The 276504-nt window shown below is 48.1% G+C and overlaps 2 protein-coding genes, 1 long non-coding RNA gene and 1 pseudogene across 5 annotated transcripts; 2 read left to right on the top strand and 2 right to left on the bottom strand.

Annotated features, from left to right (window-relative positions):
* Window positions 1–51608: 51608 nt before the first annotated feature.
* cars1 (cysteinyl-tRNA synthetase 1) lies at window positions 51609–182372 on the bottom strand. 3 transcript variants are annotated; one of them, XM_038807522.1, is made up of 23 exons: window positions 182265–182322; window positions 177929–178174; window positions 163248–163339; window positions 161813–161901; window positions 160042–160138; window positions 148265–148363; window positions 143281–143430; window positions 140191–140331; window positions 139028–139116; window positions 135285–135406; window positions 126298–126410; window positions 123928–124056; window positions 120516–120645; window positions 118332–118435; window positions 103747–103844; window positions 98365–98554; window positions 93200–93268; window positions 91172–91253; window positions 84419–84499; window positions 64438–64505; window positions 59974–60033; window positions 55515–55598; window positions 51609–52827 (listed from the first exon to the last, which is right to left on the bottom strand). In XM_038807522.1, exons 1-23 carry the CDS (start codon window positions 182278–182280, stop codon window positions 52693–52695), a joined length of 2484 nt encoding a protein of 827 aa, XP_038663450.1. In that variant the 5' UTR covers window positions 182281–182322; the 3' UTR covers window positions 51609–52692. The 3 variants fall into 3 exon arrangements, with proteins under 3 accessions (XP_038663450.1, XP_038663452.1, XP_038663451.1); XM_038807524.1 differs by lacking the exon at window positions 177929–178174 and having other exon boundaries at window positions 182265–182372; XM_038807523.1 differs by lacking the exon at window positions 59974–60033.
* Window positions 97032–97422, top strand: LOC119971669 (annotated as a pseudogene).
* Window positions 182373–203719: 21347 nt separating the features above from the next.
* Window positions 203720–273588, bottom strand: LOC119970937 (oxysterol-binding protein-related protein 8-like). The gene is made up of 21 exons (XM_038806047.1): window positions 273467–273588; window positions 267016–267226; window positions 264205–264285; window positions 260428–260529; window positions 259246–259449; window positions 256135–256219; window positions 242890–243052; window positions 235612–235846; window positions 232817–233001; window positions 223985–224066; window positions 221228–221326; window positions 220502–220598; window positions 219459–219557; window positions 218343–218440; window positions 217838–217927; window positions 216134–216270; window positions 214461–214646; window positions 212581–212716; window positions 209925–210045; window positions 206023–206119; window positions 203720–204611 (listed from the first exon to the last, which is right to left on the bottom strand). Exons 1-21 carry the CDS (start codon window positions 273586–273588, stop codon window positions 204482–204484), a joined length of 2760 nt encoding a protein of 919 aa, XP_038661975.1. The 3' UTR covers window positions 203720–204481.
* LOC119971666 lies at window positions 213568–213877 on the top strand. The gene is made up of 2 exons (XR_005461890.1): window positions 213568–213651; window positions 213761–213877. It is a non-coding gene; the product is annotated as an uncharacterized LOC119971666 (long non-coding RNA).
* Window positions 273589–276504: the final 2916 nt, after the last annotated feature.

The following is a 276504-nucleotide window of genomic DNA, read 5'->3' as shown; positions in this document are numbered from 1 at the left end:
ATCATTTATCTCTTGGACGCAACTCCCATCAATATCATTCGGCATTAAAAAGTTAGCATTTTTAATTTTCTTGGAACATAAGTAAAAATAATACTCGCGAGTTGAAAAGTTGCCGTTTGACTCGTTGAGGGAAGTGGTTGAAGTCTGGAGACGGTGAAAAAACCTCTCGGAATGCAGTGGAGTGGAGTCCCTGACCTGACTGACAGGGTTTTTACTGCGGTGCCCCCATCCCGAAACAAATGGCAGTGAGGATGCCAACGGCTGCCCCTCGGCAACTTAATTGGGAGCAGCGTTAATTACTTTAAAGCGAGACTTCCGCCCTCTAATATGAATTCCACTTCGGATAACCTGCAGCTGTGCTGTCCCGGGGGTGGGGGAATGTGTTCAAGAGGCAGGGCGGGTGTAGGGAGAGGTTAAACTTAAGGGGATTCCTCCGAAGGGTGCAGCAACTAACACTGACCATCCACATGGCATAGGCCTCCTCTGCAGCAGCCAACATACTAGCAAATGGGATGATACAAACAACTTTGTTCACTTTTTAAAATAAATTTAGAGTACCCAATTAATTTTTTCCAATTAAGGGGCAATTTAGCGTGGCCAATCCACCTATCCTGCACATCTTTGGGTTGTGGGGGCGAAACCCACGCAGACACGGGGAGAATGTGCAAACTCCACACGGACAGTGACCCAGAGCCGGGATCGAACCTGGGTCCTCGGCGCCGTGAGGCAGCAGGGCTAACCCACTGCACCACCGTGCTGCCCAACTTTGTTCACTCTTAAACACAAAATACAAATGAAAGGAATAATTATTTATATAACTCCTTCATATTCTTCAATAACCAATTGTACACTACAAGATCCCATCATCGCAAGATCTCTTGCACCCACCAGAAAGGGTAGATGCATTCCTATTTTAACATCTAGGCCTTGATTTAACGAAAACATTTCTAAGTGTGGTAGCGAGCGGGAACTGCCGCGAGCTTCCCGACGCTCAACCCGGCGAGGCCATCGCCGCTATAAAACGTTAATGGGTCCACTTAAGGAGGCCTCACGGGCTTCATGCGCAACTGGATTGGATTGGATTTGTTTATTGTCACGTGTACCGAGGTACAGTGAAAAGTATTTTTCTGCAAGCAGCTCAACAGATCATTCAGTACATGGGAAGAAAAGGGAATTAAACAAAACACAAGATATACAATGTAACTACATAAGCATTGGCATCGGATGAAGCATACAGGGTGTAGTGTTAATGAGGTCAGTCAATAAGAGTCATTTAGGAGTCTGGTGACAGTGGGGAAGAAGCTGTTTTTGAGTCTGTTTGTGCGTGTTCTCAGACTTCTGTATCTCCTGCCCGATGGAAGAAGTTGGAAAAGTGAGTAAGCCGGGTGGGAGGGATCCTTGATTATGCTGCCCGCTTTCCCCAGGCAGCGGGAGGTGTAGATGGAGTCCATGGATGGGAGGCAGGTTCGTGTGATGGACTGGGCGGTATTCATGACTCTCTGAAGTTCCTTGCGGTCCTGGGCCGAGCAGTTGCCATACCAGGCTGTGATGCAGCCCAATAGGATGCTTTCTATAGTGCATCTATAAAAGTTGGTAAGGGTTAATGTGGACATGCCGAATTTCCTTAGTTTCCTGAGGAAGTATAGGCGCTGTTGTGCTTTATTGGTGATAGCGTCGACGTGGGTGGACCAGGACAGATTTTTGGTGATGTGCACTCCTAGGAATTTGAAACTGCTAACCATCTCCACCTCGGCCCCGTTGATGCTGACAGGGGTGTGTACAGTACTTTGCTTCCTGAAGTCGATGACCAGCTCTTTAGTTTTGCTGGCATTGAGGGAGAGATTGTTGTCGTTACACCACTCCACTAGGTTCTCTATCTCCTTCCTGTATTCTGACTCGTCATTATTCCAGATCCGGCCCACTATGGTCGTATCGTCAGCAAACTTGTAGATGGAGTTGGAACCAAGTTTTGCCACACAGTCGTATGTGTACAGGGAGTAGAGTAGAGGGCTAAGTACGCAGCCTTGACGGGCACCAGTATTGAGGACTATTGTGGAGGAGGTGTTGGGTGTTCATTCTTACTGATTGTGGTCTGTTGGTCAGAAAATCGAGGATCCAGTTGCAGAGTGGAGAGCCAAGTCCTAGGTTTTGGAGCTTTGATATGAACTTGGCTGGGATTATGGCGTTGAAGGCAGAGCTGTAGTCAATAAATAGGAGTCTGATGTAGGTGTCCTTGTTTTCAAGATGCTCTAGGGATGAGTGTAGGGCCAGGGAAATGGCGTCTGATGTGGACCGGTTGCGACGGTATGCGAATTGAAGTGGGTCAAGGCGTTCCAGGAGTATGGAGGTGATGCGCTTCATGATCAGCCTCTCGAAGCCCTTCATTACAACTGACGTCAGGGCCACCGGGCGGTAGTCATTGAGGCACGTTGCCTGGTTCTTCTTTGGTACCGGTATGATGGTGGTCTTCTTGAAGCAGGTGGGGACCTCGGAGTGGAGTAAGGATAGGTTAAAGATGTCTGTGAATACCTCTGCCAGTTGGTCTGCGCAGGCTCTGAGTGCACGACCAGGGATCCCATCCGGGCCCGTCGCCTTCCATGGGTTCACTTTCAGGAAGGCCGATCTGACTTCGGAAGCTGTGATGGTGGGTATGGATAAATTATGGGCTGCTGGGGCACTCAACAGCAGATTGTTGGTTACCTGCTCGAACCGAGCATAGAATGCATTAAGTTCATCGGGGAGGGGTGCGCTGCTGCCAGAGATACTGCTCGGCTTCGCTTTGTAGCCCGTTATGTTGTTTAGTCCTTGCCACAATCGCCGAGTCTGTCTGTGACTCTAGCTTAGTTTGATATTCTCTCTTGGCATCTCGGATGGCTTTGCGGAGGTCGTACCTGGATTTCTTGTATAGGACAGGGTCGTCTGCCTTGAACGCCTCAGATCTGTCCTTCAGTAGGGAGTCAATCTCGCGATTGAGCCATGGTTTCCGGTTGGGGAACGTACGTACTGCTTTCTTTGGCACGCAGTCGTCCACACATTTGCTGATGAAGTCTGTGACGGTGGTGGCATACTCATTTAAATTAGTCGCTGAGTTCTTAAATATGGACCAGTCCACTGTCTCTAAGCAGTCACGTAAGAGCTCTTCTGTCTCCTCGGACCAGCACTGCACAACCATCTTAGCTGGATTCTCCCGCCTGAGTTTCTGCTTGTAAGCCGGGAGAAGGAGCACAGTCTTATGTTCTGATTTCCCAAAATGTGGTCAGGGGATGGAACGGTAGGCGCCCTTGATTTTTGAGTAGCAGTGGTCAAGAGTGTTGTCACCCCTGGTGGGACAGGAGATATGCTGGTGGAATTTTGGCAGTACACTCTTGCGGTTGGCCTTGTTGAGGTCTCCGACAACAATGAACAAGGCCTCTGGGTGTTCTGTTTCGTAGTTGTTTATGACAGTTGTGTACAGTTCATCCAGCGCCTTCCTCACTTCTGCCTGGGGTGGGATGTAGACCGCTGTGATAATGGCTGAAGTTAACTCACGTGGAAGATAGTATGGGCGGCACTTTACGATCAGGTATTCCAGGTCTGGGGAGCAGTAGGTTGCCAGGGTCGCCACATCCAAGCACCAGGAGGAGTTGATGAGGAGGCAAACCCCTCCACCCTTCACTTTGCCTGATGACCCCGGCGGCTGATTTACCAGGACCGCACTCGCCAGACCCCTGCTAACAAGGCCACATGATACTATACCCCCTCTGCGTCCCCGCAGGAGTAGTTGACCCAAGCCAGGATTTGTACCTGGGACCCTGGCGCTGTGAAGCAACAGTGCTAACTACTGAGCTACCGTTCCGCCCTTCTAATCAGTGCTCACATGACCATTTGCAGCGAAGGTCATAAGATCACGGGAGACCGTAAGATAGGGGGTCACTCCCATTAATTGTATGGAGATATGGCTTAAGTGTTGATTATTGATTTCCTGCCATGCTAAGGCAGGTTCCTGATTTTGCTAATGGGAGCAAGGCGGTTAGATCGCAAAGAGATCAGCACCCAGCACAGATCTCGATTTTGGCCTCCCGCGATTTAATGGCCATGTTGCACTCTCACTTAAGCGAAACACGGCTATTAAATCGCACCCATAATCTGAAAGACAGCAGGCTGCATTTGGATTTTATAGCATTTAATTCAAAAGGTATCATCTGAAACAATGCTGCATTCGGGCAGCATGGTAGTGCAGTGGTTAGCACTACTTTCTCATGGCGTTGAGGACCCGGGTTCCATCCCGGCCCCGCGTCACCGTCCGTGTGGAGTTTGCTCATTCTCCCTGAGTCTGCGTGGGTCTCACTCCCACAACCCAAAAATATGCGTCGGCTAGGTCAATTGCCCACGCTAAAGTGCCCCTTAATTGTAAAAAAGAATTGGGTACTCTAAATTTATTTTAAAAGAAAATGCTGCATTCCTCCAGAACTACATTGAAACACAAACTTAAATTCTTTACTTGATAGGGTTAGCAGGTATGGCGTTGCAGGAAGTTTGGTCACATGATGATCTGACCACATGACATCTGATCCTCTGACACAAAATCATTACCACACAAAAGGAGGCTGTTCAGCCCTTTCAGTCCCATTATAGCAATGCAATTTTTAACGTTCATTCCCCTGCTCTATCCCTGTAGCCCAGCCAGTTATATTTCCTTTAATTGCCCATCAATTTCCTTTTGAAGTCATTCATCAACTCTGCTTCCACAGCTCTCAAAGGGGCCAAGTTCCAGATCATTACCACTCACTGAATAAAATTGTTCTTCCTCACATACCCCCGTCATCTCTTGATCAAACCCTTAAATTGTGTTCCCAAGTCTTTAGCTAATGCAAACAGCTATTTTTTGTCTGCTGTACCTATGTCTGTATTAATATTCTACACCTCTATCAACTCTCCTGTCAACTACCTTTATAAGGGTAACAACTCAGACACCCCAACCTGTCCTGGTAACTAACATACCTAATTCCTGGAACCACCCTGTAAATCTATTCTATATCCGTTCAAGGGTACTCACATTGTTCCTAAAGTGTGGTAACCAGAACTGAACACAATACTCTAGTTGTGGCCGAACCAGGAGTTCATAAAAGGTATCTTATATTACTTACAAAGGTTCAGTCTTCTGTAGTTGTGGATCTGTGGTTTTGTAACAGTTACTGTAGTGTGAGACGTTTCAGGAACCAGGAGGCCACCTGTGAAAAGGAAAACTGAGGACAAATGTTAGTGCCATCCCTGGGTCAAGGTGGGGAGGCACTTGCGCAGGTGGGCGATCCAGTGAACCAGTATCTTTTCGTCATTGCTTGTGTGTCATGAATTTGAAGAACCTCACTGATGTTAAATGCGAGAGTATCCCAAAGCCCAGAAGGGTAACTTGGAACACTGGTTCTTAGTGGTGTATATTTTCAATTTGTTGTACTGTGAGAAAACAATGTGTATCAGGGAGGAAATAGTCCAGTTGTTGTGTGAACAATGAATAAAGAATATTTGCTAATGTAAAAGTGAGAAACACATGACAAAGACCATAACACAAAAGTACACTGATGCCTACGCACACACAGTGCTACAGGTAATCACCCTTGGTTCTGGCTACCTATGTTACCGGAACTCTGAGATGCCCCATTGTTCCCAAACAACATCCATCTAGTTAAAGTCCAACAGGTTTGTTTCAAATCACTAGCTTTTGGAACACTGCTCCTTCCTCCGGTGAATGAAGACGTGGGTTCCAGAAACATATATATATAGACAGAGTCAAAGATGCAATACAATACTTTGAATGCAAGTCTTTGCAGGTAATTAAGTCTTCAGGTCCAGACGGAGCCACTGGAGAGAGGGATACTTGCAGGTTAAAGAGGTGTGAAATATCTCAAGCCAGGACAGTTGGCAGGATTTTGCAAGCCCAGGCCAGATGGTGGGGGTGAATGTAATGCGACATGAATCCAAGGTCCCGGTTGAGGCCGTACTTATGTGTGTGGAACTTGGCTATATGTTTCTGCTCGGCGATTCTGCGTTGTCGCACTTCCTGAAGGCCACCTTGGAGAACGCTTACCCGAAGATCAGAGGCTGAATGCCCTTGACTGCTGAAGTGTTCCCCGACTGGCAGGGAACATTCCTGCCTGGCGATTGGCGCGCGATGTCCAATCACCCGTTGTCGCAGCGTCTGCATGGTCTCGCCAATATTCCACGCTTCGGGACATTCTTTCTTGCAGCGTATGAGGTAGACAACATTGGCCGAGTCGCAAGAGTATGTACCGCGTACCTGGTGGGTGGTGTTCTCACGTGTAATGGTGGTACCCATTTGATGATCTGGCACGTCTTTCAGAGATTGCCATAGCAGGGTTGTGTGGTGTCGTGGTCGCTGTTCTGAAGGCTGGGTAGTTATCTGCAAACAATGGTTTGTTTGAGGTTTGAGGTTGCGTGGTTGTTTGAAGGCAAGTAGCAGGGGTGTGGGGATGACCTTGGCAGGATGTTCGTCTTCATCGATGACGTGTTGAAGGCTGCGAAAAATATGTCATAGTTTCTCTGCTCCGGGGAAGTACTGGACGACGAAGGGTACTCTGTCGGTTGTGCCCCGTGTTTGTCTTCTGAGGAGGTCGGTGCGTTTTTTTTGCTGTGGCCCATTGGAACTGTCGATCGATGGGTCGAGCACCATATTCCATTCGTACGAGAGCATCTTTCAGCGTCTGTAGATGTCTGTTACGCTCCTCCTCATCTGAGCAGATCCTGTGTATATGGAGGGCTTGTCCATAGGGGATGGCTTCTTTAATGTGTTTAGGGTGGAAGCTGGAGAAGTGGAGCATCCGTGGGTTTGCGGTAAAGCGAAGTGCTGAGGTGACCGCCCTTGATGGAGATGAGTGTGTCCACGAATGCAACCGATTCTGGAGAGTAGTCCATGATGACTCTGATGGTGGGATGGAAATTATAGATGTACAGAAAACTGCACCGACCTCCTCAGAAGACAAAGATGGGGCACAACTGACAGAGTACCCTTTGTCGTCCAGTACTTCCCAGAGTGGAGAAACTACTACACCGTCTTCACAGCCTTCAACACGTCTTGATTTCACCCATTGTTTTCCTCCAGTCACCTAGTAAACACTTGCTTTTCTCAATGATATGCAAATTTGCATCTCAAAATCTCTTCAGACATCTCTCTTTTATTTTCTTTTATCCCAATTTCATTTTTGAATCTTAATATTCCCCCACTCTTAACCGGAAGATCAGGGGCTGGATTCTTCGATTTGAAGACTAAGTGCTGATGTCGGCATGGGAACAGTGGCATTTTACGCCCGAAAAACGGTACTAAAGCTGCGCTGATCCTCCGATGCAGGCATGCAGCGTAAAGCCCCCGGCTTTAGCTGCGAATGCGGCCGGAGAATTGCTAGGTTCGTGGTCGTGCATGCGCACGTCGGCGGCCTGCAGTGGCTGTGCCGTGCAACATGGCGCCGGCCGCATGCAGACCCAGCCTGCCAAATAATGTCCCCATTTGGCTAGGCTCGCCAAACCCGGATCACTCCCTACCAGTGCTCCCAGCTGCAACTAAAGCCCCTCCTGCCCGCGGAACGGCTCCCACTCGACTGGCGACGCTGGACTCAGTCCGCAGCCACCACACCGGGTTCCTGAAAATAATATCATGAGTGACCCATGCCATTGGGAACTCGGCCCATTGGGGGGGCGAAGCATCGGGGGAGTGCCTCAGGTGACGTCTGAGGCCGTCCATATGGCTTGCGGCGTACACTGCGAGTACGCTGTTTTGGAGGGGACAGAGAATGCAAAAGCGTCGCTGACCCCGATTCCGGCGTAAACGGGGCTTCTCTGGCCGATCACCCAACGTGGTTTCGGCGTCGGAGACCGGTGAATCCCACCCTAGGAGTGCATTCTCCCAGCCTTGCAAGCTGCTGTGCTTGGCATAGTGATAAAAGACATTATTATTTTCAGACCCATTGTCATAAGATGCTTAGGGAAGGAGTGTCTTACTGTGGCAATCTCTGAGTTGCGCAAAATAGCTTTGTGTCGCAACAAACTTTCCCCATCAATTTTACAGGAGTCGTCCACTTTGTCTTCAGAAAATGAATCTTTATAGGAATGTCTTGGAAAGGAGCTCTGGTGCAGGAGGAATCTGAAAAGTAACCTGCATCTGCCTTTCAGTAAATTCGGCATGTGTTCAATCTGTTCTTGAGATCGTTTTGGAGGCAGTCCTAAACTATTGCTGCATTTGGTGAGGCTGTATTGGATTCCTGGCCAGCTCGCCAGAGATCAATTTTATCAAAGGTGTATTCAGGATCATATATCTCCAAAGAAAGGTGGCAACCTAAATAGGCATGTAAATGGAACAAAATCAATTCTATCTTTACAAGTGTTTCTATTGTTGTACTGAATTTAAGTAATGGAGGTCCTCTTGAAGCTTTGTCAGCGTCTCTGGTACCTTGTCTGGTATACAAAATGTATTTGACATATTTTGAAACTCCATACATTTTAAGGTCCATTAGGCCCAAAATTGTGCATAAATTCCTATTTCTCAAGAGGGTGGGTGACCCTGGCTTCTTAGTTGAAATTCTAGTGCTCCAAAATGCGAGACAACAATGTTTAAAAAAAAATTTAGAGCACCCAATTCATTTTTTCCAATTAAAGGGCAATTTAGCATGGCCAATCCACCTACCCTGCACATCTTTGGGTTCTGGGGGCGAAACCCATGCAAACACGGGGTGAATGTGCAAACTCCACACGGACAGTGACCCAGAGCCGGCATCGAACCTGGGACCTCGGCGCCATGAGGCCGCAGTGCTAACCCACTGCGCCACCGTGCTGCCTCGACAACAATGTTTATAAGTGGTTGGATTACATAACCCTCAAATTCCAACACTTACAAATGAATCTGGTACAAGGTACGAAACCTTCACTCACTATGGTCATTGTTAGTATTAAGTAGTATTAGTATTAAGATTAGTAGTAGTTCTGACAATCCAACATCATTTACAGACTAATTTCAGGTATGTACTGGCAGATGACTTAAAATCTCAAATCTTAAGCATATAAGCAACAGACATCTCCACCTGATGACACCGAAATAGGCGGTGTGGTAAATAGCGAGGAGAAAATTCATAGATTGCAGGACGATATAGAAGGGCTGGTCAGGAGGGTTGTCAACCCTATGTTTCCCCATGACCACCTTGTCATGTATATTGACTGGGATGTAAAAGGTTAACAAGTTAATTATAATGATATATACCAGTAGAGGAAACCACAGAAGTCATATATATATCATATGACTTGGGGATTGGAAGATTAAGAAGATTAGATAGTAAAAGGATTAGATGGTGAGGTGTGAGAGAGAGCAGATGTGTACTTGAGAGTTCTGTAAGTTAGCGATAGCATAGTTTTATACAGTAACCTTCTACTTGAGGAATGTGAACAAATCTTAGTTAGTCGTGTATAAATAAATGTATAGTTTTGTTTGTTAACAAAGCTTTGTGTTCTTTATTCAACACTACGCATCCAAGCCATCCACGTAAAGCAGATTAGAGAACACGACATGGTTACCAGGAGTGGACAACTTTAAATAGTAAGGTTCCAACGACATGGTACCAAGAATGGTCCTAGGGTAGATTAGTCAGGTTAGGGAGAAAGAAAAAAATCTCCATTCGAAAAAGAAATTCTCAACCAGACTCCAGTAGCAACAATCAGCAGCATCACAAAAAAAAAGAAATACCCAGCTGACGCGCCATGGAAGGTCTGCAGTTTCCATAGGCATTCAGCATATCGGGTTAAGTAGCTGTGAACTGGAAAATTTTCAAATGAGTTTGAACAGTATCTCTCAACTTTAAAACTCGAATCGGCCAGTGAAAAGCGAAAGATTGCGCTGTTACTGAATTGGACTGGGTCGCTGGCCATAGAATTGTATTACTCATTCCACTTTGAGAATGAAGTGGAAAAAAATAACTTTGAATTGGTCATTAAAAAAATTGATCATTATTGTGAGCTTAAAAGAAATGAAAAGCTCAGTAAACAATTGCAAAAGAAACAAAAAATAAGGCTGGAAGATTCGATTAAAATGTCCCATGCGAGGAAAGGACCAAAATATAGAAGTGCTGAGACGTTGAATCAAAGTAAAAAAATTGTTGCCTCCGTTCAAGCTGTGGCGCAGTTAAAAATTCACCACGCTGGAAAAGAAGACCAATCTGCGCAAGCGCATCTGAAAAAAACACATACTTCAGAAGAAAGATATTTCAGACATGCACAGTTAAAGGGAAAAACCGCAATTCGGATTCTGAATGTTCTGCGCATGTGCGGGATCATTTTGCAAATGCGCATTTTGAAAAAAAATATGCGATCCAGCAGCATACCGTACTGTGCATGCGCAGAAGATTCAGCATGCGCACTTGTAAAAAGAACGCACTCCGGACGATAATCGATTTGCGCATGCTCAATGCACGTTTGCGCATGACGACACGGATGTGATGACGTCAGAACGTTGTGGACACACCCACTTTAGAAAAAAATTACGGGATATCGAAAAAAGAAGTTTTAAAGGCACAAAACAGAAGAATTTTACCTCGCAAGGCAGAACATTGCCTGAATTTGGACAGCTGAAGAAGACTTTTGCGGCACCATGGAACAAAATGTTTGCAGCATGCAACAAGAAGAAAATGTTAACAAATCTAAAACTAAAGAAGATAAATCCTACATTGAAGAATATTGCTCAGATATTTGGGTTTGATGATTATTCTGTTAGTAACATGATTGAACATCTTTTTTTAATATAAATTTAGAGTACCCAATTCCTTTTTGTCCAATTAAGGGGCAATTTAGCGTGACAAATCCCCCTATCCTGCACATCTTTGGGTTGTGGGGGCGAAACCCACGCAAACACGGGGAGAATGTGCAAACTCCAGACAGACAGTGTGCCAGATGCAGGATCGATCCTGGGACCTCGGCGCCGTGATGCAACAGAGCTAACCCACTGCACTCCATTAACGATAGGTGAATCCAGTACATTGATGGAATTGCATACCATTCTTACATCTCAGCTGGACTGTACAAAAGAACATGACAATCAGAGTGCAACAATGAATGAATCAATTGAGAACACATCAATTGTGAACAACCTACAAGAAAATGACACCTTGGAGAAGTTCACGCCAGATGAGAAGCACCAAAAGCTCAACAATACATTGAATCATCCAGAAGGGACTGATGTCACAAAGCTCAACGATGCATCAGATCATCCACAGGAACCTGAGATCATAAAGTGCAGTGAAACATCATAAAGTGCAGCGATAATACAAAAGACACTGATAGTTTAAAGGTTGAAAATGAATCAAACAATCCTGAAGGAACAAGCCATGAGCACACAAAGGGCAATTATGGAACAATAGACTGTACACAATGGTACGACTGAAATCGAAGGACAACTGAACAGCACAATCCAATGCAATGACAAGAAACTTGCAGTCACACTTGACAGACCATACAGGATGGAAAGAAATCCAGATAGCAACCGAATAAGGGACTGCAGGACAGTGTGGGAAACACAGCTACGGGTCGAGGCCGAACAAACAAATGTGTGTGCAGTCAATACAAAATTCATGCATAATGGCACCAATGTTAGGAAGAACAGGATATTGTTTCGACAAAAAAATAAGTAATGCCAACAAATTTAATGAGTTCGTATTTGCTCATATTTGTTCGTATTAGGGCAAAAGACACACAAAATCAACACCACAAACACACAAAAAAGACCAGGTCAGACAACAAAAGTGGTTCAACCAGTCGACCACTTGGACAATTTGGACAGATGACTTGTTGATACTTCAAAACACTATCCCAGTGAAGACTGAGTACAGACTCAATTTGTGGACTGTAAAAAGTTTTTAAAAATTGTTAACTAGAACTCAATTACTTGTAATAAACAGACAATGATGTTGACATATGTTTGTAGAAATCTCCAAACGTCTTTGAAAAAAGGGGGAACGTCATGATATGTATATTGACTGGGGTGTAAAGGGTTAACAAGTTAATGATAATGATTCATACCACTAGAGAGAACCACAGAACAGTCATATATATATCATGTGACTTGGGGATTGGAAGATTAAGAAGATTAGATAGTAAAAGGATTAGATGGTGAGGTGTGAGAGAGAGCAGATGTATACTTGAGAATTCTGTAAGTTATAGATAGCGTAGTTTTATACAATAACCTTCCACTTTAGGAATGTGAACAAATCCTAGTTAGTAGTGTAAATAAATTTATAGTTTTGTTTGTTAACAAAGCTTTGTGTTCTTTATTCAACACTATGCATCTGAGCCATCCAGGTAAAGCAGAATAGAGAACACAACACTATCATGTGAGAGTCCCTTTAAGAAAAGTGTGTTTTATCAATTGGCTGCAGTGGGTGGAGCTGGAATGTGATCCTGTCTTTTTCGTTTTGAGCTGGGAGCTGTTTTTGGCTCTGTGTTTTACTTTCGGTTTAGACCTTTGGAAGTTGGATAAAGACAGAAGTATTGTGTGTGTGTCTCTCTCTCTCTATGTTAAAAAGGTGCTCAAATCGCTTGATAATTTAAAAGTGATACCTGCTTTCTGTAGCGATTTCAAACCTGCTGGGCGGAATTCTCCGCATCCGGGAAAAATCGTGAGGGCCGTCGTGAACTCGGCCGAGTTTCACGACGGCCTCAGAGGCCGCCCCTCACCCTCTATTCTCCCCTCCCGGCGGGGCTAGGAGCGGCGCTCCGTAACTCTCGGCCGCCGGGTGACGCACCGAGAGTGACGCGACGGCGGCGCCTATGTGATGTCAGCCGCGCATGCGCAGGTTGGCCGGTTCCAACCCGCGCATGTGCGGCTGACGTCACGATGGCTGACAACTCGAACCCGCGCATGCGTGGCGACCGTCTTTCCCCTCAGCCGCCCCGCAAGACGTGGCGGCCTGATCTTGCGGGGCGGCAGAGGGGAAATAGTGCGTCCGATTTGAGACGCCGGCTGGATGATCGGTGGGCACCGATCGCGGGTCTGTCCCCTCCCGAGCACAGTCGTGGTGCTCATTCCCCACCAGGCCCCCTACATGCCCCAAAACGGGCATCTCACGGCGATTTCATGACGGCAGCGACCAGGTGTGGTTGCCGCCATCGTGAAACGCTCACGAACGGCAGGCCGCTCGGCCCATTTGGGTCGGAGAATCGCCAGTCACCGTGAAAAACGGCGAACGGCGATTCTTCCGAGCGGGGGGTGGGAGAATCGCGGGGGGCACCAGGGGATTGTGAAATTAAGCGGGGGGCCCTCCTGCAATTCTCCCACCCGGCAAGGGGGGCGGAGAATCGCGCCCGCTGTCTTTGTTAAGAAGGGTCTTTTGACTTATTGGTGTTGTTTGGAAAGTTATTAAGGGTTACCTAGGGTTGGTAGTTGATAAACTGTTTACTGTGTGTTTATAAAGTGAATTCATAGAATAAACATTGTTTTGTTTTAAAAAGTACTTAAGGTCTGTATTGCATAACACCGGGAGAGTGGACCCTTGTGCTCCCCATAACCAAAATCTATTAAAAGATGTAGGTCAGGTGAACTCCATGATATATATTTGTTAAGGTCCAGGGTTTAGAGAACCCCAAAGTGTGTCATGGAGTTCACCTGACCCTTAACTTTGAATATATTGTGATTATGGGGAGCACATGGGCCTGCCTTTCAGGTGTTATTCAACAGAGTGTTACAGTACTTTTAAATTAAAACAATGTTTATTCATGAAACCAGTTAACACTTTATAAACCCACAGTAAACAGCTTAACAACTATCAACACCAATAAATCCCCAAAGAATACAGTACTCGCCACATAACCCTTGATATATTCCCAAACAACATCCAGAAGACAAAAGACCCTTTTAACACAGAGAACAGGTTTAAATTTTCGACTGAAAGCAGTTATCCCTTTGAAATCACCAACATGAACTCTTTAGCTTGTAGAGAGATCCATGCACATCTGCTGGCTTTCACTGCACCTCTTCTCTCTGAAAACGAAACTAAAAACTCACTGTGTCGCAGCCTGCTCAAAAACAAAAGCAGACAGCCCAGCTCCACCCACACTCTGACATCACTGATAAACACCCATTTCTTAAAGGTACTCTCACACGACACTTTGGTGTGCTCTAAACCCTGGCCCATAACAACACACCTCAGAATATGAACTTCCCCAATAAACAGGGCACGGCGTCGCCCTTAACATGGGGAGCCTTTCAGTCTATAAACACCAACCTGGGTGCAGGTTGGGGTGGGAGACCCTTCAGGGAGTGGAGAGATTGATGTAGGAGAAATAAATCTGTGTTAGTTTTTTATCCAACTGTGCATTTCCATGCGGTCACTTCGCCGGATTCGACAGTGCTGACGAGGTTGAACTGGAGCTTCCAAAGGCACTGTGTATTGCATACCTGGACAACTTTGTCTCAGCCTCAGGAGGCCTCTATTCAGCTGACCGTGATACCCCACATAGGGAAGTTGGAGCCATTCAATGTGAGTACCGATGACTGGACTCACTCAGAATATTGAGCGAATGTGTTTTTTTTAGGAAAAATGCAATTGTCGGGGACGAATGACAAATCATAGTCTTACTGACGGCCTTTGGTGTACCAACCTATGCGCTGATCAGGGGTTTAACCCACCCAGATGTGCCGGATTCCCGCTCCTTTGCTGCTAGTAGCGCTGGTTGGGGAACACCTTTATCCAAAGACCCTGATTATAGTCCACAGGTTCCGTTTTCATATGGCCACCCAGGACCAAGAGGAGTCCAACAATGACTTTTTGGTACAATTGCATAACCTCTCTGAAACATGTGAAATTGGGCCTACCTTGCAAGAATCCCTGCGAGACTGGTTCATCCGCGGCATCCATGATGTCGCCACACATCGGAGACTTGTGATGGTAACTCATCTCACTCTACAGTGGGCAGTCGAAATTGCCATCTTCCACGAGAATGCCAAGCTAGGGATGCAAGATCTCCAGTGGATGGCAGTCCTAAATCTGGGATGCCAACCAAGTGTCGATTTTGTTTCCTAAGGCCTGAAGAACGGGACCTCCGGCAGGCGGATGCACGTTGCAGAGATGGAGCTGGGGCCCCGTGAGAACCCCACCCCTGCTACCCCTCCTGGCGCGATGGCCCTCCTCGTAACTGGGCATACTATGGGGACGATGAGGACAACTCTTATCAGCAGCTGCGCTACGTCACAGGTGGCCCTGATCCTGGTGACGCTGTGGGTAAATGGACACTCCATCAATATGGAACTCGATGCCGGAGCAGTGGTCTCAGTCGTTAGCTACTGCGTGTTTGACAAAATCCTAACCTCCAGACGCTGACCCTCCGCGATACCGATGCCAGGCTGGCCACATACACAGGGGAGCCATTGGCCATTGCAGGCACCTCTTTGGTCCCAGTGACTTATGGCCAACAATCGACATGTCTGCCACTGATGTTGGTCTGGTGGTGGACCAAGTATCCCATATGCCTCCTTTTTTAAAACAATCTTTTTATTGACATTTCTCAGATTAATAAACAATTGTATATGTACATCACATTTGTCTTACCCGCGTTAATTTACTTCATTGTATAGAAAGGTTTATTTTGTCTTTCTTTTAATTTACCCTAAATACATTTCTCCGCCCTCTGCATCGGTCTATGGTGCCCCCCTCCCCCACCCCCCCACTTGCGTACTCTCTCCCCTCAGTAACCTGATTTACACTGCACATGATTCTCCCACATTTTCCCATTGACTTCAAGCTTGCCCATAGTCTGGTTACCTATTATCGCACTCTATATTGATGCTTTTTATGAGTTTTTTGAGGTACAAAATATTGTGATAGTGATATTGCATAGTAGATATTGAAAATATATTGTAGTGAAAATGTAGACTTGCTGATCAAGAAAACACCGATATGATTGTGAACCATTCAGTCTTTGTCTTCTGGACTCTAAAGGTTGTGCAGCACAGAGATGTCGAAGGGAGCCAACACTTGTGACTTATAGCGAATTGCTGTGTTGTTCAATCATCCACTTTGTTGCTCAGGAATCATGTGAACTTTCTACCCTGAGATTACTGATAAAATAGAATCCAATTACCCCCTTTACCTGAAATAATTACATTGAATAATATCAATCACCCAGGCAGAAGAAAGTCTTCATCTACAAAATTGAAAATATCTTTTTTTTAAATAAATTTAGAGTACCCAATTCATTTTTCCAATTAAGGGGCAATTTAGCGTGGCCAATCCACCTACCCTGCACATTGGGGGGGTGAAACCCATGCAAACACGGGGAGAATGTGCAAACTCCACACGGACAGTGACCCAGCCAGAGCCAGGAACGAACCTGGGACCTCGGCACCGTGAGGCTGCAGTGCTACCCACTGCGCCACCGTGTTGCCCAGAATGGAAAATATCTTGTGCAGTTTATCTGGGTTGCAAGCACTGAATCTTTCCTTCAAATATGAATTTCCTGTCACTGTGTCCATATGGTGTAATGTGCAGAAAATGTTAATGAGGGCGGAGGCAGTGACTAAAATCAGTGTTATTATCTGCTCAGTATTATAAATAACCATATTTATAGGATATTTTCCAGTCACATTAACAATATTGCATGATGATGTTAAAGTAAAATTTGTACTTTTTGACTTTTATAGTAGTTACACTGGCATCACCTATAGGACGTACACAAACTAACACTGCATTAAGTAATTGCTGTTCTTAATATTAATGACCGTGCTGTATATATATCAGATGACAACAGTAGACATCATTTTACGAGTATCTTTTAGTAATTGTGTGGTGAATTGATTGGCGAATGAAGGGGAGGGTTAAAGTGGGGGGGGAGGGGGGGTCAAGAGCGGCATGTGGTGCAATGGTTAGCACTGGGACCGCAGCGCTGAGAACCCGGGTTCGATCCACTTGCGTGTGCAAAGGGGGATGCAATTCATTGTTCCACGCCATGCAAATTTATGCATGGCGTAGAGTACGAGGGATTCCCGATATTGGGCCACAATCTTGAGCGGAGGACCTGATAGTGGAGTTCCATGGCCAGCCGCACCCCCGCACTGCAAGTGCCCCCCCACTGCACCACAAGTTGGCCCTGGCCCACCCACATTCCCCCACCACACGGCAGCGCCCTACCGACAAATTGGCTGAATGTCCCACTTACCACTAGATACAGGGGTGACTTGACTCTTCCTCCCCCCCCCCCCCCCGACCCCTGTAATAGGGTGACCCCCCCCCCACACGGACTCCTGTAATATGGGAACCCCCCCACAGAGACTCCCTGCCTAAAGGAAGCCCCTCCACAGTCGTCGTCGTCCCCCCCCCCCCACAATCAGACATCCCCCATCCCAGAAAAGGGACCCCTATCTGGAAGCTAGAGATCTGTCCAGACAGGGGCTGTGGGAAGCATTATGACTGTAATACTTACCTTGCAGCTCCACATGTCCATTCCTCGAAGGAGAACAGCAGTGCCTGCCTCTGGTTCCCACAGATCCACTATCTGCAATCCATTCATGGCTTTTGAGTAGTGCTTTCAGATTGACAGCTCATAAAAGCCATCTGCAGCTTTGATCCATTCATAACCAGAGGGCATAGGTTTAAGGTGAGAGGGGAGAAATACAAAAGGGTCCAGAGGAGCAATGTTTTCACACAGAGCTGCCAGAGGCTGTAGTAGAGACGGGTACAATTTTAATCTTTTCAAAAGCATTTAGTTGTTGGCCTTCATTACGAGACATTTTGAGTACAGGAGCAAGATTGTGTTGTTGCAATTATACAGGGCCTCGGTGAGGACACACTTCAGTATTGTGTGCAGTTGTGGTCTCCTTTTCTGAGGAAGGATGTTCCTGCTCTAAAGGGAGTGGACTGTAGGTTTGCCAGACTGATTCCAGGGATGACAGGACTGTCATATGAGGAGTGATTGACTTAGGTTAGGATTGTTCTCGCTGGAGTTCAGAAGAATGAGGGGGGAATCTAGAACATAGAACATAGAACAGTACAGCACAGAACAGGCCCTTCGGCCCACGATGTTGTGCCGAGCAATGATCACCCTACTTAAACCCACGTAACCCGTATACCCGTAACCCAACAATCCCCCCATTAACCTTACATTACGGGCAATTTAGCATGGCCAATCCACCTAACCCGCACATCTTTGGACTGTGGGAGGAAACCGGAGCACCCGGAGGAAACCCACGCACACACGGGGAGGACGTGCAGACTCCACACAGACAGTGACCCAGCCGGGAATCGAACCTGGGACCCTGGAGCTGTGAAGCATTGATGCTAACCACCATGCTACCGTGAGGCCTCATAGAGACTTTAACATTCTAACAGGACTAGACAGGGTAGATGCAGGGAAGATGTTACCGATGGTGGCTGTGTCACAGTCTGAGGATTCAGGATAAACCATTTCGGACAGATATAAGGAGACATTTCTTCACCCAAAGAGTGGCGAGCCTGTGGAATTCATTACCACAAGAAGTAGTTGATGCTAAAACATTGAATATATTCAAGAGGTGGCTAGATATAGCATTTGGGGTGAATGGGATCAAAGGCTATGGGGAGAAAGCAGGATTGGGCTATTGAGTTGGATGATCAGCCATGATCGTGATAAATGGCTGAGCCGGCTCGAAGGGCCAAAAGACCTCCTCCTGCTTCTATCTTCTATGTATCTATGTATGTATCTAGACAGTTATATGGGAAAGATGGGTATTGAGAGATATGGGCCTAATGCGGGCAGTTGGGACTAGCTTAGTGGTACAAACTGGCCAGCAGAGACAAGTTGGACCGAAGGGCCTGTTTTAAACCTCTATAACTCTATGATATCCCTTCATGCTTAAGTAGTGAAATCCCAATGTTTGTAAACATTGCCCACATCAAAGTGCTGCATAGAACTCGATCACGTTGCCAGCAAGGAGTCGGAACATGGCGTTCGCCGATCCCGATTTTGCTCTAACGCCTGATTCTCCGTCCCATTGGAGAACACATTCTGGGCATCCCAGGGACCTTCTTCTCTGAGGGTCATCAGTGTTAGGGATTCTCTTCCCAGTGATCAGCCGAGTCTGCATCCTTGAATATACTTAGGCTGAACAACAAGGAAGTCCAAAGTTATGGAGGGCAGGCAGAAAAGTAAAGTTAAGGCCCCAATCAGATCAGCTAGGATCTTGTTCAATTTTGGAGCAAGTTTGGAGACTGAATGGCTTATTCCTGCTCCTATTTCATATATAATTTATTCTGTCAGGTTATTAATGCTCTCCTGTATTTTGTTACAGTTCTCCTCAGTATAGACTCTCCTCTTTGCAAACCCAAATTTTCCCAACCAAAATTGACAAAAAGGATCACAATACCGGGACATTAGCGGGAGCCCCCTTTGTGTGACCTGCTTTCACATGTTGTCACTGGAAGTCCCCCAGAATGGTAAGTTAAAAGAAGTTTATTTCCTACTCACAATGAGGAAATACAGCAGGAAAAGAACACCTCTAGTCCCAGCCAGGACCATCCGAAGATGGTCTTGGGGATTTAATAAGCCCTGCTGTTGGGCCTCCGCCCCTCAGTAGGGGAGGTCATATTCCACAAGCCCCATGGGGAGATCGATCGTGGGTCTTGTGGGGGTTATAAACCCCCCCCCCCCTTACCCCCCCCTCTCCCCCCCCCCCCCCCCCCCCCCCCCCATACCATGAGCTCCTATCTTGTGCAGCATTAATTGCAGAGGAGCTGGCTTTCCTGCAGTCCTCCTTCTTGTCCTCACTTGTAGTGATTACATCATACTGCCTGATAAGACCACTGTATCCCTCAACCTCTCCTAAACTCTTGCTACTCAATTTGCTAACAGTCTCTCTTTCATAAATCTGTGTTTTCCTATTGGATGTGACGGTATTCTGGATAAAACTGTTCAGAAATAACGTTGCAGCCCATACAATGTGCTCTGCCATATCTTAGCCTGGCCTTATTTTATTAACTTAATTTGTTATTCAACAATTATTTGTAGCTGTATCAGTAGTTTAAGCTATAAATTTAATGCAGTAATTATGTTTCCCTGGCCTAGTTCAAAGCACTGCCCTATTTTAGTGGAATAAAATCCTAAAAATCACCTATCTGCCCACCTAATTGATATCTCCAGCCCTCAGCTCTAAGGTCTCACTGACTCGCTCTGTCTTAGACCGCTGCTTGTTTGTAAAATATTACAACAGCACCTCACTGCTCATTCGCCAAGTTCCCTGAGTTAAGTACTCTTTTAAGTAGTGCTCATGCTATTTACTTCATGCCTTAGCAAACTCTTCCTGTATTTATATTAACAAAAATTCCAGGGACCAGTGTTAATCAGCTACCAAATTAACTATGCAACTGCCATGAGCGGGTATCTTGTTTACCATTGACTAGCATTGTTCTCATATTATTTCTCATTGTTGATCTGGAAGATTAATGTATGTGCACATTGGGTAAGGATAGAATTAGGTTAACCGATGATTCATCCCATTTCTCTCCCACCTTTGCATGCAACACCTCATTTACACATGAGGAATTACCAATTAGGTGAGGTAATGGAGGATCGCTAGCTCTTGTAGGCCCACGCCCCAACAAAGATCGGCAACCTAAGGCATGTAAGTTAAAAAGAATTGGAAAATGACAAGAGATGATTGAGTCAGCTTGGAGGCCAAGAGAGGTCGTGTTTCAGATCTTTACAAAAACTTATTCCAATATTTCTTTCTGGGAATTTATAGCTGGAAAGATTTGTAAGAACTGAAATTCAGCTCCGCCTAGCAAGATAGAAAATGCAAACCAGGACTTTAATTGCTCATGGTCATGTGAATATACAATGGTAAACTTTTAACTCCTTTTCACTTATTTTTCTAACTATATTTGAGGAAATATGTATCATTATGGCAGGAAAGGTGGAATGGAAGGACTTTCCCTCTACCTCACCCCACTGTCATCTTCAGAAAATGAGAAAGCCTTCAAGGGGCTGGTTTAGCACAGTGGGCTAAACAGCTAGCTTGTAATGCAGAACAATGCCAGCAGCACGGGTTCAATTCCCGTACCAGCCTCCCCGAACAGGCAACGGAATGTGGCGACTAGGGACTTTTCACAGTAACTTCATTGAAGCCTACTTGTGACAAGAAGCGATTATTATTATTATTATTATTATTATTTGCATTATTATTATTATCCCCTTAAGTATGAGCAGTTTGATATAAACTACTGATCTATTAATGAACAACATAGTCTGATCAGGATAGCCCCATTCCAGACAATAGATATCAAATATCAGAGGTTGCCATCAACATGCTTTTATTCATAGTCATAGGGCGAGATTCTCCGCAAATGCGGAGAGTCGTAAAGGCTGCTGTGAAACTGGCCGTGTTTCACGGCAGCCTTCACGCCCGTTCCCGGGACCCGATTCTCTCCCCCCCCCCCCTTCGGGGCTAGGAGCGGGACCCCGGGAATCACGGCGTCGCGGCCTTAACGACCGTCGTCCAGCGCCCATTTTTACGACGGCAGCAAGCAGGTGTGTTTGCTGCCGTGAAAAAACGGGCGTAAAGGCCCGGCCGCTCGGCCCATCGGCCGCGGAGAATCGCCGCTTGCCGTAAAAAACGGCGTGCGCCGATTCGTGACATGGGTCGGGCGAGGGGGGGGGGGGGCAGAATAGCGGGATGGCGCAAAAAAATGTCGGGAGGCCCTCCCGCTATTCTCCCATCCGGCGTGGGCAGCGGAGAATCACGCCCATAGAGTTTAACAGCACAGAAAGAGGCCCTTTAGCTCTTTGTGTTTATGCTGGCCATCAAGCACCTATTTATTCCAATCCCATTTTCCAGCACTTGTCCATAGCCTTGTATGATTTGGTTTTTCAACTGCTCATCTGAATGCTTCTTAAATGTTGATGGTTCCTGCCTCTACCACCCTTTCAGGTAGTGAGTTCCAGATTCCCACCACTGTCTGAGTGAAAAGGTTTCCCCTCAAACTCCTTCTCAATCTCCTGCTGCTTACCTTAAATCTACATTCCCTGATTATTCACCCTCTACTAAAGTTTCTCCCTATTTACCCTATCTATATCCCTCATAATTTTGTACACCTCGATCAGGCCCCCCTCAACCTTCTGTACTTCTAAGAAAAACAACCCCATCTTATTCAGCTTTTCTTCACAGCTGAAATGCTCCAGCCCAGGCAACATCCTGGTGAATCTCCTCTGTACCCTTTCCAGTGCAATCACATCCTTCCTGTGGTAACCAGAATAGCACACAGTACTCTATCTGCGGCTGAACGAGTGTTTTATACAGCTCCAACATAACCTTCTTGCTCTTATATTCTCTACCTCGGCTAATGCCTTCTTAACCATCTTATCTAGCTGTCCTGCTGCCTTCACAGATCTTTGGACATACACCCCAAGGTCCCCCTGGTCTCCTGTACTTCCTAGCATTCTACCATTCATTGTGCATTCCTTTGATTTGTTAGTCCTCCCAAAATGCATCAGCTCACACTTTTCAGGGTTAAAATTCCATGGGCCTTGTTCTGCCCATCTGACCAGCCTGTCCATATCGTCCCGTAATCCGAGGCTTTCCTCCTCACTGTTTACCACACCACCAATTTTTGTCATCTGCAAACGTACTGATCATAGCACCCCACATTCATGTCTAGAATATTAATGTGCAAAAGACACAGCACCCAGTGCATTACTGGACACAGGCTTTTGATTAAAGTGCCTGTGTCTTTGAAGACAAATTTTCTGAAGGTGAGAGACTGTGGGTGAGATTCTCTGGCCTCCCCGTGGCGTGTTTCTCAGTAGCAGAAGGTGGCCCACCATTGGCTGTCAGCTGATCTTCTGGTTCCACTGCTGTCAATGAGATTTCCCATTGAATCCATCTCAAGCTGTGGGGGAAACTATGGCAGGTGTGTGCCTTCAGCATGACTGGATGATCCCGGCGGCAGGAAGATCTTCCCCGTGTTTATGGAAATAAGAATGAAACCAGTAACCAGTTAGTTGCTGTTTTGCCCCGGTTGAGTCAAGTTAAAATGAAATGCTTCCATTATTCTGAGAAAGACTATAACCTGGACAGAGCAGGTAGTTACGCATATTTTGATAAATGTTTGGCATTCTTTCAGGAACCTTCTAAAAACAAATGATGAACAACCAAAGGAATATACCAGATGAATTTATCATTAACCTGGTCAAAACTGCTGTTATTTGGACTTACTTCAACAATCTCTTTGTTCGCTGTCTGCTTTTGAATGGAACTATCAGTAAATAAATATACTCAATTACCAAACTGCTTTGTGGAAGTGACTGACATAGCTGATATTAATTCTCTTCTGAAGTGGGAATGTACTGAAGATCCTATGCATATTCCAGAGATAACAAACATTTTCAATCAGAATCCACCATCCCTCGTAACTTTGCATAAAAAGTTTAGCTGATACATTTTGGTAGGAAGAATGAGGAGAGGCAATATAAACGAAAAGGTACAATTCTAAAGGGTGTGCAGGAACATTGGAAATGTAGGCCTCTTATGAATGCTACCTTTGGACTTCCGGTGGTGGCCTTTGAGTGAGTGGTCACACATTTGGTCGCTCCCGCTTGAAGTGGAATTTTTTGGTCCTTCCCCACCCGATTTGAGGGCGAAAGTGCATGAGTAATAAGGAAATGTAATACTCCTCTGGTGGGACCGGTTTATGGCTTACCAGACAAGGAGTGTAACGAACAACAGACAGTAGCTTGACCAAGAGATTAATAGAGGCGTGACACAGGAAAAGATGATGGGGAGAGTGATGGGTCAGTGCTGCCTGCCCAGTGGTCTTTGGAGCAGCTGGTGAACTTTCCCAGCAACAAGTTCCAGCTGCAAAGGAAGGAGGCCTCAGAGGACCTGGCTAAGGTGGTGAAGCCGCTTAGGGAGGCAATTGAGCGTGTGGGACAGAGGCAGGGGTCACAGAACCTGCCAATCCAAAAGATGGATGAGTTGATAGGGGAGCACGAGGATCGATTGACCTCGCTGGATACGGAGATGAGGATGGTGACGAGCAGCCAAAAAAGGCTGAGGGAGAAGTTGGAGGATTTTGAAAACAGCTCTAGGAGGCAAAATCTCTGGAATGTGGGAATGCCTGAGGGTATTGAAGGAGCGCAAGCCACCAGGTATGTGGCAAACATGTTGGAGAAGCTGATGGGCGAGGGGGTCTTTGACTGTTTTCTCGAGGTGGGTCGAGCGCACAGAGTGCTGAGGAGGAGGCCGCATGCGGGTGAGCCGCCGAGGGTGACAATGGTGAGGCTGCATCATTTTCTGGACAAAGAGAAAATGGCCGACAAGTGGTTAGCACTGTTGCTTCACCGCGCCAGGGATCCGGGTTCGATTCCCGGCTTGAGTGATTGTCTGTGCGGAATCTGCACGTTCTCCCCGTGTCTGCGTGGGTTTCCTCCGGGTGCTCCGGTTCCCATCCACAGTCCAAAGATGGGTGGATTGGTCCCGCTACATTTTCCCGTAGTGTCCAAATGTTAGGTGGGGTTACTGGGTTACGAGGATAGGGTGTGGGCTTAGGTAGGATGCTCTTTCAGTGGCTGGTGTAGACTCGATGGGCCGAATGGCCTTCTGCACTGTAAATTCTATGATTATGAGGTGGGCGAGGCAATATAGAAGTGCACCTGGGAAGAGAATGAGTTGTGTATTTACCAGGACCTGGGAGTGTATCTGGCCCAGAGGAGGGCCGGTTACAATCGGATCAAGGCTGCCCTCTACAAGAAGGGTTCTGTACCCCGCTGATCTGTGGGTCACGCACCAGAACAAAGAGTTCTCTTGACTCGCAGGAGGAGGCGATGGACATTATGAGAGACTATGGACTGGGAGGAACTTTGAGTTGTGCTGTGCATAGAATGTGGGCACAAAGGGTGGGTAGAAGGTTATGGCGAGGGGAATGGAGAGGGTGAGTGGCCTTTTGTTTTTTCTTGTATTCTTGTTGTTTGGGGGGATGTGGGTTGAAGGACAGATTGAGGGAATGAGGGGTACCCAGAGGCCCCGGATGGGGGTCACCATGCTAGTTGGTTGGGCTAGTTAACGGGAGTGAAGTGGCGGGTTATCAGGAGGAGGGTGTGGGGATTGGGGGAATGGGCTGGTTCTTTATTTAGTTATGGAGAGGGGGCTGGGGGGAGGGATGTTGATGTTGGTGTGGCGCAATAGGTTAAGGAAGGTTGGCAGTAGACATCTTCGGCTGAGGAAGAGATGGGTGGGGCAGGTGTTCCACTCGGGGCTGGACATGAAGATGAGGGGGGTGGCAGTGCTGCTCAACAAGAATTCGAGGTTGGCAGTCATGTAGCTGCCCCCGGGGCCAGATACTTGATGGTTAGTGGGAAGCTGGAGGGGACGCCTGTGGTTTGCTGGACGTTTATGCCCCAGATTGGGACGATGTGGATTTCTTGAGGTGGATATGAGGGAAGATTCCGAACTTGGACACGCACTGGCTGATAATGGGGGATGATTTTAACATGGTTCTGGATTCGAGGCTGGACCGGTCGCGGAGTTTGTGATGGTTTCGGCTATGGTGAAAGAGTTGAGGGGGTTCACGGACCATATGGGGAGTGAACAGACCTATGGTAGTTTGGGAGGCTGGGGGTGGAGTTCTCGTACTTTACACATATGGATGACTTTGTTTGTAATGGATAAGGTGCTGTTGGTGGGGGTAGCCGATTCGGAGTATTCGCCGATCGTGGTCTCTGACCACACACTGCACTGGGTGGATTTGTGGGTGGCACAGGGGAGGCTCAAGTGGAAGTTGGATGTGGTATTTTTGGTGGATAAGGGGGTGTGTGAGAGGGTGAGAGTGACCATCTGAAGGTATGTAGAGCTGAACAACATTGGCGAGGTCACGGTCTCCATACTGTGGGAGCACTTAAGGCTGTATTAAGGGGTGAATTCATCTCAATCCGGTGCACAGGGAGAGGGTGGAACGAGAGGAGAGCGCGAGGCTAGTGAATGAGTTTTTGAGGATGGATTGGAGATACTCGGTTGCACCAGAGGAGGTGCTGTTCACAGATCACAGAATTTACATGCAGAAGGAGGTCATTCGGCCCATCGAGTCTGCACCAGCCCTTGGAAAGAGCACCCTACTTATGCCCATACCCTATCCCCGTAAGCCAGCAACCCCACCTAACCCTTTTGGACACTAAGGGCAATTTAGCATGGCCAATCCATCTAACCCGCACACCTTTGGACTGTGGGAGCACCCGGAGAAAACCCACGCAGACACAGGGAGAATGTGCAGACTCTGCACAGACAGTGACCCAAGCCGGGAATCAAACCTGGGACCCTGGAGCTGTGAAGCAAGTGTGCTGACCACTGTGCTACCGTGCTGCTCGCTGTTAAAGGAGAGACAGAAGCTCCAGATGGAGTTTGAGTTGGCGTCCACGGGAAAGGTGGTAGGGTAATTGCGTAGAGTCAGAGGGGCAGTGTATGAGTCTGGGGAAAAAGGAAGCAGTATGCTGGCGCACCAACTGAGGAAGCAAGCAGCGGCGGGAGAGATGGACAGGGTGAGGGATGAGGAAGGCAAGGTGGTGCTGGACTCGCAATGCGTGAATGGGTTACTGGAGACTTTCTGCAGAAAGCTGTATGAGTCGGAACCTCTGCTTTGGGAGCAGAGCTGGAATTCTCGAGCGTGGGGAGAAGGTGCAAGGTTTAGGGGCCCCGATTGGGCTGAGGGATGTGGTGGACTGCGAAGGTTTGATGCAGACGGGTAAGACCCCAGGCCGGATGGGTTTCCAGCCGAGTTCTATAAGAAGTTTGGTGTGGAGGTGCGGCCACTGCTCGTGGTGACGTATATTGAATTGAGGGTAATGGGGGTGCTCCCCCCACATTGTTGCAGGCGTCCATCTTGTTGATGTTAAAGAAAGATAAGGACCAGGCGCAGTATGGGTCGTACTGTCCGATTTTGCTGTTAAATGTGGGTGTGAAGATGATAGCTTCACGGATAGAGGACTGTGTGCCAGTTGTGATAGGAGAGGATCAGATGGAGTTTGTGAATGGGTGGCAGATAGCAACAATTGTGCGCAGGTTGCTGAATGTTATTATGATGCCCTCAGAGGGGCAGGAGTTAGAAGTGGGATGTGGAGAAAGCTTTTGATTGGGTCGAATTGGTGTATTTGTTGGAGGAGCTGGCCCAGTTTGGGTTTGGCAGGGCTTTGTGGATTGGGTCCGGCTGCTGTACAGGGCACGATGGCTAGTGTCTGGACAAACAGGACGAGTTTGGAATACTTTGGTTTGAACCGTGGGACAAGGTCGGGGTGCCTGTTGTCCTCACTGCATTTTTGCCCTGGTGATAGAGCCATTAACAATGGCACTTAGGGCGTCAAGGGGTTGGAGAGGGATTGGGCAGGGGTTGAGCACAGGGTTTTGTTGTATTCAGATGATCTTCTGTTATATATCTTGGACCTGGTGGGAGATTTTGATATGATGATGGAGATCCTGAGGAAATTTGGCCGCTTCTCTGGGTATAAATTGAACTTGGGGAAAAGTGAGGTGTTCCTGATTCATGCCAGAGGTGCAGGAGAGGAGGCTAGGGAAGTTGCTGTTCTGGGTGGTGGATGTGAGCTTATGGGATCTCGGGATATAGGTGGGGTGGAGCTGGGCCCAGCTGCATAAATCGAATTTGCACGACTTGTGGAGGGTATGAAATTGGACTCTAAGAGGTGGGATGTGTTGCCTTTGTCATTGGCAGGGCGCGTGCAGAAGGTTAAAATGACGGCGCTGCTCAAGTTATTGTTTGTGTTCCAGAACCTCCCCATCTTTGTTCCCAGATCCTTTTTTAGGAAGGTAAATGGGATCATTTTGAGGTTCGTGTGGACTGGAAAAACGCGCGGGTGAGGAGGGTGCTTTTCGAATGGGGACCAGGTGGGGGTGGCTGGCACTGTTGAGTCTGCTGACTATACTACTGAGCTGCGAATATCGCAATGGTCAGGAAATGGGCAGTGGAGCAGAGATCGGTTTGGGGCAGATGGAGGCAGCGGCGTGTAGGAGGACTAGTTTGAGGCCACTGTTGTTGGCACCTCTCCTGTTCTAACCGACCTGGCAATCTGTGAGCCCTGTGGTGGTCTCAGGGTTGCGAGTTTGGAACGAGTGCAGGCAACATTTAGGATTGAAAGGCATGTTTCTATGGGTGCCGATATGCGATAATCATACGTTTGTGCCTAATCTGATCCTGCCATTAAGGATACTCGTGTGGCGGCTGCGACTCAGTCTGCGGCTGCCATGGTCGGGGGAGGGCCAATTGGGGGCACTATTTCTGTGGTCCAGCTCTGAGTCCGCCATGGAGCACGGTGCAGTCACTGGAGGTCGCTGCCTTGCACCTGCCCGGCCTGTGATCCGGAAGTGGGGGGCTGTATCGTCAGCTGGAGCTGCGAGTTTCACGCTAGCCCTCTTCAGGGCTGTGAATATGTGGCCTTTTGGCACCAGTTTTTCTGGCGTAAAAGGCCACAGTTTTCACAACGCCGTGAGGACATAGAAAGGGAAAATCCAGCCCCATGTCTGAGATTTTGGGCATGCGTGGGATGGCCCCTGAGTCTGGAGGTGGCTATATTTAGAAGAGCTGGGAGTCCAGGTGGGGAGAGAGGCTGATGTTTTGGCCTTTGCCTCCCTGAGAGCCCCGAGACGGATTTTGCTGGGCTGGCGGGATTCTGAGCCGCCAAAGGCAGGGATATGGTTAAGAGACACAGCAGAATTCCTGCACTTGGCAAAGGATAAGCTTGCCATATAAGGAGTGGAGGAGGGGTTCGCCCTAAGGTGGAAGCCGTTTATCGACTTCTTTAAAGTGAATTGAGGTGTCGGGAGGGGGTGGTTCAGGGGGGTGGGAGATAAGGGGGAAAAATAAGGTGACGGGGTGAGTTGCAGGTGTGCAATCCGTTGCCGCTGTTGGGTTTTGTTTTTGTATCTGTTGGTTTTTGTTCTGATATTTCTATGTATAAACGCAAAATGCTTTCAATAAAAATATTTTTAAAAAATGAATGCTAGCTTTAGAGCACAAGAAAATTATCCAGAAATTCCCATCCATAACAGAAGTGACTCTGTGAGGCGTAGATTGTCACATGCAGATCTCTATTTTTCAAAGTGGGGTGAGTGGAGGAGCAATGTTCAGAGAACTGAAGACATTGTGAACAGAGTGCTAAGTTGGTGCAGAGGGGAAGGATGTGCTGCTTTCTGTATTTTTCTAGAATTCACTACTTAATAAGTGCTTTCTTTTAAGTCTCATATTTATTTCCAGAGCAGGGGTCACAGTATTGCTTAAAGAGAAGATTACACTGTTGGAGAGAAGACAAGGACACAAGGCATAAGGAGTAGACCATATGGCCTGTTAAGTCAGCTCCTTCATTCAATATGATCATGGCTAATCTTACCTGCTCCCCATATCCGTTAATTCGCTGAGAGACATAATATTTGACTTTGCCAGCCCTTAATGTATTCAATGATGGAACATCCACAATCTTCTGGGATACAGAATTCCAAAGATTCACAGCCCTGTGAGTGAAGTGATTTCTCACCTCAGCCCTAAATGATCAGCCCTGTCTTCTGAGACTGTGCTCCTGTGTTTTAGATTTTCCAACCAGCAGAAACAATCTCTCAGAGACTACCCAAGTCTCTTCAGAAATTTGTACAGTTTTATGGCATCGCCTCTCATTCTTCTAAATTTCAGAGTAAATAGGTCCAATTTACTCAACCTCTCATCATAGGTCAACTCCCTCATCCCAGGGACCAATTTAATTAACCTTTGCTGGACTACCTCAAATGCAAGTATATCCTTTCTGAAATGTGGTGGCACTAAAACCCTGTAAACTGTAGCAAGGTGTCTTTATTCTTATACTCCTTGTAATAAAGGCCAACATATAGTTTCCTTCCTAACTGTTGGCTGCATACTAACCTTCTGCATTCCTTGTTCCAGCACACCCAAATATCTTTGTGCATCAACATTTACAAATTTCAGGGCAGCATGGTGGCGCAGTGGTTAGCATTGCTGCCTCACAGGGCTGGTGTCCCAGGTTCGATCCCGGCTCTGCGTCACTGTCCGTGTGCACATTCTCCCCGTGTTTGTGTGGGTTTTGCCCCCACTACCCAAAGATGTGCAGGGTAGGTGGATTGGCCACGCTAAATTGCCCCTTAATTTAAAAAAAAAGTACAAATTTCATGGGCGCGATTCTCCGCTGCCCACGACGGGTCAGAGAATAGTGGGAGGGCCTTCCCGACAATTTTCACGGCCTTCCCCTATTCTCCCCCCCTCCGGCTGCCTCTCGACACGAATCGCTGCTCGCCGTTTTTTACGGCGAACAGCGATTCTCCCCAGGCCGATGGGCCGAATACCGCGGAGTTTACGTCCGTTTTCACGGCCGCGATCACACCTGCTTTCAGCGTTCGTGAAAACGGCTGCAAAGTGCCCGTCCCGGACAACCATGGCACCGATTGGCACGGCCGCATGGGCCTGCGATCGGTGAACACCGATCGCGGGCAGCGGGTCCGATACACGCGCACTATTTGTTCTTCCGCCGCCCCGCAGGATCAGTCCGCGGGGTGGCTGAGGGGCATGACGGCCCGCGCATGAGCGGGTTTGACGCGTCTGCATGATGATGTCATCCACGCATGCGCGGGTTGGAGCCGTCCAACCTGCGCATGCGTGGCTGACGTCATTGTGCGCGTCAGCCGCCGTGACTCTTGGCGGGCGGAGTTAGCGACGTTCGCTAACTCTGCGTCGCCGTGATTCCCCTGGCTTCTGAAAATCCAGGTATAATACTGGTTTCCCATTATTTATTCTACCAGTTACATCCTCAAAAAACTTAAATAAAAATTGTCAAACAGGATTGGCCTTCAGTTAAACCTTGTTGACTTGTTCGAATCACACTATTGTTATGACCAGGTGAGGAGGGTGAACTGGCTCCCTTCTATTCAGTTTCCTTGATGGTCACAACAAAGGTTCAGGTTTCTTTTCCACAAAGGTCTGCCTTTTCCAAATCAGAATCTATTTTAACTATTTATGCAGAGATAAGGAGCCAATCTAACAAGGTTTTATTGAGTTAGAAAAAGAGTAAATTTATTAACCACTAAACCCGATGCACATCTCACACACACACACACACATAGAGGTATCAGAAGTAAGGGAATTTAAGAATCAATTTAAAAAAAGTTTAAATAGCATATGGTTGCGTCCTTTGACTTTGTTTGAGGCATACATTTCAAATATTGCGGCCTATTTAGATTAGCTGGTTTCTTCGATTCAGTCAGATGTAGAAAATGCTGCAATCATTACAAGATCTCGGGTCACTGGTAGGTTTCTTATAATTGACTTTTTGAACTGGGTGATACATACTTTTTCCAAAAGAAAGGGAGAGCACAGCTTTTCAGTCAGATTCCTCCACTTAAAAACTTTCTTCTGAAGTGCGTTCAGGAGAATTTTCTTGATCAGTTATTTTCTGGTCCCACCGGATGGAAGTGTTGCAGGATCTGTTTTTTTGCATGAGGTGGATAATGTGTCAAGGAAAATATTTAGGGAAAGTAAATGTAGTACCATAAGATTTAGATTCATTTCAGAAAACGACAAGAAGTCATGGAGTCAGAGTGATAGATGTTTACAGCATGGAAACAGGCCCTTCGGCCCAGCTTGTCCATGCCGCCGAGTTTCTGTCACTAAGATAGTCCTACTTGCCCGCATTTGGCCCATACCCCTCTATACCCACCCTGCCCATGTAACTGCCTAACTGCTTTTAAAGGACAAAATTGTACCCACCTCTACCACTGCCTCTGGCAGCCCGTTCCAGATGCTCACCACCCTCTGTGTGAAGCAATTTCCCCTCTGGTCTCTTTTGTATCTCTCCCCTCTCACTTTAAACCTATGCCCTCTAGTTCTACCTTTGGGAAATGATGTTGACTATCTCCCTTATCTATGCCCCTCATTATTTTATAGACCTCTATAAGTTCACCCCAAGCCTCCTACGCTCCAGGGAAAAAAGTCCCAGCTTATCCAACCTCTTCTTATAACGCAGGCCACCAAGTCCTGGTAGCATCCTCGTGAAGCTCATCTGCACCCTTTCCAGTCTAACAATATCCTTCCTATGATAGGGTGACCAGAACTGAACACAGTACTCCATGTGTGGTCTTACCAATGTCTTGTACAACTTCAAAAAGACGTCCCAACTCCAGTATTCAATATTCTGACCAATAAAACCTAGCATGCTGAATGCCTTCTTCACCACCCTGTCCAGCTGTGACTCCACCATCAAGGAGCTTTGAACCTGTACTCGTCAATCTCTTTGTTCTGTAACTCTCCCCAACTCACTATCATTAACTGAGTAGATCCTGCCCTTATTTGATCTACCAAAATGTTTCACCTCATATTTATCCAAATTAAATGCGATCTGCCATTCATCAGCCCACTGGCCCAATTGGTCAAGGTCCTGTTGCAAACTTATATAACCTTCTTCACTATCCAATTTGCCACCAATCTTGATGCCATCTGCAAACTTGCTAACCATGCCTCCTACATTCTCATCCAAATAATCAATATATATAACAAATAACAGTGGACCCAGTACCGACCCTGAGGCACACCGCTGGCCACAGGCCTCCAGTTTGAAAAACAACACTCCACAACCATCCTTTGTCTTCGGTCGCCAAGCCAATTTTGTATCCAGTTGGCTACCTCACCCTTGATTCCATGAGATTTAACCTCCTGCAATAACCTACTATGTGTTACCTTGTCAAAGGCCTTGCTAAAGTCCATGCAGACAACGTCGATCACACTGCTCTCGTCTACCTTGGTTACCCCTTCAAAAAACTCAATCAAATTCGTGAGACATGACTTTCCCCTTACAAAACCATATTGACTTTCCCAAATTAGCCCTTGCCTGTCTAAATGCCTGGACATCCTGTCCCTCAGAATATCTTCTAATCTAGTATAAAAATGCTTAATTTCAGGATCACTGATTTTAATGGGTTGAGCATATATCTGTCCCAGATAAAAAATTGGCAGGCACAACTGTAATAATGGGTTGCCTTTAAAGAGTTGGCTCAGGTACAGTTGAGATGCATTCCCATGAAGGGGGGAAAAGCTAGAGCAACCAAACCCAGAGTTCCCTGCACATTAAAAGAGATAGAGAGTAAGATCAGGCAGAAAAAACGGTGTGTATAATCAATGCTTATTTGATAGTACGAGAGAATCAGGCCAAATATAGAACTTTCAAGTAAGCAAAAAAAGGAAACAAGTCCAAGATAGAATACAAGAAGTAACTAGCTCGTATTGTAAAATGGGATCCAAAAGTCTTCTGAAGGCATATATATAAACAGTAAATAGATAGTAAAAGGAAAGGTGGGGCTTATTAGGGCCCAAAAAGATCTATTCTTGGAGGCAGTGAGCATAGATGAAATATTAAATATGTATCATGCCTTTACCAAGGAAGAAGATGCTCCCAAAATCATATCAAAGAGGCCGCTGAGATCCTTGATTAGCTAAAAATTGATAAAAGAGGAGTTACTGGAAAAGCTGGCTGTACTAGAAATTAAGATATCACAACCAGGTAGGATGTATCTAAGAATGCAACAGGAGATTTATGGGTGGAAATCATGGAGGTGCTGGCCATTATCGTCCAATCCTCCGTTACAGGGGTGGCACCAGAGGACTTGAGAATTACAAATGTTATACCTTTATTCAAAAAAAGATAAACCCAGCAACTGAAGGTGGTGGGCAAGCTTTTACAAACAATAATTTGAGACAAAATTAAGTCACCTGGATAAGTTTGGATTAGTTAAAGAAAGATAGCACAGAAAGATAGCACATATTTGTTAAAGACAAACTGTGATTAACTAAATTGGCTGAGAATGTTCATGACGGTAATGCAGTTGATGTGATGTAGATAGGTTTCTACAATACATTGGGTAAAGGGCAACATAACAGATTTGTCAGCAAAGTTCATGCCCATGCAATAAAACAATGTAGACATGGATGCAAAGTTGACTGAATGACAAGAAACAAATTAATGTTGAACAATTATTTCTTGTTTTTAAAAAAATGATTTTTATTGCGGTTTTGGTACACAAAACAAATATAAATATGAACCAACAGTGGGAGTTAAAAAAGAGAAAATAGGAAGTAAAATTAAAACTATTTACACATAGATCGGCTTCAACTATTTACATAGATACATCACAGTTTCCCCTTTCTTTTTTTTATTCCATCCTCGGTGTTTGCAGTGGCGACTGCGGTCCCCTGCGTTTCGCTTCCCACCGGCTGTCTCTTTGCTTTTCTTCCCTTTGGTTCAGGTTGTTGTTGTGCACCCCCCCCCCCCCCCCCCCCCCCCCACCCCGGCCGTGTCTCCTTCCTGCTTCTCTTGTCGGGTTTGATTAAGTTTCACGTTCTCTCGACTAACAGCACCCCCCCCCCCCCCAAACCCTCCTTACTGTCGTGGCTCCTCCTTCCCGATCTTTGGCTTCCTAGTTGTTGGCTACAAACAAGTCTTGGAACAACTGAGTGAATGGCGCCCACGTTTTGTGGAAGCCCTCTTCCAACAATCTTAACCAAAGGGAAGAAAAGCAAAGAGCTGGTGGGAAGCGAAATGCAGGGGCCCATATTTTGTGGAAGCCCTCTTCGGAAGCTTGGAGGCAAATTTAATTTTCTCCCTTTGGAGTAATTCCACAGATCAGACAGCCAGTCTGCAACTTTAGGTGACTCTAGCCAAGCAGGATTCTCCGGCGGGCGATTATGGAGGCAAAGGCACGGGTATCAGCCCTCCTCCCCATGAAGAGATCTGGCTTTTCTGATACCCCGAAGACTGTCACTCTCGGGCATGGCTCCACCCTCACCCCCACCACCTCGGACATTGCCTCGAAGAAGGCTGTCCAGAACCCAGCGAGTCTGGGACAAGACCAGAACATGTGATGTAGTTGGCTGGGTGTCCTTGGCACAGTCCACATCTGTCCTCCACCTCCGGGAAGAACCTGCTCATTCGGGTTCTGGATAAGTGGGCTCTGTGTGTCACTTTCAGCAGCATTAGGCTTTGTCTTGCGCATGTAGAGATGAAGTGGACCCTGTGCAGTGCTTCGCTCCAGAGTCCCCACTCTATTTCAAACCCCAGGTCCTCCTCCCACTTCTCCCTTATCTCATCCAGTTGGGTTTAGGCCCCCTGAGCAGTCATCCATACATGTCACCACAGTTCCCTTTCCCTAAGATGTCTGCGTCCAGCAGGTCCTCTAGCAGTGATTGTCGTGGTGGTCATGGATACGTCCTTGTTTCCCTTCCTGGGAAATTTTTGAGTTGCAGGTACTTAAGTTTGTTTCCTCCCCGTCTTTGAGCGTTGTTAACCTGTTGTTGGTGTGGAAATCCCTGACTGTCAGTGTCCCCCTTTCCTGTCTCCACCTTTTGAAGGTGGCATCCAAAAATCAGAAAACAACCAGAAATCCCATAATAGCTCCGCAGGCACTGATGCCAGCTCCTTCAATTGATAGCTCAGGTACTACTTCCTCACCCCCGACACCCGTTAGAAAAGGGAAGCCCCATTATACAAGCCCGATTAGCTGGAGGACCCGATCTCAGACTATGAAAAAGGGATCTGAGACCATCTGGAAACAATTACGCCTACGACCTAGATCCCTTAAGGCCAAGATGACAGGACAGAAAATTCTGTCACTACGGGATGAGGACAGGGACGGTTCTGAAGAACCGGAGCCCCCCCCATATCGGAAGGGGGGGACTCCGACGTCTCTGAAGAGGAATCTCCCCCACCTACACCACCTTTGACGCCCCCTAGCGAGACTCCGAGACATTTACTGATTAGGAAAATGCCCAACCCTGATGTCGCTACAGCGGCAGTTCAGCCCTTGATAGATGTTTATTTCCCGTGGAGACCCAGTGAGATGATGGCTATTCTAGCTGCAACCCCAGACAGGAAGAAATCTCCTGCTGCTTTTGTGGACTATCTGAGAACCACCATCTCAGTTTATCAAGCTGACTCAAGGCACCTCTGGGCCCTAGTCCAACTGGTTTTATCGCCGGCCGAATACCGCAGTCACCTCAACCACTTGAATTATGCCGACCATGCTGCACTTCAGCAGGCCCATGCCCTGGAGGATGATAGATGGGCACAAATCCTGAATGCACTGTGCCACATTTCAAAAGCCCATAAATATCTCTGTCATCCTAGATATCAAACCCAAAAAGACCGAGGAGCCAGAGGAATTTCTGGATCGCTTTAATGAAATCTACCGTGGGCAGTCAGGCGACTTGCCATACCAAAATTGTCAGAATTCCCCTCAATATTGCGCTATGTTAATGCATTGCCTACCACTTTCCGTGGCCACCGCTGTGAAATGTAATAACGTGAATTGGACAGAGAACGACCCTTCCCAGATGGCCCAGGGAGTTAGATTTTATTGGAAGGAGGGCGGAGGCCAAGAAGGAGGCCCAGTTACAAAATTAAGACCGAGTATGTAATGAAAAAGGACGATCCTAGACCCCAACCGAGCGCAGGTACGGTGGCTTACCAGCTGGAACCCCAATATTGTGACCTCGGGTGGGTGGGTCAGCACGGGGGAGGGTATCAAACCCACCCAAATGGACCTCCAGCCCCCCTCTACGGCCCGCCGTATGCACCAGCAACCTTGCAACTGCCACCCCTCTGCGAGGCCATTGGTCCATCGGGAGAAGGGGATGGGGAAGGGGGCCGGGATATAGAGGGAACAATGCATGTTTCAATTGTGGCCACGCAGATCACTTGCATCAGGAATGCCCATTTAGAAGACAGGTGACAGGAAGAGGATACCCGACGCCAAGGAGGGGGTACCCACCAAGGGGAGGGCAGACAAGGTACACTGACTTTTCCCAAGCAAACCCCTTCCCACCACAAGACTGACTAACCAATTTGGTCATACGGACTCTCCATTCGGACAGAGAACCCATCGTTTCCCTGCAGACAGGAGATCAACATTACTCATTTATGATCAAAACCGGAGCAGCCATGTCTTCGGTGCAATCGGAACTCCAACTATCGCTATCCGACCACACCCAGCATTTGTCGGTATTCCAAGGCCAGGTGTGTCAGTATCCCATTTCTGAACCAGTGAAGGTAACTTATGAGAATGAGTTGACAGATCATCAATTTGTGGTCACCAGCGGATTTGACTGCAATTTGCTGGCCCGCGATCTACTGTGTATCTTCCAGCTATGGCTAGAATGCGGGGACGAGGGGGTAATGGTTCAATCATGGAGGCCGGGACAACAGTGCTATGTCTGTACCACACCCCAGTGGTGGACGTTGGACATTGAACATTTACTGCACCACGTTACCCTGGCTTATGACAGAACCGGACAGAGCCGGGAATTAGAGGACAAATATCGGTTGTTAGTTGGGACCAAATGGCCAATCAAGATTACAGCCACAGTCACGGGACAAGAAGGTACAGCCGAATTTGTTGCAATACCACCACATTTATGGCAACAATCAGCCTCCGTGACCCCCCCATATTACACGCCAAGTCCACAACCATGCCAAGGATCTGGAGCCTATGGTAAGGAGGGCAGTGGACCAATCGGATCCGACAGAATGCGCACTCCAAGTGCTGCCATACGGCACTTCCATACGGTACTCCGAGGCCCCTGAGACGGTTAACACCCGACTCCAGCATCATCTGGGGCGCGACGTTTTGGAATATGTCAACCCTCAGGTTTGGGCGGATCACCCGTCACAGGTGGGACAAGCGAAGGTTACACCCATTAAGGTAGTGATTAAGGATCATGTGACGCTGCCCTCCATTCGACAATACCCCCTGAAACCCCAAGCCATCCCGTCTATAGCCAAATTAATCCTCGAACTGTTGCAACAGGGGATCCTGGTCCCGTGCCAATCAGAATGTAACACACCCATACTTGTGGTGCCTAAACCAGGCAAACCGGACCAGTTCCGGCTAGTACAGGACTTACATTCAATTAATGCCATTGCGCGGCCATTACATGCCCTCATCCCTAATCCCACCCACATACTGACTCAAATCCCAGCCCGGGCCCGGGTCTTCACCATAGTCGACCTCCAACACGCTTTCTTTGCTCGCCCACTCGCGCCTGAAAGCCAGTATCTGTTTGCCTTCACTTACAATGGACAGCAGTATACCTGGACCCGACTTCAACAGAGATTTGTTAACTCACCCACGCTCTTCTCCAGATGTCTGCAGACTCAACTCCAGACTCTGAATTTGAAACATGGTTCCACTCTCGTGCAGTACGTAGATGATAGCCAGCCTCGATGAGCCCAGTAACAGGGAAGATGTGATACAATTATTAAACCACCTGTCCTCACTGGGCTATATTGTTTCGCAATCCAAGGTACTGGTGGCCCAGACGAAGGTCAAGTTCCTGGGAGTCCTACTCACAGCCACAGAAAGAAGTCTCGAAACCAGTCAAATTGAACCTATATGCCAATTTCCTGCTCCTACCACAGCCAAGTAGGTCCGTCACTGGCTGGGCATGGTAAATTATTGTAGGCACTGGATACCAAACATCGCTGTTTATACTAAGCTGCTGACGCCTTACACCAGCAAGGAAGGGACTTTCACTCTCACCACCAAGGCCCTCGAAGCCTTCCGCCTCTTAAAGCAGGCCTTATTTCAAGCCCCAGCCCTGGGCAGGCCCTTGTATGACCGACCGTTCCAGTTGTACTGTACTATTTTGGAGGCGTGCTCAACGGCGGTACTAACCCAGCAACATGAAGATAAGCACCGGCCGGTGGCATACTACTCTTCCAAACTTGATCCGGTGGTGCTGGGTCACCTTATTTGCACCCAGATTCTGACAGCCATGTACAACAGTTTACAGGCCGCCACCAATATAACACTCCCAACAAGACATTACTGTGTACAGTTCCCACTCGGTCACTGCACTGTTGGGGCAGCTGCAGACTCAGCATCTCACTACGGCTCGTCAGAATAGGTACGAAATATATCTCTTAAATAACCCTCGGCTGAGATTTAAATATTGTACCACTATCAACCCAGCTTGCTTTCTTAACAGCCCCCCTGATCATGAAGAGGCGCCTGGCTATAAATGTCTGACCCTGATTGAGGAAGATACTACAATATGGGAAGATTTGACCGATACCCCGTTAGATCAACCGGACATGACCATGTATGATGATGGCAGCGCGTTGGTAAGCCTGACCGGCCAAAAACTGTCAGGGTACGCGATAGTGGATCAGGATGGCCTGATCATGGAATCGGCAGCTTTCCAAACTCCTTACTCGGCCCAGCAAGCTGAACTCTTCGCCCTCACCCGCGCTTGCATACTCGGGACGGACTGCCGAGTGAATATTTATACCCACTCGAGGTATGCCTTCGGGGTAGTCCATGACTTCGGACAACTCTGGAAAAATAGGGGGCCTGGGCGGGGACTGAGATATCCCACCGAAGGTTAGTTAATGACTTTCTGCAGGCCCTCCTTTTGCCCGCGCAGATTTCTGTTATTAAATGCGTTGCCCATATGAACGGTAAGACCCTGGTTGATGTGGTAACGGACACGCAGATCATGAGGCGCGGAGAGCCACGCAGACTCAGCAGGTGGTGGTGCTTAAAATGATGAGTCAGACCAAAAGCTCTGAAAGAAACAAGTCTGCCCCTGACAAGCCAATGCCAACCATCCAAGATGTCATAAGGTTACAGGAGGACGCTCCTGAGGATGATAAGCAAATGTGGAAACAGTTAGGTTGTACATATGATCCTGTATCTTGTTTATGGACCATTCCAGCACATCAGACGTGCATGTCCGATACGCTAGCGTTGTGGGTCATCGAATGTGTACACTTTGCAACTCACTGTGGGGTTCGGGACTAGCGACTTGCTACTGGACACTTGGTGGCATCCCAAAATACAGGTGCCTGCCCAGCATAAGTAACCGGTGTTTGATTTGCCAGCAGTATAACACCGGCAAGGGTATCCCTTATGAGATGGGGGAAACGCCGTTACCCAGTGGTACCCCGGTACTTTTGAAACGCTCCAGATGGATTACATTGAGTTGGAAAGATGTCAATGTTGTAAATATGTTTTGGTTATTGTGGACGTATTCAGCAAATGGACTGATAACAAAGCTGCTACTGTGGTTAAGGTTCTAATGAGAGAAATCATTCCCCGGTACGGAATACCCGCTCAGTTAAGTTCCGACAATGGGCTCCACTTTATCAGTCAGATTAACAAGGAGTTCTGCTCCCAACTGGGCATATGCCAACAGTTACACTGTGCATATAGGCCACGGGCCACCGGGCTCGTTGAAAGACACAATCAGACTCTCGAAACCAAGTTGGCTAAACTCAGAGCGGAAACGGGGTTAACATGGCTTAAGTTGCTCCCTGGCTCGCTTTTCTAGGTGCGGGTTACACCCGCAGGTCCGGCCCGACTCTCTCTTGCAGAGATCCTTTACGGTAGGCCCCTCAAAACCCCCGGGAACCAAAAGGTCCCCAAACTGGTCCAGTTTCACCACATGACTGAAGAAATTACGACTTATGTCTTATCCTTCACCAAAGCTCTCAAGGAACTCCATGGCCAGGTTAAAGTGGCTCACTTGACACCGACCCTATTGTCTAGCTCGCCTCGTGCGGTCTGGAAGTTATGTCATGGTAAAAAATTGGGTTCGGAAAGGGTTGGAACATCAGTGGGAGGGGCCCTTCCAAGTTCTCCTTACTACCCCCACTGCAGCTAAAGTAGAAGGGAGGAGTGCTTGGGTCCACCTCCACCACTGCAAGAAGGTCGGTCACTAACCTGCCTCCTTTCCCCAGCACTGTCTTACAGGTTTGGAGCATGTCGGTTTGGATGCGGGCCGCCTGGGCCATCTTCTACCTTGTCACGATCGAAGTACTCCCAAAGGAGGGAATGGGGAGGGAAAGCATTATTTCATCCTGTCGTCATGACCAACCTACAAGGACATTTGACCTATGCAGAGGTGACGTTCTCCACTACCCTCATGCACGGGGGCATGATACCGGCTCATGGAAGACCACCAGGTTAACGAACTATGAGGGACTAATGAAACAATTCCATCGGTTCAGACGATTGGAAGGAAAAGCTGCATGGACATTGCCCTGTTTTTGGACTAAATGTAAATTTGATTTTGGATGTAACGAGACTGGTACCATAAAGGTAAAATCATACCGAGAGGAGGGGATAGGTGGAGATTGCACGAGCGGAAGGGAAAATCATAATAAGACAGAAAGGGTAAAGCGGGAGGCACGACTGGAAGGCGGGTTATCGGAAAGCCTACTCACTTCACTTAGGACCCAAAAGGAAGGGGACCTGGGGACTATGAATCTCTTCCTCCAGACCTATCACCGCATGTATGGCCAAGGAAGGGTTGTCTGTTACCCGGACCCCGCCTTGCTGGCCAGATTATTTTCAGTTTCACCACTCTGGGGAACTCCCCAAGCGGTGGTTCACTGCCAGCTTTCCCAGCCACCGCCCGAGCAGGTTAATCTCCTTTACGACACTGATTCAGCCCCATTGGCAATTTGCCTTCCCCTTCCCCGGGATAATTCCCATTCACACTATGACAAGCTCCAAAGGTGGAAGGCATACACACCCAACCACTTCTCTCCCAATAGAGACCCCTGGTCGTACGAAAACTGTTTGGTTAGAAAGGGGTACGGATGTATGGTGGTTGAGGTGGAAGAGGCTGTTGTCTGTTCTCCACCTGTACTGAAGGGAAGTGACACGTAACCCAGACATTAGGCCAATGCGTCTGTCACAACACCATCTGCGTTCCGTTGAGGGCAGGCCTCCAGCTCCTTTATTGTTGAGCAAATGTCTCTCACATAACTACTGGAAATAGAACCTTCTGCATTGCCTGGGAGACCGAATGGGCATCTAGAAGCTGGATGAACTGGGCCACTGGGAGATCCCTGATCAACCGATACACTGGCTGTGACTGTACACTGCCAGCCTGTACACAGACAACAGATACTACTTCTTCTTTAACGGCACAGCGACCAATGTTTGTCACCCCCATTTCCCCGACAAATCGCTATCGGAAGTCTAGTACCCACCACAGTCCCCAGCCCCTCTGAGTGGACCCATCACCATCGATTGACACATCGGGCAGTCTCAGCAGAATTCTGTGAGAACTGGAAAAAACCCCGGGTCCTAGCGCCCAACTGGGGCCACTCAGCAAGATGGGGAATCCTAAGTGTCCTGACTCTGGGGGGGGGGGGAGGGTATGGGGGTTTCTGTGGCGGTCACCAATCGAACTACTTCATCTGTGGCCTCACTATTTTGGGAAACGAAACACTGGGAGCTCTTGGGGCAATAACGAAAGAATTATCCCAACTACGATTGTTTATCATGCAGAACCGATACGCCCTTGACTATCTTCTGGCGCATGAAGGTGGGGTATGCGCCATAATAAAGGGAAAATGTATCATGGGAGTTCAGGATCTAACCGCCAACATCACTGAATTCATGGACTGCATACGGGACCACTTAGACGGCATGAACGACCCAGGTTCCTAGGGAAGTTGGGGATTCAGAGGGTGGACGGACTGGTGATAAATATTTTTTATTTTTATAAATTTCGAGTACCCTATTATTTTTTCCAATTAAGGGGCAATTTAGCGTGGCCAATCCACCTACCCTGCACATCTTTGGGTTGTGAGGGTGAAACCCATGCAGACATGGGGAGAATGTGCAAACTCCACACGGACAGTGATCCAGGGTCGGGATTCGAACCCGGGTCCTCAGCGTCGTAGGCAGCAATGCTAACCAATGTGCCACCGTGCTGCCTTTGGATGATAAATATGACCATGTACTTGGCCATCGCAATCGGTTGCATCCTTGTAGGCCTAGTCATCGTTAAATGCGTGATAGGCAGAGTGCAGGTTGCACTGGAGCAAATAAGCACCCCTAGAATCTTGATGGTTAGGACCCATGAGCACTCAACAGACGACGAGGCATTACAGCAAAAGCTGGCATTGCAGCGGAAAACTTTCCTGGACGAGGATTAAGAGGGGGGATGCCGGGTACGGGACACAGCAAGAGGAATATTAGGGGGTGGATCAGTAGTTATCATAGAATGATAAAAGGAGGGAATGAGGAAATGAACAAAAGGGGATGGCACTGAAGCCTGGTGGGTAGTCAGGCTAAGTCAGGAGCATCGTGGTGAGGGGGATGGGTGATCACAGGGGCCTCAGGCAAAAGGAATGTGAGGGCAGCCTATTGGGACCAGTAATTGCTAAGATTACCTTATATGGCTAGGTTAAGGAATGTAAGGGAACCTATGGAAACCCTACAATTGCCAAGTTACCTTATTTGGTTGTGTGTGTAACCTCATTTTTTAATACCAATGTATATGAGACGAAGTCTTTGTTCTGTGCCTCACTCACTCTGGGGACTCGACAAGACTCTGGCAGAGTGAGTCAGCTTGCAAGACGTGCAAATAAAATAAAGTGTGTTACCTACAATCCGACGGTATATTTACTGAGACCAGACTGAGGGCAAAAAGAACTCGAATTCTCATAATCTTCATGGGGGGCGTTGGATATTGCCGGTCTCCAAACTCATATCCAAACATATTGTGGAGCGTGGTTGGACATTACAATTGTGGAGTATTCCGCCCTTACTAGCCCTGGAACACTGATTTCCCCACTACAATGAAGTCGATCGTGAATAGACATTATGTATTTGGGAAAAGGAGAACTCCCCCCCCCCCCCCCCCCCCCCCGGGTGGATGAATTGCCATGGGTCCACCGCCCCCATCTGCTCCTTGAATAGGCTGAGTTCCTTTGCCATGTTGGAGGTCTTGCACTCCGGGGTTTCACTTTGTGAGGGAGCCGTCCAAAATAGCCACGGTCATTGTTCTCCCCATGAGGTTGGGCCCCTGCGTGCTGAGGTTTCCCATTGTCCAGGGACCACCCAACATGGCCAGCAACTGTGAGTTTATCACATGGGTGAGTCCCTGCACCCCGGGGATTCACTTTGTCCAGGGACCTTCCCGAGTGGTTAAAAAAGTTAGGTGGGGTTACAGGGATAGGATGGAGGTATGTGGATAAGGTGGAGGTATGGGCTTAGGTAGGGTGCTCTTTCCAAGGGCCAGTGCAGACTTGATGGGCTGAATGACCTCCTGCACTGTAATTTCTATGATTATCTATGATGCCCGTCACCAGAAGTCTGAACAATTGTTTTTGACTGTAGGGAGGTATACAGTCATGTTTTCCAGGGATCAATACGAGGCCCACTACTTCTCTGTGAGAGAAGTGGGAGACTTTAAGAGGACATTGACAGGCTCATGGAATCAACAGAAAATTGGCAGATGACGTTTAATGGAGAGAAGTACAAGCTGATATATTTTGGTTGGAAGAATGAGGTGAGGCAATATAAAGTAAAGGACAATTCTAAAGGGGGTGCAGGAACAGAGAACCCAGGGGGTTTATGCACACAAGTCGTTGAGGTTACAAGATTGAGAAAGTGGTCAAAAAGGCATCCAGAAGGATCAGTGGTGGGGCCTCAACTATTTACAATCAATATCATTGGCTTGGATGAAGGGACTCAATGTATGGGAGCTAAATTTGCCAATGACACTAAGATAGGTAGTAAAGTAAGTTGTCAAGAGGAGGTAGTGAGTCTGCAGAAATGTAGATAGGTTAAGTGAAGGAGCAAAATTGTGATAGATGGAATATAATGTGAGAATATATGAACTTGGCCACTTTAAAGCTGTACACTCTTTAAATGAAGGGAGACTGCAGAACTCGGTGGTACAGAGGGATCTGGTATGTGAAGGTTATTATGCAAGTGATTGGGAAGGCGGAACTTCCGGTTGCGGCTATGCGGAGCTAACCCGCACGTTTGGCAGCTCCCGCTTTAAAAGGACTTGTGGGCTCTTTTAAGGGCCCCAAACGGCGCTGATTCGACGATTCCCGGTGGATAAAGGGGTCTGGAGCAAAACCCCCTGGGATTTATGGTTCGGACTCGAAGTGGGGCGAGGAGAAAAACGGCAGCAGCTCCCCTGGAAAAGCGGGGGAAGGTGGACAAAATGCGGCCGGTGGAGACCCTGAGGAGTGGAGGCAGTGGGCTGAGGAGCAGCAGGCGGCCCTTCTGCGCTATTTCACGGAGCTGAAAGGGGAGTTGTTGGAATCCCTGAAGGTGACGACGAGTAAGCTGCTGGAGACCCAGACAACCCTGGGTGCAGCGATACTTGAGTTGCAGCAGCAGGCCCCTGAGCGCGAGGAGGAGGAGGTTTCGGCCTTCGTGGGGAAGGTGGAGATACACGAGGCACTTCATAAAAAGTGGCAAGATCAGTTTGAGGAGATGGAGCTTCGGTCACGGAGGAAGAACCTGCAGATCCTGGGCCTTGAGGAGGGGCTGGAGGGGTCGGACTTGCCGGCCTATGTGGCCGTGATGTTGAACTCGCTGGTGGGGGCAGGATCCTTCTATCTGCCCCTGGAGCTGGAGGGGGCCCATAGAGTGCTGGCCAGGCGGCCTAAGGCGCCCCGCGGGCGGTGCTGGTGCGGTTCCATCGGTTCAGTGGCCAAGAAGGTGAGGAGCAGTAAGTGGGAGAATTCAGTAGTGCGTATCTACCAGGACTGGAGTGCGGAGGTGGCCAAGCGGAGAGCCGGGTTTAACCAGATGAAGGCGGTGCTCCACGGAAAGCAGGTGAAGTTCGGCATGTTGCCGCCTGCGGGTCACCTACAGGGACCGGCATCACTACTTTGAGTCCCCGGAGGAAGCGTGGGCCTTTGTGCAGGCTGAAAAGCTGGACTCGAACTAGAGATTGGGAGCTGCGGGAGTTTTTCTATTCTATTCATATATCATTGTTTATGCTGTAGCGGGTTATTCTGTTTGTTTTTGTTTTTCCTCTCACTTTCGGACAATGTGGGTTATGGTTTTGTGTTCTAAGGGGGGTACTGGGGTTTGTGGTTGATCTGTGTCTTTGTTTGTATGGAGTTGGTGGTTGGGTTGGGACTGCTGTTTGGGAGCTGCGTTGGTGGGGTGGGGCAGTGTGAAAGCGCGGGCTTTTCTCTGGTTTCCCGCGCTGCGGGACGAGGGGGTGGAGCTGGTGGCGAGGGGCGTGGTTATTAGACCGGGTTTCCCGCGCTGAAGCGGTGCCCAGGAGCTGATGCAGGGGAGGAGGGGGGACCTCATATCGGGAGGGGTCGGAGTTAGAGCAGGAGCTGCCGGGGTCAGCAGACGTCAGCTGGCTCACAGGAGTACAATGGAGGGAGAGTCGCAGCTAGGAGGGGTCCTAGCCTGGGGGGAGGGGAGGGGGGGGGGGTGTTTTTGCATCTGAAGGGGCTGAAGGCGGAAGTGGCCATGCTCCAGGAGACCCACCTGAAGGTGGCGGACCAGGTCTGTCTGAGGAAGGGGTGGGTGGGGCAGGTTTTCCATTCAGGGCTCGACCCGAAGAACCGGGGGGTGGCGATCCTGGTGGGGAAGAAGGTGGCGTTTGAGGTGTCTGAGGTTGTGGCTGATAGTGGCGGCAGATATGTGATGGTGAGCGGTAAGCTGCAGGGGGAGAGGGTGGTGTTGGTTAATGTGTACGCCCCAAATTGGGATGCTGCTGGTTTCATGACCTGACCTGGCATTCCTGGCCTGGAGGTGGGGGGCTTGATCATGGGGGGGGGGGGGGGGGGGGGGGGGGGGGACACTTCAATACGGTGCTGGATCCCCTACTGGATCGTTCTAGTTCAAGGACAGGCAGGAGGCCGGCAGCAGCCAAGGTATTGAGGGGGTTTATGGACCAGATGGGAGGAGTGCTCCGGTTTCCTCCCACAGTCCAAAGATGTGCGGGTTAGGTGGATTGGCCATGCTAAATTGCCCGTAGTGTCCTAAAAAGTAAGGTGGGGGGGGGTTGTTAGGTTATGGGTATAGGGTGGATACGTGGGTTTGAGTAGGGTGATCATTGCTCGGCACAACATCGAGGGCCGAAGGGCCTGGTCTGTGCTGTACTGTTCTATGTTCTATGAGTGGATCCCTGGAGGTTCGGGAGGCCGAGGGCTCGGGAGTACTCCTTTTTCTCCCATGCGCACAGGGTTTATTCCCGCATTGATTTCTTTTTTCTGAGCAGGGGACTGGTCCCGAGGGTGGAGGAGGACGAATATTTGGCTATCGCGATTTCGGACCATGCTCCGCATTGGGTGGATCTGGAGATGGGGAAGGCGCGGGACCAGCGCCCGTTTTGGCGTCTGGACGTGGGGTTGTTGGCTGATGAGGAGGTGTGTAGGAGGGTTCGGGGATGTATCGAGAGGTAACTCGAGGTCAATGATACTGGGGAGGTCCAGGTGGGGATGGTGTGGGAGGCTCTGAAGGCAGTGATTAGGGGGGAGCTGATCTCCATCCAAACCCATAGGGTGAGGGGGGAGAGGGAGAGACTGGTGGAGGAGCTGTTGAGTGTGGATAGGAGGTACGCGGAGGCCCCGGAGGAGGGATTGCTGGGAGAACGGCGGAGCTTGCAGGCCAAGTTTGATTTATTGACCACCAGAAAGGCGGAGGCACAATGGAGGAAGGCGCAGGGAGCGGTCTATGAGTATGGAGAGAAGGCGAGCAGGATGCTGGCGCACCAGCTGCGTAAGCGGGACGCGGCTAGAGAGATTGGTGGAGTGAAGGATAGAGATGGAAATGTGGTGCGGCAGGGGGCAGAGGTCAATGAGGTCTTTAGGGACTTCTATAGGGAACTGTACCGGTCAGAGCTGCCGGCAGTGGGAGGGGGAATGGAGAATTTTTTGGACAGGCTCCGATTTCCAAGGGTGCAGGAGGAGCAGGTGGAGGGACTGGGGGCGCCGGTTGAGTTGGAGGAGCTGGTCAGTGGGATTGGCCACATGTAGTCAGGGAAGGCGCCGGGACCGGATGGGTTCCCGGTTGAATTTTGAAATATGCGGACCTGCTGGGCCCCCTGTTGGTCAGGACCTTTAACAAGGCATGGGAGGGGGGTGTTCTGCCCACGACGATGTCTCGGGCACTAATCTCCCTGATCCTGAAGCGTGATGAGGACCCCTTGCAGTGCGGTTCATACAGGCCTATTTCACTGCTGAATGTAGACGCCAAGTTGCTGGCGAAGATCTTGGCCACTAGAATAGAGGACTGTGTGCCGGGGGTGATACATCAGACGGGTTTTGTGAAGGGGAGGCAGCTGAACATTAACGTGCGAAGGCTGCTAAATGTGATAATGATGCCGGCAGCAGAAGGAGAGGCGGAGATTGTGGTGGCATTGGATGCGGAGAAAGCCTTTGACAGGGTTGAGTGGGGGTACTTGTGGGAGGTATTGGAAAGGTTCGGGTTTGGGGTGGGGTTTATTAAATGGGTGAGGTTGCTGTACGAGGCCCCGATGGCGAGTGTAGCGACAAATAGGAGGTCCGAGTACTTCAGGCTCCACCGTGGGACGAGGCAGGGGTGCCCCCTGTCCCCCTTGCTTTTTGCGCTGGCAATAGAGCCTCTTGCCATGGCTCTCAGGGAGTGAGGAGGTGAAGGGGTTTGGTGCGAGGTGGGGAGGAGCACCGAGTGTCGCTGTATGCGGACGACTTGCTGTTGTATGTAGCAGACCCGATGGGGGGAATGCCGGAGGTGATGGGAGATTCTTGCTGAGTTCGGGAGTTTCTCGGGATATAAATTGAACCTGGGCAAGAGTGAGCTGTTTGTCGTACACCCGGGAGATCAGGAGGAGGGGATTGGTAGTCTCCCGCTAAAGAGGGCAGTGAGAAGTTTTAGGTACCTGGGGGTTCAGGTGGCTAGGAGCTGGGGGACTCTGCACAAGCTCAATTTTACTAGGTTGGTGGAGCAGATGGAGGAGGAATTTAAAAGGTGGGACATGCTGCCGTTGGCGGGTAGAGTACAGTCCGTTAAAATGACGGTGCTCCCGAGGTTTTTGTTTCAGTGCCTCCCCATTTTCGTTCCGAGGGCCTTTTTTAGGAGGGTGAACAGCAGCATTCTGGGATTTGTTTGGGCGCATGGGACTCCAAGGGTAAGGAGGGTCTTTTTGGAGCGGGGCAGGGATAGAGGGGGGCTGGCGCTGCCCAACCTCTCTGGGTACTATTGGGCGGCTAATGTCTCGATGGTACGCAAGTGGGTAATGGAGGGGGAGGGGGCAGCATGGAAAAGGATGGAGATGGTGTCCTGCGGAGGCACGAGCCTGAAGGCACTGGTAATGGCTCCGTTGCCACTCCCTCCAACGAGGTACACCACGAGCCCGGTGGTGGCGGCCACCCTCAAAATTTGGGGGCAGTGGAGGCGACACGGGGGGGGGGGGGGGGGGGAGTGGGGGGCTCGGTGGAGGCCCTGCTGCGGGGGAACCACCAGTTTGTCCCAGGGAACATGGATGGCGGGTTCCTGGGGTGGCACAGGGCGGGCATTAGGAAGTTGGGAGACCTGTTTATTGACGGGAGGTTCGCGAGCCTTGGTGAACTGGAGGAGACGTTTGAGCTCCCCCCGGGGAATATGTTCAGGTACCTTCAGGTCAAGGCGTTTGTTAGGCGACAGGTGGAGGGGTTCCCTTTGCTGCCCCCGCGGGGGGTAAGGGATAGGGTGCTTTCGGGGGTGTGGGCCGGGGATGGGAAGGTGTCTGACATCTATCAGGTAATGCAGGAGGTGGGGGAGGCATCGGTAGAGGAGCTGAAGGCTAAGTGGGAGGTGGAGCTGGGGGAGAAGATTGAGGAGGGGACATGGGCGGACGCCCTGGAGAGGGTGAACTCCTCCTCTTCATGTGCGAGGCTTAGTCTCATCCAGTTCAAGGTGCTGCACCGGGCCCACATGTCCGGATCTAGGATGAGTAGGTTCTTTGGGGGCGAAGACAGGTGCGTCAGGTGCTCGGGGAGTCCAGCGAACCATGCCCATATGTTCTGGGCATGCCCGGCACTGGAGGAGTTCTGGAAGGGGGTGGCGAGGACGGTGTCGAGGGTGGTGGGATCCAGAGTCAAGCCAGGCTGGGGACTCGCGATATTTGGGGTTGGGGTGGAGCCGGGAGTGCAGGAGGCGAAAGAAGCCGATGTTTTGGCCTTTGCGTCGCTAGTAGCCCGGCGGAGGATCTTGCTGCAGTGGAAAGATGCGAGACCTCAGAGCGTGGAGACCTGGATCAATGACATGGCGGGATTCATTCAGCTGGAGAGGGTCAGATTCGCCCTGAGGGGGTCGGTACAAGGGTTCTTTAGGAGGTGGCAGCCTTTCCTCGACTTTCTGGCTCAACGATAAGGTACTAGGTCAGCAGCAGCAGCAACCCGAGGGGGGGGAGGGGAGGTTTTATGGGGATAGTGTTTAAGTTAATTTGCTTATTGTTAATTTATTCTGTTGTTTATTGGGGTTGGGGGTGGGGGGGGGGGGTGTTTGTTATATGCGTTGTTACGGTGCCGGGGGGTGTTTATTATTGTTATTATTGTTTTGTTGATATATATTTTTCAAAAAATTTCAATAAAAATTATTTTTTAAAAAAAGTGATTGGGAAGGCAAATGGAATGTCGAGAAGTTTTACTGCAGCTATATAGGCTCTTAGTGAGACCACATCTTGACTACAATTCGGGTCTCCTTATTTTAATAAGTAGATAACTGGGTTAGAAGCAGTTCAGAGACGGTCCATTCATCTCATTCTTGGGATGAAGCGCTTATCATATAAAGAAAGGTTGAACAATTGGGCTTTTCCACATTGGAGTCAAGAAGAATGAGGGGTGATCTTATTGAAATGTAAAATATCCTGGGGGGACGTGACATAGAGGCATAGAGTATAAAAGCAGGAAATTATGCTGAACATTCATAAAATCCTGGTTTGACCTCAGTTGGAATATTGTGTCCAATTATGTGTGCCGGACTTTAGTGACCATGTGAAGGCCTTAGGGAGGGGTCGGAGAATATTTATGAGAATGGTCTCGGGGATGTGAGACTTCAATTTTGTGGATAGATTAGGGAAACTCAGGTTGTTCTGAGTTTAAAGGACATTGAGGGGAGATTTGATGGTGCAGAACAGAGAGAGAAAAACTTTTTGCATTAAAGGGATTAAGGGTTATGGTGTTCGGGCCGGAAAGTGGAGCTGAGTCCACAAAAGATCAGCCTTGATCTAATTGAATGGCGGAGCAGGCTCGAGGGGCCAGATGGCCTACTCCTGCTCCTAGTTCTTATGTTCTTATTAGCGAAAGAACAGAGAAGCAAGCTCACTCGGCTAAATCGCTGGTTTTTAAAGCAGACCAAGCAGGTCAGCAGCACGGTTCGATTCCCGTACCAGCCTCCCCGGACAGGTGCCGGAATGTGGTGACTAGGGGCTTTTCACAGTAACTTCATTGAAGCCTACTCGTGACAATAAGCGATTTTCATTTCATTTTCATTTCAGGATGCAGATTTAGAGTGATTGGCAAAAGAATAAAAGGTGGCTTTCAGGATTTTTTTTCTCTAACAAAACGAGTGGTCAAAATGTGGAATTCACAACCTGTAAAGGGTGGTGGGGAGAGATTGAAATCGTGGCTTTTAAAAGACAGTTAGATAAGCAACTGATGGGCTCTGAGGAAAGGATAGAAGTGAGAATAGCTAAATTGCTCTTACAGACAAGGCGGCACAGGCTCAGCAGGCCAAATTGCTTCCTTCTGTGCTGTAAAAATTCAATTATTCTGAACAGGTAAAACATCTATTTCAAAATGATACAAATAGCACATTTTCATGCAAAGAACTCATGTCAATTCCCAAAGCTTAATTTTTTAATTAAAAAAGGAACATTAATTAAAATGACAGCAAAATACATAATTATTGGACAGAAATTGATTCATCGTTATGCCCATTAAAAGGGAAGACGGAAAAGCCATCTGCATATTCTTCCTCAAAGTGCTCCACTCAAAGACATGGCTCGGAACTGGCAAAGAGCCAAAAAGCCCAAAATTGTATTTTTGCATTGATTGAAGGATGTTGGTGTTCAGAATTAAATCCTTTGCATTTCAGCCACATTGCCAAATCAATCACAGTTACCTCCCGCTATTCAGCCCCAATCTTCTAGATCATCAGCTGGACAGTTCATCACTTCACTACACAAACCATTATGTAGCCTGTGTGATATTGGCAAATACTGTCAAATGAGGACTTGTTATTAGGGACTATGGGTGCCACGGTAGCACAGTGGTTAGCACCGTTGCTTCACAGTGCCAGGGTCCCAGGTTCGATTTCCGGCTTGGGTCACTGTCTGTGTGGAGTCTGCACCTTCTCCCCGTGTCTGCGTAGGTTTCCTCCGGGTGCTCTGGTTTCCTCCCACAAGTCCCGAAAGCTGTTAAGATAATTTGGACGTTCTGAATTCTCCCTCTATGTATCCGAACAGGCGCCGGAATGTGGCAACTATGGGCTTTTCACAGTAACTTCATTGCAGTGTTAATGTAAGCCTACGTGTGGCAATAAAGATTACTATTAATCAAACTGAACTTGGATTGCTCAAAGCTAATCATGATTGGACAGAAGTGATTTCCATACCTTCAATCTAACACATATTTGCATGTAGGTTCCAAAAATGAAAGGCAAGTGCCTTCGTGCTGTGCCATCGTGAATCTTATCACATCAAGTTCAATTCTTTGTTGAACAAGAGAAAAGTCAGCTGTTTGAATTCGATCAATTTTATTTGCTTCCATTAGTTGATTTCTCATGGCCAAAAGTAAAATATGTCTCTCTTTATTCATTCGCAGAATCGAAATAGAACTTGTATTGTCTTTGTTCGATCCCTGTCATTTCTTGTGTGCTTCTTTCCGTTGCTGGACACACTGGAAGTCATTGTAATGCATTTACTTGGTGCTGCTATTCTGCAGCATCCGCACATACTCATTATACCGCTCCTCCTGCATTTCATAAAGTTTTCTAAGTTTCTTGGTCTGCCCCTTGCTCAGTTCCTTGCCCTCCATATCATGAGTTGGAATCCCCTTGAAGAAAATAAACAAGAACTTTAGGATTAGAACTCACTCTGATCAACAGCATAAGGAAAGCACACACTGAAAAAGGACCATTTTGTCCATCAAGCTTGTTCTTTCCACAGAAAACAAAGCACTGGTTATTGAATCTAAGCAATGCATTTAAAAAAAATAATTATAAATTTAGAGTACCCAATAATTTTTTTCCAATTAAGCAGCAATCTAGCATGGCCAATCCACCTACCCTGCATATTTTTGAGTTGTGGGGGCGAAACCCACGCAAACACGGGGAGAACGTGCATACAGTGACCCGGGATGGAACCCGAGACCTTGGCGCCGTGAGGCAGCATTGCTAACCACTGCACCAGCATGCTGCCCCATTACGCCAAGCACCGCATTTAACATCAAAAATGTTCTGTAATGTTTCTTTTCAGTACCACAACAAACGTGTGGTGCACTTAGGAAATAGTTGAATCAAATAGATTATGTAGATCCCAGGTCCATTCCCCTGTCTGCATTATCTGATCTCAATCAAACTGCAATTTTGGTACTACAATTAGACTCAGGGCCCCTCAATTAAGGTACAGTCAAGTCAGGAATGAGCTCTGCTGTGATGCTGTCTACAGATGAATATCATGCTGATAATGTCCCACTGTGCACTTGCCTCAGTGACCCTGGCAAGTTACTGATAGTTTGGGAATAAGTGACCTGACTGTGAAATCCCAGAATTAAGGGTTAAAATAATATATATTCTTTTTTTATATATAAATTCAGAGTATCCAATTCATTTTTTCCAATTAAGGGGCAATTTAGTGTGGCCAATCCACCTACCCTGCACATCTTTGGGTTGTGGGGACGAAACCCATGCAACACAGGGAGAATGTGCAAACTCCACACGGACAGTGACCCAGAGCCGGGATCTAATCTGGGACCTCGGCGCCGTGAGGCAGCAGTGTTAACCATTGCACCACCGTGCTGCCCTGGGTTAAAATAATATATAATTAGCTTATGGGATATCTTAGTTTCCTGACCCATCTTCAGAATCAGAAACTTAAAAGAGGGTGGGATGATGCCAGGATCCCAACCCAACATCAATATTTGGAAATTTAGAGCATGATCCAAAGGAAAAGTGACACATGTAGCAGATTTTGCTGGTTCCCCACTGCTATCAAATGCTACTTAGACACTTTCTTGGGTCCTGGGGAGTTTCTCACTGGGTTACCCCACACTAAAAATGTTCTTAATCACTGGGGAGCTGAACTCTGAGATCGGACTCCCATTTTGAAAGGGTGCCCCAATCTCCAAGTGAGCTTGTGGTTCCCATATACCCCCTTACAGACCCTCCCACATCACCCACTCCAAACCTCCCAGAGGGCCCTACTTGTCTGCCCTGCACACCCCCATCCTTCATACCCCATCTTCACCCTGCTTTCATGGGCATGGTCCTCCTTAGACCCTGACCCTTAGCAGTGCCACACTGGCACCCAGGGAGTGTCCTGCTGGCTTTGCAGTGCCACCCAGGCACCTTGGCAGTCCCAGCCAGGCAGTGCAGTCCACATTCTAGGGGGAGGATCCGGGGGCCACCCTGCATGACCCCTGGCCACCCAGTGGCTCCTACGGCCTGGGAGAGAGACCCCACCGGGTGCTATTCTGCCTGGTCCGCATCTGTCTGGACCAGTACTGAATGATGCCCGGCTGAGGCCTCCCTGGGGAAGCCGTTAGATCCCGGGAGGCCGGCAGATCGTGGGTAATTACGCTTAAATTGTTTAAAACTGACTTAAGCGCACACATCCTGGTCCCATCCATTGTGGCCAGGATTCTGGAACTTGGTAGATTCCGCGAGGCGTTCTGGCTGCTGGGAAGCCCATGGCAGGCCTCACCTGACATCTACCGGCCACGTCGTGCACCCAGTCTGGCGCAACATGGCCAGTACATCGTCCTCGTAATTTTCTACAAGCGCTCAAACCCACTTCACTAGATCTGGGAAAATTCCACCACGATCAGAAGTATAGTTATGTCATGATAGTTTTGACTCAAGTTCTCGTAGCATAATCAAAGCCATTAGATTTGATTTATGGAATAGATAATCTCCAAGTACAAGAATTGTTCATTAAAGTTTTCAAAGAAAAGCTCTGGTTCTTGGACTTGGATGTAAAGCACAGAAAAGTGAAAGTGATCCAAGATGATGAGTATTCCTTCAGTAGTTCAGTTACTTAAAGAAGTTAGTAGCTGACCCCTACAGACCAGTACATTAATTCCACTGAATTAGCTGATGGGGAAAACTAAAGCCAGCCAGAGTTTCTCTTCTCAAATGCTACCCAATGATTCATGCTAAGAGAACACGTGTCTGAACATCAACTGAGAGTGTGTCAGATTCAGCAGAGTTTTCCCAGCAGTGGTTGAAATTAGTGACATTTATCCATGAGCCTTGATGTTAAGGATACTAATTTATGGGTGGTCTCATAGTTGAGCCTGATCATATTCTCAGTTATACCCTCACACATACACTTTATAATGGCAGTCACTGTAAAATGACCAGGAGCAGCAACCTTAGTTGATATTCCTGTTCTTACTCAAGGATGCTGAAACTAACTTTCGTACCCTAATCCCTCTCCTGACGGAGATCAACGAACTCAGTACAGATATTGAACATAGGTCTTTCCAGTCATTATACCTTATATTCATCTTTCAATACTTACATTTTCATCAAATTTAGAATACTTGTCCTTCTCTAATCTGAACAACTCGCTCGGAGGGATTTTCATCTTGGCCAGTTTTGCTGCCTGCGGGGAGACAAGTAGTGTAAATCAGTCAGTCATTAACTCCTCCTGCATTTATGTAATATGAACCCTTATGGCAGAAGCAAATAAAAATCTAATTGCTCTGGCAGAATCAGGATTTTGCATTCCAGGCTGTGTTGTCCTTTCATACAACTGCACTGCTCCACAACATGTACATTTAAAACCCCACCCCACAAAATCATCCTGTGTAATCTCTGTACCCACTGAATAGTTCTTTATGCAACTCTACCAATCTCATCCCAGGTATTCCTGGATCTTCTGTCTTGGGAGGCGGGATAATGGCAGAAAAGGAGGCAGGAAAGCTATACGGCTCCACGCCTCGCGCTTCTTCCTGGACTGTCAACTAGCCTGTCCTTCTCCATTTAGCATATGCTGCATAGGGCACAGTTGAAATCAAATGGCAGTCTTGCTTGCAGAGGTTGTTAAAGTCTCACAAAACTCCATACCCACCTCAATTTGCAGAGGTTTTCTGTTTATCTGGCTGCCTTTCTCTGACCCCAGGCTTTCAGACAAAATAATCACTTGATCTTTTCAGAAAAATCAACTGTACCCATTGCCAATCCACCTACCCTGCACATCTTTGGGTTGTGTGGGTGAGGCCCACGCAGACACGAGAAGAATGTGTAAACTCCATACAGACAAAGGAATTTTTTTTTTTTTTTTTTTAAATTTAGAATATCCAATTCATTTTTTCCAATTAAGGGGCAATTTAATGTGGCCAATCCACCTAACCTGCACATCTTTGGGTTGTGGGGGTGAAACCCACGCAGACACGGGGAGAATGTGCAAACTCCACACGGACAGTGACCCAGGGCCGGGATTCGAACCCGGGTCCTCAGCGCCGTAGGCAGCAATGCTAACCACTGTGCCACCGTGCCGCCCAGACAAAGGAATTTATAATGGAAATGGCAACATGAAAATCTGACAAAAAAAAGGGCAACAAGAAAGGAAGTTAAACATATTACTGATATGGCATTTGCTCAAAACAGGACAAGGAGGGCAGCACGATGGCACAGTGGTTAGCACTGCTGCTTCACGGCGCCGTGGACCCGCGTTTGATATCGGCCCCAGGTCACTATCTGCGAGGAGTTTGCACATTCTCCTATGTCTGCGTGGGTCTCACCCCCACAACCCAAAGATGTGCAGGGTAGGTGAGTTGGCCACACTAAATTGCCCATTGGGAAAAAAAAATGAATTGGGTACTCTAAATTTGTTTTTAAAGCAGGAAAAGGAATAGTGAGGAAAAAACAAAAGTGCATAAGTGACTTCCATATTGACCAATTTCCCATGATCTGCATATGTTACAGCAGGAGGGAAGGCAGTGGACCTGGCCTTGGGTGGGGTTGCTCATATCACGGTGGAAATGCTGACTGAGGTGATGGTGCAGGAGTTCTAAAAACAGTTTGCGAAACATTTTAAGGAGCAGGGCAGGGTGATGATGGAAACCCTTCAGCGGTCAATTGAGGCGGCACTTGGCCTGAGCCGGGAGAAGCTGGAAAAAAACCTCAGAAGCAGAGAAGAAGCATGGAGAGGCACTGAAGGAATGGAGATTGCCTTGGGGATCGAATCACCTCATTGGAAGCTGAGATGTTGCTAGTGAAGAGAAACAAAGACTCTAAGGGTGGATGATGTGGAGAACAGGAGGGCCCAAAGCCGACTGAGTACCTTTCTCAGATGTTTGTCAGGCTTTTCAGGGGGGCGGCTGTCCCTCCAGAGTTGGATTGAGCCCACTGAGCACTCTGGCGTAAGCCTGGGGTGAATGAGCCGCCGCAGATGGCGATTATTGGATTCCAGGAGAAGGAGCGGGTTGTTTAATGGGCCAAAGTGAATCAGCACTCGCGGTGGGAAGGAAGAATCATCAAGATATATCAAGATGTCTGAGCAGAGTTGGCGAAGCAGCTTTTAATATGGTGAATTTAGCGCTATTCAGGAGTAGAGTCAGGTTTGGATAGGTGTCTCTTTTCGGTTGAAAGATCATTTTTTCAATACATCAGAGGAGGCGGAGGCTTTTGGCAAGGAGCATGGATTATTGAATGGATTTGATTGGGACTTTAATGGGGATGGTTGGGCGCGTGGGTTGGATAGGGGCTGCAGTTTTCATCTGCTGTATGTTTGGGATTGAGGGGGCTATGGTTGTCACGGGGTAGTGTCACGGGGTGGTTGTGGGAGCAACGGAATGGGGAATGTATGGTTCTGAGGGAGTTTAAGTATTGTAAGGGTTTTGGTTGCTCATCAGTAGCCAGTATGGGCTGGGAGGAGTTGGTGGGGGGGGGGCTTACCTTTGCTAGCTGTAAAGTCTCAGCTGGCAAATGTGAGTGAGGTGGGGGGAGGGGCTGCAGCTTGATAGACCTGCTTGAGCAAGGTTAATTGAGCCTAACATATTCATTTGGTGGTGGGGGGGAGGGGGGGGGAAAGAGAGAGAGAGAGAGAGGGGGAAGAGAGAGAGAGAGAGAGAGAAAGAGGAGGGATTCGCTTTTCTGGAAAGCTTTTTCAAGGTTAGTAGGGAGGGTGCAAGGGGGGATCTGACTGGGACTAAGCGCTTGTCAGTGTCTAGTCTTAAGGGCAGGGTTGGTGGCCACTTGGGTGGGTCCTGGCCCCAGGACGGCCAGAGGTGGCGACTTGTCTTTTATCTTTAGGAATTGTTCACTGTCAGTGGGTTGGGATCCAAGGCTGTTTTTTTTCTCTTCAAGCGAAGGGTTATGCAAATGGTATTTCATTTGTATGGATTTTTTTATTCTGTGTTTTATAAAATGAAAACTTCAATAAAAATATTTTCAAAAAAAAAAACTTGAAGCTGCCAACTACAGTAGTTTGGTAAGAAGGAGAACTGCCAGCCATCCTGTTATCAGTCGAATAACCTGCATGTTTAGTGATCCACATTTGGAGTCCTGATGTGGAGATGCCGACGTTGGACTGGGGTGAGCGCAGTAAGAAGTCTTACAACAACAGGTTAAAGTCCAATAGGTTTGTTTCAAACATGAGCTTTCGGAGCACTGCTCCTTCCTCAGGTGAGGAAGGAGCAGTGCTCCGAAAGCTCGTGTTTGAAATAAACCTGTTGGACTTTAACCTGGTGTTGTAAGACTTCTTACTGCGCTCACATTTGGAGTGACAATGGATTTTTATTTAAAGGGCAAAGGGTTGTCAGGGTAGCACATGATACATCCAGCCTCCCCGAACAGGTGCCAGAATGTAGTGACTAGGGGCATTTCACAGTAACTTCATTGAAGCCTACTCGTGACAATAAGCGATTTTCATTTTCATTTCAGTATTATTCCACATTCTCCCCGTGTCTGTGTGGGTTTCAATTCCCCACAAGCCAAAGATGGGCAGAGTAGGTGGATTGGCCATGCTAAATTGCCCCTTAATTGGAAAAAAATAATTGGGCACTCTAAATTTATATGTAAAAAATCTGGTGATATTCTATGGAATAGAAAATTAAATGATTCAGGACAAGAACTTAACCCATTCAAGCACAAGGTTTTCTATGAGCCGCTATTGCTAAATCCCAGAAAGGCTTTTTCCACAATTGTCTATTCTAAAAAAGTTGAACTGCACACAAAAAATCAGTTATTGCAAGTATCAGGGACCTGAGGGGAGGGGAGGAGGTCAGTGATCACTGTAAATGCAGTCAAAACGGTAAGCATGCATTTAACCTTCAGCAGGAATTTCAATTGCATATTTTGGTATTATAAATTAAGCATCAGTGTGTAATAAACCCAACCTCCCACAATCAGGTTGCCATCCAACAGGCGCTTAAACAAAATTTTCTAAAGAAGGATCGTACAATTGACATGAGGAATGGCCTTTTTGGTTTATTTTCTCTGCCTGACCTTCGAAGAGCCTTTTGTGTTGTTCGAACTACCACTCCAGTTGAAATGAACTAATTTCAATACAATTTGGAAATCAAACCAATTTATGGTCAACTGCTCACTGGCATTCCAGGCTGTTTTAATGTAAATGTCTCAGATGGGTGGCTCTTCATTGCAAGACAAAAATGAACATATCTGCATTGAGTTATGCAAGTGATAAAGCAGATTTAAAAAAAATATCAATTTAGAGTTCCCAATTATTTTTCCAATCAAGGACCAATTTAGCGTGGCCAATTCACCTATCCTGCACATCTTTTTGGGTTGTGGGGTGAGACCCACGCAGACACGGGGAGAATGTCCAACTCCAGTTGGACATCAGTGCTAACCACTGCGCTGCCCAGATCAACCAGATTCTTCCTCTTACTTCTTTCTCACTTCCTTTTAATTTAATTATGCCATCGAAACAGATGCAACAGAGAAGACAAGTTGTGTAAAAGCAACTGTACAGGCCGGTACAGCAGCTGTGATAACATGTGTCAAGTCCCTACCTCCTGCTCTCGCTTTTTTTGGGCTGCTTCTTCCTTTTTCCTCCTTTTCTCTTCTTCAATCTGGTGAATAAACAGTGCATTTATCATGATTGAAGCTTTTTAATGGTGGTGTTTTCTATTTAACAAGCATGTTTCTAGGATTGCAAACTGTCTCCATGTTACATCAGTACTTGGTGATATATTTTCCATCTTATTTTCTCCACAAATGGGGCTGGCTCTCACTGGGTGTGGTTCTACAGATATCAAAGCCTTCCGGTGTAGTCCTTACAACCACTCTTCACGTGAATTAATGCAGTGTGTTACACTACACAGAACATTACCGAGAGTCTGCTCCCTAGAATTACTGATTTTACATTGGGCAGGGTAGAGAAAAAGTGCTAAAGAGCAAGAATCCTGACTGCATTAACCTCTCCTTAATTTAAGGTGCAGAGGTAAATTGTATAACCCTGGTTGCACTTAGCTATTCACTTCAGATTTCATGATCTATGTGGTTTCTTAAAGCTGCCTCCACCACTTACTTCATTTCCATTGAACAGACACAAAACAACAAAATATCTAGGGTCTTGCAGTTCCAGAAGACCCGGGGCCCTTTCCCATTATGGTCACTGAAAGTTTTATTCGCCAGTTATATTGGCAGGGGAGGGAAAGTTAAAAATGAGACAACCTGGCAGTTTGTGAATGTAAATGCCTGTTACTCTGATCTGCCACTTTGGCCCAAATCATCTGTTCTTTAGGCCATCGGAGACCGGATGTATGACTGAAGAGGCCCTGAAATAAACCTGGAACGCATACCTACCTGGAAGTGTCAGCATCCAATGAGTAATTCTCCAGGACCAACTTAATATCTCCAACTTAAAGTCAGAGACTTCGGCCAGTTAAGATTACTTACCTGGAAAGTTACCCAGGAAATGTTAGATAGAAAAGATTAAGTCTAACTCCTGGGCAACTACAGAACTGACCCCCATATCCAACCACCTCCTTGCCCCAACCCCCCACACCACCCAACTACCCCCTTCACAACCTGACTTGACGATCCCCCAAACCCACCTACCCACTCATCCACCCACCACCCCACCCGCCTGCTACCCTACCCACCTCATTAATCTGTCATCCAAATTATCTTTCAATAACGCACCCACCTTTCAATAACCCTACCCACCTTTTCACTCACCCACTTACCTCACCCAACCTATTACCCTACCCATTCACTAACTTTGATCCATTTGCCCAGTTACAGCCATTCACACTGGACTTTTAAACTCATTATATGGTAACGCGAGCCATAAAAAGGGCGCGTGATGATGGATTTTAAAACTATATATTTTTGGGACTTTTTAAGTGTATCTTTCCACCCACATTTTTTTTTACCCTCTGGGGAATAGTGGAGTGGGGTGGAGAGTGGTGGAAGGATTCCCAAGCTGACTATTGGCTCGTTGAACCATAGTGAACACTCCAGCGATAATGGTGGTATTTTGCACATAAGGCATTGAGTGTGGAGCCATGATTAATGAAACTGGGGGAAGTCAATAGAGACAGCTTGTCAATAGAATTATAGAAATGATACAGCACAGAAGGGGACCATTCAACCCACCTTGCCCCTATCGACCCAAAGACACCCAAGTGCCCTTTCTAATCCCATTTACTGCACATGGCCAATAGCCCTGCAGCTTCCAGCACTTAAGTTGCATGTCCAAGCACTTTTTGAAAAAAGAATGAGTTTAGGGTGTCTGCCTCCACCACCAGCTCAGGTAGTGGGTTCCAGACAGTCACCACCCTCTGCATTAAATAGTTTTCCATCATGTCTCCTCTAATCCTTCTGCCGCTTAAAAAAACAAACAAATTTAGAGTACCCAATTCATTTTTTCCAATCAAGGGGCAATTTAGCATGGCGAATCCACCTAACCTGCACATCTTTGGGCTGTGGGGGCGAAACCCTCGCAAACATGGGGAGAATGTGCAAACTCCACACGGACAGTGACCCAGAGCCGGGATCGAACCTGGGACCTCAGCACCGTGAGGCAGCAGGGCTAACACATTGCGCCGCCGTGCTGCCCTAATCCTGCTGCCACTTAGCTTGAATCTGGTTTTTGAACTCTGGCAAGGGAAACAGGTTTGTCCTGTCTACACTATCTATACCCCTCACTATTTTGTATACCTCAATCATGTCACCCCTCAGCCATATCTTTTCCTTTTTTTTTTATTTAATAAAAAAATAAATATAGAGTACTCAATTCTTTTTTCCAACTAAGGGGCAATTTAGCGTGGCCAATACACTTACCATGCGAGACCCATGCAGACAAGGGGAGAATATGCAAACTCCACACAGACCGGGGCTGGGATTGAACCTGGGACTACAGCGCCGTGAGGCAGCAGTGCCGACCACTGCGCCACCGTGCTGCCCTAAACCTTCTATTTTCCAAGGAAAACAACTCCAACCTCACCCTCGTAGCTACAATATTCCAGGCCTGGCAACATTTTTGTAAATCTTCTCTGCACTCTCTGTGACCGCTGAGAGATAAAAGGGATAAAGATTTTTAAATATAAATTTAAAGTGTCCAATTCTTTTTCTTTTCTCAATTAAGGGGCAATTTAGTGTGGCCAATCCACCTACCCTGCACAACTTTGGATTGTGGGGGTGAGACCCATGCACACACGGGGAGAATGTGCAAACTGCACACGGACAGTGACCCGAGGCTGGGATCAAACCCACGCCCTCGGGACCTTGAGGCAGCAGTGAATGCGTCAAAATCTATAACGGGTAAAGATGTTTGGCTCTTCCATTTGCAGTGACAGGTTATGCGGAGGTTGGATTTATAACTAAAAAGGTTGGGTTTAAATTATGAAGATAAATAGGGACTTGACTTTTTAAGCTTTCGAATTTTAAAAGGAAGTTCTGCAGTGATAAAGGACTCTTACAACAGTTTCATAAGTAAACAGGGGAAGGTATATTAAATTTTATTGACTTGAAAGTAGAGGCAATAGGAAAACATGTAAAATTCTTATACTTGGTTGATGACAATAAAGTTTGAGATGGAAGGGGGAAAGAATATTTAATAGAAGATGTTCAGTTAAGTTGAGGTGGTTGTATGGGTGAAATTATCCTGAGACCAGATTTGTGCTGGAGAAGGTGCAAAAGTTGTCAATTTGAAGCAGCCAAGTCAAGACAGAAAAGTATTTTTTTTCAGAAAGCGATCTAATTCTGAACTCTTACTTTGAATTTAGATTTGTCACGTGTACTGAGGAACAGTGAAAAGTCCAAGCAGATCGTTCCATGCATGAAAGCATAGGACGTATGATAAATACACAATGCAAATACATAGACATTGGGTGAAGCATACCGAGTGTAGGGCGACACAGTAGAGAAGATGTGTAAAGAGATCAGTTCAGTCCAAAAGAGGGCCATTCAGGAGTCTGGTAACAGTGGGGAAGAGGCGGTTTTTGAATCTGTTAGTGCATGTTCTCAGACTTTTATATCTTCTGCCCGATGGAAGAGGTTGAAAGAGGGAATAACCTGGGTGGGAGGGATCTTTGAGTATGCTCCCGGTTTTCCAAGGCAGCGGGAGGTGTGGACAGTCAATGGATGGGAGGCGGGTTCGCCTGGAGGTGTTTGAGTCGTGTGATATTCCTTTATTAGAGTGACAGTAGTTCTTTGCTTTGGGCAATATTACCAGAATTTTAGCGTCAAAATCTATAAGGGAGCTGTTGCCAAGAAGGTAATTTACATGTGCGTTTCGACCAAGTGCGGGAGAAGTCGCAGAATCGCCGGGGGCCGGCGTCAATCCTGCCCCCGCCGTGTCCCGAGTTCTCCGCCACCAGAGATTCGGCGGGGGCGGAAATCGCGCCAGTCAGCACCCGCCCTTCCCCCCGGCGATTCTCTGGCCCGCGATGGGCCGAAGTCCCGTCGCTGTCAAGCCTCTCCCGCCGGCGTGGATAAAACCACCTACCTTACCGGCGGGAGCAGGCGGCGCAGGGCGATCTGGCCCCGGGGGCTGCCCCCATGGTGGCCTGGCCCGCGATCGGGGCCCACTGATCGGCGGGCGGGCCTGTGCCGTGGGGGCACTCTTTTTCTTCACCATGGCGGAGGGGGAAGTGACCCCCCTCCCCTGCTCATGCACGGGGATGACGCCAGCAGTTGCTGACGCTCCGGCGCATGCGCGGACTTCCGCCGGCCGACTAAGTCCCTTCGGCCCCGCCTGGCGTGCCACCAAAGGCAGTCCACGCCAGCCGGCGGAGCGCCAACCACTCCGGCGCGGGCCTAGCCCCTCAAGGTTAGGGCTTGGCCCCTAAAGGTGCGGAGACTTCTTTGCACCTTTGGGGCGGCCCGACGCCGGAGTGGTTCACGTCACTCCATCACGCCGGGACCCCCCCGCCCCGCCAGGTAGTGGAGAATCCCGGCCCTGGTCATTGTTTTGCATTCCATTGGGTACTTTTACCTTGCAAACATGGTGGAAATCAGCATTTTACCTTTTTCTTCTCTTCTCGCTCCCTCAACAATGTCTCTCTGTCCACAAGTTTCACCACAGTAGGTAGCCCTGCAAAAGCACACCAAACCATCAGTACATCTCACCCTAACCGTGCAGTCACAGAAGAAGACTACTCCTTCCTCCTGTTCTGAAGGTGCAATCAGTTTGGAGTACCATGGGATGGTCAGATTTCCAACTCCAAAATGGCTATTCTTCGAGTGTTGGCAGCCTATACAGATGATACTGATCCTGCCTTCAATAAACACCAATAATAGTTTTTGTAGCGGTCAGAATTAGAATCATAAGCCCAAGCTATTTTTTTCACTCACTCAGAAGACTGTGGATTCAAGAACCCACTCTAGAGACTTGAGCACAAAAATAAATCTCGGCTGATGCTCCAGGGAAATATAATGGAAGTTCTTTGCTGTTGGAAGTGTCGGCTTTCAGATGAGACATTAAACGAAGACTTGTTTGCTCTTACAGGCGTGTGTAAAAGATTGCATGGCACAATTTAAGAGGAGTTGGGAAATTATCCATGGTGTCGTGGTCAAGTTATTCTTCAATCAACATTACTAAAAATCGATTATCTGGTATTATCACATTGGTGTTTGTGCGAGTTTGCTATGTGCAACCTGGCTGCTATGTTTCCTACACTACATCAATGAGTACAGTTCAAAAGTACTTCATTGGTTGTAAAGTGCTTTGAGGTGACCCAAGGCTGTGAAAAACACTGTATAAATGCAAGTCTTTGTTTTTTACTAAGGCAAATTAGAACACTCCCAAGTGCTATCCTGGAATCTGTTACTCTGTGTGGTTCAGTGCTGTGCCAGATAGTCAAATATTAAACATTAGCTTTTCCACAGGAGAGCACACCAACAGGAATAAAAACATCAAAAATGAAACATGTCATAGCTTTTCAACGATCTTCATCATGCCTTTTCAACTTTATACTTTTCTTTTATTTTAAATTTAAGGTACCCAATTTGTTTTCCCCAATTAAGGGGCAGTTTTAGCATGGCCAATCCACCCCTCCTGCACATCTTTGAGTTGTGGGGGTAAGACCCACACAGACATGGGAAGAATGCGCAAACTCCACACGGACAGTGAACCGGCGCCGGGATCGAACCCGGGTCCTTGGCGCCCTGAGGAAGCAGTGCTAACCACCTTGCCGCCCCGACTTTATACCTTTCTATCACAATCACTGGTTACTAATCTGGATAAAGCTGTTGAACAGATCTTTTGTCTATTCCTAACCAGAAGTCATGTAGCCTGTAGAGCGCCTATGTAGCAGACTGGGATGAAACCTGGTACTCTTTTGTTTATGACAATCAGCTACTCATTGAACGCGATTCTCCGTTCCAGAGTGCAAGTGCTCCTGCCAGTAGAGAATTGGGACTGGTACCTGCTGATGTTAGGAGCGTTGCCCAAGTGCTATTCCCATTCTGTTGCCATGCAAATTTATACATGGCCACAAGCATGACGTTTCCCTTCCCAATTACTGCCCGCCATTTTGAACAACCATCCCAACCCTAGCGTCCAACAGCAGGCCTCCCCTCCCCACAGCCCAAATGTTGATCTTCTTGCTGATTTTCTTGCACCCCAACTCCTCAGGAAGGAGGGGCATCCTTTCACCCTGCCACGGGAATAAAGGTTCAGCCCCACACATCACAAGCGCATGAGGGTGATGCAACACCCTCAGGCTGCGCCCCCCCTCCCTTTCAGCCATCCAACCTCCAGCACTATCCCCCAGGCATCTCCTTCAGTCCCTGCCTCTCAGCAATGCCACAGTGCACTGCCCCCTGACACCATGGCACTGACACTCTAGCCTGGTGTGATGGACCCCAAGTCGGGGTAAGGAGGTGAGCCCATTGCTCCCGTGCTCTTTTGTTGCTGCCAGGCCACAAAGCGGGGTCCCCCTCTCTCAAGGGTCCTGGGCATTGGATGGGCTCAAGTTGTGGGCAAAGGGTAGACCCTGAGTCCCTCCCCTGGGATGGGGGTCCAGTATCTGGACTGCCCCTTCCAGCCCTGGGCAACCTGACAAACCCTCTTAGTATGGTGATCTCAGGTAGTCCTCTGTTCAAATTCTTCATCCTGGTCTGATCTGTTTAAACTCTGAAGTGGTCTTCTCAAACTGAACTGCTCTGCCTGACGGGTACAGACCAGATCTGACAGTTCATTGAAGAATCAAGCCAAGAAGACTTTCCCTTTCCTCACACCTGCTCCCACAGAACTATGATTTTAAAACTGCTGCTTTTTAAAGTGCCTGCCTTTCTAGAAAGCCCACAATTCAAAGGCTTAAAATCTCCCAAAAATCCTTTGAAATGGTATGCATTCATTCAATTTCACAGAGCAGTACCTTTCACTCGTCTTTGATTGACAATTTAATGGTTTAAACACAACTGCCAGAAGGTTTGGTTATTTATAGTTCCCTTCATGCTTGCATGCATCTGAAGTACCATCATTGATTCTAACTGCAATGTTTATAAATATTCTTGTTATGATTGACAGCTCCTGACCACATCAAAGCAGCTAAGTGGTTTCAGTTCCTCTTTTCTAACCATAGAAAGCACTTAGCACTGTTGAAGTGGTCAGGAACTATCAATCATAACAAGAATAACAAGTCCCCCAGGACCCTTGCGGGACCCTCCCTCTGCAGCCTGGCATTAGCAGAAGATCAGTGGGCTAAATCCCTCGAGCTCCCTTGGGGTCCATCGTGCTAGAACTATGCTTGGCAATAATCACACAAAAGCCTGCCCGGTGGAGTTCGCGCTGTGGGGGTCGGGCTATAATGGGGGGGCAAGATTCAGGCTTTCAGCCCGTTCATTGTATTGAAATCCATATAAATCAGCTGTTTCCATGTTCCCGCCAGTGCGGTGCAGGAAGCCTGCTATGGCCAGCGGGCCAGGAGTGGAGACTAGGGATGGGTGTGCCGCCTGCCGTTGATCCAGTTTTTGCCCCGACGCAGGATTCGCCACTTGATGGGGATCCCCGATCATAGAGTCCCGATCAGAGCAGTGCCGAACGGAGAATCACAGTCATTGTATTATCATAGAATTCCTGCAGTGCAGGAGGCCATTTGGCCCATCGAGTCTGCAACAACCCTCCAAATACTTTTTAAAAATAAATTTAGAATACCCAATTATGTTTTTCCAATTAAGGGGCAATTTAGCGTGGCCAATTCACCTACTGCACATCTTTGGATTGTGGGGGGAGACCCATGCAGACATGGGGAGAATGTGCAAACTCCACATGGACAGTGACCTGGGGCAGGGATTGAACCCGGGTACTCAAACCGACTCTCCAAATATTATCTAGATCCACTCACCTGCCCATCCCACCCTACTCCCCACGGTAACCTAACCTGCACATGCCTGGACACCAAGGGACAATTTTAGCATGGCCAATCCACCCAACCTGCACATCTTTGGACTGTGGGGGAAACCAGAGCACCCAGAGGAAAATCACACAGTCATCCAAAAGGTGGTTTGGTTAAACTACAGAATCAATTCTTAAAAGTCATTTTGAAGTTACTTCAATAACTCAGTGAGTAATAAATTACACAGTAACAGAAGTAAATATGATCATCCAAGTTCAATCCTCATTAATGATTAATTAGCTGAATTAGCTGGTAGAGTAGTGGGTGTGAGAATTACAATGAGCCTCTGTGGCCTGGGATTGGATGAAATGGGTGGTGGAACAAAGGTTCTCAGGACTATTGTCCATTTTAGTGCAGTAGAAAGTGTTATTTTGAAGATTACAATTGAGGCACAAGCATACCCATAACTAACACAACTTTAAAAATGCAATGGAGCAGCTAAGGAAACCATGGGGCCCTTTCCAAGAATGAACAGGGAGGGTGCTGACAATAGGCAGATTTGAGTCAGAAGAGTGTGGCTCTCAACAGCAGGACCCAGAGGGCGTTTCACTTCCACTCATGCCAGGAGCTGAAACACATTACAATATAAATCTTAAATGTATGTAGTGGGTATGTGAACCATATGCAATCGCACAGTGGCAGCAAGCAAACACCGTCACCTTACTCAATTTAATTTTGCAATGGGTTAAGTCCCACCTCTACAAGCACCCAGTCTCTGCAGGCAGGGTGAACTGGTAGGAGGTTGCAGCAAGATCTTCCACCTGCGGGACCAGTGAACAATGCTTTTCTGAACCACATGATCCATCCTCCTTGGAAGCTTCTGTAAATTAATCCCCCTCACTCTCCCTTCTCCTCTCCTCATTCCTCCAACTTGTCTGCAGCAAGCATCTTGTTTGACTCTCCCCAACAGCAAGAATCTCCCTAGATCCCCATCAGCAACATGTCTGGATACAAAGAGCAGCTCCGCTGTTCAGCGATGCCTCCTTGCATGTTCCCTTCCAGGCCATCTGGTAACAGGGCGCTCTCCTCCACAGGGATGGCAATAGAAGATCCTCCTGTTTGATCACAGTGGCCTGGACGGTGATCACAGAGAAAATGAGCAGACACGCCAAAGGGTCAAAGACCACCTGTGATCTGCCAGGGGCAATGTGACATTGCATCAAAGGATCTCTCATGAGGGTATTAAGTAATGAAATTTGCAAATGGGGAGAGTGGTCAGGCTGGAAAATGTGTGGTCATCCTCACTACCCATGGCAATAGAGGCCACGCTGCATGACAGCTGCGCATGTTGAAGCAAATGACTACCAGTTATAATGTCGGGCCAGCAAGTGGCATGGGGACAAGAGAACTAGGTGTCTCTTGACATATCACCAAGTCTCCACTTCATCATGCAGGATAAGGAGACCAATGTCAAGGAGAGGAGCAAGTTAGAAGGAGGTGTTCCTGAGAGAAGATTCCAAAACCACGTGGGAAGAAAGTCGCAGAGACTATGGGATAGCAGGGCAGCCATTCAATTGTAGACGGCAAGGCTGGATTAGCCAACCAGCAACGCGCCAATGTCCAACCTGGTGTTGAGACATAAGACACGCTAGAGACAAGGGTGAATCTGTGATTTCCTCTACTTCTCCATATTATTCGCCACTGCAGGTCATCGTCATTGTGTGCAAAGGCCCAACCCAAGGAAGAAAACAACACCTCGGAGGATGAAGACCTACAACATTGTAGAAGTCAGGTATTTTAAATACACTTAATATAGGTAAAAAAAAGCTGTTTAAAGCATAAATATTAAATCCCAGTTTTAAAATGAAAGAAACATACAATTTCCAAACTCAGACATGAGTTTGGAAAACACAGAACCACTGATAAAAACATCACATTTTTCCAAGGGCATGGGCTGAATCTCATGGCAATAAGGTGGAAGCATTAAAGGCTCCATTGTTCTGATTTCAGGCCACTTGTGATAACAGCCTGAACCACATTCCATAACGTATGCAAGCCGAAACATTTTAGACTGTGTTAAGACAGTTTCAATTATATTTTCGGAATTATAGTATGATGAGATGACATAACGTCTCAATTGTTGCAGATAAGCAACAATTGGAAGTGGCGTTGCATCGTGAGGATGGACGGCTTGTTATCAAATCAAATGTGTTTTGAATATAGCTTAAACCAATTAGGATTATATTGGGGTGTGATCGGATCGCTTAAGACAGATATGAAATAGTATATCCATGGATGACTTGGCCACCATTTTAGACAGAAAGAGACAGAGAAAGAAAGGAAGAAAGAGACAGAGAGAAAGAGACAGGAAAGAGTCAAAGAGAAGAAAGACAGAAAGAGAGAGAGAGAGAAAGTAAAGGAAGAGAATTAGAAAAGAGTTCTGTATTCCTATTTCATTTTCATACTTTGACTTCAGCCGTTGACTTTTAAAGTTGTGTTCAGGCTATTGTCTCAGAAGATAATTCCTGTGATTCTTTGAAGAAAATCAAATTGTCTACAAACTACCTTTTAAATGAAATTCAAGTTGTAACCAATGAACTTCAAATAAAACAATTCTTATTTGCACCTGACAAGTTTTTAACTTGAATTTCTACTGAGTTTCAGCAATGTCTCAAGAACAACCGGTAAATTGAATAAAACTTCACAATCCGAAGATACAACAAACATCCAGAGGATACACTGTCTTCCACCTCTCCCTCATTCTTCATCAGTTCACACTTACACGGGTCATTGAGGGTTCGCTAATAGAATTGAAGGCAAACAGCCCCCAGGCATCAATGACCCCAAAGTTTCCACTAGGCAGGGCTAAACAAGGTGCCCCTGCAACTGTGCATGAGACCCCAAAATCATCGGACCACAAAGACAGCCACCAAGATCATTTTATGCAATGACCATTGGTCTCAGTAGCCAGCTTCCTCCTCAGCTTTGGATGTCACGACCACACCAAGGCATAATGGGCATAAGGGGAAATTTAAATATTTTGTGGGTACAATGGTGGCATGGGTGTTGAGAAACTGTAAATTTATGCACATGTTTATATCTCACATTACATTTGTTTCACTTGATAGTTGTGTGCATCATTTGCATTTTTTAGGATGTTCTCATTCAGAGAGCATATTGTACTATTATGCTTCATGACTGGCAATCACTGTTGAGTGAAGTGTACTGAGGGACATCTCACTTGTGTGGGTAGCAATGTCATGGTGTGTTTGGGTTCAGACTTTATTGCATGATGATGTGTATGGCTTCCTTTGTATTGTCAAGACAGGGCGACATGGCTCAATATGCAGCCTCTGGTGGCCCTCCCATAAATGGCATGCCAAGGAGATGACCCTGTCACTGTGTGCAAGGAGCAGCAGGGTCACTCATTATAACCTCAGTGACTTTGGTGCAAGTGCAAAGCATATATCCTTGGAGGTTCGGGCTGCAGGCTGGCAGAAATGTGCACACATTCAAAGCAGACAATACTTTGCAGGTGATGTATTGCTGGTCAGGAAGGTGCCTCATTCCTGTGCAAGCTGATTTAGCTCACCAGGCTAAATAGCTGGCTTTTAAAGCAGACCAAGCAGGCCAGCAGCACGGTTCAATTCCCGTACCAGCCTCCCTGGACAGACGCCGGAATGTGGCGACTAGGGGCTTTTCACAGTAACTTCATTGAAGCCTACTCGTGACAATAAGCGATTTTCATTTCATTAAAGAGGAGGTTGACCCTGACAGCCCTTAACCTCTTTCCATAGCCCTGGTATCTTCGAAAGGTGTCACAATATCTCTGTCCTCTTTCTCAAAATTCCTCTTGTAAGATTCCATCCGGTTCCATTTCATTAATTTTATTATTTTGGTCCTTGGACCCATAATCGGGATGTGTCTTTAAGCAGAAGATTCAAATTTGAAACAGCCTGCCTGGTTGCCAGGACATTGTGTTCCCATGCTTTGAATCTTGGAAAGGAGAAGTCTGACTCTTCAGCATCGAGCGGATTTTCGGAATCAGCTTTGGAGGGAGTTGGTTTGATTGGTTAACTGGCATTCGGTGGGTTGGCCAGCAACAGTGTTCTGCTTGACAACAGCCAGTGGCTGGTTCTTGTATGATGCTTTTTGAGAAAACTTGGCAGAAGTGTTTGTCCTTGGAAATGAAAGGAACACACTCAACCTTGCTGAAGTGAAATAACTGCTCTATTGTTCTGAAAGCAGTGAGTGCCTGGCACATCATTTACTGTGAACCTGAAATTATGCTGAGTCTGCAGAGAAAACCATCTTAAGCAGAGAAGGAAGGAGTACAAAACAAAAGCCTGAACTTTAGAAAGACACTGATGGAAGTCATCCCAGTGCATCAAAAATCCATATCCTTTTATTTTTATTTCTATTTTATTTCCCTTTCCACCTTTCTTTCCCCTCAATGTTGCTTGTCTGTGTGTATAGAGTGGGGTAGTAGATAGTTACATTTTCTGTCAGTTTAATTGTAATACTGTACATAATAAAAGGTTACTACTGTGTTGTAAAGTTACAAACCTAGTGACTAGTTTATTGGGCTTAACCAAGGACCTCAGGTATTTTAAATAAAATTTAATTTCACCTGTGTTGTGAGTCTGGATCAAGAGAGGCTGGAATTGACCGAGCACTTGCCCAGTGAGTCACGGAGGAGAGAACCTCCTCCATATTCTCAATGGTAATTGCTCTTCCCTTTGCAATACCATGTTGGGCAATACACAACAGACCATAACAATTTTGGATACCCTGTGTGGTGTGTACTGTAATGCACTGCCAGAGCAGTCAAGGCAGTGGAAGCCTATTTGCAGCAAGCCAATGGTCTGCTCTATGATTGCCCTGGTTGTTCGGTGTTGTAACACCCCTTGTGGGCTGTATGGATGACGCACTGGTGTCATCAGTCAGAATTCAGCCTTGCATGTGGGCAGAGGCTTCAAATAACTTTGGGATATGGGAGTTGAATCAAATGTCTGAGTCATGAGACCTTCTTGGGAAACAAAACAGACTTGCATAACTTGTTTTCTATGGTCACAGACTAGTTAAACATTAAGGGAGTGTAACCCGTTCCATATTCATGTGGCTGGCAGTTCCCAGGAAGCTCTAATGGCCATGTAACCTCAGTCAATTCGATCCCGCACTTATGAGAACCGTGCGATGATGTTGAAGTCCACTGCTCTTACAACCTGCCTGTCAGCATTGGTTGTGAACTTAATGAATTTGTTGGTCCTTTTGAACAGAGCATAAGCCACCTCCCTGAAGCATCTGTGTTGCAGCCTGGGATAAGCCACAAACGTCCCCAGAGTACCCCTGGTTTAATCCGCGAGCATGGAAATTCAGTGCCCCAGTAACTTTTGAGGGCGATTAGCATCAAGTTCCCTCCAAATCCAAAGGGCTTATTAAAAGAGAGAACACAAGTAAGTAACCGCCTCTGAGGAAAGCCTAAGCTAACCACAACATTGCCTCTCAGACATCTGAAGGTAGATGCTATGCATTCTGAATACGCGCTGATACGCTAATGCTCGCCAATGATGGCCCTGACTGCCTTCCTCCTGACCTCCTTCCCGCTTTGCTGGTGTCAACACTTTTCTTTCTCATGGTGCCATTCAGCCATGGCCCAATTCTGGCAAATGGTCTTCTCCACCACCCAAATTTGAAGATTGGGTGTTTGAGATCCATAGTAAACCCACAAAATGAACTGTGTGAAGGCAGGTAGGCAAAGATATGACTACCTCCATGTCCAAGGCTTTAATCCATAAAGTAGCTGCAGTAGATCAATGGGAATGTATAACCCAACCACGGGCCATACCGAGGACTCCTCCCATCCTACAGAGATCTCGTCCCACAAGAACTTGATCTCCTGCCAGCTCAATCAGTGTCAGTAACCATGTTGATGGAACTGCAGAGTGCAGCTGCATTCCATCCACCTTTACCCTACCTGTCACCCTCAAGCAACCTCCCATCACTCTTGACCTCTATAACAGCACCCTCTGCCTTCCCTCTCAATCACCTCCAGACTCCAACCATTACACTTAACCCAGTGCCGGTGACCCTTGACCTTCCATCTGTCACCCTCAACTCTCCCAGGAGTGAGGATTTTTCTCCCCAATTCCCATTGATTCCAATTTTGCTCAGGCTCCTTAATGCCATTCGGTCAAATGCTGTCTCAATTGTTAAGTGGAGTCATTCTCATCTCTACTTGAGTTCAGCTCTTTTGTCCAGGTTTGAACCAAGGCAGTAATGAGGTCAGGAGGTGAGTGGCCCTCACAGAACCTAAACTGAGTGTTAGTGAGCAGGTTATTGCTGAACAAATGCTGCTCGATAGCACTGTTGACAGCCCCTTCCATCACTTTGTTGATGATTGAGAGTAGACTAATGGGGCGGTAATTGGCCAGGTTGGATTTTGCCTGCTTTTTGCAGAAAGGCCATACCTGGGCAGTTTTCCACATTGCCAGTTTTTAGCTGTAATGACATAGCTTGGCAAGGGGCACAGCTAGTTCTGAGCACAAATCTGTTTTATGTATTCATTTGCACGATGTGGGCATTTCTGACGAGGCCAATATTTATTGCCCATCCCTAACTGCCCTTGAGAAGGTGGTGGTGAGCTGCCTTCTTGAACCACTGCAGTCCATGTGGTGCAGGTATACCCACAGTGTTTTCAGGGAGTTCCAAGGATTTTGACACAAGGTACAGTGAAGGAACAGTCATATATTTCCGAGTCAGGACGGTGAGCGACTTGGAGGGGAACTTCTAGGTGGTGATGTTCCCATGTATCTGTTGTCTTTTAGATGATAGCAATTGTGGATTTGGAAGGTCCTGCCGAATTCCTGCAGTGCATCTTGAAGATGATACACACTCCTGCTACTGTGTTGGTGGTGGGGGGAGTGAATGTTTGTAGATGGAGTACCAATCAAGCGGGCTTCTTTGTCCTGTATGGTGTCGAGCTTCTTGAGTTTTGTTGGAGCTGCATTCATCCAAACAAGTGGAGAGTATCTCATCATTCTCCTGAAGTGTGCTTGTCACCGGCAGACAGGCTTTGGGGAGTCAGGAAGTGAGTTTTTGCTGCAGGATTCCTAGACTCAGACTTGCTTTTGTAGTCACAGTATTTATCTGGCTAGACCAGTTCAGTTTCTGGTCAGTTGTAAACCCCAAGATGTTGATAGTGGGGAATTCAGCAATGATAATGCCATTGAATGTCAAAGGCCGATGGTTAGATTCTTTCTTGTTGGAGATGGTCATTGCCTGGCCCTTGTGTGGTGCGAATGTTACTTGCCACTTGCCAGCCCAAGCCTGGATATTGTCCAGGTCCTGCTGCATTTGGACATGGACTGCTTCAGTAGCTGAGGCATCACGAATGGTGCTGAACATAATCATGAGTGAACATCCCCACTTCTGACCTTATGATGGAAGGAAGGTCATTGATGAAGCAGCTGAAGATGGTTGGACCTAGGACACTACCCTGAGGAACTCCTGCAGTGATGTCCTGGAATTGAGATGACTGACTGCAATCACCACAACAATCTTCCTTTGTGCTAGGTATGAATCCAACCAGTGGAGAGTTTCCCTCCTGATTCCCATTGACTCCAGTTTTGCTGGGGCTTCTTGATGCCACACTAGGTCAAATGCTGCCTAGGGCTGGAATCTTTTCAGGGCCTATGGCCTCTGCAGTTTTTAGTGCCTTCAGCCGTTTCTTGATATCAAGTGGAGTGAATCAAATTGGCTGAAGACTGATAGCTGTGATGTTGGGAGACCTTAGGTGGAGGTCTCAGGAGGAACTGAATTAGACAAAGACGGAGCTTCACCCGAGATCCAAAGATTGCACAATCTCTCCTGATGCTTGCCATCCTTGTGCCGTTGGGAAATAGGAGCAAATTCCCTGTGCGGTGATGACTTAATATTTAAGATATGACTTAATTTGTGAAGTTTCCATTCAATTGGTACTTCTGCTTTGCAGATACATGGTAAATAGGTTCCTGCCACTAGGTGGCGTGATGTGATGCCTGCTGACACACAACTGGTTATTTACAAATATACACAGAATATCAAAAGAACACATCAACACAGTAAACAAGCAGAACTCTCCAAACCCTCTGACACCAACACCCCGCCACATCCTGCCACCCCCATTTTAACCCCCCCCCACCCCTCAATTCTCCTTGAAGAAATCGATGAACCATTTTCACCGTCTGCACCCGCCCAGCCAGCGACAGCGGCAACACACCCCACCTCTTATCGATCGGGATCATTCTTTCCCATATTCAATTTATATCCCGAAAACCGGTCAAATTCCCCCCTGATCTCCATAATCCCCCCGATGCTGCCCATCGGGTCCAAAATATATAATAACAAGTCACCCTTTATATAACCAAAGCCTATGCTCGGCACCTCCTCCGCCCCCCCCCTCCAACCCTGATCAATCCCGATGCGCCCGATGCGCCATTGCCAACGGCTCTATCACAAAGGCGAAAACCATTGGGCACCACTGCCTCGTCCCACAATGTAGCCCAGAGTACCCCAAACTCACTCGATTCGTCCGGACACTCGCCACCAGCTCCTTGTACAGCAGCTGGACCAGATCCACAAACCCCCGTCCGAACCCAACCTGCCCCAGCACCTCAAACAAATATGCCCACTCCATCCGATCAAAAGCTTTCTCCCCGTCCATCACCACCACACCTCCTGCCCCTCAGAGGGTATCATAATCGCGTTAAGTAACCTCTGCACATTTGCCAACAACGGTATTCCCTTCACAAAACCCATCTGGTCCTCCCCCATCACCCCGGCACACGTTCCTCAACCCACTATGCAAGCAACTTCGCCAATAGCTTGGCATCAACAGTCAATAACGATATTGGGTGGTACGACCCACACTACTCTGGGTCCTTATCCTTCTTTAAAATCAGGGAGTTGGAAGCCTGTGATTATACATCCTCACCAGCAGTGGCCCCAGCCCCACCCCAAACGTTTTATAAAACTCCACTGGGAACCCGTCCAGCCTCGGGGTCTTCCCTATCTGCGTCGCACCCATGTCATCCATCACCTCCCTCAACCCAATTGGGGCCCCCAGGCTCTGAACCCGACCCCCCTCCACATTGGGAAACTCCAACCCATCCAGCAACTGCTGCATCCCCTCTTCCCCTTTCGGGGGCTCCAACCCATAGAGCCTCCTATAAAAGGCCTCATTTGCCCCATTCATTCCCTCCGGGTCCATCACCATCTTACCCCTCTCATCCATCACTCGCCAATCTCTCTGACTTGCTTCCTCAACTAATGGGCCAGCATCCTACAGCTTTCTCCCCATACTCATAAACTGCCCCCTCTGGCCTTCCGCAACTGCCCACCGTCTTATAGCGTCTTGATTGCCTCCTCTGCCGATCAGCAATACCCTTTTTAGAGCCAGCTCCTGGCCTGCGTCACGCACTCTTCGCATGCTTGCTGCCATCTCTCCCTTCCAACTACGCCACACCAAGTACATCCATGTCAGCAACCCTCCCCCCCCCTTAAACAAAAAAACAACCCATCCCCCGCCATCCTTTCCTTCTGACAACCCCCACCTCATTCCCACTAACTAGCCACCAGGTAGCATGGTGACCCTCGCCCAAGGCCTTGGACGTCTTCTCAACCCTCCCCTGCAGTCCTCCCAACCACCCACAAAGAGAAACAAAAGGCACATTCACCATTGTCGCTTCCTCATTGAAACCCCCTCAAACGCGCCACCCCATGCACTTTACAATGTACACAAAGCTCCTCTCCAAAGTTCAGTGTCCTCACACTCCTCCCAGTCCATGGCCCCTCAAAGTCCATCTCCTCCTCTGGCGAGTCAAAATAAATCTTCTGTTTCTGATGTGTCACCCACAAGAGGGCAGGGTACCAAATCCCAACCTTCACCCCCTTCTTAAAGAGGGCAGCCTTTATCCGGTTGAACCCGGCCCTCTTCTTCGCCGACTCTGCGTTCAGGTCCTGGTAGACTTGCAGCTCACTCCCTTCTCGGTGCATTTCCAAGTCTGCTTTGCCCTTTTCAAAATCTTTTCTTTGTCCAAGAATCGTTGCAGTCGCACCACCAGCACTCTCGGTGGCTCCCCCACCGATGGCCTCCTCCTCAGCGCCCTGCGTGCCCGATCCAGCTCAAGGGGCCAGTCAAAGGCCCCCTCCCCCCATCAACCTTTCCAGCATCCTTGACAAATGCTTGGTGGCTTACGCTTCCTCGATATCCTCAGGGATCCCAACAATCCTCAGGTTCTGTCTCCTGGAACAGTTATCCAGATTCTCTAATCTCTCTCAGCCTCTTCTGGCTGTGCACCACCATCCCCAACTCCATCTCCAATGAGGCCATCCGCTCCTCGTGCTCCCCCACTGCCTCATCCACTTTCTGAATCACCAGGCCCCGAGCCTCCAAACTCTGCTCCACTCTCTCAATCGCAGCTCTAAGCAGCTTCACCACTGTAGTCAGGTCTTCCAAAGTCTCTTTTCGCTGCTGCTGGCACTTTCCGTTCAGAAACTCCACTGGCTGCTCCGTCGACCCCTTCCCCTTTGCCATTTTCACCTGAGATGCACCGCGAAAACCTTCTTGCTTCAGCTGCTCGCTCTTTCTCGTGGCACTTTTTGCCCTCTGATCCGTACACCAGAGGAGTATTACCTTCCCTGGGCACTCACATAACCTTTGCACTCACAAAAAAAACCCATATGGGTGGGGAAGGGCCAACAAAATTCACCTTAAATGGGAGCCACCAAGTGCGCGACCATTCACTCCATGGCCGCCACAGGAAGTCCACAACTTGCTATTACAAGAACTCAACCTGTTGTGAGGAAACCAAAATGTTGATTTCCACCTAATTATTCTCCCAGCCTGCCTCATTTCCTGGTGTTGCTCATTATGCTTTCCCTTAATTTGCTCTGTTTTAATAACCTTTGCTCAAGAGTCGCCAGGTATCTTTCTGATACCACCACAGGGTTCAAAGCCAAGTGCTGATCAATGACTTGATACACCAGTTAGTAAGTTTGAAATCAATACACATTTATTTACACACACAGTGAATTATTACTCACGCATAAACTCTATTCGCTAAACTACAACTACTACTAAAGCCTGTACTTAGCTTCGAGTGGCCCACTCAGTCAGAGGAACAATGGCCGTTGTCCGGTTCTGATACTGCTGGCTTCGAACTGGGATAGGATAATAGCTAGGAGCGTCTATCTCGTAGTGTGCGTTGACCGTAGACTTACTTGGTTGGTGCTTGGCGGGCCTCTCGTCGCTGAGAGCCAAAAGCCAAGGTGAAGGTGAAGAGATCTTCCACGAGCTTCCAAGAGAGCGAACTGAACTTGGGGACTCTGTTTTATAGTCCCCAGGGGTTTCGCGCCCTTCTGGGCGGACCCCGGACTTGGTCCCAATTAATTGGACCATGTCCCAATCGTTCGTATTGATTTTCTCCAATACCGGAGTTGTTCCCTGATCGTTGGGCGGGCCCTATGTGGCCGTTGGCCTGCCTTTGTTTTAGCTCCCACTGGCGCCGGGGAGTCTGTCCTGGTCTCGATTGTTTCAATGTTTCTTTTTGTCCCTGGAGATAGCTCATTAATATGTTAATGGCTATTGGTTTCAGTTCAGTCTGGGTTCTGCAACTCTTAATACACAGGAAACCTTGCACCTGCTTGTTTTCTCTAGTGTTGTCCGTTTTTCCCTGCATTCCTTGCGAATGTCCATTTTGGAATCGGGATGTGGCCACCCCAGGTGGCTACACTGGTCTTCAAGGCCCCTTCAAATTCTGCACGAGAAGGCAGTGCTCTAAGAAACTATCTTGAATACACTCAATGAACTAATTTTCCAGACTTCCTTTGCTAATCTCATTTGCCCAATCTACATGTAGATTATAAGTCACCCATAATTACCTTTCTTATAGGCACCATTTATTTCTTCCTGTATACTCTGTTCTACAATTTAACTACTGCTAGGGGGCCTATAAACTCCTCCCACAAGTAACTTTTACATTTCTTATTTCTTATCTTTATTCAAACTGATTCTACATTTTGCTATTTCGAGCTAAGGTAATCTCTCACTACTGTACAAGGTTATCCTTAATTAACAAGAGCTACCCCACCAATGTTTCCAAGCTTGATGTCTTTTTGAAATGCCAAATATCCTTCAATATTCAGGTCCCAGTCTTAATCACCCTGCAGCCATATCGCTATGATGGTAGCCATGATGTGGAGATGCCGACGTTGGACTCGGGTGAGCACAGTAAGAAGTCTTACAACACCAGGTTAAAGTCCAACATGTTTGTATCAAACACTAGCTTTCGGAGCGCTGCTCCTTCCTCAGGTGAATGTTAATGGTTCTATGATGGTTATCAGGTTATACATATTTATTTCTACCTGCACGAATAATTCATCCATTTTGTTAAAAATACCATACCCATTCAGATACAGAGCCTTGAACTCTATACTTTTACCATTTTTGCAATCTCTGGCCTTATCTGCTGGTGCACCCTTACTTTTGTACACTCTATCAAACTATTCGGAAGGACAGAGTGGATGGTAAGGGAGGTGGTGTTGCTCTGTTATTTAAGGATGACATCCGGGCAATAGTAAGGGATGACATCGGTGCTATGGAGGATAAGGTTGAATCCATTTGGGTGGAAATCAGGAATAGTAAGGCGAAAAAGTCACTGATAGGAGTAGTCTATCGGCCACCAAATAGTAACGAGATGGTGGGGCAGGCAATAAACAAAGAAATAACTGATGCATGTAGAAATGGTACAGCAGTTATCATGGGGGATTTTAATCTACATGTCGATTGGTTTAACCAGGTCGGTCAAGGCAACCGTGAGGAGGAGTTTATAGAATGTATCCGCGATAGTTTCCTAGAACAGTATGTAATGGAACCTACGAGGGAACAAGCGGTCCTAGATCTTGTCCTGTGTAATGAGACAGGATTGATTCATGATCTCATAGTTAGGGATCCTCTCGGAAGGAGCGATCACAATATGGTGGAATTTAAAATACAGATGGAGAGTGAGAAAGTAAAATCAAATACTAGTGTTTTGTGTTTAAACAAAGGAGATTACAAGGGGATGAGAGAAGAACTAGCTAAGGTAGACTGGGAGCTAAGACTTTATGGTGGAACAGTTGAGGAACAGTGGAGAACCTTCCAAGCGATTTTTCACAGTGCTCAGCAAAGGTTTATACCAACAAAAAGGAAGGACGGAAGAAAGAGGGAAAATCGACCGTGGATATCTAAGGAAATAAGGGAGAGTATCAAATTGAAGGAAAAAGCATATAAAGTGGCAAAGATTGCTGGGAGATTAGAGGACTGGGAAATCTTTAGGGGGCAACAGAAAGCTACTAAAAAAGCTATAAAGAAGAGCAAGATAGAGTATGAGAGTAAACTTGCTCAGAATATAAAAACAGACAGTAAAAGTTTTTACAAATATATAAGACAAAAAAGAGTGGCTAAGGTAAATATTGGTCCTTTAGAGGATGAGAAGGGAGTTTTAATAATGGGAAATGAGGAAATGGCTGAGGAACTGAACAGGTTTTTTGGGTCGGTCTTCACAGTGGAAGACACAAATAACATGCCAGCGACTGATAGAAATGAGGCTATGACAGGTGAGGACCTTGAGAGGATTGTTATCACTAAGGAGGTAGTGATGGACAAGCTAATGTGGCTAAAGGTAGACAAGTCTCCTGGCCCTGATGGAATGCATCCCAGAGTGCTAAAAGAGATGGAAAATTACAAATGCACTAGTGATAATTTACCGAAATTCACTAGACTCTGGGGTGGTCCCGGTGGATTGGAAATTAGCAAACGTGACGCCACTGTTTAAAAAAGGAGGTAGGCAGAAAGCAGGAAATTATAGGCCAGTGAGTTTAACTTCGGTAATAGGGAAGATGCTGGAATCTATCATCAAGGAAGAAATTGCGAGGCATCTGGATAGAAATTGTCCCATTGGGCAGACGCAGCATGGGTTCGTTAAAGGCAGGTCATGCCTAACTAATTTAGTGGAATTTTTTGAGGACATTACCAGTGCAGTAGATAATGGGGAGCCGATGGATGTGGTATATCTGGATTTCCAGAAAGCCTTTGACAAGGTGCCACACAAAAGGTTGCTGCATAAGATAAAGATGCATGGCATTAAGGGTAAAGTAGTAGCATGGATAGAGGATTGGTTAATTAATAGAAAGCAAAGAGTTGGGATAAATGGGTGTTTCTCTGGTTGGCAATCAGTAGCTAGTGGTGTCCCTCAGGGATCCGTGTTGGGCCCACAATTGTTCACAATTTACATTGATGATTTGGAGTTGGGGACCAAGGGCAATGTGTCCAAGTTTGCAGATGACACTAAGATGAGTGGTAAAGCGAAAAGTGCAGAGGATACTGGAATTCTGCAGAGGGATTTGGATAGGTTAAGTGAATGGGCTCGGGTCTGGCAGATGGAATACAATGTTGACAAATGTGAGGTTATCCATTTTGGTAGGAATAACAGCAAACGGGATTATTATTTAAACGATAAAATATTAAAGCATGCCGCTGTTCAGAGAGACTTGGGTGTGCTAGTGCATGAGTCACAGAAGGTTGGTTTACAAGTGCAACAGGTGATTAAGAAGGCAAATGGAATTTTGTCCTTCATTGCTAGAGGGATGGAGTTTAAGACTAGGGAGGTTATGTTGCAATTGTATAAGGTGTTAGTGCGGCCACACCTGGAGTATTGTGTTCAGTTTTGGTCTCCTTACTTGAGAAAGGACGTACTGGCACTGGAGGGTGTGCAGAGGATATTCACTAGGTTAATCCCAGAGCTGAAGGGGTTGGATTATGAGGAGAGGTTGAGTAGACTGGGACTGTACTCGTTGGAATTTAGAAGGATGAGGGGGGATCTTATAGAAACATTTAAAATTATGAAGGGAATAGATAGGATAGATGCGGGCAGGTTGTTTCCACTGGCGGGTGACAGCAGAACTAGGGGGCATAGCCTCAAAATAAGGGGAAGTAGATTTAGAACTGAGTTTAGGAGGAACTTCTTCACCCAAAGGGTTGTGAATCTATGGAATTCCTTGAGCAGTGAAGCAGTTGAGGCTCCTTCATTACATGTTTTTAAGGTAAAGATAGATAGTTTTTTGAAGAATAAAGGGATTAAGGGTTATGGTGTTCGGGCCGGAAAATGGAGCTGAGTCCACAAAAGATCAGCCATGATCTAATTGAATGGCGGAGCAGGCTCGAGGGGCCAGATGGCCTACTCCTGCTCCTAGTTCTTATGTTCTTATCCCCTAATCGCTACTCTGCTCTATTACCTTGTTGTTTCCCTTTAACTTATCACATTGCATCTGTGGGCAGAGTCCTGGGCAGGGTTAATTCCTCCTCATCATGTGCCAGGCTCAGTCTAATTCAATTTAAGGTGGTCCACCGGGCACACATGACGGCAGCGAGAATGAGCAAGTTTTTTGGGGTTAGAAGACAGTTGTGTGAGGTGCAAGGGCAGCCCTGCAAACCATGTCCACATGTTTTAGGGATGCCCGCAGCTTAGAGTGTTCTGGCAAGGGTTCGCGAAGGCAATGTCCAAGGTGCTTAACACACGGGTGGTGCCGAGTCCAGAGATAGCAATCTTTGGAGTGTCAGAAGACCTGGGAGTTCAGGGGGCGAAAGAGGCCGACGTCTTGGCCTTTGCCTCCCTGGTAGCCCGGAGACGGATTTTATTAATGTGGAGGGACTCGAACCCCCCCCCCCCCCCCCCCCCCCCCCCCCCCCCCCCGAGTGTAGAGACTTGGGTTAATGATATGGCTGGGCTTCTCAGTCTCGAGAAAATAAAGGTTGCTTCAAGAGGGTCTACGCTAGGGTTCTCTCGGAGGTGGCAGCCGTTCGTCGACTTTCTTGGGGAAAAATAAAATGTCAGCAGCAGCAATCCATGGTGGTGGGGGCGGGTGAGTGCTTCATTGAGATGGTGTGGGAAGGCTGAGTTGCGTGGGGTAATGTCTATTTAATTGTTATTGTACATTCTCTTTTTGCACTATGTTAATGTTCACTCTAGTTTGTTTTGTTATTATTGTTACTACTGTTTTATTATGAAAAATTCTGCAAAACCTTAATAAAAATACTTTAAAAAAAAACTTATCACATTTCTCCTTACATGATTGCTTTCCCTACTATTTGGTTTAAAGCCTTCTCTAATGACTCGCCAGTGCACTGGTCCCAATGCGTTTCTGGTGAATGCCGTCCCAACAGTATAGCACTGGTTTTCCCCTGTATTGCTGCCAGTGATCTTTGAATCACATCCCGTTTCTTCCACATCAGTCTTTGAGCCATGCATTCAACTCTCTAAGATCCTATTTACACCACATAAATTTGCTCGTGGCTCAGGTAACAACCCAGAGATGATTACCTCTGAGTTTCTGCTTTTTAATTTAGTGCCTAGCTGTTCATAATCCCCAAGCTTCAACCCCTTTCCGTGTCCTATCTATGCTATTGGTTCCCACATGGACCACAACAGTAGTATGAAAGAATACTGGGAAAATGGTATGATGATTAGAGTTCAGTACTGTATGACAATTATTTTGTTAGTGTATGGAAAATCTCAAAACACACTCAGTAAAGTAGAAGTTGGCAAAATCCACAGATCATAACTTGTAGGTTGATTAGGCTCAATACCTTCATGGTCCTCAAAGCGGACTCCAAGCTCTGGAAGAACATCATCTCGCAGGCCGTCACACAGCTGTAGAACCTCACTCACTGTAAGAAAGAAAGAGTTAGTCAATGCACACCTATTTTAGTGTCAGAACCATACAGCACATCTGTATTCTAAACCACAAAGAACCTGACACATTCCAAACTATGTCCTTCCCCTTTCTGCACGTTTACCAAGGTGAGAGGTAGTATTGGGAATTTCTTTTTATCCTTTCATTCATATTAAGCAGAAAAAAGCACCTTCCATGTTGTCCCATTAAGCACTTGCAAATGAGGTAGAGTACGAGCTAGATGGTGAGTGAAGCTCTCCTTACACTGCTCCCATAAGATGACTTAACATTAGTCTCAGAAGAATGTCTCCTGCTGCATCAGTCAGATCGGTATCTCGTGGCTACCACGGCTAGCCTATGATTGCGACAGTGTAAAATTCTGCATGATGATTTATATCAAACAGAACTAGGGCTGAAACTCCATTAACACAGGACTAAACGGTAGCATGGTGGTTAGCATAAATGCTTCACAGCTCCAGGGTCCCAGGTTCGATTCCCGGCTGGGTCACTGTCTGTGTGGAGTCTGCACGTCCTCCCCGTGTGTGCGTGGGTTTCCTCCGGGTGCTCCGGTTTCCTCCCACAGTCCAAAGATGTGCGGGTTAGGTGGATTGGCCATGCTAAATTGCCCGTAGTGTCCTAAAAAGTAAGGTTAAGGTGGGGGGGTTTGTTGGGTTACGGGTATAGGGTGGATACGTGGGTTTGAGTAGGGTGATCATTGAGTAGGGCACAACATCGAGGGCCGAAGGGCCTGTTCTGTGCTGTACTGTTCTATGTTCTATGTTCTAAACAGCACAGGACAAAATTCACAGCTAAATTAGCTTGGATTCAATACCCAGGTCACGGGGATCAAAGGACAGTAAGTGAATGTGAAATCTTCTTTACAATCGTTTCCTTTTGAGGTCTCGGGTTTCTCAGCCTACATCACGAACATGCCTTGTGTCGGTTTTTCAAATTTACATAACCTCAACAGAAGCAGAGCTCAACATCATCATAACCTTGTCTAGATATGAACTGGTGATTCACATTATTGAATCAGGGCTGTTATTCAATCTTTGATTCCCCCACTGAACTGTATGCCCAAGTCACTGAGACTTTCTTTAGCACTAAGAATAAATTGCTTTCTAAGTATTTTGCTCAATCACATTCCCCCTCAACCCTCACTTCCCTGAAGCAGATTTTTAAAAATAATTCTTTTTAAATCTAGTAACTTTGAGGTGAAAGGAGATGAGTTTTGATTGCAAAACTAGTGAAACATTTACAACATAGAACATTACAGCGCAGTACAGGCCCTTCGGCCTTCGATGTTGCGCCAACCTGTGAAACCACTCTAAAGCCCATCTACACTATTCCCTTATCATCCATATGTTTATCCAATGACCATTTAAATGACCTTAATGTTGGCGAGTCCACTACTGCTGCAGGCAGTGCATTCCACGCCCTTACTACTCTGATATTTGCCCTTTATCTATCTCCCCTCAATTTAAAGCTATTTCCCCTCGTGCTTGCCATCACCATCCGAGGAAAACGGCTCTCACTTTAACCCTATCTGATCCTCTGATCATCTTGTATGCCTCAATTAAGTCACCTCTTAACCTTCTTCTCTCTAACTAAAACAGCCTTAAGTCCCTCAGCCTTTCCTCATAAGATCTTCCCTCCATACCGGGTAACATCCTGGTAAATCGCCTCTGCACCTTTCCAATGCTTCCACATCCTTCCTATAATGCGGCGACCAGAACTGCACGCAATACTCCAAATGCGGCTGCACCAGAGTTTTGTACAGCTGCAACATGACCTCATGGCTCCGAAACTCAATCCCTCTACCAATAAAAGCTAACACACCGTATTACTTCTTAACAACCCTATCAACCTGGGTGGCAACTTTCAGGCATCTATGTACATGGACACTGAGATCTCTCTGCTCATCCACACTACCAAGAATCTTACCATTAGCCCAGTACACTGTCTTCCTGTTACTCCTTCCAAAATGAATCACCTCACACTTTTCTGCATTAAACTCCATTTGCCACCTCTCAGCCCAGCTCTGCAGCTTATCGATGTCTCTCTGTAACCTGCAACATCCTTCCGCACTGTCCACAACTCCACCGACTTTAGTGTCATCTGCAAATTTACTCACCCATCCTTCTACGCCCTCCTCCAGGTCATTTATAAAAATGACAAACAGCAGTGGCCCCAAAACAGATCCTTGTGGTACACTACTAGTAACTGAACTCCAGGCTGAACATTTCCCATCAACCACCAATTTCTGATCCAAACTGCTAAATCACCCTGAATCTCATGCCTCCGGAATTTCTGCAATAGCCTACCGTGGGGAACCTTATCAAACGCTTTACTGAAATCCATATACACCACATCAATTGCTTTCCCCTCGTCCACCTGTTTGGTCACCTTCTCAAAGAACTCAGTAAGGTTTGTGAGGCACGACCTATCCTTCACAAAACCGTGTTGACTATCCCTAATCAAATTATTCCTTTCTGGATGATTATAAATCCTATCTCTTATAAACCTTTCTAAGACTTTGCCCACAACAGAAGTAAGGCTCACTGGTCTATAGTTACCGGGGTTGTCTCTACTCCCCTTCTTGAACAAGGGGACAACATTTGCTATCCTACAGTCTTTTGGCACTATTCCTGTAGACAATGACGACATAAAGATCAAAGCCAAAGGCTCAGCAATCTCCCCCCTAGCTTCCCAGAGAATCCTACGATAAATCCCATCCGGACCAGGGGACTTATCTATTTTCACACTTTCCAGAATTGCTAACACCTCCTCCTTATGAACCTCAAGCCCTTCTAGTCTAGTAGCCTATATCTCAGTATTCTCCTCGACAACGTTGTCTTTTTCCTGCGTGAATACTGACAAAAAATATTCATTTAGCACCTCTCCTATTTCCTCGGACTCCACGCACAACTTCTCACTACTGTCCTTGACAGGCCCTACACTTACCCTAGTCATTCTTTTATTCCTGACATGCCTATAGAAAGTTTTAGGGTTATCCTTGATCCTACCTGCCAAAGACTTCTCATGTCCCCTCCTGGCTCTTCTTAGCTCTCTCTTTACATCCTTCCTAGCTAACTTGTAACTCTCGAGCGCCCTAACTGAACTTTCACGCCTCATCTTTACATAAGCCTCCTTCTTCCTCTTGACAAGTGATTCAACTACTTTAGTAAACCACGGTTCCCTCGCTCGACCACTTCCTTCCTGCCTGACAGGTACATACTTATCAAGGACATGCAGTAGCTGTTCCTTGAACGAGCTCCACATTTCAATTGTGCCCATCCCCTGCAGTTTCCTTCCCCATCCTATGCATCCTAGGTCTTGCCTCATCGCATCATAATTTCCTTTCCCCAGCTATAACTCTTGCCCTGCGGTATATACCTATCCCTTTCCATCGCTAAAGTAAACGTAACTGAATTATGGTCACTATCATCAAAGTGCTCACCTGCCTCCAAATCTAGCACCTGTCCTGGCTCATTACCCAGTACCAAATCCAATGTGGCCTCGCCTCTTGTTGGCCTATCTACATACTATGTCAGGAAACCCTCCTGCACATATTGGACAAAAACGGACCCATCTAAAGTACTCGATCTATAGCGTTTCTAGTCAATACTTGGAAAGTTAAAGTCCCCATCAAATATCCTTTCTGCCACCGTAATACTGTCCTTGATTAACAATGCCAACCCTCCCCCTCTTTTACCACCTTCCCTGAGCTTACTGAAATATCTAAGCCCGGAACCTGCAACAACCATTCCTGTCCCTGCTCTATCCATGTCTCCGAAATGGCCACAACATCGAAGTCCCAGGTACCAACTCATGCTGCAAGTTCACCCACCTTATTCCGGATGCTCCTGGCGTTGAAGTAGACACACTTTAAACCACCTTCCTGCCTGCCGGTACACTCCTCAACCTTGAAACCTTACTAATGACCTCAGTACTCTCAACCTCCTGTATACTGGAACTACAATTCAGGTTCCCAACCCTCTGCTGAATTAGTTTAAACCCTCTCGAAGAGCATTAGCAAATTTCTCCCCCAGGATATTGGTACCCCTCTGGTCCAGGTGTAGACCATCCCTTTTGTAGAGGTCCCACCTACCCCAGAGTGAACCCCAATTATCCAGGTATCTGAAACCCTCTCTCCTGCACCATCCCTGTAGCCACGTGTTCAACTGCTCTCTCCCCCTATTCCTCATCTTGCTAGCACGTGGCACGGGTAACAACCCAGAGATAACTGTTTGTTCTAGCTCTAAGTTTCCACCCTAGCTCCCTGACTTGCCTGACTACTGGTCAAATCCTCTTTAATACTGAACAGAGCATGGACAAGTGGTACAAGACTTGACAACGACTTGGCTACTTAAAATTCCTGATCGTCCACTTCTGACTTGTGCACACAACCATCCAATATCAAAACACAAAATGTTGCAAATTCAGCTGATCAGTCAGCATCTATAAAGGAAAAGAATTGACTGAGAGATTGCGAAGGCGTTGCTCAGGGAGGATTATACAGGCTGTATCACTCCTTTCCTGTTACCTCCACTGAACCGTTTTTGCAGTTCCTCCTACAGGAGGTACATGCCACAGTCAGCATGGGGAAGCTGATAGCCGGATTTCTGGTTTTGTTCCTTTGAGTCTGCAGTTTTCCTTCCCTACAGGATGTTCATTGCAAGGTCCTCTTCCCAATAGCCCTGGGGAAATTAGTACCGTGGCATATTTAGAGCTATAGGCCGTATCTATATCTTTTGTCACTATGACCTACAACATTTTAGTTTGCTTTAAAACAGTTGAAAGGTGGCAAGGTGGAGCAGTGGTTAGCACTGTTGCCTTACAGTGCTGAGGACCAGGGTTCGATCCCAGCCCCAGGTCATTGTCCATGTGGGTTTGCACATTCTCCCCGAGTCTGCGTGGATGTCACCCCCACAACGCATAGATGTGCAGCGTAGTTGGATTGGCCCTTAATTGGAAAAAAATGAATTGGGTACTCTAAATTTATATTACAAGAACAGTTGGTTCACTAAAGGTCATCTGCTCCTGTATCATGTATCACACCTGACATAAGTTCCAATAATAATAATAAGTTCAGAGACTATTTCCTTGGGTGGATGTAGCTGTTACAAGGGGGCACAACTATAAGGTTCGGGGTGGGAGATGTAGGAGGGATGTCCGAGGTAGGTTCTTTACGCAGAGAGCGGTTAAGGTGTGGAATGGACTGCCTGCTGTGATAGTGGAGTCGGACACTTTAGGAGCTTACAAGCGGTTGTTGGAAAGGCACATAGAGCAAAACAGAATGACGGAGTGGGATAGCTTGATCTTGGTTTCGGACAAAGCGCGGCACAACATCGAGGGCCGAAGGACCTGTTCTGTGCATACTGTTCCATGTTTCTATGTTTAATATTGTGCATCAGATGCAACCTGGAGCTTCTTTTTGATAAAAGGATACCTGACGCATGGGACGTACACAAACTTCTTGACCTTGGATTTCCGAAAAGCATCTGACAAAGCGATATGCAAAAGGCTATTTAAGCTTAAAGAGATAGAATTTCAGGGTAAACTGGATATTAGATAAGAAATTGGCTGAATAGGAGCAGGGTTCGCCGCCTGGGGGAGACTCCTGTACAACGCTCCCAAGGCGAGCGTTCAAACCTATACCACCAGCTCTGAATACTTCCAGCTCCAAAGAGGCACAAGGCAGGGATGCAATCGAACCCCTAGCGATAGCCCTGTGGGATGTGAAAAGGTGGCGGGGCATCCAGGGAGGAGACAGAGAGCACAGAGTCTCACTTCATGAGGATGACCTGCTTCTGTATGTCTCAAAGGCACAGGAAGGACTGAAAGATCCTGAAAGAGTTCGGAACCTTCTTAGGTCACAAACTCAACCCGGGCAGAAGGGAGGCCTTCCTGGTGAACCCAAATGGGAGAGGGACAGAGCTGGAGGGGCTCCCATTTAGCCCAAAATAGATTCCGATACCTGGGGATCCAAACAGCCAGAAACTGGACTCAGATCCACAAGTGGAACCTGACCAGCCTGGTGGAGGAAGTAAAAAAGGACCTACGGAGGTGGGACACCCTTCCACTCTCTCTGGCGAGGAGAGTGCAGACGATCAAAATGACTGTGCTGCCGAGGTTTCTCTTCCTGTTTAGATCCATACCAATCATCACCCCCAAGGCCTTCTTCCAAAATGTGGACAGCTTAATTAAGGCGTTTGTGTGTGGGGGGTATGAATCCAAGAGTCCCCAAACACAAACCCAGCTCTGAGTGGGTGCGGATGGAGGAGGCCTCCTGCAAGGGGACGACCCTCCGGACCCTAGCCATAGCAGCACTCCCATCCCCATCGGCAAAATACACATCCAGAACAGTGGTCGTGGCCACACTGAAAATGCGGGGCCAATTAAGACAACACTTCGGGCTGACCAAGATGTCCCCAATGGCCCCCATCTGCAGAAATCACAGGTTCCCACTAGCCATACTACACACAACCTTTAAAAAAATGTAGACAGAACGGTTCAATGCTGACAGTTAGGGACTTCGATGCTGAACGAACTGACAGAGGAATGGAAACTACCAACAGGACAGGAAATGACACACCTCATACGGAGGATACCCATAAGCCAAGAACATATACAAATGCAACTTGTAAAATTCACTATTTTGTACCTTTCTTCTCACGGGCAATTTGCCGCACGTTCTCACGGAAATCTGACAACACCTTCAAGTATGGCATCACTGTGGCTTCCACCTGCATGTAGAAGACAAAAAGAGAGGGAGGTAGCAGAATCTGTCAATAACAGCTCCCTCCTGGCTTCATTGCACAATGGCAATCTACCCAAGCCCCGTAATGCATTTAAACCACTTTTTGGATCCATTACAGTAACTGATTTTCTTGGTTTGATCAAACTGTCATGTGAGAATACCTTTGAGAAATGGGTGTTTATAAAAATAGCTGTAGTGGATGTACCTTTAAGAAATTGGTGTTTATAAAAATAGCTGTAGTGGATATACCTTTAAGAAATGGGTGTTTATCAGTAGTGTCAGAGTGTGGGTGGAACTGGATTGTCTGTCTGCTTTTATTTTCGCTTTGGACTGTTTGCTACAGGGTGTGTTTAGTTTAGTTTTAGTTTTGGAGAAGCTGCAATCACAGCAGGATGTGTGAGAATCTCTGCAGGCTGGGGAAAGTTCATTTGGTGATGTCAAAGTGGTAACTGTTCTCAGTAGAGAAGTTAAACCTGATGTATTTCTGTAAAAAGGGTTCTTTTTGTGTCTTATGGATGTTGCAAGGAAAGATTAAGAGTTACTTATAGCATACTGTATTCTTTGGGGATTTATTGGTGTTGATAGTTGTTAAGATGTTTACTGTGGGTTTATAAATTATTAACTGGTTTCATAAATAAACATTGTTTTAATTTAAAAGCACTGTAGATTTCTGTTGCATCACACCTGCAGAGTAAGCCCTGTGTTCCCCATAACCACAATCTATTAAAAGTTGTGGGTCAGGTGAACTCCATGATACACTTTGGGGTTCTCTAAATCCTGGCCCATAATAAAACAGATAACTATCTCAGGGTCTACAACATATTGACAGCTCTTTGCAGTAACATTACACAGTGATTAGCACACTCAGTATAAATTGGTAGCACAGTAATACTACAGGTTTTAGCCTGGCTGAGTGGCAGCTTCGAAGTCAGAAGGTTGTGCGTTCAAGCCCCTCCAGGATTTAAGTAGATAATCAATATTGACAGTTCTGCACTGTTGGCAGGTGCTGCCTTTGGAATGAGGCATTAAATATCTTTCTTCTCAGGTGGACGGTGGCGCAGGGGCAGCACATGGCACAATGGTTAGCACTGCTGCCTCACAGCGCCAGGGACCTGGGTTCAATTCCGGCCTTGGGTGACAGTCTGTGTGGAGTTCTCTCCTATCTGCATAGGTTTCCTCCAGCTGCTCCTGTTTCTTCCACAATCCAAAGATATGCAGGTTAGGTGATTTGGCCATGATAAAATTGCCCTTTGGAGTCTGAAGATGTTCAGGTTAGGTGGGGTTACAGGGTTACAGGAATAGGGCCAGGGAATGGACCTAGGTAGGATGCTCTTTCAGTGAGTCGGTGCAGATCCGATGGGCCAAATGGCCTCCTTCTGCACTGTAGGGATTCTATGGTTCTAATACTATTTGCATGATTTCCTTGACTTGTACTATTTGATGAATTCTTCAGGACAACATTTATACCTCTGTGCCGAAATCGCGCTTGGTGCGGAGAATGGGGCGTCAGACCCGCGATTGGGTCTGATGCCTGCCCGCGATTCTCCACGGACCGGGAAGGTGTCGGACCCGTTCGCTGGTCTGACGCTCCATTCTCCGCGCCGAGCACGATTTCGGCGCGGAGAATCCCGCCCAGAATACCTGCATATTTACCTCTCAGTTCATGGGATCTTACTGTCCACAAATTTCCTGCTACATTTCCTGATAATTACTATACCATGAAAGAATTTAACTGGCTGGTAGATGCTCTGGTCCTCCCAAGGTCATGAAAATTGCAACATATAACTGCATGTTTATTCTTTCTTGTTATTTTTGTGTCAGTGTAAGCAGCCTCCAATTGTCATTTTCCTTGCATTATAGTATTCTTCATTGTTGAAAGGTGATGGTAACCAAAACTTTATTTTCATAAAGAGAGATTGAACAAATACTTACATTTAAATTCTGGCTGCCTCCTCCAACAGGAAATCCAATTGGTTCTTCACCTTCTATTGCACCAAAAATCTGATTGATAGAAGGGAACAATGAGACAATCAAGTTCCAGACTTTATTTTCCATGATAATCAATAGCATTTACCACTTCTCCATTAAAATTCCAGCAATCTGAATCAATTTAGGGTTCGGGACTTCTTTCCAAGGAAGATGCATAGTTGGGTCAATTAGTACATACAATGTCCAATGTCATATTGGCCCACCAGGACAAGTGTTTTGAATTAGCTAGTATTTAGTAGGGCCAAAGTTAGACTATTCAAATTGGCATCAGTTCCCTTAGGCTTGAATGGGGAAAATGCAGCCAGTGTTCCTACTCCTGATATTACTATCCCAGGCCACACCCCAACAGTGGCTAGGAAACTGGGCCAAAACCCCAATATTATGTGTAAGACTGTGTAGAAAAAATGATTTGCTCTAGGAGTGATTGCATGAAGAAATAGGGCTTTGGCATTTTAAAAACAAAATTTTATTATGACTACAATATTAAAGGTTTTAATTTCACACCCGAAAAGAACAGCTTACAATCTCATCTTAAACACTACGACTCAATTTCCCATTAAAACAACAGCTCTCAATCTATCTTACTGTGGGAGAATTGTGGAATCAGCATCAGGCAGGTGTCATGTGAGAGTACCTTTTAAGAAATGGGGTTTATCGAATAGCTGCAGTGGGTGTACCTTTAAGAAATGGGTGTTTATTAGAGAGCTGCAGTGATGTCAGAGAGTGGGTGGAGCTGGACTGTCTGCTTTACTTTCATTTTAGGTTGTTTGCTACAGGGTGTGGTTAGTTTCGTTTTGAGAGCTGGATAGCTGCAGGCAAAGCAAGGAGCTGCATAAGGATCTCTCTGCAAACTAAAGACCGTCTCCAAATCAATTGGTTGATTTCAAAGTGCTGACTCCTCTCAATAGTGAATTTAAACCTGATCTCTGTGTTAAAAGGGTCTTTTGTCTTCCGGATGTTATTTGGGAATTTATTAAGGGTTATCTATCGAGTACACTTTGGAGTTCACTAAACCCTGGCCCATAACACAGGTCAGAATTCAACTCCTCTCTCCAAAAAAACTGCCTCTTTAAAGCTTTTCAAAATGTCTCTCTGTGTTCCTTGGCTCCACCCAGCAATGACCTCATCGCCCCAAGCTGAAAAATAAATTATCTCTAAGGGCTGCAAAGCACATTAACTCCCCAGGGACTTTCCCCAGTCAAACTACAGTCCATTAGTCCAGACTGAAAACACATTCCTTTGTCAATTTCACCTTCTAGTTGCTAAAAACACTAAGACCCTGCAACACAAAAGTATTTTATTAAAAACATGACCACTGCAGTCAAATACACACTAACCCCAGGCTTTTAATCCTTAAATGGCCGAATACTTAGATTCTAATAATCCTAAAGTCTTTCAGTCGTCACACGGATCATTAACCCCAGTCTCTTTTGGAAAGTGTGCATATGTGGATGTTAAGGTCATATTTGACCGTGATATCAGCCATGGTCCACTCGCCTGCGAGAGAGAATTAATGTTATATCTAATCCTGTCTTGGCACACACATGACAAATAGTCATCGGCAGCCCTCTGTGGTCACATAAAGAAGCACTTGCGTATCTTGGCAGCAGAAGGAAATCAGCAAAAAGAAAACAGACATGCATAATGGTTAGAAACAAATGCTATGAGACTATTATTATGAGACTATAATGGCTGGCATGAGTTGAAGAAATCTATTGGTGATGTTACCTATTTTTAGGTGAAAGTTAGTTAAAAAATATTAAAGATCAAATATTTGGTAACTTATTGATGAGGTTCACCTGGCTTCCGATGGCAGCATGTAGGAGGAGGTCGCATGGTGGATAGTTCCTGCTCAAGGCTTGATTTTTTAAGAATTTAATGCCTGGTCCCCAGGCCAATTTTTTGTTAAATAAGTGCAGGAAGACATGAGGAAGAAAGACATCCAAAACCCAAAGGAAAGCTGCCGTGAAGAAGGGGGCGAATGAAGGTTAGTCGTTGAGTGGAAGGGTCGACTCGGCAACTGGAAGGATGGCGGAGGCTGGGTTGCTGGGTGGGACCGCACTGGTCACGACAGTAAAGATGACCGAGGTGATGGTTGTGGAAATTGAAAAAATTCACAAAGCACATAGAGGCGATAAGGAAAGGATGGTAGCATTGAAGGTGGAGGAGGCGCTTGCCCAGTGAAAGCGGCAGTGTCGAGGATATAGGCTGAGGTGCGGGAGCAGGGTGAAAAACTGAAGGGAGTGGAAGAGGTCTTGTCAGAACACAGTGATCAACTCACCTCGATGGAGAGGAGCTGCAGAGGGTGGTGGAGGCCAACAAGGGTCTGCGAGCCAAAGTGGAGGACCTGGAAAACAGATCTAGGCGGCAAAATCTGAGGACCATGGGCCTGCTTGAAGGGCCCAAGGCCGACAGAGTATTTTGCCAGGATGTTGGGGGGGGGGGGGGGGGGGGGGGGGGGGGGAGGATCCCTCTTGGTACAAACTGGATCAGGCTCATAGGGCATGGAGGCCTAAACCAGAGTGAACGGGAGTGTGGTGGGGGAGGGGCTACGGCCATCAGAGCCTGGTAGAACAGGTTTCGATGGGCCTAGAGGTGTGAAAAGTTGGGGGAGGGGACCAATACTGGGTGAGGTGTTTTCGAGAGAAAGTGGATGGGAGGGTTCTGGGAGCGAAAGGTGGGGGGTGGGGGCTCGATGGTAACAATGGGACAGGGTGGGCCAAGCCCAGTGGGCAGGGCCTGAGACCGACGGTTAGGATAGCTACTTGGAATGTGAGGGGTCTGTTGGAGGGAGGTGTTTCAGGGTCATCTCGGGGGTAGTGCTCGTGAACGTGGAACCAGGGCCCCTAGAAGCCTTTTTCGGGGGTTCGGACCAGCTCAGGCAGCAGGCAGGTGCGGGGCCAGATGTTGTTAGCTTTTGCCTTGCTGATTGTCCGGAGGCGGGTCCTATTGAGGTGGAGGTTAGCTCCTCCACCCTGTGACACGGCTTGGCGCGGGGGGCACCTACTTGAATTTCTTTGACTCTCGGGAAGGTGAAGTCTCAGTCGAAGGGGCTGTTTATTATACACTTCTGAGAATTGGTTGCCATTGAATGTTAGTGGGGGGAAGGAGGGGTTAGTGGTATTGTTGTCTTTGGTTACACTGTTTATGGATTGATTGTTAATTTGTGCTTTTTTTACCTGGAATGTACGGGTAGATGTTTTGGTCTGTATATTGAGTGGGATGCGGTTTGTGTGTGGGGGATTGTTATTGTATTTGTTTGGTTGTTTATTGATGAAAATGAGAAAAATAAAAAGATTTTAAAAAAAACTTATTGATAAGGTTCAACAGGAAGGCGTAGAGCAGATATTGCCCCTTGTTGGACATTCTAGAATGAGAGGCCATAGTTTTAGTCTAAGGCAGTGATCTTCAAAGTCGGGGGCACGATCCGCGGGGTCGTGGGTGTGTGTCGGGAGGGTCGCGGAGCCATCCGTCACGGTGCTTCCGATTGCGCAAATTTGTGCGCAACAGCCGGCTTTTAACCATGCCACTGCGAGCTGCCTTTTTACCATATAAAAAAAATGCGGCCACACTGCGCGTACATGCCCGCATTTTTTGTTATATGGTAAAAAGGTCGCTCGCAGCCCGCAGAGTTAAAAGGCGGCTGCTGCTCGCTCTTCCCGGTTCGTAAGTGCTCGGTTCTTCTGAACGAAGCTAAGGCCGGGTTCCCCCCCCCCTAACCCCCCCAACCCCTGCCGACTAGCACCATCAGACCCACCCACAATGATCCAGCGTCATGGCCCCCACCTTGGAACTCGCCTGTATCTACAGCGTGCTCATCCTGCACGACGACAAGGTCACTGTCACTGAAGACAAACATAATTCCCTGATTAAAACAGCTGGTGTGACCATTGAGCCTTTCTGGCCTAGTCTGTTTGCCAAGACATTGGCATAATATTGACATCAATAGTCTGATCTGCAATGTTAGTGCTGGTAGCAGTGCCCCAGCTGCTGCAGCAGTTGTTGCCACTGCCGCCCCTGTTGCTGCTGAAGAGAAAAAGGGAGAGAAGAAACAGGAAGAATCTGAAGAGTCTGACGATGACATGGGCTTTGGTCTCTTTGATTACATGTGCCGTGCAACAACATTGTTACAATTTACAAAAAATAAATAAAAATTGAATATAAAAGCAGGCTGCTGCGGCTGAAGACCTCGAATTTGCGCAATCGGAGACGTAGAGGATTAAAAAAAAATTCTATATAATCTTCCTGTCTGAGGGAGGCAGAGAGCAGGACACGGCCCCCGAACGTCGCCATCACGTGCTTTGGGCGCGATTGCGATTCCTCCATTTTGTCAGCAGCAAAGAAAGTAAGAGAAGGTCAGCCGGCATGGGTCGCGAAGGTCGGCCGGCGTGGTTCCCAAAGGTTGGCCAGTTGGTAAAAATGGGTCCCCGAAAAAAAAGTTTTAAAAACACTGGTCTAAGGGATGGCAGATTTAAAACAGAAATGAGGAAAAATTACTTCACTCAAGGGTTTGTGAATATGTGCAATTCTCTACTCTAGAATGCAGTGGATGACGGAACACTTAATATATAAGAAGGAGAGAGGTAGGTTTTTAATAGGTAGTGGGATGAGAAAAGGCTGAGATGGGACAGGCATGATTGAATTGAATAGCGGAGCAGGGTCGAGGGGCTGAATTTTCTATTCCTGCTCCTAGTTCTTATGAATTGAAAACAAAAGAGCCTTAGTCATGACCACCAAAGTAATAGGAAGGATCAGATAATAAGGACAGGAAATGCTGCAAGTACCCAGCAGATCTGGGAGCATCTGTGGAGAGAGAAAAGCTAAAACCAAAAAGAAAATGCTAGAAAATCTCATCAGGTCTGGCAGCATCTGTAGGGAGAGAAAAGAGCTAATGTTGAGTCCAGATGACCCTTTGTCAAAAGGTCTAAAAAGAACCATGTCATTGACCCTTTGTCAGATGCAAAATGTTATCTGTTCCCTTTCCACAGACAGGGTCAGATCTGCTGAATATCTGCAGCAAGTTGTTTTTATTTCAGTTTTACAACATTTGCAGTACTTTACTCGAGGATCAGATAATTGTGAACGTGACCACTGTCTCCCCATCTCACCTTCAGCATCTCAGTGAGATACACTGCAATAGTCTTCAACAGTATGCGATTTGGTAGCTGCTTGTTGCTTTTCTTGGCAGCAATATATGTGTTACACTGGCTCACAAGGGACCGCAGCTCCTCCATTACTGTACGGGTGTCGATGTTATCGCACAGTGCCCTATGCACCGCAGTTTTCTTCTCATAAAAACTATAATTAAAAATAAATCATTGTTGTAAAACGACAGTAACACCTGGTTCACACTTTCCTTGCCATTTAAAATCATTTTAAAAAGAAGATTTTTCAAGTATTAGTGAAGTACCAAGAATTCAAATCAAGAGAAAAGGAAAGTCTGTTGGTGAGAGACTTAACGCAGGTATCTATGATACCACATAGTGGAACTTCAGTTCAGATATATATTGGTCAATAAAACAATGGGACAATTAATTAAACTAAATAAAACTGAAGCTCCCCATAAGCTCTAAATCTCCCTCCTCTTTTAGGACCTTCCCAAACCATTTGACCAAGGTTTAGGCCTTTCCTAATATCTTCAGCTTGGCATCTATTTAATTCTAATTCCATTTATCAGGATTCTTAAGATGCTTTTCTGTATTGGAAATACTATATAAATGCAAGTTAAGGCATTTATTTAAAAATACATCAAACACAACCAAAACTAAAAAGAGAACAAACAGGAAATCTCATGACAACTAAATAATCACCACCGCCGCGCCACACTCTCCCTGCTGTTATCCTCCACTCACTCTGCCTCCCTTTTTAACCCCAAAGTCCCCAGCCCTCCCCTGCTGACTTAATTATCCTGGAAGAAATCGATAAACAGTTTCCATCTCCGGGCAAACCCCTCCATAGACCCTCTCAAGGTGAACCTGATTTTTTCCATCCAAAAGAATTCCGCGAGGTGGCACACCCACACTCCCCGGGTTCAGTGGCCCAGGTCCCACCATCCGAACAAGGTCCGTCTCCAGGCTACCAAAGAGGCAAAGGCCAAAACGTCGGCCTCTCACCCCCTGGACTCCCGGGTCTTCCAAAACTCCAAAAATTGCCTGTTCTTGCCAAGGCAAGGAGCAATCAGGAGAGTGGACACCACTGCCTCGTCCCACGATGCCACGGAAAATACCCCGAACTCACACGGTTCATCCTTACACACGCTGGCGACGCCTGACACAACAACCGGACCCAGTCCACAAACCCCTGTCCGAACCCAAACTGCCCCAGTACCTCCCACAAATATCCCATGCTACCCGATAAGAGGCCTTCTCCACATCTATAGCGACCACTACCTCCACATTCAATCCCTCCAAGGACTATATCATTATAACATTCAACAGACGCCTAGTGTTAGCTGACAGATGCCTCCCCTTTACAAACCCCGTCTAGCGGGCTCCGATAGCTCCTCATCCGCAAGAGTCTGACAATCCTGTCCTGTTTTAGGAAAGGGTACTGCCCAATTGACGAAATGCACGGGCCGAACCACCTCTGGTGGCGGCGGGATCGGCGGCGCAAGCGGGCCCCCGGGGCGGGCGCAGGGCGATCGGACCCCGGGGGTGCCCCCACGGTGGCCAGGCCCGCGATCGAGGCCTACCGATCGACCGGCAGGCCAGTGCCATGGGGGCACGCTTTCTCTTCCGCTGCCGCCACTGCCTCCACCATGGCGGAGGCAGAAGAGAATCCCCCAGCTGACGTCACCACCGGCGCATGCGTGAACCGGCGAAGGCCTTTCGGCCAGCACCGGCGCCGGGCGTCAAAGGCCGCTGGTGCCGGCTTTGGCGCCAGTCGGCGTGGTGCCAACAGTTCCGGCGCGGGCCTAGCCCCCAAAGGTGCGGAGAATTCCGCACCTTTGGGGAGGCCCGACGCTGGAGTGGTTGGCGCCACTCCCCTACGCCGGGACCCCCCCGCCCGCCGGGTAGGGGAGAATGCCGCCCGAGGTTTGAGCACTGCTTGGTTTAGCTGGCTATTATTATATCATAATCGTTATTAGTGTCACAAGTAGGCTTACATTAACACATTGCAATGAAGTTACTGTGAAAAGCCACTAGTCGCCACACTCCGGTGCCTATTCGGTACACAGAGGGAGAATTCAGAATGTCCAATTTACCTAACAAGAACATCTTTCGGAACATTCCCAACAGTAGGTGGGGGGGGCGAGTGGATGAGCTGGGGGCCCCGATTAGAGTGGAGGAGGTATTGGGGGCCTAAAGGCCATGCAGTCGGGGAAAGCCCTGGGGCCGGATGGATACCCAGTAGAGTTCTATAGGAAGTTTTCTGAACCGGTGGGCCCGGTCTTGGCGAGGGTTTTCAACGAGGCAAGGAACAGAGGGACCCTGCCGCCGACAATGTCGCAAGCCACTGTATTACTGATATTGAAGCGGGGTAAAGACCCAGAGGTGTGCGGGTCCTACAGGCCAATCTCCCTGATTAATGTTGACGCCAAGCTCCTGGCAAAGGTACTGGCGGTTAGAATGGAGGACTGCGTACCGGAGGTGATTGGGAAGGACCAAACTGGGTTCGTGAAAGGTAGGCAGCTGGCGGCCAACCTGAGAAGATTACTTAATGTGATAATGATGCCCCCGGCGGGCAGGGAGGTGGAAGTAGTGGTGGCGATGGACGCTGAGAAGGCCTTTGACCGGGTGGAGTGGGACTATCTATGGGAGGTGCTTGGACGGTTTGGGTTCGGGGAGGGACTGGTGGATTGAATCAAATTATTATATCAGGCCCCGAAGGCCAGCGTCAGGACTAACAGAGAAGTGTCGGAGTACTTTAGGCTGTACCGAGGGACCAGACAGGGCTGCCCACTCTCCCCGCTGCTGTTTGCGCTGGCCATAGAGCCGCTGGCGATTGCGCTGAGAGCCGCAGAGGGATGGAAGTGGATTGTGAGGGGCGGGGTAGAACATAGGGTCTCTCTTTACGCAGACGACCTGCTCCTGTACATGTCGGACCCAGTGGCCAGGATGGGAAGTATACTGGGAATGTTGAGGAAGTACGGCCAGTTTTCAGGATACAAATTAAATACGGCCAAGAGTGAAATGTTTGTGGTACAGGCAAGGGGCCAGGAGATCAGATTGAGAGGGCTACCGTTTAGGCTGGTTGAGGAAAATTTCCGGTATTTGGGAATCCAGGCTGCACAATTGGGGCAGGCTGCACAAGTTAAATTTGGCCAGGGTGGTGGAGCAAATGAAGGGAGTGTTTCGGAGATGGGATGCACTCCCGCTGTCGCTGTGGCCAGGGTGGTGGAGCAAATGAAGGGAGAGTTTCGGAGATGGGATGCACTCCCGCTGTCGCTGGCAGGGAGGGTGCAGACTGTAAAGGTGACAATCCTCCCTAGATTTCTGTTTGTTTTTCAGTGCCTCCCGATCTTTGTCCCACAGTCCTTCTTCAAAAGAGTTAACAGGATGATCATGAGCTTTGTCTGGGCGGGAAAATCCCCGCGGGTGAAGAAGGCGATGCTGGAGAGGAACCGCAGCGAGGGAGGGCTGGCTTTGCCGAGTCTGATTAATTATTACTGGGCGGCCAACATCGCTATGATAAGGAAGTGGATGGTGGGTACGGGGTATATCTGGGAGCGGGTTGAAGCGGCTTCGTGCAGGAGCACCAGCTTGGCAGCCCTGGTCACGGCTCCTCTATCGCTGCCGCCGGCCAGGTACTCCACCAGCCCGGTAGTGGTGGCGACCCTGCGGATATGGAGCCAGTGGAGGAGGCATGTAGGGGAGACGGGGGCGTCGGTTTGGGCGCCAATCTGCGACAACCATTCGTTTGCCCTCGGGAGTATGGATGGGGGGTTTCGAGCATGGCGGCGGGCGGGGGTGGGAAGGGTGGGCGATATGTTCCTGGAAGGGAGCTTTGCGAGTTTGAGAAGCTTGGAGGAGAAATCTGGGCTGGTAAGGGGAAATGATTTTAGATAACTACAGTTGCGGGACTTTATTCGTAGACAGGTCCCATCTTTCCCACGCCTCCCGCCAATAGGGATCCAAGACAGAATAGTCTCTAGGGGGGAAGAAGGGGCGGGTAGAGTCTCTGATATTTATAAGGTGCTCATGAAGGAGGAAGGGTCCCAGACGGAGGAACTGAAACTTAAATGGGAGGAGGAGCTAGGCGGGGAAATGGAGGACGGGCTGTGGGCAGAGGCCCTGAGTAGGTTAAATTCGACCGCGACATGTGCCAGGCTCGGGCTGATTCAATTTAAGGTCGTTCACCGGGCCCACATGACGGTGGCTCGGATGAGCCAATTCTTTGGGATAGAGGACAAATGCGCTAGGTGCGCGGGAGGACGAGCGAACCACGTTCACATGTTTTGGGTATGCCCTAAGCTTAGGGGGTACTGGGAGGGATTTGCGGGCGTCATATCCCGGGTGCTAAAAACAAGGGTGGCAATGGGACCAGGGGTGGCAATCTTTGGGGTTTCGGAAGACCTGGGAGTCCAGGGGAGAAAGAGGCCGATGTTTTGGCCTTTGCTTCCCTGACAGCCCGGCGACGAATACTATTGGCGTGGAGGGACTCAAAGCCCCCGAAGACTGAGTTGTGGCTTGCGGACAAGTCGAGTTTCCTAGGTATGGAAAAAATTAAGTTCGCCTTGAGGGGATCTGTACAGGGGTTCGCCTGGAGGTGGCAACCATTTATTGACTTCTTTGCGGGAGAGTGAGCGTCAGCGGGGGTGGGGGGGTGGGGTGGTGGTAGAGTAGAGTAGGAGGGATAAAATGGCGGGTAGTACCGGTGGGAGAGGAGCGGGCTTGTGCAGTATGTTACGATTGACGTATTGAATGTACGTGGATGTTTGCACATTTTTGCCTTTTTTGCTTTCTTTCTGTTGATGTCTGTAACTGTTTACAAAGCCAAAAACTACCTCAATAAAATTGTTTATTAAAAAAAAAAGAACGTCCTTCGGAACTTGTGGGAGGAAACCAGAGCACCCGGAGGAAACCCCCACAGACACAGGGAGAACGTGCAGACTCCGCACAGTGACCCAAGCCGGGAATCGAACCCGGGTCTCTGGTGCTGTGAAGCAACAATGCTAACCACTGTGCTACCGTGCCGCCTGCTGTGTGTTAATAATATATTAGACCTACAACAAGAAGGCAAAACTACATGTTTGTTCAGCTGATGTGGAGAATACTTTCTTAATACTCAATTGTGCATTTAGCGCAGGGTCAATTATTCCAACCCAGCCGAGATCAGCTAACAGTGCGAAACGGAATCAAACCTGATATGTTCAAGTTTATATGGTTTGATGCACAGCATGCAGTGCTTTATTCACTTAGAAATCAATACAGTTGTAGCTTCTAATTATATTTACCTCCCCAGTAATTCATGATCACAAAAAAGCCCTTTCCTGAACTGCCTCACTGTTCTGCTCCATGCCCACCCCCAATGTTTGACTTGATACTCACCGGTTATTAAGTGTCAGCTCCTGCTCCTGCCACCTCTCAAACTGTCCTGTGATATCTGTTGGGGTCCGCAAAATATCCTTCACGTTCAGGAAGAACTCCTGGAAAACAAATGGCACTGCTCTCAATAGGACAGATAAATAATCTGTAGGATGTTTTTTCATCAGGACTGCGTGTACTGGGTTTGAACTGACTATTTACAGCAGTGCTTCCCAACAGAGGATCAAAATAAAATCCGGGAGAAATAGAAGGAACGAGGAAAAGGCAAAATATAAAAAGGAATAGAAAGACTGACTTAACACAAATACAATAGCATGAAATTACAGAACATGCATCACAAAGAGAAGTTAAAAGGCAGAAAGAAACAGATCAGGGTAAATGACGTTTCTCACACTGGAAAGGTAATGTAGGTGGTGTTTTACAGCTGCTTATTTTGGAGCTGCTTTTACTTTATATATATCAATGATCCGGGCTCAGTAACTGACGAACCAATAAACTGCTGAAGTTTGGCAAATTCTCTAAGGCTGCATCAAGACACAAATATGTCAGCAGGATGGCCAGTTGGCTGGCATACACAATTTAATACAGGTGGCATGGTGGCACAATGGTTAGCACTGCTGTCTCAGTGCCAGGGACCCAGGTTCAATTCCGACCTCGGGTGACTGTCCGTGTGGAATTTGTACATTCTCCACGTGTCTGCGTGGGTTTCCTCCGGGTGCTCCGGTTTCCTCCCACAGTCCAAATATTTGCAGGTTAGGTGAATTGGCCATGCTAAATTGTCCCTTAGTCCCCAAAAAGGTTAGGTGGGGTCAGGGCCGGCTCAAGGCACCGGCAACTCGGGCGACTGCCCGGGGCGCCATGTGCTCGGGGGCGCCAGAGACTCGGGTCCCGCGCATGCGCAGTTGGGCCGGTGCCAACCAGCGCATGCGCGGTGGCCGCCCGCCCCCAGGGTGGCCCCCCGGCTCGGTCCGCCCCCCCCGCTCAGTCCCCCCCCGCCCCGCCCTCGGGTCCGCCCCCCCACCCCGCCCTCGGGTCCGCCCCCCTCTTGGGTCCGCCCCCCCACCCCGCCCTCGGGTCCGCCCCCCCGCCCCGCCCTCGGGTCCGCCCCCCCGCCCCGCCTTCGGGTCCGCCCCCCGTGTCCGCCCCACCTCGGGTCCGCGGATCCGCCCCCCCCTCGGGTCCGCCCCCCCTCGGCCTCGCCCCCCCGCCCCTCCTCGGCCTCGCCCCCCCGCCCCTCCTCGGCCTCGCCCCCCCGCCCCTCCTCGGCCTCGCCCCCCCGGCCCCGCCCCCCTCGGCCCCCCCCCCCCCCCCCCAAGGGCGCCGAAGTTCAGCTTGCCCGGGGCGCCAGCAACCCTAGAGCCGGCGCTGGGTGGGGTTACTAGGATAGGGTGAAGGTGGGGGCCTAGGTAGGGTGCTTTTTCCTAGAGTCATAGAATTTACAATGCAGAAGGAGGCTATTTGGACCATCGTGTCTGCACCAGCCCCTGGAAAATATACGAAATCTACGAAAGCCCACACCTCTACCCTATCCTTGTAACCCAGTAACCCCACCTAACCTTTTGAACATTAAGGGGCAATTTAGCCTGGCCAATCCACCTAACCTGCACATTTTTGGACTGTGGGAGGAAACCGGAGCACCCGGAGGAAAGCCACGCAGACACGGGTTGAAAGTGCAAATTCCACACAGCCAATCACCCAAGGCCGGAATTGAATCCAGGACCCTGGGGGTGTGAGACAGCAGTGCCACTGTGCTACAGTACAGACTCAATGGGCTGAATGGCCTCCTTCTGCACTGTAGGAATTCTATTCTATGAATATTCATTTTTGAAGTAAGAATAGGAAAAGGAAATGCACCTTCAGTGATTTTTAAAATTAAAAATAAATAAACTGAGTATACCCAATTTTTTAAAACCAATTTAGGGGCAATTTAGCGTGGCCAATCCACCTAACCTGCACATCCTTGGGTTGTGGGGGTGAGACCCACGCAGACAAGGGGAGAATGTGCAAACTCCACACAGTGACCCGGGGCTGGGATTGAACCCTGGTCCTCAGCGCCGTATGCAGCAAGGCTCACCACTGCACCATCGTGTCGCCCAATGCACATTCAATGATAAGGTACTGGAAAATGCATCCTATTGAATTTGCAGAGTGATTGATGTTAATCCTTTGTGTTGTCACCAGTAAGAAAGAATCCAGTCATCCAAAATCGCTTTGCTAACAGTTGCATCACATGTAGATAAGGACTTTTTTTCCCCAAAAGCAATCAGATTTTTTCAAAAGCAATCAGAATCCTTGATGTTGTGTCAAAAATCAAACCATAGAAAAACAAGTGGCGATGTTGAATTTGTACAAAATCTAACTTTGGATATAGTTGAAATAGCGGATGGGATTTTTCGGTCTGTTCTGCCGGTAGAATCATCGGGTCCGACCAAAGTCGATCCCTGGCGGTGGGGTGGGCGAGACACGCAAAAGCCCATGGATACGGTGGAAAAGGAAGATCCTGCCGGAGGTCAATGCTCGCTGCATCTGCCTGGGAAAACCTGCCATGGGGGTGTTTTAGCTCTGGGTACCCAACTGTAAGAATGATACCAAGGCAGTGAAAGATACAGAGTAGATTCTCTAGCACGTTAGCAAGACTGAAAGATCACAGTTCTAAAGTGAGGCTGGATAGGTTCAAGCCTTTTTCACTGGCATTGAGAAGATTAAGAAGTGATCAGAGAGATTGTGACAATAAAGGATTATGTTGATGTAATTAGTGATACATTATTTTCACTAATCTTTGAGATGCTAACAGGGCACTAATTTAAGATATTCACACAAAATAAAATCAACGGCGAGGTTAAAATAATTCCTCAAGCAAAGGCAACAAATTATTTTAAACGAGAATTAGATAATTGCTTGTAAAAGAATATCACAGGGTGCAGGGAGCATGCAGGAGAATGGAATTAGTTTAGGTGGCTATGGGGAAATAAAGTACCAGCACTGAGATGATGTTTCAAATGACCTGTTTCAGTGCTGCAACATTCTGTGATCCTAAGCACTTACCACATTAGTACTCGTGACTTCTGAAACTGTCAGCATCCTTCAAAGCACTCAACTATTCTTTTCACATAAATCCCATTAATGTTTGTCTAATTTCCAGCAATCACTCAATTTCAAAGCAATTCATGACATGCGAAACACTTTTGAGATGTTTCTGAACAATTTATTAACAGTGGCAAACAAGGACACAGGACAGTACAGGAGAAAAGGCTGTTGTCCATTTGGCTGATTTATGAAATGAAATGAAATGAAAATCGCTTATTGTCACGAGTAGGCTTCAATGAAGTTACTGTGAAAAGCCCCTAGTCGCCACATTCCGGCGCTTTGTCCGGGGAGCCTGATACGGGAATCGAACCATGCTGCTGGCCTGCTTGGTCTGCTTTAAAAGCCAGCGATTTAGCTCAGTGAGCTAAACCAGCCCCCTTCCCTCAAATATCTATCTAATTTTCTCATGATTTCCTACGGTATCAGCATCTCTTGGCAGTCAGGACGACTAATTTGCCACCTTCTGTTAAAGTACCACAAACATTAACAGCACTGCAGGAGGCAATTCAATATACCACGCTTGTGCGAGGTCTCTGTTAGAGCAATTCCAAACTTATGAGCCTCTCTCCCTATAGGCTTGTAACCTCCTCTACATCAAATATTCATTCAACTTTTGCCGAAGATGTAATGGTTGCTGACTCAAACATTCCTTGTGGCAAAGCAATGCTCCAGCCAACTCATGTAAATAAATATTTCCTCACTAGGAATGAGGATATTAAATCAATGATCTCTCATTATTGATTACCTAACCCGAGTAAATATGCGGTCCACTAAAATCCATCAGAATTTACAAAAATCCTTTATGTCCTGTAACCTAGACAGGTTTAGTCTATTTTTTCCTTTGTTTATTTCACTTCACAGCACTCATTATCTTAGATTTATCAATGTTACAGAATTCAAATTTAAAAAGCAGAACATTTATCAGATTCTTGCTTCCGGGTGCTCGGGCGACCTACAGACAGCAGCAAGGAAGACGGAGGGGTGGATATGCCTGTCAATGAGAGGGACTGGATCAGGGAAGAGGAGGACTGACAAGGCTGAGTGATGTGGAAACGACCCTGCCTTTAGAGCTGCTGCAATGAAAGCACAGCATAGATGCCAACAGGAAAACCTTGGGTTATGGTAATGGCAACTTGCATTTATAGTTTGCCTTTAGTATCCAAGAGGCTTCACAGGGAACTTATCAATCAAAATTTGTTACAATTGAAGGACATATTAAGCCAGGTGGCCAAAAGCTGGTCAGAGTTAAGTTTTCTGACAGCAATAATATTTAAAGCATTGAAGCTTTGTTTTAATTTCTATTGTGATGAAATATATTTTATAAAAAATACATTCTCATTTCTATTTCTTAATTATAAACTGGGCCTAAATTGCTGAACAAAGATCATTAAAAGCAGGGGGCTTTTCACAGTAACTTAATTTGAAGCCTACTTGTGACAATAAGCCATTTTCATTTCATTTCATTTCATTTCATTTCAGCAGTGCTGCCTCACAGTGCCAGGGACCCAGCTTCAAATTCAGCCTTGGGTGACTGTCTGTGTGGAGTTTGCACATTCTCCCAGTGTCTGCGTGGGCTTCACCCTCATAATCCAAAACGATGTACAGGGTAGGTGGATTGGCCACACTAAATTGCCCCTTAATTGGGAAACAAAAAAATTGGGTACTCTATACTTATTTTTTTAAAACTGTGCTGACATTGGATCGAATGGTCACCTGCCATCTGTCGGCCTCGCCAAGGAGAACCCAGCCAAGCGCCAATTAGTGCTGGTCCCCAGAAATGGGAACCAGGTGTATCAACACATGGGGGATCTTCCAGGTGATCGGAGGCCTCCCGGGTGGTCGGCCTCTGGCCAGGTTGACACACTGACACTGCTGATGCCACCTGGGCACCTTGGCATCGGGCCTGGGGATGCCCTGCCTGTATGTGGTGGGGTACAGGGGGCTCGAGGACCCCCCAATAGGTGAGCTCGGGCATTGGGGAGTCCGGGGGTCATATTGGGGGGTCAAGAGATCGCTTCCTGAGCTGAGGAGCTGCGCTTGTCGGAATTCCTCAATGCAGGATATGAAGCTAAGTGTGGCCTCGGCTGGGGGGTGGCCGCAAAAAAAAAAAAGAGGGTGCCATTCAACAGTGGTTCCCCTCGATTCCCGCCCATAACAAACTCTATTTATTGAAAAGTTAAATTGCACCCAGAGAATCTACGGTGGCAATGTTTTTCCAAACATCAGTTCCACAACAAATAGCATCTCTTTCAACCCATAATGACTGAGACATTATCAGCCTGAAAAACAAAGCCAATTTCCAAATACTGGATAAATGTCCTTTGTTGTAAATATTACGAAGATCCTGTCATATGCCCTAAAATTCTGGCTTGTTGAGCAGGCTGCAAGGCGAATCCGGCTAGCAGGCCAAAGGAGCAGCTCCAGCCAGGCTGGACAACTGGCACTATATCCTGCATCTGCTGAAAATTCTGTACCATCACCTACAAACCATACTAATGCTGTGACATCAACGTCACCAGAAAAGCAAATCATACACGACCAGCTTTCAGCCTGCCAACCTTCATGAAGGAATTCCTCATGGAACTTTGATTCTGGGCCTCATGTGAACCAACTATCCTGCCCAGGAGAAAAATACATATATCTACATCAACCTGGTTACTTTATAAAGTATTTTAATGAAGTGGACGAACGCTTTATCCTGACATGCCTGACTAGACATGCCAGAGGAAATTCTAAACTTAGGAACCAGCAGGGAATTCATGCCCTCTGAGGCAGAGGTGATTATTTCAATGGATGCTGAAAAGGCTTTAGATAGGGTGGAATGGGCTATCTATTCGAAATCTTTAAAAGGTATTGGTCTGGGTCTAGATTTATATCTTGGATCTCTCTTTTATACAGAACCCCCACCACGAGTGTTCATACGAATGCCCTGAGCTTGGAATATTTCCAGTTGAATAGAGGTGCGAAGCAGGGTTGTCCATTGTACCCCCTACTGTTTACCCTGGCAATTGAGCCTCTGGTTATAGCATTGAGGTAATCAACGGAGTGGATGGGAATGGACAGGGGAGAGAGGGAGCTTAGGGTGTCCTTGTATTCAGAGGAGATAATGTAGCTACTTAGGAGTTTTGGCTCCTTTTACAAAAAGTTTAAAAAAAAATTTAGAGTCCCCAATTATCTTTGGGAATAAATTAATGTCTTCCTTCATTTAGGCGGGCAAGACCTCATGATTCATAGGATATTTCTCGAGTGGAGGAGACAGTCATGGGGCCGAGCGCTGCCTCATTTGTAATTTTATTATTGGGCTGCTAATATTGAGAAAGTACGAGGGTGGTTTAAGGATCCGGATTCCATATGGGGGCGGGTGGAGGTGAGCGCTTGTAGGAGGTACTAGTTTGAAGGCCTTGGTTATGGCTCTACTTTCATTTGTAGTGGCCACTTGAGGGATATGGAGGCAACTCAGGCAACATTTTAAGTTGAGTGCCATGTACAATGTTCGCCCCAATCTGCAGAAATCATAGCTTGTTCTGGCGGATTTGGACTTGTCATTTGGGTCATGGGGAAAGAAGGGTTCGGAACAGTTTGGGGCCATGTTTATGGACGTTTGCCGGTTTTGTCGAGTAAATTCCAACTTCTGAAGACTAATCTTTTTAGGTCCGTGATTTAATGCGCAAGGAGATTCCTTCCTTCCCCGTGGCACCCCACCCAATTGGATAGGGTACTTTCACTGGCTGAGTTGGGGGAGGGGAAGATATCAGATATTTATGGTCAAATTTTGTCAGTGGGGCAAGCTCCGTTGGAGGAGGTAAAAAGGAAGTGGGAGGGGGAGCTGGGTTTGGTTTTTCATGGGGACAATGTGGAGTGAGTCTCTTCACAGCATTGACTCGACCTCCTCATGTGCTAGGCTCAGCTTGATTCAGTTCAAGGTGGTGCATAGGGCACATCTGACCAGGGCGCGAATGAGTGTTTTGTTTCCCCCAGAGGGGAGGATAAGTGTGAGTGTTGTTCTTGGGGCCGGTGAATCATACACACATTTTCTGGTCATGTTCTAAACTTATCAGCTTTTGCATCTCCTTGTTCAACACCATGTCAGGGATTCTGGGGATTCAGCTGGAGCCTTGCCCATTGGAGGCTATTTTTGGGGTCTCAGACTTGCTGGATCTGCAGATGCAGGTGTAGGCTCTCACCTTTGCCCCGTTAATAGCCCAGAATGGAGTTCTGTTTGGGTGGAGAACTCCAGTTCTGCCCAGTGCTTCATCCTGGCTGAGTGATGTTATGGAGTTTTTGTATTTCGAAAAGGTCAAGTACGGGACTTCCGGTTGCGGCTATGACCAGCTAAGTCGCACATTTGGCAGCTCCTGCGACAAAGGTGTTTAAGGGCCGATTGGAGGGCCCCGACGGTACTGTAAAGACGAATCCCGGTGGGGGAAGGCTCCCTGAGGAGAGTGAGACCAACTTTATGGTCGGTACTCAGAGTGGGGCGACAAAAAAAGCGGCAGCAGCTCCCCGAAAAAAGCGGGGGAAGAGGACCAAAATGGCGGCCGGTGGCGCACTAGAAGATTGGAGAAAATGGGCGGAGGAGCAGCAGGCCGCTCTCCTCCGGTGTTTTACGGAGCTGAAAGTGGAACTCTTAGAGTCTATGAACGCGACGACCACAAGGCTGATGGGGGCCCAGGCGACCCAAGAGACGTCGATAAGAGAGCTGCAGCAGGAGATGACTGCAAGGGAGGAGGAGGCCACGGTCCTCGTGGGAAAGGTGGAGGTGCACGAGGCACTCCACCTGAAATGGCAGAGCCGCTTTGAGGAGCTGGACACTCGAATGAGGCGGAAGAACTTGAGGATCCTGGGCCTAGCAGAAGGCCTGGAGGGGCCTGATCTCCCGAAATATGTAGCGGAGATGCTGAGCTCCCTGATGGGAGAGGGGGCCGGTCCATCGCCCCTGGAGCTGGAAGAAGCATATCGGGTCATGGCTAGGCGGCCTAGGGCGAACGAGCCCCCGAGGGCGGTGCTGGTGCGATTCCAGCGTTTCTGTGATCGGGAGAAAGTGCTGAGGTGGGCCAAGAGGGAGAAAAGCAGCAAATGGGAGAATTCGACGGTGCGGATATATCAGGACTGGAGTGCGGAGGTGGCAAAGCGGCGGGCCCGGTTTAACCGGACGAAGGCGGTGCTGCACGCAAAGAGGATCAAGTTCGGAATGCTGCAGCCAGCGCGCTTGTGGGTCACCTACAAGGACCAGCACCATTACTTTGAGACCCCAGAGGAGGCATGGACTTTTGTTCGGGAGGAAAAGCTGGACCTGAACTAGAACTTGGGAACGCCGGCGGTCGAGGCCGCCCGAGTACCCTTGACTGATCAAGTGGCCCATGTCTTTCTTAGGCCAGGTCGGAACTTGGTTAAAGTTGATGGATCGTTTGGTTTCTTTGAAACTTGTGTTATGGGGGGTTTCTTTGTTCCTTTTTGTGTGTCTCTTCCCGTTGCCAACTTCCCTTAATTATTGTTGTTGTAGGGGGGGCTTTTTTACTGTTTTTTGATCTGTTCTTTAAGGGTTATGGTTACTGTTCTGTTCGATGGAGGGTGATGGTTAAATACGTTATTATTGGGTAGTTATTTAGTTATGCAGGCATAGTTATGTATTTATGTATTTATTTGAGATTTGTTATTTATATTGTTATATTGTTAAGTTGGGGAGGCGGGACGGGGGGGGTGCAAGTTGGTTATGCGTGTTTTCTTTTTCTCTTTTTTCTTCCTCTCGTTTTAAGGGGGCTTTTTTATGGGCTTGGATGGGGACGGGGGTGGAATTGAAGATGGCGGGGTAGGGTGTGGCCGGGCGAAAGCGCGGGCTTTCCCCTGTTTCCCGCGCGCGGGACGGAGGAAGGGGGAGGAGAGAAGAGTGGGGTGTGGCCAGCAATGGCGGCTTTTCCCGCGCTGAAGCGGGGTCAGAGAGGGATGGCAAGGGGGGGGGGGGGGGGGGGGGGGGGAGGCCCCTCCCCCCCACATCGGGAGGAGTCGGAGTGTGGCAGGGGCAGCCGGGTCAGCGAAAACCAGCTGACTCTCGGGAGTACGATGGTGGATACACCGCGGCTAGGAGGGGTCCTAGCCAGGGGGGGGGGGGGTTAGGGGGGGATACCGGGTTGCTGCTGGAAAGGCCGAGGACGGGAAGGGAAGAACGGGAGGAGAGAGGGGGGGGGGGGGGGGGCCATCGCCATGGGGAACGGGTCAGAAGGGGAGGGTCGACCCGGGGCGAACAGGGGACAGGACATGGCTAATAGACAGGGGAAAGGGACGGGTCGCTCCGCGACCCGGTTGATTACTTGGAACGTGAGGGGGCTGAATGGGCCGGTCAAGAGATCAAGGGTTTTTTCACACCTAAAGGGACTGCAGGCGGATGTGGCAATGTTGCAGGAGACTCACTTGAGAGTAGTAGACCAGGTACGCCTGAGAAGGGGGTGGGTGGGACAGGTGTTCCACTCAGGCTTGGACGCAAAGAACCGGGGGGTGGCGATTTTGGTGGGAAAGAGGGTGTCGTTCGTGGCGGCGCAGGTGGTAGCAGATAAGGAGGGTAGGTACGTGATGGTGAAGGGTAGGCTGCAGGGAGAGAATGTGGTGCTGGTGAATGTGTATGCCCCGAATTGGGATGACGCGGGTTTTATGAGGCGCCTGTTGGGCCTCATTCCGGGTCTGGAGGCAGGGGGCCTGATCATGGGGGGGGACTTCAATACAGTGCTCGACCCTGGGCTGGACAGATCGAGGTCCAGGATGAATAGGAGGCCGGCAGCGGCAGAGGTGCTAAGGGGGTTCATGGAGCAGATGGGGGGGGGTAGACCCTTGGAGATTTGGCAGGCCAAGGGCGAGGGAGTATTCTTTTTTCTCCCACGTCCACAGGGTGTACTCCAGAATAGACTTTTTTGTACTGAGCAGGGGGCTGATTTCGAGAGTGCAGGACACGGAGTACTCGGCCATTGCGATTTCGGACCATGCACCACACTGGGTAGAGGTAGAACTGGGGGAAGCACGGGACCAGCGCCCGTTGTGGCGCCTGGATGTGGGGCTGCTGGCGGACGATGAGGTTTGCGGAAGGGTCCGGAAGGGCATTGAGAGATATCTGGGCACGAACGACACGGGCGAGGTGAAGGTGGGGGTAGTCTGGGAGGCCCTGAAAGCAGTGATCAGAGGAGAGCTGATCTCCATAAGGGCACACAGAGAAAGGAAGGAGAGGCAGGAGAGGGAGAGACTGGTGGGGGAACTTATAGAAGTGGACAGGAGATATGCGGAGACACCAGAGGAGGGGCTGTTGAGGGAGCGGCGCAGTTTACAGGCCCAGTTTGACCTACTGACCACTAGGAAGGCGGAGACGCAATGGAGAAGGGCACAGGGCGCGGTCTATGAGTACGGGGAAAAGGCGAGCAGGATGCTAGCACACCAGCTGCACAAGCGAGATGCAGCCAGAGAGATTGGGGGAGTGAGAGAGAAGGGAGGGAACGTAGTGCAGAAGGGGCAAGAGGTGAACGGGGTCTTCAGGGATTTCTACAGGGAATTGTACCGGTCTGAGCCGCCCAGGAGGAGGGGGGGAATGGAGAACTTCCTCGATAGATTGAGGTTCCCAAAGGTCCAGGAGGAACGGGTGGAGGGGCTGGGGGCGCCGATAGAGCTGCAGGAGCTAGTTAAAGGGATAGGCCAGATGCAGGCGGGGAAGGCGCCGGGGCCGGATGGGTTCCCGGTGGAATTTTATAAGAAGTATGTGGACTTGGTGGGTCCAGTGCTGGTGCAAGCCTTCAATGAGGCGCGAGAGGGGGGGGTTCTGCCCCCGACAATGTCACAGGCCCTGATCTCCTTGATCCTGAAGCGGGACAAAGACCCTGTACAGTGCGGGTCCTACAGGCCTATCTCCCTCTTGAATGTAGATGCCAAACTGTTGGCAAAGGTCCTGGCAACCAGAATAGAGGATTGTGTGCCAGGGGTAATCCATGAGGACCAGACGGGGTTCGTAAAGGGACGACAACTTAACACAAATGTCCGGAGACTGTTGAATGTGATTATGATGCCAGCAGTGGAGGGGGAGGCTGAGATAGTGGTAGCACTGGATGCGGAGAAGGCATTCGATAGGGTGGAGTGGGAATACCTGTGGGAGACGCTGGAACGGTTTGGGTTTGGGGAGGGATTTATCAAGTGGGTGAAGCTGCTGTATTCGGCCCCGATGGCGAGTGTGGTTACAAACGGGAGGAGGTCAGAGTATTTTGGGCTCCATCGAGGTACCAGGCAGGGATGCCCCCTATCCCCCTTACTATTTGCATTAGCGATCGAACCGTTGGCGATGGCACTGAGGGGTTCAGGGGGGTGGAGAGGACTGACAAGGGGAGGGGAGGAACATTGGGTATCACTCTATGCGGATGATTTGTTGTTATATGTGGCGGACCCGGAAGGGGGAATGCCGGAGGTAATGGAAATACTAGCGGAGTTTGGGGACTTTTCGGGATATAAATTAAATGTGGGTAAAAGTGAGGTCTTTGTGATACACCCAGGAGATCAGGGGGAGGGAATTGGGCGGCTCCCCTTTAAGAGAGCAGTAAAGAGCTTCAGGTACTTGGGGGTGCAGGTGGCAAGGAACTGGGGGACCCTCCACAAGCTGAACTTTTCAAGGCTGGTGGAGCAGATGGAGGAGGAGTTCAAGAGGTGGGACATGGTACCGCTGTCGCTAGCAGGGAGGGTGCAGTCAGTCAAAATGACGGTCCTCCCGAGGTTCTTGTTTCTGTTCCAGTGCTTGCCCATCTTCCTCCCCAGGGCCTTCTTCAAGAAGGTAACTAGCAGCATTATGGGCTATGTGTGGGCGCATGGCACCCCTAGAGTGAGAAGGATTTTCTTGGAACGGGGTAGGGACAGTGGAGGATTAGCGCTACCCAATCTTTCCGGATACTACTGGGCGGCGAACGCATCGATGGTGCGCAAGTGGGTGATGGAGGGGGAGGGGGCAGCTTGGAAACGTATGGAGAGGGCGTCCTGCGGCAATACAAGCCTGGGGGCGCTAGTAACGGCACCATGGCCGCTCCCCCCCACAAGGTATACCACGAGTCCGGTAGTGGCGGCCACCCTTAAAATCTGGGGGCAGTGGAGGCGACACAGGGGGGAAGTGGGGGGTCTGATGGCGGCGCCACTGAGAGGGAACCACAGATTTGTCCCGGGGAACACTGGCGGGGGATTCCAGAGCTGGCACAGGGCGGGCATCAGGCAACTGAGGGACATGTTCATAGAGGGGAGGTTTGCGAGCCTGGGAGAGCTGGAGGAGAAATTTGAGCTCCCCCCGGGGAACACGTTTAGATACCTGCAGGTGAAGGCATTTGCCAGACGACAGGTGGAAGGATTTCCCTTGCTTCCCGATAGAGGGGTGAGTGATAGGGTGCTGTCAGGGGTCTGGGTCGGAGAAGGGAAGGTCTCGGACATCTACAAAATAATGCAGGAGGTGGAGGAGGTATCGATAGAGGAGCTGAAAGACAAGTGGGAAGCGGAGCTGGGAGAGCAGATAGAAGATGGGACATGGGCGGATGCCTTAGAGAGGGTCAATTCATCGTCGTCGTGCGCAAGGTTGGGCCTCATCCAATTTAAGGTGCTGCACAGAGCCCATATGACGGGGACTAGGATGAGTCGGTTCTTCGGGGGTGAGGACAGGTGTGTTAGGTGTTCGGGAAGCCCTGCGAACCATGTACATATGTTCTGGATGTGCCCGGCACTGGAAGAGTTCTGGGAGGGGGTGGCGGGGACGGTATCGAGAGTGGTGGGAACCAGGGTCAAACCAGGGTGGGGGCTAGCGATTTTTGGGGTTGGGGTGGAGCCAGGAGTACAGGAGGCAGGGGAGGCCGGAATATTGGCCTTTGCGTCCTTGGTAGCTCGGAGAAGGATCTTGATTCAGTGGAGGGACACAAGGCCACCAAGTGTTAACACCTGGTTAAACGACATGGCAAGCTTCATCCAATTGGAAAGAATCAAATTCGCCCTGAGAGGGTCGGTACAGGGGTTCTTCCGCCGGTGGCAGCCCTTCCTTGACTTTCTGGATCAGAGATAGGAACTGGAGGCCGAAACAGCAGCAACCCGGGGAGAAAGGGGGGGGGGGGGGGGGGAAGGGAGGGGGGGGGGGGGGGGGATAGCAACGAAGGGAGCACGTCAGCGGGGGGTCGCGGGCAATGACTGCCCGAGGCCATCGGCAGAAAGGGAAAAACGGTTTGGTTGCTAGACTGGTAGCGCGCGCGGGGGAGGGCGTGGGGAGGATTTTCCAGGGGGGATTTGTTGTGTTATAATTTAAAATGTAGTAGGGGTAAATGTTTGTATCGAAAAATTTCAATAAAAATTATTTTAAAAAAAAAGAAAAGGTCAAGTACATTGTGTGGGGGTCGGCAGAAGGGTTCTACTTGAGATGGCAGCCTTTCATTTCCTATTTCAGGGAGTTGGTCATCATAATGTTGGGGGGGGGGGGGGGGGGGGGGGGGGTCGTTTCTGGTTATGATTTGTTTGCTTTTTGGGGGGCAGGGTTGTGAGGGAGGTTACGTTTGGAATTGTATTTGTTCTGTGTTTTGGTTTTACTGTGTTACAATGAAAAATGTTCTCAAATGTCACTAATGTCAGTAGTACCACCTGCAGGAAACTATCAGTACTGCATCATTAAATGCAAGAATTCAGATTATCCACTTATTTTAGCTTGGTTATTGTTAAATATAAAATGATGGTTGCCTGAAAGTGCTCATGAAAATTACACTATCCTAAACTCTTCAACATTTAAATGACCGAATATTGGAAAGGACAGACCAGGATACCCAAACCTAGGCCAGAATTCTCCGGCCGTTCACACCAGTGGGTTCCTCTGGTCCCGTCAGCAGTGCATGCTCTCCTGCGGGTTTCCTGATGATGTGGGCGGCTTCAATGGGAATTCCCATTAACAGTGGTAGGAGCAGAGACTGCTGTGCAGGTGAATGGTATGCCACCTCCTGCTGTCGAGAAAAATGGGGCTGGGAGGCTGGAGAATCCCCCCCCCCCTCACAAGGTAACATTCATCCTCCGACCGTACGCTGGGCTAAAGCTCCCTGTGCATGTATGTTGTTGATGTACAAATTGGCCGGCGTGTTTGCAGAAGAAGTGATAGCTTGCAAGTGGGAATCTCCATAACATGATGATCAATTTATGCTGTTTCACTTTATGCCTCACACAAACCATACTTCACCCTAAACCTCTCAGGATTTGCATATAATTTACCTACATACTACTGGGGCATTGCAATAGCCTAGCCATCCTATTTTCATGAATTTTGGGAGCACCCCAGTTCAACAACTCTTTGCATTTGACTGGAGAGAATAGATCAACAGAAACAGTGTAATGAGGGCTTTGCACCCAGCTTGTGCTACAAATACTAGAAGCACCTTAACACCTTATATGTTGATCTCCCAACACTGATAACCATCAGTTGAGAACTAAATTCACATAAATATTTAACAAAAAGGTGAGGGAGCGCTAAACCAGCTTACATTTAAGAATTTTTCATACTGAACGGCCGAATCCATGGTATTGCTGGAATAATCCAGTGTATCCTTCCATGAGTGCGTGAGAAATGCAAGACGCAGTTGCCGACCTGTAATCACATGATACCAGAGAACAAGACTGAGAAGCAAAGAAAAAATACTCACAATTTAGTCAAGAGTTCCTTTTAAAGGTTTGCATTTTTTGTGGGGAACTCAAAAGGTACCTTATTATTTAATTAACTTTCTCATGTAACACGCCACCCACTAATAATTTAAGTGTTGGTAACACTACATTTGAAACAACACTATACCCATATTACATTGGCATAATGTTTTTGTTTCCTCAGCAATATTCTCCTCCCTATCAAAAATGCTGACTTTTATTAGGTATAGATAGCTTCATGATCATTGTCACCTTCTGGTACTGAGCTCAAGTAGCCATTACACATGCAAGTCTTGACAGCAAATGTCCATCAACAATTTGATGGCATTGGGAAGAAGGTCATGACACTTTTAAAAATCTGTTCATGGTATATGAACGGCAAGGCAGCATTTATTGTCCATCTCTAATTGAGTTTGAGAAAGTGGCAGTGCTGCCTTCTAGAACCTCTGCAGTCCATGTGGGGTGGGTATTTCCACAGTATCATGAGAAAGGGAGATTTTAGGGCAGCACGGTGGCACAGTGGTTAGCATTGCTGCCTACGGCGCTGAGGACCCGGATTCGACTCCTGGCCCTGGGTCACTGTCCGTGTGGAGTTTGCACAATCTCCACGTGTCTGTGTGGGTTTCGCCCCCACAAACCAAAGATGTGCAGGTTAGGTGAATTGGCCACACTAAATTGCCCCTTAATTGGAAAAAATAATTGGGTACTCTAAATTTAAAAAGAAAAAAGAAAGGGAGATTTTGGATCTTGCCCCACCAACAATGAAGGAATGGCAATATAGTTCCAAGAAGGCAGTGCTTGACTTGGAGGGGAACTTACAGGTATTGGTGTTCCCGTGCACCTTCTTTTAAAATAAAGGTTTTTCCAATTTTGGGTCAATTTAACGTGGCCAATCTACCTACCCTGCACATCATTGGGTTGTGGGAGTGAGGCCCATGTAGACATGGGGACAATGTGCAAACTCCATACGGACAGTGACCTGGGGCCAGGACTGAACCCAGGTCTTCGGCGCCATGAGTAAGCAGTGCTAACCACTGCGCCATCGTGCCGCCCGGTGTTCCCATGCACATGCAAGCAATTGAGATTTCCTCTTTGGATTATGCTGTTGAAGGAGTCTTGGTGAGTTACTGCCATGCATTTTAAAAAAATTAATTTAGAGTACACAATTAATTTTTTTCTCCAATTCAGGACAATTTAAAGTGGCCAATCCATGTACCCTGCACATCTTTGGATTGTGGTGCTGAGACCCATGCAGACACGGGAGAACGTACAAATCCACATGGACAATGACCCATGGCCAGGATCGAACCCAGGCCCTCAGCGCCATAGATAGCAGTGCCAGCCACTACGCCATGCCGCCCGGCCTCTGACATGCTCTAGTACCCACAATATTTATATAGCTGGTCCTGTAATGTTCTGGTCAACTGGAACTGTTAGGATGATGATGATTGGGTGGGCGATTCAGCATTTGATTGTGTGCTGTCCTACTTGGCATCCAGGCACGCACATTTCTTTGCAAGGGTCTCCAGATAATCAAAAGCAGGAAACATGATGCAGGAAACCTTCACAAATCCAGTTACATCATTGTCTGATGCAAAGCTCACTTCGCCATCCCACAATAATGTAGCTCAAAACAGCACTTCTCCATTTTAACCATCAACTGTGTTCCCTCAGTGAGTGCACTAATTCAATTCAAATTAAGAGGATTAATGTGCTGAGGGTCCATGAGACTTCCCAAATGCACTTAACGTGATTGTTATAGCCTGTGTACATAGTAGACTTCCATCCCATCACTCCAGGGAGCTGGGCTATTACAAGGATGAACATGGCCTTGAGCGAATGACACCCCATACAATGAGAACTCACTAAAGCATCATTTGGTATTCTCAATTGCACCTAGTCCACAACTGTCAGCAGTTACCTGACAGCAGCCAAGGAAGCTCTACTTAAGAGAAAGTTTGACTATTCTATTTGCTACTTGAGACACCAAGCTAATTATTATGACTGAGCCAATGAGTATTAATTACCTGTATTTGCATTCAGAGCATCCTTGATAGTTATGAAATTTTTTAACGATTTTGACATCTTGCAGCCTGCTATGGTTAGGTGCCCAGTGTGGAGGAAGTATCGAACCCAGTGATCATTTTCAAAATAAGCCTGCAGAAAGAGATAGAGAATTTAAGAAACTTGCAATGTAACAATTACAAACAAGTACTGTGATCTCATCTACAATCATTTTTTTTTGGAAATGTTTTTTATTGAGTTTTCATATTTTATATCCAACAAATTACAAATTATTAGAAAAAAAACGCGCAAAAATTGACATGTATATTTACAGGTAAGCATCTTCATAATAACAACTGTGGCCGCACCCTTTAACCGGCATACATATTTTACATTCCCCAATATGGCCGAGGCACATGTTTGTAGGCATCTGTTTACAATTTGGTTTTGGGCCTTAGCTTGCCATCAGACTGTCGCTTGCGGCTTTGTCCTTCCTTTTTTTTGGAATAATTTTTATTCAAGTTTTCAACAACAAATTTTTATCACAACAGAGAAAAACAGTAACCCCTCCCCTCCAATACAAAAACAATAAATTAACAAGAAAAATAAATAAGCGTAAAACCATACGAACAAACCCCCATAACGAACCCGTAGCCCCCCCCCCCCCCCCCCCCCCCCCCGGCTACCTTCCCCCGATTCCCGTCCATTTTCCCCTGATTCTTGGCCACCCGACTATTCTTCCTCTTGTTCGTTGTCCACAAACAGGTCCCGAACAATTGCATGAATGGCTCCCACGTTCTGTGGGTCAATTTGATTTTTCTCCATTTGGAGAGATTCCGAGAGATCGGACAGCCAGTCTGCAGCTCTGGGCGGTGCTGCTGACCGCCAGCCAAACAGGATTCTACGGCGGGTGATCAGGGAGGCAAAGGCAAGGGCGTCCGCCCTCCTCCCAAGGAATAGATCCGGCTGGTCTGAAACCCCGAAGACCGTCACTATCGGGCATGGCTCCACCCTCGCCCCCACCACTTTGGACATAGCCTCGAAGAAGGCTGTCCAGTACTCCACAAGTCTGGGGCAAGACCAGAACACGTGGGCGTGGTTGGCCGGGCCTCTTTGGCACCGTTCATATCTGTCCTCCACCTCCGGGAAGAACCTACTCATACGGTTTCTTGTTAAGTGGGCTCTATGTACCACTTTTAGTTGCGTCAGGCTGAGCCTTGCGCACGTGGAGGTGGAGTTGACCCTATGCAGTGCTTCGCTCCAGAGTCCCCACCCTATCTCAATCCCCAGGTCATCCTCCCATTTCATTCTTGTTGCGTCCAGTGCGGTGTCGTCCCTTTCTACCAGTCGGTCATACATGTCACTACAGTTCCCTTTCTCTAGGATACTTGCGTCCAGTAGGTCTTCCAGTAGTGTCTGTCGTGGCGTTGTGGGTACGTCCTTGTTTCCTTTCGTAAGAAGTTTTTGAGCTGCAGGTACCGTAGCTCGTTCCCCCCGGCTAGCCGAAATTTCTCTGTCAGTTCGTACAGTGTTGTGATCCTGTCGTCCGTGTATAGGTCCCTGACTGTCAGTGTCCCCCCGTCCTGCCTCCACCTTTTGAAGGTGGCGTCAGTCAGTGCTGGTGTGAACCTATGGTTGTTGTAGATGGGAGCCTTGTCCGACATTTTGGTCAGGCCAAATTGCTGCCGCAGTTGGTTCCAGGATTGGAGGGTGGCTGTCACCACTGGGCTGCTGGAGTTTTTTTTTGGGTGGGGATGGGAGTGCTGCCATGGCGAGGGCCCGGAGGGAGGTCCCCATGCAGGAGGCCTCCTCCGCACGCACCCACTCGGCTTCTGGCTCCTGGATCCATCCCCTTACTCGCTCGGTTGTTGCCGCCCAGTGGTAGAATTGTAGGTTCGGGAGGGCTAGCCCCCCCCTGGATTTTGTTTTTTGTAGGACCTTCTTTGGGATGCTAGCATTTTTACCCCCCCCCCCCCCCATACGAACCCCATGATAAGTTTGTCCAGCGCTTTGAAAAAGGCCTTGGGGATGTAGATCGGAATGGATCTAAACAGGAAGAGGAACCTGGGCAGAACGTTCATTTTGATCATCTGGACTCTCCCCGCGAGGGAGAGTGGGAGTGTGTTCCATCTTTGCAGGTCCTTTTTTACTTCCTCCGTCAGGCTGGTGAGGTTCCATTTGTGGATCCCTTTCCAGTCATGGGCTATTTGGATCCCCAGGTAGCGGAATTTGTGTCGGGTTTGTTTGAACGGCAGCCCCTTTAGTGCTGCCTCCCCCCCTTGCGGGTGTACTGGGAAGATCTCGCTTTTGCTCATGTCATCTACAATCATCATACACAGCTGAGACATTCAGAGGAAAGGACTTCAGAGGAAAGGACTGCATTGATAACTGGTGTCTTATCACTCTCACACTTTATTTTCAAAATGTGAAATTTATCCTCATCAAGGTAGTGAATTTCAGTGCTAGATAACGGAACAATTTCCTCATAGCACATCAAAAAATCAGCATCAGGCATTCAGATAAAGCACAGCATTAGAGTCAAAATAAAGCTCCTTCTATGTATCAAGCACTCGCAGTACAAGTGCACAGTGAAGCTCCTTCCCTTTTGCCACCTTTATCCAAAGCTCGGGGACATTCCTTGAATACCTACTTAACTTTCCTACACAAATTGTTCTGTAGCCTTCTCTGAATTGTGATATTAGTGGCAAATTAAGGGCAGATTTTCGGTCAGTTTACGACTTTGGAAATGTTTTGAAACTGCTGCAAATTAATTTATGGGGCATTAAAATATCGGAGAGCTTTTATACTGGGAATTCAACTGGATTTCCCACCACACAAAACCGTCAACAATGGTAGGCAGAAAACACCGTGATGTAGGTTTCCTTGGCCCAAATAGCTACCATTGAAGGAAAAAACAATGTTGAGATGGAAAAAGCCCCCATAATGCTATGGCTTTTCCGATGCTTTAAACTCACTTTCAAAGTCGAGATAAGAAAGTATCCAAATTCTCAAGTCTTTTCCAGCATATTTTGCATTATTTGATGCCTGGCTGGTGTATGTTTGTCTCAATCAAGTAAGAAGTCTTACAACACCAGGTTAAAGTCCAACAGGTTTGTTTCAAACACTAGCTTTCGGAGCACTGCTTCTTCCTCAGGTGAATGAGGAACTGCTTCACCTGAGGAAGGAGCAGTGCTCCGAAAGCTAGTGTTTGAAACAAACCTGTTGGACTTTAACCTGGTGTTGTAAGACTTCTTACTGTGTTCACCCCAGTCCAACGCCGGCATCTCCACATCATGTCTCAATCAAGTTCTACCTATTCACAGTAATGTAGAAATATGATAAAAACTTTGGGTCCACACTTGATTCTATAGGGAATATTCATGAAACTTTTTTTAAAGAAGGAAGGAAACAATGGAACAAAACCAGTGCTTGTACCTCAGACTGCGCCAATTCATTATCGTGATGAGGGAAGCGCAGGTCAAATCCTCCACCATGGATGTCCATGGATTCTCCTAGAATGCTAGCAGCCATTGCTGAGCATTCAATGTGCCAACCAGGACGGCCCTGCCAGGATAAACAAGAGAATGAGATTGGATAACAATCAACCCCAACCAATACAAACTGCTACCAACATACCAAGCACGTGAAAAGACGCTTACTGAGAGAAGACAGATAAATCCAGCAATTGCAAGCCGAACCGCAAATGTTGATGATGGGAAAACATTTAGAGAATAATTTGTGACTAAATGAATTGGTGCTTGGATTATGAGCTATTGAATAGAAGCCAAAAAGGCAAAATATATGAGATTCAATTTTTTGATAAATTAACAAAGAGGATACAGCGGCTAATGTTGCGTCTATGGACTCTCCATAAGACATTGACAAGTATCACATAATAGACTTGTAAGCAAAGTTAAAGTCCATGGAATTAAAGGGGCAGTGAAGTGTTGATATAAAATTGTATAAGTGATGGAAAACAGAGTGTGATGGTGAATGGCTGTTTAACAGGAGGGAAGTGGTGAATCCCTAGTGGTGGGTAGAGAGCTGCTGCTCGTTTTGACATGTATTACTGACCTGTACTTGGACATCATTTCAAAGTTTGCAGATAAAAGATGCAAAAATGTGGTAAACAGTGAGGAGGATAGTAACAGACTACCATGTGGACATAGACTGGTAAAACAGGTAGACATATGGCAGTTGAAATTTATTGCAGTAAAAAATGTAAATTGATACATTTTCTGAGGAAGAATAAAAGACTATATGAATTAAATGGTACAATTTTAAAAGGGGGTGCAGGAACAGAGAACCTGGGGGTTTATGTAAACAAATCTTTGAAGGTGACAGGACAAGTTGAGACGGCCAATTAAAGATAAACCAGATCGTTTCCATGGTTTTATTAATAAAAAAAAATACAGAAGCAAGAAAGATATGCGAATGATGAAACACTGGTTAGGTCTCAGCTGAGTTTATTTCAGGGCAGCAGATTTTATGAAGGGTGTCGAGGAGCATATAGAAGAGATTTACTAGATTCTACTATCAAGGATAAGGAACTTCAAATTATGTGGAGAGATTGGAGAAGCTAAAGTTGTTCTTCTTTGAGCAGGGAAATTTAAAAGTAGATTTGATGCAAGTGTTTAAAATTCTGAACAGGTTTGATCGAGTAAATAACGAGAAGCAGTTTCCAGTGACAGGGTTGGTTTAATGTAGTAAGTTGTACTGATTTGGATTGCAATGCTTGAAAGAGTGGTAAGCAGATTCAACAGCAATTTATGAAATAAAATTGGGTAAATACTTGAAGGGAAAAATTCACAGGGCTAAGGAGAAAGAGCTGGTTAGTGAGACTAATTGGATATTCCTTTGGAAAGCAGGCACACACCCTCTTTCCACGCTGTATTATTCTGTAATTGTGTGTTATACTGGATAATTTTATTGAATAATTGAAGGTTAAGGTGTGGAATGGAAAGTGCTGCAATGATATAGTAGTATATTACTGGTGCAGCACGGTAGTATAGTGGTTAGCGCAATGGCCTCACAGCGCCAGGGTCCCAGGTTCGATTCCCGGCTTGGATCACTGTCAGTGCGGAGTCTGCACAGTCTCCCTGTGTTTGCGTTGGTTCCCTCTGGGTGCTCCGGTTTCCTCCCACAGTCCAAACATGTGCAGGGGTAGGTGGACTGGCTATGCTAAATTGCCCTTAAGTGTCCAAAAAAGGTAAGGTAAGGTGGGGTTACAGGGGATAGGGTGTAGGTGTGGGGACAGGGTGGAGGTGTGGGCTTGGGTGGGGTGCTCTTTCCAGGGGCCGGTGCGGACTCGATGGGCCAAATGGCCTCCTTCTGCACTGTAAATTCTGTGATCTGTGCTAGTTGTCTCTCTGGGCCTGGAGATAGTGGACTGGTTTATTGCCACATGCAGGGTTGATGATTTTAAATTATCCTGAGATTATTTGTCAATTGAACTTAATAAAAAATAGTGATTGGATTCTACATGTCTATCTCCATCTTTTTTTTTTTTAAATTTAGAATATCCAATTCATTTTTTCCAAGTAAGGGGCAATTTAACATGGCCAATCCACCTACCCTGCACATCTTTGGGTTGTGGGGGTGAAACCCACGCAGACACGGGGAGAATGTGCAAACTCCTCACAGACAGTGACCCAGGGCCGGGATTCGAACCCGGGTCCTCAGCGCCGTAGGCGGCAATGCTAACCACTGTGCCACCGTGCCGCCCCGTCTATCTCCATCTTGACCATGTAACTAAGCTGTGAACTGTGAATGGTGAAGTATGTAGGGTTGATGCTTTCTGCTCACCTTTCCCCAGGGCGAATCCCAAGATGGTTCTCCAGGCTTGGAGGCTTTCCACAGTGCAAAGTCATTGGGAGAGTGCTTCTCACTTAGTCGATCAGCTGAAATACTAAGGTCACCTAAGAAGTCAAGAATATTTTCCTGTCAAATCCATCAGCATGCGAGTTGAAATGGCTTGATTTCTTCCAAGTGATAGTCTCCCACTCACTGTAAATTGTTGACTTTTGTGGAGCGCAATTCCTAGAATGCTGGTTGGCCTTTTGCATCTATGCAATTTTATTGAGGTATTTTTTGGCATTGTAAACAGTTACAAATTACAGAAATATACAAACATCAACCAAAAACCAACATTACAACCAGACCATAATGCACATACCTGCTCCTCACCCACCGACACTACCCACCTATTTATCCCTCCTACTCTACTCTAATCTCCCCCCCCCCCCCTGCTGACGCTCACTCTCCTGCGAATAAGTCAATGAATGGTTGCCACCTTCGGGCGAACCCCAGTACAGATCCCCTCAAGGCGAACTTGATTTTTCCATACCCAGAAAACTTGACATGTCCGAAAGCCATAGTTTGGTCTTCGGGGGTTTTGAGTCCCTCCATGCCAGCAGTATTCGCCGCCGGGTTATTGGGGAAGCAAAGGCCAGAACATCGGCCTCTTTCTCCCCCTGGACCCCCGGGTCTTCCGAAACCCCGAAAATTGCCACCCCTGGGCTCATCACCACCCTTGTTTTCAGCACCCGGGACATGACCCCCGCAAATCCCTCCCAGTACCCCCTAAGCTTAGGACATGCCCAAAACATGTGAACGTGGTTCACCGGTCCTGCCGCGCATCTAACGCACGTGTCCTCTACCCCAAAGAATTTGTTCATCCGAGCTACCGTCATGTGGGCCCGGTGAATGATCTTAAACTGAATCAGGCCGAGCCTGGCACATGTTGCGGTGAGTTTACCCTACTCAGAGCTTCCGCCCACAGCCCGTCCTCCATCTCTCCGCCAAGCTCCTCCTCCCATTTGAGTTTCAGTTCCTCCGTCTGCTTTCATGAGCACCTTGTAAATATCCGAGACTCTACCCTCTCCTCCTCCTCCTCTAGACACTATTCTATCCTGGATCCCTATTGGCGGGAGGCGTGGGAAGGATGGGACCTGTCTGCGGACAAAGTCCCGCATCTGTAAGTACCTAAAGTAATTTCCCCTTACCAGCCCAAATTTCTCCTCCAAATCCCTCAGACTCCCAAAGCTCCCCTCCAGGAACATATCGCCCACCCTCCTCACCCCCGCCATGTTCGAAACCCTCCATCCATGTTCCCGGGGGCAAATCGATGATTATCACACATTGAAGCCCAGACCGATGCACCCACTTCCCCGACAAGCCTCCTCCACTGGCCCCATATCCGCAGGGCTGCCCCCACTACCGGGCTGGTGGAGTACCTGGCCGGTGACAGCGGTAGGGGAGCCGTGACCAGGGCTGCCAAACTGGTGCCCCTGCAAGAAGCTGCCTCCACCCGCTCCCAGATAGACCCCGTACCCACCATCCACTTCCTTATCATGGCTATGTTAGCCGCCCAGTAGTAGTTGATCAGACTCTGCAATGCCAGCCCTCCCTCGCTGCGGCTCCTTTCAAGCATCGCCTTCTTCACCCGCGGGGATTTTCCCGCCCAGACAAAGCTCATGATGATTTTGCCAGTCCTTTTGAAGAAGGACTGTGGGATAAAGATCGGAAGGCACTGGAAGATGAACAGGAATCTAGGGAGGATTGTCACCTTTACAATCAGCACCCTCCTCGCCAGTGACAGCGGGAGTGCATCCCATCTCTGAAACTCCCTCTTCATTTGTTCCACCACTCTGGTCAAATTTAACTTATGCAACCTGCCCCAGTCCCGTGCCACCTGTATACCCAAGTACCGGAAACTTCCCCCAACCAGCCTAAATGGCAGCTCCTTCAGTCTATTCTCCTGGCCCCTTGCCTGCACCACAAACATCTCACTCTTGGCCATATTTAATTTGTACCCTGAGAACCGGCTGAACTTCCTCAATGTTCCCAGTATATTTTCCATCCAGGCCAGTGGGTCCGACGCGTACAGGAGCAGGTCATCCGCATAGAGAGAAACCCTGTGTTCCACCCCCCCGCCCCAGTCATTCCCTTCCACCCCTTTGCAGCTCTCAGCTCAATTGCCAACGGCTCTATGGCCAGCGCGAACAGCAACAGGGAGAGTGGGCATCCCTATCTGGTCCCGCGCTGTAGTCTGAAATAATCTGACATTATCCTGTTCATCCTAACGCTAGCTTTTGGGGTCTGGTACAATAGTCTGACCCATTTAACCAGTCCCTCCCGAACCCAAACCGTCCCAGCACCTCCCACAAATAGCCCCACTCCACCCGGTCGAAGGCCTTCTCAGCGTCCATTGCCACCACTACCTCCACCTCCTTGCCCGTCGGGGGCATCATGATCACATTAAGCAATCTTCTCAAGTTAGCTGTCAGCTGCCTGCCTTTCACAAACCCTGTCTGATCGTCTCCAATCACCTCCGGTACGCAGTCCTCAATTCTAATCGGCAGGACCTTGGCCAGGAGCTTGGCATCCACATTGATCAGGGAGATTGGCCTGTATGACCTGCAGGATTCCGGGTCCTTGTCCCACTTCAATATCAGCGAGATGGTGGCTTGCGACATCGGCGGTGACAGGGTCCCTCTGTCCCTTGCCTCATTGATAACCCTCGTCAAGACCCGTCCCACTATCTCCGAGAACTTCTTGTAAAACTCTACTGGGTATCCATTCCGCCCCGGGGCTTTCCCCGACTGCATGGCCTTTAGGCCGCCCAATACCACCTCCGCTCTAATTGGGGCCCCCAGCCCGTCCACTAGTCCCCCGCCTACTTTTGGGAAGGTGAGCCCGTCCAGGAACCTTTTCATCTCCTCCGGGGTTCTGAAGCATACAGCTTACTATAAAAGTCCCGAAATACCTTATTCAGTCCTGCCGGGTCCTCCACTCTGCTCTCCTCCCCATCCACCACTCTACTTATTTCCCTGGCCGCCTCCCTCTTCCTGGGTTGCTGCGGTAGCAATCTGCTGGCCTTCTCCCCATGCTTATACACCACTCCCCTCGCCTTCCTAAGTTGTTCCACGGCCCTACTCGTGGATAGCACCCCCAGTCCCGCCTGCAATCTCCGTCTCTCCCCGAGTAGGCCCTCCCCTGGAGACCCCGCATGCTCCTCGTCTATCCGATAAATTTCCCTAACCAACCTGTCCATTTCTGCTCTGTCCACCCTGACCCTGTGAGCTCGAATTGAGATCAGATCCCCCCCTCACTACTGCCTTCAGCACCCCCCACAGGGTCGCTGCTGAAACCTCCCCCGTATCGTTCACCTGCAAGTAGTTTTGCATACACTTCCGAAGTCTCTCTCATATCCCCTCCTCCACCAACAATCCTACGTCTAACCTCCATTGCGGGCGTTGGTAATTCGCCCCCACCCGACCTGCAGGCCCACCCAGTGCGGGGCATGGTCCAAGATAGTGATTGCCGAATATTCCGGATTCTTTACCTCCCCTACACAGTCCCTGCTCAAGATAAAGAAGTCAATCCTAGAATATACTTTATGAACATGCGAGTAGAACGAGTAGCCCCTTCCCGTCGGCTGTCTGGCTCTCTATCGATCCTCTGCCCCCATTTGCTCCATTAACCCTTTCAGCTCCCTTGCCATTGCTGGGAGTCTACCCGTTCTGGGACATGACCGGTCTAGCCCCGGGTCGAGGACCGTATTAAAGTCCCCCCCCCCATTATCAACTTGCGTGAGTCTAGGTCCGGGATCTTCCCCAGCACTCTTTTGATAAAGTCAAAGTCGTCCCAGTTCGGAGCATAGATGTTCACCAGCACCACTCTCATCCCCTCCAGTTTGTCCCTTACCATAAGGAATCTGCCTCCGCCATCTGTGACTACACCCTCCGCCTCAAATTGAACCCGCTTATTGATCATAATTGCTACCCCCCTGGACTTAGAATCCAAGTCTGAGTGGAAGACCTGGCTGATCCAGCCCTTCCTTAGCATAGCCTGGTCAGACACTGTCAGATGTGTCTCCTACAACATAATTACGTCCGCCTTTAGAGCCCGCAAATGCACGAACACACGTGCCCTTTTAACTGGCCCATTTAGTCCCCCGACATCCAGGTGATCAGCCTGGTTGGGGGGCACAACCCCCCCCCCCAACGCCGGTCAGCCATAACCTTTCTTGGGCCTGTCCCCGGCCCATGCGCCGCGCCGCTCTTGGCTCGCCTCTTGACCGTCTCCACCCCCGACCTCCTCTCCATTACCTACTTCAGATCCCCCCCACGTCAGCAGAATACCACCCCCCCCCCCCCACTAGCCAATCTGCTAGCCCGGCGACTCATGGCTCCGGCGCCCACTTGTCTCACTCCCATTGTTTCCCCAACCTCATCCCCACTCCCCAGCACACCATCCCCCACTCCAACCCACTGGAGCAGTCTCACTAAGATGGGAAAGATCAAACAAGATGGAAACATCAAACAGCACCACGAGGCAGCTCCAGGTACAATGCAGTTCCAGCTGTGTACACAGAAAAGTGTTAACCCACGTCCCTTTCTGAGCATTAATAAAATACCACCGCAATAACCCAGTACCCGTACATCACCCATTCGAAACAAACATAAAAACCATAGACATAAATTAAACAAAAACCCCCAACCAACATCTTTAATCCCCATTGCTGACCGGCCACCCTTATGTTACAATACAGGCTCCCGCGCACTCAGAGAGCCCAACACAAGGTACCCACCCCAGCAGAAAAAAGCAACAAAAAAGGAAAAAGACCATACGAGAGGGGGGGGGGGAATCCCCTCCCCCCACACAGGCTAAAACTGCCCAAAAATACACCACATGGCACCTTTAAAGCAGTCGACCGGCAGTCCAGGCACAGTAGGCATCCCCTCAAACGGTAACTCTCGGACCCTAGCTTGCGTCCGTGTGTCCTTTTTTCGAGACCAGCCCGATCCTTCGCAAAGTCCATCGCTTCTTCGGGCTCGGAGAAGTAGTGGTGTTGACCCTGTTGCGTAACCCAAAGACGGGCCGGGAAGAGCAGACCAAACTTCACGTGCTTCTTGAATAACACCTCCTTAACTTGTTTAAAGGCTGCTCGCCGCCTGGTCACCTCCTGGCTTAGGTCCTGGTAGATGCGAAGAACACTGTTATACCACGTGCTGTTCTTAGCGCTCTTTGTCCACTGCAACGCCCGCTCCTTCTCCACAAACCTGAGGAACCTGATCACCATCGGACCGGGGGGGGGGGGGGGGGGGGAGGAGAACGCACCTGTCTCGCCTGCACTCTGTGTGCCCCCTCCAGCTTCGGCGGTCGCGGAAAGGCTTCAGCCCCCATCAGCTACATCATCAGGTCAGCCACAAACGCTGTGGCATCAGCTCCCTCAGCCCCCTCTGGAAGGCCGATGATACTCAGATTTTGTTTACGGGCTCTATTTTCCAGCTCCTCTACTCTGCCCAGCAGCCTTCTGTGTCTCTCCTTCAACCCATCGACTTCTAGCGCAGCAATCGTCTGCGCGTCCGCCTGCTCCTCCACCGCCTCTCCCAGCTCCTTAACTTTTTCGTCCTGGGCATCCAGTCTCTGGTTCAACTGATCCACTGCCTTCTGAGTGGGTCTAAGTTATCCCGCTTCAATGACTCAAAACTGCTTTTTATCACCTGCAGCATGTTTTCCAGCGCTTGCTAGATCACCGGGTCAGAGGTCTGTAGGTCTGCCATCTTTGCTCCTGGATCAGCTTCCCCTGCACCTTGCCGTTGTCCCTTTCTCTCCCGTCTTCGCTGCTTTCTGCTCTCCCGCGGTTCCATGCAGCTCTGCTCGCTCCTCAGCACCTCCTTGGCCGCCTTTCCAGCGCTCCACAGTCCCGCAAAACCGGGGAACCATGTCCTCAAATCCCGCCGGAGTGAGAGCCACCGAATGTGCGGCTCACTCACTCCTCACCGCCACTGGAAGCCTCGTTAGTTAGACATAATTAATGTGTGAGTCAATATAGTGAGTGCAGAGTCTAATCAACTATGAGGCATCACACGCAACCCTCCTCTCTTCTTGAATATGTCACAGGATGGTAACCAAGGATACAAGTTCTGGCAGATAGTTTGCCTTAGCCCAGAAACACAGATACAGCCATCACAACCCAGCTGAGATTAGTTAACTCCGTCCACAGCAATACTTGCTAGGTTTGAAAGACTCAGTGACTTTACGAATTCAGCATTTACTGAACAAACCACAAAATAATCAAGATGCTGCCTCTCTAGGTCAAAGATTGAAAACTGAAGGAGGATCCAAGAAAGTGCAAGCAGTTTGTGCACAGAATCCTCAAATCTCTTTACTCCCACCTCATTAAACGCAGCTTTTCCTAACCTTCATAACTCTTCAGATCTTTCACAAACCTTTTGTCCAATTAGACCATCTACACTAATGTCTATTCTCCTACTATTACCTCCTTGGGATCATCAAAGTCCAGCAGCAATCAAATCCCCTGTAACTTTGGGCTGGCCAGGTCATTCTGGAAATATTTATGCCTATTCTTCATCTCCAATCCAAATCTATTTCTTCACAATTGTACTCTTCTGACCATTGTCATATACCTGGCTGCATCAGAACACCCCCCTCCGAATACTGCATTTGACGGACTCCCATAAGCACCCATGAGATTATTTGCAAAACAAAAAGTGCATGGCACTGAACAGTGACTGCACTTCAAAAATAATTCAATGGCTATGAAATACCCGGGGATGTCATGAGGACATAACATACAACAGATATAACAAGATTATTTCTTTCTACAGTTTCACCAGAACCGCAGAAAATCCGCGCCATCCGTGCTCTCAAAACCAATCGCAACATCATCATTAAACCAGCAAAGGAGGGGCCACCGTCATACTGAACGGAACGGACTACTGCAAAGAAGTGTACCGACAACTCAACAACCAGGAACACTACAGACAGTTACCCGCAGGTCCGACCAAGGAACACACCCGCCAACTCAACTGACTGATCAAGACATTGGATCCAGACCTTCAGAGCACCCTACGTGCTCTCATCCCACGTACTTCCAGCGTTGGAGATCACCAGATACATCGATGACATTTGTTTCCTTTGGAGCAAAGCGAAGAATCACTGAAACGACTACACGATGACATCAATAAGTTCCATCCCACCATCAGACTCACCATGGACCTCTCTCCAGAATCGGTTGCATTCTTGGACACACTCATCTCCATCAAGGATGGTCACCTCCGCACATCGCTTTACCGCAAGCCGGTGGATAACCTCACGATGCTCCACTTTTCCAGCTTCCACCCTAAACACATTAATAAAGCTATCCCCTATGGACAAGCCCTCCGTATACACAGGATCTGCTCAGAGAACTAGTGTAACAGACATCTACAGACGCTGAAAGATGCCCTCGTATGAACGGGATAGGGTGCTCGACTCATCGATTGATACTTCCAACGCGCCACAGCAAAAAACGCACCTCAGAAGATCTCCTCAGAAGACAAACATGGGACACAACCAACAGAGTACCCTTCATCATCCAGTACTTTCCCAGAGCGGATAAACTACGACATCTTCTTCGCAGCCTTCAACACGTCATCGATGAAGACGAACATCTTGCCAAGGGTATCCCTACTAGCCTTCAAACAACCGCACAAACTCAAACAGACCATTATTTGCAGCAAACTACCCAGCCTTCACAACAGTGACCACAACACCACACAACCCTGCCATGGCAATCTCTGAAAGACGTGCCAGATCATTGACATGGGTACCACCATTACACGCGAGAACACCACTCACCAGGTACCTGGTACATACTCGTGCGACTCTGCCAAAGTTGTCTACCTCATACGCTGCAGGAAAGGATGTCCCGAATTGCGGTACATTGGCGAGACCATGCAGACTCGATGACAACGGATGAACGGACATCGCACGACAATCGCCAGGCAGGAACGTTCCCGTCCAGTTGGGGAACACTTCAGCAGTCAAGGGCATTCAACCTCTGATCTTCGAGTAAGCGTTCTCCAAGGCGGCCTTCAGGATGCCCGGCAACGCAGAACAGAAACTTATAGCCAAGTTCCGCACACATGAGTACGGCCTCAACCGGGACCTTGGATTCATGTCGCATTACATTCATCCCCAACCATCTGGCCTTGGCTTGCGAAATCCTACCAACTGTCCTGGCTTGAGACAATTCACACCTCTTTAACCTGTCATTATCTCTCTCTCCAGTTGCTCCATCTGGACCTGCAAAGACTCGCATTCAGAGTATCGTCTTGCATCATTGACTTTGTCTATGTATATGTTTCTGGAACCCACCTCTTCATTCACCTGAGGAAGGAATTGTGCTCCGAAAGCTAGTGATTCGAAACAAACCTGTTGTTCTTTAACCTGGTGTTGTAAGACTTCTTACTGTGCAGAAAAGTTACACTGCTGTTCTGACGATAAGAACTATACAAGCTCATCACCATAGGTACATTCAGATATCTGGAATATATCATCAGGCGAGCCTAAGAGTTTAAACTTCATACAATCTCTCAATTCCTACTTCAAAAAAGAACTGGGTGTTTTTTTTATTTGTTCCTGAGATGTGGGCTTCGCTGGCTGGGCCAGCATTTACCGCCCGTCCCTGAGAGCATTTAAGGGTCTGGAGTCACATGTAGGCCAGACCAGGTAAGGATGACATATTTCCTTCACTAAAGGGCATTAGCGAATGTTCTTTTTCCGACAATTGACAATAGTTTTTAATTCCAGATTTTTTAATTGAATTCAAATTTTACCATCTACCATGGTGGCTTTCGAACCCGGGCCCCCCCCGGCATGATTCTGGGTCTCTGTATTACTAGTCCAGCAACATTACCACTACGCCACTGCCTCGCCCAGGTATGTATGTGGATACATGAATTGACAAGTACATGTGTATCTGTTGCTAGAGTTCTCACCTTCTCCTTCATGAAGTGCTTTCTGGTCTCCAACAGCCTCAGGCACCAGTTTGGCATACGAGTGCTTTTCACTGCTGTCAAACTTTACTGTGTCGAAGTATACAGAACCATTGGAGACATAACTGGAGGAACACAAACCATGTACATTATTAAACATGAACAAAGCTATGTTACATAGTACCCAGGTGTTGATGCCCCAAGACTATTTAAATAATATTTCTTCAGAATAATCCATTGAAGCATGGTTCTCAATCACCAGTTCCCACCTACCCCCTTACACCTCCAGTTGCTTCTCTTCATTCAAACATTTGTCTCCAAAACTCCAAACTGTTGCGTACTGCCTTAAGGTTCCTTGTTCACTCAAACCTTCCCATTTCCCTTGCTTGGTGTTTGTAATAGGCAAATCATTCTTCATGATTTGGATCCAAATCCTTCCCTACAACTGCCCGATTCTTCTACTTTCATGATTCCATTCAACTCACTCTGCATATCAAATATCTCACCCACATCCATGGGCACTTCCTCAATTTCACCTTTGTGTGGCTAGTCACTTCTCGGAGTTCTATAATACCAGCCAGGCCAATTTCCACAACTTTATTATTTCTATTATTACCCAAAATTTGTTTTCTCTATTACCTCCACTTTAGTCCTCAATCCTAGTAAAAAAAAATTGCCCTTCAATATCTCGAGTTTCCTCACCTATCTCTATTCACCCTCTCTTCCGTCAAGACTTATTTTTCTAAGATCATCTGCTGTATTCTCCAATTCCTCAGCCGCCTGTTTCTCTGCTGCGCACCGCTCGCTGGTGACAGGATTCTCTACTCCTCCCGCTTTTCCACGGGATCTCACATTGAAGCTATCCACGCCATGAAACCTGGGGATGCGCTGCTAGTGGGGAAAATGAATCACAATGGCAGGAGAATTCTGGCCCATTTGGGAAGTTCAAGGAAAACTTCTAACTCGCGTTACAGAGCATCTCCTCTGCACTCATCTTTTTAAAAATAAATTTAGAGTACCCAATTATTCTTATTTTTTTTCCAATTAAGGGGCAATTTAGTGTGGCCAATCCACCTCACCTGCACATCTTTGGGTTGTGGGGGTGAAACCCACGCAGACATGGGGAGAATGTGCAAACTCCACACGGACAGTGACCCAGGGCCAGGATTCGAACCAGGGTCCTCAGCGCCGTAGGCTGCAGTGCTAATCACTGAGCCTTGTGCCGCCCTCCTCTGCACTCATCTTGTCTGCTTCCACTGCATCCTTTTGCAGAACTTCTCTTCCATTGTCCTCTGAAGTGACGTCCTCACATCTGACATGAGTTGTTAGGAGTCCATAGACTGTCCTTGTTCTCCCGTGCGGTGCCACCCCAGTGGCTTCTGCATGGTTGGTGGAAGGTGCTGACTTTCAATGCAGGAGACTGCAGATAGGTTGTAACAGGGATAGGAGGTTGAATTCTATCATTCTGAGGGAAGATAGAAAGTTCATGATCCATGAACCAACTTCCAATCTCCTGGCGCGATGCTTTAGCAAACCAATTGTCTATTGTTGAACTGACTGCTGTCTGCAGCCATGATGGTAGCATTCTAAGCTTGACAACAGGGAGGTTGTACAACTTCAATCTGAGCTTTGTATGGTTTATTTTTTGGAATGCTATATGCAGTTTTGGTCTCCATAACCAAGGAATTATATATTGCATTGAAGACAGTATAGAAAAAGTTTACTATATTGGTTCCTGCGATGAGAGACTGAATTGATTGGGCCGATAATCTTTCGAGTTTAGAAGAATGCAAGATAATCTCATTGAAACATAAGATTATGAAAGAGCTCAACAGGGTAGATATTCAGATGTTGTTTCCACCTACCCTGCACATCTTTGGGATGTAGACATGGGCAAACTCTGTACAGACAGTGATCCGGGGCCGGGATTGAACCCGGATCCTCGGCGCCATGAGGCAGCAGTGCTAACCACTGTGCCACCGTGCCGCCCTTCTGCTCCTATTACTTATATTATGCCCTCTCTTTGATTCACTGGCTAGAGAATCTAGAACAAGGGGGCACAGTTTCAGGATAATGGGCTGAGCATTTAGGACGGAGATGAGACTTCTTCACTGAAAGGGTCATGAAGCTTTGGAATTCTCTACCCCAATAGCATTCCGAATGCGCCATTATTGAATAAATCTTGGCTGAGATGGACATATTTTTGGTCTCCCAGAGAAACAAGGGATATGGGGGCAGGAACATGGAGTTGAAGTTCAAGATCAGTCAGGTTCATATGACAGAGCAGGCTTAACGTCTCTTATGTCTTTTCCTGCTCCTATTTATTTTTAAAAAACATATTTAAAGTACACAATTATTTTCTTCCCTCAATTACGGGGCAATTTAGCGTGGCCATTCCATCTATCCTGCGCACCGTTGGGATGTGGGGATGAGACCCAGGTAGACACGGGGAGAATGTGCAAACTCCACACGACAGTGACCCCGGGGCCGGGATCGAACCCAGGTCCTCAGCGCCATAGGTAGCTAACCACTGCGCCACTATGCCGCCCTGCTGCCCCTATTTCTTATGTTATGCCCTCCCTTTAAGTAATTTATACAATTCACCTTGGATGTCATTACTGAATTTGCACCCATCATCTTTTCAGGCAGTGCATTCCAGATCAGAACAACTCCCTGTGTTAAAAAAAAATATTTCCTTATGTTTCCTCTGGTTGTTTTTCCACATTAAATTTGTGTCCTCTGGTTATTGACCCTTCTGCCACTGGTAACAGTTTTGCCTTATTTACACGATCAGAACCATTCATAATCTTGAACACCTTCATCAAAATCTTCTCATAACCTTCGAAGAAGAATAACCCCAAAATTCTCCAGCCTCTTCACAGAACTGATATCCTTCACCCCGGTAGCAAATTCTGGTGAATCTTTACTGCACCCTCTCCACAGTGTTGACATCCTATCTAAAATATAGTGCCTGGAATTGAATACAACACACTCACTGGGCATAACCGGTTTTTCTTTTAATAAAGTGGAGCATAACTTCTTTTCTTTTGTACTCTATTCCTCTATTAATAATGCCAAGGATCCTGGAAGCCTTCTAAATTTGTCTGGCCACCTTCAAAGATTTGTGTTTGTACATTCTCAAACATCTCACTGCACCTGCACTTCCTTTAGAATTGTACCATTTAGTTTATATTGCCTCTTTTCATTCTTCCTACCACAATGCATCAGTTTAGACTTCTCTGCGTTAAATGTAATCCACCACGAGTCCACCTGTTTATGTACACATGACGTCTGTTCCTATCCTCTTCATTGTTTACTACATTATAAAGTTTTGTATTATCTGCATACGTTGAAATTATGCGCTGTACACTCAAGTCTATAGCATTGATATTAACATAAAAATCTCTCCAACCTCATTCTTTTTCCACTATCTGGAACTGACCCCAAATTGTGAAGCACATTGGGATGTTCTGTATAGTAAAGTCACTATATCATAATAAATACATTTTAAGCCTAAATTTAATCACTTTATATCATGCTTGCTCACTGTTTACCCAATCTGGCTTCACAATTACAATTTGCGTCCATGTAATAGCTCAAATTGAATTTGTTATGTTTTACAGAAAGATGCAACTGTGGCCTGAGTAAAGGTTGACCCCAGATTATACCTTCACTCACTGTAATTACTGTATTTTATACATCAAACGAACACAGTGTTGGACAAACTGTCAATGACAAGCACTTACCCATAACCGTTGTCAACCACCTTCTTAACAAACTGTACAATCTCAGGAACGTATTCACTCACTCGAGTTAAAACATCTGCAGGCAAAACCTACAGAGAAACAAAAGAGAATGAGAAAATACTGTGTTGTGCATGAAGAATGGGCATCCATAACATGAAGCTGAAAAATAGAAAGAAAAGGGAAAAACATCACACCTTGTACATGAGGAGCAGGATGTACCAAACAGACTGTTCAGCTCCGACACTTAATGGCGTGTAGGTGGTCCTGACAGGAGTAGCATGATAAAAAGCTACCCAATAGAATCTTCGTACATCAATAACAACTTGTATTTATAGAACACCTTTAACCTAATGAAATGTTCCAAGGTATTTCACATCAGAATTATAAAACTGTGTGACACTGAGCCACATAAGGAGATATTAGGTCAGATGGTCAAAAGCTTGATTAAAAAGGGAGATTTTAGGAGTGTCTAAAATGAGGAAATTAAGGTGGGGGGGGGGGGGGGGGTAACAAGAGATGTAGGGAGGGAATTCCAGAACTTGGGGTATAGGCAACTGAAGGCATGGCCCCCACCAATGGTGTAGCAATTAAAATTGGGGATGCACAAGAGACCAGTATTAAAGGAGAAAAATGTATATGAAGCATTGGTCCCAATATCATGTTTGTGTGTTCCATGGTATATTAAAACCAGAGAATTTGCAGCAGTTAAAACTCATCAATGTACTGTTTTCCAAAATATAACCTACCCTTAATTCCAAGTTGCTTAATTCATGTTATTAAAGATTCAACTTCACACTGTTTAATTCAATTTAATTTGGACATTCTGAATTCTCCCTCAGTGTGCCTGAACAGGCGCCGGAATGTGGCGACTGCAGGCTTTTCAGAGTAACTTCATTGCAGTGTTAATGTAAGTCTACTGGTGACAATAAAGGTTATTTTATTTTTTTTAGTGCAAAGTGCTGAAACTAATAGACTGTATTTTAGAATTCTTTAATGGCTCCAATGGTTTCAAATCTGACTATTACAACATTCCACTGAATGGTTTGCACCTGTCCATTGCAACACAATGAGTGACTTTAGTCTCCTTTGATTAAAAGCAAAAGTATCCTGGTGCGCAAAATAAATGTTAGCAACCGACCTTGACTACAACTACAGTGACTTACGTTGAGTGCATCCATGTCTTTGTGATATTCCCCCTCCCAGTACTTGGGAAGAGTAGAAAAGATGGAATTGTCAGCCACTTGACTGCCAAACTGTACATCCAGCCAATCAGACAACATGTCCTTTGCTTCATTCAGCAGCACCTGTAAAATAATATTGTTGCATGAATTGGGACATAGAGACACGCATACAAATCAATAGATGCTGCATTGTTATGCTATGACCTTTTAAAAGGTCAGATCATATCATAAATAAAGTGTATAGTTCTGGCCATCTAATTATGTGGAGGTACAGATAGAAGTAGATAGTCTTGTGGCAATGTGGATAGCATCCCTGCCTCAGAGCCAGAAGCTCAGTGTTTGGGACCCATCCCAGGAATTTATAGCCGTAGCATAGCCAAAAAGGTTGAGTATCATCTTGCAAATCCGTCCAACGCCCGCCAATGGCAGACAGCAAGAGTGGGAGAGATTCTTGGTCAGCCATGTGATGGAAAGAAAATTGGAGCCTCTCTCCAAAGATCATAGCTCCAGACTAAAACATGCATGAAAAAGTGCATGTTGCCAGAGCAACACACACTCCATGAGTAAACTGCAGCACATTAGGAATACATGAAGCAAAGAAGATATCAAGTTTTCAGTAATTTAAGTAATGCAGGAGAATTAATAAAATTCGTTTAAAAAAAAAACATTTTTTAATCGCTTATTGTCACAACTAGGCTTCAAATGAAGTTACTGTGAAAAGCCCCATTCCAGCGCCTGTTCAGGGAGGCTGGTACAGTAATTGAACCCGCACTGCTGGTCTGCTTTAAAAGCCAGCTATTTAGCCCTGTGCTAAACCAGCTCATTTTAGAGCACTGAATTGAACATTTTATGAAAAGAATTTATAACACCGATTTGGGGAAATTATTAACAGCAGTGAAAGATCAAATGCCAGGGAACACAAGTTAAAATAGAAAGAATAAGGGACATTAGGTGGACACTTTCAGAGACAGTGCCAGAGTGTGAAATTAGTTATTAAGCAAAATCACTGAAGTTGACAGTACAATTCTGGGCGGCATGGTAGCAGAGTGGTTAGCACTGTTGCTTCACAACACCAGGGTCTCAGGTTCGATTCCCGGGTCTGCACTGCGCCACCGTGCTGCCCATCTTTTTGACTCAGGCGGCGTGAGACTGACAAAGCCCCCAATCCAGCGGCGAAGTGCAAACGGAGAGGAGCGAAGGAAGACACACTCTTTTTACGGCACCCGCAGGTGAGTTTAAAGGGACCATTGATAGGAAGATGGTAAGTCTATTAGTTAAGTGGATGGGATGTTAGGGGTATGGGAAGTGCGTGTTCTTAGAGTTGGGCGGGGGGAGGGAGAAGAGGGAGACATCCAGTTGAGGTCCGGGGGAGTTCAGTTGAGGTCGAGGGGAGTTCAGTTGAGGTCAAGCCGAGGAGGGAGGTCATGCCGAGGAGGTGTGTCAGGTCGAGGAGGGGTCAGGTTGAGGAGGGGTCAGGTAGAGGGGGATGTCAGGTCGATGGGGTAGATCAGGTTGGGGGGGTTGGGGTCAGGGAGATTGTCAGTGCGGGGGAGATCTTCTGCCCTGCCCACCACAAGATCGACACGGCCAGGACGTGGACCATGTAAAAGTCCTTTGAGCTCTGGCGGGAATTTCCGGTCGCTGAGCGGGAGCGGCCGGAGAATTGCGCCCTAGAGTTCCAATCTTTTACCATCCTTTGCGTGATGAAATGTTTGATTGATTGATATTTATTGACACATGTACCAAAGCACAGTGAAAAGTATTTTTCTGTGGCCAAGGGAATGTACACGGTAAACAAAAGAATAATCGACAGAGTACATTGACAGTGGTGTATCAACAAATAGTGACTGGTTACAGTGCGGAACAAGGCCAAACAAGAGCAGCATAGGGCGTTGTGAATAGTGTTCTTACAGGGAACAGATCAGTTCAAGGGAGAGTTTTGAGGAGTCTAGTAACTGTAGCGTCTCCTAATTGCACTCCTAAAAGAGATGGCTCTAATTTTTTGACTATGTAATTGATTGTGTAATCAATCGCTCCTCATAATGTAACTCTTGGCGCAGGATTCTCCGACCCCCTGCCGGTTTGGAGAATCCCCGGGGGGGGGGGGACAAGTTCTATGCCAGTCCCGCCGGTGTAGATTAGACTAGGTCCCTTACCGGCAGGACCTGGCGGCGCGGGTGGGTTCTGGGGTCCCGGGGGCAATCTGGCCCCGGGAGGTTACCCACGGTGGCCTGGCCCGCGATTGGGGCCCACTGATCCGCGGGCAGGTCTGTGCTGTGGGGGAACTCTTTTCCAATGCGCGGCCGTGTCAGCCTCCACGATGGCTGACACGTAGGTGAAACTCCCCCGGAGCATGCGCGGGGATGACGTCAGCAGCCGCTGACGCTCCCGCGCATGCGCGGACTCGCACCGGCTGGCGGAGTCCCTTCGGCCCCGGCTGGCGTGGCGCTAAAGGCTTTCCATGCCAGCCGGCAGGGTGCAAACCACTCTGGTGCCGGCCTAGCCCCTGAAGGTGCGGAGGATTCCGCCCCTTTGGGGCGGGCCGACGCCGGAGTGGTTCACGCCACTATGTCCCGCCGGGACCCCCCGCCCCTCCGGGTACGGGAGAATCCTGCCCTTGGTGTCTGTAGGCCGAGTGAAATACACCACCCTTCTCTTCCTTACACCTTATTGTGTTGGCATCAAAAATCATTGCACAAATTTATTCCTTTCCCCCACCTCAAAACTGGGAAATTGTTCATCTACCTCTACCTTCCCTTTGTTCTATACTTTTTAAAATCCAAGTTTGGAACCACCTAGCAGTTATTTTGATTTCTCTCTCACCTCTCCTATTCTTTTCAAAGTATTAGTACATTATGGATCCTGGCCTTAAAAGAAATGTCTGAATATAAAACCATATTTAAATCAAGTTTATGAATAACGAGCCTTAAGTAGAGTTGAAGCTCAGAATCCTTTGAAACAGCCCAATGTCTACCAGTTTAACTAGAACAATTCACAATTCTACCCAGTGCATCTCAGGTGTGTCTCAGATCTTGTCAATGTCAAACAACTGCCTCCTTCGCGGAGACATACCTTAGCTCGGTTGCCTATCTCTTCGCTGGAAAACGCCTGCTGCATTGCCTCCTCCAGGGATTTGAGGGATGACTCAACTGCTTGATTAATCCTCTGCAGCATCTGCTTCTTGTCTGGGTCAGTGGTTTCAGCAAGTTTCACAGAAAAATACTGGAATAAGGCAAACAAAGCAAGAGACAATTCAGAGCAGGCAATAATTTCAATGAACAGTCACCAACATTAGAAAGAATCCAGCAAAAGTCAAATTTTTGGTGTCTGTCATTAATCCATCCCCTCAAAAAGATTGACAGAAAAGAAAAAAAAACAATTCATTCCGAGAATCAACTAACAGATAACAGCTCTCTAAATTCTACATTATTTCCATGTACATGTTACAGTATTAAACACAGTTAAGGTTTGTTATGGGCAAGCAAATAAAAGCACAACTTCCTACTATTACGATACTTCTCTTCCTCTACCCCACCTGCATCCAAATTATATCGAGACTGAACTTTCCAATTTTCATCAAGGCAAAATGCTCGCGCCAAAACTGGATTGAAGTTACATTCACCACTGCCCCTTCATAAATCAATCTCTTCTTACAGTCTTGTCCTTCCTTTTTTTTCTAAATTTTTTTTTTTTTTACAAATATGTATCAAAGCAGGTTACAGCAAATAAACACCCTGGGAAACATACTTCCCAACAATTAACTATGCAGTCTGTACAGATTTCTCCCCTTTTTCAACCTCCCTTCCCGCCACCCGCCACCACCCACCCCCTGCGACGAACAGCTCCTCAAACACGGTCACAAACATCCCCCATCTTTTCTCAAATTCCACTGCTGAGTCCCTTAACCCGTACTTTATCTTCTCTAACCACACTTTATCCTCTCTATTCACAGGAAGTCGTACAGGTCACCCAACCAAGCTGCTACCCCCGGTAGCAGCTCATCCTTGCAGAAGAGGAGGTCCCGTTTACCCTACACAGTGCCTCACTCCATACTCCCTAATTGATCTCCCCTCCCAACTGTACTTCCAATTATTCCTTGATCTTCACCACCCGCTCACCTCCCTGCTGCCCCAGCCACTTGTACATATCCCCAGTTCTTCCCTCCCCTGCCACATCCAGAAGCAGCAGTCGCTCCAGCAGGGTGTATCATGGCATCCTAGTGAGCCCCCTCCCTCCAGACATTTCGCGCAAAGTCCCTAACCTGCAGATACCTGAACTCACTATCCCTCGGCAGCTCTACCCTCTCACTTAGCTCCTCCAGACTGGCGAACCCTTCCTCCAAATACAAATCCCCCACCTTGACCAGCCCCACTTCCCTCCACCTCCTGCATACACTATCCATCCCCCCAGCTCAAACCCATGATTTTCGCACAGCTGCGTTAGCACCGACATCCCTTCCATCCTAAAATGCCTCCTTAGCTGATTCCATATATTCACCGTGGACTGCACCACTGGGCTCCCTGAATACCTACTCGGAGTCATTGGTATCGCTGCAGTCACCATAGTCCTCAAACTAGACCCGTTACAAGATTCCTCCTCCATCCAAACCCACTTTACTCCTTCTCCTTCCCACGACCTCCGCACCTTGTCCACATTCGCCGCTCAATAATAATGAAGCAAGTTCGGTGGCAACGCCAACTACCCCTGCTGCCTCTGGAGCAGGGTCCTCCCCACCCTCAGCACCTTCCCCACCCATACAAAGTCCTAGACGATTGTGTCCACTTTCCGAAAAAAAGGCTTTTGATATAAAGATCGGGAGAGCCTGAAAGATAAACAACAACCTCGGCAGAATATTCATTTTCACCACTTGGACCCCCTCCGCTAACGTTAAGTGCAGTGTATCCCACCTCTTAAGACCCTCCATGGCCTCCTCCACCAGCTTTGTTAAGTTCCATTTACGGAATCCCATCCATTCCCTCGCTATCTGAATCGCCAAATACCTAAACCTATCCCTCGCTACCGTAAATGGCATCCCCCCAAAATTAGCCCGCTATGCCAGCTCATTCACCGGGAATACCTCGCTTTTCCCTAAATTTAGTTTGTACCCAGAGAACTCTCCAAACCCCCCACAACAGGCCCATAATTCTTCCCATACTCGTCAACGGATCCAAAACATACAGCAAGAGGTCAGTGGCATAGAGTGACACCCGATGCTCCCTCTGTCCCCTCATAATCCCCCGCCAGTCCGCCGAGCCCCTGAGAGCCATCGCCAAAAGCTCTATGGCCAATGCAAACAGCAACGGCGACAGTGGCCATCCCTGCCTTGTATCCCTGTGCGGTATTGTGTGAAGCAAATAATGGCATGATGGGAAAACTAGTCAAGTCTTCTTGGTACAATTGAATTTAAACCTAAGGCACAGATACAAAATACACAGATACAGCCGAGGTCAACATGACCTGAGAACTGGGTGACTCTGAAATTCTAAGATAAGGCTTGTTCGTCATGAACCTCAGTCTCAATAACTACCAAGCTGAAAAGCTGTCTCTTCCTGTTCGTAAACAAATTTGTCCCTTTCTTAAAACAAAGACAAGATAATGATATGAAACTCCATTCCCCTAAAGGCCAGCAAGGTGACGCCATTGTAACGATTATTACTTATGTTTTACTTTCGATTAAATTCCTAACCAAGTTGTATTCATGTTATCTTGATCCTATAATGTATAAAAATCGCCTTATTCTTCTGTAATATCGCAGACTTGGGACGGACTCAGCAGTTTGTATTTGACTGCCTTCCGACTTCAAGTCTCAGCCATACTGCTAGCAGTCAGTTCTAATTCGTAAATAAAGTTCAGTTTTGCTTACCTAATGAATGCTGTTTGAATTTCTCTATCACAGTCAAGAAGCGGGGAAAATATTGAATACGACACCTGTGTAGGTTAAAACTTTGTGAGCTCATATCATTCGTCCTCACCCTCGCTCTTGGTGCCACATACAGCAACCACAGCCATGCCACAAACCTCGACCCAAACCCAAACCTTCCCAGAAGGTCAAACAAGTACCGCCACTCCACCCGATTAAATGCCTTCTCTGCGTCCATGGACAGCACCACCTCCAGTATCAGAGCCCCCAACGGATTAATCACCACATTCAACAACTGTCTTATATTACTCGCAAGCTGCCTGCCCTTCACAAAGCCTGTTACAATCTTCTGCAACCACCCCCGGGATACAATCCTCCATCCTCCCTGCCAACAGCTTAACTAATACTTTCACATCCGTGTTCAATAGTGATATGGGTCTATATGACCCACATTCCACTTGATCCTTCCCCTTTTTTAAGTTTAGTGTGATTACTACCTGCATCATCGTCTCCGGCAACTCCCCTTCTCCAGTGTTTCATTAAATACCCCCCACAGATGTGGTGCCAGGTCTGCCACAAATTCCATATAAAATTTTGCTGGGTACCCATCCGGCCCAGGGGTCTTCCCTGACTTCATACCCCTGATATTATCCAGCACCTCCCTCAGCCCCAGGGGCTCCTCCAACGCCTGCCTCTTTGCTTCCTCCACCTGGGGAAATTCCAGCTTGTCCAGAAACTGTCCCATGTCCCCCTGCTCTCTGCCTCATAAAGTCCCTGGTAGTTCTCCCTAAATGCCTCATTTATCATCCCTGGCTCTGACACTGCAACCCCAGCCCCAGTCCATATCTTCAATATTTCCCTGGTCGCAGCCTGCTTCCAGCAACTGGTGCGCCAGCATGCGGCTCGCCTTCTCCCCATATTCATATTGCACCCCTCTTGCCCTACGCAATTGCTCTCCCTCCTTCCCCGTTGTCAGCCTGTCAAACTGCCCCTGCAACTTTTTCCTCATTGCCAATCCCTCCATGATGGGCACCCTCAAATATTCCCTGCCCACCTCCACTATCTCGCTCACTAGATGGTCATGTTCTTCCTTCTTTTCCTTATCTGCACAAGCCGCAAGTGAAATAATTTCTCCCCGGAACACTGCCTTCAGTGCTTCCCAAAAAATGCCCACTGACACCTCCCCATTCTGATTCAACCCCACATACTCCTTAATCGCCGTCCGCACCTTATCACAAAAACCTCCATCCGCCAACAACCCCGAGTCAAACCTCCACCCCGACCTCTGCTCTCGTCCGGTTCTAAACCGAATCTTCAGCTAGCGGGGTGCATGGTCCGAGATAACTAACCCCGCATACCCTGCCCTCTCCAACCCAACCAAAATCTCCTGACTCACTACAAAGTAGTCAATCCTCGAATACACCATATGGACGTGTGAAAAGAAGGAATATTTCCTTCCACCTGGGTCCACCATACCCATCCTCTCCATAACCCCCCCCCCCCCCCCCCCCCCCCCCCCCAGCTCCCACACCATTTGTACCCTACCCAGCGACCTGGGGCTCGACCTATCCACCCTCGGCTCTTTGACGGAGTTAAAATCTCCTCCCATGATCAACTGGTGCGTGGCCAAATCCGGGATTGCTGCCAGCAACCCCCTCATAAAACCCACATCATCCCAATTTGGGGCATACACATTTACCAACACCACCGGTGCCCCTTCCAATACCCCACTCACAATCACATATCTCCCACTCGGATCCCTGACCTCCTTCACACTCAAATCCCATTTTTTTGCTCATTAAAATCGCCACTCCCCTCGATTTCAAATCAAACCCCGAGTGAAAAACCTGCCCGTCCCACCCCTTCCTTAACCTAACCTGGCCCTTCACACTTAGGTGCGTCTCCTGCAGAAAGATTCTTGTCCTTCCTAATAGTCTACACCAGAGAGAGGGCAGAGGGTAATACTGGGTTGCCTGATTTTTTTTTTGGTCTTAAAAAAGCAAGCTCCTTTTGGAGAGAAAATAGCTCCAAAGAGAGACTCTGGGCAACAAAATTGTTTTGGAGTATTATCAATATTTTAATGTTACAATATGATGTGAAGTACCTCAATAATAACCCAGTAAAAGTGAAATGAGTCATTTTTCAGTCTAGCGCATTTGTGTGATAGGAGGCAACTTCAATATTGCATCTCCTTACCTTGAAAGCAGTCCTGATGTCTTCTAGAAGTTGCATAGCACCCAGATTTTTCTCTTTGTACTGTTCAAATAGGTGATTCTGTCGGGCTCGCTTGATAATCTGTGCAAAAATAACAGCAACTATGTTAGAACGAGCAATGTAATGGAGAGAAACTGAGCACAAAGCAGAGAGCTGGCATGAGAATGCAAAGGTGAACATATCACACCATTGACAGAAAGAGTCAGACACAGATCTAGCATACCATAGATTCACATCTGCTACAGAAGTAGTAACCAACAGAGCAAGTGTATATTCTGGGACCACATTCATAGCATCATTTCAACTCTTGATACTTTTGGATTGCATCAATTTCTAAGGTAATTTACAGAAAATCTTCTTTATTATCATCGTACGCAAACATGCACTAGAGGGGCACACAGCAAGGAAGAGGAGGGGAGATGAACTACAACCAACTTCTGCATACATATTTGAGAGGAGTGGTTAGAAAAATATGTACTAAAGCCCATAGATGAACATGTAACTATGATTGTAAAATGTCTTATAGAATGTTCTTGTTTATCAATGCACAAAGGGCATCATGGTAGCACACTGGGCAGCACTGATGTTTCACAGCACCAGGGTCCCAGATTCCCGGCTTGGGTCACTGTCTGTGTGAAGTCTGCACGTTCTCCCGTGACTGCGTGGGTTTCCTCCGGGTGCTCCGGTTTTCTCCCACAAGTCCCGAAAGATGTACTGTTAGGTAATTTGGACATTTTGAATTCTCCCTGTGTACCCGAACAGGCGCCGGAATGTGGCGACGAGGGGCTTTTCACAGTAACTTCATTGTAGTGTTAATGTAAGGCAACCTAAGACAATAAAGATTATTATTTAGGGAAGCAATGTTCAAACTGATGAAATATATTGATATTAGTAATTGATACAAAAATATAACCACAGACTGGAGATATTGCTTAATCAGGGAGAGAAATGTTCTCAGATACACAAACGAGCACCAGAGATTCAAATCAAGAGAAAGGTGAAAACCTGGAGAAGTCAGGCTGCTTTTCTTTTAATTTGTTCATGATTATTTATTTTCTTTTAAATTTTTTTATTGCAGTTTTTATTTTATACACTGTATAGTAGACAAGGGTATGTGCATTGGGTACAATATACAAGAAATTTCAATTGGTATCTGCCCTGCCTCTTGTCATGTGAGAGTACCTTTAAGAAATGGGTATTTATCAAATAGCTGTAATGGATGTACATTTTAGAATTGGGCGTATATCAAATAGCTGCAGTGATGTCAGAGTGTGAGTGGAGCTGGGCTGTCTGTCTGCTTTTACTTTCCTTTTTGAGCTGGCAGCTACAGTAATGTGTTTGGTTTTGTTTTCAGAGTTGGGGCTGCATCCAGCCAAACAAGGTGTCATTTCGGTCTCTCTGCCTGTAAAGAATATCTTCAGATCACTTGCTAATTTAAAAGTGATAACTGCTCACAGTAGAGAATTTAAAACCTGATATCTTTGTTAAAGAGGATATTTGTCTTATGAATGTTGCTAGGGACTTCCGGTGGCGGCGATGTCCGAGTGAGCCGCATATTCGGCGGGCTCTCACTCCGGCGGGCGTTTAGGGGCTGATTCCCCGCGATAGCGGGACCATGGACCTGAAGGAAGGCAGCTGCGAAAGTGCTGAGGAGCGGGCTGCAGCATATGGAACAGCGGGAGTCCAGGGGGCAGAAGAAAAGAGAGAAAAAGGGACAGAGAAAAGGACCTGAAGAAACTTACCTGGAACCTAAGATGGATGAAACACGGACCCTGGACTCAGCAATCCAGCAGGCGCTGGATAACATGCTCCAGGTAATGAAGTCCAGTTTTGAAGCACTGAAGCGGGACAGCTTGGACCCAATCCAGAAAGCGGTGGATCAGCTGAACCAGAGGCTGGATGCACAAGATGTTAAAGTTAAGGAGCTGGGAGAGGCGGCGGAGGAGCAGGCGGATGCGTAGACGGTTGTGGCGCTAGAAGTTGACGGGCTGAAGGAGCGGCAGAGAAGACTGCTAGACAGAGTGGAGGAGCTGGAGAATAGAGCCCGCAGGAACAACCTGAGGATGGTCGGCCTCCCGGAGGGGGCTGAGGGAGCTGATGCCGCAGCATTTGTAGCAGACCTATTGATGCAGCTGATGGGGGCCGAAGCCTTTCCGCGACTGCCAAGCTGGAGGGGGCACACAGAGTGCAGGCGAGGCAGGGGCAGCCGGGCAGACCCCCCACCCCCGCCCGATGGTGATTAGGTTCCACAGGTTTGTGGACAAGGAGCGGGTGCTGCGGTAGGCAAAGAGCGCCAGGAGCATCGTGTGGAACAACAGTGTCCTCCTCATTTACCAGGACCTAAGCCAGGAGGTGGCTTGGCGGCGAGCAGCCTTTAAGAATGTCAAAGAGGTGCTGTTCAAGAAGCACGTGGGGCGCGATTCTCCGGACTGACGACGGTTCGGAGAATAGCGGGCATCGGAAATTTTTACGGCGACGCTGTTCCGACGCCCTCCCGCTATTCTCCGAACCCCGCAAAATGTCGGAGTCGCCATTCCCGACAAACGCCTCCTTCCCGCCCCTGACACGACCAGAATCTCCACTGATAGCGCCCCCCCCCCCCGCTATTCACCGGCCCGGATGGGCCGAAGTCCCGACGTCATGGCGCCCTGTTTGCACGTCGTGAAACACACCTGCTTTTTAAATTCGTCAACCAGTCGGCCTGGCTGACGACAGCTTGGAGGAGGTCAGGGCACCACTCAGCGCACCGCTTGAGTCTGGCCACAACGGGGAAGGCATCCCTGAGAACGGGAGGGGGTCCAGAGCGGGGGGAGTGGGGGCGACGGGGGAGGCAGTGGGGGCGACGGGGGAGGCAGTGGGGGAGACGGAGGGGGCAGTGGGGGAGACGGAGGGGACAGTGGGGGAGACGGAGGGGGCAGTGGGGGAGACGGAGGGGGCAGTGGGGGAGACGGAGGGGGCAGTGGGGGAGACGGAGGGGGCAGTGGGGGAGACGGAGGGGGTAGTGGGGGAGACGGAGGGGGCAGTGGGGGAGACGGAGGGGGGCAGTGGGGGAGACAGAGGGGGCAGTGGGGGAGCCGGAGGGGGCAGTGGGGGGCGACGGGGGAGGCAGTGGGGGGCGACGGGGGAGGCAGTGGGGGGGCGACGGGGGAGGCAGTTGGGGGCGACGGAGGGGGGGGGGGGGTTAGGTAGAGAGTGAGCCGTCCAACCCCGTAACAAAATGTCTGCCACCATGCCATGGTGTGCCGGTCACAAGGACACGGCCGCTGGTTCCCCTGTGGCTTCCGGACACAGGCCACTGACGCACCCGTGAGGAGGCCATAGTTTACTGGCCGTTGGATGCAGAAAGTGACCAGGGGTTAGGCTGCGTGCGTGTCAGCAGCGTGACCAGGCCACCGGGACACACAGGTATCCCGTGGCAGGCGGCTGCCGAGGTGTCGACTAACGTCCGTCTAACATGTCCCGTTTCTCTGCCCCCACCACCCTTCTGTAGGTTAGCACGATGTATGGAAACAGAACGGCTATGTTCTGCGCAGTGGTTGGGGCCGCTCTACTGGATTTGGAGATGCAGCAGCATCCACACCCACAACCCGCAGTGGATGCAGGGCCAGCTGCAGCAGCAGAGGGAAGGGCCGAGGAGTTGCCAGTCGTCGAGCAGCATGGGGGGGGGGGGGGGAGGAGGAGGAGGAAGGGGAAGAGGACAGAGTGAGGGTGCAGCCACGGCGCCAGAGGCGACGACCAAAGCCGAGGGTGTACCGTGTCCGGGTCTCTTTCCTAACAATGACGGACATCACCTGCAGGAGAAGACTCTGGCTGAGTAGGCAGACGGTGATACATATCTGCCAACTCCTGTCGCACCTCGCCCCACGTGGAACGGGGGGAGGACACGCGATCCCGGTTGCCATCAAGGTGACGGTCGCTCTGAACTTCTATGCTACCGGCTCCTTCCAGTCTCCGAGCGGGGACGTCTCTGGGATCTCCCAGTCATCGGTGCACAGGTGCATCCGGGATGTGACCGACGCCCTCTATGCCATCGCGGACCGCTACATCACCTTTCCCGAGGACCAAGCAAGTCAAGACTCACGAGCTCGTGGATTTGCCAGTGTGGCCGGGATACCGAGGGTTCATGGGTCAATCGACTGTGTTCACGTCCCCATGCGCCGGCCTGCTGTGGACAAGGAAGTGTTCACAAACAGAAGGGGGACATACTCCATTAATGTCCAGGTGGTATGCGACCCCCACATGAGGATCATGAACGTCTGTGCAAGGTTCCCAGGGAGTGTGCATGACTCCTACATACTGGCGCAGTCGTTCATACCTGCGATGTTTGAGGGACGTCCCCCCGGCTGAGGGGCTGGTTGCTAGGCGACAGGGGTTATCCGCTGAGGTCTTGGCCGATGGCGCCTATACGGAGGCCTCAGACCAATGCGGAAACACGATACAACGAGGCCCATGCAGCAACCAGGGGTGTGGTGGAGCGCTGCCTTGGCCTCCTGAAGATGAGATTCAGGTGCCTGGACCGCTCCGGAGGGGCCCTGCAGTACCAGGCCGACAGGGTCGCTCGCATTGTAGTGGTCTGCTGTGCGCTGCACAACATCGCGATGCAGAGGGGAGATGACCTGCTGCAGGAGGCGGAGGGAGAAGCTAGTGGCAGTGGTGCCAGCACAGAGGAGGAGGAGGAGGAGGAGGAGGAGGAGGAGGAGGAGGAGGCGAGGGAGGAGGAGGAGGAGGAGGAGGAGGCTGGCGGAGTGGCGGGCGCAGAACGCAGACACGACCCAGGTGCTGGTGATGTCCAGGAGGCGGCACGACGGACCCGGCAAGGACGGCGGGCACGCGACGCCCTGGTGGCAGCACGGTTCACGCATCGCATGTGACGTCCCCGATGAACACCAAACCACCACCTGCATCGCTAGTCATGCAGAGGGTCACCACACAACTGCCACCACCACAACCCCCCCCCCCCCCTCTCAGTGTACACTGCTCCACTTCGACATCACGCTTATCACTGGGTCCAGACGGTATGGCACAACATTGATGGCTGTGTCAGCGGGTGTGATCAGTGCCATGTGGAATGATGACAGCCCGCTCTGCGAAGAGCTGTGAGCTCAGAATCGTTAGAGAGAGTCTGACCCATGGCAATAGCTGAACCATCCACCTTGGTGGCCGCTGAGTTCGTCACTGACACTCCATCATGTGCCCGCGTGGGCTAGCTGTGGGAGGGGGTAGGGGCAGGGACTGCACACCCGGCACCGAGGTTTCACCACCCGTCAACCCCAGCGACACTCGGTCACCATCACGATTCCTGTGGCTGTGGAACAATCACACGGTATTACAAGTAAGGTGGAACAGTGCGTTTAATATTAACAATTATTTACAGGTGCCCTAGCCCCTACAACTAAACTGTGCCCTTCACCCGTGCCAACTTACTCAGTGTCTATCTTAGTTGCCTTACGAGCCCTACCACTACGTCTAAGTGACTCCCCAGATGATACAGCAGGAGTGGAGGAGGATTGCTGTGAATCGCCCCCCTCGACTCGTTTCTCCTTGGCTAAGCGTTTCCTGGGGCGACCCGGCCTTGATGGGCCAGGCTGCTCTGCGGGCGTCTCGGGTGACATTGTGCCACCCTGCTCTGCCTGCTGCCCACCCGATGCACCAGGGATGGGACGGGGGGAGGCCGAGAATTCCGGGACGTCCCGTGATGGCCTTAATGGGACGGACCCCGAAACCTCCTCCTCCCTCGGGGAGCCCGGTGGCCCCGGGCCTCACTTTGGGACAGAGGTGCGAGCGGGGAGGTGCCCCGTCGCACCACCGACACCTGGCGCTGCCAGTCCTGGAGGCCTGCAACGGTATCCACCAGGATCCGAAGGTTTGCAGAGACGGAGTCCAGGGAGTTAGACATTCCCACCAGGGACTGTGCGACCTCAACCTGTGTGTGCACGACGCCATCCAGCACATGTGTCAGGCGGTTGATGGTCTCCGCGACCGACTGCTGGGACTGTGCTATCGACTGCTGGGACTGTGCTATCGACTGCTGGGACTGTGCCATGGCGTGCTGCGACTGGGCCATGACCTGCTGAGACTCGGCCATGGCCCGCAGGGCGCCGGCAATGTCGTTTTGGCTCTGGCACATTGCTGCCTGTGAGAGGGCAACCCTGTCCAGGGCCGAGGATGACTCGTGCACATTAACCCCAACGTCTTGCATAACCTGACCCATTGCCTCCACCACGGATGCCACCCGTGCGGTGTCGGACTGGGTCTCTGCCATGAGCGGCACCACTCCCTGCTCTTGGACGCGGTTCGACTCCTCTAACAGCGTCTGCAGAGCCAGGAAGGCAGCCCTCCTCCCGTCAGTGTTTCCCTGGGTTTCCTGAGGCATCGGCTGTGCGGGTGGGTTGATAAACTCCAGGAACTCAGAAAACGTCTGGGAGCCAGCTGCATCCTGGGCCTGGTCTGGCCTCCGCGAGTCCGGGCCCTCTGTTGCTCCGACCTCCACCTGCTGTACCTGCTCAGCTGTGATGTGCCAACCAGACTGTGCCCCAGGAGACTCATCACTAAATAGGCCCGCCGGGGTGTGTGTCTCTGGGATGATGGATGTGGTGGGAGAAAGCAGTGCCGCAAGCCCGACGCTCTCAATGTTTAAGGCCTCCTCCAGGGTGTGGGGCTGCTCAGCGTCAGGAGGGTTGTCCCTGGCCATTTCTGGTGGTTGTGGACTTCGAACCCTCTGTGCGTCCTGGTCCGCAGATTGGGTTGGGGCGGATGGGGCTGCTCGCTGATCGGGTACCCTCTGCTGTGAGGCCCCAGGTGAGGTGGCGGCAGATTCCTGTCTCCGTCTGGAGGCAGACGGCCCTGGTCGTTCGGCATCACGTCCTAGGGAAGAGAATGAGACGGGTTATTTCGATTTGCTCGGCAGGCCGCTGGACGGTCCCAGTGGGCAGGGTGTGTGAAGGGACAGAGGATGGGGGAGGTGTCCCAGTGGGCAGGGTGTGTGAAGGGACAGAGGATGGGGGAGGTGTCCCAGTGGGCAGGGTGTGTGAAGGGACAGAGGATGGGGGAGGTGTCCCAGTGGGCAGGGTGTGTGAAGGGACAGAGGATGGGGGAGGGGTGAGTGTTTGTCAGGGAGGGTTGTCTCACTTGCTGCAGTTCTGCCAACCTCGCATAGCGCGATATCGCGGGTGGCAGACCCCCCCAACAAGGTCCAGGGCCCTCTGTTCAAAGGTGCTGAGGGGGTGCAGGTTGGGCGAACCCCCTCCAGTCTTGTGCCGCTCACGGTGGTTGTGAGCGGCCTTGGCCTGTTGGGGGAGGGAACATAGGTAGATCATTACAAAACGGAAGGTATCAGCAGTCCGTTCAGATACTGGCACAGTTTGGGGGGGGGGGGGGGGGTCAAGTTGTCATAAGACGATTGCATCTCTCCTCGGGGCCAGAGCGCTGGGTCTGCGACAACTTTGTGAACCATCCTCAAATAACTCTGCCCCAATCCCCCTCCCCCCCCCCTCCCGTGCTGGGGGGGGGGGGGGGGGTGCTTAAGTTAAGGGGGAGGGCTGGTTGTGACTAGGGGGCACCCTCATGGCACTTACCCTGGCAGACCTGGTGAGGTCGTGTAGCTTCTTCCTACATTGCTCAGCTGAGCGAGGGGTCTGCCCCACAGCACTGACGGCAGCAGCCACGTCACGCCAGGCCTGGCGTACCGCGCTGGCAGGTTGGCGATGCCCTCTCCGCGGGCGGATGATGCCCCTCCTCTGCTCCACGGCATCGAGCAGCGCCTCGACGTCAGCATCAACAAAGCGAGGAGCAGCTCTCCTCGGCTCCGACATCCTGCCCGACAGATTCTGTGGTCGCCGCGCCTTTTTACGGCGTCGGGCGGCGTCACGTGGGCGTGATCGTGTCATCGCCGCGTTCCGTCGTCATCACGCACGTAATTGACGCGGCCGCGCTACTAGCCCATTTCCAGGAAGTGAATCCGTCGGGAAATGAAGCCTTCGCGACCGTCGTAAAACGCTTCCGATTTTTACGACGGTTTTACGATTTTCCGCGGGTGCGGAGAATTTCGCCCGTGAAGTTTGGTCTGCTGTTCCCGGCTCGTTTATGGGTCACGCATCAGGGTCAACACCACTACTTCTCCGAGCCTGAAGAAGCGATGGACTTTGCGCGGGATCAGGGGCTGGTCCCGAAAAGAGGCCCCACGGACGCGAATTAGGGCCCCGAGGTCTACCGTCGGAAGGTACGCCGAATGGGCCTGGACTGCTGGTCAACGGTTTGCTGGGTCAAAGGAGCCAAGCGGAACATTTGGGACTCTTTCCTTTGTTCAAGGACATTGGTTTGGGTTTTTTTTTGGTTTGTTTTTTCTCTTATGTTTTTGTTTTTTCCTCTTTTTTTCTGTTTTTTCCTTTTTGGGCGGATTTGTACTTTTTGTGCAGCTCGCAGGAGGACACTGGAGCTGGCACGGTAACGAAGGGGGGCCGGTCAGCAAGGGGGGCCAAGGACGTTGGGTTTGGGTTTTTGTTTTGTTTTGTTGATGTCCATGCCTTCCTGTGCCAGTGAGTTTGCTCCAGTGGGTTGGAGAGGGGGATAGGGCGCCGGGGAGTGGGGAGGAGGATGGGGAAACAATGGGAATGAGACAGGAAGGCGCCGGAGTGTTGAGTCCACCGGGCTAGCAGATTGGCTAGTCAAGGGAGTCAGGTGGGGGGGGGGGGGGGGGGGGGGGGGGGGGATCACAGCCAGTGGATGGCAGGGGTGGGGGTATCGGGGGATGATGTTGGGGGGGGGGTTGTTCTGCTGATGTGGGAGGGACTTGAAATAGGCACTGGAAAGGAGGTCGAGGGTGGAGGCAGCCAACAGGCGGGCCAGGAATGGCGCGACGCACGGGCCGGCGGCCGGCCCGAGAAAGGCTATGGTTGACCAGCGTGGGGGGGGTTGTGCCCCCCGACCAGGCTGATCACCTGAAACGTCAGGGGACTGAATGGGCCGGTTAAGAGGGCGCGGGTGTTCGCACACTTGCGGGCTCTGAGGGCGGACGTAATTATGTTGCAGGAGACACATCTGAAAGTGTCTGACCAGACCAGGCTAAGGAAGGGCTGGATTGGCCAGGTCTTCCACTCGGACTTGGACTCGAAGTCCAGGGGGGTGGCAATCATGATCAAGAAGCGGGTGCAATTTGAGGCGGAGGGCATAGCCGCAGACAGGGGGGGCAGATACCTGATGGTACGGGGCAGACTGGAGGGGAGAAGAGTGGTGCTGGTGAATATATATGCCCCGAACTGGGATGACGTGGACTTCATTAAAAGAGTGCTGGGGAAGATCCTGGACCTGGACTCTCGGAGGCTAATAATGGGGAGTGGGGAGGGGGACTTTAAGATGGTCCTTGACCCGGCTTTGGATCGGTTGTGTCCCAGAACGGGTAGACTCCCAGCAATGGCAAGGGAGCTGAAAGGGTTTATGGATCAAATGGGGGCAGTGGACCCCTGGAGAGCCGGACAGCCGACGGGAATGGGCTACGCCCCCGCACCTAATTCATCCCCACCCGGGGGACTAGGAGCGGGCCTCCGTCTTTCTCGGCAGCGGCCTCGTCACGCCGAAAATGTGAAGCCATCCGCACATGTGCGGGTTGCCGGTTCCAACCCCCGCATGCGCGGATGACTTCATCGTGCAGACGGCACGAACCCGCGCATGCGCGGTGGCCGTCTTTCTCCTCAGCTGCCCGGCAAGACGTGGCGGCTTGATCTTGCTGGGCAGCGGAGGGGAAAGAGTGCGTCCGTTTGGACGCTGGCCCGACGATCGGTGGGCACCAATCGCGGGCCTGTCCCATCCCGAGCACAGTCGCGGTGCTCCCGTGCCAATCGGGCCCCTAGATGCCCCAAACGGGCATCTGGCGCCCGTTTCACGAATGCAGCGACCAGGTGTGGTTGCAGCCGTGTTGAACGGGCGTGAAGGGCCGGCCGCTCGGCCCATCGGGCTCGGAGAATCGCCGTTCGCCGTGAAAAACGGCGAGGCCGGCGATTTATTCCAAGCCGGGGGGGGGGGGGGGGGGGGGGGGGGGGGGGGGGGGGGGGGGGGGGGAAGAAATCGCTGGGGTGCCAGGGGGGCGTAAATAAATGTCGGGAGGCCCTCCCACAATTCTCCCACGCCACGTGGAGAGCGGAGAATTCCGCCCAGGATCTATTAAGCCATGTTCCACTCTGGGATCTGACTTGTGCAGAAATTAACATCACCTGGGATTGTGGCAGTCATGCAATTTTTGAAATCCATGCCAACCATTATTTTCATTTCTAGATGTTCTTCTATTTACAAGGGATTCCATCATTTTATGTGCCATTGATATTAAGCTAACTGGTCTATAATACCCTGGATGTGTTCTTTCCTCTTTCTTAAACACTGGACATTAAACACATTAATTATCTGTCAGACCTCTGGCACTACAACTTTTTTCACAGGAACAGAGAGGCTTTATCCTCTGAGTTTCTTTAGTTTTATGCAATATATCCTCTGTTTTTATATTTTCAATATTATGTCTATCTGTTCTATTTTCTTGATAAATATCAAAGCAAATTCTGTATATCCATTTGTGATCCTATTCCCACCAAGGCCTTCCTTTTATTATTTTATGTGTCTGTAAAATATTTTACTATTTTGTTCTATGATTCTTGATAGTTTAATTGTTCTTCCTGGGCTTCATAGGTGCTTTTAACTTCTAATCTCTTTGCAGTTTCTTATCTTTCACTCCTTTGCTGTTAACATACAGAATGTATGCCTCTTTACAAGTCTCAAAATGGAGTCACAGTGGGAAAATGTTTGAGAAGCACTGTTCTACATTATTGTTTGCCAATATTGTCAATCTTTTTATTTTCTCCGATTCATTTCTCAGTCTCTCATAACCAACCTTTCTCCAATCTAATTACCTGGCTTTCATCATAATTATGTCTTTCTCTACCACCATCTTAAAGCATATCATATTAGTCATTTACTTCCTAGATGTTTCTCTACTTTTACTTCTCTTACCTATTCTGGTTCACTAGATCCAATAACACACATTCCCTCGTTGGACATTTTACATCCTCAGAATTATTATTAAAGCTTCAGAAGTGTTATTCATCCCTCTCACCCCAGCCACCAGAATTAAGTTTGAAAAAATCCTTACTCATCATTTCAATCAAAAAACTTGAAATACGACTTTATCGCAATGCTAATTTGAATTAAGCTATCTGAAATTGCATACATACAAAGCAAACATAACAGCAGATCCTGTGGTTTTGTTCACAAATAGTCATACAGTGCTTTATAAAAATTGTGGGGGTAAATTATGCAATTTAGGCGTTTGTATCTGAGCCGCTGATTTATAGCGAGCAAATAAAGTTTTTAAAAATAATTCAAATGTACTGAGGGATCTTTCTTGGTGCTTTGAGGATCAAATCCCATGTATCTGTATCTTATTTTGTGAAACAATGAACTTGATTTTATATATCCTTTTATCTACTTTACTTTTACATTTATTTAAAGCTGAGAATACATAGCAAGGTAGCACATCGTACCAGGTGAAGACAAATATCTGGCATTTAGTGCAGTAGGTTGAAAGGGCTGAACTAGACAACTTTGACAAAACTATGGCAGTCCTGTATTGTGGCATCATTGTGGAGAGGAAACCTCGGCAGGGTTTGGCACACTGAGTCAGAATTCAATGACAGAAGTCACTTTATTGGTAAAATTAATTAAAGAGCTAAGTTATTGTTGAAGAGCTGACATTAACAGAGGTGACCACTCATCCTTACCTTGTCATCCACATCTGTGATGTTCATACAGTAGAATATGTCATATTTGAAGTAGTTCATTAGAATCCGTCGCAGGATGTCAAAGGAGATGTAGGACCTGCAAAGGAAAACAGGTGTTGGCTTACATTTGTAGATCTGGCACTACAAATGACTAGTGCTGATGTCAGCATGGCCTGAGAAGATACAACAGCCTGGGTGACTTCATGGATTTGAGGATAACACAAGGTTGCTGCATTTATTTTGTTAAAAGACGTCTTTCCATAGCAGGCATCACAACCAAACTTGATTCTGCCCTTATGCAAATATGTACACACACCACTTTCCAGCAGGAACCATTGTTAAACAGTCAGGAACCTTGGTTAATTCCTCCAACCCTCTTGCCTGATGATATCAAAACCACTTGTAAAACATCTTCATCACAATCTCAGCCAATTCAGCAACTGTGCAGTGATTGAATTTGGAGCTTCATTATTCTATATGATTCAATGCCAATAGGTCATGATTTAACAAAGAAGCTTAATAGTAGTGATAATAAAATAATAATAATAACTTATTGTCACAAGTAGGCTTCAATGAAGTTACTGTGAAAAGCCCCTAGTCGCTACATTCCGGTGCCTGTTCAGGGAGGCTGGTACGGGAATTGAACCTGCTCGGCTGGCATTGTTCTGCATTACAAGCCAGCTGTTTAGCCTACAGTGCTAAACCAGCCACCTGAATGGCAGTGACAGGTTCCTGCGAGAGGTCACACCAGACAGCTAATATTAACTGGATAGAATGACCTCTTGGGTCATGTCTGGTTGGTTACTCAGTTTTGGACTCTACAGGATAATGATAGCGGGTGATGCCAAAAAACCAGAGGAAACAAGGCAAGCTAATGAGCTACAAGGTAGCATCGATGTTTCTCTGTGCATATTTCTATTAACTACTACTAACTGAAAACGTACACTGTTCAGGTCTGTGCTATGGAGCAGGAATCTTTTTTTAAAAAAAAGTTACTCATCCATAACAGGCATCACATCAAGCTTGATTCTGTCCTCACGTAATTTCCCACACTAATTGCTTTCCAGGAGGAGTCATGGGACAGCAATCAAAAACAGGAATTCCATCATCTATTATTCTAACTCAGCACTGCTGCTTCACAGTTCCAGGGTACTAGGGTTGATTTCCGGCTTGAGTCACTGTCTGTGCGGAGTCTGTACGTTCTCCCCGTGTCTGTGTGGGTTTCCACCGGGTGCTCCGGATTCCTCCCACAAGTCCCGAAAGATGTGCTTGTTCGGCAAATTGGACATTCTAAATTCTCCCTCTGTGTACCCGAACAGGCGCCGGAATGTGGCGACTAGGGGATTTTCACACTAACATTATTGCAGTGTTAACGTAAGCCTGCTTGTAACAATAATAAAGATTATTATACTACATTAAATGGGATGTACAAGGCAAGTTTTTTTTTTTTTTACAGAGGGTGGTGGGAGCCTGGAACTCACTGCCGGGAGGGGTAGTGGAAGTAGATACGATAGTGACATTTAAGGGGCGTCTTGACAAATACATGAATAGGGCGGGAATTGAGGGATATGGTCCCTGGAAGGGTAGGGGGTTTTTAATTCAGAAGGGCAGCATGGTCGGTGCAGGCTTGGGGGGCCGAAGGGCATGTTCCTCTACTGTAATTTTCTTTGTTCTAAATTCAGCAGATGGGGTTATGGAAGAATTAAAAAACCAGTTGTGTTGAAGAATTAGCAGAGGAGGCAGTAAAATAGTGAGTCATATGGCAGATTACCTGGCATGTCCCATGTGTGAAGCATCATAAACAGTGGGCCCACAGCAATACCACAACACACGCTTCCCATTCTGAGGACGAAAGATCTCCTGACAGAGACAAATATACAAGGACATTTAGAAACATATATGTTATCGCTAAGCCTCGCTGGTTCCACATCAGCAGTAATTGCTATTACTCTTTTCTGAGAGCTTTACTCAATTGAAAGGCAAGAGTCAAGAATAACATTAAAAAAAAAAATCCACATCAACATCGACACCAGCAATGCCTGGGTTCCAGCTGCCAATATTTAAAGACTAGTTCAAGAATTGCTTTCAGCATGCGGTCAGGACTTAGTTGAGGGAAAATAACTTGTCTTTCAAGGTCCTACTTATCCTCAATAATGCACCTGGACATCCACACACTCTTGCAAAGAGCCATCAGATGCTGACATTTGGTTTTTACCCCCCAAAATCAGACCTCGCTTATCCAGCCACTGGACCTGGCATCATTGCACTCTTCAAGACTCATTAAACTCGTAGAATCTTTGGCCACATTCTCAACCACATGGAATCAAACCTTGTGGCCACAGTCTGTGATCGCTGGAAGGAATTCAGTATTCTCACAGCATTAGGGAAAATTAAGGACTCATGGGAGGAGGTTCGAGAATCAACCAGAAATGCCTGCTGGAAAAAAGCTTGGGCAGAGACTGTGAATGATATTACAGGGGTTCTCCAGTGTTGGGGCTGAATGGATTGAGACTTGTGAGTTAGAGGGGAGGGATTTGAAAACCTGGCCACAGATGAAGCAGAGGAGTTACTTCAGTCTCATGAAGAGGAACTGTCGATAAAAGAACTGACTGAACTTACGAAATGAAGGAGCAGGAAGAGGAGCCAAAAAAAGGCTAAATGTACACCCAAATGATGGCAAACCTCATAAGATCAGCTGAAGATTTGAAAATAAAACAAGCGACAGATAATGCTACAAACGTGGAAAAAGCAGTGATTGATGTGCTATTGCTCTTTTCGGAGAACTGTACTCAATTGAAAGGCAAAAGAGTCAAGAATAAAAATGTTTTAAAAAATCTACATCAACACGACACCAGCCATTTCATCCACTCCCTCCAACTCCACTCTCAAGTAATGTACAGCACTGTAAATTGTTCTTGTTCATTGCTGTGTTAAACTATTTTTGCCGTAAATTTCTCTTTCAATTTATTAAACAGTTTTTGCTCCTTTTGATCCTTTATACATGTCAAATTTTCAAAAGGTTGAACCTACCTAATTGATTCCCATTTTAAAGTATGTTCATCATTCGTTATTTTGCCCTTTACAAGATTTTGCAGGAATATAACCCCATGAATGGTGAGACTTTTCTCCAGCACTTCTCTACCATTAGGAGCAATTTTATTCTGTCTCAACAATGTAATACAGCCCGACCCACTATTAACACTGACCTTGCTACGAGTCAAACTGTTGTATAGCCGGAGCTCAGGCTGTTTCAATTCTGGTGGTGGGGACCATGGTGGCTGGGTTCTCTTCACTTTGGCTGAAAAAAAGTAGTAACAGTCATAAGTGCCATATGATAAGGATTTGTTTGCTAATCATCTTTATTAGCTGCATTGCAGCACTACAATGGATCACAATCTAATTTTCATACAAGTGCTTGCGAGAGACTAGTCCGATAGTGAACCACAGAGATGCTTAGTGCACCACAGAGATGCTTGTTCGGGAGAACACAAACTTGCAGCAATAGAACTCACACACTAACAAGCTGCTGTTCTCAAAGAATTTATCTGGTAAAGAAGTCCTGAGCCATTGCCATCATGTGAACCAAGGTGTGGTGATCAACAGAAGTTATTTAGCTGTCAGATATAATATGGCATTTGGTCATGAACATACCTTACAGTAATTCTATCATCACACCCTTTCATGCACTAATATTTGGTTATTAATTGCTGCATATATTTCGCTTTGGTATATATATTGCTGGTACAAAAATGTGCATATTTTGAAAAACAGTAGAGAAAGCTACTCCAGTAGCTCGGTGAATAAGGCACTCCCCTCTTGTGGGACTGAACCACACAACCAAAAGATGTTCCAGGCTTAACAGAGTGTCAAACCAACTGATGAAATGCAAAATGAAATGAAAATCGCTTATTGTCGCAAGTAGGCTTCAAATGAAGTTACTGTGAAAAGCCCCTAGTCGCCACACTCCGGCGCCTGTCCGGGGAGGCTGTTACGAGAATTGAACCGTGCTGCTGGCATGCCTTGGTCTGCTTTCAAAGCCAGCAATTTAGCCCTGTGCTAAACCAGATGTCAGACTTGTACAGCAGTGGGGATATTACAAAGAGGTCCACCATAAAATGCGAATACAATGGCATCAGGTGAAGATAAAAATGGGTACAGTTGGAATAGGATTTACAGTTGAATTGCCTGAAACTACATAGGACTACATGCATGATGAATAGCTGAAATAGCGGTCAGCGATCCCACAACCAATAGATGAGATCAACGCTGCAGTCCTGCCACATCCAGTCAAGAATGGTTTTGACCAATTAAATAACTAACAGGAGGTGCAGGAGGCTCCATGAACATTCTCAAAGAATATGAAGCTCAGCATTCAATGGCAAAACAAAAGGCTAAAGTGTTTGCAAACATCTTCAGCCAGAAGTGCAAACTGGATGCTCCATTTTCCCCCCTCCCGAGGTCCCAAGATGCCAGTCTTCAGCCAATTCAATTCTGCCTGTGATATCTAGAAATGCATAAACGTGCTGGAAAAAACAAAGGCTACTGGCTCAACAGTAGCCCTGAAAACTTGCGTTCCTGAATTAGCCATGCTTCAAACAAAGTAATTCCAGTACAGCTACAATACTGCCATCTAACCAACAAATTTGAAAATCTCCCAGATTTCCCGTCCATAAAAACAGGAGAAATTTAAACCAGCCAAGTGCTACCCATCAGCTCACTTCCAGCAAAGTGTTGGAAGGTGTCACCGACAGTGCTATATCAAGTAGCACTTATGATGTGGAGATGCTGGCGTTGGACTGGGGTGAGCACAGTAAGAAGTCTTACAACACCAGGTTAAAGTCCAACAGGTTTGTTTCCAAACACTAGCTTTCGGAGCACTGCTCCTTCCTCAGGTGAATGAGGAAGCTGAGGAAGGAGCAGTGCTCCAAAAGTAGCACTTTCTGCTCACCGATGCTCACTTTAGTTTCAAGTCCCAGACCTCATTTCAGCTTTAGCAAAAGCTTGGACTAGAGGGCTGAATTTGAGGGCAAGTGGAGATTGGCTATTCTTGACACCAAGGTAGGATTAACTGTGTGTGGCATCAAGAAGCCCAAGTAAAACTGATGTCAATGGCGATGAGAAGGAAAGCTCTTCAAAGGATGAAGTCATACCAATACAAATGAAGATGGTGAAGGTTGTTGGAGGCCTATCATGTCAACACTAGGATATTGCTGCAGTTCCTCAGAGCTGTGTCCTCAGTCGAACCACCTTCATTTGCTTCATCAATAACCTTCCCGCTATCCTGAAGCCAGAAATAGGGATGTTTGGAGTGTTTAGTTCCAGTTGCAATTCCTCAGATAATGAAGCACTCTGTGCTCCATGCAGCAACCTGTACAAAATCCAAGCTTGGACTGATAAGTGGCAAGTAATATTTGCAGTACACTATTTCCGGTGTGGACCATGGAGTAAGTGGTCACATACAATGCAGCTCTGGCCCAAGGTTACAGAAAAGAGCTCTTTTTAATCAATACAGGGTGGAATTTTGATGAAAAGATGTAGGTGAATGTTGGAGGAGTACTTTCCCCCAGGAATGGTATGTCTCTTGGTTACCAGACCCGGCAGAAACAGTGAGGGATTTGGCTGGAGCTGCAGCAAAGACAAAAGCCTCTTCAAGCATGCAGGCGGGGGAAGGGCAAGCTTAAAGGCTTCAAACTGACTTGATGGCTGTGGTGAACGTATGCTATTACAATTCACCACTGTACTGTGTTGTATTATGTTGATGCCTTGTGAGCTCTGCCTGTGGCTCTGCCCCCTCGGGGGTGGTACATAAACTTGTAAGCAGCACTCAGTACGGAGCAGTCGCAGGCAGGCACAGATCTAGCGTATTAAAACCACTGTTCACTTCTACTCATCGTCTTGTGTGAATTGATGGTTGCATCAATTTAATACGCTAAGATATCGCAATGGAAGCCGCCCTCAAACCTGAACGACTGGAACGCGACCCACAGGCAGCTGAAGCCAAGGGAATCTTTTCACACTGGCTCTGCTGCTTTGAGGCCTACCTGGCCGCCTCCTCCTCGCCCGCCGTCACTGAGGCACAGAAGCTGAGTCTCCTCCACGTCCGGGTGAGCCACAGAATCTCCGTACTAATCGAGAAAGCGACCACGTAAGCAGACGTGATCCTGAAAAGACATTACGTGAGGCCGGTGAACGAAGTGTTCTCCTCACCACTGGTCGTCAACGCCCCAAGGAATCGCTGGAGGAATACCTATGTGACCTGAGGGTACTCGCTCGAAACTGCAATTACAAGGATGCTACGGCCTCGCAGCATATGGAACTCACCATTTGGGACACATATTTGGCTGGCGTCCAGTCCAACTATGTCAGACAGCGCCTGCTCGAAAAGGGTGCCCTCGACCTAGAAGAGACGGTAAAACTATCCACCTCCTTAGAAGTAGCTTTCCAGAGCTGAAATGTTTTCCCCTCCGACCACGCGATTCCCTCGTGGCCACTTGACCCGAGGGTGTCCCAGGCTTGTCCTGCGCGGCTGCCCGCCCAACCCGGAGAGCAGCCCCGCTATTTCTGCAGTCAGAAGGAGCACCTCAGGCAGCGTTGCCCGGCTCGGAACGCGACCTGCAGCAGGAAAAGACATTTTGCCAAAGTCTGCTTGGCCCGACCCAAAGCTCCTAAATCGCAGGTCCGGCTCACAGGCTCGCAGACCCTGCAGCGTGGCTGCGTGCCTGCCGGTACTGCCCCCTTGTGACGCGTCATCCGCCTCATGCTATCCGTGGGGGCCACCATCTTTAACCCTACCCAACACGACCCACCTGAAGGTGGCAGACCAGGTCCGCCTGAGGAAGGGATGGGTGGGGCAGGTTTTCCACTCTGGGTTGGATGTGAAGAACCGGGGAGTGGCGATTCTGGTGGGGAAAAATGTGGTGTTTGAGGCATCGGAGGTGGTGGCGGATAAGGGGGGCATGTCATGGTTAGGGGCAGGCTACAAGGAGTGAAGGTGGTACTGGCTAGTGTGTATGCCCCAAATTGGGATGATGCGGGGTTTATGAGGCGTATGCTGGGACGGGTCCCGGATCTGGAGGCGGGAGGTCTGATCATGGGGGGGGGGGGGACTTTAATACGGTGTTGGATCCTTCACTGGATCGGTCCAGCTCTAGGACGGGTAGGAGGCCGGCAGCGGCCAAGGTACTGAGAGGGTTTATGGACCAGATGGGTGGGGTGGATCCATGGAGGTTTGTGAGGCCGAGGGCACGCGAGTACTCTTTCTTCTCCCACGTACATAGGGTCTACTCTCGGATAGATTTCTTCGTGGTGAGTAGGGGACTGATTCCGAGAGTGGAGGAGGCCGAGTATTCGGCCATTGCAATCTCCGACCACGCTCTGCATTGGATAGAGTTGGAGATGGGTGAGGTGCGGGACCAGCGCCCGTTGTGGCGGTTGGATGTGAGGTTGTTGGCGGAGGAGGGTGTGTAGGAGGGTCCGGGCAAGTATTGAGGGGTACCTCGAGGTGAATGATACGGGGGAGGTTCAGGTGGGGATGGTCTGGGAAGCCCTGAAGGCAGTGATTCGTGGGGAGCTGATATCCATCCGGGCACACAGGGAGAGGAGCGAGAGGAGTGAGAGGGATAGACTGGTGGGAAAGATGCTGGAGGTGGACAGGAGGTATGCAGAGGCACCAGAGGAGGGACTGTTGGGGGAGAGGCGCAGCCTGCAGGCTAAATTTGATTTGCTGACCACTAGAAAGGCAGAGGCACAGTGGAGGAAGGCACAAGGGGCAGTGTACGAACATGGTGAAAAGGCGAGTAGGATGCTGGCTCATCAGCTCCGCAAGTGGGATGCGGCTAAGGAAATTGCTGGAGTGAGAGACAAGAGTGGGAATGTGGTGCGGAAGGGGGTAGAGGTGAATGAGGTCTTCAAGGACTTTTTACGGGGGAACGTCCCGGTCGGAGCCAACGGGGGGAGAGGAGGGGAATGAGAGGTTCCTTGACGGGCTTTCTTTCCCGAAGGTGCAGGAGGAGAAGGTGGAGGGGTTGGGGCACCGATTGAGCTGGAGGAGCTAGTTAAGGGGATCGGGCAGATGCAGTCAGGGAAGGCACCGGGGCCAGATGGGTTCCCGGTGGAATTTTATAAAAGTTTGTGGACCTAGTGGGCCCCTTGCTGGTGCGGACACTCAACGAAGCGTGGGAAGGGGGACTTTGCCCCGACGATGTCGCGGGCGCTGATCTCGTTAATTTTAAAGAGGGACAAGGACCCCCAGCAGTGTGGTTCATACAGGCCCATATCTCTCCTCAACGTGGATGCTAAGGTGCTGGCAAAAATCCTGGCCACCAGGATAGAGGACTGTGTGCCAGGGGTTGTGCACGAGGACCAGACAGGTTTTGTGAAGGGAAGGCAGCTGAACACGAATGTGCGGAGATTGTTGAATGTCATCATGATGCCGGCGATTGAGGGGGAGGCTGAGATAGTGGTGGCGCTGGATGCAGAGAAGGCCTTCGAGAGAGTGGAGTGGGGGCACTTATGGGAGGTGTTGGGGAGGTTTGGATTTGGTAAAGGGTTCATTAGATGGGTAAGGCTGCTATATGAGGCCCCGATGGCGTGCGTGGCCACGAATAGGAGGAGGTCGGAGTACTTCCGGCTTTACCGAGGGACCAGGCAGGGTTGCCCCCTGTCCCCCTTGTTGTTTGCTCTGGCAATCGAGCCGCTGGCGATGGCGTTGAGGGATTCAGAGAGGTGGAGAGGCTTGGTGCGAGGTGGAGAGGAACATAGGGTGTCGTTGTATGCCGATGACCTGTTACTGTATGTGGCGGACCCGGTGGGAGGCGATGGCCGGGGGTGATGGAGATGCTAGCTGAGTTTGGGACCTTTCAGGTTATAAATTAAATTTAGCGGCAAGAGGGAGGTGTTTGTGGTGCACCCCTGGAGACCAGGAGGAAGGAATTGGTAGGCTCCCGCTTAGGCGGGCAGGGTAGAGCTTTAGGTACCTGGGGTGCAGGTGGCCAGGGACTGGGGGACTCTTCACAAGCATAATTTCACCAGACTTGCAGATCAGATGGAGGAGGAGTTCAAGAGGTGGGGACAATGCTGCCATTATCGTTGGCGGGGAGGGTACAGTCCGTCAAAATGACGGTGCTTCCGAGGTTCTTGTTCCTCTTTCAGTGCCTGCCCATCTTTATCCCAGGGCCTTCTTAGGAGAGTGACTAGCAGTATTCTGAGCTTTGTGTGGCGCATGGGACTCCGAGAGTGAAGAGGTTGCTCCTGGAGCGAGGGGAGGGATAGAGGCAGGGCTGGCGCTGCCCAACCTTCTGGGGTACTATGGGCGGCCAATGTGTCAATGGTGCGTAAATGGGTGATGGAGGGGGGGAAGGGCGGCGTGGAAAGAATGGAGATGGCGTCATGTAGAGGTACGAGCCTGGGTGCCATGGTAACGGCGCCGTTGCCGCTCTCCCCCAAGGGTTTACCACGAGCCCGGTGGTGGCGGCGGACCCTAAGAATCTGGGGACAGTGGAGGGCGGCCATAGGGGGGAAACAGGGGGCTCGATGCAGGCTCCACTGGGTGGCAACCATCGGTTCATCCCGGGAACAAGGATGGGGGATTTAGGGGGTGGCAAAGGGCAGGCATCAGCAAATTGAGGGACCTGTTATGGGCGGGAGGTTTGCGGGCCTGGGGGAACTGGAAGATAAATTTGGCCTTCCCCAAGGGAACATGTTCAGATACTTGCAGGTAAAGGCGTTTGCTAGCGACAGGTAGAGGATTCCCTTGCTGCCCTCGCAGGGAGAAGATGGACAGAGTGCTTTCGGGGGTGTGGGTCGGAGAGGGGAAGGTGTCTGACATCTATAAGGTAATGCAGGAGGTGGCGGATTCTCAGTGGAGGAGCTGAAGGCTAAATGGGAGGAGGAACTGGGGAGCAGATAGAGGACGGGACTTGGGAGGATTGCCTTGGAGAGAGGTCAACTCTTCCTCCTCATGTGCGAGGCTTAGTCTCATCCAATTAAGATGCTGCACCGGGCCCACATGTCCGGGACTAGGATGAGTAGGTTCTTTGGGTGTGAGGATAGGTGCACCAGATGTTCGGGGAGTGGGTGTTCCTTATTGTAGTTTCTATTCTGTAACTTTATATTGTGTTAATTTGCATTGTTGTTAAAATGCTGTGTTGTGCATGGGGGTGGGGCGAATGTTTATGATTGTTATTTTTGGTAGTTTACTATGGTGCGTTATTCTTGTATAAATTCAAAATTTTTCAATAAAAATTATTTTAAAAAAAAACCCTACCCAACACGTGTGACTCATGGGGCCCGCCTTCTTGGCCACCATCTTCAACGCCGCCCGACACGTGCGACCGACAGGGGCCACCATCTTGGGACCACCACGCTACCTCCGACTAAGCCGGCTACCCGCAACTTGGCGCTGTCACCCTTGACCAGTCACGGCCCAAGCACGTCAAGAACTCGATGATGACCGTCCGGGTCAATGGGCACGAAACGCCCTGTCTGTTTGACTCTGGGAGCACGGAGAGCTTCATACATCCAGACACGGTAAGGCGCTATTCCCTCCAGATTTCCCCCGCATCCCAAACAATCTCCCTTGCTTCCGGATCACATTCAGTGCAGATCCGGGGGTACTGTGTCGCGAACCTCGTGATATAGGGCGCCGAGTATGCCAATTTTAAACTATATGTACTCCCCGATCTCTGCGTTCTTCTCCTGTTGGGACTGGATTTCTAGTGCAACCTCAGGAGCCTGACCCTGAAGTTCGGCGGGCCCCTACCCGCTCTCACTGTATGTAGCCTCGCAACCCTTAAGGTCGACTCTACCCCGCTCTTCCCGAACCTCACCGCCGGCTGTAACCCTCCCCACCAGGAGCAGGCAGTACAGTACCAGGACTGACGTTTATCAATTCAGAGGTCCAGCGGCTCTTGAGGGAGGGGATCATAAAGGCCAGTAATAGCCCCTGGAGAGCCCAATTTGGTGGTCGTCAGGACCGGGGAAAAGAACCGGATGTTGTAGACTACAGCCAAACTATAAATCGGTACACGCACCTCGATGCGTACCCCCCTTCCCCGTATAGCGGACATGGTGAATCAGACTGCACACTACCGGGTTTTCTCCACGTTAGATCTGAAGTCCGCATACCACCAGTTTCCAATTCTTTGAGGCAGACGGCCGCCTCTTCCACTTCCTCAGGGTCTCCTTCGGGGTGACCAACAGGGTCTCGGTCTTCTAAAGAACGATGGACCGAATGGTGGACCAGTACGGGCTGCAGGCCACGTCTCGTACTTGGATAACGTCACCATCTGCGGCCATGATCAGCAGCATCTTCACCCTGTTCGGTTTCCCCACTTACGTCCACAGTGACCGGGGCTCCTTGTTTATGAGTGACGAACCGCGTCCATACCTGCTCGGTAAGGGCATTGCCTCGAGCAGGACCACCTTGCTACAACCCCGTGGAAACGGACAGGTTGAGAGGGAGAACACGATGGTGTGGTAGGCTGTCCTCCTGGCCCTACGGTCTAGAAGTCTCCCAGTTTCCCACTGGCAGGAGGTAATCCCCGACGCACTCCACTCCATTAGGTCGCTCCTCTGCACAGCCACGAGCGAGACCCCTCATGACCGCCTGTTTGTCTTCCCCAGGAAATCCACCTCCGGGGTCTCGCTTCCGTCCTGGCTGACAACACCGAGGCCTGTCCTCCTCCGAAAGCACGTGAGGAGCCATACGTCCGACCCCCTGGTTGAGAGGGTCCAGCTCCTTCACGCCAACCTCAGTATGCCTACGTGGCGCACCACAATGGCCGACAAGATACAGTCTGCCTCCGGATCTGGCAACCCGCCGGTTCCCCTGCGACCACCACCACCCTGCACCGATCACCGCCCCTGCATTCCCCTCCCCCATCGCCGACCAACAGTGATGAAGCTCCAGACGACACGCTCCCGGAGTCAACGAGCCCAACACCCGTGCCCGCAGCGACGAGTTCAACAGCCGTGCCCGCAGCGAAGCCGGAGCTGAGGTGATCACGGAGAATGATCGAGGCGCCGGACAGACTCGATCTGTGAGCCCACTTACCCCCACTGGACTTCAATTTTTAACAGGGGTGAATGTGGTGAACGTATGTAATTACAATTCACCACTGTACTGGGTTGTATATGATGTTGATGCCCTTTTGGGCTCCGCCTGTGGCTCCGTCCCCTCGGAGGTGGTATATCAACCTGTAAGCGGCACTCAGTACAGAGCAGTCGCAGGCAGGCACAGATCTAGTGTATTAAACCACTGTTCACTTCTACTCATCGTCTCGTGTGAATTGATGGTCGCATCAATGGCCTTTATTAAGCTGTATTCCAGCAGCAGAGGGAACAACTGCGAAACGATGTCGCAAAGGCCATTGAAGAAGTGGTGACGAGACTTCCGGTGGCGGCCATGGAGGAGTAGGTCGTGCATTTGGCAGCTCCCGCCTGGAACAGACTCTCTGACCTTTCTTCAGGAGTTTTCACAGACATTTTGGGGCAGATTGGTGAAGCGAACACTGCCAAAAGGATTCCCTCTCTGTTGTATGGATAGCTGGACCACGAGTGGCCGGGTGAAGCGTTTAATTCCCAACAGACAGAAGCGTGCGGAGCGGACGCAGAGGCACGGCATGGCTGCCGGTATAAACTAGGGTTTTCGGCAAAGTTGAGATACGGAGGTGGAAGGAGGCCCTGTACTTAGTGCGATTTTTCAGGAAGTTGGAGCCTTGGTTCAACAAGTGTCTCCTCACGGGGCAATATTTGTGTCTTCTGTTTATTTTTCGTTTTGTATTACTATTTACTCACTGGAGCTGGAGAGATAGTTTAAGTGGTTTATTCATGTGGGGAGAGGTCTCCAGACAATGAGGCGACAGTCTGGCGCCGGGGGTGGAGCTGCCGGGGTCAACAGACTCTCGGGAGCGTAGTGGGGGGTGGCAAGTGCTCAGCTGGTGCTTGGCGGGGGGTTTTGGGTCATGGGGCTGTTGGGGGGAGGAGGGGCTTTGCTGACAGAGGAGGTATCAATTTGGGGTACCAATTGAGGGTCGGGGGCGATGGCTCCCTGTGGGGGGCGCTCGAGGAAGCGAAGGGCGCGGGCACGAGGTTGGCCAAAAAAGGGCGATGGCTAGTCGGTGGAAGGGTGTGGGGTTTAGCCCCCCCCCAGTCCAGGCTGATCACGTGGAATGTGAGGGGTTTGAATGGGCCGGACAAAAGTGCGCATGTGTTTGCGCATCTAAAGGGGTTAAAAGCAGACGTAGCAATGCTTCAGGAGACACATTTAAAGCTCGCAGATCACACGAGATTGAGAAAGGGATGGGCAGGCCAAGTGTTCCATTCAGGGCTGGATTCGAAGACCAGGGGGGTAGCAATTCTGATCAGTAAGGGTGACGGCATTCGAGGTTGTGGAGAATTGTGGCAGAATAAGGGGGGGCAGGTATATAATGGTGAGTGGAAAGTGGGAGGGGTCCAGGTGGTGTTTGTGAACGTCTACGCTCCGAATTGGGATGATGTGGAATTTATGAGACGCATGCTAGGCAAATCCGGGACTTGGAGAGGCACACAACCTGATCATGAGGGGAGACTTTTAACAGTCATTGACCCCGAGTTGGACAGGTCGAAGTCCAGGATAGGGAAGCGACCGGCAGTGGCTATGGAACTGAAATGGTTTATGGAGCAGATGGGTGGCGCGGTTGGATCCCTGGAGGTTCGCGCGGTCGAGAGTGAACGAGTTCTCTTTTTTTCTACCATGTTCATAAGGTTTATTCCCGCATAGACTTCTTTGTCTTGAGCAGGGCGTTAATCCAAAGGTGGCGGGGACAGAATACTCAGCAATCACAGTCTCGGACTATGCCCCACACTGGGTGGACCAACGGCTTGGTGAGGAGAGAGGGCAGCGCCCACTCTGGAGACTTGATGTGAGGCTGCTGGCGGATGAAGAGGTTTGCGGGCAGATTAGCAGGAACATCCAGGATTACCTGGAAACAAACGATACAGGTGAGGTAGCAGCAGCAACGATCTGGGAGGCTCTGAAGGCAGTTGTCAGAGGGGAGCTCATCTCAATTCGATCCCATAGGGAAAAGTGAGAAAGAGCGGAGAGGGAGAGACTGGTGGAGGAGATACTCCGAGTGGACAGGAGATAGGCGGAGGCCCCCGAGGCGGGGCTACTGAGGGAGCTGCGGAGTCTGCAGGTGGAGTTTGAACTGCTGACCCACAGGGAAAGCGGTAGCACAGCTGAGGAAAGCAAAGGGGGGGGGGGGGGGGGCAGCCTATGAGTACGAGGAAAAAGCGAGTAGAATGCAGGCGAAAGAGGGAGGCGGCCAGGGAAATCAGGGGAGTAAAGAATAAGAAGGCTAACATGGTCTTGAATCCAGGGGGAGTGAACGGAGTCTTTAAGGAGTTCTATAGTAAACTATACGAGTCGGAGCCCCCGACGGGAGCGGAAGGGATGAGGCAATGTTTGGACCAGTTGAGGTTTTAAAACGTGGAAGAGGACCCGGTGGAGGGGCTGGGGGCCCCGATTGAATTGGAGGAGATTGTCAAGGGTATAGAGGTAGAATTCTATAAGAAATTTTCGGAAATATTGAGCCCACTCCTGATGAGGACCTTCAATGAGGCTAGAGAGAAAGGAACCCTCCCCCCAACAATGTCACAGGCCTTGATCTCACTCATTCTTAAACAAGGGAAGGATCCGGAACATTGTGGGTCAGACAGGCCGATTTCGCTTTTAAACGTGGATGCCAAATTGCTAGCTAAGGTTCTGGCCACAAGAATTGATGATTGCGTCCCAGGGTGATAGAGGAAGACCAGACTGGGTTGTTGAAGGCAGACACTCAATACCAATGTCCGGAGATTTTTGAATATTATTATGATGCCCTCAGAGGGAGGGGAGGCGGAAAACAGCGATGGACCCAGAGAAGCCTTTTGACCGGGTGGAATGGGAGTACCTGTGGAAAACGCTGGGGAGGTTCGGGTTTGGTGAGGGCTTTATTGACTGAGTGAAAGTGCTGTACCAGGTGCATGTAGCAAGTGTATGTACAAACCGGCTGAGGTCGGGGTACTTCAAGCTTCACTGGGAACGAGGCAGGGGTGTCCCCTCTCCCCGTTACTATTTGCCCTAGCTACAGAACCACTAGCTATGGCGCTGAGAGCCTCGAGGAACTGGCAGAGACTTGTTCGGGGGGGGAGTGGTGGAACATCGGGTCTCGCTATACGCATGATTTGCTCCTGTACATTTCGGACCCTGTGGAGGGGATGGGGGAGGTTCTGCAGATCCTGAGGGATTTTGGCAGTTTTTCAGGGTACAAACTGAACATGGGAAAGAGCAAGTTGTTTGTGATCAAGGCCAAGGGGCAGGAGGAGAGACTGAAAGAGCTGCCACTCGGATGGTGGAGAAAAGTTTTCGTTACCTGGGTATACAGGCAGCCAGGAACTTTGGCTGACCCGGTTGGTGGAGCAAATGGAAGGGGACTTTAAAAGGTGGGACATGCTCCCGCTGTCACTGACAGGGAGGGTGCTGACAGTGAAAATGACTGTCCTCCCCAGATTTCTGTTTGTCTTTCAGTACCTCCCCATTTTCATCCCTCAGGCCTTTTTTAAGCGGGTGGGTAGGATCATTACGGGCTTTATGTGGCCGAATAAGACCCTGCGAGTAAGGAGATCGCTGCTGGAGCGCAGTCGTGGGGGGGGGGGGGGGGGGGGGGGTAGGTTGGCGCTGCCGAACTTTCGCAACTACGACTGGGCGGCCAATATAGCTATGATTAGGAAGTGGGCGTGGGAGCAGCTGGAGGCGGCGTCATATAAAGGTACTAGCCTGGGAGCTTTGCTAACGGCTCCTTTGCCGTTCTCGCTGACCCGTTACTCCACAAGTCCGTGGTGGTGACGACACTGCGGATCTGGGGACAATGGAGGAGGTACAAGAAGGTGGAAGGAGCATCGGTCTGGACCCCGATATGCAACAATCACAGGTTTGTCCCGGGTAGGATGCATGGTGTGTTCCAGAGCTGGCACAGGGCAGGCATCAGAAGGATGGGAGATCTGTTCATAGACGGAAGCTTTCCCAGTTTGAAGGCGCGAGAGGACAAATTTAATCTGCCACCAGGAAACGCCTTTAAATATCTGCAAGTACGAGCCTTCCTGAAAAAACAGGTAGTGGCCTTTCCAACGCTGCCGCCACTGAGGATACAGGACAGGCTGGTCTCCGGCACCTGGGTGGGGGAGGGGAGGGTGTCGGATATCTGCCAGGAACTACAGGAGGCGGAGGAAACCCTGGTGGAGGAGCTCAAGGGCAAGTGGAGGAGAAGCTAGGTGAGGAGTTGGAAGCGGGTCTGTGGGCAGAGGTCCTGGGCAGGGTTAATTCCTCCTCATCATGTGCCAGGCTCAGTCTAATTCAATTGAAGGTGGTCCACTGGGCACACATGCCAGCATCGAGAATGAGCAAGTTTTTTGGGGTAGAAGTCAGTTGTGTGAGGTGCAAGGGCAGCCCTGTAAACCATGTCCACATGTTTTGGGCATGCCCGCAGCTTAGAGTGTTCTGGCAAGGGTTTGCAAGGGCAATGTCCAAGGTGCTTAACACACGGGTGGTGCCGAGTCCAGAGATAGTGATCTTTGGAGTGTCAGAAGACCCGGGAGTTCAGGGGGCGAAAGAGGCCGACGTCTTGGCCTTTGCCTCCCTGGTAGCCCAGAGACGGATTTCATTAATGTGGAGGGACTCGAAGCCCCCGAGTGTAGTGACTTGGGTTAACGACATGGCTGGGTTTCTCAGCCTCGAGAAAATAAAGTTTGCCTTAAGAGGGTCTACACTAGGGTCTCTCGGAGGTGGCAGCCGTTCGTCGACTTTCTCAGGGAAAATTAAAATGCCAGCAGCAGCAGCAATCCGTTTGGGGGGGGGGGGGGGGGGGGTGAATGCTTTCATTGGGATGGTGCAGGAAGACCGAGTCGCGTGGGGTAATGTCTATTTAATTGTTATTGTATATTCTCTTTTTGCACTATGTTAATGTTCACTCTAGTTTGTTTTGTTATTATTGTTACTACTGTTTTATTATGAAAAATTCTGCAAAACATTAAATAAAAATACTTTTAAAAAAAACATTTGCAGCACACAAGTGCCAAGCAGTGACCATCCCCAACAAGACAATCTAACCACGTCCACTCAGCTTTCAATAGCACGGTCATCAAAATGATCAACATCCTGGAAGGTAGTCACCACTGACCAGAAAGCTAAACTGACCAGCCACATCAATACCATAACTGGAGAAGCAGGTCAGAGGTTGGATATTCTATGATGAGTGACTCACCTCCTAACTCCCACTTTTCATCATCAAGAAATGTCCACTTCCCTATAGTTCCGATGCTTAAGAAGCTTGACCCCATTCAGAACAAAGCAGTCTGCTTGATCGACATCTCATTCACTGAAACATTAATTCCTCCACCACTAGTGAGCCCTGACTATAGTGCATAGCATCTACAAGATGCATTGCAGCAACTTACCAAGGATTCTTTGATATCACGTCCAAAACCCGCAGTCATCAAGATAGACAAGTGTAGCAGGTGCACCACTGTCTTCAATCTCCCCTCCAAGTCACATACCATTCCGACTTTGACACAGGTCGGAGTTGTTTCTTCAATGCTCGGTGAAAATCTTGTAACTCCATCCCCAGTTGAGAGATGGGAATACTCTCACCACATGTACTGCGTCAGTTCAAGAAGGCAGCGCTCTGTCACCTTTTCACGGTCAATTCGGAAAGGGCAAGAAACACTGGCTTTGCCAGCAGCGCCCATATTCAGAGAACAATTAAATAACATTTTAAAGTGCCAATGCTTTATAAACTCATGGCAACAATTCAGCATGCACATCCTGCACAGATGCTCCATGTGAACACCTACCCAGATGTTCACTACTCACATGTGTGGAGTTTACATGTCTTGGCATCATCTTGGCTGCAATCCCAAATTGCTGCAATGTGCCTGTACCACCGCTTCACGTGGAAGTACTGATCAAGAGGGGGTTTTGGAAGCGATCTGAATATTTCCACGTCAGCTTGTGAAAATGTGAAGCCAACGATGTAACTCCGTGCAGCGAGATGATCATTTAGAGCCTTCATTCCACTCTCATCAGTGGATACACCAAGGAACGCACTGTAGTGGTAAGCTGCAAAACACAATGTGGGGACGCACGTAACTTCAGAACCAAAGGTTCTGCCTGTTTAAAAAGAATACATGTATATACAATTCACGTTTCCAGTCCTCCAGTTATCAACTTCTGTTCCTGGGTCAGCACAAAATTGCTCCAACCAGTGTTTTGTTGGCCCCATATCGACCCTGATATCACGTGAGGATTCCATTGCACAATTAGAAATAAAGGTTGCTTCTGCATTTAAAGTTCACAAAGAGAAAGTGAGAGAAAGAAATTTTTATTTTTCATGTTTTCCAGTACAAAAGAAAATGGCTTCAGCAGGCTTGTAATATACAACAGGCAGGGCTCCTCACATAGATTATCTAACCCCTTAAATTTTGGATCCTTTAGACACATGCAGAGTACAAGTTTAGTGTCAGTTGCTGTTTTGAAATAAAAACAAAAAATGGTCAAAATGCTTAGCAGGATGGACACTATTTATAGAAAGAAAGATAGAGAGAGATAATAAGTCATCAACATTTTAGTTTCTGTTTCACACTGGCACTCAATATTTGGTAGGTAAATTTGTATCAATGTTCTCCTGCTTGTCCATCAGAATATTTGTGTAATAAGCCACGTTCTCAGAGAAAACAAAATAAAAGGTGTTTTCCCAGTGCTTCCATGGCTCTGCCGCCAAAACAACAGCAGGCAAAACCAGGAATTCCTGCAGAAATTCTTCCCCATGTACTGTAAATCTGAAGTTAAAACTTGGCTTGATTCTAGAGCAAATTGGTGCCAGGTTCTCCCTCAAATTAACACTGCATTTACGCCAAGTGTATTGTTGGTGTCAGTCAGCTGCTGTTAAACAGATCAAGACACCCAATTCTTGCAAGCAAAAAACACCAGTTTGAGACAGGATTTTGAAAGCATTTCTTACATTAAGGTGTTATATTAAATATTATGAAGAGGCAGAGAAGCCCTGGAATCCTGAGCAGAACTGTCACAGATCTACATTTTCATGCCACAGAAATTAACCTTGAGGGGCTGCAGAATCCTGGAGACCCAATAGTCCTGCCCTAATCACATCAATTGACTTACATAGATACATAGAAGATAGGAGCAGGAGGAGGTCTTTTGGCCCTTCGAGCCTGCTCCGCCATTCATCGTGATCATGGCTGATCATCCAACTCAATAGCCTAATCCTGCCTTCTCCCCATAGCCTTTGATCCCATTCGCCCCAAGTGCCATATCGAGCCACCTCTTGAATATATTCAATGATGTAGCATCAACTACTTCCTGTGGTAATGAATTCCACAGGCTCACCACTCTTTGGGTGAAGAAATGTCTCCTCATCTCTGTCCGAAATGGTTTCCCTTGAATCCTCAGACTGTGACCGCTGGTTCTGGACACACCCATCATTGGTAACATCTTCCCTGCATCTACCCTGTCTAGTCCTGCCCCTATGAGATCCCCCCGCATTCTTCTGAACTCCAGCAAGAACAATCCCAACCTAGTCAATCGCTCCTCATTTAACAGTCCACCATCCCTGGAATCAGTCTGGTAAAACTTCACTGCACTCCCTCGAGAGCAAGCATATCCTTCCTTAGAGAAGGAGACCAAAACTGCACACAATACCTCAGGTGTAGCCTCACCAAGGCCCTGTACAACTGCAGCAACACACCTCTTGCAATGTAAATTGTCACCTCCACCTACCACATGCATGCACAAACCTAACAATTTCACTGCTCTCACATACTGTTCTGGTTTGCCTTCCTTTTTTCATAAAAGCAGCTATGGACCTATTATTTTTCAATGGAAGGCGACAAACATAATTTCAAGTCAATGATTTCAAAAACATGCCTAAATGTCAGGAATGATACTTGCACATTAAATCATATTTACACTAAAACTTCACTGCAAAAGTGGTCAACTGGAGAGGCTCAGTGAATAAGTTTTTTGCCACACAGGAGCCATTCTCGGTTAATCTCCCATCTGGTTGGCTGCAGTGTTACAACACTAGGAAAGGGACAGATTGTCACTCCAGGAGATGTGATGGGATTCCAAAACTCCCAATATTTATCCTTGTTCCAACTAATATAGGCATAAGAACATAAGACTAGGAGCTAGAGTAGGACATCTGACCCTTCAAACCTACCTCACTATTCAATAAGCTCATGGGTGATCTTCCAGCTCAACTTGACCTTCTCATACTATCCTCATATTCCTTAGTACCCAAAAATCAATCAACCCAAATACGTTCAGTGAATGAGCATAAACAGCTGTTGGTGAACTCCAGAAATCCAAATATTTGAGTGAAAAAATTATCAAAGTCCTAAAGGGCCGACTCCTTATTCTGACACTGTGATCCCATGTTTTGGCTTCCCCAGCCAGGGGAAAGTTTCCTCGGTATCTATCTTGTCAAGCCGTTCAAGAATTTTATGTCTCAAATAGACCACCTCTCACTTTTCTAAAATGCCTGGGAATATAGGCATAGTCTGCTTAATCCCTCTTCAGATGACAACCCTTTAATTCCTGGAACAAGTCTAGTGAACTTTCATTGTACTACCTCTGGGAAGGATTATATCCTTTCCTGAGAAAGGAGATCTAAACTGCACACAGTACACCACGTGTGGTCACAGTGCCCTGAAGAAGTGCAGGAAAATTTCTTTACTCTATACGCTAATACCTTGCGACAGAGATTAACATACTATTTGCCTTTCAAATTGCTTTCTGTGCATGTTAACGTTGTGATTCATGTACAGGTCCCTCTGAGTGCATTTCCATGCCTCTCACCATATTCTGATTTTCAGAATATGGTTCAATTTCACAATTCACCACAATTTACCTGACTCGTCAGGATTGCTGTCAGGAGCTGATTATTATTTAGTTGAATGGCCAGCACTGTGCACCTTCACATCTCAGGCTCTATTGGGAAAGAGAAACTGGACTGATGATATATCAAATATATAGAATCGTAGAATTTACAGTGCAGAAGGAGGCCATTCAGCCCATCGAGTCTGCACTGGCCCTTGGAAAGAGCACCCTACTTAAGCCTACACCTCTATCCTATCCCCGTAAACCAGTAACCCCACCCAACTTTTTTTTGGGACACTAAGGGCAATTTAGCTTGGCCAATCCTCCTAACCTGCACATCTTTGGACTGCGGAAGGAAACCGGAGCACCCGGAGGAAACCCATGCAGACACGGGGAGAACGTGCAGACTCGCGCAGACAGTGACCCAAGCCAGGAATCGGACTTGGGACCCTGGAGCTGTGAAGCAACTGTGCTAACCACTGTGCTACAGTGCCACCCTATGTGTGACTCTCATTAAAAGATTTGATTCCACCGACTGGTTCATCCATGGATTTAATCCCAGCTCCTCAATTAAATGTCACCAATGCCAAATACAGTTTCAGATAAAATAGTAGCTATCCTAGCTTTTGTGATGAGCAGTGAACCAGAATTACTTATCAATACGACTCAGGAAAAGATGAAGAAGCAAAAAAAAAAACACAAACGCAAGATTTTGCACTTAAAAGTACACAAACTCAGAAGGGATGAGAAATGAACTGGGTTTATCTTTTAGTGGGTAATCTACAGATAAGCAGAAGGCATTTGCAGGTATTGCACACAATACAAAACCAGTACATACCACAAAAAGACAACCCCCCAATGATTCAGTAAGCAACCTTGGTCAACAGATGAGGCAGTGTTAAATTAGTTGAAGAAAGGGCTTGCACACAAACCATCACATTCGGGTCACGATTTGCAAAATATTTCCTCAATCAGATTATTAGCTAATTCTGGTTCAATCCTCATCACAAAATCTGGGTTAATCTATCTATGCTGCCATCCCTAAATTGCAGGATTAATTTGAACCAGTCACTGGAGTGAGAACTTTGAACCAGAGTCCCAGGGATATTTTACACATTGTCAGCCCAGTTTCTCTGTCACTGTGGAGAGTCTGAGGATGAAAGTGCACGGTGCTGGCCCAGAGCAGCAATCCTGGTGAGCCAGGTAAACAGGGTGAGTCGCAGGCTTTGTACAGGACGGGAATAACTCTGGGGGTGGGGAGTGGGGTCACTGCAGTACGCCAGCGACATGATGTCGCTCAGAATCACTCACCCCTCGCCTGCCTCCATCTGTGCTCCTGCGCTGACAATGCTGATGCAAGAGGCAGGACCGGAGCGGAAATGACGTTTATTCCTCCCCCTCCACCCCCTCACCCGCACGACCTGGCGTTGCCATGGAGACACAACAAACAGCGGAAACGTCCGCCTATTGGCGCCGCAGGGATTTAGTGAGCGCGGACAGGCTAAGAGGGTCATTCCAGGGTGAAAGGTGAGTGTGAAGCCAGGTTGTCTTTCTGGTCAGCAGTGGACGGCTCATAGTCCCCCCCCGCAACTAGTAATATGCCTGGAGTTAGGTGTACAGAGAACAGTAATATACCTGGAGTTGGGTGTACAGAAAACAGTAATATACCTGGAGTTGGGTGTACAGAAAACAGTAATATACCTGGAGTTGGGTGTACAGAAAACAGTAATATACCTGGAGTTGGGTGTACAGAAAACAGTAATATACCTGGAGTTGGGTGTACAGAGAACAGTAATATACCTGGACGTTGGACTTTAACCTGGTGTTGTAAGACTTCTTACTGTGCTCACCCCAGTCCAACGCCGGCATCTCCACATCATGGAGTTGGGTATACAGAGAACAGTAATATACCTGGAGTTGGGTGTACAGAGAACAGTAATATACCTGGAGTGGGGTGTACAGAGAACAGTAATATGCATGGAGTTGGGTACACAGAGAACAGCAATATACCTGGAGTTGTATATACAGAGAACGATAATATACCTGGAATTGGGTGTACAGAGAACAGTTTCAAAGCAAATGAGGCAAAGCTCAGAAATGCGGTTACAACGAGGTAACAAACCTCAGCACCTAAAGGGACTGGTGAAATGGTGCAATTTAGTGCAGATAAGTATGAAGTAATACATTTTGGTTGGAAAAATATGTGATAATAGCCTAATCTTCAAGTCAGCCCGGAGACGTTTTCATCAGTTTGGACATGCTGGCCTTGGAAAGGGTCCAGAGGAGGTTCACAAAAGGATCCTTGAATGAAGGGCTTGTCGTATGAGGAACAGTTGAGGACTCCGGGTCTGTACTCGTTGGAGTTTAGAAGGATGAGTGAGGGAATCTTATTGAAATTTACAGGATATTATGGGGCCTGGGTAGAGTGGACGTGGAGGTGTAGCCACCTGGGGTGACCACTGCCCAACACAAATGGAAGATTGCAAGGAATGCAGGGAAATGGACATGTTGCAAAAGCAAGCAGCTTGCAAAGGCGCTTGTGTATTCTGGCTACTGCAGAAACCAGTTCTGAATGCTGCAGAAACCAGACAGCACTGTGAAAGAAAACAAGTTAGCATACTAATGAGGCGATACCGGGCAATCCCCAGGTACAATGGAAACAAGTTAACACAAATCGATACATTAAATGGAAGGCCAGACTGCTCGGCACCAAGGAAGTCCAAAACAATAAGTCCCAAGAACCGCCCAGTGATCAAGGGATTTCCCCGTTATTGGGAATTCAAATCAATCGATTGGGAAGAGACCCAATCGATTGCGAGTGAATAGGGGTCCACCCAGACCCTGAGAGAGGTATAAAACAGAGACCCCGACCCCAGCTCTCTCTCTCTGCCAGCCTCTCCTTGACCAGCCAGCCCTCCCAGCAGAACACCGTTGCAGCAGAAGAACCTTGAGGAGGAGAGGTCTGGACAGCAGCCGCCAACAAGTAAGTGTCACAACGCACGCTACGCGAGTAGACACTCCTGACCCCCTTTAGTCCATAACTACTGGAAGCCTGCAGACCCAGGACAAAGCTAGAGGCCGTTGTTCCCTGATCCGGCAGTCCCCTTATCCAGATAAGTATTTGGCCTATTAGTGGTAGGATTAGCCTAGTCTTATAGTTTTATATGCATGATTAGTAGATTATTGTAATATAATAAACGTGTCTTGTTTGAACTTACTAACTGGTGTATGGATTTATTGCTTTGAACTTGAACTTGAAACTTGTGGCGGTATCTTAACGATACCTGGCGACTCCACAGCTAAGGAACGAAACATAGCCAAATTGAGTGTTAAGCACACTCACCCAGAACGAGCAACAGAGAGGATGTTTCCACTAGTAGGAAAACAAGAGGACACCATCTCAGACTAAAGGGACGATCCTTTAAAACAGAGATGAGGAGGAATTTCTTCAGCCAGAGGGTGGTGAATCTGTGGAATTATTTGCCACAGAAGTCTGTGGAGACCAAATCACTGAGTGTCTTTAAGACAGAGATAGATAAGTTCTTGATTAATAAGGAGATCAGGGGTTATGGGGAAAAGGCAGGAAAATAGGGATGATAAAAATATCAGCCATGATTGAATGGCGGAGCAGACTCGATGGGCTGAATGGCCTAATTCTGCACCTATGTCTTGTGGTCAACCAATTGTAGTATTGTTTTGCAATTGTTTCTTCCAATCCCAGCTGGGGGCAATGCAGGGCACTCTAGGGTAAATTCAAAGACTGAAGAAGTGTCAGGGGAAGGAGGGGAGACACCCCACTTTTTATGACAGTAGCTGATGTATTCAAGTACATTTTTAAAGGTGTGGTGGGTGAATGTTGAATGTTTTTAAGGCAAAGGTAGATAGATTTTTGAATAGTAAAGGAATTAACGGTTATGGTGAGTGGATGGGTAAGTGGAGCTGAGGCCACAAAAAGATTAGCCATCATCTTATTGAATGGCGGAGTAGGCTCGAGGGGCCAGATGGCCTACTTCTGTTCCTAGTTCTTATGTGAGGGGCTTGGTGGGCAGTTGGGTCTGGTCAGAGGGATAGTCAAGTGGTTAGTAGGGCTTAGTTGGTGGGGTATAGTCATATTGTTGGGGTGGGGGGGGGGTGTGGTCAGGTCACCTGGTCTCATGAATGTTTTCAAGTGGGCAGGAACATGATTAGCATGGTTTGTTGCGGTACTCAGTTGCGTTATCATGGCTAACCAATTGAGTTAGACCAGGTATTAAATTAAGGTTCTCAGGGTAACTATACAGGTAGGTCCCATGTATCTGTACGTCTCCACCCTAAACTCAGGGTCGGAGTCATGTCTCAGACAGCAGGGAATAAGCCCATTGCAAGTTTGAACTTCCTGGGAATTTTCCACATGTCTCTGTCAGGACCTTTGGAAACTGGAGGATTTGGGAAAATAGGAACTAAATAGTACTGTTAAAGAAAGTGCAGAAGCAGGAAGACCTGGTTGTGCACTTGCAACATCTTTCAAATGGCAGGACAACTGAAGAAAAATGTTTTTAAAAAGCATGTGGGGTCCTTGCCTTTAATAATAAAGGATGAAATATCGTGCAAAAACAAGGGAGTTATGCTAACTCTTTGTAAAACACTGTTCAAGTGTCAGCTGGAGTATTGTGATCAGCTCTGGGTTCCACATGGCAGCGAGTGCCCTCACTAAGCCTGCCTGCCTACTGCCATCTCTATTATCATTCAACTCTGCCCCTACCTGTTGCTGAAATTCCCACCCATTCCTTTGTTACCTCTAGACTCAACTATACTAGTGCTGCCTTGGCCAGGCTCCCAGCTTCCATCCACTGTAAACTTATAGTTCATCCAGAACTCTGCTGCTTGTATCCTAGCTTGCACCAAGTGCTGTTCACACCAATGCTCGCTACTTTACATTGACTCCCGGTTCAGCAGTGCCTTAATTATAAACTTCTCATTCTCACTTTCAAATACCATTGTGATTTCATCCCTTCCTACTTGATAACCTCCAGCCCTACAATCTTCTGAAACATAGAAAATAGGAGCAGGAATAGGCCATTCAGCCCTTCGATCCTGTTCTGTCATTCTTTATGATCATGGCTGATCATCCAACTCAGTAACATGTTCCTGCTTTCCCCCATATCCTTCAATACCTTTAGCCCCATGAGCTATATCTAACTTATTTTTGAAAATATGCATTGTTTTGGCCTCAGCTACTTCCTGTGGTAGCGAATTCCACAGGTTCACCACTCTCTCTGGATAAGAAATTTCTCCTCATATCAGTCCTAAAAGGTTTACCCTGTATCCTTAGACTGTTACTTCTGGCAGAATCATAGGGAACATTCTTCCTGCATTAACCCTGTCTAGTCCTGTTAGAATTTTATAGGTTTCCATGAGATCCCCCCTCATTCTTCTGAACTCCAGCGAATATGATTCTAACCTACTCAATCTCTCCTCTATGCCAGCCCTGCTAACACAGGAATCAGTCTGGTAAACCTTCTCTGCACTCCACAACAAGAACATTCTTTCTCAGATAAGGAGACCAAAACTGCATACAATATTCAAGGCCACATATAACTGCAGCAAGACATCCCTGCTCCTGTACTCGAACCCTCTCGCTATGAAGGTCAACATACCATTTGCCTTTTTTACCGCCTGCTGCATCTGCATGCATACCTAAAGCGATTGCTGTACAGGACACCCAGATCTCGTTGCATATTCCTCTCTCTCAATATATAGCTATTCAGATAATAATCTGCCTTCCTGTTTTTTCTACCAATATGGATAACTTCACATTTATCCACATTATGCTGGCATCTGACATGCATTTTCCCACTCTCACCTTGCCCAAAACACACTGAAGCATCTGTGCATCCTCTTCACAGCTCACCCTCCCACCCAACTTTGTCTTGCATTTAGCATTACATTTAGGTCCCTCATCTAAATCATTAATATATATTGTGACTAGCTGAGGTCCTAGCACTGATCCTTCTGGTACCCCACTAGTCACTGCCTGTCATTCGGAAAAATACCCATTTATTTCTATTTTGTTTCCTGTCTGCCTACCAGTTTTCTGTCCATCTCAGTCCACTACCTCCAATCCCATGGGCTTTAATTTTACACGCTAATCTCTGAAATGGGACTTTGTCGAGAACCTTCTGAAAGTTCAAATAAACCAAATCCACTGACCAAGGAAGCGAGGGAAACGAGGCTCTCTGTAGATGAGACTAAAACAATGCGATTTCAAATCTCCTCTCCTCAGTATACACCTGGCAAACATCCAAGTGATCGAAAACAAACTAGATAAGCTTAACGCTAGACTTGCCTCTCAGAGGGAAGAGACTGCTGTATGCTCTGTTTCACGGAGACATGGCTGACCCTGCCTCACCGGATTGTGCCATGCAACCTAACTGCTTCTCAATACGGCACGGTAGCATTGTGGATAGCACAATGGCTTCACAGCTCCAGGGTCCCAGGATCGATTCCGGCTTGGGTCATTGTCTGTGCGGAGTCTGCACATCCTCCCCGTGTGTGCGTGGGTTTCCTCCGGGTGCTCCGATTTCCTCCCACAGTCCAAAGATGTGCAGGTTAGGTGGATTGGCCGTGATAAATTGCCCTTCGTGTCCAAAATTGCCCTTAGTGTTGGGTGGGGTTACTGGGTTATGGGGATAGGGTGGAGGTGTTGACCTTGGGTGGGGTGCTCTATCCAAGAGCCGGTGCAGACTCGATGGGCCGAATGGCCTCCTTCTGCAGTGTAAATTCTGTGAAAATTCTATGAATGCACTGGATGGACCGCATGGCGTCATCGGGCAAAGCGAAGGGTGGAGAGGTTTGACTCCTCACCAGCTCCTGGTGCTTGGAAGTGGCAACCCTGGTAAACTACTGGTCCCTAGTCCTGGAATACCTGACTGTGAAGTGCCACCCGTACTGCCTTTGGGTGTTCACCTTTGCCATCATCATGGTGGTCTACATCCCACCCCAGGCGGAATTGAAGAAGGCGCTTGATGAATTGTCCATCGCTATAAATAACAATGAAATAGAATACCCTGAGGCTTTGTTCATTGTGGCCGGGGACTTCAACCAGGCAAACCTCAAGTGTACTGCCAAAATTCCACCAACACATCCCCTGTCCCACCAGGGGCACCAACATCCTTGACCACTGCTACACAAACATGAAGGATGCCTACCAATTCATCCCCCAACCGCCAAGTCTTGAAAGACATGTTGTTAGGTAATTTGGACATTCTGAATTCTACCCCAACAGGCACCTGAATGTGGTGACTATGGGCTTTTCACAATACCTTCATTGCAGTGTTAATGTAAGCCTACTTGTGACAATAAAGATTATTATTATTACTTCGGAAAATTGAACCACAAGTCTGTGCTCCTTCTTCCAGCATACAAGCAGGACCTTAAGTGGGAGAATTTCGTTAAGGTCGTGCAGTGCTGGTCTGAGGCAACACAAGAGCTTCTATGTGACAGCTTGGAATTAGCAGACTGGTCCATATTCAAGAACTCAGTGGTCAACCTAAACAAGTATGCCACCGCCGTCACAGACTTCATCAGTAAGTATGTAGAAGATTGTGTGCCAAAGAACGTAATATGCGCGTTCCCCAAACCTGATAAGGTTATGAACTTTATTTTAAGCTCCCTTACTGTAACACTTTTGTAGGGACATAACTGTAAATTAGAATTGTCTGTTTCTCCATTACAGGGATTTGTAAGGGAACCTAAGAGGGAGAAATGTGTTGGCATGGCCCCTTTAAGGAGCCTATGGAGACACAGCGCGTGAATGTAAGTCTATCAGGAGTTTAGGCGCAGTTCTGGGCATTGGGGCTTGGCCAGAGTTAGCCCGGGAGTCAGGGGAACAAGACCTGCATATTAATTGTGCTGTCCAATATATATGGTTTGCTTTAGTTCAATAAACCTCGTCTGTGTTTCAACATTGCCTCATTAATTGCCTCGTAATATAACAATTTCCCTTTCGCTGCTGACTCTATTCTATCACCGTTTTTCAAGTACTCTGCTACAAAATCTAATGGACTTGAGAATTTTCCCCATTACCGACGTCAGGCTGACTGGTCTATAATTCCTTGTTTTCTCTCTACCTCTCTTTTTAAAAAGTGGGGTTACATTACTACCCTCCAATCTGCAGGAACTTCCAACGCCAATAGAATCTTGTAAGATGTCCATCAATGCATCCACTATTTCGAGGGCTACCTCCTCAAGTACTCTGGGATGTACATTATCAAGCCCCGAGGATTTTTGGCTTTCAATCCCATCAATTTCACCAACACCTTTTCTCGACTAATACTGATTTCCCTCAGTTCCTCATTTTCACTAAACCATGTGTGACCCAACATTTCTTGTTTGTTTGTGTCCTCCTTGTGAAGACAGAACCAAAGTATGTATTTAGTTGGTCAGCGACTTCTTTGTTCCCCATTATAAATTCCCCTGTTTCTGCCTAAGGAACCTACAAATTTCTTCACCAATCCTTTTTCTCTTCACATACCTATATGTGGGTTTCCTCCGGGTGCTCCGGTTTCCTCCCACAGTCCAAAGATGTGCGGGTTAGGTGGATTGGCCATGCTAAATTGCCCGTAGTGTCCTAAAAAGTAAGGTTAAGGGGGGGAGGGGAGGTTGTTGGGTTACGGATATAGGGTGGATACGTATGTTTGAGTAGGGTGATCATTGCTCGGGCCGAGGGCCTGTTCTGTACTGTTCTATGTTCTATGTTCTATAGAACGGTTTACAGTCAGTTTTTATGTTCCACGCAAGCTTACCCTTGTACTCTTTTCCCCTTCTTAATCAATCCCTTGGTCCTCCTTTGCTGAATCTAAACTGCTCCTAATGGTTAGATCTGTTGTTTTACTTGGCCAATTTGGACAACTCTGACTTAGATCTAATACTGTCTCTAATTTCCCTTGTAAGCCATGGTTTGGCCACCATTCCCATTTCGCTTTTGCACCAGACTGGAGTAAATAATTGTTGAAGTTCACCCATGTGCTCTTTGAATGCTTGTTATTGCCTATCCAATGTCATTTGCGGAATCTGGGTCTGTACTCGTTGGAGTTTAGAAGGATTAGGGGGGATCTTATTAAAACCTACAGGATACTGCATGGCCTGGATAGAGTGGACGTGGAGCGGATGTTTCCACTTGTAGGAAAAACTAAAACCAGAGGACACCATCACAGACTAAAAGGACAATCCTTTAAAACAGAGATGAGGAGGAATTTCTTCAGCCAGAGGGTGGTAAATCTGTGGAACTCTTTACCGCAGAAGGCTGTGGAGGCCAAATCACTGTGTCTTTAAGACAGAGATAGATAGGTTCTTGATTAATGAGGGGATCAGGGGTTAAGGGGAGAAGGCAGGAGAATGGGGATGAGAAAATATCAGCCATGATTGAATAGCAGAGCAGACTCGATGGCTGAGTGGCCTAATTCTGCTCCTATGTCTTATGGTCTTATCCCTTTGCCCAATTCATCATAGCCAACTCACGCCTCAAACCGTCATAGTTTCCTTCAATAAAATTCAGGACTCTAGTATCCGAATCAACTACGTCACTCCATCTTCTATCATATTATGGTCGCTCATTCCAACTGCCATTCAATGGCATTACCATCGCTGAATCCCCCACAGTCAACATCCTGGGGGTTACCATTGATCAGAAACTGGATTGGACCAGCCATATTAATACTGTGGCTACCGGGGCAGGTCAAAGGATAGGAATCCTATGGTGAGGATCTCACGTCCTGACCCCCCCCCCCCCCCCCCCCCCCGAAGTCTGCCCACCATCTACAAAGCATAAGCCAGTAGTGTAATGGAATACTGTCCACTTGCCTGGATGAGTGCAGCTCCAACAACACAAGAAGCTCGACACCATCCAGGACAAAGTAGCCTGCTTGATTGCTCCCCCTTCCACAAACATTCAAATCCTCCACCACCGACGAACAGTGGCAGACATGTGTACCATCTACAAGATGATTATGGGCAGCACGGTCGCACAGTGGTTAGCACAATTGCTTATAGCGACAGGGTGCCAGATTCGATTCCTGGCTTGGGTCACTGTCTGTGCAGAGTCTGCACGTTCTTCCTGTGTCTGCGTTTCCTCCGGGTGCTTCGTTTCCTCCCACAAGTCCCGAAAGACGTGCTTGTTAGGTGATTTGGACATTCCGAATTCTCCCTCGTGTGCCCGAACAAGCGCCGGAATGTGGAGACTAGAGGCTTTTCACAGTAAGCCTACTTGTGACAATAAAGATTATTTAAAAAAATATTTTTATTGAAGTATTTGTAAAATTTTATTACAAAAACAGAAGAACAAACATTAAACATTAACATGGTGCAAAAAGCTATTTCCCCAAACTGCTCTGTCTTCACAGACCACCTAAAATAACATAAAAACAACACTTACCCACCCCCCTCAGAAAGCTGCTACTGCTGACACTTTAAATTTCCCCAAGAAAGTCGATGAACGACTGCCACCTCCAGGAGAACCCTAACATTAGATCCTCTTAAGGCAGACTTTATTTTCTTGAGGCTGAGAAACCCAGCCATGTCGCTGACCCAGGTCTCGACACTCGGGGGCGGGGGTGTTTGAGTCCCTCCACATTAAAAGGATAAAAGGATCTGTCTCCGGGCTACCAGGGAGGCAAAGGCCAAAACGTCGGCCTCTGTCACGCCCTGAACTCCTGGGTCTTCTGACACCTCAAAGATCGCCACCTCTGGACTCGCCACCATCTGCGTACCTAGCACCTTGGACATTGCCTTGGCAAACCCCTGCCAGAATCTTTAAAGCTTCAGGCATGCCCAAAACATATGGACATGGTTTGCTGGGCTTCCCGCACATCTGTCTTCTACCCGCACATCTGTCTTCTACCCGCACATCTGTCTTCTACCCTGAAAAACTTGCTCATCCTCCCTGCCGTCATGCTCGGTGAACCACCTTAAACCGGATTAAACTGAGCCTAGCAAATGATGAGGAGGAATTGACCCTATTTAGGGGTTCCGCCCACAGCCCCGGCTCTAACTCTCCTCCTAGCTCCTCCTCCCATTTGCCCTTAAGTACGTCCACAGGAGTTTCCTCTGCCTCCGACAGCTCCTGGTAGATAGCCAACATCTTCCCCTCCCCCACCCAGGTACCGGAAACTACTCTATCCTGTATCCCCCATGGCGGCAGGAGTGGAAAGGCCACCACTTGTTTTCTCAGGAAGGCCCACACTTGTAGATTCCTAAAGCCGTTCCCCGACGGCAGTTTAAATTTGTTCTCTAGCGCCTGCAGGCTGGGAAAGCTCCCATCTATAAACAGGTCACCCATCCTTTTGATACCTGTCCTCTGCTAGCTCTGGAAACCGCCATCCATCCTGCCCAGTAGGAACCTGTGGTTATTACATATCAGGGTCCAGACCAACGCCCTCTCGTGTCTCCTCCACTGCCCCTAGATCTTCATTGCTGCCACCACCACTGGACTTGTGGAGTAGCGGGCCGGCGAGAACGGCAGAGGTGCCATTACCAGCACTCCTAAACTGGTGCCTTTTTATGATGCCGCCTCCAACCCCTGCCATGCCGACCCCTCCCCTAATACCCACTTCCTGATCATGGCTATGTTGGCCGCCCAGTAGTAGTTGCAAAAGTTCGGCAGCGCCAGCCCACCCTCCCTCCGACTGCGTTCCAGCAGTAGTCTCTTTACTCGCGGGATCTTATTCGCCCACACAAATCCCGAGATGATCTTATTGACCCGCTTGAAAAAGGCCTTAGGGATGAAGGTGGGAAGGCACTGGAATACAAATAGAAACCTGGGGAGGAGCGTCATTTTCACGGTCTGTACCCTTCCCACCAGTGACAGGAGACTGTCACTTGGCAGGAGAATGTCCCATCTTTTAAAGTCCCCTTCCATTTGTTCCACCAGCCGGGTCAGATTAAGTTTACGCAACAAATCCCACTTCCGGGCCACCTGTATTCCCAGGTAATGAAAGCTCTTCTCTACACTCCTCAGCGGAAGCTCACTCAGTCTCTTCTCCTGTCCTTTAGACTGGATCATAAACAACTCGCTCTTCCCCACGTTCAATTTATACCCCAAGAAACTGCCAAATTCCCTCAAGATCCGCATGACCTCCCCCATCCCCTCCAGTGGGCCCGAAATATACTGGAGGAGATCATCCGTGTAGAGCGAGACCCAATGCTCCACCCCCCCGGACCAGCCCCTGCCAGTTCCTTGAGCTCTCAATGCTGTAGCCAGCGGCTCAATGGCTAGAGCAAATAATAACGGGGAGAGGGGACACCCTTGCCTCGTCCCGCGGTGCAATCTGAAATATCCTGACCTAAGCCGGTTCGTACACACACTTGCCACAGGCACCTGGTACAGCAATCCACCCACCGGATAAAGCCCTCACCAAACTCAAGCCTATCTAGCGCCTCCCACAGGTACTCCCACTCCACCCAATCGAAAGCTTTCTCTGCATCCATCGCTGCCACCACCTCTGCTTCCTCTCTTTCCGACGGCATCATAACAATATTTAAAAGCCTCCGCACATTGGCATTAAGTTGCCTGCCCTTAACGAATCCAATCTGGTCTTCCCCTATCACCCCCGGGACACAATCCTCTATCCTCGTGGCCAAGATCTTAGCCAATAGCTTGGCATCCGCATTTAGTAACGAGATTGGCCTGTGAGACCCACACTGTTCAGGGTCCTTCTCCCGTTTAAGAATGAGTGCGATTAAGGCCTGCGACATTGTAGGGAGGAGTATTCCCTTCTCTCTCGCCTCATTGACGGTCCTCACCAGCAGTGGGCTCAACACCTCTGAAAATATTTTAGAGAATTCCACCGGAAAGCCATCCGGCCCCTGAGCTTTGCCCAACTGCATGCCCTCCAGCTCCTTAATGATTTCTTCTATCTCGATCGGTGCCGCCAGCCCCTCCACTAGGCCCTTCTCCACCCTCGGGAACCTCAACTGGTCCAGAAATTGCCTCATCCCTTCCGCACCCGCCGGGGGTTCCGGCTCAGATAGTTTGCTGTAGAGATCCTTAAATCTTCATTCACCCCCTCCGGGTCTAAGAGCAAGTTACCCTCCTTATTCCTTACTCCCCCAATCTCCCTAGCCGCCTCTCTCTTCCTAAGCTGGTGCACCAGCATCCTGCTCGCTTTCTCCCCATACTCATACACCGCCCCCTTAGCCTTCCTCAGCTGTTCTAGCGTTTTACCTGCGGTCAACAATTCAAACTCCGCCTGAAGTTTGCGCCGCTCCCTCAGGAGTCTCGCGTCCGGGGCCTCCGAATACTTCCTATCCACCCGAAGTATCTCCTCCATCAATCTCTCCCTCTCTGCCCTATCCCTCTTTTCTCTATGGGACCGGATCGATATTAGTTCCCCTCTACTAACTGCCTTCAGGGCTTCCCAGACCGTCGCTGCTGATACCTATCCCGTGTCATTTGTTTCCAAGTAGTTCTGGATACTCTTATTTACCCGCCCGCTAACAACCCCACATCCAGTCTCCACAGCGGATGCTGCCCTCTCTCCTCCCTAAGCCGCAAATCCACTCAGTGCGGGGCATGGTCTGAGACTGTAATCGCCGAGTATTCCATCCCTGTCACCTTCGGGATCAATGCCCTGCCCAGAACAAAAAAGTCAATACGGGAATAAATTTGTGCACGTGGGAGAAAAAGGAAACTTCCTTTACCCTCGGCCGTGTAAACCTCCAGGGGTCTACGCCCCCCCATCTGCTCCATAAAGCCCTTCAACTCCCTCTTCCCTGTCCTGGATTTTGAGCGGTCCAATTCAGGTTCAATGACCGTATTAAAGTCCCCTCCCATGACCAAGTTGTGTGATTCAATGTCCGGGATTTTGCCTCATAAAATCCACGTCGTCCCAGTTCGGGGCGAAGACATTCAGGAGCACCACTCGGACCCCCTCCAGCTTCCCACTCACTATTATATACCTACCCCCTTTATCAGCCACAATTCTCCCGGCCTCAAATGCCACTCGCTTACTGATCAAAATTGCTTCCCCCCTGGTCTTCGAGTCCAGCCCTGAGAGGAACACCTTACTCACCCAACCCTTCCTTAATCTCATCTGGTCTGTGACCTTTAGATGTGTCTCCTGGAGCATTGCCACGTCTGCCTTTAGTCCCTTTAAATGCGCGAACACGCGGTGCCCTCTTCACTGGCCCATTCTTTACACGTAATCACACTGGACCCCCCCCCCCCCCCCCCCCCCGCCGACTAGCCATCACCCTTTTTAGGCCAGCCCTGCCCGCTTCCCTGAGCACCCCTTTAAACAGCAGTCGCCCCCGACCTTCCTTTCATTTTCTGAAGAAAATTTCTCCCTTGCCCGCAGCTACACACCCTACCCCTCCCCCATAGCACCAGAAACCTAGGGCGGAATTCTCCGCAACCGGAAAAAATCGGCAAAGCCATTGTGAACTCGGCCGAGTTTCACGACGGCTCCCCACGGCCCCGTTCCCGAGCGATTCAGGCCCCGGAAATGGGCTAGGAGCGGGGCCGCGGGAATCACGTGGGCGATGACGCCATAATGGTGCGAAGCCCGAATGACGTCAGTATGACGCCGCTCTGTGTCGTGAAAAGGCGCGGGCGACCAGGTCAGCAGACTGAGGATGACGGAGCCACGGAGGGCCACGGCGAGGTTCACCGAAAGTAACATGGAGACCCTCCTAGATGCTGTGGAGCAGCGGAGGAGCATCACCTGCCCTAGAAAAGGGCATCGGCACCCTGCCAGTGTCGTGCAACGGGCCTGGCGTGAGGTGGGCACGGCAGTGAGTGCTGTGGGGCACACCCCTCGGTCTGGGGAGCAGTGCCGGAAGAAGCTCCACGACCTCACCAGGGCTGCCAGGGTAAGTGCCAAGAGAGTGCCCCCGGGTCACAACAACCCCCCCCCCCCAAAGTCCCTCATCACCCACCTCCCCCCCCCCCCCCCCCCCGGGTACGAGGGGGAGGGGGGCGAGAGTGAGTGGAGGGTGGTTACCAAAGTGGTCACAGACCCACATGAGCGCTGCAACCCCCTGGAGATATGCCATGGTTTAACTGCAACTTTCCCCCCAACCTGTGCCAATATCTGAACGTCCTGCTGATACCTGCCGAATTGTAATGATCTATCTATGCCCCCCCCCAACAGGACAAGACTGCGCGCAACAACCGGGAGCGCAACAAGACCAGAGGGGGTTCTCCCATAATGCACCCCCGGCCGCCTTTGAGCAGAGGGCTCTGGACCTTGCTGGGGGATCTGCCACCCGAGAGGTCGCGCAATGCGAGGTTAGCGGTGCAGAACCAAGAACCTGCATAAAAACCCCTCCCCCCCTAGCCCTTCCTCTCTGCCCTCACACTCAGCCCACTGGACCCCCCCATCCTCTCTGCTCTCACACTCAGCCCACTGGACCCCCCCCCATCCTCTCTGCCCTCACACTCAACCCACTGGACACCCCCCCCCCCCCCCCCCCCCCCAACCTCTCTGCCCTCACACTCAGCCCACTGGACCATCCAACGCCCGGCCGAGCGTGTCTAAATAACCCCGTCTTATTCTGTTCCCTGGGGCGTGCTGACAAACATCCAGGGACGTCTGATGCCACACCCAGCCGGAGAACCGCCAGCACCACCGCACCCAGGGCCGCACGCCAGAGGGTGGCAGGACGTCAGCTAGGAGGGCCATCCTCCCAACCCGGGACCTTCAAGCAGGACGCATACACGGCGACACAGTCAGCAGGGTCATATGAGGGAGAAGAGTACATGGGCCGCTTGCAGCCTGCCGCCAGAAATGAATGGGACGATGACCCCTCAGACATAATGACGGACGAGGACCTAGAGCTTGCGGCACTGCTATCTCCCACACCATCCACCATCCCAGAGACACTCACCTTGGTTGGGCATTTAAGTGATGAGGCTCCTGGGTCACAGTCTGGTGTGCACCACACAGCTGAGCAAGTACAGCAGGTGGAGGTCGGAGCAGCCGAGGGCCCGGATTGTCGGAGGGCAGGCCAGGCCCAGTATTCAGCTTGCTCCCAGACGTTTCCCAGGTTCCTGGATTTTCTCGACCCACCCCGAAAGCCGATGCATTTTGAAACCCAGGGACACAATGAGGGGCTGAGGGCCTTCTTCCAGCAGTTGCAGACGCAGTTAGAGGAGTCGAACCGCATCCGGGAGCAGGGAGTGGTGCCGCTCATGGCAGCCACCCAGGTCGACACCGCACGGGTGGCATCCGCGGTCGAGGCAATGGGTGAAACGGTTTCGGCCATGGGTCAGGTTATGCAAGGCGTTGGGCTTCACGTGCATGCGTCATCCCTGGCCCTGGACAGGGTTGTCCTCTCACAGGCAGCAATGCGCCAGAGCCAACATGACATTGCCGGCGCATTGCGCGCCTTGGCCGGGTCTCAGCAGGTCATGGCCCAGTTGCAGCAGTCAGTCGCGGAGAGCATCAACCTCCTGACACATGTGCTGGATGGTGTCGCGCACTCACAGGTTGACGTCGCACACTCTCTAGCGGGAATGTCTAACTCCCTGGACTCCGTCTCTGCAAACCGTCGGACCCTGGTGGAGACCGTTGCAGGCCTCCAGGACTGGTAGCGCCTGGTGTCGGTGGGGCGACGGGGCACCTCCCCGCTCGCACCTCCATCCCACAGTGAGGCCCGGGGGCCACCGGGCTCCCCGAGGGAGGAGGTGGTTCTGGGGCCCGTCCCATTAACTCCATCACGGGACGTCCTGGAACGCTCGGCCTCCCCCCGCTCCATCCCTGGTGCATCGGGTGGGCAGCGGGCAGAGCAGGGTGGCACCACGTCATCCGAAACGCCCACGGAGCAGTCTGGCCCATCAAGGCCGGGTCGCCCCAGGAAACGAGTGCCGACGGGGAGACATGTCGCAGGGGGTGATTCTCAGCAGTCCGCCTCCACTCCCGCTGTATCATCTGGGGATCCACTTAGACGTAGTGGTAGGGCCCGTAAGGCAATGAAGAGGGACACATAGTAAGTTGGCACGGGTGAAGGGCACAGATTAGTTGTAGGGGCTAGGGCATCTGTACATAATGTTAACCATTAAACTCACTGTTGCACCGAACGTCTAAGACTGTGTGATTTTTCCGCAGCCACAGGGATTGTGATGGTGACCGAGTGTCGCTGGGGTTGACGAGCGGTGAAACTTCGGTGCCGGGTGTGCAGTCCCTTCCCCCCCACCCCCTCCCACAGCTACCCCATGCAGGCATGTGATGGAGTGTCCCTGACAAACTCAGCGGCCACCAAGGTGGATGGTTCAGCTATTGCCATGGGTCAGACTCTCTCTAACGATTCTGAGCTCACAGCTCATCGCAGAGCGGGCTGTCATCATTCAACATGGCACTGATCACACCCGCTGACACAGCCATCAATGTCGTGGCATACCGTCTGGCCCCAGTGGTAAGGGTGATGTAGAACTGGAGCAGTGCACGCAGAGCGGGGGTGCGGGGGGGGGGGGGGGGAGTTGTGTGTTGACCATCTGCGCGACTGGCGATACAGGTTGTTGCGTTGGTGTTCAGCGGGGATGTCGCGCACCGCGTGTGAATCTGGCTGCCACCAACGCGTCGCGTGCCCGCTGTCCTCGCCGGTGCCGTCGTGCAGCCTCCTGGACTTCACCAGCACCCGGGTCCTGTCTGCGTGCTGCGCCCGCAACTCCACCGACCTCCTCCTCCACCTCCGTGTTGGCACCACTGCCACTGGCTTCTCCCTCCGCCTCCTCCACTAGGGCATCTCCCCTCTGCATCGCTATGTTGTGCAGCGCACAGCAGACCACAACAATGCGAGCCACCCACTCAGGCTGGTACTGCAGGGCCCCTCCGGAGCGGTCAAGGCACCTGAATTGCATTTTCAGCAATCCGAAGCAGCGCTCCACCACACCCCTGGTTGCTGCATGGGCCTCATTGTCGCGTTGGTCTGAGGCCTCCGTATAGGCGTCATCAGCCACGACCTCAGGGGATTACCCCTGTCGCCCAGCAACCAGCCCCTCAGCCAATGGGGGCTGTCCCTCAAACATAGCAGGGATGTACGACTGTGCAAGAATGAACGCATCATGCACACTCCCTGGAAACCTTGCGCACACGTGCATGATCCTCATGTGGGGGTCGCATACCACCTGGACATTCATGGAGTATGTCCCCCTCCTGTTTGTGAACATCTCCCTGTCCCCTGCAGGCGGGCGCATGGGGACGTGAACACAATCGATTGCACCCTGTACCATCGGTATCCCGGCCACTCTGGCAAATCCACGAGCTCGTGAATCTTGACTTGCTCGGTCCTCGGGAAAGGTGATGTAGCGGTCGGTGATGGCATAGAGGGCGTCGGTCACATCCCGAATGCACCTGTGCACCGATGATTGCGAGATCCCGGAGAGGTTCCCGCTCGGAGACTGGAAGGAGCCGGTTGAATAAAAGTTCAGTGCAACCATCACCTTGACGACAACCGGGATCGCGTGTCCTCCTCCCCTTCCACGTGGGGCAAGGTGCGACACGAGTTGGCAGATATGTGTCACCGTCTTTCTGCTCAACCGGAGTCTCCTCCTGCAGGTTTTTTTTTAATAATGGGAGATGAGGAAATGGCTGAGGAACTGAACAGGTTTTTTGGGTCGGTCTTCACAGTGGAAGACACAAATAACATGCCAGCGACTGATAGAAATGAGGCTATGACAGGTGAGGACCTTGAGAGGATTGTTATCACTAAGGAGGTAGTGATGGGCAAGCTAATGGGGCTAAAGGTAGACAAGTCTCCTGGCCCTGATGGAATGCATCCCAGAGTGCTAAAAGAGATGGCTACGGAAATTGCAGATGCACTAATGGTGATTTACCAAAATTCACTAGACTCTGGGGTGGTCCCGCTGGATTGGAAATTAGCAAACGTGATACCACTGTTTAAAAAAGGAGGTAGGCAGAGAGCAGGAAATTATAGGCCAGTGAGCTTAACTTCGGTAGTAGGGAAGATGCTGGAATCTATCATCAAGGCAGAAATAACGAGGCATCTGGATAGAAATTGTCCCATTGGCAGACGCAGCATGGGTTCATAAAGGGCAGGTCGTGCCTAACTAATTTAGTGGAAATTTTTGAGGACATTACCAGTGCAGTAGATAACGGGGAGCCAATGGATGTGGTATATCTGGATTTCCAGAAAGCCTTTGACAAGGTGCCACACAAAAGGTTGCTGCATAAGATAAAGATGCATGGCATTAAGGGTAAAGTAGTAGCATGGATAGAGGATTGGTTAATTAATTGAAAGCAAAGAGTGGGGATTAATGGGTGTTTCTCTGGTTGGCAATCAGTAGCTAGTGGTGTCCCTCAGGGATCCGTGTTGGGCCCACAATTGTTCACAATTTACATAGATGATTTGGAGTTGGGGACCAAGGGCATTATGTCCAAGTTTGCAGATGACACTAAGATGAGTGGTAAAGCGAAAAGTGCAGAGGATACTGGAAGTCTGCAGAGGGATTTGGATAGGTTAAGTGAATGGGCTAGGGTCTGGCAGATGGAATATAATGTTGACAAATGTGAGGTTATCCATTTTGGTAGGAATAACAGCAAACGGGATCATTATTTAAACGATAAATTAAAGCATGCCGCTGTGCAGAGAGACCTGGGTGTGCTAGTGCATGAGTCACAGAAAGTTGGTTTACAGGTGCAACAGGTGATTAAGGCGGCAAATGGAATTTTGTCCTTCATTGCTAGAGGGATGGAGTTTAAGACTAGGGAGGTTATGTTGCAGTTGTATAAGGTGTTAGTGAGGCCATACCTGGAGTATTGTGTTCAGTTTTGGTCTCCTTACCTGAGAAAGGACATACTGGCACTGGAGGGTGTGCAGAGGAGATTCACTAGGTTAATCCCAGACCTGAAGGGGTTGGATTATGAGGAGAGGTTGAGTAGACTGGGACTGTACTCGTTGGAATTTAGAAGGATGAGGGGGGTTCTTATAGAAACATTTAAAATTATGAAAGGAATAGATAGGATAGATGCGGGCAGGTTGTTTCCACTGGCGGGTGAAAGCAGAACTAGGGGACATAGCCTCAAAATAAGGGGAAGTAGATTTAGGACTGAGTTTAGGAGGAACTTCTTCACCCAAAGGGTTGTGGATCTATGGAATTCCTTGCCCAGTGAAGCAGTTGAGGCTCCTTCATTAAATGTTCTTAAGGTAAAGATAGATAGTTTTTTGAAGAATAAAGGGATTAAAGGTTATGGTGTTCGGGCCGGAAAGTGGAGCTGAGTCCACAAAAGATCAGCCATGATCTCATTGAATGGCGGAGCAGGCTCGAGGGGCCAGATGGCCTACTTCTGCTCCTAGTTCTTATATTGTCTGGAATGAGATCCGGGGACGGTAAACCCTCGGCCTCGGTCGTCGCCTCTGGCGCTTTGGCTCCACCATCAATGCCTCCTTCTCCTCCTCACCCCCATGCTGTTCGACGACGGGCAACTCCTCAGGCATTCCCTGCGCTCCTGCAACTGGCCCTGCATCCACTGCGGGCTGTGGACGCTGCTCCATCTCCAACTGCAGTGCAGCGGCTCCAACCACTGCGCTGAACGTGGCTGTTCTGTTCGCATACATTTTGCTCTCCTACAGAAGGGTGTTGGGGGCAGAGAAACAAAATGTTAGACGGAGGTTATTCCACACCTCGGCATCCGCCTGCCACGGGACACCTGTGTGTCCCGGTGGCCTGGTCGCGCTGCTGACACGCGGCCACCCTAACCCCTGGTCACTTTCTGCGTCCAACGGGCAGTTAAAAACACGCCCTCCTCACCGGGACGTCAGTGTCCTGTGGCCATAAGCCACAGGGAAACCAGCGGCCGTGTCCTCGTGACCGTCCTGCAATGGCAGGGCGGCTGACATGTTGCATGCGGGGGTGGAGGAGCCCATCCACTCCACTCACTCCCCCACACCCCCCCCGCCCCCACTACTCGCTCTCCCCCCTCCCACTTGTCCCTCTCCCTCCTCCCCTCCCACTTGTCCTTCTCCCCTCCCACTTGTCCCTCTCCCTCCCCCCCTCCCCACTGGCCGCAGCATTGTCGGGGATGTCTTCCCCAGTTTGCGGAGACGGTCCGCTAACCTGCTAACTCCTCGTCAGCCAGCACGACTGGCTGGCAACTTTTAAAAGTAGGTGCAATTGGCGACGTCGTGACATGGTGTCACGACGTCGGGACTTCGGCCCATTCGGGCCGGAGAATAGCGGGGGTGCTGGAGAGTCGCCATTGTGCCTCCATCGAGCGACTCTCCGTGGATTTCCGCGGGTATGCTGACTACGGACATTTGGCCGGTGGGGAGAATAGCGGGAGCGTGTCGGACCGGCGTCGCAGGAAAAAACGGCGCGGCCCGCTATTCCCCCACCCATCGTGGTTGCGGAGAATCGTGCCCTTAATCTCCCAAATCAAACACCAACTCAACACTAACTCACCCCCACCATGCTTCTGAGAGTCAGCTGATCCATGCTGACCCCGATAGCCCTCGCCCCTGGCGCCGATAAGCCTTATTTTTCGGACCCCTCTCACCCCATAGAAAATAACCTATTTACAAGATCACATTCCCCAGTAAATAAACATCAGGGGCGGGATTCTCCAACCACCCCCGCCGGGTCAGAGAATCGCTGGGGGGCGGTGTGAATCCTGCCCCCACCGGCTGCCGAATTCTCCGGTGCTGGAGATTTGGCGGGGTTGGGAATTGCGCTGCGCCAGTTGGTGGCCGCTGGTAGCGCCCCCCCCCCCCGGCAATTTTCCGGCCCGCAATGGGCCAAATGGCCACCTGTTTATTTTGCCAGTCCCGCCGGCGTAAATTAGAGTAGGTCCTTACCCACGGAACCTGGCGGTGCGGGCGGCCTCCGGGGTTCTCCGGGAGAATCTGGCCCCGGGAGGTGCCCCCACGGTGGCCTGGCTCGCGATCAGGGCCCACCAATCCGCGGGCGGACCTGTGCCGCGGGGGGCACTCCATTCTTCCGCAACCGCCGCTGTGGTTCTCCGCCATGGCCGATGCGGAGACGAACCCTCCCGTGCATGCACCGGGATGACGCCAGCACACGCTGGCGCTCCCGTGCATGCGCCAACTCGTGCCAGCCGGTGGAGGCCCTTTGGCGCCAGTTGGCATGGCGCCATGCCCCTTCCTTGCCGGCCGCAAACCACGCCGTGGCGGGCCTAGCCCCTGAAGGCACTATGTAAATACAAGTTCATGTCATTGTCTGCAGATGTTGGTGTGTTGGTAAAGCAGATTCCTCATGCAGACCTTACCTGGTCTGATTCTGTCCGTCCTCTTCTATTTCCAACACAGGAGACCGGAAATGCTTTGGTGCAAGTAATGATGAGTGCCAAAATAAAACAATTTGAGCAAAGCGAGATGCAAATCTAAATACTATCAGGAAAAAAAAAGTGGTTTAAAAAATGCATAATGAATCATCTTCCTATGCTCTCTAATCCTGAAAATTATCCAATTCAGTATCCTGATAGGGTGTAAGTTATTTATATAACAGGGTTGGGTTGAGAGTGAAGGGAAGGGAGATGATACTTGTCCATCTGAGTGACCCAGTGTGATGCTTGCAAAATGATATAGTAGGTGTAATAATTACATCATTTCCACACCATTATAATAATATGATGCTCCTATCTATTCCAGGTCTGTGCCTGCCCCAGCTCACCAGATAGATGCATCATGTATTAGGGTTGGGGAACTGGCCTTTATTCATGCCATTTTATACCTCTTGAACTGGCACACTTAGTGACATGAAAACACTGCTGATCTGAATATGATCCATCGTACTGCTGAAATGTTTAAACACGTGTATTCATGGTTTAAAAAATGTTTATTTATTTGCACCTGTTTACAGTAATGTGCATTTCATTCATAGAATGTTACACACATGTGAAATTGTATTAAGCCCACAAGGAGGAAAGTAGCAGCTAGTGCCTATAAGTTCTTGCCATCCTGGAGGCATTTCCTTCCAAACCTGTAATAATCTTCTGCTGCTTTCTGCTCAAGAACATCCTACTTAGTGCTAGATTACAGCAAGATTCACAAGGGTGTGCAAAAGATCTTCTAAGTTGCTGTTTTGTGTCTATGCTACAGAGGTAGGGCAGACTGAAGGAGTCTGTCACATTCATGGACGGGTGTCTAAATCCATATTCAGAACAGTGTACAAATTGGACATCACAAATATTACCATCTAGTCAGTTTATAAATACTGTTGGGAGGAAGGTTTCTAAACTGCTGTTGGATTAGAAAGACTAGAAGAAAAGAGGAGGAAACAAATTGCACATTTGAAAAGTCATATTTGGCTTCAGCATTAAGGCCTAGGTTAGGATAGGTTGTCCTTGGAGGCAGGGTGTGTAGGGATAATGACCACAGGTGTGCTCCAACCCAGAACAAAATAGAACAAAAAGCTAAAATGTTCACAATTTTTTCCCAAGGATCTCTCTCCCTCGATGTTTGTTGAATGGTTGCCTTGGTATCTCATTTTACATAATGGAAATTCTGTAGTCATTCCCGATAGGATCCTGTTAACAGTCTTGAACACATTTCAAAGTGGTTGCTGAGGGAGCCATCTGCTCACCCATAAAAATAATTGATAATTAATTGGAATAATATGAGTACACAGATGACCAGCCAGTAGTGGGGGTTCAAGAGTCTGGTCCTATACCGTTTGTGACAGGCTTGCCACTTCAGCGCAGCAAGGTTCCTGAAAATAAGCATAATTCAAGATTATATTACAAAGTCCATTATAGTTGGTTGTTTGATAACTCAACTGTTCAGTTAGAATTTCAACTAAGTTCAGACCTGGCCTGAGTTTCCAGCTGTCACCACAACTGGTTTTGCTTTGGCAGGACTTAATTAATAGCCTCAAAATAAAAAATTGACTGCGAAGAAGAGCCCATAATTCAATTAATTCCATATTAACTGTGAAAGAAGCAAGAAGTCTTACAACACCAGGTTAAAGTCCAACAGGTTTGTTTGGAATCACTAGCTTTCGGCGCGCAGCTCCTTCATCAGGTGAGTGCGCTCCGAAAGCTGGTGATTCCAAACAAACCCGTTGGACTTTAACTTGTTGTTGTAAGACTTCTTACTGTGCCCACCCCAGTCTAACGCCAGCATCTCCACATCACACAGTGTGAAAGTAACATACTCCAGTCCCAAACAAGATTTGTAAACTTAAACAAAGTTAATTATGCAGGTGTGAGGGAAGAGCTGGCTAAGATTGATTAGGTAAATGTACTAAAAGGTACGGCGATAAATAAGCTTTGGGGAAACATTTAAAGAAACAATACTAAGTGTCCAACAAAAATAAATTCCATTAAAAATAAAAACTCAGCAAGAAAGATTGACCTGTGCCTTATTGAGGAAGTTAAGAGGCTTATAATGTTGCAAAGAATACCAGTGTCTTTGAGGAACGAGATCTTGAGATTTATTTTCATTTTATTTAAGGATTTTTAAAAGAATGATATGGACTTGGGGGGGGGGGGGGGGGGGGGTGGAATATAAACTGTGGACTCTGTATTTGTATTTGCTGAAGAATTTCAGGCGGAGGTGCTCATGTTTAAATATGGGACTTCCCACTGCATTGTTTTGAGATTTTTCTCCTCCACAGCTCAAGTTAAGACATTAGTCTGCAAATGTTCCAAAAGATTAGTGAATCATAACAGTCTCAGAACCTTGGATTAAGAACAATGCCAAATAGAGCTGCTCAGCAAGCAAAGCAGGGCAGGCAGTTGACAGAAAGGCTGCTCAGTACTCATTCTGAAACTGTAATCAAACATTTAGCTAATACTCTGTAAGTTATTCCTTTTTATTCACTATATGAAGATACATGGTGTTAAAGAATGCCACTAACCACTTGCCATCTTTTAAAAAAAAAATATGAATTTAGAGTACCCGATTCATTTTTCCAATTAAGGGGCAATTTAGTGTGGCCAATACACCTACTCGGCACATCTTTAGTTTGTGGGGGCGAAACCCATGCAAACACGGGGAGAATGTGCAAACTCCACACGGAGAGCGACCCAGAGCCGGGATCGAACCTCGGATCTCGGCGCCGTGAGCCAGCAGTGCTAACCACTGCGCCACCATGCTGCCCTACCACTTGCCATCTTTACCTGTGAATTTCCTGCTGTGTCATCTGTATGGATTGGATGGCCGTGTGAATATCTGTTAACTCATTTGTTCCCTTTCTGCACCTAGGACACAGCAACCCTGAAAGAAATGGCACATTACACATCAGCTTCAAGCCATCAATGAAACACTGAGTTCATGTTAAGCCTCTTTTTTTACATTTTACCACCCATTCAAATCCCATTAAATCACCTCCAAATTTCTCATTCCTCTTTTTCTCCAAATTTATTTTCTGATCTCTTAAATGCACTTTCTTACTGGGTTACAGTTTCACAGATGCCAGTAACCCTCCAGTTCCATGCCCAAATGCCCATTCTTCATGCCTCAGCCGAGAGAAAAGTCAGTGGTCTGTTCAACTGCTGAGGGAATAACAACCAAGCTTCAAAACTACGCACACCTGGTGTTCCCATATCCACTGGGTAGGATTCTCAGTCTAGTGACTCCGGAATTGCAGGGAATTGGGCGGAGAATCGCGCATCAGCCGAAAATCGAGGCCGGCGGCAGGCGCCCAACAGAATGCCCCGAATTCCAGGCTACAGTGCCTCAACAGCGGCGTGAATGCATTCCATGCTGCACACCGGCGTGGGCTTGCAAATTATAAACACCATTGGCATATCATTAATGGGCCTGACAAGGCAATTTCCGGGGCTCCCCACGATCCTCCGCATCCATCAGGAGGAATTACCAGCCACCAGTACCCCTGCTGGCAGGGACGAGGGCCAGAGGCCCCCCAGTGTCAGGCACCAACGGGACCAGGGGTGTGGCGCGGAGGGCAAAGCAGTACAGGGAACGGCTGAGGGCAGGGGGCAACGTGTGGGGCAGGGCAGCAACGCAAGCCGGGGCCATCATGTAGCCCGTTGTACCTGGTGGTACGCACCATGGTAACATGTCTGCCTTTCACCCCCAGCAGACAATGGATTTTTGTATCCAACCAGGAATTAGTGGCATCTGCCTGGCCGTTGCAGCCCTGGCGGCTGTAGCCCTGGCAGATCCACTGTGGCTGTACGAGAAGGAGCTGCTAGAGGAGGACATTGCATCAGTGGAGCCCCTCCCGAAGGAGCAGGAGCCAGGAGCAGGAGCCAGCCGGTGCGAATGGCCAGCCGGCTGCGAAGAGGAGGTGGGCAGGCGCTGCTGCTTCAGGTCCCATGTGTACCGACAGCACCTGTCGTTCGAGGACCTGCCGGACTGGGCGCGTCAAAGATTCCAGCTGATCAGGGGGAACATTCAGCAGATCTGCTGCATCACGATGCACCTGGAACCATAGGGGTAGGGGGGAAGGACACCCGCTCCCAGTGGCTGTCAAGGTGACAGTTGCCCTGAACGTTTGCGCGATGGGGTCCTCCCAGGCACCTAGTGGGGATCGATAGGATCTTGCAGACCTTGGTGCACAGGTGCATCCGCGCCATTATGGACGCCCGGTCGGTGCAATAGATCAACCTCAGTATGGACCTTGCTAACCGGGTTGCCCAGGCAGCCGGGTTTGCCGCCATTGCCCCAGGTCCAGGGGTGATCGAAGGACGCATGTTCCCCGACAAGCACCGCTGCATGACTTGGTGCACTTCACAAACTGGAAGGGGTACCACTCCATGAACGTGTATTTGGTGTGTGACCACGAGCTGCACATCATGCACGTTTGCGCCCGATACCCAGGCAGCATGCATGACACCTTCATCCTTGCACACTCGACGGTACTCAACACTTTTGAGGTGCACCCCCAGGTGAGGGATTGGCAACTGGGGTTATCCGCTGCAGTCGTGGCTTATACCATCTATCTGGAGGGCATAGACCAATGCCGATACAACGGCGCCCAAGGAGCGACCAGGAGCATAATCTAGCAGTGCATCAGTGTCCTGAAGATGCGGTTCAGGTGCATGGACCGCTCTGTAGGGACCCTCCAGTATAGCACCAGGGGAGTCTCCCACACCATGGTGGCCTGCTGCGTCCACCACAACATTGCGTGCCAGATGGGCGTAATGCTGGAGGAGGGCAAGGAAGAATGCCAGGCCTCGTTTGACGAGGATGCAGAGGAGGGGCAGGACATGGGGCCAGGGCAGGCACAGGAGGCCTGACAACATGTGCACCAGGGTCACTGTGCACGGGACACCCTAATCGCCACCATGTTTACCGACTAGGGGGCCTGGCCAGCGGATGCTCAAATGTCTCGTTTCCCCCTCCCCCCCCTTCCCCACCATACTGAGGCGGCATACGGTGGTGGATCATGCACCAATCATGAATGTGGTAGGCCTGCCACATGGCGCCTCCATATATCTATGTGGGGCCTCTGACCTGGGAGTGCGGGGGGCCCTATTGGCAGCTGGAGCTGTGGGCTCCATGACAGCTGCATGCTAGCCCCCTGCAAGGCTGTGAATTTGTGGCCTTTTGACGGCAGTTTTCCTGGCGTAAAAGACCACAGTCTTCACGAAGGCGTCGGGACATAGTCACAAAAACGGAGAATCCAGTCAATGGTGTGGTTACAGTTCAAAGCCAACAGTGTGTAATTTGAAAACCAGCCAGCAGGACAAGCATTAAAAGGAAGCAAGGATTAGTCAAGGAGTTAACAAGTTCCTTACAATATGTACAGAAACTTTCTTCTTTGGTGAGGAAGCATTAGATTCTTTGAAATCACAGCTAGAATCAGCTTCAACTATAACTATTGCTGATTTGAGATCAAAGAAAGAAAAGTACAGCACAGGAACAGGCCCTTCGGCCCTCCAACCTGCGCCGAGCATGTTGCCCATCTAACCTAAAACCTTCTACACTCTGGGGTCCAAACAACTCTATTGCCATCTATTCATGTCTTTGTCAAAATGCCCCTTAAACGTCACAATCGTACCTGCTTCCACCATCTCTTCTGGCAGCGAGTTCTAGGCACCCACTACCCTCTGTGTAAAAACCTTTCCTCGCACATCTCCTTGAAACATTGCCCTCGCACCTTAAATCTATGTCCACTAGTAATCAACTCTTCCACCCTGGGGAAAACTTCTGAGTATCTACCTCAGAATTTTGTAAACTTCTACCAAGTCTTCCCTCAACCTCCACCATTACAGTGAGAACAAACCAAGTTTATCCAATGTCTCCTCATAGCTAATGCCCTCTGTATCAGATAACATCCTGGTAAACCTCTTCTGTACCCTCTCCGGAGCCTCCACATTCTTCTAGTAGTGTGGCGACCAGAATTGAACACCATATTCCAAGTGTGGCCTAACTAAGGTTCTATTCAGCTGCAGCATGACGTGCCAATTTTTATACTCAATGTCCCGGCCGATGAAGGCAAGCATGCTGTTTGCCTTTTTGGGCTTGGGATTGCCACTAACAGGTGTTTTACATGAATTTTCCAATTTTGCTACCTAACAGGTCTATATTCGGTCTTTTTAACTACATGAATACAATTCAGAATTCTGATCAACTGCCATGTTGGGCAATTAGCTCCATCTAGCTTTGGTTTTTGGCGAGAATGCCCCTCGTGCAGTGGCTTCAACCCAAACTAATGCTACTCTATCTTCCACTTTGCACTGATGTTCTGGCATCAGTGATTAAGAAATTCATTTTAACATTGCCATTTCAGAGGGTTAGTACCACATTGCTGATCTGGGTCACATGTCGACCAGACACCGTAAAGACAGCAGATTTCCTTCCTTAAAGGACAATTGTGAACCAACTGGGTTTTCAGGATAATAGATGATGGTTTATGGTCACCATTACTGAGACTAGCTTTCAGTTCCAGATTTCTATTACAGCTGGCATGGTGGGATTTGAATCCAGAGCATTAGCCTGGACCTCTAGATTACTCGTCCACTGATATTACCACTATGCCACCGGCTCCCCCTATTTGAAGGCTACAATACGAAGAGCTCATTTAGAACTTTCAGGGAATCAGAGCACCTACCCTCATCAGATGAGTCGTCTTGTACTGGTTCTGGTGTCGAACAACTGCTCTCTGTGTTCTGTGATCTATTTGGTGCCGGACGATCACTGGTTTTGCATCCTATATATCCCTGAACTGAGACCTAATATCAGAAATCACTTGTCAGCAATGCAGACAGATACAATTCAACATACTGGAAAGAAAGGATGTCCTAACTCATAGCTACTCCAATACAATATTCTTCATATAAAATTTGTAATTGCATCCATATATAGTGCAAGCATTAAGAGTAATATGTCAACTTGTTGGCAAGATAAGATATTGAGAATAATTTAAAGATAAAAAAAACTGTAAACAGTATCTGATATGTTCCTCTTGATAACAGGTGATAAACCCAAAAGATGAAGGGAAATATTGTGATTTGGTGGGACCAAATCAACTTTAAGATTCAATTTTCTGATTGGCTGAAAGATTGCCACTTAGAACTGATTTTCAGATGACCAGGAACTAAATTCAAGAGGTGTGCGTCCCAACTGAGTAGAGGGTAGTGAAGGCACTGGAGAAATACTAGGGTTTAAAATATAGATAAAAGTTCAGGTTTAAAAACAAAATCTCAGATAAGGAGAAATAATGCAGAAGTTAAAAGACAGCAATCTGAGGGGAAATTGAACTACAAACATGGACAGGAAGCAGCACAAGGAAAGTTGAATATTTTCAGCTTATTTTGTAAGGTACTACATTAATTTGTTTTAGTAATATAATTCCTCTGGATTTAAACTTAATTAATTTGTTAATTCCTCTGGATTTAAACTGAAATTATTAGTGTAATATTAGTCTAACATGCAGGAATTATTTGTGTGTTACTCTTGGTCTTCTGTTCTTTCTCAAGGATTACTGGGGAGGTTGGAGTGCTCAAGCAGAGATTAGGGGAACTGTGACATTGTAGAATCTTGGAGTGATCAGGGAAGCTATTGGGGACATTAAATTGTCTAAATGGGACTACTAGGAGTAGGTACACAGGAGGGAAATTAGGTTGTGGGAGCACAGAGGGAAAATAGTGACTGAATGTACTGAAGGGGAAATGTGAATATTAAGTGCTGGCTATGGGGCCTATTCACAGTCTGGGGAATTAGTTCAGCCACAGATATTTAACATGGCCCACACTCAGCAGACCCAGAAACAAAACACTTAGTTAAGTTGATTCTTACTTTAATCTAAAAGCAAATTATTGTGGATGCTGTAATTCTGAAATAAAAACAGAAAATGCTGGAAAAAAGTCAGCGTGTCTGGCAGCATCCATGGAGAGAGAAACAGAATGAATATTTTGTGTCCATATGACTTCTTCAGAGCTACAGAGTTGTTTCTTACAATTGTTTGCTCAACTGTTGTTGGGCCCAATGACCTTTCCTGTTCCTAAAAAAAAATCAACATTTCTGGTGCTCATCCGTTTGGAGCCCAAGAGTTAGAAAACTCACAAAAATGGAAGAGCAGAAAGTTCAGACACACAAAAACAGGAGCAGTTGTAAAAGTTTTATGAATAAAACTAAAGCAAAATGGTAATATATAAACCATATGTGACACAGCAGGAAAATGGACGCGATTCGCTGGTCCGGCGCCGGCAGCGAAACGGGAGTACTTTACTCCGGCACCAGTTCCGAGACCCGATTCTTGGGTCCTGGGGGGGGCCAGCATGGCGCTGGAGCGGCATCGACCCGGTGCCGCGGGGTCCGTGCATGCGCAGTTGGGCCGGAGCCAACTAGCGCATGCGCAATGGCCTTCCTTGCGCCGGCCCCGACGGCAAATGGCGCAGGGATCCAGGAGCTGGCGTGGAGGAAAGAAGGCCCCCCGACAGAGAGGCCGGCCAGCCGATCGGAGGGCCCTGATCGCGGACCAGGCCACTACGGAGGCCCTCCCCGGGGTTGGACCCCCCCCAGACCCTTCAACCCTGAGTTCCCGCCGTCCCAGAACTTTTTAGAATGGCGCCGGCGGGACTCGGATTTTTTCGGCCGGCCGAGCCGGAGAATCGCTCGCCACCAGAGAATTGTCGCTACAGCCGTTTGCGGCGATTTTCCGTGCGGCCCGGCGCCTGCCCGGATTTTCATGGCCAGGAGAATGCCGTCCTGGCATCGGGGAGGCGTGGTACGATCCGCGCAGCCCCCCGCCGATTCTCTGGCTCGGAGGGGGGGGTCAGAGAATCACGTCCAATTTTGTGACCTGTTTTGGAAGAATGTCAAGGCTGCAGAAGTGATGTACTAAGATAATACCAAGGATGAGAACCTTTTGTTGAGAAAAGACTAGAGAAACTAGAACAGAGAAGGCTAAAAGGAGAGCTGAGAGAAGTGTTCGAAATTGTGTGGAAATCAGGAAAAGCTATTTCTATTGGTCAGGAAGTAGGTAACCTAAGAGTGTACATTTAAGATAATTACCAAAAGAATAAAGGTAGAGAGGAATCTTTTCACATTAAAATGGAATCTCCCTCTCGAAACAGTGAGGGAAGCAGAATATGTAAAAATCTTGAAAAAAAGGGATGTTGATAAATACTTAGAAAATAAAAGGGCAGGGGAATGAGATTAACTGGATAGTCTTTCCGATTGCTGGCATTGGATGAATGGCTTCCTTCCTGTGTCGTACAATTTTATAATTTAGTAATCGAACATGTAATTATTTTGATCATGACCTGCTGTCTTATTTGACTGCTGCTGCCGACGATATCCATTGACTTTGTTGTTGGAAATTTGTGTTTGACATTTGTTTGAATGATTCCATCCTTCTCAAATTGGATGATGTCATTTGTTGAATCCCAGGGAATGGTACTGGAAAGAGAGAAAAGGCAGAGGAGCATCATATATTGGGTATATATTTCTCGGGTTTTGTAGAAGATTCCCTATACTGGGCTAAAATAGCAGCTATCACTTACGAGACGTGCGATAGCCAAGCCCTATTATCAAATATTTTAATTTTTTTATTTTTATTTTTTTATAAATTTAGATTACCCAATTATTTTTTCCAATTAAGGGGCAATTTAGCATGGCCAATCCACCTACTCTGCACATTTTCGGGTTGTGGGGGCGAAACCCACGCAGACACGGGGAGAACGTGCAAACTCCACATAAACAGTGACCCAGAGCCGGGATCGAACCTGGGACCTCAGCGCCGTGAGGTGGTTGTGCTAACCACTAGGCCACCGTGCTGCCCCCTATTATCAAATATTGACTCCCTGAGTCCAGATTAAAAAATCAGGGACAATTACTGGGAATTATTTATTTGTTTTTCATATTTTAATTATCTTTCCTTGGAGAATAGTGTCAAGTACTGGAAGAATTCACAGGGTGGACAGTCTGAAAGGCCACAGCGTGAACACTGGATTGGGTTCAAATCCTGCTCCTTCTAATTTGAGACAGAAATGTGACAGCTAAGCCAAAAGTTCACTACTTACTTGGAAGTAAAAGTTGACATTTTCAACGGTTTGTATATATTGGTGAATACTAGATACAGAACAAATATTGAGAAAGATCGAAACTTCAGACATAAAACAGGTAGAATTGCGACATAGCCTACAACATGACTCAAGGAATTTAACTGTAATAGCTTGCTAGGAAAATTCAAAGAATGTTTGAACACAATCAGACTGATGAGATTTTTGTTCAAAATGGCAGCTGACTCAGGTTAAAGCATCAACACAAAGATCTTCCCAATTCCATGGCAGCCTATTGGAAACACTGTCAGTATGATACATCCATTCCCTGGGGTGAGCTTTAGATAAACTACTAGTCACATTTATGATACTCTGTGCTCCCTAGAATTTTGGAAAAAAGGAAAAAATATTCTATTGATCTTTCAGTAAATTTCTCTTACAGGCTGCGTGGACCACTGTCACATTCTGAGCTGAAGATGGATTTGTGGAAATGCACTCATGAAGGAGTTGGGACAGATATTTGAAATGATGGGGAAAATATAAAAGTTTTTTAAAAATCCAAGCACATCAATAGTGTCATCTGTTATGTGCCAGTAATAAATGGGAACCCTGAGCACACCATGCTGTCAGTTTGAGAACTGAGGACATTTATTACTCAGACTTATTTTTGAACCATTTTGTTGACACATTTGAAAGTGCTGATTTTGGCTGAAGTAGGGCCATCCAAGCACCTCATCCAAATGGCTTTTTCCCATATATGATCCTACAGTATGAGGCTGGTGTATTACATACAGGAAAATCGTGGACTGGTTAGCACAGAAGTGAAAAATGCCACAGTATCTGCAGGCTATTTAGCAGTCGTGGCGACATCACAATTGAGCTCAGACCTTCCTTCTCCTGACATTTTCCAGCAGGGGTCACTGGAGATAGCTGCTTAATTTCTACCCAAGTGCCGATGCAATGGCTGTAAAGCAGTCCTGAATGAGGTAAACTCAGAAGGTTAAGCCTGCGTAATTCTTTGCCTGTAGGACGCCTTACTCATTGAATAGTAGTTTTATCAGTCTGGCAGGGCACGTGGGCAGGAGAGTTATAATTTTATCTTCCTTTGTAGTGTACAAATATGTGTGATGAAGATCACATACTCTCTGAATTTGTACTGCCAATTCTTTGTCGCCACATCCTGCTGGAAGAGTCTTGCCACCCAGTCCTCACGTTTCTCAGTACGCTCTTTGGCAGCCTTGCGCTGTGCTTCCTCCAGAATAAATTTCTCCAGTGTCGCCTGCTCCTGATCATGGTTCTTTATTGCCCTGGTCACTTGCTGCCACAGCCTAGAAGAACAGTGGAAATGATTACAATCTCCACCTGTAATACCATTGTTGTATAGAACTCACCAGAAAGAGGCAGGCTAATTTCCAGCAGTTAGGTAGAATTCAATCCGTAGAGCATGGAGGCATTAACAGCACTGACTGGGAGGGGAAGGCTGTAGTCTGCTTGGCATGGCGCCACCCGGTCCATCAAGGTGCAAGCTGCCTGAAGGCTCAGTGACTTGGCAGCGAGGCAAAACTTCGGCAGCAAAGGAAGGAGAGGAAAGCCAAACTGTGGCTATGAATTCCACTCCACACGCAAACATATGCCCCTAATGCGGAAGAACTTGTGGATCCAGAATCGGGCTTCTCAGTCACCTGAAGACTCAGCAAGCCTGATGGACAACTTCCTTGATTTCAAGGAACAGCCGAGAACAACAGCTTTATAGAACTTATAAGTGCAAGTCACATCATGGGCAGTCATTATATAGTATTCATTAACACAAGGATATGTCCTTGTCAAGACCTGGCAGCTACACTAAAGCTATTAATAATAGCAAAACACTGAATCCTGAATGGGAGCTGTATGGAGCCGGTTAATAATGAATCATGCCAGGTCCTGCCTGATATATTCAACATATTGCCATCAGAGGCCATTGGAGGCTACTGGGTGCCAGCTGTTGGGTAGAATAATACAGGAAGCAGCCAGGGCTCAGCTGCTATAACAAATACATATTTACAATGTTGAAGGCACAGATTACAACCCATTTCTCAACACAGCCTGTTGTATTTTGTAATCCTGAAAGAATCATTTTGTGTTGTCCATTTACAGATTAATCATTTTCTGTTTTTTTTACAAATCTGACTGAGTTGAGAGACGTCCAGGTCAGTCACAAGGTACTGAACATCCCAATGGATGCTTGTTCAGACTGGCTAACTCTAAATATAATTGTTTGAACAAGTTCAAAGAGATGCTCCTTGTCATATTTCTCAGAGACATCTCAAAAGAATTCATATATTCAGAATTAATTTGAAGTGACTATATAGTCAAAAAGAGCAGTGAGCCAGGCACAGCACAAGTAGTAATAAGATCATTAATTTGCCCTTTGTTAGTTGTGCTTGTTGAGGGAAATATGTTACCTTGAACACTAGAACTGTCCATCCCAACAGGTAGAAGGATCCTCACAGTTCAATATGTCATTTTAGGGAAGACAATGAAGTACCAGTGTAGATCATGTGCTCAAATCCTGATTAGATCTTAAACTCACAAATGTTCTGACTCAAAAGTGAGACTGATCAAAACTGATTGACGCATCAGTTAAAATGGATTGAGACTGTAGCTTTAGACTTGCTGCTGTCTGACCCTGCTTTGCAAAGTGAAAGGAAAGAGGGAGTTCATTCAGCCTATTTATGACTCTCTTGTAATAATTAGCATGATCTGTTCACCTCAAAACAGCTATTTCCTTTCCTTTATCTAAAGCTGTGATATTATTGTCTCCTGTCTGACATACCTTTCAGACTCAAAGTTGTCCTGCTCCTCCAACCATACAACATGGCGCACTAGACGCTGTTTCTGAATCTCATTGGTGACACTCCAAAACACAACAGAGAGCCCAGTTTTTTTTTCATGGATACACACTTCCCGATCCTGTTGCACAAAGGGAAAAATGACAGAGTGACAGTGAAAGATTCCCATTTCCCAAAGATTTTCTGGTGCCACCATTTTCTCATTCCACTTTCTGATATTCTAATTGTTAGTTAAAAAATTATTTCTGAATTTTATGTGAATCACATTAAGGAAATTAGTGACCACACAAGCATTCCCAATTCATCTGTAAAATGGGTTAGACACAGTAAAACTCACTCAACATTTCTCCCAGGTTAGGTGCAGCAATAATTATATCGCGAGTAATGGTCTCTCTATCTACACTATCCCAGCAGACACTTGTGTCAAATATATCAAGGGGTTCTTAACTGAGGTCCATGGCCCCATAGTGGTCCGTGGGAAGATTTCAAAGAGTTCACCAAAAAATAACCAACAGAAACTATTATTTCATCTGTCCTTTCAAGCCACGACCCTGCTGACCAATAATCTTCAGCTAACATACACCAGGATTCGGCCAACATAGACAGCATTGAGATTATCATCAGCAACATCAAAAAGATTAGGATTTCCTCAATCCATTTGGTAAGGGGCAGCAACCACTGAATAAATAACCAGCAGTGAAATTGGAATCATCAAAGGAAACACCCACTCACTCCAGTGGGTGCTCGTAATGCAGGGGTTTAAGGTTTGGTTCAGGTCATATCTTGCATTAATTTGTCTCCGATTGATGAACAGTGTAAAAATTAAATGGGCAGCACGGTAGCACTGTGGATAGCACAATTGCTTCACAGCTCCAGGGTCCCAGGTTCGATTCTGGCTTGGGTCACTGTCTGTGCGGAGTCTGCACATCCTCCCCGTGTGTGCGTGGGTTTCCTCCGGGTGCTCCGGTTTCCTCCCATAGTCCAAAGATGTGCAGGTTAGGTGGATTGGCCATGATAAATTGCCCTTTGTGTCCAAAATTGCCCTTAGTGTTGGGTGGGGTTGCTGGGTTATGGGGATAGGGTGGAGGTGTTGACCTTGGGTAGGGTGCTCTTTCCAAGAGCCAGTGCAGACTCGATGGGCCGAATGGCCTCCTTCTGCACTGTAAAATCTATGATAAGCTATGATAATTAATAACTGGAAATTAAACTTAAGGGGTGGTGTTAATATATGATTGTGTTTTAAATCATCATTATAATAAACAGAATTAATGACTATGGTCGAGGTAGTTTTGCTCATCCAAAAATATAACTTTAAATATCACAAGCATTATGGGATTCTTTCATACTCATGTAAGAACTTAGTGAATACCCCAACATGATGCAATAGGCTGAATTTAATGGTCACGGAGGTGGCCCTGTCCACTGGCCAGGAAGCCAGTTGCAATCCTGCCAAAGCCATCTCTGGGAACCCTGAGAAGATTAAATCCCAATTAGACACTTACTTGCCCCCTGTTAGGGTTCCAGGGCCTTCAGGACAAGGATCCTGCCTCCAAGAACTGCTGGTCAATCAGAGGCACCTTTGCAAGATTAATGGATGGATGGGAATGAGGAAAAATTGGGAAAACAGAAAAACTACTAAACACAGCTTCCATTTTGTCTACAAGCCCAAAATGACTAAAAGCACTTACCCAATGTCCCTCAAGTGTGGCTTGTACCTCGTCTTCCAGCGTTATCTTTCCTGTGATCTGGTTCACAGTATCACTGCCTCCCAGGAAAGGCTGCCAGTAAACAGGATGTAATTACAATTGGACTAGCAACGGTAACTCTTGATTTACTGCAGTTACAGGAAATGTTTGCTAAGTATTTGGGCAACTGTTAAACTCTATGTTTATCAGAGCCCTTGGGCATAGAGGATAGATTTGTGTAAAATTCACCTGGGCATTAATTTGAACAAGCAGATTGCCAGTTGCGTAATCCACTGAATTCTCATTCCACTGGACCAATAAACAGGTAATATACAGGATTACCACCCAGGCAGCGAAGAGAAAAGTCTACCTGATTGCATGTATAATTCCCCTAAAAATCATACTCACTTCAGTTTGTAAATGTCCTTTAATGTATTGTGTAGAATTACGTAAATGTGATAAAGCAGCCATAGGGTAGCTGGAGCATTGGGTCAGATCTCTCCCTTACCTTTAGCTTGAATTCCAGTTCTGCTTTGTAGTGGGTTTTCTCACACTCAATGGTTATCTTCCCTCCCATCTCCAGCGTCAATGTTCCATACAAAAGCCCTAGAATATAAAGGGTGAATAAATATTGATACTCAGGTATTGGCAATACTAACATTTTTGTTTTTCATGGTGCATGTTGGCAGAACATTTAACTATGTGGCCTGATTTTGGTGGAAAGCAAAGCTGATCTCACTATATGGTTCCTGTTCAGCCTGAAATTTGTACAGAAAGTTCAATAAAGAAGGTTTCAGATCATGCGGTATATTAAGCACCATTGGCAAAATTAAGAATTATGCCACTGTAAGATAAGTAGCTTCATACAACTGGATAAAATGTTGGACCCATGTTCCAGGCTCTAAATAGTCAGATAAGTTTTAGCCTTTACAAAGGCTGTTTGGGGTTGGTGAAGAAATGATGGGCATGGTTTAGTGAATGAAAGCCACAGTGAGAGCAAGACAAGGGGCACAGCATTAGAATTGTGAAGAAAAAAAAAATCACATTGGACATCAACAACAATTTATATTTCTGCAGTAGTCTTGTCTTACAGAGTGGGGACAGTGACTGAGGAAAATAAATTAACGTGTCAGGAACCACAAATGCATAGTTCAAGGTCACGTGAAGGTATTTGAAAGCAGGGATGAAGGTGGCAAAACAGAAAAACTGAGGAAAGCAGCTCCAGATTATAGGACAAGGTGGTTAAAGGAGTATTCACCAATGGTGGAGCGGAGTGTCGGGGAAATAAAAGAGGCTAATGAAGTTGTGGCACATTCATCTCTTCACGTTAGATAGGCATTTTGAAAGATTCTGACAGCTGTGGCATCAGGAAGTATTTCTTTACACAGGTGATTGAGAGCTGTAAGAAATTAGCAGCAAGATTCATTGAACCCAGACTAGGGCCCAGAACATTTTAGAAACAGCTCAAAGCTGTAATGGGAAGATGGTCCGTTGGTATTCCAGAAGGATGAATTCAACTGAGCTGAAGGACCTCCCTGAACCTATTTTGGGAGTTGCATTCCAGTTCTGCACTGTGCTCTGCAACCACATAGAGGCACCACACCCACAGCAAACAGAGCTATACCTTTACAATGTGCATATGGCATGGTGATAATGTAATCCTCCTGTCTGTTGAGGAACCACAGCCGTGCTTTCCCATCCAATATGGCAGACATTGAATTTCCTGCAGGAGAGAAAAAAAAGGTACTTTGAGAATGGGCAGTTTAAACCTCAATGCTCTAAACAGAATTTGTAGCGCAGTGACCTAGCAAGATGTGTGACACCAGAAAGTCGACCATTGAGTTCACACAATCTAGCATCCTATTTGTCATCATTTGTCTGAGTTTCAATAATTCTTTAAAAAATACTTTTGTGCTGATGAGAGTGGATATTTTGGAGTTGGGATTGGGAAAGTTTCCATTTCAGGTTGGAGGCAGATTAAAGCTTTCTCCACACTGAAATAAAACACTTCCATTCATGTAACACCTTTCATGACCTCAGGACATCCCAATGTGCTTTACAGTTGTTGAAGTGTAACCAAGTGACCCACTGTGTCTTTGCCTCAAGATCACAAGAGCATCCCTGTAACTATTCTTGTCCTGTTGCTATGAGATTGCTAATTGATACTCAGATAGGGCAAATTAATGCTTATGGTCCATACTTTATTGGGACTGCTCAAACACATTTCACATAGTTCCACAATCCTATGCTACCAGTGTAGAACCACTCACATTGGAACTAGAATTTAGAGGATTGGAGTTACAGTAGTGGTGTACCAATCTCTGAAAATGAACTCCCTTTGCACCTGGTTTTCATGCTAGCGGTATAGAAGTACCCTTGCAGCACCCTTTCAGCCAGCAGAGAAAATAAATTTCCACCTATCAGCTGGATTGGACACAGATTTGGGTGAAAGTTCAGTCTTTATAAGGTCCTGGTAAGATACACAATAATTGAGACTATCCTGTTCTTCACATTCAACATGTCCCTTTGATACTACCAGCCATTTCCATTGCAGGGAATACCTTCCTATTACTACAACTATCACACAATTTGTTCTCTGACTCTACCACCCCAACCCTCCCTACAGGATACTTAATAGAATACCCGGATTGTTGTGAAATACCTTACCATAAAACTTGGAGCGGGCCAGGATAGAGCCACTGATACAGAAATTGTCCTTCCTGTTAGTGATATAAAAGGCAGACACTGGGGGATGATGGGATACCTGTAATGTAGCACAAAGGGTAGTCAGTTTGGGAACTTTACGACCATTTAGAAAACATTCTTTAACGACCCTATTTAGATGCCTCTGACCCACTACCAGCTTCCCCTAAAAATAAACTTGTATAACACTCTGATCTCATAGCTTTCCCTGATACTGCTGAAAGCATCTGTGTTTTTCACTAAGCATCGCTATCTTCCCCAGGAGTGTTCTCCTCACCTTCACCGTTGCTCACTTAATACTATTTCAGACATGTTTACTCCCTGGAATGTACATTTTTTTTATCTCCAACATCCTCGTTGAAACAGATCCTACACGTCTAGCACCCCTTTCAGACAGACTTACCCATTTTTTACGATAAAAACAAAAATGTTGGGAATACTCAGCATGTCAGGTGATTCAAGTTAATGACCTTTTGTTTGATTTGTCTGATTTCTCACCCAAAGAAGGAATTATAAGAATTCAAATAGTCAACAATTGTCACCACAAAGTTGAGTAGTATTTTCATGGTCTAAGTTTGAATATGTACACTAAGGCCCAATGTCGTGCTGGGCAGACACCATTGATATTTTACTTTACATGGCATTCCATGGAGGGCGACATTGCATACACCAATTTAAAGATAGGATTACCTGCTCTGCAATATAGAAGGTGCGGCTGTCAGTTTTGGGGTGGTGCCAGTAGCACCGAAAAGTTTCTCCCAGAATAGGATTATACGGTTTTTTCAGGCCCTGAAAGAAACAAAAGACTTGACAAAAAAGAAAAATGAGACCATCCTTCCTGTGTGAGACATACTAAAAGCGGCGGCTGTCAATCTAGCTTCAGTTCATTTCAAAGTCAAGCTCAGTTTTGGAGGGTGAAATCTTAGGCTCAGTGTTTGTACCTGAAGGCCATGGTATGCAAACCAAAGCATAGCTGGTTCCTGTCGGTGGCCATAAGCATGGCTGAAAGACATTGAAACACAGAGTAAACTAGCTACGAGCTAATATCCAAAATTTATATTTGTCCAAGATATGATCCTCTAAGGGGCCTCACGGTAGCATGGTGGTTAGCATCAATGCTTCACAGCTCCAGGGTCCCAGGTTCGATTCCCGGCTGGGTCACTGTCTGTGTGGAGTCTGCACGTCCTCCCCGTGTGTGCGTGGGTTTCCTCCGGGTGCTCCGGTTTCCTCCCACAGTCCAAAGATGTGCGGGTTAGGTGGATTGGCCATGCTAAATTGCCCGTAGTGTATGGTTAATGGGGGGATTGTTGGGTTACGGGTATACGGGTTACGTGGGTTTAAGTAGGGTGATCATTGCTCGGCACAACATTGAGGGCCGAAGGGCCTGTTCTGTGCTGTACTGTTCTATGTACAGTTATAATACAAATAGCCATGGGCGGCACGGTGGTGCCGTTGTTAGCACTGCTCCCTACTGCACGGAGGACCCGGGTTCGATCCCAGCCCTGGAGTTTGCACATCCTCCCCGTCTGTGTGGAGTTTGCACATCCTCCCCATGTCTGTGTGAGTTTCACTCCCACAACTCAAAGATGTGCAGGTTACGTGGATTGGCCATGCTAAATTGCCCCTTAACTGGAAAAAAAATAATTGGGTACTCTAAATTTATAAAAAGAAAATAATGCATATCGCCTTTTTCAATAGAAGATTGTTTAAAAAGCTCAATGTATTCAGCTCACTAGCATTGCAGTAATGAATAGTGCACCTGTGTGGGGCAAGGGGCGAACCTCCATTTGGGAGACTATGGGCTGGATTCTCCGTTGCCGATATCGTAATCGGCGATCGGGCAGAGAATCGACTCTGATGCCCAAATCATGGCCGACGCTCGTTTTACCCCGGTCAGTCATGCTCCGCCCCATCTGAAATGGCGTCATCGCGCCGCACGCTGTTGCGACGGTGTTGGCGCGTTATCGGCAGGCCCACCTGCGATGCCCTGCCCCCGATGGGCCGAGTTCCCAACGGCGTAGGGCACGTGTGGTTTCAGCAGTCGGGAACGCAGCGTGCCGAACGTGGACTGTGTCCAGCACCGCCACAATCGGCCAGATCCATGCCGCTGGCCGGAGAGGCTTCCGTGAGGGCTGGTGGGACTGGCTGGGGGTCGCCAGTGGGGTCGTGGATTACAGGTCGGGCCCACGCATGGCTGGCGCCATGTTGTACGGCGCGACCACTGCAGGTTGTCAGCCATGCGCATGCATAGCCAGGGACCCGGCCATTCACGGTACGGAACCGGGTGTTTCACCCGGCGCTGCTGCTAGCCCCTCAACCCAGAATTGATGAGGGTTCAGTGCCGATTTCTTCATCGTAGACCTCCCGCGAATTCTCCGTTTGGTAGTTGGCATTTAGCCGCTGAAAAGGAGAATCCAGCCCTATGCCACCACCTCTGTTGGATCTGTCCTCTGGTGAGACAGGTCATACCCAGGAATAGTGATATGGTGCCTGAGTCATTATCTGTAAGGCATGATTCTGTGAGTATGACTATGTCAGGCTATCGCTTGACTAGTCTGTGAGACTGCTCTCCCAACTTTGGAACAAGCCCCCAGATGTTAGTAAGGAGGACTTTGCAGGATCGAGAGGGCTGGTTTGCCATTGTTTCCGCTGCCTGGGCTGAAGAAAAGTGGAGCGGCTTCATTTTGTGCGTTTTTGTAGCAGTTGAATACAACTGAGTGGCTTGCTAGGCCATTTCAGACAGCATTTACGAGTCAACCACATTGCTGTAGGTAAGGATGGCAGAGTTCCTTCCAAAAAGGACATGAATGAACCAGATGGGTTTTTACAACATTCAACAATGGTTTCATGGTCATTATTGGACTTTTAACTCCAGATATTTTATTGAGTTTAAATTCCACCACCTGCTGTGGTGGGATTCGAACCCAGGTCCCAAGATAATTATCCTGGGTCTCTGGATTACTATACAATACCGCTACACCACTGCCTACCCTCGCCTTCAAATCTTCCATCCAATCTATGATTTACTTTCACATCTGAAACATTGGTAGCCTCCCACCTCAGCCCCACCCTGCTTTGTCACCACTAAGCTAATTTTCCCTTATGTCCTCCCTTCCCATCTTGCACAAACTCCTAGGTCAAAAATTCAGCTACCCACATTTTGTTATTTGCTCAGCCCTGCTTGCCCATCACTCCCAGTTTCAGGTTTTGCAAGGTTTGTCCAGAATTACATGTGCTGAACAAATTCTCGAAGGCTGACAGAAGTCCCAACCAGATGTCATAATGAGGGTTGCAAAGTACAAAATGAATTTCAAAGGGCAAATATCTCGGAGTACAGTACAACCACTTCAATTTCCTACCCACTGGCAACTTATTCTTGTACCCATCAAACTTCCCCTTAGCTTGTTTCTCCTGGTAACTGCCCCACTGCCCTTGACATTGCCTTACCTTAGGTTTCTTGTAAAACCCAGACAGGTACCATCTCACAACCTGTTTCATTCGATTGTATGCATTCTCTTCAAGGGCAGCTCTGGGGAAAAATGGAGAGCAGATTTCAGAGGCTTCAAATGCAGGTAACTACTGACAAGGGACTATACATTCATTCATGGTCTGCCAATCTTGCGCATCTTCTGTAAGCTGAAACATTCAAATAAACTTCAGCATTTCGAGCTATCCACCGTGAACCTTGGACAACCAGGGCTTTAAGGGCTGTTGGCCACTTTAAGCTTGGCTTACAGAATTTGTTGCTGGACAAACCTTCGGTGAATATCAAAAGGAATGCCAGGACTGGAGAAAGAACATTTCCATTTTTGATGCCCCGTGTTAGTATTACGCCCGGCTATAGCACAGCATAGTTAGGTGCAGGCTTCATGGCATTTTAATTCTCTTTCAAGGTATTAGAATTAGCATTACGAGGAGTTTCATCTTTACCATTGAATAAGGTTTGATCTTCTACTCAGACTATAGGTTCTATAATTTTTAAAGTATTTTTTCAGTTGCCTGTGAATGCCAGGGAGAGTACACTAGACTACAAGAGAAGATGTAAGTATCGAGACCCCCCCCCCCCCACCCACTCGCAATTCTATCAATAACCCACAACTTGTTTGGGTTCTCTGTGTTCAGGGTGAAAGGGTAATGTTGAAAAATCAATGGGAGATAAGCTCCAAGTGAAGCTAGTAAAGATAGTGAATGGTTGACTTTTCACAGAAAAATAAGAAAGGATGCAATTCTTACAATGACTTCACTATCTTCTATTAGCTTGCATCACAATCCATGAGACAAGCATTTGCTTATGCTACTGTACAAGACTTGGAACTTCTCAGTGCCACATTATAAGTGTAATTAGTAAAAATCAGGGGCTGGATTCTCAGCACTCCGACGCCGAAATCGTGGCCAGCGTTGGGGCAGAGAATCCATTTCCGTGCATGGAATCGAGACCGGTGCCGGTTCCCCGATTCTACGTCCCCGAAAACCAGTGTACTCGGAGAGTATGCAACACCTGCTGCCATCGCTGGAGGCCTGCCCCGCTATTCTCTCCCCCCGACCGGCCAAAGTCCCGACTCATGGTCCTGCCGGTCGGGATACTAGCCGGGACTCAGTCCGTGGGCGCCATGGTCGGGGGCATGCCGATTGGAGGGGGGATGGGGGGGGCCTCATATTGACCTGTGGTATTTTTGGATGGGCGGTCAGGTTCAGGTGCGCGGCTGATCGGGGGCACTATGTTTAAGGTCCAGCTCCGCAGTCTGAGTCCAACATGGAGGACGGCCCGACTGCTGGAGCACGGCCAGGCCGCTAGAAGCCGCCATCGTGTGCATGCGCGGCCTTTTGACTCGGAAGTGCGGGGCCCATATCTGCAGCAAAAGTTGCTAGTTTTACGATGGCTCACTGCTAGCCCCATGCAGGGCTAAGAATATGTGGCCCTTTCACGGCAGTTTTTTTGGCGTGCGAGTCCACAGTTTTTACGGCTGGAGAATCCAGTCCTAGGATTTCTTAACATGGTTGGAATGACTGCAGGCTGCCATAGAAGTTGCATACATTGCTGATAAAGCATATGAGAACCTGGTACAAATAGACAGAGTACAAAAGTTAAACTAAGTCTGTATATAAAACAAACCATCCATCCCCAGCTGGAACGATGACTTAATTGATTTGCAAGTTTTCTAGCCTTTCTTTATTTTTATATTGTTACTAAATGTTGTAAATTATATGCGATTAAGTTCTGTCCCATCAACTAACCATCAGTCAAATGGCAAGCAAGGCTTTTTCAACACCACACATCAAGTACTCCCATATACAATACATTTAGATATTGTACAAAGTTCCCTCTGCATTGTCCGAATGAAACACGCTCCATTTTATTTTCTCTATTGTTTTAGTCCCTTTCAGTGAGACTAGCAATTTAATGGCAATAACATTTTATAACATGTATACCCACTTAGACAAGCAACTCTTAATTGATCCGCGGGCTGAATTGCAAACCAGGGGCTGGATTCTCCAAAAATAGGGTTATGTCCCCACGGCGGCGCAGAAATGCTGTTGTTTCACTCTTGACTTTCCTTAAAAAAAGTCAAGAGCGATTCACTTACCTGCAGGGAGATAGCCGGGCCCCGGAGTGCTTCTCACAGCTCTGGCTGCGGATACGGCCCCTGCACATCCGGTCGGGAGTCTACGCATGTGCACGGCGGCGGCTATGCCGTGCGCCTTGGATGACGTGGACGAACATCAAAAATGTAGGCTCTCGCCCCCCCGAGATGGTGTGCGTTCGCAGATCCGAGACGCTCGATCGCTGCCCAGGCCGCCCAAGAGGTGCCCCCCAGTGCTCGATCCCCCACCCCCTACTAGGGCGGTTGCGGACTGAGTCCGCAGCCGCCCCCTGAGGTTCTCGACCGGCAATACATGTTTAGAACCACGCCGTCGGGAACTCGGCCAGTTTTGCCCGGAGAATCGCTGGGGGGGGGTCCTCTGTCAATGGCCCCCAACCGTGCCTTGTAATCTGCGCGTGAAGTGGAAGCGGCGCCGGGCACGATTCCCGCGTAAACATAGATTCTCCGCCCCCACGCCAAACCCGATTTTGGCGCGGGGCTGCAGAGAATCCTGCACCAGGTCTAATAACCTACACACCAAATTCTTCGGAGTCTTAGGTATTTATGATCGTGGAATAATTTTTAAAGCAGTATTCACTGGTCCAATATGAGGTAGAGTACTCCTGTTGAGGCCTTACTGTGTTTTAAGAATACCAAAAGTTTAATACAATTTCTTGTTTTTTGTAATCTATTTACAAATAGAAGGAACCCTTATACTTTATTAACTGGCAGCGCCCCTTCCTCCGAGCCAGAAGTTCTGGGTTCAAGTCCCATCCCAGGCTAAGGAAGGTGCATTCATAATGTGCCTAACAGATTGAGTATCAATCTGCAAAATCATTCCAAAATGTCAATGGCAGATGGTAAGGCTGGATGGTAAGACAGTATGTAGAGGGAGGCCGCATACGAGATGGCTCCCACCAGAGTACTGAATTTTTAGCCCTTTTTGTTCAGTTTCTGGGGGTACTTTGAAATCCTATCTGATCGATGATATAAGGTGCCCACACAAGGGAAGTACCCAGATGAACCAGGGAAAACAAATGAAAGAAATTTGTTGATGAAGTTGGAGACTTCTCGGGGCTCTTTGGTGGAGAAAATGGTGCTGGAGGGTGGTGCTGCGAGTCTGTCCATTCCACTAATGGTTTAGGTGAAACAGAAGCGGTTGATAGAAGAAGCTCTGGATCCCATTCGGTCAGTGTTGGAAAAGACCAACAAGTTGGTAAAAGTGCATGGCGCCGCAATAGAGGGAGTGGAGGCAGCTCTCTTGAAGCACAGTGACCAGATCGCCTCTCTGGAAGCTGAGATGTTGCACTTGGTGGATGTCAATAAAGAACTGAAGGCCAAAGTGGATGATCTGGAGAATCATTCCAGGAGGCAGACTATCAGAATTGTGGGTTTGCCGGAGGGACTGGAAGGCCCAACTCCCACAGAATACTTCTCCAAGATGTTTGGGAAGATGGTGGGGGAGGGTGGCCTTCGAGCTGGATCGAGCAACTGGGAAGGTCACGCTATCCAGGATGTATCAAGACGTTGGAGTGGAGCTTGCTAAAAAAACGGGCGGCATTTAATAAATCTATGGTTGCCGTCTTTAAGACTGGAGTTGGATTTGGGGGTGGTGTATCCGGCAAGGCTCAGAGTGAATTTTGAGTCAAAAGACTTTTTTTGAAGCGCCAGTGGGTGTAGGGGCTTTTGTAAAAAAAACATGGGCTGGGTGCGGTGATCGGGGTTTATGTGTGGTATTAGGATGGTGGGGATGGGTATGTGGTTGTGGGAAGATGTTGGGATTTTTTGTGTATGTCCACATTTCTTTTTTCTTGGGTGGGTCGATAGCTTCAAAATTTGGATTTGAGTGAGGAAGGGTATGGGGGGATTTTGTTCTTGGTGTTATAATTGTTATGGGTAAATATGACTCCCCGTTGAAATGTTTGTAAGGGGTTTTATTATACTTTTTTGTTGCTGTCAATATTTGTCTTGACTCTGGGCGGGGGCCGTCCTGCTAGCTGAATTGTTAGCTAGTTAGCAGGAACGAGCGGTAGGGGTAGCTGCAGCTCATTATCATAGTTTAAATTTGTTTTTGTTCTGTTTGAGGTTAGGATTAGTAGAATTGGCATCTTGGGATTTCCATTAACCTCATTGTTATGTGTATGTGCATTTGGGTATTGTTTGGAGGTAGGGAGGTGAGGGGGGGGGGGGGGGGGGGGGCAAGGACAGCTTGCTGACAGCGAATACAGATTTTTCTTTATTTTGTCTTTCTGGTGGGATGGGTGGCAATCTTGGGTGGGCCTGGTGCCTGTACTCTCCAAGTAGTTGATGGATGACCCCTTTTGGTGAAAATGGCTGACTTCGGATCGATGCCGGGTGGGAGGCCCCCAATTTGACTGGTCACCTGGAATGTATGTGTGTTGAATGTCAAAGTGAAAAGGTTGAGGGTATCTGTGCACCTGAAAAGTTTGAGTGCTCATATGGTGCCCCTGTAGGATACCCATTTGCAGGTAAGGGACCAGACTAGGTTGCAGAAGAGGTGGATGGGTCAGGTATTTCACTCTGGTTTCGATGGTAGGGCCCGGAGGCGGCAATTTTGATCAATAAAAGTGTTTAGTTTTCAGCTGATTTGGATCTTGGCAATCCAAATGGTAGATATCGGATTGTTAGTGGGTCCTTGGCTGGCACCTTTGTGGTCGTGTTTAATATTTATGTTCCAAATGATACACAGGTTTTGCAAACAAGTTGCTGGCCTCCATTCCTGACTTGTATTCACATCAGCTAATCGTTGCCGGGGGGGGGGGGGGGGGGGGGGGGGGGAGAACGACACACACTTAAACTGTATTCTGCATCTGAGGATCGATCGATCGATCTACGCCCAAATGACTGACTTCTTCAACGATGCAATAGATGTAATTGGCTTTTCTGTAACAGATTTGGGGGGGGGGTCGCAAGTAGAACTGTGGTGGAATACGATTTGTCTTTCTTTTCCCATTTCCATTCACAGATTGACTTTTTTGTGGCGGGACGGTTTCTCCTTCCCTGGGTGAAGGCGGCGAGTTTTTCGGTGATAGTGATTTCAGACCATGCTCCACATTTTGTCGATATGGTCCGAGAGTCAGGTCCCTCCCAACGCCCGGCATGGAGGTTGAATATGGCGCTATTGGTAGACAAGGGTTTTTCAATTGTATGTCCTCCACAATTGGGGAGTATATCAAATTCAATAAAAGTGAGTCTCTCTTGCCTTCTATGCTGTGGGAGGTCCTTAACGTGGTCATTAGGGGAGGGAAGATAATTTCTTGCAAGGCACACGTGGAAAAGGGGGAGCTGCAGAGGTTGATGGACTCCATCCTGGAGGTGAACCATCAGTACTCGCGTGGCCCTTCCACAGAGTTATTTGTGAGGAGGAAAATGTTACAGATGTAGTTTGATTTGCTATCAACAGGTAAGGCAGTGAGCCAGTTTAGACGGTCGAGGGAATCATTTTATGACCATGGGGGGAAAGGCCAGTTGCCTTTTAGCTGATCAGCTGAGGCATCAGGCTGCCTCTCGGGTGATTGTGCAGATAAAGGACTCAGGCAGCAGGTTGGTTTCCATCCAATGCTGCTTCAAAACATTCTATAGGGATCACTATAGATCGGAGCCCCCAGAGGGGGGTTCGGCCATGGTGACGTTTTTGGATAGCATTGTCCTTTCCGTTGGTGGAGAGAGAAAGGTGGGAGGAGTTGGAATCCCTGTTGGGTCCTGAGGAAATAATGAAATATATTGGGTTAATTCAGACAGTAAGGCTCCTGGCACTGATGGATTCCCCATTGAGTTTTACAAGACATTTGCCGGTCAGTTGATCCCATCAATATGTTTAATGACTCTGTCCCGGGGCTCGTTACCCATCACATTGGTGCAGGCCTCTATTTCCCTGATCCTGAAGGACAGGAACCCAATGGAATGTGGGTCATTTTGTCCCATTTTGCTTTTAAATACAGATGTTAAATTGCCCACAAAGGCACTGCAGTTGGAGCAATGCCTTCCAGACAGGCTTTGTTAAGGGTCGGCAGATATAGGTCGACTGCTGAATATTGTTCTTTCCCCCCCTCTTGTGCCTGAACCAGAGGTGATTCTGTACATGGATGGCAAAAAAGTATTCAATAGGGTGGAGTGAGGATATATCACAGAATCGTAGAATGCCTACAATGCAGAAGGAGGCCATTCGGCCTTTGAGGTTCTTGGGAGGTTTGGTTTTGGGCAAAAGTTCATATCTTGGATTTGTTTGGTGTTTCGGGGCCAACTGCTAGTGTCTGTATTGATGTTGGAGTATTTTCCGTTGAATGGAGGTAGAGGCAGGGATGTCCATTATCTCCGCTTCTGTTTGCTTTGGCAATTGAACCACTGGCCATAGCGTTAGGAACCTCCAGTAAGTCGAAGGGGATAAGTCGGGGAGGAAGAGAGCACAAGGCATCCTTGTAAGCAGATGATCTGCTTCTTTGTAGTGTGAACCCAGTTTCCTTTAATTCCATATTCCATAAATTAAATTATGTTCGTCTGGTGAATGGGGTCAAGTCTGAATTGCAGAAGTGGGACAACCTTCCCTGTCCTTGGCAGACAGGGTCCAGTCTATTAAAATGAAGGCCCTCCTGAGGATTTTATTTATTTTTCAGTGTCTCCCCATTTTTCTTCCTCAATCCTTTTTGCTAGAGTTAACAAGTTAGTGCCCTCTTTTATTTGAGTGGGCTTGACCCCAAAGATTCGTAAGGCGATTCTCCAGAGGGTGGGTTAACTTTGCCTAATTTGTTATTTCATAATTGAGCTGCTAAAAGTACCGGGGTGGCTTAGTGATCTGGGTTCCATTTGGGGGCAAATGGAGGCGAATTCTAGTAGGGGCTCGAGTTTGGGTGCTTTAGTGACAGCCTCATTTCTGTTCTCTCTGCTAGATTTTCTTTGAATTCGGTAGTGGTGTCCACCCTGAGACTCTGGATGGAATTTAGACAGCGTTTTAAATTGAGCTCTATTTCTTTGTTAGTCCCTGTCTGTAGTAATCATCTCTTTGTGCCAGCAAGCTTGGACTTGACGTTTAGGACGTGGGAGGGGAAGGGTCAGGAAAGGTTTCGGGACTTGTTCGTGGAGGGAAGGTTTGCCAGTTTTGAGGAGCTGTCGGAAAAGTTTTAATGCCCTGGGACCAATTTGTTCAGATTCTTCCAGATGTGATTTTTTTTGCAGAAGACTATTCCTTCTCTTCTCCTAGCACCACCGTCCTCCCTGTTGAAGAGGATATTATCTTTGGCCGGGTCTAGTGGGAGGAGCATTTGAGTATTTATGGTCAGATCATGTCAGCGGATCGGTTCTGTTGGATGAGGTGAAGATAAAATGGGAGGGTGAATTGGGTCCTATTCTAGATGAAGAGGTATGGAGTGAGGCTCTTCATGGGCCAAATCCACATTCCCCCTGTGCTCTGCTTACTTTGGCCCAGTTCAACGTGGTGCACAGGCCTCATCTGACTAAGGTGAGGATGTGATTTTTTTTGGGGGGTGGATGACAGATATTAGCGGTGTTCTTGGAGGCCGGCTAATCATATGCACATATTCTGGTTATGTCCCAAATTGTTAAGCTTTTGGGTCTTCTTCTTTAACACCATGTCAGAGATTTTTAATGTCAATCTGGAGTCATATCCGCTGGTGGCCGTTTTCTGGGTCTCGGACCCGCCAGGCTGCAAACGGGGGTGAAGACCGATGTCCTCATCTTTGCCCTGGTCATCTTTGCCCGGAGGCGAGTTCTGCTTGGGTGGAGGTCTCCTACGCCGCCCAGTGGCTTGGCCTGGTTGGGTGACCTCATGGAGGTTCTACATTTTGAGAAAGTCAAGTCACCAATAGAAGGTCGGTAGAAGGGTTCTACCAAAGATGAGGGCCTTTGATTTCCTTTTTCAAGGAGTTGGTCACCATCAGTAGTTAAGGAGGTTTTCCGTTTTATCTGATGGGGAGGGGGGGAGGGAACTGGGTGTGTTGATTGTTTATTGTATTCTTTCTGTTTGATAACTTGTAGCATCTGTTGTGTATTATTTTGTTTTGTTCTTTTGTAAAAGCTTTTAATAAAAAAAATATATATATTCTGTTATAAATTTAGAGTATCCAGTTATTTTTTTCCAATTAAGGGATAATTTCGCAGGTCAACCCACCTACTCTGCACATCTTTGGGTTGGGGGGGGTGAGACCCACAGACACGGGGAGAATGTGCAAACTCCACACGGACAATGGCCCGGGGCCGGGATCGGATCCGGGTCCTCAGTGCCGTGAGGCAACAGTGCTAACCACTGCGCCACCATGCTGCCCTAAAAATATATACTGTTCAAGTGGCAGGTGGTCAGCATGTGGGAGAGACTCCTGGTCAACCAGCATGATGCAGAGTGGTGCCCCTCAAGCTATAGGCATCCAGTGACAGGCTCGCAGCTTGTTCCAGAAAAGAACCCGCTACGGGAACAGATGAAACCACTAGACACAACATTACATGGTTCAAAATCTGGCGCTTGGTGCATTCTTTCAAAATTTCTTAAACTACGATAGTATGATTCGACTAAAACATAAAATGTGAGACTGCTCACATCTATAGGCTGCAAATGACTGCTAATTGCAACATCTTCTGAAAGACATAATAATCAACCACATTTGGGAATGTTGATTCTGGTCAAATGTTGGAGAGAGCTACTGTAGTGCAGGAAGTGGTCACTTACTGAGACAGTAGGTCAGAGTGGTAGTAATAGTCAGACAGTTTGTCCAGAAATGAGCGAGGCTCCAGGATAAAAGTTGGTAATACAACTCGTGATAGGTCCATTCCAGGTCGTAGCTGCTTCAACACTGTCCACATCAGACTCTTATTTTCTTCAGTCACTGTTTCAGTCTGAGTAGTTTCACCAATCTATAGACCAAAAAAAATCACGTTGTTGTCATAGAGTCATGGATGTTTACTTTTTCGTGCCGCCCAGTTTCTATCATTAAGCTAGTCTCATTTGCCTGCATTTGGCCCATATCCCTCTATACCTACCCTGCCCATGTAACTGTCTAACTGCTTTTTAAAGGAAAAAAATTGTACCCATCTCTACCACTGCCTCTGGTAGCCTGTTCCAGATGCTCACCATCTTCTGTGTGAAGATATTTCCCCTCTGGTCTCTTTTGTATGTCTCCCCTCTCACCCTAAACCTACGTCCTCTAGTACGAGACTCCTCTACCTTTGGGAAAAGGTATCGACTATCTACCTTATCTATGCTCCTCATTATTTTATAAACATCTATAAAATCACCCCGAAGCCTCCTATGCTCCGGGGAAAAAAGTCCCAGCCTATCCAGAATCTCCTTATAACTCAGACCATCAAAGTTCTGGTAGCATCCTTGTAAATCTCTTCTGCACTCTTTCTAGTTTAACAAAACCTTTCTATAATAGGGTGACCAGAACTGAACACAGTATTCCATTGTGTGATCTTACCAATGTCTTGTACAACTTCAACAAGACCTCCCTACTCCTGTATTCTATATTCTGACTAATAAAACCTAGCATGAACGCCTTCTTCACCACCTTTTCCACCTGCGACTTCACCTTCAATGAGCTATGAACCTGTCAGTAACATATGGGCTCTTCTTTCAGGTCCAATGAGAGAAACTTCCCCATCATCTTAGATTCAGAAAGACCACTGCATGGATTTAACTCTCCCGGGTTTGTGTGGAACAGGAAATTTGGACTCATAATTCTGAAACCTAACCATTATCTAATGATCCCTGTAGGAACATGTACATGAGGATAGGATCAACTTAGCCCTTGCGGTTAACTAACCTGGTGACAATCAATGTCTGGATTCAAAGTGAAAAATAGAAACTTGGGCAAGGTACCAGAGGGCACTCAGCATCCATGAGGCTGTGCTCTGTAAGAATTAGCTTCAAGAAAGGAGGGGATTTTAAAATACAAATAAAATGATTGCGGTATGGTGGAACAGTGGTTAGAACTGCTGCCTCACGGCACCAGGGATCCAGGTACAATTCCACTAGCCGTGGGTAACTGTGTGTGGAGTTTGCATGTTCTCCCATTGTCTGCATGGGTTTCCTTCAGGTGCTCCGGTTTCCTCCCACTGTCCAAAGAGGTACAGTTTGGTGAATTGGCCATGATAAAATTGTCCTTTAGTGTCCAGGCATGTGCAAGTTAGGTGGGATTACGGGGATAGGGTGGTGGAGTGGGTCTAGGTTGGGTACACTCTTTCAGAAGGTCAGTGTAGATTTGATAGGCCGAATGGCCTCTTTCTGCACTGTGGAGATTCTATGGTTTTATGGATTACTTTTAACCTCAAACTGTATGTCTTCACCCCATTTACAAGCAGCTTTCTAAATACAATATACCTTTCAGTTCATACACTTTCTAAACTTGCTTCCTTCTGCTTTGAAGCAATGTCTTAGAACATAAGAACTAGGTGTACGCAATTCAGCCCCTCGAGCCTGGCTGATCTAATCTCGGCCTCAACTCCACCTTCCTGCATGTTCCCCTTAACCCTTCACCCGCTACTAATTAAAAATCTATCTACCTCCTTAAATCTGTTTAGTATTCCACTGCACTCTGCTGTAGAGAATTCAAAAGGATCACGACCCCTTGAATGAAATAATTCCTCCTCATTTCTGTTTTAAATCTGCTACACATTAGCCTCAAACTACGGCCTTTCATTCTAGAATGTCCAGCAAGGGGATACATCCATTCTACATCTATTCTGTTCATCCCCTTTAGCATCTTGTAAACGTCAATTAGATCTCCTCTCGTTCTTCTCAGCTCCAGCAAGTATAGGCCTAAACTGCTCAATTGCTCTTCAAACGTTAAGCCCTTCATTCCTGGAATCAATCTAGTAAACCTTTTCTGAACCACCTTTATTGCATTTAAATCCTTCTTCAAGTAAGAGAACCAAAACGGTGTGCAGTACAACAGATGTGGTCTCACCGATGCCCTATACAGTTGCAACAGCACCTCCCTTCTTTTATACTCTATTCCTTTAGTTATAAAGGCCAATATTCCATTTGCCTTCCTTATAACCTGCTGCATCTGCATACTAGCTTTCTGCAATTCATGCACGAGGACCACCAGATCCCTCCACACAAGCATTTTGAAGTCACTCTCCATTTAGATAATAAGTTGTCTTTTTATTCCTCCCCCCAAAATGGATAACCTCAAACTTACCCACATTAAATTCCATTAAATTCCCGTACCGGCCACCCCGAACAGGTGCCGGAATGTGGCGACTAGGGGCTTTTCACAGTAACTTAATTGAAGCATACTTGTGACAATAAGTGATTATTATTATCTGTCAAATTTTGGCCCACTCACCTAACCTATGTATATTTCTTGTCATCTAAATCACCCAAATGGGAGCCTGGTCTTCAATGATTGCCAGTTTATAAATCGTGCTCAGAAATTTTCCCAAGGACATATGGTCATGAGGAAAATAACTTATTAAATGCCATTACCACATGAAAGAGTGGTACTGCTCTACAGCACTTACTTGTCCAAACTCCTCTGAATTTTCTGCCACATAAGTTGTCTCTGATAATTCCTTTCTGCTCATCTCTCCATGGATTTCGGATAGGTCTGTGTCACTTTCCTCACTCCTGCTGCTCTTTTCATTTGTGTCATTTTCCAGCTCCTCGTGGTGAGGATCATTCTCTCGGTCCGATTTGTCGGAGTACATATCAGAGTCTTTGTATTGCATGTGATTTGCAAACTCAGCATCACTTAAACTTAAAAGGCCAGAAAATAAGAGTTAAGTCTAAGGATAACAAATAGTACAAAAATAATTGTTAATCTACACAAGTGAATTTTAAGAAAGTATTTTGAGGCAGAGAGAGAAGTAGAAAATGAAGGGTTCAGAATGGGAGTTTCAGAGGCTGCAGCAACAGCAATTGATATTTCATAATGGTCAGCAAAGATGCAGGCCAATGAGAAAGAAAGAATCTAGAGAGAAGGATGCACCATCCATGGCCAAATTAGGAAGTTAAAGAATCAAATTGAAAAAAAAAGCTTACAATTCTGTGAAGATTAATGATAGGTCAGAAGATTGGACCGGATTTTAAAAGTAGCAAAGAATGACTTAACATTTTCTAAAAAGGGGTAAATTAGATACGAGTGAAATCTGGCTAGAAATACAAAAAGAGAGAGTTTCAACAAGTATTTAAAAAGGAAAAAGAGTAATTAAAGTGAGCATGTGTCCTCTAGAGTGGCAGTTTAGGAATTGATATTGGGAAATAAGGAAATTGTGGAAGCATTGAACAAACAGTACCTGCCTTCACTACAGAAGAGACATATAGCATCTTCAAAACGTTTTTAAAGGGACCAAGGAACTTAAAACCAGACAATCACCAGGGAAAGGGTTGAATCTATTAGAACTAAAAACTGACAAGTCACAGGAGTTGAGTGACTTCATCCTAGGGTCCGAAAAGAAGTGGTTACAGAGATAGTTAAATACATAGGTTAAATTCTCCAAAATTATCTTGATTCTGCAAAGGTCCCATCAGATTGGAAAATGGTGTACGTGAGTCCTCTATTCAGGAAAGGAGGGATATAGGAAGCAGTTAACTATAGGCCAGTTAGCCTAATTTCTGCCATAGGGAAAACACTAAAATCAATTATTAAGGAGGTTATAGCAGGACAACTGGGCAAAGTCAACAGTGTTTTGTGACAGAAAAATCAAATTACATTAAAAAAAGTTATTTGAGAATATAATCCACCCTATTTTACACATTCCCCCACCGAAAACATATTCAGCAGGAACATGGGGCGGGATTCTCCAACCCCCCCCGCCCCGGGCCGGAGAATCGCCGAGGGGCAGCATGAATCCCGCCCCGCCGCCAGATTCTCCGGCAGGGCCGGGGTTCATGCCATGCCGTTCGAGAGCCGTTGGCAGCAGCCCCCGGTGATTCTCCGGCCCACGATGGGCCCAGTGGCCGCCCGTTTTCGGCTGGTCCCGCCGGCGTATATTACAACAGGTCTGTACCGGTGGGATCTGGCTCTGCGGGCGGCCTGCGGAGTCCTCGGGAGGGGGGGGGAAATCTGGCCCTGGGGGTGGACCCCAAGGTGGCCTGGCCCGTGATCGGGGCCCACCGATCCACGGGTAGCCCTGTGCCGTGGGGGCACTCGTTCCCTCCGCTCCGGTCGGTGTTACGGTCCGCCATGGCCAGCGTGGAGAAGAACCTTCCTGCGCATGCGCTGGGATCACGCCAAAACATGCTGGCGCTCCCGCGCATGCGCCAACTCACGCTGGCTGGCAGAGGCCCTTGGGCACCGGTTGGCGCGGCGTCAAGCCCTTCGGCACCGGCTGGAGGATTCGGCACCTTTCTGGTGGCCCGACGCCAGAGTGGTTCACGCCACTCCTCGGCACCGGTATGGCCCGCCCCGCCGGGTAGGGGAGAATCCCGCCCATGTAATATGTATCCCAAAAGAGCCTCCAAAGGATTTTAGATAGGTTAAGTGAGTGTGCAAAAAAAGTGGCACAGTATAATGTGGGGAAATAGGAACTAGTGCAACGTGGAAGATGGAACAGGAAAGTCGGTATAGTATTATGTATTATATATCATTTGAATGAAGAAGGATTGCAACTCTGCGAAATAGAGGGATCTAGGTGTTCTGATACATTAATCACAAAATATTAGGATGCAGGTAGAGTAAGTGATTGGGAAGGCAAATGGAATGTTGTCATTTATTGCAAGGGAATGGCACATGGAAGTAGGGACTTTTTGCAACAATTGGACAGGGAAAGAGGTGGGGCAAAGAACATAACACGCAAGTTTTAGGTTGTAGAGGCAGGGTGGAACAGGGCCTTAGAGAGCCTTGATCCGTTGAGATCTGGGAGCTACAGCTGATCAGTGAGGACAGAGTGATGGGTGAGCATGGCTTTGTGCATACAGCACAATGCAGCTGCCATTGTTCTGGATGAGAGAGGAATATGGATTTTGGAGAGTGAAAGATAAAAGACTGGTAGAAGGTTACAGAGAACCCGTTGTGGCGGTTGGATGTGGGGTTGTTGGCGGAGGAGGAGGTGTGTAGGAGGGTCCGGGCAAGTATTGAGGGGTACCTCGAGGTGAATGATACAGGGGAGGTCCAGGTGGGGATGGTCTGGGAAGTCCTGAAGGCAGTGATTCGTGGGGAGCTGATATCCATCCGGGCACACAGGGAGAGGAGCGAGAGGAGTGAGAGGGATAAACTGGTGGGGAAGATGCTGGAGGTAGATAGCAGGTATGCGGAGGCACCAGAGGAGGGACTGTTGGGGGAGAGGCGCAGCCTACAGGCTAAATTTGATTTGCTGACCACTAGAAAGGCGGAGGCACAGTGGAGGAAGGCACAAGGGGCAGTATATGAACATGGTGAAAAGGCGAGTAGGATGCTGGCTCATCAGCTCCGCAAGCGGGATGCGGCTAAAGAAATTGCTGGAGTGAAAGACAGGAGTGGGAATGTGGTGCGGAAGGGGGTAGAGGTGAATGAGGTCTTCAAGGACTTTACGGGGAACTGTACCGGTCGGAGCCAACGGTGGAGAGGAGGGGAATGGAGAGGTTTCTCGACGGGCTATCTTTCCCGAAGGTGCAGGAGGAGCAGGTGGAGGGGTTGGGGGCGCCGATTGAGCTGGAGGAGCTAGTTAAGGGGATCGGGCAGATGCAGTCAGGGAAGGCGCCGAGGCCGGATGGGTTCCCGGTGGAATTTTATAAAAAGTTTGTGGACCTGGTGGACCCCTTGCTGGTGCGGACACTTAATGAAGCGTGGGAAGGGGGGACTTTGCCCCCGACGATGTCGTTAATCTTAAAGAGGGACAAGGACCCCCAGCAGTGTGGTTCATACAGGCCCATATCTCTCCTCAATGTGGATGCCAAGGTGCTGGCAGAAATCCTGGCCACCAGGATAAAGGACTGTGTACCAGGGGTTGTACACGAGGACCAGACAGGTTTTGTGAAGGGAAGGCAGCTGAACACGAATGTGCGGAGATTGTTGAATGTCATCATGGTGCCGGCGATTGAGGGGGAGGCTGAGATAGTGGTGGCGCTGGATGCGGAGAAGGCCTTCGATAGAGTGGAGTGGGGGTACTTATGGGAGGTGTTGGGGAGGTTTGGATTTAGTGAAGGGTTTATTAGATGGGTGAGGCTGCTATATGAGGCCCCGATGGCGTGTGTGGCCACGAATGGGAGGAGGTCGGAGTACTTCCGGCTTTACCGAGGGACCAGACAGGGTTGCCCCCTGTCCCTCTTGTTGTTTGCATTGGCAATCGAGCCGTTGGCGATGGCGTTGAGGGATTCAGGGAGATGGAGAGGTTTGGTGTGAGGTGGGGAGGAACATAGGGTGTCGTTGTATGCCGATGACCTGTTACTGTATGTGGCAGACCCGGTGGGAGGGATGCCGGGGGTGAAGGAGTTGCTAGCTGAGTTTGGGACCTTTTCAGGCTATAAACTAAATCTAGGCAAGAGTGAGGTGTTTGTGGTGCATCCTGGAGACCAGGAGGAAGGAATTGGTAGGCTCACGCTTAGGAGGGCAGGGGAGAGTTTTAGGTACCTGGGGGTGCAGGTGGCCAGAGACTGGGGGACTCTTCACAAGCATAATTTCACCAGACTTGTAGATCAGATGGAGGAGCAGTTCAAGAGGTGGGACATGCTGCCATTGTCGTTGGCGGGGAGGGTGCAATCCGTCAAAATGATGGCGCTTCCGAGGTTCTTGTTCCTCTTTCAGTGCCTGCCCATCTTCATCCCCAGCGCCTTCTTTAGGAGGGTGACTAGCAGTATTTTGAGCTTTGTGTGGCACATGGGACTCCGAGAGTGAAGAGGGTTTTCCTGGAGCGAGGGAGGGATAGAGGCGGGCTGGCGCTGCCCAACCTTTTGGGGTACTATTGGGCGGCCAATGTGTCAATGGTGCGTAAATGGGTGATGGGGGGGGGGCGTGGAAAAGAATGGAGATGGTGTCATGTAGAAGTACGAGCCTGGGTGCCTTGGTAATGGCGCCGTTGCCGCTCTCTCCCAAGAGGTATACCACGAGCCCGGTGGTGGCGACGACCCTACGAATCTGGGGACAGTGGAGACGGCATAGGGGGGGAAACAGGGGGCTCGATGGAGGCTCCATTAGGTGGAAATCATCGGTTCATCCTGGGGAACACTGATGGGGGATTTAGGGGGGTGGCAAAGGGTGGGCATCAGTAAACTGAGGGACCTGTTTATAGGCGGAAGGTTTGCGGGCCTGGGCGAACTGGAAGATAAATTTGGGCTCCCCCAAGGGAACATGTTCAGATACTTGAAGGTAAAGGCGTTTGCTAGGCGACAGGTAGAGGAGTTCCCTTTGCTGCCCTCGCGGGGGGTGATGGACAGAGTGCTTTCGGGGGTGTGGGTCGGAGAGGGGAAGGTGTCCGAGATTTATAAGGTAATGCAGGAGGTGGAGGAGTCGTCAGTGGAGGAGCTGAAGGCTAAATGGGAGGAGGAACTTGGGGAGCAGATAGAGGACGGGACTTGGGCGGATGCCTTGGAGAGAGTCAACTCTTCCTCTTCATGTGCGAGGCTTAGTCTCATCCAATTCAAGGTGCTGCACCGGGCCCACATGTCCGGGACTAGGATGAGTAGGTTCTTTTGGGGTGAGGACAGGTGCACCAGATGTTCGGGGAGTCCAGCGAATCATGCCCATATGTTCTGGGCATGCCCGGCACTGGAAGAATTCTGGAAGGGGGTGGCGAGGACGGTGTCGAGGGTGGTTGGATCCAGGGTCAAACCAGGGTGGGGACTTGCGATTTTTGGAGTTGCGGTGGAGCCGGGAGTGCAGGAGGCGAAAGAGGCCGGTGTTTTGGCCTTTGCGTCCCTAGTAGCCCGGCGGACGATCTTGCTGCAGTGGAAGGATGCGAGGCCCCCAAGTGTGGAGACCTGGATCAGTGACATGGCGGGATTTATAAAATTGGAGAGGGTCAAATTTGCCCTGAGAGGATCAATACAAGGGTTCTATAAACGGTGGCAGCCTTTTCTGGACTTCCTGGCTCAAAGATAGGTATCTTGGTCAATAGCAGCAGCAACCCGGGGGAGGGGGGGGAGGGGGGGGTGTTCCTTATTGTTATAGTTTCTATTTTTTTTCTATGGTTATGTTACTTAACATTGTGTTAATTTAAGTTGTTGTTAATATGCTGTGTTGTTCATTGAGGAGGGGCGAATGTTTATGATTGCTATCATTATTGTTATTGTTGGTATTTTATTATGGTTCGATGTTGTATAAATACAACATTTTTCAATAAAAATTATTTTTTTTTAAAAAAAGGTTACAGAGAAATAAAGTCCAGAGATGACAAAAATTGTGACAAAATATAGTGCTAATGGTGGGTTGTGGATAGCTGCAAAGGCTGGTGATGTAACATATGCTTGCGGATAGAACATGGGATTTGAAACTCAGTGGTATGTTGAAAATAACATTGACATTGCATGCAGCCTGGTTCAGCCTCAATTAGTGCTGAGGAAGAGGAAAGAAAGTGTTGGTGGAGGAACAAAAGCAATTTCTTGTCTTTTGAGTGTTTGAGTTTGCCAGTGCAGAGGTAGCTATGGAGTCAAGGGCTGTCCAATTATAAAACCACAGAAATTTAAAGCACAGAATGCCATTCATTAATCACATCATGTCTGTATTTGACCTTTGTTAAATTTAATCTGAAACTAATTACACTGCCACGCTCTCAGTTGCAGAATTTGTTATGTGCATACATATGGAGGCTGAATTCATGATTGATAATGTCACCTTGGGATAACATGTAAATGAGAAAGTAGAAGACCGAGGATCAAACCTTGCGCAACTTTTAGAGATGTGGGGACAGGAGGAGAAGCAAATATCAGGCGATGCATTGGCTGTAAAAGAGATGTAGGAGTCAAGCTTTGTAAGCACACTACAATGCAGCTGAAGAAGTAGTGTAATAGGAAGATGTTCTTGACATGATAAACATCATGGAGAGGTCAAAGAGGGTACTCCATCGTCACAATCACACAGTTTATTGTTTGTGAATTTGACTGAGGCTGTTGAATTCCTGGGAAAAGAACAGAAACCAGACTTAAGGGAACAGGTGGACAAGGAGATGGGGAACAACACATATAAGGAGGTTGGAGGTAGGATCATAGTGGTAGAGGTCAAGATGGGCCATGTGGACTTTCTGAAGGTTGGACTGATGTAAGTTTTGAAAAACAGGTGGACGTTGCCTGTGCAGAAGAAACCATTTATGAATTTAGCAGAAACGCCCAGGACTGATATTTAAATGGTCAGAAATTGGATAGCAGTTCTGGAGTTGGACAGTGACATTAGCAACTCGATATTTTATCAGCACCATGCCTGTCCGCCACACTCCCTCTCCCACACCCCCACAAGTTTCTCCCATTCACATTCCATTCTGGAATTATCATATTCTACTTTTGTCTTTGTAATACCCATTTACACACAACTCCCAGCTCCTGCAGCAGGGATTGATTCATGTGGAGGAACTGGGTCATACATTATAATGTTGAGAGCTCACCATGGATTCTATGCCATGGTCTAAAATACCTATCAGTTATGCTGCAATGTCCAGTGTAAAATACACATACTGATGATCACCTGTACCCTCTAATGCCCAACCAATTACTGTGGTCATGTTTCCATTAGCCATTCTTAACCATAGTGTACACTGATCCTGCCATATCTCAGACTGTGATCAATGAATGAACTTTAACGTCAGTACTAATTGCCTCCCGCCAACATAAAAATCCACACTCTACAGTCCACTGAAATAAGTCAATATATGAGTATGAGACTGAACACATACTGGAAGAGTTCTTGGTGAGTGGGACTGAAGCCTCGTAGCAGACTGTATAGTCCTGTGTGAGTTGCATCCATTGAGCAGTTAAGATCACCATCCTTAACTGTATTGCGCTTGAGAAGGCTGGAACACCGCAGAGCTAACTCCAGAGCATCCATCCAACATCGACCTAAGGAGAGACAAAAGAAAAAAAGTCAGGAATAAATCAAGAAATATACATCACAAAACATGCAAGAAAAGGGGCGCGATTCTCCGCTCCCCACGCTGGGTGGGAGAATCGCGGGAGGGCCGCTCTAACACCCCCCGCGATTCTCCCACCCCCGCTCGGAGAATCGCCGTTTTTCCCGGTGACTGGCGATTCTCCGGCTCGGATGGGCCGAGCGGCCTGACGACCCCGACGGGTTCACGCCGGCGGCAACCGCACCTGGTCGTTGCCGGCGTGAATAGCGCACGACAGGTAAGTGTGGGGCCTGTGGGGGGCGGAGAGGGGATCGAGCACCACGGGCGTGCTCGGGAGGGGACTGGCCCGCGATCGGTGCCCACCAATCGTCGGGCCGGCGTCTCTAAGAGACGCACTCTTTCTCCTCCGCCGCCCGGAAGATCAAGCTGCCACGTCTTGCGGGGTAGCGGAGGGGAAGACGGCAACCGCGCATGCGTGGGTTGGAGCCGGCCAACCTGCGCATGCGCGGCTGACGTCACTTAGGCGCCACCGCCACGTCATTCTCAGCGCGCCGCCCAGACGCAAGCGTCAAGGCCCGGCGGCCGAGTTCCTCGCAACGCCGCTCCTAGCCCCCCGGGGGGGGGGGGGGGGGGGGGGGAGGGAAAGAAGAATAGGGGGCGAGGAGCGGCCTCCGACGCCGTCGTGAAACACTCCGGGTTTCACTCCGGTGTCGGCCGTTGCGGAGAATCGCGTCCAAGGAATGTGAAAATAAACCAGACTGGTCAAAGAGACACTGAGGAATATAGAGAGTACTAAGTTACTGAGGAATATAGATCTGACAACAAAATGGAGTGAACATCAAGAATACAATGAGGAAGGTGTTCAACAACAGAATATTATTGTATACACTTGTGTGAAAAGTTGAATTCTTGTGTCTTGCCTGCACTAGCAATAGAATTCTGGAATACCATTTTTCTTTAATTCTCCGATACTGTAGAGATAGGTGACTCCATGGGTTTGTTAATCCATTTTTTCTCTCCAGGTTAAATTGAAGTACATATTTGTTATTCTTTCTCGAAGGCATTATAGTAGATCATGTGAAAATTTAAATCTTGTTGATTGGCTAGGATTTGGAAGGAAATCTAAATGTTTTTAAAGGCAATTGCCTCTAGATTAATGAACCACAGTAAATATCTCTTGCCATGATAGGGAGATATTAGGAATTTGGGTCCAGAAATGGGGTCCAAGATGTAGCAGACAATTTAAGGGTTAAACAGACTGAATGAAAAGGCTACTAGCAGCAGAGGGTTATGCCCACAGCCTGAGTTGCCTTGCCCCATTCAGACTTAGCCTTGTTAGTGAGAATACACAGGATGCCCTGGTTCAGCCAAGGTGATCCACTCAAGATCCATTGTCATTCAGGAAAATCTTGTTTGACCAGCCATTAGCCCATTACAGAGTCCGATCACCTATTTGTCCGTCAATGGAAGGTTAGTTGCATATGAATGGCATAGCTCTGTTCTTTGTCGGAAGGGGAGTGGTCATCTCAGGGGATAATCTTTGTTTGAGGAGTTGGGCAGAGCTTAGAGAGAGAAATACCTGTTTTGAACAGATAAAGGTAGAGAAAAGGGTGTGGAAATCGGCCAGAGAGGTCATGAAAGTTAACACCGAGGCAGGCTTTAGAAAAGGATTCTGAACAAATGTCCCTAACAGAAGAAAAATTGCTTTGTAAATGCAAGTATTGCCTTGGCTTAGTTATTTAAAGTGATATTTTATGTAAAACTGGTGTGTTACGGTTAAGAAACTGCATGTAATCTATTAGTGTTAGAGCTGTTCATGTTAAATATTGTTTCTATTATTTTGTTTCAATAAAATTTGTTTCTAAATAATCAAGCTTTATGTCTTATATTATCTCTCCTGGAATGAATCGACCTTTCCGCACAATCCTAAAACTTAAAAAAGTTATGGCATCTGATCCAGTCCCTTAGCCACTGTTGAGAGCTGACCAGGCATTACTATCATTGTAAGGATTGAACAATTCCAACATGGTTGAATCCCTCAAAGATCTGGTTGATTTTCACACAGGTACCATGAACAATTATGTTTTCTTTTACAGGAGATAGACTTTTACACAATATATACAGCACAATTCTATAGTGCCTGTAATGAAATTCCCAAGGTGCTTCACAGGAGCATTATAACACAAAAGTATGACACCGTGTCATATAAACAGACGTTAGATCAGTTGACCAAAAGCTTTGTCAATGAGGTAGGTTTTAAGGAGTGTTTTAACAGTAGAAAGTGAGATAAAGAGGGAGAGGTGCAGGGAAACAATTCCTGAGCTTAAGGCATAGGCACCTGAAGACACAGCTAATAGTGGAATGATTAAAATTGGAGATGTGCAAGAAACCAGAATTAGATGAGGTTTGTGGGGTTGGAGGAGATTGGAGGATTTGAAAACAAGGATGGGAATTTCAAAAATCAAGATGTCGCTTGACCAGAAGTCATGCTAAGATGTGATCGGCAGCTCAGCTTGGGATCAAAAATTACACCAAGTTTGCAAACAGACTAGTTTTATCTCAGATATTTGCCACTCCACTGTCAAATCTTTCAATTTTAGCCTGCATTCTAATATCAAAGTATATTTAAACAAAGCAAAGTCTATCATCCTGCAGTTAGAAAACAACCATATCATAACCTGGGGTTAAGCAAGTCATGGGACACTAATGAAGCCTTAAGCAGGTCAAGGTACACTTATGAGACTGGGGGGTTAATATTTCCAATTCCCCCACTGAGGGGCAGGGTGCCCCCTTCTACATCCTGTATAAAACTGGAGGGCCGTGAACTGAGAGATGCCTCCTGTATTAGAATAACTGCTCTGTACTCTTGTTCTGATGCATTAAACTTTTTCCCTTTTGATTCAACCTGTTTGCCTCAGTGTGGATTCCTTTCCGGACCTTATAATAAACCATTTACCTGGACTTGCTATTTTTTATCCTTAAGCCAATATTTTATTCAACCGTCATATTCTGTTAGCCTCCATTTTGTGAAACAGCCTTTTATGTAGTACTTTGTCAAACACTTTCTTAAAATCCATGCAGATAACATCCACCCTATTCTTATCAAATGTTAATTCATCAAACAATCTATTAGATTTGTCAAACACAATCTGCCTTTTACAAATCCGTGCTCACTCTTCTTAATGAACTCAACCCTCTCCAGATATCTGTTCATCCTTTCTCCAATTATTGTTTCAAATCCCTGACCCAGCACTAATGTTAAACTGATTGGCCTGCAGTTATGGAATATCCTTACATCCCTTTTGGAACAGGCAATAAGGTGACCACCCTCCACCCTCATCGCTGGCAACACAGCTTCAGTACCTCTACCCCCCCCCCCTTTGCCGGCGGCATCAACTCCACAACCCCCCCCCCCCCCCCCCCCCCCCCCCCACCCCTGATGAATGCTGCCATTAGGACATTGGGGCCCTCCCAATAGGCCTCCCTTCAGGCCCCACACCTTCTATTTGGCATCAGACCTGCCTCCCCCCAATTCACCAGTACCAGCAGCCCCCACTCCCAGGCAAGTGACAGCCTGCTAAGGGGCCGGCAAATGCCGCCCTCCCCCCCCAGCCAGGGCCGACAAATGCCGCCATCCCCACCTCCCACTTCATGGCGCCCCTTCAGGCCATGGCCCCAATCAGACTCCACCCCTCATCAGACCCTGCCTCTTGGCAGTGACTCCAGATTCCCCTCAAGCTCAGAAGTTCTGAGCTCAAGCAACTGGAGACATTTACTATGCTCCATAGTTCCCCCAAGACATATGGGGCGGAATTCTACGGGGCCGGCGTAAATCCCGCCCCCGCCGTGGCCGGAATTCTCTGCCACCCGGGAATCGGCGGGAGCGGGAATCACGCCCCACCGATCAGCGTGCCCCTCGCGCCGATCGGCGTGCCCCCGCGGCGATTCTCCGGCCCGCAATGGCGGGATTGTGCCGGCGGGACTGGCGGCGCGAGTGGGGCCCCGGGGTCCTGGGGGGGGGGCCACGGGGCGATCGGACCCCGGGGGATGCCCCCACGGTGGCCTGACCCGCGATCGGGGCCCACCGATCGGCCGGCGGGCCAGTGCCGTGGGGGCACTCTTTTTCTTCTGCCGCCGCCACGGCCTCCACCATGGTGGAGGCGGAAGACCCCCTCCACCGCGCATGCGCCGGTGGTGACATCAGCGGCCGCTGACGTTCCGGCGCATGCGCGGACCGGTGAAGGCCTTTCGGCCAGCCCCGACGCCGGGCGGCGTAGCGCCAAAGGCCGTGGGCGACAGATTTGGTGCTATCGGTGGAGCGGTGCGGAGAATTCCGGAGTGGTTGGCGCCACTCCCCTACGCCGGGACCCCCCGCCCCGTAGGGGAGAATTTCGCCCATGATGTGCCCTGAAGTGTTCACATGGAATTGCAAACAACAGGTCTCAGCTGCTCATCCTTGATCAAAAAAAAATCTCTATTTCCTCTCTTAGAATCTAGTTTTTAAAATGTTTAATTAGTACCTTGTTTAAAAAGATGGAAAACTTATTGAATACAGTAGTCCCCCTTTATAACGCGGGTGTTGGGGTCCAAGACAGCCACCCGCGTTGCATCCGAGCCGCGGATATCCACGATGGGGGTTTTAAATTTATTTAAAAATCTATGCTAGCGCTTCCCATTGAGAGTCTACGGGGGGCGGGGGGAGAGGTCAGACCCCCATAGACTCACAATGGGAAGCGCTAGCATAGATTTTTAAATAAATTTAAAACCCCCATCGTGGATCTAATTAAAACAGTGTCAATTTCAGCGGCCGGCTCACTTTGATCCGGAAAGGGAAGCTGCTCTCTCACTGAAACAATCAGCCGGCCGCTGAAATTGACACTGCCGGCTGCTCTCTCCCTTCAATCCAACTTTTAAGTGTTAATGTTTCTGATTGGAGGGAGAGAGCAGCCGGCAGTGTCAACTTCAGCGGCCGGCTGATTGCTTCAGTGAGAGAGCAGCTTCCCTCTCCGGATCAAAGTGAGCCGGCCGCTGAAATTGACACAACTGACAGTTGGGGTCCATAAGCCCCCCCGCGGTATCGCGAACCGCGGTATTGCGGAGCGCGGTATAACGGGGGACTACTGTAATGACTTTATATCAGTCTTTACATAAGAGGGAATGGATAAAACACCCAACAGTCCCGGCAAAATAATAATGAATCAAGGATTCAAACTCATTAATATTAAGTAAATATGAAAACTGTAATGAACTCCAATTGGCTTTATTGGTTGGCCAATTGGAGTATGAGCTCCCTCAATGATAGCTCATTGAGGGGGCCAGAAATCACCTGTGTAGGCTTTGTGAGCCAGTCTTAAGTTGACTGGACTGCTAGCAGCACTGTTTGTAGCTGCTCCTGTAATATCGTTATTGCAAGTAAATATTGGTGTGGTGACGGAACTCCTGCCTCCCGTGGATTACTACAAAAACAAAGTTAAAAAATGGCACTAAGGACAGGCAAATCATTAATTAATTTCACTTGATCTATTCTATAGTAATAATCATATTATTAATTCACTTTCCCAATTTCCCATCTCCCGGTTTAAAGCAATACCCTAGTTTGGACAGAGAAAAAAATAAATACTCACCAAACAATTACTTACCTGCTTCCTAGTTCATTGATGTTGCTTTTCTTCAAATCCGGTTCAGGATCTCAGCCCAATCCTTATTTATCCCAAATGGCCTAACTCAGCTCTCACTGCTAGTCTCAAACCTCCTGTCCTCCTGTTCCACTTCTGGTCTATTTATCCCCACTGGTCTCAATCAACTCTATTTATCCCCACTGGTCTCAATCAACTCTATTTATTCCACTGGTCTCAATCAACTCTCGCTCCTGGTCTTGAGTCTCCTCTTCCACTCGTGCATAGTTTATTCCCTCTGGTCTTGATCAGCTCTTGCTCCTGGTTTTGTTTTCTAATACTTTAGTTGCTTCTTCGAAAAGTTCAGTTTGGTTCATTAAACTAGCTTTACAAATCCATGCTGGTTCTTTCTAATCAGCTCAAATTTCTCTTAGTGCTCAGTCACTCTGTCCATAATTATAGATTTTGAGGAACTGACCCATAATAGAAACTCACCCATAACAGATGTGAGACAAATAGTTTTTTTCTCTCTCTCTCTTAACTTTCTTTAATTATGTAATTTTCCAATTTAAAAATAACAATTCCTGCATGAGAAAGCTTTGGAAGATCATAAACAAAACCATGTACAATTTTCTCACTTTGTTTAAAACATACAGAATTATGAAGGGAATAAATAAGATGGAAGCAGGGAGGTTGTTTCTACTGGTGGGTAATACCAGAAGTGGGGGCATAGCCTCAAAATAAGGGGGAGCAGATTTAGGACCGAGTTGAGGAGGAACTTCTTCACCCAAAAGGTTGTGAATGTGTGCAATTCCCTGCACAGTGAAGCAGTTGAGGGTACCTCGTTGAATGTTTTTAAGGCAAACGTAGATAGATTTTTGAACTGTAAAGGAATTAAGGGTTATGGTGAGCGGGCAGGTAAGTGGAGCTGAGCCCACAAAAAGATCAGCCACAATCTTAATGAATGGCGGAGCAGGCTTGAGGGGACAGGTGGCCTATTCCTGCTCCTAGTCCTTATGTTCCTGGGGTCAAAATCACTGGATCCTGGGGATCAGTCAGTCTTTAGTGGTATTTTTTGTAAGTCTGTTTTCTTGTTTAGTCTAGCATTAATGCTTTAGTCCTTTATCCATTATTGTTTCACCTGGAATGCCAGGTATATTATCCCCTTCCTCTACTGTAAAGGTTGATACAAATTAATTACTCAACATATTTATCATTTTCTTTTTGCAATTGCAAAATTACTTGTATCAGTTTTTAAAGGGCCCTTTCCTTCCAATATAATTATAAAATCTTTATATGTTAATCTTGAAATCACTCACTAGTTTCTTCTCACCTTCCAGTTTTGCAGCTGTTATTATCTTTTTGTCTTTCTTTGCTGCTGTTTATAGTTCCCCCAGGCCCCACTCTAATCTTTGCAGTTTTACAGTGAAATCACAACTCAGAGGACACTAAATTCCAGTTATGTCAAAGTTGTCAACCATTCCTACTGGCAGAATAGCAAATCCCATAGGACAATGTCATGCCTGAGATTAGGCAGAATTTGGGACTGGCACTCCGGATTATCTAAACTTGTCATATGACTGTGCTGAACACAGTGGAGTTGATCTACACGAGAGCGCAAAATCATGGAGCGCTGGGCAAACAATCATTTGACATTGAAATCGCCCTGTGAAAGGTGGCACAAAACCTGCGAGAATGTTAAGGAGCTGCAGTTGGTACAGTGGAAAACATGACATGGAAAGCGAAACACTGCAAAAGAGTAAGGGATTCCGCCTTGTGTTTGATAATGATGGACAAACCTAATGGAGAAATTCCTACTCTTTTGCAGTGGTTTGTTTTTGGAGCAGTTCAATAAATAGGCATTCTTCCCAGTACGAAAGAGAATGTGAATGGCTCACTACCCCTACTCTAAAGAGGCTCTGCTACTGTGGTTCAAGGCAGCACAACAGAACCTTCTCACCTCTGGTCCAATCCTGTGGGAAAGTGTCACATTGGCTGATGTCACTCCAGGACTTTATACTGCAGCACGAGAACACCAAAAGCACATTTGACGGCAGTGACGATATGACGGACTGCATTGTGCAAATCCGAAAACAGCACACTAAGCAGGAACAGATTGTGGAAATTTTCCGGAACTAACTCCCAGCCTTGTCCTTGTAGGTGGGAACACATTGAATAAAAACTTGTTATAACCCACAAGTATCTTACGGGGTGGGGGCAATTAACTTCCCCGTGGACCTTGCAGAATATGAGCTCCCCCATTAAGGAGGAGGGGGACCGCTAAACAATGTCTAGCTGTATGGTATATGGTGCTGTGTAATGAGACAGGATTGATTAATGATCTCAAGAGTTATGGATCCTCTCGGAAGGAGCGATCACAATATGGTGGAATTTAAAATACAGATGGAGGGTGAGAAGGTAAAATCAAACACGAGTGTTTTGTGCTTAAACAAAGGAGATAACAATGGGATGAGAGAAGAGCTAGCTAAGGTAGACTGGGAGCAAAGACTTTATGGTGAAACAGTTGAGGAACAATGGAGAACCTTCCAAGCAATTTTTCACAGTGCTCAGCAAAGGTTTATACCAACAAAAAGGAAGGACGGTAGAAAGTGGGAAAATCTACCGTGGATATCTAAGGAAATAAGGGAGAGTATCAAATTGAAGGAAAATCAAATACAAAGTGGCAAAGATTAGTGGGAGACTAGAGGACTGGGAAATCTTTAGGGGGCAACAGAAAGCTACTAAAAAAGCTATAAAGAAGAGTAAGATAGATTATGAGAGTAAACTTGCTCAGAATATAAAAATAGATAGTAAAAGTTTCTACAAATATATAAAACAAAAAAGTGTGGCTAAGGTAAATATTGGTCCTTTAGAGGATGAGAATGGAGATTTAATAATGGGAGATGAAGAAATGGCTGAGGAACTGAACAGGTTTTTTGGGTCGGTCTTCACAGTGGAAGACATAAATAACATGCCAGTGACTGATAGAAATGAGGCTATGACAGGTGAGGACCTTGAGATGATTGTTATCACTAAGGATGTAGTGATGGGCAAGCTAATGGGGCTAAAGGTAGACAAGTCTCCTGGCCCTGATGGAATGCATCCAGAGTTCTAAAAGAGAAGGCTAGGGAAATTGCAAATGCACTAGTGATAATTTACCAAAATTCACTAGACTCTGGAGTGGTCCCGGTAGATTGGAAATTAGCAAACATGACACCACTGTTTAAAAAAGGAGGTAGGCAGAAAGCGGGTAATTATAGGCCAGTGAGCTTAACTTCGGTAGTAGGGAAAATGCTGGAATCTATCATTAAGGAAGAAATAGTGAGGCATCTGGATGGAAATTGTCCCATTGGGCAGACACAGCATGGGTTCATAAAGGGCAGGTCATGACTAACTAATTTAGTGGAATTTTTTGAGGACATTACCAGTGCGGTAGATAGCAGGGAGCCAATGGATGTGATATATCTGGATTTCCAGAAAGCCCTTGACAAGGTGCCACACAAAAGGTTGCTGCATAAGATAAAGATGCATGGCATTAAGAGTAAAGTAGTAGCATGGATATAGGATTGGTTAATTAATAGAAAGCAAAGAGTGGGGGATTAATGGGTGTTTTTCTGGTTGGCAATCAGTAGCTAGTGTTGGGTCCACAATTGTTCACAATTTACATAGATGATTTGGAGTTGGGGACCAAGGGCAATGTGTCCAAGTTTGCACACGGAACTAAGATGAGTGGTAAAGCAAAAAGTGCAGAGGATACCGGAAGTCTGCAGAGGGATTTGGATAGGTTAAGTGAATGGGCTAGGGTCTGGCAGATGGAATATAATGTTGACAAATGTGAGGTTATCCATTTTGGTAGGAATAACAGCAAAAGGGATTATTATTTAAATGATAAAATATCAAAACATGCTGCTGTGCAGAGAGACCTGGGTGTGCTAGTGCATGAGACGTACAAAGTTGGTTTACAGGTGCAACAGGTGATTAAGGCGGCGAATGGAATTTTGTCCTTCATTGCTAGAGGGATGGAGTTTAAGACTAGGGAGGTTATGCTGCAATTTTATAAGGTGTTAGTGAGGCCATACCTGGAGTATTGTGTTCAGTTTTGGTCTCCTTACCTGAGAAAGGACGTACTGGCGCTGGAGGGTGTGCAGGGGAGATTCACTAGGTTAATCCCAGAGTTGAAGGGGTTGGATTATGAGGCGAGGTTGAGTAGACTGGGACTGTACTCATTAGAATTTAGAAGGATGAGGGGAGATCTTATCGAAACATATAAAATTATGAAGGGAATAGATAGGATAGATGCAGGTTGTTTCCACTGGCGGGTGAAAGCAGAACTAGGGGGCATAGCCTCAAAATAAAGGGAAGTAGATTTAGGACTGAGTTTAGGAGGAACTTCTTCACCCAAAGGGTTGTGAATCTCTGGAATTCCTTGCCCAGTGAAGCAGTTGAGGCTCCTTTATTAAATGTTTTTAAGATAAATATAGATAGTTTTTTGAAGAATAAAGGGTTAGGGTGTTCGGGCCGGAAAGTGGAGCTGAGTCCACAAAAGATCAGCCATCATCTCATTGAATGGTGGAGCAGGCTCGAGGGGCCAGATGGCCTACTCCTGCTCCTAGTTCTTATGTTCTTATAAAGCTGGCCAGTTAGGCACTGGCAAGGCAGACCCAGCTGGGATCACTAAAATTATTGTAAATAAACTAAGTTACTTTGAACTACTCGTTGTGGACTCCTTAGTGGCCTTATAAAAGACATTACTGTTTTACCGCGTTTTCATTCGGCATTCAATCTGTTGTTTTTGAGAAGACTGTGTTTGTAGGCATATTGGTGTTATATAGAATGCATTTGTGTGGGCTATCACAAACCTCTACTTAAATTTGGAGGCGGTTCCCTTGGGATTTGACTCATTTAAATTTTACTGTACATACTCTTTCCTTAACTTAATAATAATCTTTATTAGTGTCACAAGTAGGCTTACATTAACACTGCACTGAAGTTACTGTGAAAAGCCCCTTGTCACCACATTCCAGCGCCTGTTCAGGTACACTGAGGGAGAATTCAGAATGTCCAATTCACCTAACAAGTATGTTTTTAGGGACTTATGGGAAGAAACTGGAGCACCCGGAGGAAACCCACGCAGACACAGGGAGAACGTGCAGACTCTGTACAGACAGTGACCCAAGCCGGGAATTGAACCTGGGAGCCTGGTGCGGTGAAGCAACAATGCTAACCACTGTGCTACCGTGCCGCCCTTTTGTTATCTCTCACCTGTTATCCTGTCATTTTTGCCAATGTTTTATCAAATACAAGAGCATTTTATAGTTTCCTTATTTTTGTTTCATTTGCTTTCCCTTGCTGATTCTGATTCAGATACAGTTTTGCAAGTACTGACAATCCTCTGATACTTCACACATGCATCAGCTGGATACTCATGTCGTTGGTTATTTGACCATGTTCTGGTAGAGGCTAATACTGTTCTCAATAAATTGTACTTATCATATGGTGCCAATATCCTGGACGGAATTCTCTCAGCCCACGCCAGATCGGAGAATCGCGGGCCGGGCGCAATTCATGCGATGCCGCCCCAACGCAAATTTCCCAGTGACCGGAGAATCGGCGCCATTGGTGCCGGAACAGTCAGCGCGGCGCTGGTCGGGGCCGCTCTACGTGCCCCCCCTCCCCGGCGATTCTCTGTCCGGTATGGGCCAAGTGGCCACCAAGAAAGCCCGAGTCCAGCCGGCGCCGTTCACAACTGGTCTTACCCGGCGGGATCTCAGCGTCTATCCTGTCGGGGGCGGCCTCCACCATGGCCTGGCCTGCGATTGGGGCCTACTGATCAGCGGTCCGGCCTCTCCTGGTGGGGGCCTCTTTTAATCTGCGCCAGCCCCTGTAGCCCTACGCCATGTTGCGTTGGGGCTGGCGTGGAGAAGGAAGCTACCGTGCAAGTGTGCATTTGCGCGGGTCGCAGTGGGCATGCGCAGATCCGCAGCGCACTTTTCAGGCCGGTATCGGCAGCTGGAGCGGTGTGGGTCGCTCCACTACCGTGCTGGCCTCCTGTTGGGCAGAGGATCGCTACACTTAGCGGTCCGATGATGCCGCCGTTAAACTCTCTAGTTTCTCAGACGGCGTCAACACTCTGCCGTCAGACACTTTCTTGTTTCCACTTATTTAATAAAAACATCACCAATTTGAATAAAAATGGTCAACCCCCCTGTTGTATAATGAATAGGAACACTGTAATTTGTACCTTATGACTCAGTTCAACATGGGTTGTTGAACTTCACCATTAGGTTAGCAGGGAAATGAATATTTCAAATGAAATTTGTGCATTATTTCATTAAACTAAGAACACGACTGAGAGAGGGAGGAGGGCGAGGGGTGGAAAAGACAACAATTCTCTAGTCACTATTTTCTGCAACAATTAAGCATATCCTTTTTGACTGTACTTATAGTGTCACTGTTGTGAACAAAGAACAAAGAAAAGTATAGCACAGGAACAGGCCCTTCGGCACTCCAAGCCTGCGCCGACCATTCGAGTTCCAGGCACGCACTACCCTCTGTGTAAAAAAAAAACTTGCCTCGTACATCTCGTCTAAACTTTGCCCCTCGCACCTTAAACCTATGCCCCCTAGTAATTGACCCCTCTACCCTGGGAAAAAGTCTCTGACTATCCACTCTGTCTATGCGCGAGTACAAGCCAATGCTGCCCACTTGATTAGCATCCAATCCACCATTTTAAACATTCACTCCCTCTGCCACTGGCATGCAGTGTATACTATCTACAAGAGTTTCTGCAGCAACTTGCCAAAGCTTCTTTGCAACATGTCCCAAACCTGCACCCTCTGCCACTTAGAACAACAAAGGCAGCAGGCACATTGGAACACCACCATCTGCAGCTTCCCCTCTATGACACACCATCCTGGCTTGGGGAAATATCACTGTTCTTTCGTTTCTGCTGGATCAAAATTCTAGAACTCCCTACCTAACAGCACTGGGGGAACACCCTCACCATGAGGACTCTATCCGTTCAAGAGAAATTAGGAATGTGCAATAAATACTGGCCTTTGCCTGCAACACACGTCCCATGAAGGAATAAAATAAAGTGACCATTGCAGTTCTTCCCCCTACCATTTAATAGGTTGGTGTTATGGAGGAGGGTAAACCTAGCTTTGTAAAGGTTTCTCCAGAGTACCTTATTTTCCTGAAGATGATTAACACATAATGACATCTTGTAGTTAAGAATACTCCTCTCGGATAATGCATCTTGGTTTTCTTAGAGTTACGATGCATAACTGTGGAGTAACCCTGACAAGAGAGTTACTGTGATGCTAGTGTTTCCAGGTATAAAGCTTGCATTCCTCCAGGTGTAAATTTTAATTCTCATTTCCACCCACTCTACTGTGTACCATCCAAATTCATTCTCACCATCTCACAGGCAGAAACATGCGAGACATTAGCTCACCATCCGACTCGGAGGCAGCTCGGAAGATCAGGTAACTACTGGGCAGAGGTTGTGTTATCGATCCCACGTTCTCACCTTTCGGACCCTGAAAAAGACAAGTGCTAAAGTTAATATAAGAATAAGTGGCTTTGGAGAAAAGGAGTGTTGGTTGGCATTGTGCAGTGAGTCGGCCACAAACATCAATCAGTAATTAACTTCCCTTTGGGACAAGTAGGTGTGGGTTGAAGTTTCCTCTGACGCCTTATATAGTGCTAGGAGCATGATTTTCTCTGGAGATATAGCCATTCTGAGGTGATCTAATTTGCCTGCTGAAGTGATGGTGCTTATCCCAAATGGCAACTGCTCAATCAGCACTCAAACTGGGAAAGATGTTAGTCTGACTTCTGAACAGCTCTCTTCAAAAGGGCCAGAAACAGGATGACTCATATGACAGAGATCTGTTGTACTTCTATTCTGGCACGACCTTTTATTGTGGTCTTATTTTCAAGTACTGTCACTGTCAATGCCTTAGCATTGGTAGCAGTACAGTAGAGTGAAGGAATTTGCAGTGCTGCTTCAGGTTTATGCAAGTCCCAACTCATACATTGTTTTTCCACAGATATCGGAGAAGGCAGAAGTGCTGAAGCACCAATGTAAACAACTACTGCTATTTTTTTTCCAGCCACAGGCATCAAGCCTGAGATTCTAGGGCATTGATGTTGTTTTGTCAGTCTGGCTTGTGCAGATCTCCCCCAGACTGCAGGTGTCTGAATTTATGGTCTTTCAGAAAACTAACACGTAGGTTATTCAGCTGTTGGCACTGGTGAGGTTGAATGTGTTTCACAACATGGTATTCAGAGTCAAGACTCTTGCAGAACTGTTGCAATACTAGCAAATTAACATTATTGTGTCCATGGCATGAAACTAATCCTCAAATAACAATAAAACTGGATTTGTCATGATGTGTGAGCCTTGATGCATAATGCCAGTTATACTGCAATGCACCAAAATGGATGCTGCTGCCCATATCCAGGTTGGGAGAGCTGAGGTTCATGTTAAGAGTATGCATATAGTTTCAATTCACATGCATATGACATATAGTACAGATCATGCAATTTAGCTATGCTTTGGCTTTTCAACAGCATCAAATTGTATGTGACCAGAATTGTACTCTCAGAAAGCAGGGCAGCACGGTAGCATGGTGGTTAGCATAAATGCTTCACAGCTCCAGGGTCCCAGGTTCAGTTCCCGACTGGGTCACTGTCTGTGCGGAGTCTGCACGTCCTCCCCGTGTGTGCGTGGGTTTCCTCCGGGTGCTCCGGTTTCCTCCCACAGTCCAAAGACGTGCGGGTTAGGTGGATTGGCCATGCTAAATTGCCCGTAGTGTCCTAAAAAGTAAGGTTAGGGGGGGGGGGGGATTGTTGGGTTACGGGTATAGGGTGGATGCGTGGGTTTGAGTGGGGTGATCATTGCTCGGCACAACATCGAGGGCCGAAGGGCCTGTTCTGTGCTGTACTGTTCTATGTTCTATTTATTCAGTCCTATTTTCCTATTTCTCCATAACCTTTAAAAAATATATTTTCCAAATATTTCTGTATTTTCACCTCCCTCCATTATTGGTTCCGTTGGGATATTCCCTTTCCTACTTATTTGGGGTAGCACAGTAGTTAGCATTGTTGCTTCACAGCTCCAGGGTCCCAGGTTCGATTCCTGGCTTGGGTCACTGTCTGTGTGGAGTCTGCACATTCTCCCAGTGTCTGCGTAGGTTTCCTCCGGGTACTCCGGTTTCCTCCCACAGTCCAAAGATGCTTAGGTTAGGTGGATTGGCCATGCTAAATTGCCCTTAGTGTCCAAAAAGGTTTGGATGGGGTTACTGGGTTACGGAGATAGGGTGGAGGTGTGGGCTTGAGTAGGGTGCTCTTTCCAAGAGCCGGTGCAGACTCGATGGGCTGAATGGCCTCCTTCTGCACTGTAAATTCTATGATTCTTCTAGCCACCCAATGGAAGTCAACTTTCTCCTTATAACGTGCTACTTTCTAAAGATTGGTGATGTGACAATTTGACCCCGCTCCACAATTCACCGATAGGACTCATGAAATGAAAATCGCTTATTGTCACGAATAAGCTTCAATTAAGTTACTGTGAAAAGCCCCTAGTAGCCACATTCCGACGCCTGTTCGGGGAGGCTGGTACGGGAATTGAACCGCGCTGCTGGCCTGCCTTGGTCTGCTTTAAAAGCCAGCAATTTAGCCTTATGTGCTAAACCAGCCCCACCTTTCCCACCTTTTTCAGAGTTGCAATATCAAGCAAACGTTTGCATAAATTGTGCTCATATTTATTTATTTTCTCTTTCAACAATAAGAGAATGCATTGGAGCTAGGTTTACTCCTAAATATACATGGATTATATGTATTGTAGATTTTTGAGGGCTTTAACTAGTTCTTTGTCAGTTGGATGTCCACTCCTCTGTTCTTTCTATTTCATAGAATTTACAGAATTTCATGGAATTTACAATGCAGAAGGACGCCATTCGGCCCATTGAGTCTGCACCGGCTCTTGGAAAGAGCACCCTACACAAGCCCACACCTCCATTCTATCCCCATAACCCAGTACCCCACCCACACTAAGGGCCATTTTGGACACTAAGGGCAATTTAGCATGGGCAATCCACCTATGCACATCTTTGGACTGTGGGAGGAAACCGGAGCACCCGTAGGAAACCCACGCACACACAGGGAGAACGTGCAGACTCCACACAGACAGTGACCCAAGCCGGGAATCGAACCTGGGACCCTGGAGCTGTGAAGCAATTGTGCTAACCACAATGCTACCGTGCTGCCCAAAGAAAGACCTTGAAGGGCAGCATGGTGGCGCAGTGGGTTAGCCCTGCTGCCTCACGGCGCCGAGGTCCCAGGTTCGATCCCGGCTCTGGGTCACTGTCCGTGTGGAGTTTGCACATTCTCCCCGTGTTTGCGTGGGTTTTGCCCCCACAACCCAAAGATGTGCAGGGTAGGTGGATGGAACACGCTAAATTGCCCCTTAATTGGAAAAAAAATGAATTGGGTACTCTAAATTTATATTAAACAAAAAGAAGAAAGACCTTGAATCTCTGGAACACTGGACATACATTACCTTCACTGCCCAGATGGATTGATCCAGAGGATGAAACAGTTTGAAACAAAAGCCATCCTTTTTGGAGGGTCTTTCGATGAGCTCGCAGGTGTTGAGAAGGATGGTCCCCACCCATTGACCATTGCTGGCTGTTTTGTAAATAAGCAGAACGCCAGGTTTGAGCACACACCAGAATTTGGTCCAGCTCTTCAGAGTACCTCGGATCTGCAATCAAGATTGTGGGTCATCGCTCTTCAATCAGTACAAAGAAATTGAGAATATAAAATTTTGAGCAACATTCATTGAACAAAACAACGTACTGGACCTAACTGCAGTGGTTAATCTTTCCATGTTTGACAAAGGAGCATTCATGCAAGAGTAAGAATATAAAAACAAATTTGACTCTGTTACTTGGCTCAGATAGAATGAATGCCAATTTGCTTCATTCAGGCCCTGAAGTGTAATGGAAGTGAATATATTTAATCACAGCAAATCCTTTTTTGGGGCTTATACCTGCAGTTAATTCATAGCAGGGTCCTTCACTGATCACCAGGCAGGAACAATGACCACATGTTCCTTCTTTACATCACCACTTCCTATATGAAGTGTATTATGCAGGAACTTTCCCTTTACCTGCCTCAGGTCCTGCAGGGGTGTCAGCAAGAGGAGTTGCAATGAAAAATAGAATGAAAATTGTAACAAAACATTACTGCATGCGTACTACCGTGTGGTGGCGGAATAGAGGGGGCGGTCACAGAAAGACTGTTCATGTCATGACCCCTGGCAGGCTATATGTAACCTGTGAATATTTATGCAGTGCTACACCCAACTTTCTGCCACCTACATTTACCAGAACCTGTGTGGAACAGCTGGCAGGGAAAATACAGTGACATGACAAAGAAAAAGAGACACTCAGTTGATAAGAGTTGGCTTTTGAGTGAGGTAAATCACAACAACTACTTTCAGTTCAAGCTGTGCTGGGCTTGAACACTGATGACTTTGATGACTGTTAGTTAAGTTGGTCTAAGTGTTCGCAGCATCTATTATGAACTGCTGTGATTGTAATTTAGATGGGGACCGAGCGCCTGAGTTAACTGTGAAGATAGATTTGAACATCAATGGTTTGGATGACTATGGAGTTAACTAGCTGAATTGGTTGGCAGTCAGTTGAATTTTTTTTGATGGATTTGTACACCAACCTACCTTCAGCCAATCTTCCATCACAACCACAGTAGGGTCCTTCAAAGCACTGAGCATCTCCTTGCTGGCCCTCTTCTTCTCCTGTCTGTAATTTTTCTTTTGAACCTATTTAAAATATAGAACCCACCCCTGCTGGTGAATTAAACAGTTAATCACAAAGAACACTTTGGAATACACTCGACAGTGAGAGTTACTGGAGAATATTTAACCAATGAATGTTTAAAAGAAGATTGAAGAAACACGTTCAGCCATTATTTCAGAATCTTCCATTAATGAAAAGGCAACCTAATTTTTAGAGAAAGGCCTTGCATTTACACAGGAAATTTAATGTCTTCAGGACATTCCAAGGCACTTCATATCTGTTACAGGAGGATGCAGCAGACAATTTGTACAGAGCAAGATCCGACAATCATCCCATATGGTTGGTCAAATAAGTAGATTTTAAGGAGTTTGTTAAAGGAGGAAAGTGAAGTAGAAAGGAGGAGAGTTTTATGGGGGGGGGGGGGGGGGGGGGGATTCAAGAGCTTAGAGTCCAGGCAACTGAAAGTACAGCCACTAATGGTGGAACAATTAAATTTGGGTTCTCAAGAGGCCAGAATTAGATGAGCGCAGGTATTCCATGAGGATTATAGGGCAGGAGGACATCACAGAGGTAGGGATGGGAGAGGCCACAGCGGGATTTGAAAAGGAGGATGAGAATTTTTAAAGCGCAACGTTGTGTAACTGGGAGCCAATGTTGGAGAGCTAACACATATGATGCGTGAATCGGAATGGGATTTGATGTGAGCTGCAACACAGGCATCAGAGTTTTGAATTACCTCAACTCTATAGTGGATTGACCATGGGAGACCAGCTGGACATGTGTTAGAATGGTCAGGTCTAGAAGTAACAAAAGCATCAATGAAGGTTTTAGCAGTAGCTAATGAGAGGTTTGGATGATGTTGGGCAATGTTACATACCGCGTTGTACGTTAATAGAGTTAAGATGTTTATATTTTGTATTTTGTAAAAATTTCAATAAAAATTATTTATAAAAAAAAATAATGGCACCAAGGTGACGAACAGCTAGTTCAGCCTCAGATAGTTGTCAGGTAAAGAGATGAAGCTGAAGTTTGTGGTGAGGACTAAAGACAATGGGTGGGATTCTCCGTTGCCAGACGCCAATATCGTAATCGGCAGAGAATCCACCCCGATGCCCAAATCGGGGCTGGTGCCTGTTTGACGGCGGTCAGCCATGCTCCGCCCCCTCGGAAGTGTCATAATCGCGTCGCGCGCCATTGCAACGGCGGTGGCGCATCATCGGCAGGCTCTCTCGTGATGCTCCCCCCCAATAGGCCGAGTTCCCGACCGCGCGGGTAACTTGTGGTCTTGGGAAACCGATGTGGCGGCTGCGGACTGTTTCCAGCACCGCCACACTCGGCCGGGATCTGTGCCGCTGGCCGGGGGGGGGGGGGGGGGGGGGGGGGGGAGCTTCCGCAATGGCTGGGGGGGGAACTGGTGGGGGGTGGCCAGAGGGTGGCCTATGGGGTGGCGGATGGCGGGTTAGGTCCACGTACGACTGGCGCCATGTTGTGTGGCGCGACCCCTGCAGGTCATTGCTGTACCCATGCGTGGCCATGGACACAGCCATTCTCTGGCCGATTTTGGGCAGGAGCTGGGAGTTTCACCCGCCGCCACTGCTAGCCCCTCACTGGTCCCGGAATTGGTGAGGGATCAGTGCCGATTTTGATGTCATAAAAGGCCTGCAAATTCTCTATTTGAGTCGGCACTTAGCCGCTGAAATGGAGAATCCAGCCCCCTGGCTTTGATTTTCCAAAATATAATTTTGGGGGCGATTTCAGTTCAGCTGGCAATGGATGTCGGAAAAGCAGTCTAGTGGAGGGGTCAAAAGTCATGGGGCGGGATTCACTGTTCCCCGCACCAATTTCGTAATTGGCGATCAGCCGGCCAATCCTTTTAGTTGCCGAAATCAGGGGCAGCGCCTGTTTGACGCAGGTCCTTATGCTCCACCCCCTCCAAAATGGCATCATTGAGCCGCACGCATTGGGGCGGCTTTAGCGTGTCACCTGAAGTCCCTCCCCTGGTGCTCTGCCCCCAATGGGCCGTGTTCCCGACCGCGTGGTTGATGTGTGGTTACAGCGGTCAGGAACCCAGCATGGCGGCTGCGGACTGTGTCCAGCGGCGTCACAGTCGGGCGGGAGCCGTGCTTCTGCCAGAGCTGGGGGGACTGGTGGGGGGTGGCCAGGAAGGCACTATCTCGCAGGTCGGGTCTGCGCACGGCCGACGCCATGTTTTACGGCGCGACCACTGCAGGTCGCCGCCGTGCACATGCACAGCTACAGACCCGGCCATTCTCTAGCTGTTTTTATCATGGGAGCGGGAGTTTTACGCAGAGCGGCTGCTAGCCCCTCACCCATCGCAGGATTGGTGAGGGGGCGGCGCTGAGCTTTTTGACATAAAACGCCATAGATCCTCCGCACTTGCTCAAAAACAGTAAATCTAGCCGATTGTGGTTAGGTCAAGCTGCATGTCACCAGCATATAGATGGAAACTGACATTCCTTTCTCCGATGATTTGCGGAGGGGAAGCATATAGTTGAGAAATAAGGGGGGACCAAGGATAGATTCCGGGAGGATGCCAGAGATGACTACCTAGGAGTGGGAAGGAAAGGCATTGCAGGTGATGCTCTGACTATGATAGATATGAATGGAACCAGGCGAGTGTAGCTTGATGACGATGTAGAGAATTTGGAGGAGAATGATATGATCCCGAGTGGGAAGCACTAGATATTGTAAACAATAGTAATCTTTATTAGTGTCACCAGTAGGCTTACATTAACACTGCAATGAAGTTACTGTGAAAGTCCCTTAGTTGCCACAGTCCGGCATCTGTTCAGGTACAGTGAGGGAGAATTCAGAATGTCCAATTCACCTAACCAGCACGTCTTTCGGGACTTGTGGGAGCAAACCCACGTAGACACGGGGAGAACGTGCAGACTCCGCATGGACAATGACCCAAGCCAGGAATCGAACCCGGGTCTCTGGCGCTGTGAAGCAATAGTGCAAACCACTGTGCTACCGTGCCACCCCACATTATTACAGTGAGAGGTTTGAAGTATAAAGAGTAGTAGACTACAGGGTATATTAGAATGTACAACTTTAGACGACCCATGAGAATTAATTACAAAAGGTTAATAACTTTTGGAGTGTGTTCTGCTGCAGAATGTGGGATATATCAGAGTTACATAGATGACATGGCAATCACCATCAAAAAACAGGCTATTCGACCCAACTTGTCTGTTTATTATGCCCACGATAGACCTAATTCCATGTGCCTCTCCTGTTTCCCTATGCCTTTAAAAACCTGATTAGCTTCCTCATAAAATCTGACAAGGATGCTGCTTAAATCACTAATTCCAGGCTGAATTGGAAAATGTTCTGAAGAGGTTTGTAGGTTTTAAATTGAAGGAAAGATGAACTAAATAGGCTGAAAAGTCTTTCTCAGCTGCACTTCTCTTTGTACTATCAGAGAATGGTACAATAAGGAATGTGCAGATTTCACTATACGGTTTCAGTAAGGGGCAAGGCGATATGAAACTCAATTTTGAGAGACTGATCTGCTGCTGAATCTAACACATGACTACTGTGTGGAGCTGATGTCAGAACAACTGATTATTTTGATACAAACAAGAAATCAATGATTCCGTCTCAAAAGCTAGGAAACAGTGACAGAAGTTACAGAGCCACTTTTTGCTGCTGCATTGTCACCTGGAGACACGTACCTTCAAATTTTCCTTCTTGTTGAGTTTAGAGATGTGGGATACACAGTCTTTGTTGTAACCGTTGTATAGCTTGGAATCAGACTGAAAGAAATGTGGGACACTCAATTAACACTGCTTCACCACACTGGGAAACTGGACATTACAGCTAAGCCCAATTAGGGCCATGTTGGTGGGCATGACAAGCTTTTCACTTATTCATTCACAGCACATGGCCATTGCTGGCAAGATCAGCATTTAATGGCCATCCCTAACTGCCCCGGAGAAAGAGAGAGAGCGAGAAGAACATTAGTGAGCCACCTTCTTCTTAAACTGCTACAGTCATGTGGTGCGGATACTTCCTTAGTGCTGTTAGAGAGAGAATTCCAGGATACTGACCCAGTGACAATGAAGGAATGGGATATACTTCCAAGTTTGGATGGTTTGTGGCTCGGAGGGGAACTTTCAGGTGGTGGTGTTCCCATGCGCCCCCTGCCTTGGCCCTCAAGGTGGCAGAAGTCATGGAAGTTGCTGCTGAAAAAGCCATAGTGAGTTGCTGCATTCCATCTTGTAGATGGTACATCCTGCTGCACTGATTGCTGCTGGTGGAAGGACTCCATATCTAAGGGTCGTGTATGAGGGTACCGATCAAGTGGGTTGCTTTGTCCCGAGTGGTGTCAAGCTTCTTAAATGTTGTTGGGGGCGTACTCATCCAGGCAAGTGGAAAGTATTCCATCGCACTCCTCAATTTTGCTTTGCAGACAGTGGACAGGCTTTTGGGGTTCAGATGGTGAGTTACAAGCTCCAGAATTCCCAGCCTCTGATGTGTTCTTGTAGTTACAGTAACTATTGTGATTGGTCCAGTTAAGTTTCTGATCAATGGTGACGGTGAGGTGAATGGTGTCGGTGAGGTATTCAATGTTAGTAATGCCATTGAATGTCAAGGGAAGGCAGTTAGACTACCTCTTGTTGAGATGGACATTGGCTGGGATTTATGTGGCGTGAATGTTAGTTGCCACATCTCAGCCCAAGCCTGAATGTGCCCATGCTATATTATCTGAGGAGTTGCGAATGGAACTGAACATTGTGTAATCATACTGGACATCCCTATTTTTGACTTTAAGACGGAGGGACGATCATACATGAAGCATCAAAGTCATAGATGAAGCAGCTGAAGATGATTGGGCTTAGGCCTGACAAACTCCTGCAAATATGTCCTGGGTTGAGATATTTGGCCTCCAACAATCACAAAGAACTTCCATTGTGCTAGGTTTAACTCTAGCCCCCATGGAGTTTTCCCCACTGATTGTAATTGACTTCAATTTTACTAGCGATCCTTGATGCCACACTCGGTCAAATGGTGTCTTGATGTCAAAGGCATTATCTCTCACTACACCTCTGGACATCAGCTTTTTTGCCACAGTTAAATGAAGGCTGTCATGAGTTCAGGAGCCAAGTGGTCCTGGTGGAACTCAAACTGAACATTTCTAAACAAGTCATTGGTAAGTGGCACTTGACAGCATTGCCAATAACCCTTTCTATCACTTTGCTGATGACTGAGAATAGGTTGATGAGGAATTAATTGTACTGATAGGGATAACCTTGCTTGGATAAGGCATTTTTACACTCCATTGTGTGGGTTGCAGTGCTGTAACTGGAGAGGTACAAGTTGGATAGAGGCATGGGTACTTCTGGAGCACAAATTTTCAGCATTGTAGCTGGTAGGTTGTCAGGCCCATAACCTTTTCTGTATCCAGCGTGCACAACCGTTTTTTTGATGTCGCGCAGAGTGAATTGATTTGGCTGCAGACTGTCTTCTGATGGTGACGGCCAATGGATTAGCAGGTGTCTGAATGTTCTTTTTTAACCTCCCCCATCCTTCATGTCTCAACTGAGTCAGTGATTACTGGCAGCCTTTTGACAGCAGGGAATTACAAACAGGCTTACATCAACAGCGTCACACATTTTCCAGGAGACAGGAGATTGTTATAATGAGTAGAAACGTATTCCTAGCTTGGAGGTATCAAGGTTCATGTTGGGCCTTTTCACAGCCACACAACCCGAGATGGAAAAAGGCACTCTGTACCATGGATCAAACCTGGCTTAAGTGTTTCGTCTGCTGTATTCAACAGGTGCCACTATTCACTGAATCATTTATTACATTTTACAATTTTACTTAATTTTATTTTCACAGATGGTTTATTTTAATTTTCAACGAAGTTCTGATCATCAGCTCCATGCTGTGTCTGTGATGGGTTTAAAACAAATAAAACCAAAAACAGATTAATTATGGAAGTGAAACAGTGATGGATTTTCTTCATGAGAATGACTTGATCTTTTCTGATGACATCCGAACAGTAGCCGGTAAAATGGAAATTTGGGTACTCTGCACTACCTTTACTACCTCTCCTCAGGATTGTTATTCCTCAGAGCAGTTTCTTCTGATATCACCAGCCTCCAGGTTTCACTTATTGTGACCATTGCTTCCTCCATGCCTGAAGGGAAGAAAGTGTGGCAGAAAGTGTGGCAGGGAGGGAGATATTTTAACCTTTACTTTGAGGAGCTGGCTGGCAGTTACTACACTGAATCTGTAGGAGGCCTCCTTATGGGACTTTTCAAAATGTGGAAAAGAAGAGCATCTGACACACAATTTCAAGTTTATTATTTTTTTTGTGCAGCTGATCTGGTCAGTGTATGGTGTGGCTCAAATAGGAAATATGTTTGAGAGATTGGATCCAATCCAGAAATGATTATTTTAGGCTCTCTGTGCTTGTTGGGTGCTGTGGGTTGTTCCCACTCGAGGTGTAGGTGTGGCCAGAAGTGTCACATTCCTACCTTGCTGCTGCTGATGGGTGTTGAAGTGACTTCATCAGTGAGAGATGAAAATCCATTATTTTCCATATCAGTACCTGCAGCAAGTAAGAAAAGAGAAACAGGGAGCCATGAGCCAGCATAAAGGATAAAGGAACTGGTAACACAACGGCCAATAAAGCCCTGCCTGGCATGACTGGGTGCAGCAAGTTCAATAAAGTCATGATAAAGGAGACTGAATCAGAGAGCATCAGTAGATGCTACACAAATTTGTAGTGAAAGTCCTTCGCACCCTCTTCCACACCGAGAGGATGCAAGGGTGCTTATAAATACCTTACCAATGTTAATTGGATGCAGGAGGTATAACAATGCACAACAAACCAGCCTACTGAGAAAAATTAACAATATGCAAGAGTGCACTGTGTTGTGTGAAGTAGCACTTAGTTTGCAATAAACCAATGCACAGCATTAAATAACCGCTTGATGAAAACCCAAAGAATGACCAAAACAGTGTAATGAGTTACTTCTAGGAGCATGATTTTGTTAGTGTGCCATTAATTTAATAAAATTTATTTTTATCAAAGATGAATTTCATCCTTAAAGTTTTTCAAAATGGTTGAGAAATATGGAAAGGGAATTAATTGATGATGAGCTCTCTTAACGTCCATTCCACCCAGTCATCTTTGTAACATTGTCACCTAGTTCAGCTTTACCCTTAACGAGTCACATCCAGATCTCAATCCATAACTGGCAATGCATTGATATTCTGTCCTGTCATAAGATAAATATAGTCAGGACACTGAGCTTGTGAACAGCCTCATGCTGACCTTGCAAGGTGAGGTATTGAAGCAGGAATGAGATCTAAGATCCATGCAACAGAAAACACCCTACAGAGTGTCATACACTTATGACAAAGAACACAACCGGTTACATAACATGAGCCATGGTGTCCCAGTACCCTGTGGCTGGTTAGCATTTGGGCTCACAAAACATGGTACATGAATCAGTAGTTACGATGGAGACTGCAATGTCTGTAGTAGGTGGGACATTTAGCGGTGTGTGCGCATTGCAGACACATAAGAATGCATTAAGAGTAAGAAAGCTACATGCACATTATCATGCTTTTCCCCCCGTTTTCACACACGAGATTGGATCCTGTCCAACCGGGAAAGTCCTGTAGAAATGTTCTCCAACTCCAGAGGTAATTAGGCAAATTCCAGAACATTCATTGTCATTACATCAGCATTATTCAAATCCAGCATCCGTGCCTTTTTAAAAGTTCATTGTTGAGATGGAGAGGTCCAGTCGTTATTACTCAACCCTAATGGTGGCGCATGCAAGCGGAGCGGCCACTTTGAGAAGGGGCTCCCGCCGGTCCGTGACATTTTGCCGTTTCCCGGGGGTTTCCCTGTTGTTTCGCCGAACGGGATTATTTCGGCCTTTGGGGCCTGAGGGATGGGTTGGGCCAGTTTGGAGTAGATGGGGAGCCCCGTGGCCGGAGTAGCAGGGGCATCGAGCCCGAAGTGAGCAGCGGGGGGGAGGGGTGAGCTTGGCCTGAGGCGAGGCCTGTACCCAGGACGAATGTAGAGGGGGAGCAGCACACAGCGGGTGGTCCCTGCTGAAAATGAATGTTTGGGATGTTTGAAGTCCGGTCTCAGGGGAAGAGATTTTTTTATTTTTTAAACAAATTTTATTTACGGAAAAAAAATGCGATTATTTATTTTCACTTTTTAATTTTCTTAAATTTTATTATTTATTTATTTCAAGATTGAAGAAAGAAGGAGAAAAATACTAAGCGGTTAAGGAATGCCAAAAACAGAGAAGCTGGTAGAGGGGAGAGGAGCTGGTAGAGGGGCTGGGGGCGCCGATAGAGTTGGAGGAGCTAGTCAGGGGGATTGGACAAATGCAGTCAGGTAAGGCGCCGGGGCTGGACGGGTTCCCGGTGGAATTTTATAAAAAGTATGCGGATATGGTGGGCCCCCTGTTGGTGCGAGCCTTCAATGAGGCATGGGAGAGGGGGGGCTTTGCCCCCGACGATGTCGCGGGCGCTGATCTCTCTGATCCTGAAGCGGGATAAGGACCCCTTGCAGTGTGGATCATACAGGCCAATCTCACTCCTCAATGTTGATGCTAAGTTGCTGGCAAAGATCCTGGCCACCAGGATAGAGGACTGTGTGCCAGGGGTGATACACGAGGATCAGACAGGATTTGTCAAGGGACGGCAGCTCAACACGAATGTGCGGAGATTGCTAAATGTTATTATGATGCCGGCAGTGGAGGGGGAGGCGGAGATAGTGGTGGCGCTGGATGCGGAGAAAGCGTTTGATAGAGTTGAGTGGGGGTACCTGTGGGAGGTGCTGGAGCAGTTCGGATTTGCGGAGCGATTCATCAAATGGGTGAGGCTGCTCTACGCGGCTCCGATGGCAAGTGTAGTTACCAATGGAAGGAGATCGGAGTACTTTAGGCTCTACCGTGGGACCAGGCAGGGGTGCCCCCTGTCCCCCTTGCTCTTTGCACTGGCGATTCAACCTTTGGCTATGGCGTTGAGGGAGTCAGGGAGATGGAGGGGTCTGGTGCGGGGTGGGGAGGAACATCGTGTATCGCTGTATGCGGACGACCTGCTGTTGTATGTGGCGGATCCAGAAGGGGGAATGCCGGGGGTGATGGAGCTGTTAGCGGAATTTGGGGGCTTCTCGGGCTATAAGTTAAATTTAAGCAAGAGCGAGGTATTTGTAGTACACCCGGGTGATCAGGAGGAGGGAATTGGGAGGCTCCCGTTTAAGAGGGCAGTGAAGAGTTTCAGATACCTGGGGGTGCAGGTGGCCAGGAATTGGGGGACTCTCTGTAAGCTTAATTTTACCAGGCTGGTGGAGCAGATGGAGGAGGAACTTAAAAGGTGGGACATGGTGCCGCTATCGTTGGCGGGTAGAGTGCAGTCCGTCAAAATGACGGTTCTCCCGAGGTTCTTGTTCCTTTTTCAGTGTTTGCCCATCTTTACCCCTAGCGCCTTTTTTAGAAGGGTGACTAGCAGCATCATGAGCTTTGTTTGGGCGCATGGGACCCCGAGGGTGAAGAGGGTCTTCTTGGAGCGGGGTAGAGATGGGGGGGGGGCTGGCATTACCCAATCTCTCGGGGTATTATTGGGCGGCCAATGTGTCGATGGTGCGCAAGTGGGTAATGGAGGGGGAGGGGGCAGCATGGAAACGGATGGAGAGAGCATCCTGTGGGGATACAAGCCTGGGGCCCTGGTAACGGCGCCGTGGCCGCTCCCTCCCACGAGGTATACCACGAGTCCGGTGGTGGCGGCTACCCTCAAGATTTGGGGGCAGTGGAGGCGACATAGGGGAGAAGTGGGGGGCTCGATGGAGGCTCCGTTAAGGGGGAACCATAGGTTCGTCCCAGGGAACATGGATGGGGGATTTCGGGGATGGTATAGAGCGGGCATTAGACAGCTGAGGGACCTGTTTATCGACGGAAGGTTTGCGAGCCTGGGGGAGTTGGAGGAGAAATTTGGGCTCCTGCCGGGAAACATGTTTAGATATCTGCAGGTAAAGGCATTTGCTAGACGGCAGGTAAAGGGATTCCCTGCGCTCCCCGCGAGGGGGGTGAGTGACAAGGTGCTCTCGGGGGTCTGGGTCGGGGAGGGGAAGATATCCGATATCTACAAGCTTATGCAGGAGGTGGAAGAGGCGTCAGTAGAGGAGCTGAAAACGAAGTGGGAGGGGGAACTGGGGGAACAGATCGAAGACGGGACATGGGCTGATGCCCTGGAGAGGGTAAATTCTTCCTCCTCGTGTGCGCGGCTTAGCCTCATCCAATTCAAGGTGCTGCATAGGGCCCACATGACTGGGACGAGGATGAGTAGGTTCTTTGGGGGTGAAGATAGGTGTGTCAGGTGCTCGGGGAGTCCAGCGAACCATGCCCATATGTTCTGGGCATGCCCGGCATTGGAGGAGTTCTGGAAGGGGGTGGCGAGGATGGTGTCAAGGGTGGTGGGATCCAGGGTCAAGCCAGGATGGGGACTCGCGATCTTTGGGGTTGGGGTAGAGTCGGGAGTGCAGGAGGCGAAAGAGGCCGGTGTGCTGGCCTTTGCGTCCCTAGTAGCCCGGCGAAGGATTTTGCTACAGTGGAAGGACGCGAGGCCCCCAAGCGTGGAGACCTGGATCAATGACATGGCGGGCTTCATTAAGCTTGAGAAGGTTAAATTCGCCCTGAGAGGGTCGGTACAAGGGTTCTTTAAACGGTGGCAACCTTTCCTCGACTTTCTGGCTCAACGATAGGGTACTGGGACAGTAGCAGCAGCAACCTGGGGGGGGTGGGGGGGACGTTGATTATGTTGGCTTACTTTATTTAAATTTGATTTATTTAATTTTAATTTATGGTTAAGTTCTCTTGTTGGGGTGGGGGTGGGGGGAGTGTGACACATGTGATGTTACGGTATGGGGGGAATTGTGGGTGTTATGGGGCTGTTAGTTGCATATTACTGCTTTTTGCTATACTTGTTGTTATATTTTTATATTTTGTGTAAAAAATTCCAATAAAATTATTTAAAAATAAATAAATTTGGGGGCAGTGGAGGCGACATAGGGGAGAAGTGGGGGGCTCGATGGAGGCTCCGTTAAGGGGGAACCATAGGTTCGTCCCGGGGAACATTGATGGGGGATTTCAGGGTTGGTACAGAGCGGGCATCAGACAGCTGAGGGACCTGTTTATTGATGGGAGGTTTGCGAGCCTGGGGGAGTTGGAGGAGAAATTTGGGCTCCCCCGGGGAACATGTTCAGGTATCTGCAGGTAAAGGCATTTGCTAGGCGGCAGGTGGAGGGATTGCCTTCGCTTCCCGCGAGGGAGGTGAGCGACAGGGTGCTTTCGGGGGTCTGGGTCGGAGAGGGGAAGATATCTGATACCTACAAGGTTATGCAGGCGGCGGAGGAGGCATCAGTAGAGGAGCTGAAAGCTAAGTGGGAGGGGGAACTGGGGGAACAGATCGAAGACGGGACATGGGCTGATGCCCTGGAGAGGGTTAATTCTTCCTCCTCGTGTGCGCGGCTTAGCCTCATCCAATTCAAGGTGCTGCACCGGGCCCACATGACTGGGACGAGGATGAGTAGGTTCTTTGGGGGTGAAGACAGGTGTGTCAGGTGCTCGGGGAGTCCAGCGAACCATGCCCATATGTTCTGGAAGGGGGTGGCGAGGACGGTGTCGAGGGTGGTGGGATCCAGGGTCAAGCCAGGATGGGGACTCGCGATCTTTGGGGTTGGGGTGGAGCCGGGAGTGCAGGAGGCGAAAGAGGCTGGTGTGCTGGCCTTTGCGTCCCTAGTAGCCTGGCGAAGGATCTTGCTACAATGGAAGGATGCGAGGCCCCCAAGCGTGGAGACCTGGATCAATGACATGGCGGGTTTCATTAAGCTAGAGAAGGTCAAATTCGCCCTGAGAGGGTCGGTACAAGGGTTCTTTAGGCGGTGGCACCCTTTTCTCGACTTTCTGGCTCAACGATAGGATACGGGGACAGTAGCAGCAGCAACCCAGGGGGGAGGGGGGGAAGGGGGAGGGAAAAGGGGGGGGGGGACGGACGATGACTATGTTTGTTTATTTAATTTAAATTTATTTTTAAGTTCTTTTGTTGTTCATTGGGGTTGGGGGGTGGGGGGATGTGATACATGCGTCGATACGGTCTGGGAGTGTTACAGTTATTATGGGTTATTTTGTTGCATTTCATTGTTTGTCGTTATGTTTTATATTTTCTGTAAAAAATTCCAATAAAAATTATCTTAAAAAAAAGGATGCCAAAAACAGCTGTGAAGAAGGGAGGAAATGCGGGTTCACCGCCAAATGAGGGGACCGACAAGATGTTGGATGCCGGACCGCATAGTGGGGCCGCACTACTTACAGTGGAAAGGATGACCGAGGTGATGGCTGTGGAACTGCAGAAGCAGTTTGCGAGGCACATGGAGGCGTTGAGTAAGGAGATGGCGGTCGCACTGAGATCATTGGTGGAGGAGGCAATCACCCGGTGAGGGTGGGTGTGGCAATGACATCGGCCGAGATGAGGGAACAAGGTGAAAAGATGAAGGAAGTGCAGGAGGCTGTGTCGCAGCACAGCGACCAGCTCACCTCAATGGGAGACAAATTACAGACGGTAGTGGAGGTCAACAGAGGACTCCGAGCAAAGCTCGAGGACTTGGAGAACCGCTCGAGGCGGCACAATCTGCAAATTGTGGGCTTGCCCAAAGGGGCAGAGGGCTCAAGGCCAACAGAGTACTTTGCTAAGATGTTGACAAAGTTGATGGGGGAGGGTGAAGGCCCCTCCCGGTATGAACTGGACCGAGCTCATTGGTCGTTAAGGCCGAAACCCAAAGTAAATGAGCCGCCGAGAGCAGTAATTATCTGCTTCCATAAATACCACGAGGATAAGGTGTTAAGCTGGGCGATGCAGAAGTGGGAGGTGCAGTGGGATGGTGCTAGAGTTTGGATTTACCAGGACTTGACGGTGGAGTTGCCGAAGATACGAGCGGTGTTCAGCTGAGTGAAGGCGGCACTGTACAACAAGGGATTGCGATTAGGTATGGTATACCCGGCAAAGCCGACGTTGACGTACATCGCCAAAGATATTTATTTTGAAATGGTGGAGGCGGCTGAGGCGTTCATGAAGGCAGAAGGATGGGGACGGAAGTGAGGAGTGGAGCTGGAACAGAGTTCGTGGACTGTGATTGGGAAATGTATAAATGTTAAAAATTTATTTTCACTGACCTGTATTGTAACTTACTTGACTTCACATTGTTACAGCTTTTGTTTGATCTGATTGGCATTTTTGTTTCCTTTTTTTTGTTGCAAAGTTATGTGTTATTTTATTGAATTGCATGGGTTAGATTATTTTTTCTTCTTCTGGGACTGGGTGGGAGGGGACACTATGCCTTTGGGCAGGGGGGGACTACGCGTGCTAGCGAACTAAAATCGGCTCGTGAATGGAGATGAGGTGAGAGGAGGGCTGCGGACATTGGAGCCTGGTTAGCAGGTTTTGATGGGCCCACGAGGCGAGCAAATGTGAGGGAGATGATCGATACTGGGTGAGATACTTTCGAGGGGAAGTGCAGGGGGGGATTCTGGGAGGGGGCTAGGGGGTTCTATGTTAATAATGGAAAGGGGTGGGTCAGGCTCATGGGACAGGGCCCGGTGGTTTGATGATTGTGGATGGGGTGGGGGGGGGGGGGAGGGAGAGACCCCCAGTTAGGAGAGTCACGTGGAACATGAGAGGGTTGGGAGGCCCAGTCAAGAGGTCAAGAGTGCTTATGCATTTGTCATATGAGAGTAGCCTTTAAGAAATGGAGCTGCTCATGTTACTGGAGTGATGTCAGAGTGTGGGTGGAGCTGAGCTCCACTTCTGCTTTTTAGTTTTAGTTTGAGAACAGCTTGAGTGTGTCTGTGTTTTTCAGGGAGCGGCATCTGAAGTCTTCCATCCAAAGACTATCTTTTTTTTTTATAAATGTTTTTTATTCAGTTTTCATGTTTTATATTGAACAAATTACAAATTGTTAGAGAGAGAAAAAAAAACACGCAAAAATCAACATATATATTTACAGGTGAGCATCTTCGTAGTAATAACTGTGGCCTCCCCCTCTTTGCCGGCATACATATTTTACATTCCCCAACATGTTTATTGGCATTTATTTAGTTTGGTTTTGGGCTTAGCTAGCCATCAAACCCCCGTAACGAGCCCGTAGCCCCCCCCCCTCCCCGCCGGCTACCTTCCCCCGACTATTCTTCCTCTTGTACGTTGGCCACAAACAGGTCCCGGAACAATTGCATGAATGGCTCCCACGTTCTGTGGAAGCCGTCGTCCGACCCTCGGATGGCGAATTTGATTTTCTCCATTTGGAGAGAATCCGAGAGGTCGGACAGCCAGTCTGCAGCTCTGGGCGGTGCTGCTGACCGCCAGCCAAACAGGATTCTACGGCGGGCGATCAGGGAGGCAAAGGCAAGGGCGTCCGCCCTCCTCCCCAGGAATAGATCTGGCTGGTCTGAAACCCCGAAGACCGCCACTATCGGGCATGGCTCCACCCTCACCCCCACCACTTTGGACATAGCCTCGAAGAAGGCTGTCCAGTACTCCACAAGTCTGGGGCAAGTCCAGAACATGTGGGCGTGGTTGGCCGGGCCTCTTTGGCACCGCTCACATCTGTCCTCCACCTCCGGGAAGAACCTACTCATACGGTTTCTCGTTAAGTGGGCTCTATGTACCACTTTTAGTTGCGTCAGGCTGAGCCTTGCGCACGTGGAGGTGGAGTTGACCCTATGCAGTGCTTCGCTCCAGAGTCCCCACCCTATCTCCATCCCCAGGTCGTCCTCCCATTTCCTTCTTGTTGCGTCCAGTACGGTGTCGTCCCTATCTACCAGTCGGCCATACATGTCACTACAGTTCCCTTTCTCTAGGATACTTGCGTCCAGTAGGTCTTCCAGTAGTGTCTGTCGTGGCGGTTATGGGTACGTCCTTGTCTCCTTTCGTAGGAAGTTTTTGAGCTGCAGGTACCGTAGCTCGTTCCCCCCAGCTAGCTGAAATTTCTCTGTCAGTTCGTCCAGTGTTGCGATCCTGTCGTCCGTGTATAGGTCCCTGACTGTCAGTGTCCCCCCGTCCTGTCTCCACCTTTTGAAGGTGGCGTCAGTCAGTGCTGGTTTGAACCTATGGTTGTTGCAGATGGGAGCCTTGTCCGACATTTTGTTCAGGCCAAATTGCTGCCGCAGTTGGTTCCAGGATTGGAGGGTGGCTGTCACCACTGGGCTGCTGGAGTGTTTTTTGGGTGGGGATGGGAGTGCTGCCGTGGCGAGGGCCCGGAGGGAGGTCCCCATGCAGGAGGCCTCCTCCGCACGCACCCACTCGGCTTCTGGCTCCTTAATCATTTGGTGAATTCAGAATTATAAATGATTTCAGTATTGAATGTAAACCCTAATGTGCTTCTGTTTAGAGGTTTGTTAAGTTTTTGGATGTTAATTCGGGGGTTTCTCGGGGTACAAGTTGAACTTGGGCAAGAGTGAGGTGTTTGTGGTACATCCGGGGGATCAAGAGGAGGGGATTGGTAGGCTCCCATTGAAGCAGGCAGGGAAGAGCTTCAGGTACCTAGGGGTCCAGGTGGCAGGGAGCTGGGGGGCCCTGCACAAGCTCAACCTCACAAGGTTGGTGGAGCAGATGGAGGAGGAGTTTAAGAGGTGGGATATGTTACCGCTGTCACTGGCGGGGAGGGTGCAGCCCGTTAAGATGACGGTGCTCCCGAGGTTTTTGTTCCTGTTCCAGTGCCTTCCCATCCTTATCCCGAAGGCCTTTTTTAGGAGGGTCAACAGGAGTATCACGGGATTTGTGTGGGCGCATGGGACCCCGAGGGTTAGAAGAGTGTTCCTGGAACGTGGCAGGGATAGGGGGTTTAAGTTTAAAAAAAGTTTAAGTTCATGAAAATGCCATATTTCAAAAGACTAGATATTTCACTCTCAAAACTATAAAGTTATTTGAAGTCAAGAGTACAATAT

Source organism: Scyliorhinus canicula, chromosome 9 (assembly GCF_902713615.1).
Source record: "Scyliorhinus canicula chromosome 9, sScyCan1.1, whole genome shotgun sequence".
Taxonomy (NCBI): Eukaryota; Metazoa; Chordata; class Chondrichthyes; order Carcharhiniformes; family Scyliorhinidae; genus Scyliorhinus; species Scyliorhinus canicula.
This window is presented reverse-complemented; position numbering and strand designations above follow the sequence as displayed.

Bases quoted from the DNA above. Each gene is read 5' to 3' on its own strand.
- cars1 (XM_038807522.1), bottom strand. The intron at 135,407-139,027 runs GTAAGTGCTTGT...GTGTTCCTCCAG, and splicing joins GTGGTTGACAACGGTTATGG to TTATGTCTCCAATGGTTCTG. The intron at 120,646-123,927 runs GTACAAGCACTG...CTCTTTCTGCAG, and splicing joins ATGAATTGGCGCAGTCTGAG to GCTTATTTTGAAAATGATCA.
- LOC119970937 (XM_038806047.1), bottom strand. From the start codon at position 273,588: ATGTACGTCAACGTCGGCTTTGCCGGGTATACCATACCTAATCGCAAT. The intron at 260,530-264,204 runs GTACGTGTCTCC...TATTTTAAATAG, and splicing joins ACAAGAAGGAAAATTTGAAG to GTTCAAAAGAAAAATTACAG. The intron at 235,847-242,889 runs GTATGTGTTCAG...TGGCCTTTTAAG, and splicing joins ACTCACCAAGAACTCTTCCA to TTTAAGTGATGCTGAGTTTG.